This window comes from Passer domesticus, chromosome 33 (assembly GCF_036417665.1).
Source record: "Passer domesticus isolate bPasDom1 chromosome 33, bPasDom1.hap1, whole genome shotgun sequence".
NCBI classification, from domain to species: Eukaryota; Metazoa; Chordata; class Aves; order Passeriformes; family Passeridae; genus Passer; species Passer domesticus.
The window spans coordinates 1,296,644-1,576,927 of NC_087506.1; the positions used below are offsets into that span (position 1 = coordinate 1,296,644).

Sequence of the window (280,284 nt, forward strand, 5' to 3'; positions counted from 1 at the left end):
CTGTCCCAAATCCCTGTCTCTGGCACCTGAGGGAACCTCCCTGTCCCAAATCCCTATCTATGGCACCTGAGGGAGCCTCCCTGTCCCAAATCCCTGTCTCTGGCACCTTAGGGAGCCTCCCTGTCCCAAATCCCTGTCTATGGCACCTGAGGGAGCCTCCCTGTCCCAAATCCCTGTGTGTGGCACCTGAGGGAGCCTCCCTGTCCCAAATCCCTGTCTCTGGCACCTGAGGGAGCCTCCCTGTCCCAAATCCCTGTCTCTGGCACCTGAGGGAGCCTCCCTGTCCCAAATCCCTGTCTGCGGCACCTGAGGGAGCCTCCCTGTCCCAATTCCCTGCCTGTGGCACCTGAGGGAGCCTCCCTGTCCCAAATCCCTGTCTCTGGCACCTGAGGGAGCCTCCCTGTCCCAAATCCCTGTCTCTGGCACCTGAGGGAGCCTCCCTGTCCCAAATCCCTGTGTGCGGCACCTGAGGGAGCCTCCCTGTCCCAAATCCCTGTGTGCGGCACCTGAGGGAGCCTCCCTTTCCCAAATCCTTGTCAATGACACCTGAGGGAGCCTCCCTGTCCCAAATCCCTGTCCATGGCACCTGAGGGAACCTCCCTGTCCCAAATCCCTATCTATGGCACCTGAGGGAGCCTCCCTGTCCCAAATCCCTGTCTCTGGCACCTGAGGGAGCCTCCCTGTCCCAAATCCCTGTGTGCAGCACCTGAGGGAGCCTCCCTGTCCCAAATCCCTGTCTATGGCACCTGAGGGAGCCTCCCTGTCCCAAATCCCTGTCTGCGGCACCTGAGGGAGCCTCCCTGTCCCAAATCCCTGTCTGTGGCACCTGAGGGAGCCTCCCTGTCCCAAATCCCTGTGTGCGGCACCTGAGGGAGCCTCCCTGTCCCAAATCCCTGTCTATGGCACCTGAGGGAGCCTCCCTGTCCCAAATCCCTGTGTGCGGCACCTGAGGGAGCCTCCCTGTCCCAAATACCTCTGTTTTTGCCCCTGAGGGAGCCTCCCTGTCCCAAATCCCTGTCTATGGCACCTGAGGGAGCCTCCCTGTCCCAAATCCCTGTCTATGGCACCTGAGGGAGCCTCCCTGTCCCAAATCCCTGTGTGCGGCACCTGAGGGAGCCTCCCTGTCCCAAATCCCGGTGTGCGGCACCTGAGGGAGCCTCCCTGTCCCAAATCCCGGTGTGCGGCACCTGAGGGAGCCTCCCTGTCCCAAATCCCTGTCTCTGGCACATGAGGGAGCCTCCCTGTCCCAAATCCCTGTCTCTGGCACCTGAGGGAGCCTCCCTGTCCCAAATCCCTGTCTCTGGCACCTGAGGGAGCCTCCCTGTCCCAAATCCCTCTCTGGGGCACCTGAGGGGGCCTCCCTGTCCCAAATCCCTGTGTGCGGCACCTGAGGGAGCCTCCCTTTCCCAAATCCTTGTCAATGACACCTGAGGGAGCCTCCCTGTCCCAAATCCCTGTCTCTGGCACCTGAGGGAGCCTCCCTGTCCCAAATCCCTGTGTGCGGCACCTGAGGGAGCCTCCCTGTCCCAAATCCCTGTGTGCGGCACCTGAGGGAGCCTCCCTTTCCCAAATCCTTGTCAATGACACCTGACGGAGCCTCCCTGTCCCAAATCCCTGTCCATGGCACCTGAGGGAACCTCCCTGTCCCAAATCCCTATCTATGGCACCTGAGGGAGCCTCCCTGTCCCAAATCCCTGTCTCTGGCACCTGAGGGAGCCTCCCTGTCCCAAATCCCTGTGTGCGGCACCTGAGGGAGCCTCCCTGTCCCAAATCCCTGTGTGCGGCACCTGAGGGAGCCTCCCTGTCCCAAATCCCTGTCTCTGGCACCTGAGGGAGCCTCCCTGTCCCAAATCCCTGTCTCTGGCACCTGAGGGAGCCTCCCTGTCCCAAATCCCTGTCTGCGGCACCTGAGGGAACCTCCCTGTCCCAAATCCCTGTCTGCGGCACCTGAGGGAGCCTCCCTGTCCCAAATCCCTGTCTGCGGCACCTGAGGGAGCCTCCCTGTCCCAAATCCCTGTCTATGGCACCTGAGGGAGCCTCCCTGTCCCAAATCCCTGTCTCTGGCACCTGAGGGAGCCTCCCTGTCCCAAATCCCTGTCTGTGGCACCTGAGGGAGCCTCCCTGTCCCAAATCCCTGTCTCTGGCACCTGAGGGAGCCTCCCTGTCCCAAATCCCTGTGTGCGGCACCTGAGGGAGCCTCCCGGTCCCAAATCCCTGTGTGCGGCACCTGAGGGAGCCTCCCTGTCCCAAATCCCTGTGTGCGGCACCTGAGGGAGCCTCCCGGTCCCAAATCCCTGTCTGCGGCACCTGAGGGAGCCTCCCTGTCCCAAATCCATGTGTGCGGCACCTGAGGGAGCCTCCCTGTCCCAAATCCCTGTCTCTGGCACCTGAGGGAGCCTCCCTGTCCCAAATCCCTGTCTAGGGCACCTGAGGGAGCCTCCCTGTCCCAAATCCCTCTCAATGGCACCTGAGGGAGCCTCCCTGTCCCAAATCCCTGTCTGCGGCACCTGAGGGAGCCTCCCTGTCCCAAATCCCTGTCTCTGGCACCTGAGGGAGCCTCCCTGTCCCAAATCCCTGTCCATGGCACCTGAGGGAGCCTCCCTGTCCCAAATCCCTGTCTGCGGCACCTGAGGGAGCCTCCCTGTCCCAAATCCCTGTGTGCGGCACCTGAGGGAGCCTCCCTGTCCCAAATCCCTGTCTCTGGCACCTGAGGGAGCCTCCCTGTCCCAAATCCCTGTGTGCGGCACCTGAGGGAGCCTCCCTGTCCCAAATCCCTGTGTGCGGCACCTGAGGGAGCCTCCCTTTCCCAAATCCTTGTCAATGACAACTGATGGAGCCTCCCTGTCCCAAATCCCTGTCTATGGCACCTGAGGGAGCCTCCCTGTCCCAAATCCCTGTCTATGGCACCTGAGGGAGCCTCCCTGTCCCAAATCCCTGTCTGCGGCACCTGAGGGAGCCTCCCTGTCCCAAATCCCTGTCTCTGGCACCTGAGGGAGCCTCCCTGTCCCAAATCCCTGTCTCTGGCACCTGAGGGAGCCTCCCTGTCCCAAATCCCTGTGTGCGGCACCTGAGGGAGCCTCCCTGTCCCAAATCCCTGTCTATGGCACCTGAGGGAGCCTCCCTGTCCCAAATCCCTGTCTATGGCACCTGAGGGAGCCTCCCTGTCCCAAATCCCTGTGTGCGGCACCTGAGGGAGCCTCCCTGTCCCAAATCCCTGTGTGCGGCACCTGAGGGAGCCTCCCTGTCCCTAATCCCAGTCTATGGCACCTGAGGGAGCCTCCCTGTCCCAAATCCCTGTGTGCAGCACCTGAGGGAGCCTCCCTGTCCCAAATCCCTGTATGCGGCACCTGAGGGAGCCTCCCTGTCCCAAATCCCTGTGTGCGGCACCTGAGGGAGCCTCCCTGTCCCAAATCCCTGTCTATGGCACCTGAGGGAGCCTCCCTGTCCCAAATCCCTGTCTGCGGCACCTGAGGCAGCCTCCCTGTCCCAAATCCCTGTCTCTGGCACCTGAGGGAGCCTCCCTGTCCCAAATCCCTGTCTATGGCACCTGAGGGAGCCTCCCTGTCCCAAATCCCTGTCTATGACACCTGAGGGAGCCTCCCTGTCCCAAATCCCTGTCCATGGCACCTGAGGGAGCCTCCCTGTCCCAAGTCCCTGTCTATGGCACCTGAGGGAGACTCCCTGTCCCAAATCCCTGTCTATGGCACCTGAGGGAGCCTCCCTGTCCCAAATCCCTGTCTGCGGCACCTGAGGGAGCCTCCCTGTCCCAAATCCCTGTCTATGGCACCTGAGGGAGCCTCCCTGTCCCAAATCCCTGTGTGCGGCACCTGAGGGAGCCTCCCTGTCCCAAATCCCTGTGTGCGGCACCTGAGGGAGCCTCCCTGTCCCAAATCCTTGTCAATGACACCTGAGGGAGCCTCCCTGTCCCAAATCCCTGTCTGTGACAGCTGAGGGAACCTCCCTGTCCCAAATCCCTATCTATGGCACCTGAGGGGGCCTCCCTGTCCCAAATCCCTGTCTCTGGCACCTGAGGGAGCCTCCCTGTCCCAAATCCCTGTCTATGGCACCTGAGGGAGCCTCCCTGTCCCAAATCCCTGTCTCTGGCACCTGAGGGAGCCTCCCTGTCCCAAATCCCTGTCTCTGGCACCTGAGGGAGCCTCCCTGTCCCAAATCCCTGTCTATGGTACCTGAGGGAGCCTCCCTGTCCCCAGTCCCTCTCAATGGCACCTGAGGGAGCCTCCCTGTCCCAAATCCCTGTGTGCGGCACCTGAGGGAGCCTCCCTGTCCCAAATCCCTGTCTCTGGCACCTGAGGGAGCCTCCCTGTCCCAAATCCCTGTCTGCGGCACCTGAGGGAGCCTCCCTGTCCCAAATCCCTGTCTATGGCACCTGAGGGAGCCTCCCTGTCCCAAATCCCTGTCCATGGCACCTGAGGGAGCCTCCCTGTCCCAAATCCCTGTCTGCGGCACCTGAGGGAGCCTCCCTGTCCCAAATCCCTGTCTATGGCACCTGAGGGAGCCTCCCTGTCCCAAATCCCTGTCTCTGGCACCTGAGGGAGCCTCCCTGTCCCAAATCCCTGTCCATGGCACCTGAGGGAGCCTCCCTGTCCCAAATCCCTGTCTGCGGCACCTGAGGGAGCCTCCCTGTCCCAAATCCCTGTCTATGGCACCTGAGGGAGCCTCCCTGTCCCAAATCCCTGTCTATGGCACCTGAGGGAGCCTCCCTGTCCCAAATCCCTGTCTATGGCACCTCAGGGAGCCTCCCTGTCCCAAATCCCTGTCTCTGGCACCTGAGGGAGCCTCCCTGTCCCAAATCCCTGTCTGCGGCACCTGAGGGAGCCTCCCTGTCCCAAATCCCTGTCTCTGGCACCTGAGGGAGCCTCCCTGTCCCAAATCCCTGTCTCTGGCACCTGAGGGAACCTCCCTGTCCCAAATCCCTGTGTGCGGCACCTGAGGGAGCCTCCCGGTCCCAAATCCCTGTGTGCGGCACCTGAGGGAGCCTCCCTGTCCCAAATCCCTGTCTCTGGCACCTGAGGGAGCCTCCCTGTCCCAAATCCCTGTCCATGGCACCTGAGGGAGCCTCCCTGTCCCAAATCCCTGTGTGCGGCACCTGAGGGAGCCTCCCTGTCCCAAATCCCTGTCTCTGGCACCTGAGGGAGCCTCCCTGTCCCAAATCCCTGTGTGCGGCACCTGAGGGAGCCTCCCTGTCCCAAATCCCTGTGTGCGGCACCTGAGGGAGCCTCCCTTTCCCAAATCCTTGTCAATGACACCTGACGGAGCCTCCCTGTCCCAAATCCCTGTCTCTGGCACCTGAGGGAACCTCCCTGTCCCAAATCCCTATCTATGGCACCTGAGGGAGCCTCCCTGTCCCAAATCCCTGTCTCTGGCACCTTAGGGAGCCTCCCTGTCCCAAATCCCTGTCTATGGCACCTGAGGGAGCCTCCCTGTCCCAAATCCCTGTGTGTGGCACCTGAGGGAGCCTCCCTGTCCCAAATCCCTGTCTCTGGCACCTGAGGGAGCCTCCCTGTCCCAAATCCCTGTCTCTGGCACCTGAGGGAGCCTCCCTGTCCCAAATCCCTGTCTGCGGCACCTGAGGGAGCCTCCCTGTCCCAATTCCCTGCCTGTGGCACCTGAGGGAGCCTCCCTGTCCCAAATCCCTGTCTCTGGCACCTGAGGGAGCCTCCCTGTCCCAAATCCCTGTCTCTGGCACCTGAGGGAGCCTCCCTGTCCCAAATCCCTGTCTCTGGCCCCTGAGGGAGCCTCCCTGTCCCAAATCCCTCTCTAGGGCACCTGAGGGAGCCTCCCTGTCCCAAATCCATGTGTGCGGCACCTGAGGGAGCCTCCCTGTCCCAAATCCCTGTCCATGGCACCTGAGGGAGCCTCCCTGTCCCAAATCCCTGTCTGGGGCACCTGAGGGAGCCTCCCTGTCCCAAATCCATGTGTGCGGCACCTGAGGGAGCCTCCCTGTCCCAAATCCCTGTCTGCGGCACCTGAGGGAGCCTCCCTGTCCCAAATCCCTGTCTGGGGCACCTGAGGGAGCCTCCCTGTCCCAAATCCATGTGTGCGGCACCTGAGGGAGCCTCCCTGTCCCAAATCCCTGTCTATGGCACCTGAGGGAGCCTCCCTGTCCCAAATCCCAGTCTATGGCACCTGAGGGAGCCTCCCTTTCCCAAATCCTTGTCAATGACACCTGATGGAGCCTCCCTGTCCCAAATCCCTGTCCATGGCACCTGAGGGAACCTCCCTGTCCCAAATCCCTATCTATGGCACCTGAGGGAGCCTCCCTGTCCCAAATCCCTGTCTATGGCACCTGAGGGAGCCTCCCTGTCCCAAATCCCTGTGTGCGGCACCTGAGGGAGCCTCCCTGTCCCAAATCCCTGTGTGCGGCACCTGAGGGAGCCTCCCTGTCCCAAATCCCTGTGTGCGGCACCTGAGGGAGCCTCCCTGTCCCAAATCCCTGTCTGCGGCACCTGAGGGAGCCTCCCTGTCCCAATTCCCTGCCTGTGGCACCTGAGGGAGCCTCCCTGTCCCAAATCCCTGTCTCTGGCACCTGAGGGAGCCTCCCTGTCCCAAATCCCTGTCTCTGGCACCTGAGGGAGCCTCCCTGTCCCAAATCCCTGTGTGCGGCACCTGAGGGAGCCTCCCTGTCCCAAATCCCTGTCTATGGCACCTGAGGGAGCCTCCCTGTCCCAAATCCCTGTCTGCGGCACCTGAGGGAGCCTCCCTGTCCCAAATCCCTGTCTCTGGCACCTGAGGGAGCCTCCCTGTCCCAAATCCCTGTCTATGGCACCTGAGGGAGCCTCCCTGTCCCAAATCCCTGTGTGCGGCACCTGAGGGAGCCTCCCTGTCCCAAATACCTGTCTGTGGCACCTGAGGGAGCCTCCCTGTCCCAAATCCCTGTCTATGGCACCTGAGGGAGCCTCCCTGTCCCAAATCCCTGTCTCTGGCACCTGAGGGAGCCTCCCTGTCCCAAATCCCAGTCTATGGTACCTGAGGGAGCCTCCCTGTCCCAAATCCCTGTGTGCGGCACCTGAGGGAGCCTCCCTGTCCCAAATCCCTGTCTATGGCACCTGAGGGAGCCTCCCTGTCCCAAATCCCTGTCTCTGGCACCTGAGGGAGCCTCCCTGTCCCAAATCCCTGTCTCTGGCACCTGAGGGAGCCTCCCTGTCCCAAATCCCTGTCTCTGGCACCTGAGGGAGCCTCCCTGTCCCAAATCCCTGTCTATGGCACCTGAGGGAGCCTCCCTGTCCCAAATCCCTGTGTGCGGCACCTGAGGGAGCCTCCCTGTCCCAAATCCCTGTCTATGGTACCTGAGGGAGCCTCCCTGTCTCCAGTCCCTCTCAATGGCACCTGAGGGAGCCTCCCTGTCCCAAATCCCTGTGTGCGGCACCTGAGGGAGCCTCCCGGTCCCAAATCCCTGTGTGCGGCACCTGAGGGAGCCTCCCTGTCCCAAATCCCTGTCTATGGCACCTGAGGCAGCCTCCCTGTCCCAAATCCCTGTCTCTGGCACCTGAGGGAGCCTCCCTGTCCCAAATCCCTGTCCATGGCACCTGAGGGAGCCTCCCTGTCCCAAATCCCTGTGTGCGGCACCTGAGGGAGCCTCCCTGTCCCAAATCCCTGTCTATGGTACCTGAGGGAGCCTCCCTGTCTCCAGTCCCTCTCAATGGCACCTGAGGGAGCCTCCCTGTCCCAAATCCCTGTGTGCGGCACCTGAGGGAGCCTCCCGGTCCCAAATCCCTGTGTGCGGCACCTGAGGGAGCCTCCCTGTCCCAAATCCCTGTCTATGGCACCTGAGGGAGCCTCCCTGTCCCAAATCCCTGTCTATGGCACCTGAGGCAGCCTCCCTGTCCCAAATCCCTGTGTCTGGCACCTGAGGGAGCCTCCCTGTCCCAAATCCCTGTCCATGGCACCTGAGGGAGCCTCCCTGTCCCAAATCCCTGTCTATGGCACCTGAGGGAGCCTCCCTGTCCCAAATCCCTGTCTGCGGCACCTGAGGGAGCCTCCCTGTCCCAAATCCCTGTCTCTGGCACCTGAGGGAGCCTCCCTGTCCCAAATCCCTGTCTATGGCACCTGAGGGAGCCTCCCTGTCCCAAATCCCTGTCTCTGGCACCTGAGGGAGCCTCCCTGTCCCAAATCCCTGTGTGCGGCACCTGAGGGAGCCTCCCTGTCCCAAATCCCTGTGTGCGGCACCTGAGGGAGCCTCCCTTTCCCAAATCCTTGTCAATGACACCTGACGGAGCCTCCCTGTCCCAAATCCCTGTCCATGGCACCTGAGGGAACCTCCCTGTCCCAAATCCCTATCTATGGCACCTGAGGGAGCCTCCCTGTCCCAAATCCCTGTCTCTGGCACCTGAGGGAGCCTCCCTGTCCCAAATCCCTGTCTATGGCACCTGAGGGAGCCTCCCTGTCCCAAATCCCTGTGTGCGGCACCTGAGGGAGCCTCCCTGTCCCAAATCCCTGTCTATGGCACCTCAGGGAGCCTCCCTGTCCCAAATCCCTGTGTGCGGCACCTGAGGGAGCCTCCCTGTCCCAAATCCCTGTGTGCGGCACCTGAGGGAGCCTCCCTGTCCCAAATCCCTGTCCAAGGCACCTGAGGGAGCCTCCCTGTCCCAAATCCCTGTCTCTGGCACCTGAGGGAGCCTCCCTGTCCCAAATCCCTGTCTCTGGCACCTGAGGGAGCCTCCCTGTCCCAAATCCCTGTCTGCGGCACCTGAGGGAGCCTCCCTGTCCCAAATCCCTCTCTAGGGCACCTGAGGGAGCCTCCCTGTCCCAAATCCCTGTGTGCGGCACCTGAGGGAGCCTCCCTGTCCCAAATCCCTGTCTATGGCACCTGAGGGAGCCTCCCTGTCCCAAATCCCTGTCTCTGGCACCTGAGGGAGCCTCCCTGTCCCAAATCCCTGTCTCTGGCACCTGAGGGAGCCTCCCTGTCCCAATTCCCTGCCTGTGGCACCTGAGGGAGCCTCCCTGTCCCAAATCCCTGTCTCTGGCACCTGAGGGAGCCTCCCTGTCCCAAATCCCTGTGTGCGGCACCTGAGCGAGCCTCCCTGTCCCAAATCCCTTACAATGGCACCTGAGGGAGCCTCCCTGTCCCAAATCCCTGTCTCTGGCACCTGAGGGAGCCTCCCTGTCCCAAATCCCTGTCTATGGCACCTGAGGGAGCCTCCCTGTCCCAAATCCCTGTCTATGGCACCTGAGGGAGCCTCCCTGTCCCAAATCCCTGTCTATGGCACCTGAGGGAGCCTCCCTGTCCCAAATCCCTGTGTGCGGCACCTGAGGGAGCCTCCCTTTCCCAAATCCTTGTCAATGACACCTGACGGAGCCTCCCTGTCCCAAATCCCTGTCTCTGGCACCTGAGGGAACCTCCCTGTCCCAAATCCCTATCTATGGCACCTGAGGGAGCCTCCCTGTCCCAAATCCCTGTCTCTGGCACCTTAGGGAGCCTCCCTGTCCCAAATCCCTGTCTATGGCACCTGAGGGAGCCTCCCTGTCCCAAATCCCTGTGTGCGGCACCTGAGGGAGCCTCCCTGTCCCAAATCCCTGTCTCTGGCACCTGAGGGAGCCTCCCTGTCCCAAATCCCTGTCTCTGGCACCTGAGGGAGCCTCCCTGTCCCAAATCCCTGTCTGCGGCACCTGAGGGAGCCTCCCTGTCCCAATTCCCTGCCTGTGGCACCTGAGGGAGCCTCCCTGTCCCAAATCCCTGTCTCTGGCACCTGAGGGAGCCTCCCTGTCCCAAATCCCTGTCTCTGGCACCTGAGGGAGCCTCCCTGTCCCAAATCCCTGTCTCTGGCCCCTGAGGGAGCCTCCCTGTCCCAAATCCCTCTCTAGGGCACCTGAGGGAGCCTCCCTGTCCCAAATCCATGTGTGCGGCACCTGAGGGAGCCTCCCTGTCCCAAATCCCTGTCTCTGGCACCTGAGGGAGCCTCCCTGTCCCAAATCCCTGTCCATGGCACCTGAGGGAGCCTCCCTGTCCCAAATCCCTGTCTCTGGCACCTGAGGGAGCCTCCCTGTCCCAAATCCATGTGTGCGGCACCTGAGGGAGCCTCCCTGTCCCAAATCCCTGTCTCTGGCACCTGAGGGAGCCTCCCTGTCCCAAATCCCTGTGTGCGGCACCTGAGGGAGCCTCCCTGTCCCAAATCCCTGTCTGCGGCACCTGAGGGAGCCTCCCTGTCCCAAATCCCTGTGTGCGGCACCTGAGGGAGCCTCCCTGTCCCAAATCCCTGTCTATGGCACCTGAGGGAGCCTCCCTGTCCCAAATCCCTGTGTGCGGCACCTGAGGGAGCCTCCCTTTCCCAAATCCTTGTCAATGACACCTGATGGAGCCTCCCTGTCCCAAATCCCTGTCCATGGCACCTGAGGGAGCCTCCCTGTCCCAAATCCCTGTCTATGGCACCTGAGGGAGCCTCCCTGTCCCAAATCCCTGTCTCTGGCACCTGAGGGAGCCTCCCTGTCCCAAATCCCTGTCTCTGGCACCTGAGGGAGCCTCCCTGTCCCAAATCCCTGTGTGCGGCACCTGAGGGAGCCTCCCTGTCCCAAATCCCTGTCTATGGTACCTGAGGGAGCCTCCCTGTCTCCAGTCCCTCTCAATGGCACCTGAGGGAGCCTCCCTGTCCCAAATCCCTGTGTGCGGCACCTGAGGGAGCCTCCCGGTCCCAAATCCCTGTGTGCGGCACCTGAGGGAGCCTCCCTGTCCCAAATCCATGTGTGCGGCACCTGAGGCAGCCTCCCTGTCCCAAATCCCTGTCTCTGGCACCTGAGGGAGCCTCCCTGTCCCAAATCCCTGTCCATGGCACCTGAGGGAGCCTCCCTGTCCCAAATCCCTGTCTATGGCACCTGAGGGAGCCTCCCTGTCCCAAATCCCTGTCTGCGGCACCTGAGGGAGCCTCCCTGTCCCAAATCCCTGTCTCTGGCACCTGAGGGAGCCTCCCTGTCCCAAATCCCTGTCTATGGCACCTGAGGGAGCCTCCCTGTCCCAAATCCCTGTCTCTGGCACCTGAGGGAGCCTCCCTGTCCCAAATCCCTGTCTATGGCACCTGAGGGAGCCTCCCTGTCCCAAATCCCTGTGTGCGGCACCTGAGGGAGCCTCCCTTTCCCAAATCCTTGTCAATGACACCTGATGGAGCCTCCCTGTCCCAAATCCCTGTCCATGGCACCTGAGGGAGCCTCCCTGACCCAAATCCCTGTCTATGGCACCTGAGGGAGCCTCCCTGTCCCAAATCCCTGTCTCTGGCACCTGAGGGAGCCTCCCTGTCCCAAATCCCTGTCTCTGGCACCTGAGGGAGCCTCCCTGTCCCAAATCCCTGTGTGCGGCACCTGAGGGAGCCTCCCTGTCCCAAATCCCTGTGTGCGGCACCTGAGGGAGCCTCCCGGTCCCAAATCCCTGTGTGCGGCACCTGAGGGAGCCTCCCTGTCCCAAATCCATGTGTGCGGCACCTGAGGCAGCCTCCCTGTCCCAAATCCCTGTCTCTGGCACCTGAGGGAGCCTCCCTGTCCCAAATCCCTGTCCATGGCACCTGAGGGAGCCTCCCTGTCCCAAATCCCTGTCTATGGCACCTGAGGGAGCCTCCCTGTCCCAAATCCCTGTCTGCGGCACCTGAGGGAGCCTCCCTGTCCCAAATCCCTGTCTCTGGCACCTGAGGGAGCCTCCCTGTCCCAAATCCCTGTCTATGGCACCTGAGGGAGCCTCCCTGTCCCAAATCCCTGTCTCTGGCACCTGAGGGAGCCTCCCTGTCCCAAATCCCTGTGTGCGGCACCTGAGGGAGCCTCCCTGTCCCAAATCCCTGTGTGCGGCACCTGAGGGAGCCTCCCTGTCCCAAATCCCTGTGTGCGGCACCTGAGGGAGCCTCCCTTTCCCAAATCCTTGTCAATGACACCTGACGGAGCCTCCCTGTCCCAAATCCCTGTCCATGGCACCTGAGGGAACCTCCCTGTCCCAAATCCCTATCTATGGCACCTGAGGGAGCCTCCCTGTCCCAAATCCCTGTCTATGGCACCTGAGGGAGCCTCCCTGTCCCAAATCCCTGTCTATGGCACCTGAGGGAGCCTCCCTGTCCCAAATCCCTGTCCATGGCACCTGAGGGAGCCTCCCTGTCCCAAATCCCTGTCTCTGGCACCTGAGGGAGCCTCCCTGTCCCAAATCCCTGTCTCTGGCACCTGAGGGAGCCTCCCTGACCCAAATCCCTGTGTGCGGCACCTGAGGGAGCCTCCCTGTCCCAAATCCCTGTCTATGGCACCTGAGGGAGCCTCCCTGTCCCAAATCCCTGTGTGCGGCACCTGAGGGAGCCTCCCTGTCCCAAATCCCTGTGTGCGGCACCTGAGGGAGCCTCCCTGTCCCAAATCCCTTTGTGCGGCACCTGAGGGAGCCTCCCTGTCCCAAATCCCTGTGTGCGGCACCTGAGGGAGCCTCCCTGTCCCAAATCCCTGTCTATGGCACCTGAGGGAGCCTCCCTGTCCCAAATCCCTGTCTCTGGCACCTGAGGGAGCCTCTCTTTCCCAAATCCCTGCCTATGGCACCTGAGGGAGCCTCCCTGTCCCAAATCCCTGTCAATGGCACCTGAGGGAGCCTCCCTGTCCCAAATCCCTGTCTCTGGCAACTGAGGGAGCCTCCCTGTCCCAAATCCCTGTCTGTGGCACCTGAGGGAGCCCCCCTGTCCCAAATCCCTGTCTATGGCACCTGAGGGAGCCTCCCTGTCCCAAATCCCTGTGTGCGGCACCTGAGGGAGCCTCCCTGTCCCAAATCCCTGTCTCTGGCACCTGAGGGACCCTCCCTGTCCCAAATCCCTGTCTATGGCACCTGAGGGAGCCTCCCTGTCCCAAATCCCTGTCTCTGGCACCTGAGGGAGCCTCCCTGTCCCAAATCCCTGTGTGCGGCACCTGAGGGAGCCTCCCTGTCCCAAATCCCTGTCTCTGGCACCTGAGGGAGCCTCCCTGTCCCAAATCCCTGTCTATGGCACCTGAGGGAGCCTCCCTGTCCCAAATCCCTGTCTCTGGCACCTGAGGGAGCCTCCCTGTCCCAAATCCCTGTCTATGGCACCTGAGGGAGCCTCCCTGTCCCAAATCCCTGTCTATGGCACCTGAGGGAGCCTCCCTGTCCCAAATCCCTGTGTGCGGCACCTGAGGGAGCCTCCCTCTCCCAAATCCCTGTCCATGGCACCTGAGGGAGCCTCCCTGTCCCAAATCCCTTTGTGCGGCACCTGAGGGAGCCTCCCTGTCCCAAATCCCTCTCTATGACACCTGAGGGAGCCTCCCTGTCCCAAATCCCTGTCTGTGGCACCTGAGGGAGCCTCCCTGTCCCAAATCCCTGCGTGCGGCACCTGAGGGAGCCTCCCTGTCCCAAATCCCTGTGTGCGGCACCTGAGGGAGCCTCCCTGTCCCAAATCCCTGTCTCTGGCACCTGAGGGAGCCTCCCTGTCCCAAATCCCTGTCTATGGCACCTGAGGGAGCCTCCCTGTCCCAAATCCCTGTGTGCGGAACCTGAGGGAGCCTCCCTGTCCCAAATCCCTGTCTATGGCACCTGAGGGAGCCTCCCTGTCCCAAATCCCTGTCTGGGGCACCTGAGGGAGCCTCCCTGTCCCAAATCCCTGTGTGCGGCACCTGAGGGAGCCTCCCTGTCCCAAATCCCTGTCTGTGGCACCTGAGGGAGCCTCCCTGTCCCAAATCCCTGTGTGCGGCACCTGAGGGAGCCTCCCTGTCCCAAATCCCTGTCCATGGCACCTGAGGGAGCCTCCCTGTTCCAAATCCCTGTCTCTGGCACCTGAGGGAGCCTCCCTGTCCCAAATCCCTGTCTCTGGCACCTGAGGGAGCCTCCCTGTCCCAAATCCCTGTCTATGGCACCTGAGGGAGCCTCCCTGTTCCAAATCCCTGTCTCTGGCACCTGAGGGAGCCTCCCTGTCCCAAATCCCTGTGTGCGGCACCTGAGGGAGCCTCCCTGTCCCAAATCCCTGTCTCTGGCACCTGAGGGAGCCTCCCTGTCCCAAATCCCTGTCTCTGGCACCTGAGGGAGCCTCCCTGTCCCAAATCCCTGTGTGCGGCACCTGAGGGAGCCTCCCTGTCCCAAATCCCTGTCTCTGGCACCTGAGGGAGCCTCCCTGTCCCAAATCCCTGTGTGCGGCACCTGAGGGAGCCTCCCTGTCCCAAATCCCTGTCTATGGCACCTGAGGGAGCCTCCCTGTCCCAAATCCCTGTGTGCGGCACCTGAGGGAGCCTCCCTGTCCCAAATCCCTGTCTATGGCACCTGAGGGAGCCTCCCTGTCCCAAATCCCTGTCTATGGCACCTGAGGGAGCCTCCCTGTCCCAAATCCCTGTCTATGGCACCTGAGGGAGCCTCCCTGTCCCAAATCCCTGTCTCTGGCACCTGAGGGAGCCTCCCTGTCCCAAATCCCTGTGTGCGGCACCTGAGGGAGCCTCCCTGTCCCAAATCCCTGTCTCTGGCACCTGAGGGAGCCTCCCTGTCCCAAATCCCTGTCTCTGGCACCTGAGGGAGCCTCCCTGTCCCAAATCCCTCACAATGGCACCTGAGGGAGCCTCCCTGTCCCAAATCCCTGTGTGCGGCACCTGAGGGAGCCTCCCTGTCCCAAATCCCTGTCTATGGCACCTGAGGGAGCCTCCCTGTCCCAAATCCCTCTCTATGGCACCTGAGGGAGCCTCCCTGTCCCAAATCACTGTGTGCGGCACCTGAGGGAGCCTCCCTGTCCCAAATCCCTGTGTGCGGCACCTGAGGGAGCCTCCCTGTTCCAAATCCCTGTCTATGGCACCTGAGGGAGCCTCCCTGTCCCAAATCCCTGTCTATGGCACCTGAGGGAGCCTCCCTGTCCCAAATCCCTGTGTGCGGCACCTGAGGGAGCCTCCCTGTCCCAAATCCCTGTCTGGGGCACCTGAGGGAGCCTCCCTGTCCCAAATCCCTGTCTCTGGCACCTGAGGGAGCCTCCCTGTCCCAAATCCCTGTCTATGGCACCTGAGGGAGCCTCCCTGTCCCAAATCCCTGTCTCTGGCACCTGAGGGAGCCTCCCTGTCCCAAATCCCTCACAATGGCACCTGAGGGAGCCTCCCTGTCCCAAATCCCTGTCTCTGGCACCTGAGGGAGCCTCCCTGTCCCAAATCCCTGTGTGCGGCACCTGAGGGAGCCTCCCTGTCCCAAATCCCTCTCTATGGCACCTGAGGGAGCCTCCCTGTCCCAAATCCCTGTGTGCGGCACCTGAGGGAGCCTCCCTGTCCCAAATCCCTGTGTGCGGCACCTGAGGGAGCCTCCCTGTCCCAAATCCCTGTGTGCGGCACCTGAGGGAGCCTCCCTGTCCCAAATCCCTGTCTCTGGCACCTGAGGGAGCCTCCCTGTCCCAAATCCCTGTCTGTGGCACCTGAGGGAGCCTCCCTGTCCCAAATCCCTGTGTGCGGCACCTGAGGGAGCCTCCCTGTCCCAAATCCCTGTCTCTGGCACCTGAGGGAGCCTCCCTGTCCCAAATCCCTGTCTATGGCACCTGAGGGAGCCTCCCTGTCCCAAATCCCTGTGTGCGGCACCTGAGGGAGCCTCCCTGTCCCAAATCCCTGTCTGTGGCACCTGAGGGAGCCTCCCTGTCCCAAATCCCTGTGTGCGGCACCTGAGGGAGCCTCCCTGTCCCAAATCCCTGTGTGCGGCACCTGAGGGAGCCTCCCTGTCCCAAATCCCTGTGTGCGGCACCTGAGGGAGCCTCCCTGTCCCAAATCCCTGTCTCTGGCACCTGAGGGAGCCTCCCTGTCCCAAATCCCTGTCTGTGGCACCTGAGGGAGCCTCCCTGTCCCAAATCCCTGTGTGCGGCACCTGAGGGAGCCTCCCTGTCCCAAATCCCTGTCTATGGCACCTGAGGGAGCCTCCCTGTCCCAAATCCCTGTCTGTGGCACCTGAGGGAGCCTCCCTGTCCCAAATCCCTGTGTGCGGCACCTGAGGGAGCCTCCCTGTCCCAAATCCCTGTCTGCGGCACCTGAGGGAGCCTCCCTGTCCCAAATCCCTCTCTATGGCACCTGAGGGAGCCTCCCTGTCCCAAATCCCTGTGTGCGGCACCTGAGGGAGCCTCCCTGTCCCAAATCCCTGTCTCTGGCGCCTGAGGGAGCCTCCCTGTCCCAAATCCCTGTGTGCCGCACCTGAGGGAGCCTCCCTGTCCCAAATCCCTGTCTGTGGCACCTGAGGGAGCCTCCCTGTCCCAAATCCCTGTCTATGGCACCTGAGGGAGCCTCCCTGTCCCAAATCCCTGTGTGCCGCACCTGAGGGAGCCTCCCTGTCCCAAATCCCTGTGTGCGGCACCTGAGGGAGCCTCCCTGTCCCAAATCCCTCACAAGGGCCCCTGAGGGAGCCTCCCTGTCCCAAATCCCTGTCTCTGGCACCGGAGGGAGCCTCCCTGTCCCAAATCCCTGTCTATGGCACCTGAGGGAGCCTCCCTGTCCCAAATCCCTGTGTGCGGCACCTGAGGGAGCCTCCCTGTCCCAAATCCCTGTCTATGGCACCTGAGGGAGCCTCCCTGTCCCAAATCCCTGTCTCTGGCACCTGAGGGAGCCTCCCTGTCCCAAATCCCTGTGTGCGGCACCTGAGGGAGCCTCCCTGTCCCAAATCCCTGTCTATGGCACCTGAGGGAGCCTCCCTGTCCCAAATCCCTGTCTATGGCACCTGAGGGAGCCTCCCTGTCCCAAATCCCTGGCTATGGCACCTGAGGGAGCCTCCCTGTCCCAAATCCCTGTCTATGGCATCTGAGGGAGCCTCCCTGTCCCAAATCCCAGTCTGCAGCACCTGAGGGAGCCTCCCTGTCCCAAATCCCTGTGTGCGGCACCTGAGGGAGCCTCCCTGTCCCAAATCCCTGTGTGCGGCACCTGAGGGAGCCTCCCTGTCCCAAATCCCTGTGTGCGGCACCTGAGGGAGCCTCCCTGTCCCAAATCCCTGTCTATGGCACCTGAGGGAGCCTCCCTGTCCCAAATCCCTGTCCATGGCACCTGAGGGAGCCTCCCTGTCCCAAATCCCTGTCTATGGCACCTGAGGGAGCCTCCCTGTCCCAAATCCCTGTCTATGGCACCTGAGGGAGCCTCCCTGTCCCAAATCCCTGTGTGCGGCACCTGAGGGAGCCTCCCTGTCCCAAATCCCTGTCTGCGGCACCTGAGGGAGCCTCCCTGTCCCAAATCCCTGTCTGCGGCACCTGAGGGAGCCTCCCTGTCCCAAATCCCTGTCTCTGGCACCTGAGGGAGCCTCCCTGTCCCAAATCCCTATCTGCGGCACCTGAGGGAGCCTCCCTGTCCCAAATCCCTGTCTGCGGCACCTGAGGGAGCCTCCCTGTCCCAAATCCCTGTCTCTGGCACCTGAGGGAGCCTCCCTGTCCCAAATCCCTGTCTATGGCACCTGAGGGAGCCTCCCTGTCCCAAATCCCTGTCTATGGCACCTGAGGGAGCCTCCCTGTCCCAAATCCCTGTCCATGGCACCTGAGGGAGCCTCCCTGTCCCAAATCCCTGTCTATGGCACCTGAGGGAGCCTCCCTGTCCCAAATCCCTGTCTATGGCACCTGAGGGAGCCTCCCTGTCCCAAATCCCTGTCTATGGCACCTGAGGGAGCCTCCCTGTCCCAAATCCCTGTCTATGGCATCTGAGGGAGCCTCCCTGTCCCAAATCCCAGTCTGCAGCACCTGAGGGAGCCTCCCTGTCCCAAATCCCTGTCTGCGGCACCTGAGGGAGCCTCCCTGTCCCAAATCCCTGTGTGCGGCACCTGAGGGAGCCTCCCTGTCCCAAATCCCTGTCTATGGCACCTGAGGGAGCCTCCCTGTCCCAAATCCCTGTGTGCGGCACCTGAGGGAGCCTCCCTGTCCCAAATCCCTGTCCATGGCACCTGAGGGAGCCTCCCTGTCCCAAATCCCTGTCTGCGGCACCTGAGGGAGCCTCCCTGTCCCAAATCCCTGTCTCTGGCACCTGAGGGAGCCTCCCTGTCCCAAATCCCTGTCTATGGCACCTGAGGGAGCCTCCCTGTCCCAAATCCCTATCTGCGGCACCTGAGGGAGCCTCCCTGTCCCAAATCCCTGTCTGCGGCACCTGAGGGAGCCTCCCTGTCCCAAATCCCTGTCTCTGGCACCTGAGGGAGCCTCCCTGTCCCAAATCCCTGTCTATGGCACCTGAGGGAGCCTCCCTGTCCCAAATCCCTGTCTATGGCACCTGAGGGAGCCTCCCTGTCCCAAATCCCTGTCCATGGCACCTGAGGGAGCCTCCCTGTCCCAAATCCCTGTGTGCGGCACCTGAGGGAGCCTCCCTGTCCCAAATCCCTGTCTCTGGCAACTGAGGGAGCCTCCCTGTCCCAAATCCCTGTCTGCGGCACCTGAGGGAGCCTCCCTGTCCCAAATCCCTGTCTATGGCACCTGAGGGAGCCTCCCTGTCCCAAATCCCTGTCTGCGGCACCTGAGGGAGCCTCCCTGTCCCAAATCCCTGTGTGCGGCACCTGAGGGAGCCTCCCTGTCCCAAATCCCTGTGTGTGGCACCTGAGGGAGCCTCCCTGTCCCAAATCCCTGTCCATGGCACCTGAGGGAGCCTCCCTGTCCCAAATCCCTGTCTCTGGTACCTGAGGGAGCCTCCCTGTCCCAAATCCCTGTCTCTGGCACCTGAGGGAGCCTCCCTGTCCCAAATCCCTGTCTGGGGCACCTGAGGGAGCCTCCCTGTCCCAAATCCCTGTCTGCGGCACCTGAGGGAGCCTCCCTGTCCCAAATCCCTGTCTATGGCACCTGAGGGAGCCTCCCTGTCCCAAATCCCTGTCTCTGGTACCTGAGGGAGCCTCCCTGTCCCAAATCCCTGTCTCTGGCACCTGAGGGAGCCTCCCTGTCCCAAATCCCTGTGTGCGGCACCGGAGGGAGCCTCCCTGTCCCAAATCCCTGTCTATGGCACCTGAGGGAGCCTCCCTGTCCCAAATCCCTGTCTCTGGCACCTGAGGGAGCCTCCCTGTCCCAAATCCCTGTCTATGGCACCTGAGGGAGCCTCCCTGCCCCAAATCCCTGTCTCTGGCACCTGAGGGAGCCTCCCTGTCCCAAATCCCTGTCTCTGGCACCTGAGGGAGCCTCCCTGTCCCAAATCCCTGTCTATGGCACCTGAGGGAGCCTCCCTGTCCCAAATCCCTGTCTCTGGCACCTGAGGGAGCCTCCCTGTCCCAAATCCCTGTCTGTGGCACCTGAGGGAGCCTCCCTGTCCCAAATCCCTCTCTGGGGCACCAGAGGGAGCCTCCCTGTCCCAAATCCCTGTCTGTGGCACCTGAGGGAGCCTCCCTGTCCCAAATCCCTGTCTCTGGCATCTGAGGAAGCCTCCCTGTCCCAAATCCCTGTCTATGGCACCTGAGGGAGCCTCCCTGTCCCAAATCCCTGTCTATGGCACCTGAGGGAGCCTCCCTGTCCCAAATCCCTGTGTGCGGCACCTGAGGGAGCCTCCCTGTCCCAAATCCCTGTCTCTGGCACCTGAGGGAGCCTCCCTGTCCCAAATCCCTGTCCATGGCACCTGAGGGAGCCTCCCTGTCCCAAATCCCTGTCTGTGGCACCTGAGGGAGCCTCCCTGTCCCAAATCCCTGTGTGCGGCACCTGAGGGAGCCTCCCTGTCCCAAATCCCTGTCTATGGCACCTGAGGGAGCCTCCCTGTCCCAAATCCCTGTCTCTGGCACCTGTGGGAGCCTCCCTGTCCCAAATCCCTGTCTCTGGCATCTGAGAGAGCCTCCCTGTCCCAAATCCCTGTCTATGGCACCTGAGGGAGCCTCCCTGTCCCAAATCCCTGTGTGCGGCACCTGAGGGAGCCTCCCTGTCCCAAATCCCTGTGTGCGGCACCTGAGGGAGCCTCCCTGTCCCAAATCCCTGTGTGCGGCACCTGAGGGAGCCTCCCTGTCCCAAATCCCTGTGTGCGGCACCTGAGGGAGCCTCCCTGTCCCAAATCCCTGTGTGCGGCACCGGAGGGAGCCTCCCTGTCCCAAATCCCTGCCTGCGGCACCTGAGGGAGCCTCCCTGTCCCAAATCCCTGTCTATGGCACCTGAGGGAGCCTCCCTGTCCCAAATCCCTGTCTGTGGCACCTGAGGGAGCCTCCCTGTCCCAAATCCCTGTCTCTGGCACCTGAGGGAGCCTCCCTGTCCCAAATCCCTGTCTATGGCACCTGAGGGAGCCTCCCTGTCCCAAATCCCTGTCTGTGGCACCTGAGGGAGCCTCCCTGTCCCAAATCCCTGTCTCTGGCACCTGAGGGAGCCTCCCTGTCCCAAATCCCTGTCTCTGGCACCTGAGGGAGCCTCCCTGTCCCAAATCCCTGTCTATGGCACCTGAGGGAGCCTCCCTGTCCCAAATCCCTGTCTATGGCACCTGAGGGAGCCTCCCTGTCCCAAATCCCTGTCTATGGCACCTGAGGGAGCCTCCCTGTCCCAAATCCCTCTCTGGGGCACCAGAGGGAGCCTCCCTGTCCCAAATCCCTGTCTGTGGCACCTGAGGGAGCCTCCCTGTCCCAAATCCCTGTCTCTGGCATCTGAGGGAGCCTCCCTGTCCCAAATCCCTGTGTGCGGCACCTGAGGGAGCCTCCCTGTCCCAAATCCATGTGTGGGGCTCCTGAGGGAGCGTCCCTGTCCCAAATCCCTGTCTCTGGCACCTGAGGGAGCCTCCCTGTCCCAAATCCCTGTCTCTGGCACCTGAGGGAGCCTCCCTGTCCCAAATCCCTGTCTGCGGCACCTGAGGGAGCCTCCCTGTCCCAAATCCCTGTCTCTGGCATCTGAGGGAGCCTCCCTGTCCCAAATCCCTGTCTGCGGCACCTGAGGGAGCCTCCCTGTCCCAAATCCCTGTCTCTGGCACCTGAGGGAGCCTCCCTGTCCCAAATCCCTGTCTGTGGCACCTGAGGGAGCCTCCCTGTCCCAAATCCCTGTGTGCGGCACCTGAGGGAGCCTCCCTGTCCCAAATCCCTGTGTGCGGCACCTGAGGGAGCCTCCCTGTCCCAAATCCCTGTGTGCGGCACCTGAGGGAGCCTCCCTGTCCCAAATCCCTGTGTGCGGCACCTGAGGGAGCCTCCCTGTCCCAAATCCATGTGTGGGGCTCCTGAGGGAGCCTCCCTGTCCCAAATCCCTGTGTGCGGCACCTGAGGGAGCCTCCCTGTCCCAAATCCCTGTCCATGGCACCTGAGGGAGCCTCCCTGTCCCAAATCCCTGTCTGTGGCACCTGAGGGAGCCTCCCTGTCCCAAATCCCTGTCTCTGGCACCTGAGGGAGCCTCCCTGTCCCAAATCCCTGTGTGCGGCACCTGAGGGAGCCTCCCTGTCCCAAATCCCTGTCTGCGGCACCTGAGGGAGCCTCCCTGTCCCAAATCCCTGTCTGTGGCACCTGAGGGAGCCTCCCTGTCCCAAATCCCTGTGTGCGGCACCTGAGGGAGCCTCCCTGTCCCAAATCCCTGTCTGTGGCACCTGAGGGAGCCTCCCTGTCCCAAATCCCTGTCTATGGCACCTGAGGGAGCCTCCCTGTCCCAAATCCCTGTGTGCGGCACCTGAGGGAGCCTCCCTGTCCCAAATCCCTGTCTATGGCACCTGAGGGAGCCTCCCTGTCCCAAATCCCTGTGTGCGGCACCTGAGGGAGCCTCCCTGTCCCAAATCCCTGTCTGCGGCACCTGAGGGAGCCTCCCTGTCCCAAATCCCTGTCTATGGCACCTGAGGGAGCCTCCCTGTCCCAAATCCCTGTCCAAGGCACCTGAGGGAGCCTCCCTGTCCCAAATCCCTGTCTATGGCACCTGAGGGAGCCTCCCTGTCCCAAATCCCTGTCTCTGGCACCTGAGGGAGCCTTCCTGTCCCAAATCCCTGTGTGCGGCACCTGAGGGAGCCTCCCTGTCCCAAATCCCTGTGTGCGGCACCTGAGGGAGCCTCCCTGTCCCAAATCCCTGTCTGTGGCACCTGAGGGAGCCTCCCTGTCCCAAATCCCTGTGTGCGGCACCTGAGGGAGCGTCTCTGTCCCAAATCCCTGTGTGCGGCACCTGAGGGAGCCTCCCTGTCCCAAATTCCTGTCCATGGCACCTGAGGGAGCCTCCCTGTCCCAAATCCCTCACAAGGGCACCTGAGGGAGCCTCCCTGTCCCAAATCCCTGTCTATGGCACCTGAGGGAGCCTCCCTGTCCCAAATCCCTGTGTGTGGCACCTGAGGGAGCCTCCCTGTCCCAAATCCCTGTGTGCGGCACCTGAGGGAGCCTCCCAATTCCCAAATCCCTGTCTCTGGCACCTGAGGGAGCCTCCCTGTCCCAAATCCCTGTCTATGGCACCTGAGGGAGCCTCCCTGTCCCAAATCCCTGTGTGCGGCACCTGAGGGAGCCTCCCTGTCCCAAATCCCTGTGTGCGGCACCTGAGGGAGCCTCCCTGTCCCAAATCCCTGTGTGCGGCACCTGAGGGAGCCTCCCTGTCCCAAATCCCTGTGTGCGGCACCTGAGGGAGCCTCCCTGTCCCAAATCCCTGTCTCTGGCACCTGAGGGAGCCTCCCTGTCCCAAATCCCTCTCTATGGCACCTGAGGGAGCCTCCCTGTCCCAAATCCCTGTCTATGGCACCTGAGGGAGCCTCCCTGTCCCAAATCCCTGTCTATGGCACCTGAGGGAGCCTCCCTGTCCCAAATCCCTGTGTGTGGCACCTGAGGGAGCCTCCCTGTCCCAAATCCCTGTCTCTGGCACCGGAGGGAGCCTCCCTGTCCCAAATCCCCGTGTGCGGCACCTGAGGGAGCCTCCCTGTCCCAAATCCCTGTCTATGGCACCTGAGGGAGCCTCCCTGTCCCAAATCCCTGTCTATGGCACCTGAGGGAGCCTCCCTGTCCCAAATCCCTGTCTCTGGCACCTGAGGGAGCCTCCCTGTCCCAAATCCCTGTGTGCGGCACCTGAGGGAGCCTCCCTGTCCCAAATCCCTGTCTCTGGCACCTGAGGGAGCCTCCCTGTCCCAAATCCCTGTCTCTGGCACCTGAGGGAGCCTCCCTGTCCCAAATCCCTGTCTCTGGCACCTGAGGGAGCCTCCCTGTCCCAAATCCCTGTGTGCGGCACCTGAGGGAGCCTCCCTGTCCCAAATCCCTGTGTGTGGCACCTGAGGGAGCCTCCCTGTCCCAAATCCCTGTCTCTGGCACCTGAGGGAGCCTCCCTGTCCCAAATCCCTGTCTATGGCACCTGAGGGAGCCTCCCTGTCCCAAATCCCTGTGTGTGGCACCTGAGGGAGCCTCCCTGTCCCAAATCCCTGTGTGCGGCACCTGAGGGAGCCTCCCTGTCCCAAATCCCTGTGTGCGGCACCTGAGGGAGCCTCCCTGTCCCAAATCCCTGTCTATGGCACCTGAGGGAGCCTCCCTGTCCCAAATCCCTGTCTATGGCACCTGAGGGAGCCTCCCTGTCCCAAATCCCTGTCTATGGCACCTGAGGGAGCCTCCCTGTCCCAAATCCCTGTCTCTGGCACCTGAGGGAGCCTCCCTGTCCCAAATCCCTGTCTACGGCACCTGAGGGAGCCTCCCTGTCCCAAATCCCTGTCTATGGCACCTGAGGGAGCCTCCCTGTCCCAAATCCCTGTCTCTGGCACCTGAGGGAGCCTCCCTGTCCCAAATCCCTGTCTCTGGCACCTGAGGGAGCCTCCCTGTGCCAAATCCCTGTCTATGGCACCTGAGGGAGCCTCCCTGTCCCAAATCCCTGTGTGCGGCACCTGAGGGAGCCTCCCTGTCCCAAATCCCTGTGTGCGGCACCTGAGGGAGCCTCCCTGTGCCAAATCCCTGTCTGCAGCACCTGAGGGAGCCTCCCTGTCCCAAATCCCTGTCTATGGCACCTGAGGGAGCCTCCCTGTCCCAAATCCCTGTGTGCGGCACCTGAGGGAGCCTCCCTGTCCCAAATCCCTGTGTGCGGCACCTGAGGGAGCCTCCCTGTCCCAAATCCCTGTCTCTGGCACCTGAGGGAGCCTCCCTGTCCCAAATCCCTGTCTGGGGCACCTGAGGGAGCCTCCCTGTCCCAAATCCCTGTCTATGGCACCTGAGGGAGCCTCCCTGTCCCAAATCCCTGTCTATGGCACCTGAGGGAGCCTCCCTGTCCCAAATCCCTGTCTATGGCACCTGAGGGAGCCTCCCTGTCCCAAATCCCTGTCTCTGGCACCTGAGGGAGCCTCCCTGTCCCAAATCCCTGTGTGCGGCACCTGAGGGAGCCTCCCTGTCCCAAATCCCTGTCTATGGCACCTGAGGGAGCCTCCCTGTCCCAAATCCCTGTCTCTGGCACCTGAGGGAGCCTCCCTGTCCCAAATCCCTGTCTACGGCACCTGAGGGAGCCTCCCTGTCCCAAATCCCTGTCTCTGGCACCTGAGGGAGCCTCCCTGTCCCAAATCCCTGTGTGCGGCACCTGAGGGAGCCTCCCTGTCCCAAATCCCTGTCTCTGGCACCTGAGGGAGCCTCCCTGTCCCAAATCCCTGTCTCTGGCACCTGAGGGAGCCTCCCTGTGCCAAATCCCTGTCTATGGCACCTGAGGGAGCCTCCCTGTCCCAAATCCCTGTGTGCGGCACCTGAGGGAGCCTCCCTGTCCCAAATCCCTGTCTGGAGCACCTGAGGGAGCCTCCCTGTGCCAAATCCCTGTCTCTGGCACCTGAGGGAGCCTCCCTGTCCCAAATCCCTGTCTATGGCACCTGAGGGAGCCTCCCTGTCCCAAATCCCTGTCTCTGGCACCTGAGGGAGCCTCCCTGTCCCAAATCCCTGTCTCTGGCACCTGAGGGAGCCTCCCTGTCCCAAATCCCTGTCTCTGGCACCTGAGGGAGCCTCCCTGTCCCAAATCCCTGTCTATGGCACCTGAGGGAGCCTCCCTGTCCCAAATCCCTGTGTGCGGCACCTGAGGGAGCCTCCCTGTCCCAAATCCCTGTGTGCGGCACCTGAGGGAGCCTCCCTGTCCCAAATCCCTGTCTCTGGCACCTGAGGGAGCCTCCCTGTCCCAAATCCCTGTCTATGGCACCTGAGGGAGCCTCCCTGTCCCAAATCCCTGTCTATGGCACCTGAGGGAGCCTCCCTGTCCCAAATCCCTGTCTCTGGCACCTGAGGGAGCCTCCCTGTCCCAAATCCCTGTGTGCGGCACCTGAGGGAGCCTCCCTGTCCCAAATCCCTGTCTATGGCACCTGAGGGAGCCTCCCTGTCCCAAATCCCTGTCCATGGCACCTGAGGGAGCCTCCCTGTCCCAAATCCCTGTGTGCGGCACCTGAGGGAGCCTCCCTGTCCCAAATCCCTGTCTCTGGCACCTGAGGGAGCCTCCCTGTCCCAAATCCCTGTCTCTGGCACCTGAGGGAGCCTCCCTGTGCCAAATCCCTGTCTATGGCACCTGAGGGAGCCTCCCTGTCCCAAATCCCTGTCCAAGGCACCTGAGGGAGCCTCCCTGTCCCAAATCCCTGTGTGCGGCACCTGAGGGAGCCTCCCTGTCCCAAATCCCTGTCTCTGGCACCTGAGGGAGCCTCCCTGTCCCAAATCCCTGTCTCTGGCACCTGAGGGAGCCTCCCTGTCCCAAATCCCTGTCTCTGGTACCTGAGGGAGCCTCCCTGTCCCAAATCCCTGTCTCTGGTACCTGAGGGAGCCTCCCTGTCCCAAATCCCTGTCTGCAGCACCTGAGGGAGCCTCCCTGTCCCAAATCCCTGTCTGTGGCACCTGAGGGAGCCTCCCTGTGCCAAATCCCTGTCTCTGGCACCTGAGGGAGCCTCCCTGTCCCAAATCCCTGTGTGCGGCACCTGAGGGAGCCTCCCTGTCCCAAATCCCTGTCTCTGGCACCTGAGGGAGCCTCCCTGTCCCAAATCCCTGTCTCTGGCACCTGAGGGAGCCTCCCTGTCCCAAATCCCTGTCTCTGGTACCTGAGGGAGCCTCCCTGTCCCAAATCCCTGTCTCTGGCACCTGAGGGAGCCTCCCTGTCCCAAATCCCTGTCTATGGCACCTGAGGGAGCCTCCCTGTCCCAAATCCCTGTCTATGGCACCTGAGGGAGCCTCCCTGTCCCAAATCCCTGTCTCTGGCACCTGAGGGAGCCTCCCTGTCCCAAATCCCTGTGTGCGGCACCTGAGGGAGCCTCCCTGTCCCAAATCCCTGTGTGCGGCACCTGAGGGAGCCTCCCTGTCCCAAATCCCTGTCTATGGCACCTGAGGGAGCCTCCCTGTCCCAAATCCCTGTCTCTGGCACCTGAGGGAGCCTCCCTGTCCCAAATCCCTGTGTGCGGCACCTGAGGGAGCCTCCCTGTCCCAAATCCCTGTCTCTGGCACCTGAGGGAGCCTCCCTGTCCCAAATCCCTGTCTCTGGCACCTGAGGGAGCCTCCCTGTCCCAAATCCCTGTCTATGGCACCTGAGGGAGCCTCCCTGTCCCAAATCCCTGTCTCTGGCACCTGAGGGAGCCTCCCTGTCCCAAATCCCTGTGTGCGGCACCTGAGGGAGCCTCCCTGTCCCAAATCCCTGTCTCTGGCACCTGAGGGAGCCTCCCTGTCCCAAATCCCTTTTTGGGGCACCTGAGGGAGCCTCCCTGTCCCAAATCCCTGTGTGCGGCACCTGAGGGAGCCTCCCTGTCCCAAATCCCTGTCTATGGCACCTGAGGGAGCCTCCCTGTCCCAAATCCCTTTTTGGGGCACCTGAGGGAGCCTCCCTGTCCCAAATCCCTGTGTGCGGCACCTGAGGGAGCCTCCCTGTCCCAAATCCCTGTGTGCGGCACCTGAGGGAGCTTCCCTGTCCCAAATCCCTGTCTCTGGCACCTGAGGGAGCCTCCCTGTCCCAAATCCCTGTCTATGGCACCTGAGGGAGCCTCCCTGTCCCAAATCCCTGTCTCTGGCACCTGAGGGAGCCTCCCTGTCCCAAATCCCTGTCTCTGGCACCTGAGGGAGCCTCCCTGTCCCAAATCCCTGTCTCTGGCACCTGAGGGAGCCTCCCTGTCCCAAATCCCTGTCTGTGGCACCTGAGGGAGCCTCCCTGTCCCAAATCCCTGTGTGCGGCACCTGAGGGAGCCTCCCTGTCCCAAATCCCTGTCTGCGGCACCTGAGGGAGCCTCCCTGTCCCAAATCCCTGTCTATGGCACCTGAGGGAGCCTCCCTGTCCCAAATCCCTTTTTGGGGCACCTGAGGGAGCCTCCCTGTCCCAAATCCCTGTGTGCGGCACCTGAGGGAGCCTCCCTGTCCCAAATCCCTGTGTGCGGCACCTGAGGGAGCTTCCCTGTCCCAAATCCCTGTCTCTGGCACCTGAGGGAGCCTCCCTGTCCCAAATCCCTGTCTATGGCACCTGAGGGAGCCTCCCTGTCCCAAATCCCTGTCTCTGGCACCTGAGGGAGCCTCCCTGTCCCAAATCCCTGTCTCTGGCACCTGAGGGAGCCTCCCTGTCCCAAATCCCTGTCTCTGGCACCTGAGGGAGCCTCCCTGTCCCAAATCCCTGTCTGTGGCACCTGAGGGAGCCTCCCTGTCCCAAATCCCTGTGTGCGGCACCTGAGGGAGCCTCCCTGTCCCAAATCCCTGTGTGTGGCACCTGAGGGAGCCTCCCTGTCCCAAATCCCTGTTTATGGCACCTGAGGGAGCCTCCCTGTCCCAAATCCCTGTGTGCGGCACCTGAGGGAGCCTCCCTGTCCCAAATCCCTGTCTGCGGCACCTGAGGGAGCCTCCCTTTCCCAAATCCCTGTCTGCGGCACCTGAGGGAGCCTCCCTGTCCCAAATCCCTGTCTCTGGCACCTGAGGGAGCCTCCCTGTCCCAAATCCCTGTGTGCGGCACCTGAGGGAGCCTCCCTGTCCCAAATCCCTGTGTGCGGCACCTGAGGGAGCCTCCCTGTCCCAAATCCCTGTCCATGGCACCTGAGGGAGCCTCCCTGTCCCAAATCCCTGTCTCTGGCACCTGAGGGAGCCTCCCTGTCCCAAATCCCTGTGTGCGGCACCTGAGGGAGCCTCCCTGTCCCAAATCCCTGTCCATGGCACCTGAGGGAGCCTCCCTGTCCCAAATCCCTGTGTGCGGCACCTGAGGGAGCCTCCCTGTCCCAAATCCCTGTCTCTGGCACCTGAGGGAGCCTCCCTGTCCCAAATCCCTGTGTGCGGCACCTGAGGGAGCTTCCCTGTCCCAAATCCCTGTCTATGGCACCTGAGGGAGCCTCCCTGTCCCAAATCCCTGTGTGCGGTACCTGAGGGAGCCTCCCTGTCCCAAATCCCTGTGTGCGGTACCTGAGGGAGCCTCCCTGTCCCAAATCCCTGTCTCTGGCACCTGAGGGAGCCTCCCTGTCCCAAATCCCTGTCTCTGGCACCTGAGGGAGCCTCCCTGTCCCAAATCCCTGTGTGCGGCACCTGAGGGAGCCTCCCTGTCCCAAATCCCTGTCTCTGGCACCTGAGGGAGCCTCCCTGTCCCAAATCCCTGTCTCTGGCACCTGAGGGAGCCTCCCTGTCCCAAATCCCTGTCTATGGCACCTGAGGGAGCCTCCCTGTCCCAAATCCCTTTTTGGGGCACCTGAGGGAGCCTCCCTGTCCCAAATCCCTGTGTGCGGCACCTGAGGGAGCCTCCCTGTCCCAAATCCCTGTGTGCGGCACCTGAGGGAGCTTCCCTGTCCCAAATCCCTGTCTCTGGCACCTGAGGGAGCCTCCCTGTCCCAAATCCCTGTCTATGGCACCTGAGGGAGCCTCCCTGTCCCAAATCCCTGTCTCTGGCACCTGAGGGAGCCTCCCTGTCCCAAATCCCTGTCTCTGGCACCTGAGGGAGCCTCCCTGTCCCAAATCCCTGTCTCTGGCACCTGAGGGAGCCTCCCTGTCCCAAATCCCTGTCTGTGGCACCTGAGGGAGCCTCCCTGTCCCAAATCCCTGTGTGCGGCACCTGAGGGAGCCTCCCTGTCCCAAATCCCTGTCTGCGGCACCTGAGGGAGCCTCCCTGTCCCAAATCCCTGTCTATGGCACCTGAGGGAGCCTCCCTGTCCCAAATCCCTTTTTGGGGCACCTGAGGGAGCCTCCCTGTCCCAAATCCCTGTGTGCGGCACCTGAGGGAGCCTCCCTGTCCCAAATCCCTGTGTGCGGCACCTGAGGGAGCTTCCCTGTCCCAAATCCCTGTCTCTGGCACCTGAGGGAGCCTCCCTGTCCCAAATCCCTGTCTATGGCACCTGAGGGAGCCTCCCTGTCCCAAATCCCTGTCTCTGGCACCTGAGGGAGCCTCCCTGTCCCAAATCCCTGTCTCTGGCACCTGAGGGAGCCTCCCTGTCCCAAATCCCTGTCTCTGGCACCTGAGGGAGCCTCCCTGTCCCAAATCCCTGTCTGTGGCACCTGAGGGAGCCTCCCTGTCCCAAATCCCTGTGTGCGGCACCTGAGGGAGCCTCCCTGTCCCAAATCCCTGTCTCTGGCACCTGAGGGAGCCTCCCTGTCCCAAATCCCTGTTTATGGCACCTGAGGGAGCCTCCCTGTCCCAAATCCCTGTGTGCGGCACCTGAGGGAGCCTCCCTGTCCCAAATCCCTGTCTGCGGCACCTGAGGGAGCCTCCCTTTCCCAAATCCCTGTCTGCGGCACCTGAGGGAGCCTCCCTGTCCCAAATCCCTGTCTCTGGCACCTGAGGGAGCCTCCCTGTCCCAAATCCCTGTGTGCGGCACCTGAGGGAGCCTCCCTGTCCCAAATCCCTGTGTGCGGCACCTGAGGGAGCCTCCCTGTCCCAAATCCCTGTCCATGGCACCTGAGGGAGCCTCCCTGTCCCAAATCCCTGTCTCTGGCACCTGAGGGAGCCTCCCTGTCCCAAATCCCTGTGTGCGGCACCTGAGGGAGCCTCCCTGTCCCAAATCCCTGTCCATGGCACCTGAGGGAGCCTCCCTGTCCCAAATCCCTGTGTGCGGCACCTAAGGGAGCCTCCCTGTCCCAAATCCCTGTCTCTGGCACCTGAGGGAGCCTCCCTGTCCCAAATCCCTGTGTGCGGCACCTGAGGGAGCTTCCCTGTCCCAAATCCCTGTCTATGGCACCTGAGGGAGCCTCCCTGTCCCAAATCCCTGTGTGCGGCACCTGAGGGAGCCTCCCTGTCCCAAATCCCTGTGTGCGGCACCTGAGGGAGCCTCCCTGTCCCAAATCCCTGTCTATGGCACCTGAGGGAGCCTCCCTGTCCCAAATCCCTGTCTCTGGCACCTGAGGGAGCCTCCCTGTCCCAAATCCCTGTCTCTGGCACCTGAGGGAGCCTCCCTGTCCCAAATCCCTGTCTATGGCACCTGAGGGAGCCTCCCTGTCCCAAATCCCTGTGTGCGGCACCTGAGGGAGCCTCCCTGTCCCAAATCCCTGTGTGCGGTACCTGAGGGAGCCTCCCTGTCCCAAATCCCTGTGTATGGCACCTGAGGGAGCCTCCCTGTCCCAAATCCCTGTGTGCGGCACCTGAGGGAGCCTCCCTGTCCCAAATCCCTGTGTGCAGCACCTGAGGGAGCCTCCCTATCCGAAATCCCTGTCTGCGGCACCTGAGGGAGCCTCCCTGTCCCAAATCCCTGTGTGCGGCACCTGAGGGAGCTTCCCTGTCCCAAATCCCTGTGTGCGGCACCTGAGGGAGCCTCCCTGTCCCAAATCCCTGTCTCTGGCACCTGAGGGAGCCTCCCTGTCCCAAATCCCTGTCTGCGGCACCTGAGGGAGCCTCCCTGTCCCAAATCCCTGAATATGGCACCTGAGGGAGCCTCCCTGTCCCAAATCCCTGAATATGGCACCTGAGGGAGCCTCCCTGTCCCAAATTCCTGTCTGCGGCACCTGAGGGAGCCTCGCTGTCCCAAATCCCTGTCTCTGGCACCTGAGGGAGCCTCGCTGTCCCAAATCCCTGTCTCTGGCACCTGAGGGAGCCTCCCTGTCCCAAATCCCTGTCTGCGGCACCTGAGGTAGCCTCCCTGTCCCTAATCCCTGTGTGCGGCACCTGAGGGAGCCTCCCTGTCCCAAATCCCTGTGTGCGGCACCTGAGGGAGACTCCCTGTCCCAAATCCCTGTCTCTGGCACCTGAGGGAGCCTCCCTGTCCCAAATCCCTGTCCATGGCACCTGAGGGAGCCTCCCTGTCCCAAATCCCTGTGTGCGGCACCTGAGGGAGCCTCCCTGTCCCAAATCCCTGTCTCTGGCACCTGAGGGAGCCTCCCTGTCCCAAATCCCTGTGTGCGGCACCTGAGGGAGCCTCCCTGTCTCAAATCCCTGTCTCTGGCACCTGAGGGAGCCTCCCTGTCCCAAATCCCTGTCTCTGGCACCTGAGGGAGCCTCCCTGTCCCAAATCCCTGTGTGCGGCACCTGAGGGAGCCTCCCTGTCCCAAATCCCTGTCTATGGCACCTGAGGGAGCCTCCCTGTCCCAAATCCCTGTCCATGGCACCTGAGGGAGCCTCCCTGTCCCAAATCCCTGTCTATGGCACCTGAGGGAGCCTCCCTGTCCCAAATCCCTGTCTCTGGCACCTGAGGGAGCCTCCCTGTCCCAAATCCCTGTGTGCGGCACCTGAGGGAGCCTCCCTGTCTCAAATCCCTGTCTCTGGCACCTGAGGGAGCCTCCCTGTCCCAAATCCCTGTCTGTGGCACCTGAGGGAGCCTCCCTGTCCCAAATCCCTGTGTGCGGCACCTGAGGGAGCCTCCCTGTCCCAAATCCCTGTCTCTGGCACCTGAGGGAGCCTCCCTGTCCCAAATCCCTGTGTGCGGCACCTGAGGGAGCCTCCCTGACCCAAATCCCTGTCTCTGGCACCTGAGGGAGCCTCCCTGTCCCAAATCCCTGTCTCTGGCACCTGAGGGAGCCTCCCTGTCCCAAATCCCACTCAATGGCACCTGAGGGAGCCTCCCTGTCCCAAATCCCTGTCTGTGGCACCTGAGGGAGCCTCCCTGTCCCAAATCCCTGTCTCTGGCACCTGAGGGAGCCTCCCTGTCCCAAATCCCTGTCCATGGCACCTGAGGGAGCCTCGCTGTCCCAAATCCCTGTCCATGGCACCTGAGGGAGCCTCCCTGTCCCAAATCCCTGTCTCTGGCACCTGAGGGAGCCTCGCTGTCCCAAATCCCTGTCCATGGCACCTGAGGGAGCCTCCCTGTCCCAAATCCCTGTCTCTGGCACCTGAGGGAGCCTCCCTGTCCCAAATCCCACTCAATGGCACCTGAGGGAGCCTCCCTGTCCCAAATCCCTGTCTGTGGCACCTGAGGGAGCCTCCCTGTCCCAAATCCCTGTCTCTGGCACCTGAGGGAGCCTCCCTGTCCCAAATCCCTGTCTGCGGCACCTGAGGGAGCCTCCCTGTCCCAAATCCCTGTCTCTGGCACCTGAGGGAGCCTCCCTGTCCCAAATCCCTGTGTGCAGCACCTGAGGGAGCCTCCCTGTCCCAAATCCCTGTGTGCGGCACCTGAGGGAGCCTCCCTGTCCCAAATCCCTGTCCATGGCACCTGAGGGAGCCTCCCTGTCCCAAATCCCTGTCTATGGCACCTGAGGGAGCCTCCCTGTCCCAAATCCCTGTGTGCGGCACCTGAGGGAGCCTCCCTGTCCCAAATCCCTCTCCATAGCACCTGAGGGAGCCTCCCTGTCCCAAATCCCTGTCTATGGCACCTGAGGGAGCCTCCCTGTCCCAAATCCCTGTCTGCGGCACCTGAGGGAGCCTCCCTGTCCCAAATCCCTGTCTATGGCACCTGAGGGAGCCTCCCTGTCCCAAATCCCTGTGTGCGGCACCTGAGGGAGCCTCCCTGTCCCAAATCCCTGTGTGCGGCACCTGAGGGAGCCTCCCTGTCCCAAATCCCTGTGTGCGGCACCTGAGGGAGCCTCCCTGTCCCAAATCCCTGTCTCTGGCACCTGAGGGAGCCTCCCTGTCCCAAATCCCTGTCTGTGGCACCTGAGGGAGCCTCCCTGTCCCAAATCCCTGTGTGTGGCACCTGAGGGAGCCTCCCTGTCCCAAATCCCTGTTTATGGCACCTGAGGGAGCCTCCCTGTCCCAAATCCCTGTGTGCGGCACCTGAGGGAGCCTCCCTGTCCCAAATCCCTGTGTGCGGCACCTGAGGGAGCCTCCCTGTCCCAAATCCCTGTCTGCGGCACCTGAGGGAGCCTCCCTGTCCCAAATCCCTGTCTGCGGCACCTGAGGGAGCCTCCCTGTCCCAAATCCCTGTCTCTGGCACCTGAGGGAGCCTCCCTGTCCCAAATCCCTGTGTGCGGCACCTGAGGGAGCCTCCCTGTCCCAAATCCCTGTGTGCGGCACCTGAGGGAGCCTCCCTGTCCCAAATCCCTGTCTCTGGCACCTGAGGGAGCCTCCCTGTCCCAAATCCCTGTCTATGGCACCTGAGGGAGCCTCCCTGTCCCAAATCCCTGTCTGCGGCACCTGAGGGAGCCTCCCTGTCCCAAATCCCTGTCTGTGGCACCTGAGGGAGCCTCCCTGTCCCAAATCCCTGTCTATGGCACCTGAGGGAGCCTCCCTGTCCCAAATCCCTGTCGCTGGCACCTGAGGGAGCCTCCCTGTCCCAAATCCCTGTCTATGGCACCTGAGGGAGCCTCCCTGTCCCAAATCCCTGTCTCGGGCACCTGAGGGAGCCTCCCTGTCCCAAATCCCTGTGTGCGGCACCTGAGGGAGCCTCCCTGTCCCAAATCCCTGTGTGCGGCACCTGAGGGAGCCTCCCTGTCCCACATCCCTGTGTGCGGCACCTGAGGGAGCCTCCCTGTCCCAAATCCCTGTCTCTGGCACCTGAGGGAGCCTCCCTGTCCCAAATCCCTGTGTGCGGCACCTGAGGGAGCCTCCCTGTCCCAAATCCCTGTGTGCGGCACCTGAGGGAGCCTCCCTGTCCCAAATCCCTGTCTATGGCACCTGAGGGAGCCTCCCTGTCCCAAATCCCTGTCTCTGGCACCTGAGGGAGCCTCCCTGTCCCTAATCCCTGTGTGCGGCACCTGAGGGAGCCTCCCTGTCCCAAATCCCTGTCTGCGGCACCTGAGGGAGCCTCCCTGTCCCAAATCCCTGTCTATGGCACCTGAGGGAGCCTCCCTGTCCCTAATCCCTGTGTGCGGCACCTGAGGGAGCCTCCCTGTCCCAAATCCCTCTCTGCGGCACCTGAGGGAGCCTCCCTGTCCCAAATCCCTGTCTCTGGCACCTGAGGGAGCCTCCCTGTCCCAAATCCCTGTGTGCGGCACCTGAGGGAGCCTCCCTGTCCCAAATCCCTGTCTCTGGCACCTGAGGGAGCCTCCCTGTCCCAAATCCCTGTCTGCGGCACCTGAGGGAGCCTCCCTGTCCCAAATCCCTGTCTATGGCACCTGAGGGAGCCTCCCTGTCCCAAATCCCTGTCTATGGCACCTGAGGGAGCCTCCCTGTCCCAAATCCCTGTCTCGGGCACCTGAGGGAGCCTCCCTGTCCCAAATCCCTGTCTGGGGCACCTGAGGGAGCCTCCCTTTCCCAAATCCCTGTCTCTGGCACCTGAGGGAGCCTCCCTGTCCCAAATCCCTGTCTGCGGCACCTGAGGGAGCCTCCCTGTCCCAAATCCCTGAATATGGCACCTGAGGGAGCCTCCCTGTCCCAAATCCCTGAATATGGCACCTGAGGGAGCCTCCCTGTCCCAAATCCCTGTGTGCGGCACCTGAGGGAGCCTCCCTGTCCCAAATCCCTGTCTATGGCTCCTGAGGGAGCCTCGCTGTCCCAAATCCCTGTCCATGGCACCTGAGGGAGCCTCCCTGTCCCAAATCCCTGTCTCTGGCACCTGAGGGAGCCTCCCTGTCCCAAATCCCTGTCTGCGGCACCTGAGGTAGCCTCCCTGTCCCAAATCCCTGTGTGCGGCACCTGAGGGAGCCTCCCTGTCCCAAATCCCTGTGTGCGGCACCTGAGGGAGCCTCCCTGTCCCAAATCCCTGTCTCTGGCACCTGAGGGAGCCTCCCTGTCCCAAATCCCTGTGTGCCGCACCTGAGGGAGCCTCCCTGTCCCAAATCCCTGTCCATGGCACCTGAGGGAGCCTCCCTGTCCCAAATCCCTGTCTATGGCACCTGAGGGAGCCTCCCTGTCCCAAATCCCTGTCTCTGGCACCTGAGGGAGCCTCCCTGTCCCTAATCCCTGTGTGCGGCACCTGAGGGAGCCTCCCTGTCTCAAATCCCTGTCTCTGGCACCTGAGGGAGCCTCCCTGTCCCAAATCCCTGTCTCTGGCACCTGAGGGAGCCTCCCTGTCCCAAATCCCTGTCTCTGGCACCTGAGGGAGCCTCCCTGTCCCAAATCCCTGTGTGCGGCACCTGAGGAAGCCTCCCTGTCCCAAATCCCTGTCTCTGGCACCTGAGGGAGCCTCCCTGTCCCAAATCCCTGTGTGCGGCACCTGAGGGAGCCTCCCTGTCCCAAATCCCTGTGTGCGGCACCTGAGGGAGCCTCCCTGTCCCAAATCCCTGTCTATGGCACCTGAGGGAGCCTCCCTGTCCCAAATCCCTGTCTCTGGCACCTGAGGGAGCCTCCCTGTCCCAAATCCCTGTGTGCGGCACCTGAGGGAGCCTCCCTGTCCCAAATCCCTGTGTGCGGCACCTGAGGGAGCCTCCCTGTCCCAAATCCCTGTCTCTGGCACCTGAGGGAGCCTCCCTGTCCCAAATCCCTGTCTGCGGCACCTGAGGGAGCCTCCCTGTCCCAAATCCCTGTCTATGGCACCTGAGGGAGCCTCCCTGTCCCTAATCCCTGTGTGCGGCACCTGAGGGAGCCTCCCTGTCCCAAATCCCTGTGTGCGGCACCTGAGGGAGCCTCCCTGTCCCAAATCCCTGTCTCTGGCACCTGAGGGAGCCTCCCTGTCCCAAATCCCTGTGTGCGGCACCTGAGGGAGCCTCCCTGTCCCAAATCCCTGTCTATGGCACCTGAGGGAGCCTCCCTGTCCCAAATCCCTGTCTATGGCACCTGAGGGAGCCTCCCTGTCCCAAATCCCTGTGTGCGGCACCTGAGGGAGCCTCCCTGTCCCAAATCCCTGTCTGGGGCACCTGAGGGAGCCTCCCTTTCCCAAATCCCTGTCCATGGCACCTGAGGGAGCCTCCCTGTCCCAAATCCCTGTCTCTGGCACCTGAGGGAGCCTCCCTGTCCCAAATCCCTGTCTGGGGCACCTGAGGGAGCCTCCCTTTCCCAAATCCCTGTCTGCGGCACCTGAGGGAGCCTCCCTGTCCCAAATCCCTGTCTGCGGCACCTGAGGGAGCCTCCCTGTCCCAAATCCCTGTGTGCGGCACCTGAGGGAGCCTCCCTGTCCCAAATCCCTGAATATGGCACCTGAGGGAGCCTCCCTGTCCCAAATCCCTGAATATGGCACCTGAGGGAGCCTCCCTGTCCCAAATCCCTGTGTGCGGCACCTGAGGGAGCCTCCCTGTCCCAAATCCCTGTCTATGGCTCCTGAGGGAGCCTCGCTGTCCCAAATCCCTGTCCATGGCACCTGAGGGAGCCTCCCTGTCCCAAATCCCTGTCTGCGGCACCTGAGGGAGCCTCCCTGTCCCAAATCCCTGTCTGCGGCACCTGAGGGAGCCTCCCTGTCCCAAATCCCTGTCTGCGGCACCTGAGGTAGCCTCCCTGTCCCTAATCCCTGTGTGCGGCACCTGAGGGAGCCTCCCTGTCCCAAATCCCTGTGTGCGGCACCTGAGGGAGCCTCCCTGTCCCAAATCCCTGTCTCTGGCACCTGAGGGAGCCTCCCTGTCCCAAATCCCTGTGTGCCGCACCTGAGGGAGCCTCCCTGTCCCAAATCCCTGTGTGCGGCACCTGAGGGAGCCTCCCTGTCCCAAATCCCTGTCTCTGGCACCTGAGGGAGCCTCCCTGTCCCAAATCCCTGTCTCTGGCACCTGAGGGAGCCTCCCTGTCCCAAATCCCTGTGTGCGGCACCTGAGGGGGCCTCCCTGTCCCAAATCCCTGTCTCTGGCACCTGAGGGAGCCTCCCTGTCCCAAATCCCTGTCTGCGGCACCTGAGGGAGCCTCCCTGTCCCAAATCCCTGTCTATGGCACCTGAGGGAGCCTCCCTGTCCCAAATCCCTGTCTATGGCACCTGAGGGAGCCTCCCTGTCCCAAATCCCTGTGTCTATGGCACCTGAGGGAGCCTCCCTGTCCCAAATCCCTGTGTCTATGGCACCTGAGGGAGCCTCCCTGTCCCAAATCCCTGTCTGCGGCACCTGAGGGAGGCTCCCTGTCCCAAATCCCTGTGTCTATGGCACCTGAGGGAGCCTCCCTGTCCCAAATCCCTGTGTGCGGCACCTGAGGGAGCCTCCCTGTCCCAAATCCCTGTCTGCGGCACCTGAGGGAGCCTCCCTGTCCCAAATCCCTGTCTCTGGCACCTGAGGGAGCCTCCCTGTCCCAAATCCCTGTCTGCGGCACCTGAGGGAGCCTCCCTGTCCCAAATCCCTGTCTGCGGCACCTGAGGGAGCCTCCCTGTCCCAAATCCCTGTCTATGGCACCTGAGGGAGCCTCCCTGTCCCTAATCCCTGTGTGCGGCACCTGAGGGAGCCTCCCTGTCCCAAATCCCTGTGTGCGGCACCTGAGGGAGCCTCCCTGTCCCAAATCCCTGTCTCTGGCACCTGAGGGAGCCTCCCTGTCCCAAATCCCTGTGTGCGGCACCTGAGGGAGCCTCCCTGTCCCAAATCCCTGTCTATGGCACCTGAGGGAGCCTCCCTGTCCCAAATCCCTGTGTGCGGCACCTGAGGGAGCCTCCCTGTCCCAAATCCCTGTCTGGGGCACCTGAGGGAGCCTCCCTTTCCCAAATCCCTGTCTCTGGCACCTGAGGGAGCCTCCCTGTCCCAAATCCCTGTCTGCGGCACCTGAGGGAGCCTCCCTGTCCCAAATCCCTGAATATGGCACCTGAGGGAGCCTCCCTGTCCCAAATCCCTGAATATGGCACCTGAGGGAGCCTCCCTGTCCCAAATCCCTGTGTGCGGCACCTGAGGGAGCCTCCCTGTCCCAAATCCCTGTCTATGGCTCCTGAGGGAGCCTCGCTGTCCCAAATCCCTGTCCATGGCACCTGAGGGAGCCTCCCTGTCCCAAATCCCTGTCTCTGGCACCTGAGGGAGCCTCCCTGTCCCAAATCCCTGTCTGCGGCACCTGAGGTAGCCTCCCTGTCCCTAATCCCTGTGTGCGGCACCTGAGGGAGCCTCCCTGTCCCAAATCCCTGTCTCTGGCACCTGAGGGAGCCTCCCTGTCCCAAATCCCTGTGTGCCGCACCTGAGGGAGCCTCCCTGTCCCAAATCCCTGTCCATGGCACCTGAGGGAGCCTCCCTGTCCCAAATCCCTGTCTATGGCACCTGAGGGAGCCTCCCTGTCCCAAATCCCTGTCTCTGGCACCTGAGGGAGCCTCCCTGTCCCGAATCCCTGTGTGCGGCACCTGAGGGAGCCTCCCTGTCCCAAATCCCTGTCTCTGGCACCTGAGGGAGCCTCCCTGTCCCAAATCCCTGTCTCTGGCACCTGAGGGAGCCTCCCTGTCCCGAATCCCTGTGTGCGGCACCTGAGGGAGCCTCCCTGTCCCAAATCCCTGTCTCTGGCACCTGAGGGAGCCTCCCTGTCTCAAATCCCTGTCTCTGGCACCTGAGGGAGCCTCCCTGTCCCAAATCCCTGTCTCTGGCACCTGAGGGAGCCTCCCTGTCCCAAATCCCTGTCTCTGGCACCTGAGGGAGCCTCCCTGTCCCAAATCCCTGTGTGCGGCACCTGAGGAAGCCTCCCTGTCCCAAATCCCTGTCTCTGGCACCTGAGGGAGCCTCCCTGTCCCAAATCCCTGTGTGCGGCACCTGAGGGAGCCTCCCTGTCCCAAATCCCTGTCTCTGGCACCTGAGGGAGCCTCCCTGTCCCAAATCCCTGTCTGCGGCACCTGAGGGAGCCTCCCTGTCCCAAATCCCTGTCTCTGGCACCTGAGGGAGCCTCCCTGTCCCAAATCCCTGTCTGCGGCACCTGAGGGAGCCTCCCTGTCCCAAATCCCTGTCTATGGCACCTGAGGGAGCCTCCCTGTCCCTAATCCCTGTGTGCGGCACCTGAGGGAGCCTCCCTGTCCCAAATCCCTGTGTGCGGCACCTGAGGGAGCCTCCCTGTCCCAAATCCCTGTCTCTGGCACCTGAGGGAGCCTCCCTGTCCCAAATCCCTGTCTGCGGCACCTGAGGGAGCCTCCCTGTCCCAAATCCCTGTCTATGGCACCTGAGGGAGCCTCCCTGTCCCAAATCCCTGTGTGCGGCACCTGAGGGAGCCTCCCTGTCCCAAATCCCTGTCTGGGGCACCTGAGGGAGCCTCCCTTTCCCAAATCCCTGTCTCTGGCACCTGAGGGAGCCTCCCTGTCCCAAATCCCTGTCTCTGGCACCTGAGGGAGCCTCCCTGTCCCAAATCCCTGTCTGCGGCACCTGAGGGAGCCTCCCTGTCCCAAATCCCTGTCTGCGGCACCTGAGGGAGCCTCCCTGTCCCAAATCCCTGTCTGCGGCACCTGAGGGAGCCTCCCTGTCCCAAATCCCTGTGTGCGGCACCTGAGGGAGCCTCCCTGTCCCAAATCCCTGAATATGGCACCTGAGGGAGCCTCCCTGTCCCAAATCCCTGAATATGGCACCTGAGGGAGCCTCCCTGTCCCAAATCCCTGTGTGCGGCACCTGAGGGAGCCTCCCTGTCCCAAATCCCTGTCTATGGCTCCTGAGGGAGCCTCGCTGTCCCAAATCCCTGTCCATGGCACCTGAGGGAGCCTCCCTGTCCCAAATCCCTGTCTCTGGCACCTGAGGGAGCCTCCCTGTCCCAAATCCCTGTCTGCGGCACCTGAGGTAGCCTCCCTGTCCCTAATCCCTGTGTGCGGCACCTGAGGGAGCCTCCCTGTCCCAAATCCCTGTGTGCGGCACCTGAGGGAGCCTCCCTGTCCCAAATCCCTGTGTGCGGCACCTGAGGGAGCCTCCCTGTCCCAAATCCCTGTCTCTGGCACCTGAGGGAGCCTCCCTGTCCCAAATCCCTGTGTGCGGCACCTGAGGGGGCCTCCCTGTCCCAAATCCCTGTCTGTGGCACCTGAGGGAGCCTCCCGGTCCCAAATCCCTGTCTCTGGCACCTGAGGGAGCCTCCCTGTCCCAAATCCCTGTCTGCGGCACCTGAGGGAGCCTCCCTGTCCCAAATCCCTGTCCATGGCACCTGAGGGAGCCTCCCTGTCCCAAATCCCACTCAATGGCACCTGAGGGAGCCTCCCTGTCCCAAATCCCTGTCTCTGGCACCTGAGGGAGCCTCCCTGTCCCAAATCCCTGTCTGTGGCACCTGAGGGAGCCTCCCTGTCCCAAATCCCTGTGTGCGGCACCTGAGGGAGCCTCCCTGTCCCAAATCCCTGTGTGCGGCACCTGAGGGAGCCTCCCTGTCCCAAATCCCTGTCCATGGCACCTGAGGGAGCCTCCCTGTCCCAAATCCCTGTGTGCGGCACCTGAGGGAGCCTCCCTGTCCCAAATCCCTGTGTGCGGCACCTGAGGGAGCCTCCCTGTCCCAAATCCCTGTGTGCGGCACCTGAGGGAGCCTCCCTGTCCCAAATCCCTGTCTATGGCACCTGAGGGAGCCTCCCTGTCCCAAATCCCTGTGTGCGGCACCTGAGGGAGCCTCCCTGTCCCAAATCCCTCTCCATGGCACCTGAGGGAGCCTCCCTGTCCCAAATCCCTGTCGCTGGCACCTGAGGGAGCCTCCCTGTCCCAAATCCCTGTCTCTGGCACCTGAGGGAGCCTCCCTGTCCCAAATCCCTGTGTCCGGCACCTGAGGGAGCCTCCCTGTCCCAAATCCCTGTCTATGGCACCTGAGGAAGCCTCCCTGTCCCAAATCCCTGTCTCTGGCACCTGAGGGAGCCTCCCTGTCCCAAATCCCTGTGTGCGGCACCTGAGGGAGCCTCCCTGTCCCAAATCCCTGTGTGCGGTACCTGAGGGAGCCTCCCTGTCCCAAATCCCTGTCTCTGGCACCTGAGGGAGCCTCCCTGTCCCAAATCCCTGTCTATGGCACCTGAGGGAGCCTCCCTGTCCCAAATCCCTGTCTGCGGCACCTGAGGGAGGCTCCCTGTCCCAAATCCCTGTGTCTATGGCACCTGAGGGAGCCTCCCTGTCCCAAATCCCTGTGTGCGGCACCTGAGGGAGCCTCCCTGTCCCAAATCCCTGTCTCTGGCACCTGAGGGAGCCTCCCTGTCCCAAATCCCTGTCTGGGGCACCTGAGGGAGCCTCCCTGTCCCAAATCCCTGTCTGCGGCACCTGAGGGAGCCTCCCTGTCCCAAATCCCTGTCTATGGCACCTGAGGGAGCCTCCCTGTCCCTAATCCCTGTGTGCGGCACCTGAGGGAGCCTCCCTGTCCCAAATCCCTGTGTGCGGCACCTGAGGGAGCCTCCCCGTCCCAAATCCCTGTCTCTGGCACCTGAGGGAGCCTCCCTGTCCCAAATCCCTGTCTCTGGCACCTGAGGGAGCCTCCCTGTCCCAAATCCCTGTGTGCGGCACCTGAGGGAGCCTCCCTGTCCCAAATCCCTGTGTGCGGCACCTGAGGGAGCCTCCCTGTCCCAAATCCCTCTCTGCGGCACCTGAGGGAGCCTCCCTGTCCCAAATCCCTGCCTCTGGCACCTGAGGGAGCCTCCCTGTCCCAAATCCCTGTCTGCGGCACCTGAGGGAGCCTCCCTGTCCCAAATCCCTGTCTCTGGCACCTGAGGGAGCCTCCCTGTCCCAAATCCCTGTCTGTGGCACCTGAGGGAGCCTCCCTGTCCCAAATCCCTGTGTGCAGCACCTGAGGGAGCCTCCCTGTCCCAAATCCCTGAATATGGCACCTGAGGGAGCCTCCCTGTCCCAAATCTCTGAATATGGCACCTGAGGGAGCCTCCCTGTCCCAAATCCCTGTGTGCGGCACCTGAGGGAGCCTCCCTGTCCCAAATCCCTGTCTCTGGCACCTGAGGGAGCCTCCCTGTCCCAAATCCCTGTCTCTGGCACCTGAGGGAGCCTCCCTGTCCCAAATCCCTGTGTGCGGCACCTGAGGGAGCCTCCCTGTCCCAAATCCCTGTCTCTGGCACCTGAGGGAGCCTCCCTGTCCCAAATCCCTGTCTCTGGCACCTGAGGGAGCCTCCCTGTCCCAAATCCCTGTGTGCGGCACCTGAGGGAGCCTCCCTGTCCCAAATCCCTGTGTGCGGCACCTGAGGGAGCCTCCCTGTCCCAAATCCCTGTCTCTGGCACCTGAGGGAGCCTCCCTGTCCCAAATCCCTGTCTCTGGCACCTGAGGGAGCCTCCCTGTCCCAAATCCCTGTCTCTGGCACCTGAGGGAGCCTCCCTGTCCCAAATCCCTGTCTATGGCACCTGAGGGAGCCTCCCTGTCCCAAATCCCTGTGTGCGGCACCTAAGGGAGCCTCCCTGTCCCAAATCCCTGTCTATGGCACCTGAGGGAGCCTCCCTGTCCCAAATCCCTGTCTCTGGCACCTGAGGGAGCCTCCCTGTCCCAAATCCCTGTCTGCGGCACCTGAGGGAGGCTCCCTGTCCCAAATCCCTGTGTGCGGTACCTGAGGGAGCCTCCCTGTCCCAAATCCCTGTCTCTGGCACCTGAGGGAGCCTCCCTGTCCCAAATCCCTGTCTATGGCACCTGAGGGAGCCTCCCTGTCCCAAATCCCTGTCTGCGGCACCCGAGGGAGCCTCCCTGTCCCAAATCCCTGTGTGCGGCACCTGAGGGAGCCTCCCTGTCCCAAATCCCTGTCTCTGGCACCTGAGGGAGCCTCCCTGTCCCAAATCCCTGTCTCTGGCACCTGAGGGAGCCTCCCTGTCCCAAATCCCTGTCTGCGGCACCTGAGGGAGCCTCCCTGTCCCAAATCCCTGTGTGCGGCACCTGAGGGAGCCTCCCTGTCCCAAATCCCTGTCTCTGGCACCTGAGGGAGCCTCCCTGTCCCAAATCCCTGTCTATGGCACCTGAGGGAGCCTCCCTGTCCCAAATCCCTGTGTCTATGGCACCTGAGGGAGCCTCCCTGTCCCAAATCCCTGTCTGCGGCACCTGAGGGAGGCTCCCTGTCCCAAATCCCTGTGTCTATGGCACCTGAGGGAGCCTCCCTGTCCCAAATCCCTGTCTCTGGCACCTGAGGGAGCCTCCCTGTCCCAAATCCCTGTCTGCGGCACCTGAGGGAGCCTCCCTGTCCCAAATCCCTGTCTGCGGCACCTGAGGGAGCCTCCCTGTCCCAAATCCCTCTCAATGGCACCTGAGGGAGCCTCCCTGTCCCTAATCCCTGTGTGCGGCACCTGAGGGAGCCTCCCTGTCCCAAATCCCTGTGTGCGGCACCTGAGGGAGCCTCCCTGTCCCAAATCCCTGTGTATGGCACCTGAGGGAGCCTCCCTGTCCCAAATCCCTGTCTATGGCACCTGAGGGAGCCTCCCTGTCCCAAATCCCTGTCTCTGGCACCTGAGGGAGCCTCCCTGTCCCAAATCCCTGTCTATGGCACCTGAGGGAGCCTCCCTGTCCCAAATCCCTGTCTATGGCACCTGAGGGAGCCTCCCTGTCCCAAATCCCTGTCTATGGCACCTGAGGGAGCCTCCCTGTCCCAAATCCCTGTCTCTGGCACCTGAGGGAGCCTCCCTGTCCCAAATCCCTGTGTGCGGCACCTGAGGGAGCCTCCCTGTCCCAAATCCCTGTCTGGGGCACCTGAGGGAGCCTCCCTTTCCCAAATCCCTGTCTCTGGCACCTGAGGGAGCCTCCCTGTCCCAAATCCCTGTCTCTGGCACCTGAGGGAGCCTCCCTGTCCCAAATCCCTGTCTGCGGCACCTGAGGGAGCCTCCCTGTCCCAAATCCCTGAATATGGCACCTGAGGGAGCCTCCCTGTCCCAAATCCCTGAATATGGCACCTGAGGGAGCCTCCCTGTCCCAAATCCCTGTGTGCGGCACCTGAGGGAGCCTCCCTGTCCCAAATCCCTGTCTATGGCTCCTGAGGGAGCCTCGCTGTCCCAAATCCCTGTCCATGGCACCTGAGGGAGCCTCCCTGTCCCAAATCCCTGTCTGCGGCACCTGAGGGAGCCTCCCTGTCCCAAATCCCTGTCCATGGCACCTGAGGGAGCCTCCCTGTCCCAAATCCCTGTCTATGGCACCTGAGGAAGCCTCCCTGTCCCAAATCCCACTCAATGGCACCTGAGGGAGCCTCCCTGTCCCAAATCCCTGTCTCTGGCACCTGAGGGAGCCTCCCTGTCCCAAATCCCTGTCTGTGGCACCTGAGGGAGCCTCCCTGTCCCAAATCCCTGTGTGCGGCACCTGAGGGAGCCTCCCTGTCCCAAATCCCTGTGTGCGGCACCTGAGGGAGCCTCCCTGTCCCAAATCCCTGTCCATGGCACCTGAGGGAGCCTCCCTGTCCCAAATCCCTGTGTGCGGCACCTGAGGGAGCCTCCCTGTCCCAAATCCCTGTCTATGGCACCTGAGGGAGCCTCCCTGTCCCAAATCCCTGTGTGCGGCACCTGAGGGAGCCTCCCTGTCCCAAATCCCTCTCCATGGCACCTGAGGGAGCCTCCCTGTCCCAAATCCCTGTCGCTGGCACCTGAGGGAGCCTCCCTGTCCCAAATCCCTGTCTCTGGCACCTGAGGGAGCCTCCCTGTCCCAAATCCCTGTGTCCGGCACCTGAGGGAGCCTCCCTGTCCCAAATCCCTGTCTATGGCACCTGAGGGAGCCTCCCTGTCCCAAATCCCTGTCTCTGGCACCTGAGGGAGCCTCCCTGTCCCAAATCCCTGTGTGCGGCACCTGAGGGAGCCTCCCTGTCCCAAATCCCTGTCTATGGCACCTGAGGGAGCCTCCCTGTCCCAAATCCCTGTGTGCGGCACCTGAGGGAGCCTCCCTGTCCCAAATCCCTGTGTGCGGTACCTGAGGGAGCCTCCCTGTCCCAAATCCCTGTCTCTGGCACCTGAGGGAGCCTCCCTGTCCCAAATCCCTGTCTATGGCACCTGAGGGAGCCTCCCTGTCCCAAATCCCTGTGTCTATGGCACCTGAGGGAGCCTCCCTGTCCCAAATCCCTGTCTGCGGCACCTGAGGGAGGCTCCCTGTCCCAAATCCCTGTGTCTATGGCACCTGAGGGAGCCTCCCTGTCCCAAATCCCTGTGTGCGGCACCTGAGGGAGCCTCCCTGTCCCAAATCCCTGTCTCTGGCACCTGAGGGAGCCTCCCTGTCCCAAATCCCTGTCTGGGGCACCTGAGGGAGCCTCCCTGTCCCAAATCCCTGTCTGCGGCACCTGAGGGAGCCTCCCTGTCCCAAATCCCTGTCTATGGCACCTGAGGGAGCCTCCCTGTCCCAAATCCCTGTCTGTGGCACCTGAGGGAGCCTCCCTGTCCCAAATCCCTGTCTCTGGCACCTGAGGGAGCCTCCCTGTCCCAAATCCCTGTCCATGGCACCTGAGGGAGCCTCCCTGTCCCAAATCCCTGTGTGCGGCACCTGAGGGAGCCTCCCCGTCCCAAATCCCTGTCTCTGGCACCTGAGGGAGCCTCCCTGTCCCAAATCCCTGTCTCTGGCACCTGAGGGAGCCTCCCTGTCCCAAATCCCTGTCTGCGGCACCTGAGGGAGCCTCCCTGTCCCAAATCCCTGTGTGCGGCACCTGAGGGAGCCTCCCTGTCCCAAATCCCTGTCCATGGCACCTGAGGGAGCCTCCCTGTCCCAAATCCCTGTGTATGGCACCTGAGGGAGCCTCCCTGTCCCAAATCCCTCTCTGCGGCACCTGAGGGAGCCTCCCTGTCCCAAATCCCTGTCTGCGGCACCTGAGGGAGCCTCCCTGTCCCAAATCCCTGTCTCTGGCACCTGAGGGAGCCTCCCTGTCCCAAATCCCTGTCTGTGGCACCTGAGGGAGCCTCCCTGTCCCAAATCCCTGTCTATGGCACCTGAGGGAGCCTCCCTGTCCCAAATCCCTGTGTGCAGCACCTGAGGGAGCCTCCCTGTCCCAAATCCCTGAATATGGCACCTGAGGGAGCCTCCCTGTCCCAAATCTCTGAATATGGCACCTGAGGGAGCCTCCCTGTCCCAAATCCCTGTGTGCGGCACCTGAGGGAGCCTCCCTGTCCCAAATCCCTGTCTATGGCACCTGAAGGAGCCTCCCTGTCCCAAATCCCTGTGTGCGGCACCTGAGGGAGCCTCCCTGTCCCAAATCCCTGTGTGCGGCACCTGAGGGAGCCTCCCTGTCCCAAATCCCTGTCTCTGGCACCTGAGGGAGCCTCCCTGTCCCAAATCCCTGTCTCTGGCACCTGAGGGAGCCTCCCTGTCCCAAATCCCTGTCTCTGGCACCTGAGGGAGCCTCCCTGTCCCAAATCCCTGTGTCTGGCACCTGAGGGAGCCTCCCTGTCCCAAATCCCTGTCTCTGGCACCTGAGGGAGCCTCCCTGTCCCAAATCCCTGTCTGCGGCACCTGAGGGAGCCTCCCTGTCCCAAATCCCTGTCTGGGGCACCTGAGGGAGCCTCCCTGTCCCAAATCCCTGTCTATGGCACCTGAGGGAGCCTCCCTGTCCCAAATCCCTGTCTATGGCACCTGAGGGAGCCTCCCTGTCCCAAATCCCTGTGTGCGGCACCTGAGGGAGCCTCCCTGTCCCAAATCCCTGTCTATGGCACCTGAGGGAGCCTCCCTGTCCCAAATCCCTTACAATGGCACCTGAGGGAGCCTCCCTGTCCCAAATCCCTTACAATGGCACCTGAGGGAGCCTCCCTGTCCCAAATCCCTGTGTGCGGCACCTGAGGGAGCCTCCCTGTCCCAAATCCCTGTCTATGGCACCTGAGGGAGCCTCCCTGTCCCAAATCCCTCACAAGGGCACCTGAGGGAGCCTCCCTGTCCCAAATCCCTGTCTCTGGCACCTGAGGGAGCCTCCCTGTCCCAAATCCCTGTGTGCGGCACCTGAGGGAGCCTCCCTGTCCCAAATCCCTGTGTGCGGCACCTGAGGGAGCCTCCCTGTCCCAAATCCCTGTCTCTGGCACCTGAGGGAGCCTCCCTGTCCCAAATCCCTGTGTCCGGCACCTGAGGGAGCCTCCCTGTCCCAAATCCCTGTGTGCGGCACCTGAGGGAGCCTCCCTGTCCCAAATCCCTGTGTGCGGCACCTGAGGGAGCCTCCCTGTCCCAAATCCCTGTCTATGGCACCTGAGGGAGCCTCCCTGTCCCAAATCCCTCACAAGGGCACCTGAGGGAGCCTCCCTGTCCCAAATCCCTGTCTATGGCACCTGAGGGAGCCTCCCTGTCCCAAATCCCTGTGTGCGGCACCTGAGGGAGCCTCCCTGTCCCAAATCCCTGTGTGCGGCACCTGAGGGAGCCTCCCTGTCCCAAATCCCTGTGTGCGGCACCTGAGGGAGCCTCCCTGTCCCAAATCCCTGTCTGCGGCACCTGAGGGAGCCTCCCTGTCCCAAATCCCTGTGTGCGGCACCTGAGGGAGCCTCCCTGTCCCAAATCCCTGTCTCTGGCACCTGAGGGAGCCTCCCTGTCCCAAATCCCTGTGTGCGGTACCTGAGGGAGCCTCCCTGTCCCAAATCCCTGTGTGCGGCACCTGAGGGAGCCTCCCTGTCCCAAATCCCTGTGTGCGGCACCTGAGGGAGCCTCCCTGTCCCAAATCCCTGTCTCTGGCACCTGAGGGAGCCTCCCTGTCCCAAATCCCTGTCTATGGCACCTGAGGGAGCCTCCCTGTCCCAAATCCCTGTGTGTGGCACCTGAGGGAGCCTCCCTGTCCCAAATCCCTGTGTGCGGCACCTGAGGGAGCCTCCCTGTCCCAAATCCCTGTGTGCGGCACCTGAGGGAGCCTCCCTGTCCCAAATCCCTGTGTGCGGTACCTGAGGGAGCCTCCCTGTCCCAAATCCCTGTCTCTGGCACCTGAGGGAGCCTCCCTGTCCCAAATCCCTGTCTATGGCACCTGAGGGAGCCTCCCTGTCCCAAATCCCTGTCTATGGCACCTGAGGGAGCCTCCCTGTCCCAAATCCCTCTCCAAGGCACCTGAGGGAGCCTCCCTGTCCCAAATTCCTGTCTCTGGCACCTGAGGGAGCCTCCCTGTCCCAAATCCCTGTCTGCGGCACCTGAGGTAGCCTCCCTGTCCCAAATCCCTGTCTCTGGCACCTGAGGGAGCCTCCCTGTCCCAAATCCCTGTCTCTGGCACCTGAGGGAGCCTCCCTGTCCCAAATCCCTGTCTGCGGCACCTGAGGGAGCCTCCCTGTCCCAAATCCCTGTGTGCGGCACCTGAGGGATCCTCCCTGTCCCAAATCCCTGTCTCTGGCACCTGAGGGAGCCTCCCTGTCCCAAATCCCTGTTTATGGCACCTGAGGGAGCCTCCCTGTCCCAAATCCCTGTCTATGGCACCTGAGGGAGCCTCCCTGTCCCAAATCCCTGTGTCCGGCACCTGAGGGAGCCTCCCTGTCCCAAATCCCTGTCTATGGCACCTGAGGAAGCCTCCCTGTCCCAAATCCCTGTCTCTGGCACCTGAGGGAGCCTCCCTGTCCCAAATCCCTGTGTGCGGCACCTGAGGGAGCCTCCCTGTCCCAAATCCCTGTCTATGGCACCTGAGGAAGCCTCCCTGTCCCAAATCCCTGTCTCTGGCACCTGAGGGAGCCTCCCTGTCCCAAATCCCTGTCTGCGGCACCTGAGGGAGGCTCCCTGTCCCAAATCCCTGTGTCTATGGCACCTGAGGGAGCCTCCCTGTCCCAAATCCCTGTCTGGGGCACCTGAGGGAGCCTCCCTGTCCCAAATCCCTGTGTGCGGCACCTGAGGGAGCCTCCCTGTCCCAAATCTCTGAATATGGCACCTGAGGGAGCCTCCCTGTCCCAAATCCCTGTGTGCGGCACCTGAGGGAGCCTCCCTGTCCCAAATCCCTGTCTCTGGCACCTGAGGGAGCCTCCCTGTCCCAAATCCCTGTGTCCGGCACCTGAGGCAGCCTCCCTGTCCCAAATCGCTGTCTATGGCACCTGAGGAAGCCTCCCTGTCCCAAATCCCTGTGTGCGGCACCTGAGGGAGCCTCCCTGTCCCAAATCCCTGTCTATGGCACCTGAGGGAGCCTCCCTGTCCCAAATCCCTGTCCATGGCACCTGAGGGAGCCTCCCTGTCCCAAATCCCTGTGTGCGGCACCTGAGGGAGCCTCCCTGTCCCAAATCCCTGTCTATGGAACCTGAGGGAGCCTCCCTGTCCCAAATCCCTGTCTGCGGCACCTGAGGGAGCCTCCCTGTCCCAAATTCCTCTCTATGGCTCCTGAGGGAGCCTCCCTGTCCCAAATCCCTGTCCATGGCACCTGAGGGAGCCTCCCTGTCCCAAATCCCTGTCTCTGGCACCTGAGGGAGCCTCCCTGTCCCAAATCCCTGTGTGTGGCACCTGAGGGAGCCTCCCTGTCCCAAATCCCTGTCTCTGGCACCTGAGGGAGCCTCCCTGTCCCAAATCCCTGTCCATGGCACCTGAGGGAGCCTCCCTGTCCCAAATCCCTGTGTGCGGCACCTGAGGGAGCCTCCCTGTCCCAAATCCCTGTCTCTGGCACCTGAGGGAGCCTCCCTGTCCCAAATCCCTGTCTCTGGCACCTGAGGGAGCCTCCCTGTCCCAAATCCCTCTCCAAGGCACCTGAGGGAGCCTCCCTGTCCCAAATCCCTGTCTATGGCACCTGAGGGAGCCTCCCTGTCCCAAATCCCTGTCTCTGGCACCTGAGGGAGCCTCCCTGTCCCAAATCCCTCTCCAAGGCACCTGAGGGAGCCTCCCTGTCCCAAATCCCTGTGTGCGGCACCTGAGGGAGCCTCCCTGTCCCAAATCCCTGTCTCTGGCACCTGAGGGAGCCTCCCTGTCCCAAATCCCTGTGTGCGGCACCTGAGGGAGCCTCCCTGTCCCAAATCCCTGTCTCTGGCACCTGAGGGAGCCTCCCTGTCCCAAATCCCTGTCTATGGCACCTGAGGGAGCCTCCCTGTCCCAAATCCCTGTCTCTGGCACCTGAGGGAGCCTCCCTGTCCCAAATCCCTGTCTGCGGCACCTGAGGGAGCCTCCCTGTCCCAAATCCCTGTGTGCGGTACCTGAGGGAGCCTCCCTGTCCCACATCCCTGTGTGCGGCACCTGAGGGAGCCTCCCTGTCCCAAATCCCTGTCTCTGGCACCTGAGGGAGCCTCCCTGTCCCAAATCCCTGTCTATGGCACCTGAGGGAGCCTCCCTGTCCCAAATCCCTGTCTCTGGCACCTGAGGGAGCCTCCCTGTCCCAAATCCCTGTCTATGGCACCTGAGGGAGCCTCCCTGTCCCAAATCCCTGTGTGCAGCACCTGAGGGAGCCTCCCTGTCCCAAATCCCTGAATATGGCACCTGAGGGAGCCTCCCTGTCCCAAATCTCTGAATATGGCACCTGAGGGAGCCTCCCTGTCCCAAATCCCTGTGTATGGCACCTGAGGGAGCCTCCCTGTCCCAAATCCCTGTCTATGGCACCTGAAGGAGCCTCCCTGTCCCAAATCCCTGTGTGCGGCACCTGAGGGAGCCTCCCTGTCCCAAATCCCTGTGTGCGGCACCTGAGGGAGCCTCCCTGTCCCAAATCCCTGTCTCTGGCACCTGAGGGAGCCTCCCTGTCCCAAATCCCTGTCTCTGGCACCTGAGGGAGCCTCCCTGTCCCAAATCCCTGTCTGTGGCACCTGAGGGAGCCTCCCTGTCCCAAATCCCTGTGTCTGGCACCTGAGGGAGCCTCCCTGTCCCAAATCCCTGTCTCTGGCACCTGAGGGAGCCTCCCTGTCCCAAATCCCTCTCCAAGGCACCTGAGGGAGCCTCCCTGTCCCAAATCCCTGTGTGCGGCACCTGAGGGAGCCTCCCTGTCCCAAATCCCTGTCTCTGGCACCTGAGGGAGCCTCCCTGTCCCAAATCCCTGTGTGCGGCACCTGAGGGAGCCTCCCTGTCCCAAATCCCTGTCTCTGGCACCTGAGGGAGCCTCCCTGTCCCAAATCCCTGTCTATGGCACCTGAGGGAGCCTCCCTGTCCCAAATCCCTGTCTCTGGCACCTGAGGGAGCCTCCCTGTCCCAAATCCCTGTCTGCGGCACCTGAGGGAGCCTCCCTGTCCCAAATCCCTGTGTGCGGTACCTGAGGGAGCCTCCCTGTCCCACATCCCTGTGTGCGGCACCTGAGGGAGCCTCCCTGTCCCAAATCCCTGTCTCTGGCACCTGAGGGAGCCTCCCTGTCCCAAATCCCTGTCTATGGCACCTGAGGGAGCCTCCCTGTCCCAAATCCCTGTCTGTGGCACCTGAGGGAGCCTCCCTGTCCCAAATCCCTGTCTATGGCACCTGAGGGAGCCTCCCTGTCCCAAATCCCTGTCTCTGGCACCTGAGGGAGCCTCCCTGTCCCAAATCCCTGTCTGCGGCACCTGAGGGAGCCTCCCTGTCCCAAATCCCTGTGTGCGGTACCTGAGGGAGCCTCCCTGTCCCAAATCCCTGTGTGCGGCACCTGAGGGATCCTCCCTGTCCCAAATCCCTGTCTCTGGCACCTGAGGGAGCCTCCCTGTCCCAAATCCCTGTTTATGGCACCTGAGGGAGCCTCCCTGTCCCAAATCCCTGTCTATGGCACCTGAGGGAGCCTCCCTGTCCCAAATCCCTGTGTCCGGCACCTGAGGGAGCCTCCCTGTCCCAAATCCCTGTCTATGGCACCTGAGGAAGCCTCCCTGTCCCAAATCCCTGTCTCTGGCACCTGAGGGAGCCTCCCTGTCCCAAATCCCTGTGTGCGGCACCTGAGGGAGCCTCCCTGTCCCAAATCCCTGTCTATGGCACCTGAGGAAGCCTCCCTGTCCCAAATCCCTGTCTCTGGCACCTGAGGGAGCCTCCCTGTCCCAAATCCCTGTCTGCGGCACCTGAGGGAGGCTCCCTGTCCCAAATCCCTGTGTCTATGGCACCTGAGGGAGCCTCCCTGTCCCAAATCCCTGTCTGGGGCACCTGAGGGAGCCTCCCTGTCCCAAATCCCTGTGTGCGGCACCTGAGGGAGCCTCCCTGTCCCAAATCTCTGAATATGGCACCTGAGGGAGCCTCCCTGTCCCAAATCCCTGTGTGCGGCACCTGAGGGAGCCTCCCTGTCCCAAATCCCTGTCTCTGGCACCTGAGGGAGCCTCCCTGTCCCAAATCCCTGTGTCCGGCACCTGAGGCAGCCTCCCTGTCCCAAATCGCTGTCTATGGCACCTGAGGAAGCCTCCCTGTCCCAAATCCCTGTGTGCGGCACCTGAGGGAGCCTCCCTGTCCCAAATCCCTGTCTATGGCACCTGAGGGAGCCTCCCTGTCCCAAATCCCTGTCCATGGCACCTGAGGGAGCCTCCCTGTCCCAAATCCCTGTGTGCGGCACCTGAGGGAGCCTCCCTGTCCCAAATCCCTGTCTATGGAACCTGAGGGAGCCTCCCTGTCCCAAATCCCTGTCTGCGGCACCTGAGGGAGCCTCCCTGTCCCAAATTCCTCTCTATGGCTCCTGAGGGAGCCTCCCTGTCCCAAATCCCTGTCCATGGCACCTGAGGGAGCCTCCCTGTCCCAAATCCCTGTCTCTGGCACCTGAGGGAGCCTCCCTGTCCCAAATCCCTGTCTCTGGCACCTGAGGGAGCCTCCCTGTCCCAAATCCCTGTCTCTGGCACCTGAGGGAGCCTCCCTGTCCCAAATCCCTGTCCATGGCACCTGAGGGAGCCTCCCTGTCCCAAATCCCTGTGTGCGGCACCTGAGGGAGCCTCCCTGTCCCAAATCCCTGTCTCTGGCACCTGAGGGAGCCTCCCTGTCCCAAATCCCTGTCTCTGGCACCTGAGGGAGCCTCCCTGTCCCAAATCCCTCTCCAAGGCACCTGAGGGAGCCTCCCTGTCCCAAATCCCTGTCTATGGCACCTGAGGGAGCCTCCCTGTCCCAAATCCCTGTCTCTGGCACCTGAGGGAGCCTCCCTGTCCCAAATCCCTCTCCAAGGCACCTGAGGGAGCCTCCCTGTCCCAAATCCCTGTGTGCGGCACCTGAGGGAGCCTCCCTGTCCCAAATCCCTGTCTCTGGCACCTGAGGGAGCCTCCCTGTCCCAAATCCCTGTGTGCGGCACCTGAGGGAGCCTCCCTGTCCCAAATCCCTGTCTCTGGCACCTGAGGGAGCCTCCCTGTCCCAAATCCCTGTCTATGGCACCTGAGGGAGCCTCCCTGTCCCAAATCCCTGTCTCTGGCACCTGAGGGAGCCTCCCTGTCCCAAATCCCTGTCTGCGGCACCTGAGGGAGCCTCCCTGTCCCAAATCCCTGTGTGCGGTACCTGAGGGAGCCTCCCTGTCCCACATCCCTGTGTGCGGCACCTGAGGGAGCCTCCCTGTCCCAAATCCCTGTCTCTGGCACCTGAGGGAGCCTCCCTGTCCCAAATCCCTGTCTATGGCACCTGAGGGAGCCTCCCTGTCCCAAATCCCTGTCTCTGGCACCTGAGGGAGCCTCCCTGTCCCAAATCCCTGTCTCTGGCACCTGAGGGAGCCTCCCTGTCCCAAATCCCTGTGTGCGGCACCTGAGGGAGCCTCCCTGTCCCAAATCCCTGTGTGCGGCACCTGAGGGAGCCTCCCTGTCCCAAATCCCTGTCTCTGGCACCTGAGGGAGCCTCCCTGTCCCAAATCCCTGTCTGCGGCACCTGAGGGAGCCTCCCTGTCCCAAATCCCTGTCTGCGGCACCTGAGGGAGCCTCCCTGTCCCAAATCCCTGTCTATGGCACCTGAGGGAGCCTCCCTGTCCCAAATCCCTGAATATGGCACCTGAGGGAGCCTCCCTGTCCCAAATCCCTGAATATGGCACCTGAGGGAGCCTCCCTGTCCCAAATCCCTGTCTCTGGCACCTGAGGGAGCCTCCCTGTCCCAAATCCCTGTCTGCGGCACCTGAGGGAGCCTCCCTGTCCCAAATCCCTGTGTGCGGCACCTGAGGGATCCTCCCTGTCCCAAATCCCTGTCTCTGGCACCTGAGGGAGCCTCCCTGTCCCAAATCCCTGTTTATGGCACCTGAGGGAGCCTCCCTGTCCCAAATCCCTGTCTATGGCACCTGAGGGAGCCTCCCTGTCCCAAATCCCTGTGTGCGGCACCTGAGGGAGCCTCCCTGTCCCAAATCCCTGTCTATGGCACCTGAGGAAGCCTCCCTGTCCCAAATCCCTGTCTCTGGCACCTGAGGGAGCCTCCCTGTCCCAAATCCCTGTCTGCGGCACCTGAGGGAGGCTCCCTGTCCCAAATCCCTGTGTCTATGGCACCTGAGGGAGCCTCCCTGTCCCAAATCCCTGTCTGGGGCACCTGAGGGAGCCTCCCTGTCCCAAATCCCTGTGTGCGGCACCTGAGGGAGCCTCCCTGTCCCAAATCTCTGAATATGGCACCTGAGGGAGCCTCCCTGTCCCAAATCCCTGTCTGTGGCACCTGAGGGAGCCTCCCTGTCCCAAATCCCTGTGTGCGGCACCTGAGGGAGCCTCCCTGTCCCAAATCCCTGTCTCTGGCACCTGAGGGAGCCTCCCTGTCCCAAATCCCTGTGTGCGGCACCTGAGGGAGCCTCCCTGTCCCAAATCCCTGTCCATGGCACCTGAGGGAGCCTCCCTGTCCCAAATCCCTGTGTGCGGCACCTGAGGGAGCCTCCCTGTCCCAAATCCCTGTCTATGGAACCTGAGGGAGCCTCCCTGTCCCAAATCCCTGTCTGCGGCACCTGAGGTAGCCTCCCTGTCCCAAATTCCTGTCTATGGCTCCTGAGGGAGCCTCCCTGTCCCAAATCCCTGTCCATGGCACCTGAGGGAGCCTCCCTGTCCCAAATCCCTGTCTCTGGCACCTGAGGGAGCCTCCCTGTCCCAAATCCCCGTGTGCGGCACCGGAGGGAGCCTCCCTGTCCCAAATCCCTGTCCATGGCACCTGAGGGAGCCTCCCTGTCCCAAATCCCTGTGTGCGGCACCTGAGGGAGCCTCCCTGTCCCAAATCCCTGTCTCTGGCACCTGAGGGAGCCTCCCTGTCCCAAATCCCTGTCTCTGGCACCTGAGGGAGCCTCCCTGTCCCAAATCCCTCTCCAAGGCACCTGAGGGAGCCTCCCTGTCCCAAATCCCTGTCTCTGGCACCTGAGGGAGCCTCCCTGTCCCAAATCCCTCTCCAAGGCACCTGAGGGAGCCTCCCTGTCCCAAATCCCTGTGTGCGGCACCTGAGGGAGCCTCCCTGTCCCAAATCCCTGTCTCTGGCACCTGAGGGAGCCTCCCTGTCCCAAATCCCTGTCTCTGGCACCTGAGGGAGCCTCCCTGTCCCAAATCCCTGTGTGCGGTACCTGAGGGAGCCTCCCTGTCCCACATCCCTGTGTGCGGCACCTGAGGGAGCCTCCCTGTCCCAAATCCCTGTCTCTGGCACCTGAGGGAGCCTCCCTGTCCCAAATCCCTGTGTGCGGCACCTGAGGGAGCCTCCCTGTCCCAAATCCCTGTCTCTGGCACCTGAGGGAGCCTCCCTGTCCCAAATCCCTGTCTGCGGCACCTGAGGGAGCCTCCCTGTCCCAAATCCCTGTCTGCGGCACCTGAGGGAGCCTCCCTGTCCCAAATCCCTGTCTATGGCACCTGAGGGAGCCTCCCTGTCCCAAATCCCTGAATATGGCACCTGAGGGAGCCTCCCTGTCCCAAATCCCTGAATATGGCACCTGAGGGAGCCTCCCTGTCCCAAATTCCTGTCTATGGCTCCTGAGGGAGCCTCGCTGTCCCAAATCCCTGTCCATGGCACCTGAGGGAGCCTCCCTGTCCCAAATCCCTGTCTCTGGCACCTGAGGGAGCCTCCCTGTCCCAAATCCCTGTCTGCGGCACCTGAGGTAGCCTCCCTGTCCCTAATCCCTGTGTGCGGCACCTGAGGGAGCCTCCCTGTCCCAAATCCCTGTGTGCGGCACCTGAGGGAGCCTCCCTGTTCCAAATCCCTGTCTGCGGCACCTGAGGGAGCCTCCCTGTCCCAAATCCCTGTCTATGGCACCTGAGGGAGCCTCCCTGTCCCAAATCCCTGTCTGCGGCACCTGAGGGAGCCTCCCTGTCCCAAATCCCTGTCTATGGCACCTGAGGGAGCCTCCCTGTCCCAAATCCCTGTCTGCGGCACCTGAGGGAGCCTCCCTGTCCCAAATCCCTGTCCATGGCACCTGAGGGAGCCTCCCTGTCCCAAATCCCTGTCTATGGCACCTGAGGGAGCCTCCCTGTCCCAAATCCCTGTGTGCGGCACCTGAGGGAGCCTCCCTGTCCCAAATCCCTCTCCATGGCACCTGAGGGAGCCTCCCTGTCCCAAATCCCTGTCTGTGGCACCTGAGGGAGCCTCCCTGTCCCAAATCCCTGTCCGAGGCGCCTGAGGGAGCCTCCCTGTCCCAAATCCCTGTCTCTGGCACCTGAGGGAGCCTCCCTGTCCCAAATCCCTGTCTGCGGCACCTGAGGGAGCCTCCCTGTCCCAAATCCCTGTCTGCGGCACCTGAGGGAGCCTCCCTGTCCCAAATCCCTGTCTATGGCACTTGAGGGAGCCTCCCTGTCCCAAATCCCTGTGTGCGGCACCTGAGGGAGCCTCCCTGTCCCAAATCCCTGTCTGTGGCACCTGAGGGAGCCTCCCTGTCCCAAATCCCTGTGTGTGGCACCTGAGAGAGCCTCCCTGTCCCAAATCCCTGTTTATGGCACCTGAGGGAGCCTCCCTGTCCCAAATCCCTGTCTCTGGCGCCTGAGGGAGCCTCCCTGTCCCAAATCCCTGTGTGCGGCACCTGAGGGAGCCTCCCTGTCCCAAATCCCTGTGTGCGGCACCTGAGGGAGCCTCCCTGTCCCAAATCCCTGTCCATGGCACCTGAGGGAGCCTCCCTGTCCCAAATCCCTGTCTATGGCACCTGAGGGAGCCTCCCTGTCCCAAATCCCTGTCTGCGGCACCTGAGGGAGCCTCCCTGTCCCAAATCCCTGTCTGTGGCACCTGAGGGAGCCTCCCTGTCCCAAATCCCTGTCTATGGCACCTGAGGGAGCCTCCCTGTCCCAAATCCCTGTCGCTGGCACCTGAGGGAGCCTCCCTGTCCCAAATCCCTGTGTGCGGCACCTGAGGGAGCCTCCCTGTCCCAAATCCCTGTGTGCGGCACCTGAGGGAGCCTCCCTGTCCCAAATCCCTGTGTGCGGCACCTGAGGGAGCCTCCCTGTCCCAAATCCCTGTCTCTGGCACCTGAGGGAGCCTCCCTGTCCCAAATCCCTGTCTATGGCACCTGAGGGAGCCTCCCTGTCCCAAATCCCTGTCTATGGCACCTGAGGGAGCCTCCCTGTCCCAAATCCCTGTCTATGGCACCTGAGGGAGCCTCCCTGTCCCAAATCCCTGTCCAAGGCACCTGAGGGAGCCTCCCTGTCCCAAATCCCTGTGTGCGGCACCTGAGGGAGCCTCCCTGTCCCAAATCCCTGTCTCTGGCACCTGAGGGAGCCTCCCTGTCCCAAATCCCTGTCCAAGGCACCTGAGGGAGCCTCCCTGTCCCAAATCCCTGTGTGCGGCACCTGAGGGAGCCTCCCTGTCCCAAATCCCTGTGTGCGGTACCTGAGGGAGCCTCCCTGTCCCAAATCCCTGTCTATGGCACCTGAGGGAGCCTCCCTGTCCCAAATCCCTGTCTCTGGCACCTGAGGGAGCCTCCCTGTCCCAAATCCCTGTCTATGGCACCTGAGGGAGCCTCCCTGTCCCAAATCCCTGTCTCTGGCACCTGAGGGAGCCTCCCTGTCCCAAATCCCTGTCTATGGCACCTGATGGCGTCTCCATGACCTCGGGGTATGCCTGGACTTGTCTCCATGTGCCCAGCTTGACCACAGGCAAGTGAATAGCGTCACTGGGTAGGAAGGAGCACAGGTGCCGCTATGTGACCTAAGCAGTTTTGTCAGTAATATTGGGAAACACCAATAAACCACAACTCATCAGGTTTGTGTCCAGTCAGTCCCTGGGGTGGATCCTGTGGAACATCCTTTGGTGGAGGCTGTGGCTCCAGGTGGGCTGGGCAGATACGGGGGACAGGGACCCCGCTGGGCATGAACAGCATTGGATTTGTTGGGAGAAACTGTGAGGGGGAGCTGGGGCGGAGTGAGCAACCCAGTGACCTCACACAGCCCCTCTGGGATGTCACACAGCCCCCTCTGTGATGTCACAGCCCATTCTGTAGTGTCACACAGCTGGTCTCTGATGTCACAACTGACTCTCTGATGTCATAGCTGACACCTGGAGCTTGTTCTCCAAAACCCCAGGCCTGTGGAAACCACACAGTGCCCATTGTGTCAGAAGAGGAACTGGAAGTTCATCAGCCTCAGTGTCCTGCCAGCTCAGCCAGGCCACTGGAACATTGGGGTCCACGACCACCAGGGACGACCAGAGACACCCCCAGGACAGAAGAATGCATTGGTAAAGGGAGGGGAAATATGTTAATGATTTTGGGGAAATGATTATCATATGTGTGTTTAGTTGAGGACAATCAATGAATATGTGTGCAAAATACAGAAAATAAACAGAAACCTTCCTGTACTCAGCCTGCACGGCTTTGGGAGGAGCCATCCCCCATGCATCCGCCTGAATAAAGAATGCTGCTGCTTAATGCTGCATTGGTGTTAAGGAGTTTTCTGTTTTACCGAATTTTTGGTAACACTCCCACTGCCAAGGAAAGCTCTGTCTCCTGCTGTTCACAAACAGAGAAGGGCTGGTGGCAGATGAGGGGGTCAGAGGCTGCCTGGGGCACAGTGATGATGAAATAATCAAGTTTTCAATGTTCTATGAAAGAAGGAGGGGCAGCAACAAAACTTCTGCACTGGAATTAAGAAGGGCAGACTTTGGACTATTTAGGACGAAGATCTGGGGAGTACTGAATCAGGTACTGATTTTTTTAAGGGAAACAGCCCTTAAAAACAAAGGGAAAAATGGACACACTTCAAGAATGTCATCCTAAAGGGGAAGGAACAGCCTGTCCCATTGTGGCAAAAGATGAGCTGGTGAGGGAAGTTACTGGCCTGGCTGCCCATCGAGCTTTTGTGGGAACTCTGGGCTAAAAAGGACCAGCAAATCAGGAAGTGTTTAAGGATGTTGTTAGTTTATAGAGAAAGAAAGCTTGAGAGGTGAAAGCTCATTAGAACTTAACCTGGTGGCTTCTGTAAAAAAAAAAAAAAAAAAAAGAAATTAAAAAAAAGAAAAGTTTTATAAAGAATTAATGGCAAAAGGAGGGATAAGGAGAACCTCTACTCTTTATTGGATGCAGTGGAGAATATAATAACTAAAGATAAGGAAAAGGCTGAGCTGCTTAACTCCTTGTTTGTCTCAATTTTCAATATTAGGACAGGTTGCCCTCAGGACAAGTGTTCTCCTGAGCTGGTAGATGGGCACAGGGAGCAGAACAGCCCCCTGCAATCCAGGAGGAAGCAGCTGGGGACCTGCTGAGACACTCAGATGCTCAAAGGTATATGGGTTTGGATGGGATCCATTCTGGGAGAATGAGGAAGCTGGTGGATGAGCTCCCCAAGCTGCTCTCCATCATTTACCATCAGTTCTGGATCACCAGGGAGGTCCCAGAGGAGTGGAGGTGCCAGTGTGAGCCCATCCCCAAGAAGGGCTGGAAGGAGGATCTGGGGAGCTCCAGGCCTGTCAGCCCGACCTGGGTGCCTGGCAAGGTTCTGGAACAGATCACCTTGAGAGCCATCACAGGGCACCCACAGGATGGCCGAGGGATCAGAGCCAGCCAGCGTGGATTTAGGGGTGGCAGGTCCTGCCTGACCAACCTGGTCTCTCCTTTTATGGCCAGCTGACCCACTGGTGGATGTAGGGAAGGCTGTGGATGTTTTGTGCCTGGAATTCAGCAAGGCCTTTGACACTGTCTCTGACAGCATTCCCTGGAAAAGCTGGAGCCCACGGCTTGGGCAGGTTCTCTCCTCGCTGGGAGATTTAAGAGCTGGCTGGAGGCTGGGCCCAGAGAGTGGTGGGGATGGTGCTGCACCCAGCTGGTGGCCAGTCACTGATGGTGTCCCCCAGGGATCTGTGTTGGGCCCAGTCCTGTTTAACATCTTCACTGATGATCTGGGTGAGGGGATCCAGTCCACCATTCACAAATTTGCAGATGGCACCAAGCTGAGTGTGAGTGTGGATCTGCTGGAGGGCAGGACAAGAAGACACAGCCTTAAGCTGCACCAGGGGAGGTTTAGGCTGGACAATAGGAATTCTTCACAGAGAGGGTGATTGGGCATTGGAATGGGCAGGCCAGCGGGGAGGTGGTGGAGTCACTGTCCTTCTCCAGTGGCAGTCGGTGGCATGGTCTGGGTGACAAGGCGGTGTTAGGGCATTGTTTGGACTTGATGATCCCAAAGGTCTTTTCCAGCCAATTTGATTCTGTCATTCTCTGATGATTGGGACACTCTGGGACCGTTGTGACACTGCAGAGCCTCATGGAACCAAGGGGACCATGATGACACTGCAGCCCCATAGAACCAGGGGTCCATTGTGGTGCTGTGGGCCAAATGGAACCAGGGAGTGCACCGTGACACTCTCGGTCCTTGTGGAACCACAGAGGCTATTGTGACACTCCAGGGCCTTGTGGAACCAAGGGGTTTCACCATTTTGACACTGCAAAACCAAGGAGACCATTGGGAGACTCCAGGGCCCAGTGGAACCAAGGGGCCGTTCTGACACTGCAAGGCCTCATGGAACCAAGGGGACATTGTGACACTGCAGGATCCTGTGTAACCAAGGGGCCACTGTGACACAATTGGGCCTCAAGGGATCTGGAAGACAGTTGTGACACTGTGTGGCCTTGTGGAAACAAGAAGTCCATTGTGACACTCAGGGGACTTGTGGAACCACAGAGACCATGGTGACAGTGTGGGACCTCATGTAACCACGGGGCAATTGTGACATTCTAGGGCCCCATGGAAAAAAGGGGCCACTATGAAACTGTGGCAACAGTGAGAACACTGTGACACTGTGAAGCCCCATGGAACCAAGAAGAACATTGTCACATTTTGGGGCCCCATGGAACCAAGGAGAGCATTGTTGCTCAGCATGGCCTCATGGAACCAAGGAAATGAGTGTGACAGTGCAGGGCCTGGTGTAACCAAAGGGCCATTGTGACACTGAGAGGCCACATGGAGCCAAGGACATCTTTGCAGATGACACCAGCTGGGTGTGAGTCTTGATCTGCTGGAGGGTAGAAAGGCTCTGCACAGGGCCCTGGACAGGCTGGATCCAGGGCCCAAATCCAACAAGGTGAGGCTTAACAAGTCCAACTGCTGGGTCCTGAACTTTAGCCACAACAACCCCTGCACCACTACAGGCTGGGGACAGAGTGGCTGGACAGCAGCCAGGCAGAAAGGGACCTGCAGGGACTGATGGACAGCAGGCTGGACAGGAGCCAGCAGTGTGCCCAGGTGGGCAAGAAGGCCAATGGCTCCTGGCCTGGATGAGGATTGGTGTGGCCAGCAGGAGCAGGGCAGTGATTCTTCCCCTGTGCTCAGCACTGGTTGGGCAGCACCTCGAGTGCTGTGTCCAGTTCTGGGCCCCTCAATTTAGGAAGGACATGGAGGGGCTGGAGCGTGTCCAGAGAAGGGCAACAAGGCTGGTGAAGGGGTCTGCAGCACAAGTCCTGTGAGAAGCAGGTGAGGGAACTGAGTTCATTTATTCTGGAGAAGAGGAGGCCCAGGGGAGACAAGGTGGTGTCAGGGCACAGGTTGGACTTGATGATCTCCAAGGTCTTTTCCAACCTTGCTGATTCTGGGATTCTCTGAAACCACCCTTGCAGCAGTTGCACGATGAGCCCTGGGCCTCCTCTTCAGAAGCTCCAGCAGCCCAGGTGCCTCAGCTTCTCCTCCCAGCCCCAAAGCCCATCCTGTCAGTCCTCAGAGCCTCTGCAGCTCCTCCTCATTGCCCAGAACAGGGAGCCCCACAGGCAGACACAGCAGCCCAGATGTGCCCCCCTGGCCTGTGGTGCCTCTGGCAAGGGAGCAGCACCAGGCACTGCAGGAGCCTGCAGACAATTCCTGCAGCACTTGGAGGATGATCCTGCTCCCCAAGGGACGTTCCCATGGTGCCAAGTCAGGAACTGCAATGGGGAGTGGGGCCAGAGAGGAAAGGGCAAACAGGGATGGGCTTTTTGCAGGGGAGGGAACAGGGGTGGGCAACAGGAAGAAATTTGTACAAGGGAAGAGTAAAGAAAGCAGAGGTGAAGCCAAGGAAATGCTCAGGGCAGTTCAGGGGTGGCTGTCAGGCAGCCCTGGCTCTGAGCAACAGCATCTGCAGTGGGACAGGAATCTCCCAGCTAATGGGAACAAAGTTTCTGGCTGACTGCAGAGGCCAGGACAAAGCTGAGTGGTTTCCCTGCTGTCCCCAGCCCTTGCTGGCCCCAGGGGCTGATGGCATTTGTGCTCCCTCAGGTTCATGTCCCCACAGCACCAGCATGGGTGTGCTCCTGCCTGCTCTGTGCAATGCAAACAGGGGCTCCTGAGCCAGTGCTGCCATGGCTGTGCCTGCAAGGATGCAGCACCTCTGTGAGCTGGGGGAGAGGCCAGGGCTGCAGAGGGGGGATGTTGTTGGCAGCTCCATGAGGATGCTCTGGGACGCTGCCCTGGGCTGTGCAGCACCCTGGGGATGGATCAGCCCCTGCTCTGCTGCTCCTTCCCGTCTCCCCCAGGGCCCTTGCAGAGCCCCAGCCATGCTGTTTGCCCCCAGCCTGCCCACGGCCAGCCTGGGGCTGCTCACCCTGGGGCTTTTCTGTGCTGAGCATTGGCCTGGCCGTGTTCTTGAGAGAGCCTGGGCAAGGAGCCTGCAGCCCCCAGGGCCTGGCCTGAGGCGTCAGCGCTGCCCCAGCAGTGCCCATGGCCTGTCCCTGCTGCAGCCCCGGCACTGCCACCCCCAGGACTGTGCCCGGCCCCGAGAGCACTCAGGCCCTGCAGCAACACCAGGGCCACCAGGGCAGCGGGGCAGGGCCACGGCAGCAGCACTGGCAACACCAAGTGCTGCTGCTGCTGCTGGGCACAGCTGCTGTGCCAGCACTGATCTGCCCCAGCTCTGCACACCGACATTGCTGCTGCAGCTCCAGAGAAGACAACAAAAGGGCATCTTTGGAGAAAACTCTGCTGGGAGATTCTTTAGCTCCTTTAAAGCCACCAAAAGCATTACCCCTCATTGACACAGTCTGTGGCCAGAGGTATGGTGGAGAGAAACAAAATGAGACATGGCACAATAACATTTATTTTCGGACAGTATGCAAAAATTATAACAAAGGAAAAGAACCTACAAAATGAAACTAACAAGAAATATAAAAGATTAACAAAATGAAACTAACAAGAAATAGAAAAGATTACTTTTATTATAAGTGATATGCACAAAGTGGCCAGCAGTTTAATGTCCCTCAAACCATCCAGTCACCAGTCTCCACACTGCAGCCTTGAGCTCCTGGTTCCTCAGGCTGTAGATGAGGGGGTTCAGGGCAGGAGGCACCACCGAGTACAGAACTGACACGGCCAGATCCAAGGATGGGGAGGACATGGAAGGGGGCTTCAGGTGTGCAAATGCACCCGTGCTGAGGAACAGAGACACAACAACCAGATGAGGGAGGCAGGTGGAAAAGGCTTTGTGCCGTCCCTGCTCAGAGGGGATCCTCAGCACGGCCCTGAAGATCTGCACATAGGAGAAAACAATGAACACAAAACAACCAAATGATAAACAGGCACTAACTGTAATGAGCCCAAATTCCCGGACATAGGATTTTGAGCAGGAGAGCTTGAGGATCTGTGGCACTTCACAGAAGAATTGGCCCAGGGCATTGCCATGGCAGAGGGGCAGGGAAAATGTATTGGCCGTGAGCAGCAGAGCAGTGAGAAAGCCACTGGCCCAGGCAGCTGCTGCCATGTGGGCACAAGCTCTGCTGCCCAGGAGGGTCCCGTAGTGCAGGGGTTTGCAGATGGACACGTAGCGGTCGTAGCACATGATGGTCAGGAGATAAATCTCTGTTGCTGCGCAGAAAAGAAAAAAAAATACTTGGGCAGCACATCCTGTGTAGGAGATGGTGGTGGTGTCCCAGAGGGAATTGTGCATGGCTTTGGGCACAGTGGTGCAGATGGAGCCCAGGTCGCTGAGGGCCAGGTTGAGCAGGAAGAAGAACATGGGCGTGTGCAGGTGGTGGCCGCAGGCTACGGCGCTGATGATGAGGCCGTTGCCCAGGAGGGCAGCCAGGGAGATGCCCAGCAAGAGGCAGAAGTGCAGGAGCTGCAGCTGCCGCGTGTCTGCCAATGCCAGCAGGAGGAAGTGGCTGATGCAGCTGCTGTTGGACATTTGTGGTGCCTTGGCATGGAGTTCTGTAAAAAAAACGTAATCATGGAATAGTTGGATTTGGAGAGGACTTTAAATATCCCAGCACAGCCTGGGTGCACTTTCCCCCACTGCCTGCCTAGGGCTCTGCTGCCTGGAGCTGTCCCTGCCAGCAGTTGCTTCCCTGTGCCCAGGGCTGGGCCCTGACAGTGCTGCCAGAGCCCAGCCCAGCCCTGGGGGCTCAGCTCTGCCCTGCAGACCCCTCCCAGCTCTGGCACTGCCCAGGGGCAGCTCTGGCTCTGCAGGCTCTGATGTCAATGTCAGAGTAACCCTGAGGAGGCTGGAACAGCGACACTGATGCTGCCTCTAAGGGGCCCTGTGCTGATCTCAGTAACTCCCCGGTTTATTCAAATGAGGGAATTTTTTTGTTTTCTCCACTTGAACAAAGTGATGAATATCTCTGTGCAATCTCCCGTCCAGGCAAGCCAGAGCCGTAGATTAAAAAAACAGGATTCTCCTTTTGATGCCACCACTGACTTGCTGTGCTCCCTGTATAATCTACTTAGAAATATTCTGCAGTTAAATGTCATTCTGGGAGCGATCCTGAACAATGCAGCATCCTCCCCACACAAGGAGAACACTTCCAAGCCATACCAGCTGTCTCCTTCCACCCCGATCTTGTCCCCCAGTGCTGGGAGCAGCTCCCCGGGCCGGCTGAGAGCTGTCCCTGGCAGGCAGCAGAGTCCCTGCCCCAGCACAGCATCCTGGGCTGCAGGAGCCTGCTCTGCAGGACAGCCCTGGGCACGCCTGGCTGCTCTGCACAAAAGAGAATCAGAGAATGTACTCACAGGGTCTGTAGGCATTGGGATGTTCCAGCTTGAGGAGATCACTCCAGGAGCTGCAGCTGCATTGTCCTGCAGCCAGAGGTTCCTGTGCCAAGGGCTGGCAGTGATTCTGCCCCAGGCACTTCTCAGCACCTTCCCAGCCCTGACTGATTGAAGCTCTCTGTGCCTCTGGGCTGTGCCCAGGCTGGCTGCAGGCAGTGCCCCAGCCCTGCTGGGCTGGCAGAAGAGCTGCTCATCAAAAGAAATGTGCTTTTGAAGCTCTTCTTGCTTACCAGCAACTGCCTCTGTGCCAGGAGCCCAGCCCAGCCCAGCAGCACAGACACAGCACAAGGACTTTAATGATCCTCTGGGACTTTGTGCTCAGGCCCTGAACATCAGTGCCTCAGAGGCAGCTGAAGAAACCTCTCCAGAACTGCAAGTGAGAATCCAACTCCAAAGTTTCTTGGACTTTTAATGGGTCCCACTGAGGGACACAACTGAGAAAGTGTCCCCAGGCCCCAGGCAGAGCAGAGAACTGGAGGCACTGATGACAGGTGGGGACAAAGAGAAGCCAAGTCTTGGTGCCCTGGGGCACAGCAGGGTCTGTGCCACCAAGGGCTGGGAGAGGACACCTTGTCCTGAGGCCCTGGGGCCTCCTGGCACAGCCCCAGCCAGGCTGGGCACTGTCAGCCCCTTGTCCTGCCCTCAGCATCCTCCCCTAGCCCACAGGGACTGCAGGTTTTTCCAAGGACTTTGGGTTTGGCTTTTGCCTTGGAGTCTCTGAGAGGTTTGTGCAATCTTGGCCTCCAATTATCTGGTGTAATTAGTCCCTGGAGAGGCTTTGTCAGTAACAGCACTCAGTGGGGCTCATTAATGCTTCAAGGTACTTCAGTTATTTGAAGGTACTTGGTGTTTCCCTTTTGATCCAGACTCTGTGAGAGGTTTGTGCAATCATGGCCCCAATTATCTGCTTTAACGAGTCCCCTGAGAGCTTCATACTGACACTCATTGGGGCTCATTAATACTTTGAGATACTCAAGGTTTTTAAAGTACTTTGAATTTTCCTTTTCTCACTGAGTCTCTGAGAGGTTTTTGTGCCATCCTGGCCTCCAATTCTCTCCTCCAAGGACTCCACGAGAAGCCTGTGTTGGGGATGGACCTTAGTGGGACCCATTCATGCCTCAACACACTTTGGGGTTTTCTTCTGACTTTGACTCTTGGACAGGTTTGTGCAATCTCCTCTGAAACCCTGAGGTTCCAGGGCTCAGCTCCAAATGCACCATGGGCCTTATTAGCATCAAGCCAGTCCTGACAAACTATGGCTCTGCCTTGATTTCCCTCTGCTCTAGTGCTGTTCATCAGGAAGTTTTCCTCCTGGAGAAATATTTGAAAGATTTTCTAGTAAATATGTATTCCTATTTTCAAGGATATTTTTTTTTCCTATTACACAAGAGGTGATTGCAGTATTCTGTGACTGATATTGATCCAGGGATTCTGCTAAGGAGGTCTGGCCTGGTCAGAGTAGCTGTGCCTTGAGCTCTGACCCAGTGTGGACAACCTTGCTCCACATTCCCCATCCCCATCCTGTCTCTCCTCACTCACTTGGGATCTGCTTTGCTTGGAGATCTGACTGCACACAGCCAAAGAGGGGTTTTGTCTTTTTAATTCTTTGATGCACTCTAAAACTCTTGAGTTTCTCTGTTGAAAACATAGACCATCCTCAAGGCTGTGCCAAGCCCAAGGTGCCACCAAGGTGCCACCAAGGCCACTCCTGGCCTGCCCTGGGCCGGCTGTGAGGGTGGATCATCATCCCAACCTGCACTGGGCCATTGCAAAAAGCGAAATTCTGCCTAGTTTGACGTTGATTTCTGTTAGGGACCGGATACCCCCCTACCCCAGAGACAATATTTTCTAAAATGTCCTTGTTGACCACACCAGAAACATATTTTTGGGCCCTGTAATTGTTGCTGGGGCCCCTTAAAGGGGAATGGCATGGCCACTAGGGCCTCTGCAACTCCTTGCCCAATGGCCTGGGCTTGTATGGCTGCTCTGTCTTCTGTGGTCCTGAGGCAATTACAGCCTCAATCATCTGCAGGAGTGGGGTTTCCATCTCTAGTGGAAGGGCACGCAGCCCTTTCTTACATTCCAGGTTGGCATTGGCTACCCCCAATGAGTTTAGTAATTCATTTTGAGTCTTTTCATCCCGGACTTGTTTCTCTAGTGCCTGTTTAAGGCAATCAATCAATTTCATGCAGGGCTCTCCGGGTTCTTGTCTTATGCTTACATAGTCCAAACTGGGGGTGCTACCATCCGGTACCTGGATTAAAGCTTTCAAAGCCATCTCTTTTATATCATCCAATACTTCTCTGGGGATACCTGCTGCTTGATCATCTGGCAGGCTGTGTTGTCCTTTTTACAGCTAGATGGCTGATTGTCAATTGTGCCCTTGCCTCATTATTAGCATAGTCTGCCATTAATTGATTTAGTAAACATTTCCATCCCCCTTTCCCACAGGGTGTATTCTGTAGGTGATAGAAACATGGTCATAATATATTTTAAATCATAGGGGGTTACATGTGCTGTGAACATGGCCCTCATTAGGCCATTAAAACAAGGTGAGTCCTGCCTCTAGTCTTTAGCTGCCCTACACAGCTCCTTGATTTCCCCATAAACCAATGGCTGATACCTGGGATTCTGCTCCCTTCTTTCATCATGTCCTGGGGCAATGAGGAGTTTCAAGATTATTTGCCAGTCTCCTTCCTGAACTGCTTCCTTCCAGATCTTTTCCCAGGGATCTTCTAGGGTTGAGGGGAGAGATGGCTCTGGGGAATCCAAACTGTCTTCTGGGATGGAAGAGTTACTTGGAGCAGAAACAATTGGATTATAAATAGTGTGACAGTTTGGCTAGTATCCTTGACCATGGGGTTTATATTGTTGCCGGACGGTGAGTAAAGGGCGCTGCCATTTTGTCATTTTCTGGAGCTGTGGCCCAGGGTGGAGGTGGAATGAATGACAGTGGAGGCGTGACCTGCAGGCACGGCGGTGGAGTCTGGAGGTTCGTTCAGAGTGGAAGAGAAGGTTGTGGTAGCAGGAAGTGGAGGAGCCAAGATGGAGGGAGGATGGCCAGGCTCCCGAGCCACATTCGGGCTTCTTCCATCTTGGGTCTCCAGGGCACAATTCTCCAAGACAGCGTGGCCATTGCCATCTTGGACCATCATGGAAAGTCCAAGAAAGGCAGGTTTCAGAGGAGGTCCCGGGTTAGGAGGGACTGATGGATCAAGTTTTCAACACACAGCTTGCTGGTGAAGTGTCTCAAGGATGATGTAGAAGAAGGGGAGCATACGGGGTGCAATGGGGTCCCTTTTGATTGAAAGGTTGTACAATTTAAATCCCACAGAGTCACAGTATGGATTTCGTCAGCATAAGTGTCTGGAAAATTTTTTATGATCCACCTCACAATTGATTTTAATTTGTTCTTTAAAAATATTTTGTCATGATCAGTGAGAATTAACTTAAAGTGTCCATATAAGCTCCTTTCTACTTTGGACAACTGACCACCCATTTTTCTCCTTCTCCGCCTTGGGGGGAACAGGCACCGGGACGCCCCAAATCAATTATGGGATGTGGATCTGTATTTTAAAAACACAGTGGCAAAATAGGTGATAAATGTCCTGCATTTTCCCAAACCCACCTGCAATCCTCCACAGGAGGAAACCGTCATCATCCCCACCAATGCTGGCTCAGGTCCCTCGAAGTGATGGGAAATCCACTGGGCACAATCCACAGTCCCAGGAGCGCTGGCCTATCTCTCAGCTTACCCCAGCTGACGCAACTGAATGTCAGGGTCCCTGCTCAGGGTCCAGATGTCGCAGTGAAGGTGGCTGAGACAAATCTCTCTGGTTCCCTGACTTCAGAGCGAGGGTGGCAAAAATGAAAAGGAGCGGGTTCAGTGGAGTTGCCCAAAAAGAACTTCAATAACAGGATGAAAAACAATAAACATGGAGAAGTTGAGCACAGTACAAAGGGCAGGATCCAAAGACCTGAGATAAAGGGGAAGCAACAACATATACACTTGGGGCTAGAGAACTAGAACAATCCCCATACAGGGGAAATAAGTTACCAGTAGGGAAGCAGAATTTGGACAACTTAACATAACAACACTAAAAGCTTATCAGGGAACTCCCAAGCTCATCCTAAGTTAAACAAATGATTCCCAAGGTTTGAACCTCACGCCAGGTCCTTTTGGGGTAAAATCTGGCTGACTCTGAGTTACAGCCGAGCTAACTCCCACACTGCTGCTTTGCACTGGCCCCTTGGGACCATGGGGCCCAACAGAGCCACAGTGATGTCCTTGGTTCCACAAGGCTACACAATGTCACAATGGTCTCCATAAGAAGGAAACCACAGAACCCCCATGTTTCAGGAGCTGATGAACGGCAGCCACCAGAGGCCAAGGCAAGCCTGACCTGTCTGTCCTGGCAGGTTTGTCTGGCAGCAACCCTTGGATATTCAAAATTATGAATGTGGAATCCTAATTTCAGACATTTGTGCCTGGAGAAGGATGATTTTTTCCCACGAAAAGCATAGATACCTTTCCAGTGTTTGGAAAATAGGTCAGTGCTGGCACTCGGGAGTTAAAGACCATCCAGACCTGTCTGTCCTGGCAGCTTTTCTCTGGCAGCAATCCTTGGATACACAGAAATTTGGAGGTGGAATCCTAATTTTGCCCATGGATACCTGGAAAAGATGGACAGTTCTTTTCCATACAAAGGAAAGCCCAGAGCCCCAGTGTTTCACGGGCAGATGGGAGCGGCCTTCCACATTCCATGGTCAGCCAGACCTGTCAGGTGACTTCTGGGAGGCCAAGGCAGCCAGATCTATTTTGCGTTCTCTTGGTTCCATAGGGCCCTGCAGTGTCACAATGGCTCTATGCTTCCATGAAGTCTTGCAACATCACAGTGGTTCTCTTGCTTCCATGATGTCCTGTGGCATCATAATGGCCCCTTGGTTACACAAGTCCTTAAGGATTTTAATGGTCTCCATGGTTCCAAAAGACCCCACAGTGTCATAATGGTCTTTGTGTGCCATGAAGCCCTGCTGTGTCACCACGGCCCCTTGGTTCTGTTGGGGCCCAGTAGTGCAACAATGGTTCCACAGCTTCCCACAGTGTCACAATGACCCCTTCCCTTCATGAGGCCCTGCAGGGTCACAATGACTCTTTGGTTCCCTGGGGACCCACACTGTCACAATGATTCCATGGGGCCTTGCAGTGCCACAATGGTCTCCATGGATCCACGGTGCCCCACAGGATCACAACGGCCCTTTGGCTCCACGAGGCCCTGAAATGCAACAATGGCCTCTTGGTTCCACAAAGCCCTGCTGCTTCACACTGGCCCCTTGGGACCATGAAGCCCAACAGAGCCACAGCGTTGTCCTTGGTTCTGTGAGGCTCCACAGTGCCACAATGGTCTCTTGGATCCATAGTGCTCTGCAGTGTCACAATGCCCCTGCATTTCACAAGACCCCAAAGTGTCACATTGGTCTCCATGGTTCCTGAAGATCCTATGGTGTCACAATGATCCCATGGTTCCTCAAGACCCCAAAGTGTCACAATGATCCCCTTGGTTCCACAAGTTCCTACAGTGTAACAATGCCTTTGGCTCCACAATGCCCCACAGTGTCTCAGTGGTCTCCACAGGAAGAAAACAGCCGAGCCCCAGGGGCAGATGAGAGGCAGTCACCAGAGGCCAAGGCTAGCCAGACTTGACTGTATTGGCAGATTTTGTCTGGGAGAAAGCCTTGGATATAGGGCATTTTAGAGGTGGAATCCTAATTTCAGCCATGGGAGCCTAGACAAGAAAGACAGTTCTTTTCCATAGGAAGGAAGGCACGGAGCCCCAGTGCTTCACAGTCAGATGGGAAGTGGCCCTTGACATGTCAAATTCAGCGGGACCTGTCAGACAGGCCCCAGGAGGCCAAAGCAGGCAGACCTGTTCCATGTTCCGCTGATATCATGGGTCCCCACACCATCACAATGGTCTCCTTGATTCCATGAAGTCTCACAATGTCACAATGGCTTCTTGGTTTCAGGAGCTCCAACAGAGTCACAGTGGTCCCTTGGCTCCATGCGGCCCTGCTGTGTCACAATGGCTCCTTGTTTCTATGGGCCCCACAGTTTGATCATTGACCCTTGCTTCCACAGGGCCCCTGAATTGCACAATGGTTTCCTTGATTCCATGAAGTTCCACAGTCCCACCATAGTTTCCTTGGACCACATCGTTACAGTGACACTTGGTTCCATGAGGTTCCGTAGTGTCACCGTGGTCGCTGTCAGAGTCTGGATGAGATCGATGTCCCGAGACACCTCGGGATGCTCGGAATGCCCGTGTGGGGCCAGGGCCGGGTCAGGCCTTGGTTTGTGGTGGGACAGAGCCCCGCCCCCAACCCTGGCAGAGCTGTCAATCACACAGCAGGGGCGGTGCTATCCCAGCTGTGATTGGCAGCAGAGCAGATGTTGATGGGACAGGAGCCCTGCGGGGCTGGCAGGGACCTGCAGCTTGCAAGGTGCTCTGCTCTCCCTCAGGTGCTCTCAGAGAGATCCAATCCCAGCTGGGCCCCTCAGGGCACAAGTGGCATTGCCTGTTCTTGGGCACACAGCTGATGTCTGCCTGGAAAGGGGCACTGGTTTTAATACCCGTTAGTTTCATAATATACAAGAAAATATTTCTTATCTGGATTACTTGAGTACTTCTAAGAAATGGCGACGTTTTCCCACCAGAAACAGGAGTTTTCTGGACCTCATGATTTCTTCTACTGATGGCAGGAGAAAAAATACTGATCTTCCCCTCTACCTTTGCCAGCAACATTCAGTCTAGTATTTCACGGCCCTCTTCCTTTAGCTGTTTCCAGCTCTCCTGATAAAATGGCCGTGTCTAAGGACATCTGTTCATTTAGAGCAGCTGGATCTATGCCCTTCCCCTTGCTCCCACATTTCCTCCTGCAGCTGTTCTCTGGTTATTCAAATGTGTCTCCCTTGACTGGCTTCATGCTTTGAGAATCAGGGAGTTGCCCAATTTTTCAAAACTTTAAATACCTTCTTAGTCAGCATCTTAGTTGTGTTTTTATCTTTTATATCACCTCTGTCTCTGTCTAAAATCCTTCCCGTATGGCAATCCATTGTGGATGGTGGACATGTCAGATCTTGCTGTTACAAGGAGCTCAGGGAAGGGTTTTAATGTTTATTAAATTTATTCAATTTTATCATGTTCACATTTTTTATATTGGCCATGAAGAGAAACCCTTCTGTGCCTCTGAGTCTCACCAGTTCCTGCTCCCTCAAAAGACACAAACCTGATGAGTTGTGGTTCCCATTCCTGTGGCTGCACTTGGATCTCCCTCCATAGCCAAAGCAGAGCTTATTTGTCCCAGAAAGTGCCTGGCAAAGGAGGGATGAAGGAAAGAGGACAGGCTGTGGGGATCAGGGCCAGGGCAGAGCCAGGGAGAAGAATGACTTTTGCATTTGATGGAGCTGTGCCTTCCCTTGGCTTTGTTGGCTGACAATCAATGAACATCCCTCTGTGTCTCAGGCAGCTCCTTCTCCAAGGAAAGCAGGTGGGAGTTGGAGCCAAGCAGCTGAAAGCTGCAGGTGCAGCCTGGGCTGGAGGGAGCTCAGATTTGCACAAGGCTGCTCTGAGTGCCAGGGCTTGGATGGGGGAAATGGTGGGGAGGGGGTAGGGACAGAGTCTGATTGATTGTCAGCCATGAAGGGTATTGGCTATATCTATTCATATCTATTCAAACTACATGAGGAGGTACTTGGATTCAGTGCCAATTGGAGATTGCACATATCAATTTATCATCAGGAAAAAACAAATTAGGACCTAAAAAATGTTTTCTCACTCTCTTTGTAAATATTCATTCAATTATACATTCACTTTGAATACACTTATGAAATGTGTTGAATTCACCACACAAGATTTGAAAGCTAAAATCAAATTATTCCCAAAGGCTTGGCTTGTTAACGTGTTCTGAATGTTAATGAGCCCTGGGGCACTGAATTCCTGCACTGAAGAGCTGAAGGCTGAACAAGCCTCTGGAGCAGTAAAATCCAGCAGCAGCCTCCAAGTTGCTGAGGATGTCAGCAGCCCCCACTGAGGCCATCCCTGCCCAGAGAGCGTGGGGGAATGGGCAGACAAGGAGAGCATCCCTGGGGCTGGGCCAGCAGAACTCAGAGGCACCAGCGGCTCCAGCTGGGAAATGGAGCATGGAATGTGGCTGGGAAAGCCCTGCCTGGGCTGTGCCAAGCAGGACAGACAAGCCCTGACCCCCACCCCCCAAACAACTCTCTGAAGGAGACATTGAAAAAGAATTACAATTGTTTGTGTACCCTGAGTTGGACTCACTGGAGAAATACTGACAAGAGATTCTCGGGAGCTCAAATTAATAAAAGAGCCTTTACTGGGAACTTTATAAAATCAGAGAAACTATGGCAAAAGGTTTAATATGACATTCAATCAACAAAAAAAACACTTCTCAAAGCATTAACTTTTCCCATTCAATTATACAAATTCTAAGACTGTTCAATTTAACGTTGCTCAAAATTTGAAAGAGGAGGGAATTTGAAGAAGACACAGAGTGAGAAAGACGAAAAAGATACAGAGAGGCACAAACACAGAGCTACCAACTCCTGGATTCCAGCAGCGTTCAGATGGAAATGCCAAGAGGAGGTAGGGTCAGGATGTGTGCTCACCTTGTGGTCAGCCTTCAATACCCCTTGGTCTTGCTGGGCCCTTCCCCCCAGGTGGGACTTGGGCTCATTTGGTCACTCAGGAGCTGGGCTGGGGCTCCAGAGGGACTGGCAGCCACTGCTGGGCTGGGATAGAGGCTCTGGGGGGATTGGGGTTCTAGGGCAGGGCAGCGCTGGGGTTCTGGGGCAGGGCAAGGCTGGACCTGCCCCTTCCTCCCCCACACACGAGATGTTCCTAGCCAACAATCTCCTCCAGTCTGTCACAATAGGGAATGTTGGAGGTGAAACTTCAATTTTGGCAATGATCACCTGGCTGAGAAGGACAATTCTTTTCCACAGAATTGAAAGCCATAGTTCTTGTTTCATTTCTGGTTTGGTTGCCTGGATTTGGTTTGATTTTGTTGTTGCTTTTTTTCCTTGCTGTGCCTGCAGTGTCCAGTCAGGACCAGAGTGACTCTTGCCAAGGAACTTTGCGGTGCAGTTGCTTAATATTAAATCTGGTTTTTGCTGATCCCTTGCTGGGGATTTTTCAGTGCTCTCAAGCCCTTGTTCATAGCAGGGTGAAGGAGCCCTGGCCCAGGCTCTGGCCCTGGGGGACACGGGGATGCTGACGGGGGGTCCCTGTCCCCCTGTCCCACCCCCCACAGCCCCATATGAGGCTCTGGGGTCAATCTCATGGAACATCCTCTGGGGGAGGCTGTGGTCCCCGGGGGACGGGAGTCTCTTGAGAGTCTTTTGTATCATGTGGTGGAAACCCAGAAAAATAATGGCCAGGAGAAGCATGGTTTATTGGGAACATTCCTGCATAGCAGACAAGATATAGCCTTGTGCAAATGATTCCATGCAGCATTCACATATTTAATTCCTTCTTTTCCTCTTCCAGGGGAAGCAGAGTTGCTTTATTTACTCCAAGCAATATTTTCTCCCTCCTCCCTGGCAAAGAACAAGCTCCCATCCTGACAAGTGCCCACAGGTTTACTTAAGGCTCATCACACCCATGCTCAAGAGAGTGGAGCAGGTTAATTTATCACTTGTTCCAATGATTAACTTGCCCAGCTGCCAGGTTCAAGAGCCCCAGAGTGCTGCCTCAGGTTGTACAGGATCACAGAAGGAAAAGCTCCATGGAATTAAGCTGCTGCCACACTGGCCCTCTTTGCCTGTCAAACCCATTCAGCTGCTCTTGCTCTGCCCTGTCAAAATCCCCCATAAAATACAAGTGAAAATCCCTCCTCACCTGTGAGAAAACACAGTTGGGTTCTGCTCAGGGCATTTCAAATGACGTGGGGTAGTTGTGACCTCCCCTTGCAAAGGCAGCATTTCAGGAAAACCAAAAGTTTCTTTTCAGGGACTCACCAGACTCAGGACACCTTCCGCTAATAAGGTTGCTCCAACCTGCTCACCCAACCTGGCCCTGAACACTTCCAAGGGTGACACAACCACAGCTTCTCTGGAACCTGTTTTGCTCCTCCCAGCTCTAAAATCGCACTCAACTTAGCAGCCTCAGAGATAGATTTCTATTCAAGAGCTGCATTTTTCTAGGAAGGAAATATGGCAAACCTTGTTTGCATCTGACTTGGCAAAATCAACACAAGCTCTGAAGAAAGGGCTGCGGCCCACTTTTCTTCCTTTTCCCCATTTGGTGGAACATTTTCATTCTGTTGTTGTTTGGAGCAGGATTTTAATCGATCTGGCTGAGGCTGCTGAAAATAGTACAGCAAGTTACTTGTGTGAGGGGTGGAAAACTGAGCTCTTGCACATCCAGTGTTTCTGTTGTTGGAAGTCTTCAATCCCACCTCTCGCTGGGATGAAACAGGTGCTACTCATCCAATTTCTAAAGTATCACGCATCGAGCTGACACTATTTGAAGACTTAAAAATAAGCGCAAATTTAAACAAACCTCTGATCCCTTCCATTTCCTCTGTTCCACAGTTGATGACAGAAGACAGGAGAGAAAGATTGTTTGGGAACAATGTTTTCAGGACTCTAAAAAGAATATCAAACCTGCTCTGCCACACTCTCAGCTGTTACAGCCCCAAAAAGCACCGGTTGTCTTTGCTCACAGAGTCACAACTGTGATGGGATTTCTACCACACCACAGGACAGCCAGTTTTTGTTTTTGTTTTTTTTTTTTTTTCCTGGGAATAACTACAGCACTTCTGGGTAGCAAGGCAGACATGTGCCTCTTCTAATGGCCCTTGAAAGTGGATGTGTGAAATGAGACAGACAAAGCCAAAGGCCAGCTGAACCTGGGATCTCTGAATGGGTCTTGACATTCTTCCCAGGAAGATGAGTGGCAATCACTGTTCTGCCAGGGAAACGGCATCTGCTGGCAATGTGGTCTAGAAAATATGCTTTCTGCTCCTCTCAGAGCCAAAATTCCTACCCATTTCTTCGAAGTCCTTCTTAGACAAGGACCGTGTTCAGCTGAGTGACAGTGAAGCAAAATGGCAAGCCAGGAATACATTGCCCTGCACACAACATCCTCCATTCCCATGGATGGTTTCTCACTGGCACACAGGAGGAAGGGAGGAACCCAAATGCATCGTTGTACACCAAGTCAGACGTGTTGAGGGATGAACAGATCTCACGGGGATATGGAAACCTCTCCTGAAAAGCAGTTCAGAGAAATCCTGAGCTGTTTTGTGCTGCTAGGCATGAAGATGCTCAGGATCTTCCACAGGTGCTCAGCAGGCAGCAGGATTGTGCCTGGATGTCACTCTGGAAATGCCAGTGGCTCAGCTGAGAGCTCTGGCAGTGACTGACACTGCACTGAGAGGGGCCACAGTCCTGCAAGGGTCTTTCATCAGGAGCAAAGAGCAGCCTGGAGGGTGGGCAATGCTGGATCTGTACCACTGCGTGCTCATCCTTCACCTGAATGTGGAGCTGCCCCCAAAGTTGCCATGCATCACTTTTACTTTTTCTCCTCTTGGGGTATATTTTGGAGCAGCTGTTCTATGTGGCTTTTGATGATGATCCTGTGGGAAGCAGCCATTTGCCTGCTGTGCTATCCTCACAACTAGTACTAACTCTTCATTCCCTTTGGTTTTATTTGGGGTTTTTTTATCTATTTGTTTGATTGGTTTGCTGCATGGGTTTGTTTGTTTGTTTGTTTGTTTGTTTGTTTGTGTTTATGTCTGATTTGGCTTGAGTTTTTTGTTTGCTTTTTCATAAATGACTGGTGAAGTTGGCAAAGCCAAACTCAAGATAATGTAAACCAGGATCAGCTTTTCAGAAATTCCTTTTGGCTGGGTTTAGCTGCATCCCCTAGGCTCAGGATCACTAGTATATTTTCAGGTTTTGCTCTGCATCATCAGCCTGCCCAGACTCCGCTTGGTGTTTCACAAATGGAGAAGACAATGGACATTGTGCCAAGCTTCCTTTCAAACAGAAAAACCTGGGGCAGCATGACAGAAAAGAAGAAAAATAAATCACCAGTTAGAACAGAACCAGTGTCCCACCATCTTCCCATCCACTGTTATTAATTTTGTACATTTAGAGACAAAGCTGGGTCTAAAGCTTGCATCTCGCAGTTCCTGATGCTATTTGCTACCCTTCAGCCTTGACTGGCCCTGATGTGACTGACTACTGGGCAAGTGGGGCTGGGGATGCTCAGCCTGGAGAGAGGAGACACTGGGAGGCCTCCCTGTGGCTGTGGAGGAGTGGAAGGCTCCCACAGGAAAGAAGGGGACAGAGTGTTCAGCAGGGCCTGAGCTGACAGGACAAGGGGGATGGCTTTCAGCTGCAGCAGGTTGATTGAAGCTGCATCTAAGGAAGCTGCTCTTTTCCACTGGGGGTGGTGGGGCACTGGCCCAGGCTGTGCACAGAGGCTGTGCATGCCCCATCCTTGGCAACAGGGCTCTGAGCAGCCTGCTCTGGGGGAAGATTGCTCAGCTTGGAACAAGATGTTTCTTCAGGCTCCCTTCCAAGCCCAACCATTCAGGGACTCCATCATTCCATGGTCTCCACTGTCCACTTCAGATGGAGCCTGGGAACTGTGATGTCACAGCCCACGCTCCAGCTGGAACGTCCAGCGCCCAGCAAAGGGCACAACACAACCGTTGGCCGCTGTGTTGACACGCTCTGCACCTTGCTCCTGCCCTCGCCTTTCACTCTTCTTATCCCCCCGATACCCCGATCATTCCTGACAGCTCCTGAGTGCCTGGATTTCATCATCCAGCCCTGCAGGATGCTCCCCTTTGTCCTGAGGAAGGTATGGTGCCATTCCATGGAGGTGGACACCCCCCACCTGCCCGGGTGGGCTGGAACTCTGTGGGGATGGAGTGGGACAGGGAGCCCACTCTGAGGTTTTGCTACCTCTGCAGGCTGTCCCAGACGGAGAGGAGGAGATGGAGGTGGATACAAAGATTGATATGGATGAGGAGATGGAAATTGACGGAGAAGACTCTGGAGAGGAAGAGATGGACGTGGATGTGGATGAGGAAGAGGAGATGGATGTTGATATGGAAGATTCCATTGAGGACATGGACATTGATTGAAAAGGTGAGGAAGAGGCCGTGATCTTGGGCTGAAGACCAATGCCAGCAGCAGGACAGGCAGAGTGGGTCTCCTGCTGCCAGGCTGGGGCTGGGCTGGGTGCTCCCTGCTCAGGGACATTGTACCCAGGGCACTGCATTCTGGTGGCCATCCACAGCCTGTCCTGTGCCTGCTTTGCTCCGCACAAGCTCCATCCCAGACCCAGCCAGGCTCAGTTCTGGTAGCAGAGTCCTGCTGCTGTGCCAGTGTCTGCCAGCCTGGGGGCACATGGAAGAACCCTCTGTGCCTGACTGGAGTGACCGTGGCACTTGCTTTTCTTCCAGGAACAGTGGACATCACAGACAGGGACACCTACAATCAATAAAAGGTTTTTTTCCATTTTCTCAAGCCACGCGTTGGGCGCCACTAACTGTATTTGTCCTGGTTTAGGGCAAGTTTGGGAGATAACCCCCAAAGGGGCTTCTCTACAAAAGCAGATTCAATTGCCCCTCCCCCCTCCAACCAGTTCGGGAGAAAATATCTCCTTGCAGAAAAATGGAAAGAAACCTGTTTATTAAACAATAGAAACCAAACAATATTAAGCAATAAAACTTCTCACTGATCCAAGGAAAGCAAACTCAGAACAGTCCCCTCCCCGGGTTGCAGCTTGGCTCACTCAGTCTTTGATCAGTCTCTCTGGTGCTGGAAATGCTGCTGCCCAGGCCCGGCCAGGGGCCACAGGTGGAGCTGCCGGTGCTCTTCTGGGTGTTCAGTGCGGAGCAGGCTTGAACAGGTCCAAGAAAAAAGGAAAAAATCACAATCCGGAGAACTTCTTTGCCTCAGCTAGCTAAAACTAACTAAAAGCAAGAAAAAGGAAAAAAGGAGCTCTGTCCGGCTGTCTGTCCATCCGCAGACAACGCAGTCCAGGAGCAGGAATGTGGAGGACTGAGAGCAGTCTGAAAACAAACTGTGCGCTTCTTCCCTGCCCTCTCCACTGTCTGGAAGAGAGTCTTAAAGGTGTAAAAATTATTCTTCAGTATAAAGAGAACAAGACGATTGGGGATTAAAGCGTCATATAGTCAACCCAGGACATTCCACCCCTTATCGCCATATCGTCGGCTTACTACTAAAACTAATATATATTTTAAGTCTACAAACACATACATTATACATCTAATATACAGCTATACACAGACAATGGTGGCAACATTCAGCAGTGATATTTATACATGGTTCTCACCCAACAATCAGATCTCCCTGAGGTACACATCGTGTTCTTCCATCTTTTTGCATTATCCACCATGTGCAACCTGGTCCCTGAGCACAAACAACCCCGCGAATGGGTTTGTCTGTACTCGAGGCAGGATTGATCCAAACTGTCTTCCCTAACAAACCCCTGACATGTACCACTGGGACTTTGTTTCCATCTATACTGTGCAAAGGCTCATATTGGGCAGGGCCCACTTGGTTAGTAGAGCCTCGGGTATGAAGGAGTGTAGGGGGATGCCCCCAATGAGAGAGGGACAAACTAGCCTTTGTCCCCCAAAAAAGGAAGGAGGCCCAGAAGTTTCTCCCAATGATCAGGTGAAAAGACACCTTATAGGACCCCAGACACTTCACTAAAACCTTGGGGTCACCTAATTGGATGAGAGCCAAAAGATCCCGCCTGGGTCATCAGGTAGAAAAAGAGAGAACAAAAGAACCACGAGGCTTTTGTGAAGGTGTTTTACCAGGAGCAGACCTCTGTACCTGGATCGGATTTTCTGTTTATTGTTTTTCCTTTTATTAAACCTTTTTGTTTCCAACACTGCAGCAGAAGCCATCCTGCTCATTATTTGCCTCCAAAGGTAATAGCTGAGCTATCCTTGGTGTATTAAGTTCCCTTTTAAGGGCTCATAAAACCCTGGCCCGACAAAACAGAACTTAATACGGGTATTAACTAACCAGGTGGCCTTTGCCAGATGCTGCTCCCAGTTTTTGAAAGATCCCCCACCTAAGGCTTTCAAGGTGCTTTTTAGCAGCCCATTGTACCTTTCCACTTTGCCCGAAGCTGGTGCATGGTAGGGGATACGGTACACGCACTCAATGCCATATTCTCTGGTCCAGGTGCTGATAAGGCTGTTCTTGAAATGAGTCCCATTGTCTGACTCAATCCTCTCAGGGGTACCATGTCTCCACAGGACTTGCTTTTCAAGACACAGGATGGTGTTACGGGCAGTAGCATGAGGCACAGGATAGGTCTCCAACCATCCCGTGGTGGCTTCTACCATTGTGAGCACGCAGCGCTTGCCTTGGCGTGTCTGGGGCAGTGTGATGTAGTCAATCTGCCAGGCCTCGCCATACTTGTACTTGGACCACCGCCCACCATACCATAGGGGCTTCACCCTCTTGGCCTGTTTGATGGCAGCACACGTCTCACAGTCGTGGATTAACTGAGAAATACTGTCCATGGTTAAATCCACCCCTCAGTCTCGTGCCCACTTATAGGTGGCATCTCTCTGCCCTGATGACCTGAGGCATCATGGGCCCCTCGAGCTAGGAATAACTCTCCCTTGTGCTCCCAGTCTAGGTCTATCTTGGACACGCCTATCTTTGCAGCCTGGTCTATCTGCTCATTGTTTTTGTGCTCCTCATTGGCTCTACTCTTGGGGACATGGGCATCTACATGGCGGACCTTCACAGGTAGCCTCCCTACCCTGGTAGCGATGTCTTTCCACTCTTCAACAGCCCAAACTGCTTTTCCTCTACGCTGCCAATTAGCCTCTTTCCACCTCTCCAGCCATCCCCACAGAGCGTTGGCTGCCATCCATGAATCAGTGTAGAGGTAGAGCTTTGGCCACCTCTCTCTTTCAGCAATGTCCAGGGCCAGTTGAACAGCTTTGAGTTCAGCAAGTTGGCTTGATCCACCTTCTCCTTCAGTGGCCTCTGCAACCTGTCGTGTGGGGCTCCATACGGCTGCTTTCCACTTCCGATTCATTCCTACCATGCGACAGGAACCATCTGTAAAAAGAGCATATTGTGTTTCTTCCGCTGGCAGTTGGTTATATGGAGGAGCTTCTTCAGCACGTGTCACTTCTTGTTCCTCTTCATCAGTGAGACTGAAGTTTTCACCTTCTGGCCAGTTTGTAATTATTTCCAGAATCCCAGGGCAATTCAGCTTTCCAATACGGGCATGCTGTGTTATGAGAGCAATCCACTTACTCCATGTAGCACTGGTGGCATGGTGGGTAGAGGGAACCTTTGCTTTGAACATCCACCCCAGTACTGGTAGTCGGGGTGCCAGGAGGAGTTGTGCTTTGGTGCCTATTACCTCTGAGGCAGCTTGGACTCCTTCATAGGCTGCTAAAATTTCCTTCTCTGTTGGAATATGTTTGGCTTCAGACCCTCTTTAGCTTCGACTCCAAAATCTTAGTGGTTAGCCTCGAGTCTCCCCAGGCACCTTCTGCCACAGGCTCCAGGACAAACCATGGTTCCCGGCTGCAGAGTAGAGCACATTCTTCACATCTGGTCCTGTCCTGACTGCACCAAGGGCTACCGCGTGAGTGATCTCCTGCTTAATCTGGACGAAGGCTTGTTGCTGCTCAGGGCTCCAGCGGAAAATGTTCTTCTTACGGGTGACTAGATAGAGAGGGCTCACGAACTGACTGTACTCAGGAATGTGCATTCTCCAAAAACCTATGGCACCTAGGAAAGCTTGTGTTTCCTTCTTGTTGGATGGTGGAGACATTGCTGTGATCTTGTTGATGACATCAGTGGGAATCTGATGTCGTCCGTCTTGCCACTTCACTCCCAGAAACTGGATCTCTTGAGCAGGTCCCTTGACTTTGCTCTTCTTGATGGCAAAGCCAGCTTTCAGGAGAATCTGGATGATTTTCTCTCCTTTCTCAAACACTTCTGCTGCCGTCTTCCCCCATACAATGATGTCATCAATATAGTGCAGATGTTTTGGAGCTTCTCCAGGTGAAGGCAAACTGTGGCCTGCATTCTGCTGCCAGCGGAGTGGAGAAAAATGCATTGGCAATATCAATAGTTTTTGGGAGCTTTGTAACAAGCTAGCTCCGAGCTAAAGGTCACAGTGAGATTAATTTGACCGAGATACAGAATGAGGGGAGTTGCCATTCCAATTAAACTGTGTCCTTGGCCCACAGATGAAGAAATGCACAGAAACAGGTGGTAAAGCAAAACAGCTTGGGAAAAGTAGTGATAGTTACACCAAAACAGCACGTAGATAGCTGATAACTAATTAGCCAATGGTGAGCTGGGATTTTGCACTATGCATGAGCTAATTAAAGGGTGTATAATAATTGGTGATTCGGGAATAAAGACGAGACTTGTAGATCATCATCTGGTGAACGAGTCTTCCTTCTCCATCAAATGGCTGACCCCGACGTGAACCCGTAAGACGACTACGGACGGACACGGCTGCCACGGATCGGGAAGTAGGAGCGGGTCCCTCTGAAGCAAGGGGGGGACGGCAAACGATCCACTGTGAGTTCGCGGCCCTGGGAGCTATATAGATAGTCCCAGCCTACGTGCTTCCGGAGTCTGAAAGCCTTGCAACAGCGCTGATTAGAAATGGAAAGGCAAGCAGCATATGATTTATTTACTTGCTTTTTAAAAAAGCAGCAGATTAAGGACATAGACTTGCAGAAACAGCTCCCACAGTTGTTAGCTTACGAGTATGCACAAGGAGTTTCTCAAAATCCTTATTTAGTACATGAATTAACAGAGTGGCGTAAGTTCGGGACCAGGAAAGCGACAGGGGCCGCGGGAGAGCCCGGGGCGGACGCGGCGGCAAGAACGCGTATGGTGGCGGCGGCATGCTCGGTGCTGGCGGCGGTCCCAGTGGTGCAGCGGCGGAGCGGACCGAGCGCTGCAGAGGCGGCATGCTCGGTGCTGGCGGCGGTTACACGCACTGCGGGTCCAGTGACACGCACGGTGACAAAAACTCGCACGGCAGCTGTCCGTAGGGAAAGAGCACAGATCGCGAGGGAAGTGCCAGCCGGGGCCGGGCCAGCCAAGGCGAGACGCGGGGGCCAAATACGCGGCAGCGTCAAGCACAGTGCCGGTGGTAGCAGCGGCGGATGCGCACCAGTAACGCGAAACCCGAAAGCTGGAGCTGGGAGGGCTTTTTCACTTTTTGCAACCCCACAAAAGCACCAGCGGTGTGGGACATGCTCCCGCTGGCTGCAGGTGTTGGCGCAGAGCCAGGGGGAACCAGCCCGAGCGGAAATCCAGGCAGAGCGGAGCCCAAAGGAGATCGGGGCTGCGCGGGTCCGGGCGAGGGCGTTTCTTTCCGCACCCCCAAGGTGGCGCAGGCTGAAGCTGTGCCCAAGCAGGCGGGGACGGGCGTGGGCAGACATTCCTCAGGGCACCGCCCTGTCACAGCTGCCTGGCAACCACAGCAGCCAGCCCATCGCAGCAATTCAAACAAGTGTCTGAGAAAAAACAGGTCAGGAATTTTCTTCAAGATCAGGATGGAAAACTTCTGCAAATTCACTCAGTGCTTCATCATGCAGCAGATGTTATACGGAGCATTTCACCCAACTGTTCCACAGGCTTTACAGTTAGTTTACCAGTTTTTTTTGTAAATGTGTTTGCTTTTCTAAAAGTGATTGAGTATTTGGGTTTGATAGCTTTAAGTTTGATGACTTCATTGCCTTTCCCTTGCCTGAGGCGGGAGCAACCTTTTAGGGGGCAGAGTCTAAGTAAACTTCCTAGTTTCTGTTTGGACTACATGTGAGAAGATTTAAACTGTAATATTTCTGTATACTATAGTCTTTATGGTCTTTGCTCTCTTCTATTCATTAAAAGATGGCATTAGATAAATGGATGTAAATGTGCTAATTGTTTTTGTACTGTCCTTATTTTAAGTGAAATTATTTGTGTTTAAAATTATCTGTCATCTTTCTCAGTTTTGTTTTTAAATATCTATGCAAACTGTCCAGCTTTACCAGCCTGTTATCCTTCAGTTAATGATTGTTGTCAATCAGTAAGAAATCTCAGTGTAACAAAATGCCAGAGGAACTGCTTTTATTGTAAAAAATTATTCCCAGGGAAACAAAATGTCATGTAAAGATGAAAGTATTAGTAAAGATTCAATTACCCAAGGTGTCTTGGAAGACAGAGCATTTGGAAAAGGTCAATCAGACCCTGTTATGGGGTCATCAGTCGATTCCCCAATGATTCAAAGTTTTAAGAATTATTTATATTAAGTTTATAACCTTTGTTATTTTTAGTTTTTGTAAGTAATGCTGATAGATAGTGATTGTTGTTAATATTACATGAATGCTTAGAAAAAGGGTTGTCTTAACTTGCTTGAACACTTGCTGCTGATAAATTGATTACATTATGTGAATTCTCTGATTTTTGTGATAAGAATTATTAAGGTATTGTTGTAGTATTTACAGCCAGCTTTCATGTGTTTTTCTATTTTTTTTGTGTGATCACCTGCAAGACACGGGTCTCTTCAAGATCCTGTCTTTTATTTCCTAACTGTTTAGATGTTTCTGAAAGTTTTTATCCAAATTGCCAGTTTTGTGGTTCTTTTAATTATTATTACAGGAATACTCCAGCAGAGAATTCAAGAAGTTTGCTGTGTTTGGAAAATCTCTGTCTTGACAGAAACTTCAGAAAGATTCAATTGTTTGATAGTTTGATTAGTTTGTAACCCTAAGGTTTCTTGTTTATAAGTTGTTTTTAAAAAGTCCTGTTTAAAAAATGTGTTAAGTGACACTCACCAATTAGAGTTTGGGCTCTGGCCAAGCTCTAGCTCTATTTGGATGGAGTGACTGACAATCAACCCAGATGTTTTCTGCATCAAAAAGTATTCAAGTCCTTTTGACTTGGCGATTTGACCATCTATGATAGCTGAGCCATTTTCAGAGGGAGTTGGGGGAAACATGAATCCGGACATGATTTCTCCAATTCTCTGTCATTTTAAGGTTTATCAGCTGTCGCAGACTCTGGGATAAAAGTTCAGTGTTGTAGTGTTTAGTAATTTTCTGATCTTGTATGTGTTGTTGATTGTGTGTATTATATAAATTGATTCCTAATTACTCTTATCTTAACATTTCTCTATGTAACATTGCAAAATGAAACCAGGACCCATTCTTCACCTCCAGGATTTTGAGAAGATTCTTCAGTCCTGCAGGGACATGGGATTTGTTTGTGTTTTAACAGGTGCAAAGTCCAGATGGATTTCAATGAAGAATGTGTAACTCTATCAAGAGCAAGAGAAACATTGACCATTCAACAAGCAAAGAAGACAGACAGATATTGGACATGCTGTCTCAAGATGTACAAAGTGTAAATCATGCAATACTGCAGAATAGAGCAGCAATGTATGCTATAGGGATATTAGGTGTAATAGTATTGCTTGTATTACCATGCTTGCTTAATTGCGTACAAAGAATAGTGAGTCAGATGATGGGAAGGGCTTGGAAAACAACACTTCTGGCCCAAAAAGAAAACAGGGGAAATGTTGGGAGCTTTGTAACAAGCTAGCTCCGAGCTAAAGGTCACTGTGAGATTAATTTGACCGAGATAGAGAATGAGGGGAGTTGCCATTCCAATTAAACTGTGTCCTTGGCCCACGGATGAAGAAATGCACAGACACAGGTGGTAAAGCCAAACAGCCTGGGAAAGTAGTAAGTAGTTATACCAAAACAGCACGTAGATAGCTGATAACTAATTAGCCAATGGTGAGCTGGGATTTGCACTATGCATGAGCTAATTAAAAGGTGTATAATAATTGGCGATTCGGGAATAAAGACGAGACTTGTCGATCATCATCTGGTGAGCGAGTCTTCCTTCTCCATCAGTTCTGCCCTCTTCCTGATGATGCTGTGCACGGATGGAGCCCTGCCGTGCTTTCAGAATGCTATTCTTGAAAACTTCCAGCATTCCCAGCCCCTGTGCTCTCCATTGGATGCCTGCCATGGAATCCCTCTCAGCTGGGTTCAGAGCATCCTCAGATTGGCTCTTCTAAAATCAGGGGTGTTACAGGTTCTGGAGGATTCCCATGCAGAAAGACTTAATTGTACTTGTGATTGGAAATCCAGTTTTGTTTGATCAGCTGCTCTTGCAAAGAATATGTACCAACCCCTGGAATGGTGAAAAGCCACTGAGCAGGAGATGCAGCATGGTGCTTCATTGGGAGGGGCAGGCAGGCCGCCCACATTCAGGGCATCTCCTCCATCAGAAGGACATGCATGTTGTCCCTCTCATCCCTCCACCCCACAACCAGGCCTGACATCTCCTCCTCTGGAGCGGAGTTTTTCCTGTTATAACGTCATCTCATGCTTGGTCAGCACGTGAGAAGAGGCTGCAATGGCTTGTGATGCCACCTCCATGCCAAACACAGCTCCATTGGGTGTTGTTCCTCTTTCACAGGTTAACTTCCCATCGATTGACCAATCCATTGTTTCTCTCAAGGGTCACATTCCCACCAGTTCATCCATAAGGTTTCCTTCACTGTCTGTTCTTCATTGTCTTGCTGACGTGCACAGCAGCAGATCAAATGTGGCAGGGCCTTAGACACGACTTGGCTCCTGACACACAGGCTCCTTGTGCCACTGCTGGCCTTCCGTGTGCTCAGCAGGATCTGTAACTGCACAGGGTTGTGGAACTGCAGCTTCAGCACAGGGACCATGCCAGCCTGACCTGCCCTCGTTCCTGTGCACAAAACACGGCGTGGCAGAGAACGGCAGCAGGGGCCTGTGTGTCCCAGGGCCCCGGATTTGTTCTGCTGCAGCTCCACAGGGATGCAGGCAAAGTGAAGAAGCCAAACCGTTTATTAATGAAAGCCAAAAACAACGGGTGATATGGCAGGGGAAGAGGGAATGGGCAGTGTCTGAGGGCTGGAGGGAGGGAGGTATCTACAGGCAGGGAAAGGCCAGAAGCCATGCGAGCTTCCCACAGGCTCAGCTGTACCAATCATCAGCTGTGCCTGGAGCTCCAGCGGCAATGGGAGATGGTGTCCTGTTCAGTGTCTCCTGGTGCTGTTCTTGGGACACTGGTTCACCGCATCCTGAAGATGGACCTAATTCTTCAGCTCTTCTGGCAAACCGGGCGTGAATATTCAGGTTTCAGTGGGACAGACTAGTGTCTTTCCTTGGGACTGAAATGGCTGGAACAAAGAAGAGAGCCACAGTCAGCACCCACATCTGCATGAATCCTAGGAGACCCTCCTGCCAAGGTGTGCTGCTTTGTGCACCCCAGACGTCATGTTTTGGGAGAAGCTGCTGGCAGCTTCCTCCGTGTCTGCTAGGAAACCAATCAATGGCTGCCGTTGGGAATTGATAATCTGGAAAGCTGTACACAAAAGCCTCTGTGAAAAACACATCTTAAAAACAAAAGAAACTCGGGGAACTTTCTCTTTTCCCTTCTGGCCGACAAAGAGGTAACACTGCTGGCCCAGCCAAGGCCTGGCTGAGGTCCGTGAAGAAGAAGTCAAGCCCTAGATGGGAAAGATGAGGAGATGTCTTTAGTTTTAGGCCAAAATTCTCTTGTAATTCTCCTGTATATGGAGAATGATACTTTTTTCCCTATAACGCATGAAGGTATGGGGAGATGAAAGTGTTCAAATGGTAGGTATTGAGCAAAGACCTCCATGCTAAAGTCAGCAGATGTTAACATAGCTGTGATTCTTTGAGAAGTTTCAACAGAGACAGGGAGAAGAGTGATGAAGATTCTGTGCCCCCAGGAACAGAAGATCTCTCTTGCTAGAGATGAAGATGATTTTAGAGAACAAGAACTTTGCTTTTGAACAGCTCATCTTTAAAACAGTAGCCCATAAGTTGACATGCCACATAAACCCAGCTGTGAGAAAAGCTTGTGGAAAATGGGACTGATTTCAGCATTGCACATTTCCCTGGGTGGCTGCTATTCATGGAAATTGAGAGCCACGAGAGAACTGTTTTCTTATGGAAAAGTCTCCATAACATTAATAAGAGGGACTTCTCTCCTTAAGCAAAGAGACAAAAGACTATTGCAAAGGTAGTAAACTGACTCAACATTTTGGTTTGGTCTCTTTACATTGTCAGTGGGAAAGAAAAGGTTGTAGGGGGAGGAGAAGTGTTCCGAAGGTTTTCTTCTGACTCTTATTACTCTTTCTTTTAGTTACTCTTAAATTGTTCTTCATACCCTTTTAAAGGCTCGAGCCTGCTTTGGCTTTCTCTTAATTCTATCTCAAAGGGGAAATGAGTAAATACATTCTGGTGAGCGAACTGCTGATTAACCAGAACTGAACCCACCACAGCAACTGGCACATTGGCCAGGAAATCCTAAATTGGCAAAGCAAAACCACTACATCAAGGGTGTCCCACTCAGCTCTTCTATCGGCCAGAAGAGAGGAGGGGCCCACGGGATCAGCCACAAGACGCTGGCCATGAATCCCCCCAGCAGTGTCCCTGCAATCGCTCTGTGTGCTCTGGCCACGCCATCCCTCATGCACACAAGGAGCGAAGCCCACCGCAGCCGGGACAGGGATGGCAGCTCCCTGCCCGGGCATTGCAGCTCTCCCTGGCAGCCCCGCTACCAGCCCGCTGCCCTGACTCACCCTGACTGTGGAACTGGAGCTCTTCCCTCTTCCTCGACAGGTAGCGCGCGGCCATCCCTGTGAACACAGAGCCTGTCACGGCGGCAGCGGCACAGCTCCCTGCCAGCGGCGCTGCCAGCGCTGCGGCCACACGCCCTGCTGGCCCGGCAGGGCTCAGCCCGGGCCCTTGCCGCACGCTGCCGCCCAAGGGCACGGCTGCCAGAGGGCGGCAGCAGCGCCCGGGCCAGGCGGGGCTCCACGGCGCCGGGCCCGGATGGCGCTGCCGGGGCAGCGGGCGGGGCTGGGGCCGAGCTGCGGCGGGCCGGGGAGGGAGCCCGGCCTCGTGGCTCACCGATGATCCTGAAGGCCGCCTCTCGCAGGGACTCCTGTGGGCTATCCAGGAACCGCAGGGCCCATTGCATGCGCTCGCTCGCTTGTCTCCTGTCCTCTAGCAGCTGCAGAGAGCGGCAGCAGGGAAGGCTTGGCGCGGGCTCAGCCCCTGTGGCGGGCGCTCCCTGCGCCCAGCCCCGGCCTCCCCTGCCCGCACAGCCCCGAGGCGCGGCCAGCAGCCGCTGGCGCCGGGCTCCGCAGGGGGCAGAGGGCCGGCTGCTGCCCGGGGAGCCGCGGGGCCGCCCCGCAGCCCCGCCACGCCGGGGCTCCATGGGCACCCGGCTCGGGCCCACAGCAGCCTGGAGAAGAGCCCGCGCCGCCTCTGGGTGCAGTAGCGGGCATGGGCACAGCTGCCAGCCCCGCACACTGAGCACCGCGCTCAGGGGCCTTCTCCAGGCTGAGCTTGGTGCTTCCAGGCCGTCCTTACCAGGCACTCATCAATTTTCAATGGCTGCTCTGTCTTCAGAACCCTCTGGAGATCCGCCTTCTCCAAGAACCCAGCCGCACAATACAGCGTTTTCATAGAGGCCTGGAGAGCAGCAGAGAGCCAGAGATGGCCCCACAGCCCAGGGCACCGGACTCACATTCCTGTGCCAGGGCCTGGAGGAGGCTGCAGCCCACCAGGCACCGGGCAGGAGGCAGCCGAGCCCCCTGCCAGAGATCCACCAGCATCACACAAAACCTCACCTCTGCCACATGCTGGTTCTCCTCATGGCAGTGCAAGAAGAGTGGGAGCAGGCTCTGGCTCACAATTCTCTTCAGGGGCTTTTTACCCTCTTCCACTACCAATTCCATCACCTTGCAGAAGAGGGAAATGGAGAGCAGCTGCAGATGGCTGTTGTCCTGGAGGAAAGAAGGAGAAAAAGGCCTAAGCATCACACATCCAGTACTCCTGGGCAAAGGCCTGAATATCCAGAGAGCACAAAATTTCTGGCCAGCGGCCAGTGCCCATGGCTGGGGCCACAGAGCCTTACACGGTCAAAGAGTGGCAGGAGTGCCTCAGCTAGCTTTGGGGCAGAAGTGCTGGATATCATGAGATGTTTTTTCTGGAGCATCTTCTTCAACAGAGAGAGGGACATGCTGACCACCTGTCCATCTGCATCACCCAGCAGCTCCAGAAGTCTTCGAGACACGCTGCGTATAGGTCTGGCCTGTGTGGAACACCAGGCTGAGCTGGGAGGCCATGGACGGCTGCAGCGCCAACAGCGCCCGGGCACTGCGACCCCAGCCTGCTGCTGCAGGGCCCACAGGCCAAAGGCCTGACCCAAAGCACTGGGGCAGGTGAGGCAAGAGAGCTGGGAGCAGCTGCCTCAGCTGCTGAAGCCCTGCCAGCCCATGGGGCTGCTTTCCCCAGTGCAGCTTCAGCCGCTGCCCCTTCTCACCATTGAGGGATCCTTGCTGAGCACCACGAGGCCTCTGAGTGCCAGGCGACGCCTCTCCCTGCACTTGCTGTGCAGGCAACTTGACATGATCTTCAGGACAGTGTGAGCACATTTACTCAAGTCCAGGCACTCGAGGACCTGAAAGGCACAGGCAGTGATGGGGGACCCGGCCAGCAGCAGCCCGGAAACGCACAGGGCTGGGCCCAGGCAGCAGCACAGGGCACGGGCACCGTCCCGGGCAGCTGTGGCTATGAGAGGGCAGAGAGCTGGGAGGCAGCTCAGCGAGGCAGTGCTGGCCACCAGGCTCACCTCCACAAGGAATGCCAGGAAGGGCAGATCCCACCTTGGCTTTTCACAGCTGAGCACAAGGAGAAGGCGGTATGCGACATGGGAACACATGGAGGTCAAGACATGGCGCATCTCCCTGGAAGGGGGAAAAAGGCACCAAGACCCTGAGGTGGGGGGACCAAACCTCTGCCAGGACTGACTCGCGGAGGTCTGGTCTTTCCCCAGCCTCCCTGGAGGGGATGTGAGCGCTGTGGGAGGTGGCCCCTTTGGGGCACCCTCGTCTCCCAGCCTCTTCCAGTCTCCTTGGCTGTCCCTCGGTGTCAAGGCCCTCTGGCCCTTGACCACAGGGACTGTGTGGGGCACCCGGGCACAGGGCAGAAATGCTGAGGGCAGTGTAGAGGAGAAGGGGGTCTCACCTGGCCAGCAGTCCCACAGCATAGTGCTGGGTGTGAGCAGTCAGCAGCGTGTCCCAGCCACACTTACGCTCCATATCCATCACCTCCTGGTCACACTGCAGTCGGTAGAGCAGAGCCTTCATGGCCTGCACTGCAAACCTGTGTGCAGAGCAAAGCCCAGGTCACACTGGGAGCACTGGTACTGGCCACAAGGGCATGGGAAGGACAGGAGCACTGGGACCTGTTGGGCCTGCAGGGAAGGCGATTTTCCTCCTGGCATGCTCTCCAGAAGTTTTCAACTTCCTCTGGTGGCATCTGCTGTGTGGTGATGACAACGTGGAAGAGCAGAGCCGTAAACAGAGGGTAGAAAGAATGAATCCTTGTCTCATGGTACAGAGGCACCTGGACAATCACCCAGATCACCAGAGTTGCCTGCAAGAGAAGCAGCCCAAAACGGAGCTCAGTGCCGAGGTGTCCTTGGGGCAGGGCCCAGGGGCAGATGCAGGGGGAGCAGTGGGCCTGGTGGCCCCTGAGCCTGGCCCTAGCCCAGGTTTCAGCCCAGTGACTGAGGCAGGGAGAGGATGGAGAGCTGCTGGAGAGGCATCCGGGGGCTGAGAAGAGACCAGTTCCAGAAACTCACAGCCAGGGCAAAAACATCCTGATTGTCCCCATCGGAGGTGCACATTTTGCTCAGAGGCCAATCCTCCATTACACGGACCAGTGTTGGCAGCACTTTCTCCATTGTTAGTCTTGATGAAGCAATGGCTCTCCACATCATTGCAGCAGCTCTGTGGGATCAGGGCTCTGTGTCAGGGGTGTCTCAGTCACAGTACCATGCCCTGTGCAGCTGTGGGGGCACAGGTGACAGAGCCCCGGTGCCCTGAGGGGCAGGGAGGGAGCATTGGCAGCAGGCTGGGCAAAGAGAGGGGCCCGAGGGTCCTGGAGCTCTCTGCCTGTCTGGCAGAGCCCATTGGATGGGCTGTGATGGGCCACGGGCCCTAAAGGCTGGTGAGCCCTGAGCTCTCAAGGCACGTGGGCCCCGTACCTGTCACACGTTGGGGCACAGCGCAGGAGGGTCAGCACCACATCAACAGGATGCTCTTCAGCCAGCCTCACAATGTCAATTTTCAGCCTGGCATCCACAGTGTCATGGGACAGCAGCCTCTGGTGGATGTTCCTTACAATGGCTGGCACCTGGAGGACACCTGGGGGAAACTTGGAGCGTTCTTCAAGGGAGCAACTTCCCCAGCTTCCCTTCCCGCCACACTGTGCTGGCCTCAAAGGCTGAGGGGCCCCAGTGATCACGGCTTGAGGGGGCACAAAGTCCTGGGAGGCCTCCAGGCCTGATCCCAGCCTGCTTAGCTGCTCCTGAGACGAAAAACAAGGGTCCCTGAAATACTCTGGTATTAATTCCTCGATCAGAGTTGGAGTGGGCGTGGTGTCAGGATTTGCGGTGGCTTCAGTCTCTCCAGTGTTGGCATTTGTCATGGCCACGTCCTCAGTCACTGCCTTGTCTCCGTTTGCTGTGTCCTCATTCATTATGGTGTCAGAGTCTTGAAAGTGCTCAGCTGAATCCAGGCTGAAATCAGGCTCTGCCTGGAGCTCGGTCAGCCCCGAGTCAGGCTCAGCTGGGCCCTCAGCTGCACTGGTCCCGGTCTCTCTGCGCTGAACTCGCAGAAACTTCCGGAACATCTGCAGGACAGGGAAGCCAGAGATGCTGCATGGCATTCTCCAAGCGTAGTGCTCGGCTGAGCAGGGACAGCAGGCCCAGCCCATGGATGGGATGGCTGCAGGTACCTTCAGGGTTCTGTGGAAGCGGCCACGGCTGGATTGCTGCTCTTGTGTGTGCTCCACGGCTGCATCTGGCAAAGAGCGAGCACAGCCAGAGCTGAGGGGCTGCGGGAGAGGCCGGAGAACACAGCCCAGCCCTGCGCTCCCCAGGCAGGGACAGCCCCGGGATGCCCCAGGGGGATGGAGCACGGCCACTGCGGGGTGTCTGCCTGGGCCCTCTTCCGTCCTGTCCATGGGCATGGCCCCAGGGGATGGGATGGGATGGGATGGGATGGGATGGGATGGGCCCACACTGGCTGCAGCCATCAGCCCTGTGGCCCAGCTCTGACACTCACCATCCTGCAGTGTCTGGATCTTCTCCGGCTCTTCAGGCTGTTCTGCTGGGGCAGCTCCAGGGCCTTTGTTTTTTTTCCCCCTGAGCACTTTGAACAAGCCAAGGAATCTGCCTGCCATGTCAGAGTCTGGCCTAGAGGGCACCTTAAATAGAGGTTCCTCAGGATATTGCCAAGTCAACAAGTCTTGCAGTTGCTGAAAGCACCAGCAAGAGAGAAGCCTCAGGAAGGCAGCAGGACAGCAAGCAGCAAGACCTGCACTTTGTTCTTGAGGACTCCTGCCAAAATCACAGGAGACTCCTCAACAACGATTCAGGTCACCAAATCCCGCGGTCTGGCCTGGAGTGCACAGGCCACAGGGATAGATGTCTTGGAAAAGATCCGAGTCACCAAATGCCACAGTCTGGCCGCAAGGCCAGCTGCAGGAACAGCGTCTGGAAAAAGCTCCGGGTGGGACACGAACGAGTGCGCTGTGCAGGGGCTCCTCACAGCACCGCTCTGTCCCGTCCTGTCCCGTCGCCTGCTCCGAGCGCTGTGGAGTGTTCTTGTCACCCCCAGCTCCTATGTCACCACGTGTCACAAAGGACACCCTGTCCCGTTCCATGCCAGTGCTGCAGCGTGTCACAAAGGGCCCTTGCACCCACTGCCACCTGCCCTGGGGCCGCCCCCAGCCCACCCAAAGTGGCCCAGGTTGGAAGGAATCCCTGGCCCCAAGTGTCTAAGGCAGCCCGACAGGATCTTTAGGAAGGGCTCAGCCCATCAGCAAACGCTGCCCTGCTCTGCGGGCTCAGGGCAGCAGAAGGAGCCCCCAGGGCTGCCGAGGCAGCCGCGCTGGCAAGGGCACGGGGCCTTCCACGGAAGCTGGCACGGCCTCCTTGGGACACGTCCCGGCTGCTGGCCATCCTAAACCCGCGGCTGTGACAGGCACAGGGAACGTGTGGGCCAGGGCACCAATGGTGCTCTGAGCCCTGGGGCCCGGGCAGCGCTGCCATCAGCAGGTGTGGCAGAGTCCCCGCCCAAGCAGAGCTGCCACCCCCCGAGCCCTGGCAGCGCTGCTGTCCCTCTCCTGCCCCAGAGATGTGTGCCCCGGGGGGCTTGTGTGCCACAGGGAGCCAAAGCCCACGTGCACTGGGAGCTGTGCTCCTCCCTGCAGGGGCTGTTGGCAGGAGCACCTGGAGCACTGCTGCAACACTTGGTGTCTGGGAGAAGGCAGAGGCTGTTAGTCATGATTTTTTTCATAGAAGGGATTGCAGTGTGAAAAACAAGGTTCACTCTCCTGTAAAAAAATTAGAAAATGTAATAAAGTACAATAGGAGAGAATAAAGCAAATATTTTTGACTGGATGCCTTTTGCCATTCAGCCTAGACTATCCCAGCTATTTTGAAAACACTCTTTGTATACCATTTCTATTGCATCTGCCTGTTACATATTCACAAACAATTATGCATGTTGAACTTTTCTCCAAACCAGTTTCCATGTTTCAAGAACTTTTCCATGGCTCCTCCTCACGTCTGCCTTTTTAGAGCATGCGTATTCCTTGTTTGTGCTTTTAGTTCGTTCTTATAATCACCTCCATTTACGGGCTTTTGTGGATACTGACAGCCTGGTCAGTGAGAAGGCCACATAAACATTCCCAGGAATTGTTCTGGGGAGTTTTGAAAAGGCTGAGAGAAAGAATGAAAACAATCTTGCGGCTGGTGTTTTGAACAGTTGTTTTCTCAGAATATGTTTACCAAAGGGCATCTTCTTAATTAGCCAGTGGTGACGGGGTGTTGATTAAATGACCAGTCAGGTCCAGCTATATCGGAACAGTGTATAAAAAGGAATGGCTTTCTAATAAACTCAGCATTAACCTGCTGAAGAGAGTTAATGTGTCACTTCACTTCGGTTCCTGACTCAACGGTGACAGGTTTTGGTCCACATTTTCTTCAGACCATGAGTGCTGATAGTTGGCATATCTGCAGCAGGTGTCCTCGTCACACGTTCATTGGATGGTATCCCATGCAAGCAGGCATTTTAACACAAGCATACTACATCAGCTGTTTCTAAGTTTTAGTTAACAACAGAAATGAAAACGAGATCTTTATAGCAAAGTTCTTTTAACACCACACATATAGAATCCATTTCAACATTTGAAAAGGCCAGTATTGTACTGTGTATCTATAACAGCAGCAGCAGCACCTGAACACCACCAGCTGCTGAATTTCACAGGACAGTCAGATTATACAGAGGCACTGCCATCTTTCCTTGTGTTCTGGGAAAAACATCAGCTCAGTCTTTGATGTTCAATGCTCCAGCTGCTGCGTGTCTGACAGTGGTAGCTCATGTCCAAACACAACTGGGTGCCTGCTAAGCACGGCACTGGGGAGCCACAAACAGGGAAGTTCAGGCATCGCAATATATCAAGCTTCCAACAATCTCTTCTCCATTTCCAGATGCAAACATCAGCAAACACATGCTGGAAAAGTCAATGAGTTCCAACATTGCCAGGATACGAATTTCACTACCGAAACCAAGCAAGGATTGCCCACAAAGCCTTTGGAAACATTTCCTGGATGAATTAATGTCTCTCCCATGTAGGGCTGTAATAGCTGAACATCTGCAGTGCTGGAAGATTCCAGGTAGAGTGGGAACAAGTCCACAAAATTTCTGTACAATCTGAAATAGGGATGCAGGGCTGGACCAAAAGCTTTCCTGGGATGATGCTACTGAAATCCATTGCGTAATGATGCCCAGAAATTAATCAAAGCAAACAGTACTGCGTAGTATAAGGCCTATGGGGCAGGAATTTAATTTATTCGACATGGGGAGTGAGGGGCTTTAGTCTACCACAAATTCATTCTGGAATGAGACTCCCGATGGAGCCCCAGTGCTGCGGGGCGGCCCCGCGGCTCCCCGGGCAGCAGCCGGCCCTCTGCCCCCTGCGGAGCCCGGCGCCGGCGGCTGCTGGCCGCGCCTCAGGGCTGTGCGGGCAGGGGAGGCCGGGGCTGGGCGCAGGGAGCGCCCGCCACAGGGGCTGAGCCCGCGCCAAGCCTTCCCTGCTGCCGCTCTCTGCAGCTGCTAGAGGACAGGAGACAAGCGAGCGAGCGCATGCAATGGGCCCTGCGGTTCCTGGATAGCCCACAGGAGTCCCTGCGAGAGGCGGCCATCAGGTTCATGGGTGAGCCCCGAGGCCGGGCTCCCTCCCCGGCCCGCCGCAGCTCGGCCCCAGCCCCGCCCGCTGCCCCGGCAGCGCCATCCGGGCCCGGCGCCGTGGAGCCCCGCCTGGCCCGGGCGCTGCTGCCGCCCTCTGGCAGCCGTGCCCTTGGGCGGCAGCGTGCGGCAAGGGCCCGGGCTGAGCCCTGCCGGGCCAGCAGGGCGTGTGGCCGCAGCGCTGGCAGTGCCGCTGGCAGGGAGCTGTGCCGCTGCCGCCGTGACAGGCTCTGTGTTCACAGGGGTGGCCGGGCGGCACCTGAGGGGGCAGCCAGGAGAGCTCCAGCTCCTCACTGAGAGTGAGTGAGGGCAGCGGGCTGACAGCGGGACTGGCAGGAGAGCTGCAGTGCCTGGGCAGGGAGCTGCCATCCCTGTCCTGGCTGCGGCAGGCTCACTCCCTGTGTGGATGAGGGGTGGCATGGGCAGAGCACAGAGAGATTGCAGGGATGTGGGAGTGTGGATTCATGGCCAGCTGATCCAGTTGACACCCCTTCTCTTGTGGCCATGGCCAGAGCTGGGTGGGATGGCCCTGGCAGGACGGTCTCCTAGGATTCCCACCGATCCAGGCTCTGACTGTGGCTCTGTTCCTCTCCGTTCCAGCCCTTCAAGCCCTGAGGAGAGATGACAGCCCTTCCCAGGCATACATGTTAGTTCAACAGATAGTCAGTGGGAGAGCTGCAGAACGGGCTCAGAAGAACCAGACATTGTTGAAGACCTGCAAATGCCATGGAAGATGAGACTGCCTTGAGACCAGAAGAGACCAGCTGGAGCTCCAGGCACCGCTGATGATTGGCACAGCTGAGCCTGTGGGAAACTTGCATGGCTTCAGCCCTCTCCCTGCTTATAGATAGCTCCCTCCCTCCAGCCCTCAGACTCTGCCCATCCCTTCTTTTTCCCTCCATTCTCCCTCCCTGTTCACGGCTCTTTCCCTCTAGTCCTCAGATCCTGCCCTTCCCCTTTTCCCCACCCTGCTCACTCCTTTGCTTCGCCTTCCATGAATAAACAGTTTGGCTTCTTCACTTTGCCTGCATCCCTGTGGAGCTGCAGCAGAACAAATCCGGGGCCCTGGGACACACAGGCCCCTGCTGCCGTTCTCTGCCACGCCGTGTTTTGTGCACAGACCCAGAGGAACGAGGGCAGCTCAGGCTGGCACGGTCCCTGTGCTGAAGGTGCAGTTCCACAACCCTGTGCAGGTACAGATCCTGCTGAGCACACGGAAGGCCAGCAGTGGCACAAGGAGCCTGTGAGTCAGGAGCCAAGTCGTGTCTAAGGCCCTGCCACATTTGATCTGCTGCTGTGCACGTCAGCAAGATAATGAAGAACAGACAGTGAAGGAAACCTTATGGTTGAACTGGTGGGAATGTGACCCTTGAGAGAAACAATGGATTGGTCAGTTGATGGGAAGTCAACCTGTGAAAGAGGAACAGCACACAATGGAGATGTGGTTGGCATGGAGGTGGTATCAGAAGCCATTGCGGCCTCATCTGATGCGCTGGCCAAGCGTGAGATGACGTCCTAAGTGGAAAAACTGCAGAGGAGGAGATGTCAGGCCTGGTTGTGGTGTGGAGGGATGAAAAGGCCAAAATGCACGCCCTGTTGATGCAGGGGATGCCCTGAAGGTGGGTGGCCTGCCTGCCCCTCCCACTGGAGCACCATGCTGAGATCCCCTGAGAGGAGCCCAGTGCTCCTTGCTCCTCTCTGCTGACACGTGAGCTTTTGTCTGGGTTCGGGGTGGCCCTAGCTGTGTGAGGGGGGGTCCGTGGACACGAGACAGCCGGTCCTGTCCCGCTGGGTCCCAGCAGTGCCTGGCAGCTGTCCTGCATCCACGTCAGGATGCTGGCCAAGAGCAGCCCTGGAAGCTGAGGCACAGGTCAGGGCCCATGGTGTTCCCTCAGGATACAGCAGTCCCGAGGGGTCTCCCTAATTCAAAGAAATCTGCAGACAAATGCACTGTCCACCAAAAGCCCTTTTCTTGAGCTGACGGGAGGGCAGGGGTCTGCACCCCACCAAAATGCTTCTCTGCCATGTATAAATTTCAGTGGGTTGATGTAGGAATTGCATCAAAAATACCATCCATCTTTACCCTGCTGAGGTGATTGCATAGGCAGGGGGTTAGAAATACATTCTGTCAGATTCCTGTCCTTGAAGCTGATGTCCAGGCGCTGGCCAGAGCGGTCTCCATGCCCTAAAGCAGCACTTCTTCCTCATGGCTTCCCTGCACAGGGCTCATTGCCAACTTGCCCTTCCTTCTTCTGCTGGAATGTGTCTAAAGCTTTTTTCAAGTCCCTCTCCTGTCAAGTTAGGCCAGCCAGGTTTTTCTTATGCTAACTGGTGCTAAGTACTTCCCTGTGTCTGTGCTAAGTACTTGTTTGCTTAAGTGAATTGCTTGTGCTTATGTCAAACAAAGGCCTTGTTTCATCCTCCCCTTCTCTTTATCCTGATGCAAATTCTTTTGCAAGATTCCCTCCACAGTCCACAGGACATATGTACTGTTATGCTGCTCTTTCAATTTTCTACCACATCCATAGGTTCATGATGGTTTAGAGGAGGGTTCATTTTTTTAAAAATTAGAACGGGTTTGCTGAGGAAGCTAAAAATCTGAGGAGCTGTTGGTGATTGAAGATTTGTCCATCACAAGAAGACATCTGACTCATGATGTTCTCTATCTTTCTGTATTTTAGTGATGATTTTGGTAACTTCTTTGATAGCAATTTGAGTGTCCATAAGGCTCTGTGAGATGCATTTTTGACTTCTGCCACTAGCCATTCTATATTAGGCTGGTACAGTATTTGTTTTGGAACATCAATGTTCCTTCCAGTTTGGAATTTGGGTGCTTCATGATACACATCGTACGCATTCTGCATAATCTCAAGAGAAGTTATTGTGTGGTGCAGCTCAAGTCACATCCACTTTTGGTTGTGAATTAAAAATAGAGAAGTTATTACCATTAGCAGTTTCATTTAATGAATCTGTTGTAATAGTTGTGCAAGCAGATCTCACCCAGGCACATCCCCTTCCCACATAACATACCTGTGACTGTGCATGGGTTACTGGGCTCATTTCACAAATACAAGGGCTGCCCTCAGTGTGCAGACACCGATCCTCTCTGTCAAGCCCTGCATTTTTGCACACAAAATTCAGTGCATCCCTTGGCACACATGCTTTGATACTAAGAGTTTGCCAGTTTCCAGTTTTCTTGTTGAAAATGGCCCAGACATTATGCTGAATGGGACTGAGAGTTACATGAGTTCTTATAGCTCCAAGGGCCAAAATTGGAATTACACAGTATTTTGTTGCATTCTTAATGGTTAATGTAAAAGACTGCAGGGTTCTGTTCATTCTATGTGAAACTGACCAATTGCCACCAAGTGTGGAAGTCTTTTTCAAACTCCTTTGTGGTTTCATTTTTACTCATGATTTAGTTAATTCTCTTGGCAATTTCGCCAGCTCTCCTTTTTTTAAGTTTTCCTGAGATTACAGACCGTAGCCACAGCTGAGCTGGTCTACATTGAAATGCTAAAGAAATGTTACCCTGTAGTTTCCCCATAAAGCCAACAACTGCTGGAAACAATCCTGCTGTGTATTGTTGGCCAGGGTGGTTAATAGGTTAGCTGCCAGGCTGTGGGTTTGGGCAAGTGTTAGCAGGGCTGATCTGAGAGGAGTTTGTGTCTGTCCAATATAAGAACTCACAGTGCTTCATTTATTAAGACTTCTTGATCAATAGAATTTCATATTCCCAGTTCAGACCCAAACCGTCCCCTTAAGCCTTTTTTAGACCTATGATTTAGTGTCTGGGAATGCATCCATGACTCACACGCTGCTTTTTAGAAAGGTCACGGATGTGCATGGTCACTGTAGTAATCTCATCTAAAAGAGGTTTGTGAGTTTCAAATATACAAGCCATAGAGATCCTGCTTTCAGGTGGGTCAAGAAAGGCTGTCATGGAGTCAGGTTTTCATCAATCTTCAACTGCTCAGTCATTAATCCTTAAAATGGTGTAAAGTTTTTTACATTATTAATCCCTTTTAGCCAATTAGGTCCTGAATATTTTTGAGTGTTCCATCTAGCAGGATCTCGCAGGCCAAGGAGATCATGATGGTAGTGACAGTCACCTACTGTGGCTTGGATTCCGATCAGAAATATCAGGAAGACAATGATGGTGCGAAGCGCATCTTGGTTTCTTCTGTTCTTTCTGAGGTCCACTTGTGGACTCCTCTTGCCTTTTACAGAAGTCTTTTAATTCTGGAATAGTGTAGCCAAGAGGTTAACGCTTTAAGCTTTAAAGGCTGTATAAGTGATTAAAAGTACCAAATCGAGTCCTTTCCATTTTGGGATAAGAGGCTTTCCCCCAGGGGATTTGACGTATACCTGGTCCCCAGGCTGGACTTGTGGAGAGGAGCATCCTCTTGCTCCTCTGCTCAAAATGTGTTGATTTATTTGCTGCAGCTGTTGTGTCAGTTGCACAGCATGGCTCTGCAGATACCCCTCCCCAACTTGTACAGTATCTTCCCCTTGATAGTTATGCTTATATGGTCTTCTGTACAGTATTTCCAAGGGATTCAGATTTTCTTTTGTTCTTGGGCTCCTGGAATCCATAATAAAGCTAAAGGTAGGGCCTGGGTTCAAGGTATGTTGGCCCCTTGTCCAGTTTTGACTATTTGCTGTTTTAGCATATGATTCCTCTTTTCCTCTTGGCTGCTGGCCTGGGGCCAATACACCATGTGTAGGTGCCCGTTGATTTGGAGATTATTGCAAAGTTGCTGTGCAATATTTGCTAGGAAACGTGGCCCTCGATCAGAGGAGATGTCTAAAGGCACTCTGAACCAGGGCATTTTGTTGTTTAACAAAATCTTGACAACTCCTTTGGCTTTATTTCTTTGGGTCGGGAATGCCTTAGGTCACACTGAGAAGGTATCAGTGAAATGTAAAAGGTATTTATAGCCCCCTTTTCTTGGCAATTCAGAAGCGTCAACTTGCCAGTGCTATCTAGGATCTTCTCCCTTGTCTACTGTGCAAGCTCAACTCTAGTCCTAGTTTGTGGATTGGTTCTGAGACATTATTTCACACCCCTGGGTTTCCTGCTTTCCACTAGAGTACAGGTTGCATCTTACTCTTGTAATTCTCAAATAATTATGTAAGGCATCCCCTTCCCACTGTATACAATTATGTTCATCCTTAATTAATTTTCACAATGCTCTTTCAGGTATAACTGTCTATCCCTGAGGAGTTGCAAAAACAATATGTTTCTGTTCTGCTCGTAAATTCCTTGCTAATTCTAGATCTTTCTGATTATATGACATACATCATTGTCATATTGTTCCTTACCTTTGGGAATTAGTGCCTGAACCTCAGCATGGCTTTGTTCTGCTGCTCTTTTTGCAACCTGTTACCCCTTTTGGGGTCTGATGTCCTTTGCAGTGCACATCTGCAACCTCTTGAGGTACTAGTACTGCCTCCAGCAACTTTAAGATTTCTTCTTGATGCTTAATTTGCTTTCCTTGAGCTGTCAATAGTCCTTTTCTTTGCAAACTGCTTCATGGCACATATTACTCTGAAGGCATACTTGGAATCTGTTCATATATTGATCCTTTTTCCTCAGGCTGGTCAGAAGGTACAGCTTAAAGTGATTATCTCTGCCTTCTGAGCTGACTTGCTCTGTGCTAATTGTATATCCTGATTTTCACTGATCTGCTCTTACAAAGCCTCTCCCATCTGTGTACTGAGATTCTGCTCCTGGATTTGGGCTTTCTTTAAGATCTGGGCAGCTGGAATAAAGTGGACTTCATGGTTTTGATAGAGTCATGCTACAAAGGTTCCTTGTCTGTCTGGTGAGTGGCCAGGAATGCTGCTGGATTAACTAGAGAAGACATTAGTTTGGTAATACCACATTGTTCCACCAAAACTGCCTGATGTTTAAGCAATCTGGAGGGTGAAAGCCAACGCCCACCCTTTTGCTCAAGAAGTGCTGCTACTGAATGTGAGATAAATACAATTACTTGTTGACCTCCAGTGAATTCTCAGGCTTCTTGGATGTTTGAAACAAGAGCAGCAACTGCTCACACTCAGGCTGTCCCCTACTCACTTCATCCAGTTGTTTAGAGAAGTAGGCTATTGCTCTCTTCTATGGGCCAATTGTTTGGGCCGCTACAAGGACTACAATCTCTACGCCCCCTACACAACAAACAAAGGATCAGAGGGTTACAAGGAGCATAGGGCATCAGTCACTTTGCTTTCCCTGCCACTCCCGTCATCAGAAAATGGAAATGCAGGTAGAGCTGCTGCACTTGGTTCCTGTCAGACTGTAAGTCTCATTCGTGTCAGAGTCACTCTGGCCTTTCTCACCATCTACTTCTTCCTTGTCCCTCACCTGCCAAGCCCCTCTGGGTGACAATGCAAATGCAGTTCCACATATTCACACTCTTTCATACAACACAAAAGGGTACTTAGGGGCTTTCCCACAAACTAGAATATTGTCTGAGTGCTTAAGGTGCTCCAAGCATCCAAAAGATATCATCCTATTGCTGGAAAAATTCCCCGCTAGGCTGCCAGGGACCTATGTCCTCCAGAACCTCCTCAGAGTATTTTAAGTTCTCTAGACAATCAATTTCAATTTCCAATCTGCAAGACCATTGTCCTGGTTCGGGGCTTGTTTGGGACATAACCCCCAAAGGGGCTTCTCTACAAAAGCAGCTCCAATTGCCCCTCCCCCCTCCAACCAGTTTGGGAGAAAATACCCCCTTGGAGAAAAAGTGGAAAGAAACCTGTTTATTAAACAATAGAACCCAAACAATATTAAACAATAAAACTTCTCACTACTCCAAAAAAAAAAAAAAACAAACTCAGAACAGTCCCCTCCCCGGGTTGCAGCTCGGCTCACTCAGTCTCTGATCAGTCTCTCTGGTGCTGGAAACGCCGCGGCCCAGGCCCGGCCAGGGGGCCACAGGTGGAGCTGCCGGTGCTCTTCTGGGTGTTCAGTGCAGAGCAGGCTTGAACAGGTCCAAGAAAAAGGAAAAATCACAGTCCAGGGAACTTCTATGCCTCAGCTAGCTAAAACTAACTAAAAGCAAAAAAAAAAAAAAAAAAAAAAAAAAAAGAGAAAAAAGGAGCTCTGTCCGTCTGTCTGTCCATCCGCAGACAACACAGTCCAGGAGCAGGATTGTGTAGGAGTGAGAGCAGTCTGAAAACAAACTGCGCGCTTCTTCCCTCCCTTCTTCATTGTCTGGAAGAGAATCTTAAAGGTGTAAAACTTATTATTTAGTATAAACAGAACAAGACGACTGGGGATAAAAGCATCATATAGTCAACCCAGGACAGCCATACAACGCTGTTTCCCTCTGAGACTGTGTCTCCACTTCTTGCATTCTTAGAGATGAACCTTGGAACACACACTCAATTTTCTGACTACTTCTACTCCAATTAATAGCATTCCATCCCCAAAGGAAAAAGGTAACAGTGTTGAGCACATTCCCTTCCTTATCTTCACATAAGGAAAGAATAAACGATGTTGCATTGACAGATTTAACACATGGACACACACACGATATTATACCAGACTTAATAAACTCTCTAAACCAGCTCCCAATCCAAATTCCAGCCACATTTAATCAATGCCAGTTAGCACACCACTCCCGAACTCTGGGACTCTAACCCACCAAGGGGACGCTCGCCCCTGACCCGGGACCGTGTAGGTGGGACTCCCTGTGCCACCTGTGCAAGGCACCCATCAGACTTGAACCCACATGGTGTGAATGAGCTGTGTAGGCGGGGGCCTCTGTGTATGACAAACGAGTGAGTATTGCTTTATACCACGGGTAACAAAGGAACAGACAGAACAAATGGGAGCGGTTAGTGATAAAGAGGTTTTCCATATGACATACTTCACATCCTTGTCTGTCCCAGCATGGATCCAGGGTCTGTGGAGGCACCAGTTTCTTGCCTGTGGAATGTTCTTCCTCCCCCAAGAGGAAAGAGGCAGCTGGAGGAAGAGCTTGCCAGGCTGCTCTCCATCCTTTAGCAGCAGCCCTGGGTGAGTGGAGAAGTCCCAGCCGAGCGCAAATGTGCCAAGGGAACAGCCGTGCACAGGAAGGCTCGGTGGGAAGGATGATCCAGGAACCATGGGCCTGGCAGCATGAGCTTGCTCCCGGGAAAGGCCTTGGAGCAGATCCTCCTGAGGGCCATCCCACGGCACGTGCAGGGAACCAGGGGGTCTGCTGGAGGCTGGGAAAGCTCTGCGGAGGGACAGGGACAGCTGGGGGTCCTGGCGGGGTGTTGAGGGCTCCAGTGTGGGTGTTTGGGGGGATTGGTGTTGGGGGGCAGGTTGGGGAAGGAGTTGTCTGGAAGGGGAGAGGTCTAGGCTGGAATTGGAGTCAGTTTGAAGACAGCATCTGTGGTTTGGTGGAGCATTGGTTATGGAGGGCAGAAAGAATACCTGTTGAAATAAATGGGCAGGAGATCTTTCTCCTTTTTAATGCCTTTATTAAGAAGAATCAGCTCAGGTGGGAAGAAATCGACGGGTTGCGCCCTCGCCGCCGCTGCTCCCAGGCGTGGCACGAAGGAGGAGGACGATGCAGTTTTGTCCGCTGGTCTGCAGACAGAACTGGGGACTCTGTCCTCACGGGAGAGTCGTTGAGTCCTTAGTTTGTTGGTTTAGAAACCCGGGGGGTCTCTTTAATCAGTTTCTTTTCAGGTTAGAGTGAGAAATAAAAAGGTTTAAGCAGGTACGGGACAATGCTCCCATCCTTAGACGTCACTTTAAGTCACTTATGGCTCGTGATTTTAGGGGTTTTTCTTATAAAAACTGTAAAACTGTAACAATCCAGGGTGCACTGCGTTTCTCATTTGCATGTTGTTTCTGGTGTCACTGTTCATCTCTTTACCCTGGAGGGTTTCTCTTGGTATCTTCTTGGCATGCAGCCAGCATCAGGGAAACAATCAGTTAATCACCTGCCATTAACAGGTATTTGAAAAGCTTTCCTTCGGCAGCGAAACTAAAGGAGGCTGACTCGGTCTGGCTTGGTTTTTTTAACTCTGAAACTTAAAAAAAATACAACTTTCTATTCATAACAGTTCCCTCCTATTTTTCTTTGATCAAGCTTAAGCTTGCATCAACTTATAATTTTTGGCTCATTAACATAGAATTTCCTATATTTTTTGTATTGATCATACATTTCTTCAGCACTTGGGTGATCATATTTACTAAGCTTCATTACCTTTTTTGGTTTTTTTCAGGTTAATTTCTTTAGAGATTCTTAGGTTATTCTGTACAGCAGATGTCACTATTTTTGTTAAACATGGAAATAAGAACAGACTAACAAGTGTACCCACAGTGAAGGTTATAGTTTTCCAACTTTTTTTGAAAATCCATAGATTATCCCACCAACTGGAATCAAGTGTAGGAGTTTTTTGATTTTGTAAATATGCTAGTTCTTTTATTTCGTTTAAAGTGTTTCTAATGACTGCTACAATTAATTTGATTTGATAAACTACTGTTTTGGTTTGGTTGAGTTGGTCATTAATATGATTAAGAGCCAATGCGGTCTGATTAGATATTACTTCTAATTCTGATTGTAGTTTCAAAATTTTGTTTAACATATATTGTTACTTCAGTTTTGTTTTTCTCAAATCCTCATATATAGGAACTCTTAAACTTGATCCAGATTCTTTGTGTATTATAAAGACAGTTTGTTTTATAATTTTAATGATGCCACTACTAGACTAGTCTCTTGACAATTCAGTGGATGTTGTGGTACCATTGACCCAAAACAGGTGTTTAGGGGTTTCCTGAAAGAGATTAATTTTTGTCGTGCCCTCCCAACATTTAGAAATACTTTTTCCTTTTACCAGATTTTCCAGGTTTGCTTCAGTAGCATCACGTTCAAAGCACCACCAGGTTTCTCCTACAGGGTGCTCTCCCAGGAGTGGCTGCCTAAAGGTGGCAGTGTTCCGGGTCATCCAATATATTTTCTTATTCTCTTGATAAAAGATCAGTTGGGAGAGGTTAACACAATTGTTGTGGACTCTCAGCAAGGAGCTTACTTCTTTCTCATAGAAAGGTTGGTAGTACTCATTGCACAGCTCTCCTGGGCTCCCCAGAGCACCACCAGCAATCAGAGCCAGCACTACTACCCTTCCCAAGAGTCCGGTATGGGTCATCCTGCACAGCCTGCCCACCCGGCCTTGCCTCTTGAGGATTTTACTGAGAAGAAGTCTCCAAGTTTTTTAGAGTCTCTTGCTCCTCTGGTTAAACTTCTCTTGATCTGTCCCTGCTACTTTGGTCCCTCCTAGGGGAGCACTCTGGAGAAGATTAACCTGGGGTCTTTGGTACCAAGTTGGGACGACTTAACCAGAATTACTTATTAACAATTTTTAACTTTTACAAATTTCTTAAAACACTTCAAGACATGTTATGATTCTAAACTTTTTTCTTACACAGTTCATCAGTCTTTTTGAATGTCAATTTTAAGTCATTTGGTCCTTTTATAATAGTATACTCAGCTGAATTAACTCCTGATGCAGTTGAATCTTGTCCTGAGTTAGGGTGTGAGGGTGGTGTGGAATCTGGTCCAATACCAGAAGGAGACACTGACGAATCTTGTCCAATGCCCGGGGGTGAGAGTGGTGTGGAATCTGGTCCAATACCAGACACTGAAGAATCTTGTCCAATGCTCGGGGGTGGGACTGGTCCTTTAATTCTCGTAATGTGAGTCCAACCTTTTTCTCTGGTTCGCACGGCCGAATTAGCGATGAGGAGTACCTGAAAGGGGCCTTCAAATTTAGGTATTAATGGTCTATAATTCCAAGATTTTATTAAAACCCAATCTCCTGGGTTGATGTCGTGTGCTTTTGTATCCAGAGGGGAGGTTTGGGGGAGGTATCCTCTTTTTCTAAGTCCTTCTAGGGTCCTTCCAATTACTTCTAAATATTTCCTTGTAGCTTCTTCTCCTTCCAGGTAGTCTCCTGTGCTATAGGGTGTTAACAAGAATGGCAATCCGAACATCATTTCATAAGGTGAAATCCCTATATCAGACCGGGGTCTTGTCCTGATGCGCAAGAGCGCTAGGGGTAAACACTTTAGCCAATTCATTTTTGAGAATTTTGTTCATTTGTTCCACCCTCCCAGAACTCTGGGGGTGCCACAGAGTATGCAATCTCTACTTTATTCCTGAAGCTTCAATTATAATTTGCAATGTTTGGGCCACAAATTTGGACCTCAGTCTGAGTCTAAGGTATTCACTATTTCATTCTGGTTCACTTTTTTGGCAAGTTAAACACTCTTTTATAATTGTTTTTGCTAGGTCATATACGCTTATGCACAGGTTATTTCTTAGGAAATAACCACATAGTCCTTGGACTCCCCAGTGGGTTAATTTCTGTAGTTCTGTTAGCACTATTCCAGCAAGTGCTTTGTTTAGCAACACCCGTCCGTCAGATATTAACCACTCCCCCATATCCCTTGATGTAACTTTAAATTTCACAAAATATGAGTTCTTTTTTTCTTTTTCCCTACTCGGGTGTGGTTTTTGCTTAAAAAAACTTTTACCAGATCTTCTGGTCTTAAAGCTGCTTCCTTTGCTATCTTGATCAGCTAGCAAAGGTTTCACAACTTTAGGCTAAACAGTCTGGGGGGGGTCCAGTTGCTCCACAGTAATAGCAGCAGCTTTCACTCAAAGGGACTCGAGGCCTCTCCATGCCTCCTGTTCCTGACAGTACTGCCGTATTCTTGCCTGCTCCTGGTGGTGTACTCCCCCACTCTTTTGTGGCCTTGTGCTGTAGGAAAGGGTTGTTTGCTCCCACACTTTCTCTGGCTATAGCAAGCATGATCTTGGCTTTGGCTATTGCTTTTTCTTCTTCTCTATTTTCTCGGGCCGTCAGATAGTTACTCAGCTGCTGACACATCCACTTGTCTTTCGTCCCACACCATGGCCATCCTCCTTGCACCTCTAATTCTGGCCACACTTCTGAACAGTAATGTATCATCTTAACTTTATCTAATCTTTCTGTGCCTTCTATAAAGTCCCATTTCTCTAATAGTTCACCTAGGGGACTGTGGGGAGGTATATTCTTCAATCTTTGGCCACTTTTCTTACTACCGCACCCTCCCATTATTTTCTGCCAAATCACAAGATGTCTTTTTCTCTAAAGGAAATATATCTTATTTAAGAAGTCTCGACCTCCTGCCAAAACTCCAATTTCACTGACCCTTTTCGTCAGGACTTTGTTAAGACCTTGGCTTTCTTGCCAAGACTCAACAAACAACCAAAATACAAAAAAACATCCTCGAGGTCTTGACCTCTGAGGTTCGCCTGACCTCCTTCGTCAGGACTTAGAGAGACCTTGGCCTTCCCTTGCCAAGGCTCAAACAGTCAAACCTCGAAACCCTGGCTTCTGAGGCGCCCTTTGTCTGGGCCAAACTGCCTGATACCCTAACTTCTTTCGTTAGGACCTGTATCAGGGCCTTTGGGGTGCGTGCCACTCACACAGCTATTTCCTCCGCACGCCCGGAGGGGTGCGTGCCACTCACACACAGCTATTTCCTCCGCACGCCCGGAGGGGGGTCCTGTGGGGTGCGTGCCACTCACACACAGCTATTTCCTCCGCACGCCCGGAGGGGGGTCCTGTGGGGTGCGTGCCACTCACACAGTTATTTCCTCCGCACGCCCGGAGGGGTGCGTGCCACTCACACAGTATTTCCTCCGCACGCCCGGAGGGGGGTCCTCTTTACCCCTCTGGAGGCGCCTCAATCACCAGTTTCACTCGCTTCCCCCTGTTCCCGGCCGGCCCCCTCGCGGGGGTGCGGAACCGCGGTACTGAGGGGTCCTCACTCGCTTCGAGGGGCTGAGCTGCCGGCCCTCGTCTCACGCACACACACTCGCTCGCCTCCCTCTCCCGCCGCCGGATATTCTCACCTATCCGACGCTGCTCCGTGTCACTGTCCCAAGCCGATCTTCTCTGGTCCTGATAGCCAGCTGTCCTGCAGGTCCAGGGTGGGCGGCCGTCCCAGTCCTGGTGTCCTCTTCAGGCGTGGCTATCCCGGACGAGCCCCCAAGCTGAAATAAATGGGCAGGAGATCTTTCTCCTTTTTAATGCCTTTATTAAGAAGAATCAGCTCAGGTGGGAAGAAATCGACGGGTTGCGCCCTCGCCGCCGCTGCTCCCAGGCGTGGCACGAAGGAGGAGGACGATGCAGTTTTGTCCGCTGGTCTGCAGACAGAACTGGGGACTCTGTCCTCACGGGAGAGTCGTTGAGTCCTTAGTTTGTTGGTTTAGAAACCCGGGGGGTCTCTTTAATCAGTTTCTTTTCAGGTTAGAGTGAGAAATAAAAAGGTTTAAGCAGGTACGGGACAATGCTCCCATCCTTAGACGTCACTTTAAGTCACTTATGGCTCGTGATTTTAGGGGTTTTTCTTATAAAAACTGTAAAACTGTAACAATCCAGGGTGCACTGCGTTTCTCATTTGCATGTTGTTTCTGGTGTCACTGTTCATCTCTTTACCCTGGAGGGTTTCTCTTGGTATCTTCTTGGCATGCAGCCAGCATCAGGGAAACAATCAGTTAATCACCTGCCATTAACAGGTATTTGAAAAGCTTTCCTTCGGCAGCGAAACTAAAGGAGGCTGACTCGGTCTGGCTTGGTTTTTTTAACTCTGAAACTTAAAAAAAATACAACTTTCTATTCATAACACCTGTGACTATTTTTGTTCATGGTCCTGATTATCCTGCAGGGAAGAAGAGGACTTGCATTCTTTTAGAGCTTCTATTCCTTAAGGGAATGAGGATGTTACCATCCATTCATTGAAAACCATTTGAAAGGAAAGAATGGCCTTCTGTTCACCTCTGGGTAGTGTGATGTTTGTAAAGTGACTCCCAATGCATGACATCAAGGCACATGAGTTGCTGCTTTGAGAGGGGAAGGCAATTTCCAACTCTCATGTTCTCAGGCCATCACAATTGATTGGGGGAGTTTGCAACTTTTTTGGAACTACTTGAGTTGAGAAATGGAAAGTAAAGCTTTCCTGAAGTGAGGAGTCTTTAATGCCAGATTCTTCTGTGTCATCACGGTAAAGAGGCTTTTGTGCTGCAGGAAATTACTTTAATGAGAAAACACTTCCAGCATGTAGTAAGAGCTTCTGACAGACACCAAGTGTTGCAGCAGAGCTCCAGGTGCTGCTGCCAACAGCCCCTGCAGGGAGGAGCACAGCTCCCAGTGCACGTGGGCTTTGGCTCCCTGTGGCACACAAGCCCCCCGGGGCACAGGTCTCTGGGGCAGGAGAGGGGCAGCAGCGCTGCCAGGGCTCGGGGGGTGGCAGCTCTGCGTGGGCGGGGACTCTGCCACACCTGCTGATGGCAGCGCTGCCCGGGCCCCAGGGCTCAGAGCACCATTGGTGCCCTGGCCCACACGTTCCCTGTGCCTGTCACAGCCGCGGGTTTAGGATGGCCAGCAGCCGGGACGTGTCCCAAGGAGGCCGTGCCAGCTTCCGTGGAAGGCCCCGTGCCCTTGCCAGCGCGGCTGCCTTGGCAGCCCTGGGGGCTCCTTCTGCTGCCCTGAGCCCGCAGAGCAGGGCAGCGTTTGCTGATGGGCTGAGCCCTTCCTAAAGATCCTGTCGGGCTGCCTTAGACACTTGGGGCCAGGGATTCCTTCCAACCGGGGCCACTTTGGGTGGGCTGGGGGCAGCCCCAGGGCAGGTGGCAGTGTGTGCAAGGTTCCTTTGTGACACGCTGCAGCACGGTCACGGTGGCATGGAATGGAGGAGTGTGTCCTTTGTGACACGTGGTGACATAGGAGCTGGGGGTGACAAGAACACTCCACAGCGCTCGGAGCAGGCGACGGGACAGGACGGGACAGAGCGGTGCTGTGAGGAGCCCCTGCACAGCGCACTCGTTCCTGTCTGACCTGGAGCTTTTCTGAGGCATTGTTCCTGCAGCTGACCTCGAGGCCAGACTCAGGACCTGGTGACCTGTGGCCTTCCGAGGCTTCTGTTCTGCAGGTGCCCTCGAGGGCAGAGCGTGGGACTTGGTGCTCCGGAGCTTTTCCAAGGCATCTGTCTTGCTACTAGCTCCAGTCACTGACATGGAGCAGAGACCCCCAAGAGACCCTAGGATGGCCTGGGTGGAGGAGGAGGAAGAAGGCTCTGGAGCTGACCCAGGACAGGAGACAGAAGAGGTGGTGCCATTCCATCCACCACAGGAGGGTGAGTGGCAGAGTTGGGCCATAGGACTGGAGCCTGCAGCCAGCTTGGCCCCATCCTGTGGCATATCCCATCCCATCCCATCCCATCCCATCCCATCCCATCCCATCCCATCCCATCCCGTCCCGTCCCGTCCCGTCCCGTCCCGTCCCATCCCATCCCATCCCATCCCATCCCATCCCATCCCCTGGGGAAATGCCCATGGACAGGACAGAAGAGGGCCAGGCAGACACCCCGCAGTGGCCGTGCTCCATCCCCCTGGGTCATCCCGGGGCTGTCCCTGCCTGGGGAGCGCAGGGCTGGGCTGTGTTCTCCGGCCTCTCCCGCAGCCCCTCAGCTCTGGCTGTGCTCGCTCTTTGCCAGATGCAGCCATGGAGCGCACACAAGAGCAGCAATCCAGCCGTGGCCGCTTCCACAGAACAGCGCAGGTACCTGCAGCCATGCCCACCTGGGCTGGGCCTGCTGTCCCGGCTCAGCCGAGCACCGTGTGTGGAGCACTCCATGGAACATCCCTGGCTTCTTGCCCTTCTCCTACAGCTCGTTTGCAAATTCATCAAGAGGATTCGTCAGGAAGAGACCATCACCAGGGGCGCTGCGTACAGACCATACTCGCCCATCTTCCAAAGCAAGACCAGTGCTGCCCTGCTGTATATGCTTGTAGAGGAAGATTGTTACCATCCAAAGCAAGTAAGCAGCCTGTGGCCAGCGTTTGATCCTCCCAGGAACTCCTTGGCCTCCCCAGCCACACCTGCTGGTCCTTGTGAGCCTTTGAGGCCATTACAGTGTGGTGGGATGGGAAGAACATCTCTGGGGAAGCTGGGGACATTGCTCCCTCTGGCAGCTTTCCAAGTCTCCCTGTGCCTTCTCCAGGTGCCCGCCATGGTGAGGTACATCCACCAGTGGCTCCTGGCCAATGATTCCGCTGAGCACAGGCTGGACATGGCCCTGCTGGATCTCACTGAAGCACTGACAAATGACGCAGTCATGACGCTCCTGCGTGTGGCCCCGTCCTGTGACAGGTAAGGGCCCAGCTGCCCAGAGGGCTCAGGGCTCCCCAGCCCATCATCCTGCACAGCCTGGCCCAGGTGTCTGAGCAGCAGAGACTTCCAGGGCCCTCTGGCTGCTCCCTTTCCCAGCCCTGTCATGTCAGCCCCCGAGCCTGCTGCCGTGCTCCCTCCCTGCCCCTCAGGGCTCTGTCCCCACAGGGCTGGGCTGCCTGGCTGCTGCTGGCCAGGGGCAGAGGGCAGAGGCAGAACTGGCAGCCAGCTCAGCTCCCAGCGGTGCTGTGTCTGACACGCCCCTGAGACAGAGCTCTAACCCTGCAGAGCTGCCGCGGCCATGTGGAAAACCATCATGGGCTCAAGCAGGACTGCGGAGCTGGCACAGCTGGTGCTCCTGGATGTGCTGGGGAGCTGGCCGGAGCACAGCACGTGCACCTCCGATGGGGACAAAACGGGAGTCTTTGCCCTGGCTGTGAGTTTCTGCAAGTGGCCTTTGCTGGCCCTAAGGCTGCCTCTCCAGCAGCTCTCCATCCTCCTTCCCCCACTGCATCTCCCTGCCTCAGGCACTGGCCTGAAACCTGGCCCAGGGGCAGCTTCAGGGCCACCAGGCCCCCTGCTCCCCCTGCGTCTCTCCGGGCCTCTCCCTGCCACGCTCGGGCCCTGCCACACGGACACCTCGGCACTGAGCGCTCTCTCTGGGCCTTTGCAGGCAACTCTGGTGATGTGGAAGGTCCTCCAAGTGCCCTGCATCCCACGTATAATGAAGGTGTATTTCCCACACCTGTTTGTGCACCTGCTCTTCCAAGTGTTCTTCAGCACTCTGGATATGCCAGAAGAGGTGGATACCTTCTGGAAGGGATGCCAGGAAGAACACGGCCTTGCCACCAGCCCCAACAGGTGCTCCCATCCTAGAGCTCCTGTCCCTGCCACGTGGCCTGGGAAGGAGCCAGTGCTCCCAGTGTGACCTGGGCTTTGCTCTGCACACAGGTTTGCAGTGCGGACCCTCAAGTCCCTGCTCTGCCTTCTCCGCTGTGAGGATGTGGTGGTGGCAATGGAACGCAAGGGTGCCTGGGACACGCTGCTCTGTGCTGACACCCACCACTATGCCGTGGGTCTGCTGGCCAGGTGAGACCCCCTTCTCCCCATTGCTCCAGCCACTTGTGCTCTGTGCCCAGGGTGCCCCACACAGTCCCTGTGGCTGTGGGCCAGAGGCCCTTGTCACTGAGGGATGGCCAAGCAGACTGGAAAAGGCTGGGAGAGGAGGCTGCTCTGGAGCAACCAACTCCCAAATGGCCCAGGGCCCCTTGCTGGGAGGGTGGTGAGGAAAGATGTGAACTGTGTGTGTCACTCCTGGCAGAGGTTTGCCCCACTGGCTCAGGGTCTTGTTTCCTTTTTCCTCTTGTCAGAGAAATTCGCCTGTCATCCATACACTTTTGTTGTGGGATTGCATTCTACCTGCTCAGCCTGCTCAGCAAAGAGATGCCATACTGGGATTTCCCTGCCCTGGTGTTCATTGTGGAGGTGAGCCTGAAGGCCAGCGCTGCCTGGCTGAGCTGCCTCCCAGCTCTCTGCCCTCTCGTAGCCGCAGCTGCCTGGGACGGTGCCCGTGCCCTGTGCTGCTGCCTGGGCCCTGCCCTGTGCGGTTCCGGGCTGCTGCAGGCCGGGTGCCCTGTCACTGCCCTGTGCCTTTCAGGTCCTCGAGTGCCTGGACTTGAGGGAATGCAGCGACAGTGTTCTGGAGATCATGACAAAGAACCAGCGGAGCGAGGACGGGGAGAGGCGTCACTTGGCACTCCGAGGCCTCGTGGTGCTGGGCAAGAATCCCTTGATGGTGAGAAGGGGCAGTGGCTGAAGCCCTGCTGGCAGTGTGGGGCTGGAAAACGCTGTCACTTGGGCTTGGCTGGGCTTTGGGCCCGGGGCAGCTGCTCCCAGCTCTCCTGCCTCCCGCTTCAGCTGCCCGAGTGCTTCGGGACGGGCTTTGGCCTCTAGGCCCTGCTGCAGCCGGGTGGCCTTTCAGAAACTTGTGTTCCACACAGGCCGAAAAAATGTGGAGCCTGACTGAAAGTCTTGTGGAGCTCCTGGAGGAAAATGATAGTGATGTGATCAGGATGACCATTCTCCTACTCAGATATTTATTCCTGGATAATGGTACCCCAATACCCAGCTCCCTCGCCCTGCAGCTGGCTGAGGCGCTCCTACCACTCTTTGACCGCGTAAGGCTCTGTGCCCACAGCCACGGCCACTGGCTGCTGCCCGGGCACTTGGTGCCCTGTGGAGATGCAGGCCTGTGCCCTGCTGGACCCGAAGCAGCTGATGCTGAGCTCTTTTGTTCTTGCTTTCCTACAGGATGATAGCCAGGTGCAGCTGAGCTCCATGATGGTCTTTCAAGAGATGCTGGAGTTATTAACGGAAGATGGAAAACATGCCCTGAAGTCACCCGTGCACCACAGCCTGCTGCCACTCTACTTCCACTGCCATGATGAGAATCAGATTGTTGCTGAGGTGAGGACTTGTGGCCGGCTGCTGTCTCCCTGGCAGGGGGCTGGGCTGCCTCCTGTCCTGGCGCCTTGCAGGCTGCAGCCTCCCCCAGGCTGTGGCATTGGGATTCTCCTGTGCCCTGGGCTGTGGGGCCATCTCCACGTTTCTGCTGCTCTCCAGTGTTCTCGGGAAACACTGCTTTGTGCAGCCAAGTTCCTGAAGAGGAGGGATATAAAAAAGCTGGTGAAGGAGGAAAAACTGTGGAAGTTCAGCAAGTGCCTGGTAAGGACGACCGAGAATCCCCAACCTCAGCCTGGAGAAGGCCCCTGAGCGCGGTGCTCAGTGTGCGGGGCTGGCAGCTGTGCCCCTGCCCGCTGCTGCACCCAGAGGCCGCGCGGGCTCTTCTCCAGGCTGCTGTGGGCCCTAGCCGGGTGCCCATGGAGCCCCGGCGCGGCGGGGCTGCGGGGCGGCCCCGCGGCTCCCCGGGCAGCAGCCGGCCCTCTGCCCCCTGCGGAGCCCGGCGCCAGCGGCTGCTGGCCGCGCCTCAGGGCTGTGCGGGCAGGGGAGGCTGGGGCTGGGCGCAGGGAGCGCCCGCCACAGGGGCTGAGCCCGCGCCGAGCCTTCCCTGCTGCCGCTCTCTGCAGCTGGCAGAGGACACGAGCCGAGCGGCCGAGCAGCTGCGCCGGGCCCTGCGCTACCTGGAGAGCCCCCAGGAGCCCCTGCGAGAGGCGGCCATCAGGTTCATGGGTGAGCCCCGAGGCCGGGCTCCCTCCCCGGCCCGCCGCAGCTCGGCCCCAGCCCCGCCCGCTGCCCCGGCAGCGCCATCCGGGCCCGGCGCCGTGGAGCCCCGCCTGGCCCGGGCGCTGCTGCCGCCCTCTGGCAGCCGTGCCCTTGGGCGGCAGCGTGCGGCAAGGGCCCGGGCTGAGCCCTGCCGGGCCAGCAGGGCGTGTGGCCGCAGCGCTGGCAGCGCCGCTGGCAGGGAGCTGTGCCGCTGCCGCCCTGACAGGCTCTGTGTTCACAGGGGTGGCCGGGCGGCACCTGAGGGGGCAGCCAGGAGAGCTCCTGATGATCTACACTGGTGAGTGAGGGCAGCGGGCTGACAGCAGTGGTTGGCGGGTGAAGACCTGCAAGCCCTGCCCCGGCTGTGGAGGGCTCTGCTCCCTGTGCAGTGGAAGGCTGCTCTGGGCAGAGCACACACAGATTTCAGGGCCACGTGGAGGATCCATAGCCAGCAGCTTCAGGCTGATCCCCTTGGTCCCTGCTCCCTCCTGGCCATGGCATGAGCCGGCTGGGATGGCCCTGGCAGGGGACTCTGCTTGCATCCCCACAGGTCCAGGTTCTGACCGTGACTCTGTTCCTTTCTCTTGCAGCCCTTGAAGAAACGGCCAGTGACATCAGCCTTAGTGTCGGAAGCCTGGCAATTGAAACCTTGTGCATCCTGAGGTCAGCAGAGCGGGCTCCAATCTCCAGGTTCCAGAGGCTGCAAGATCAGCTGCGCAGGGTGTGGAAGGCTCGGCCGCGTCTCTCGCGTCTCCGCAGGCTGAGCTGCTGGAGCTCAGTGGAGAACTAATCCCAGAGGCTCTTTTTGCTGGGACCCACTGAGTAATGGGGAATTTTTTTTTTTCTTCTAAAATGTTCTCCTTTTTGTTTGCTTTTACTTTATAAATATAGAATGCGTTATAATACACAGGCTCCAGGATGTTTCTTTTGCTGCCCTGCATCCACAGGGCATAGATGAGGAGGGGGAAAATGGTGCTTGCACTCAGCCAGCTGCCCAGGCGTGCAGTGCTGCAGGGACAATGGCCAGAAGCCCCTTGGCCTGTGGTGCTTCTGCTGAAGCCTTTGTGCTGCCGGCAGAGCGGGTGGGCAGGGCCGGAGCTGCGGGGATCCCTGCTGGAGCGGTGCCTGGAGATGGCCACAAGGCCTGTGGCAGGCAGGAAGCGCCATCCGTGTCCTCCTGGCCGTGTGCTGCTGGCTGCATTGCTGAGGGCTCCCAGGTGCCTCTGGCTGGGGCTCCTCTGGAGCTCCTGTGGGGCTGCGGCGCTGCTGCCGGGCAGCTTGGCCGGGCTGGGGGAGAGCCTGAGGGGCTGGGGCACTGGGAAGCCCTGAGCAATTGGGTGTCAGAGGCCATGAGCAGCCCCCTGGCAGCCGCCTTGTTCCTGACAGCCGGCTGCTCTGGCGCTTCCTCAGTGGGCGTTTGGAGGGAACCCCTGGCATCAGGTGTGGAACCCTGGTCCTGGCCTTTCAGGGCTGTGAGGCCAGGGCTTGTGGGGCTGGGCGTGTGCCCTCCCTGTGCTCGAGACTGGAGCCCGCGGCCCCTCAGCCTTAGGCACTGAGCTCCAGTGCCTGCTTGCCGAGTCTTGTTCCTGTTGGTGTGGGGGAGGCCGAGCTCTCTGGCTTTAGGCAGGATTGAGCCAGAAGAGCAGCAACTCTGAGCCCAGAGGGGCTGAAGAAAGGCAAATAGAACAATTTTGGTGCCGACACCCAGGAAGGCTCTCCAAGTCCGGGGGAGATGGATAGCCCTCGGGAAAGGAGCTCCCCACCACCAGACTTTTAAGTGGTCCTGAGACTAGACCAGTCTCCCTTGGAAAAGAGAGCCTTAATTCCAATAACACGTAAGCAAATTAGTTATTATGAGCGCGCAAATGAGGCTCCTATCAGAGTGGTGGCTTAGAGGAGAAAGGGAGTACCCATATAAAACTTCTTTGTGCACCAAGACCCTCGTGAGGAAAGGAGGCTGTGAGTATCACGAGGTTTTGGGTCTGGGGGGCTGCTGTGTGCATGTGTGAGTGTGTGTGGAGTATCTGAGACGGGGGCTGGGCAGCCTTGGACCCCCAAAGTGAGTGGGAGCTGCCGGTACCGCGTTTGCGAGATCTCCGCCAGGAGACTGGCCGAGAAAGGAAGAAAGCAAGAAGTGAACAAGGGAGGCCCCTGGGAGGGATTGACCAAGGCAGGAAGGGAGTCCCTGGTCCAAGAACCTGTGGGAAGGTCCTTGAGCAGCAGAGAGTGACTCAGTAAGGAGACTAAGAAGAAGAGTGATTGAATTAGTTCAATTTCCTTTGAAGAGTTGATAGCTAGAGGTTTAGTATGTGATGAAATAGTGAGAAGAGGTAACCAGAAAAGTGTAAAATAAATGAAGAAAGGAAGGTAGAAATAGATTGAGAAAGAAGGAGAAAATTAAAAAAGAGAAGTGGAAATAGATTGAGAAAGAGAGAAAAATAAATAGGTGTAGAACAAGTAGTTTGAGAAGGTAGTGTGACAGAGGAGTAAGTGAGGCAGTTGAACCACGGGGTGAGTGTGAGAAACCAAGATTCTCCTGCTACTGGAGTTTGGTGCCGCAAGGGATAAGTCAGGGAAAAAGTAAGTGCCTGAACCCAGGGGCGGTGGATTGTGTGAAAAATTCGCAGGAATTTGGAGGATCTGAGGACAGTGAAGGAAATTCTCAAGAAGAGAGCATTCCTCAAGACAGTCTGCTGGGGATGATGATACAGTTTTAAGATGAATGAGAATCCCGAAGGGGAAAAAGGAAGCAGAAAATGATTAAGTATTGTATGTTTGAATAGACAAAGGAAATGATCCAGAAAAATAATTTCTATTGGCCTAAGTTTGGATCATTTGAGGATTGGATTTGCCAGGCTCTAAATATAGATGTGAATTCCAAAGAGCCTGTTAATCAGGAAGAGAGTGAGTATGCTGCCTTACAGATCCCGGAGGGAAGAAGTGGGTTTGTTGTTCAGAAGCAAGAAGGTAAGGGTTACCCGTTGTATCCTTTATTAAGCAAAGAGCAAGCGGTCAAAAGGAACAGGCAGGAGCCGTGAGACCCATTGAATCATCTCCCACCCCCCTATGGACAACCTAAGCAGCTAGCTCAGCCTCAAGTCCCTGAGGGTCCCCCTGTGAATCCAAAGGCACCTCTTATTCAAGAGGAACCAGTGGCACACAGCACCAGAGGCAGGGGGAGGCAAGGGGAGGAGAATGATGGAGATGAGGGGGAAGAAAGGGAAAATCGATTATTACCCACTTAGAGAGGTTCCAATGGCAAATGCAGGACAGGACCACCTATTAGTTATGTGAGTGCTCCCATAAATACAGGGGATGTCAGGGAGTCTAAGAAGGAGATGGGCGAGATGCAGAGGACCCCGTTGGTGTGGCAAAATAGTTGGATAAGTCTTTGGCACCAAACACATATACCCGGGTGGAGTTGCAGTCTATCCTAGGAATTTTGTTTACCAGAGAAGAAAGAGAGATGATCTGACAGGCAGGGATGCGGATTTGGGACAGAGAACATCAGGGACCAGAGCGGGGTGATCAGAAATGGCCTGTGCAGGATCCAAATTAGAATAATCAGGATGTGGGGCATAAGCAGAATATGAGTGATCTTCGGTGGACAATTATTCGAGGAATTTGGGAGGCAGTGCCCAGGGGACAAAATATGGGAAAAGCTTTGAGTGAGCATCAAAGAAAGGATGAGTCCCCGGCAGCATGGTTAGAGAGATGAAAGGAGGACTTGCAATTATATTCAGGTATAGATGCTGATTCTGAAGCTGGGCAGGTTCTTTTCAAACCTCGGTTTGTGGCGAAATCTTGGGGAGACATCAGAAAGAAGCTGGAGAAACGAGAAGATTGGCGGGACAGGGGGCTTCAGGAGTTCCTGAGAGAAGCACAAAAGGTGTATGTAAAGAGGGATGAGGAGAAGCAGAGGGCAGATGCAAGAATCTTGGTGGCAGCAGTTAAAGAAATGCAGGCAGCTTTGAATAGAGAAAAACCCTCAGGAAAGAACAAACAGCAGATGTCAGGTCCTCTTTTTAGAAACCCAGGACCCACGTGCTTTTTCTGCCACAAGAAGGGACACTTACAAAATTCTTGCCCTGCCTTTATGGGTACAGGACCCACCTGTTTTTATTGTCATAAAAAGGGACACCTACAAAAAAGTTGTAGGAAAAAGCAGCAAGATGAGGAAAATTTTCAGGAAGATTAGGGTGGTCAGGGGCTCTATTAAATGAAGGGGACTGAAACACAACCAGAAGAGCCCTTGATAAAGTTAAAAATAGGTCCCCATAGTGAAGAAATTATATTTTTAGTCGACATGGGAGATTCTAGGTCAACAGTAAGGAAATTACCACAGGGATGTAAGATAAGTCAGGAGAAAATTCCAGTAATTGGAGTTAAGGGAGAGGCTTTTGCAGTTCCTGTATTTAAAGGGGTGCAAATAGAGACAGATGACAGATTTGGAGTGAGTGACTTATTGTTGCTCCCGGAGGCTGAGAATAATTTGTTGGGCAGAGATTCAACAATAGCCTTGGGAATACAGATAAACCCCTGTGAAGGAAAACTCAAAATCTATTCTTTAAATTAAGAGGATAATCTGGAAATTAATAATACCTTTTGGCATTCAGGTGAAGTAGGGAGGTTGAACATTCCGCCCATTCAAGTTGAAATACAAAATCCAGAAATACCAATCTGAGTGAAGCAATAAACAATATCACTGGAGGGCCGGAGGGGATTAAAACAAGTAACTGAAAATTTAATACGGCAAGGAATATTAGAACCTTGCATGCCACCCCATAATACTCCCATTTTATGGGTAAAGAAATCTGACGGGAGCTACAGACTGGTTCAAGATTTAAGGGCAATAAATCAAAGAACTATTCCTCCTTTTCCCATAGTTGCTAACCCATATCCTTTGTTGAGTTAATTGCCCCCTAATTACACCTGGTACGGTGTAGTGGATTTGAAAGATGCCTTTTGGACTTGCCCTTTGGATGAGGGCAGTAGAGATTATTTTGCCTTTGAGTGGGAAGATCCGGATACAGGTAGAAGGGAACAGCTTGGGTGGATGGTGCTACCGCAAGGTTTCACGGAGTCACCCAATCTTTTTGGGAGAGCATTAGAAAATCTCTTGAAATCTTTTGAGTTGCCCAAAGGTATCTTCTTAGTCAGTGGGAATGGCCTAGAAGGGGGGGGGGATTCGTGGCCAGCTGATCCACTTGATACCCCCTCTCTTGTGGCCATGGCCAGAGCTGGGTGGGATGGCCCTGGCAGGACGGTCTCCTAGGAGTCCCACAGATCCAGGCTCTGACTGTGGCTCTGTTCCTCTCCGTTCCAGCCCTTCAAGCCCTGAGGAGAGATGACAGCCCTTCCCAGGCATACATGTTAGTTCAACAGATAGTGGGAGAGCTGCAGAACGGGCTCAGAAGAACCAGAGTTTGTTGAAGACCTGCAAATGCCATGGAAGATGAGACTGCCTTGAGACCAGAAGAGACCAGCTGGAGCTCCAGGCACCGCTGATGATTGGCACAGCTGAGCCTGTGGGAAACTTGCATGGCTCCAGCCCTCTCCTTGCTTATAGATAGCTCCCTCCCTCCAGCCCTCAGACTCTGCCCATCCCTTCTTTTTCCCTCCATTCTCCCTCCCTGTTCACGGCTCTTTCCCTCTAGTCCTCAGATCCTGCCCTTCCCCTTTTCCCCACCCTGCTCACTCCTTTGCTTCGCCTTCCATGAATAAACAGTTTGGCTTCTTCACTTTGCCTGCATCCCTGTGGAGCTGCAGCAGAACAAATCCGGGGCCCTGGGACACACAGGCCCCTGCTGCCGTTCTCTGCCACGCCGTGTTTTGTGCACAGACCCAGAGGAACGAGGGCAGCTCAGGCTGGCACGGTCCCTGTGCTGAAGGTGCAGTTCCACAACACTGTGCAGGTATAGATCCTGCTGAGCACACGGAAGGCCAGCAGTGGCACAAGGAGCCTGTGTGTCAGGAGCCACATCGTGTCTAAGGCCCTGCCACATTTGATCTGCTGCTGTGAAGAACAGACAGTGAAGGAAACCCTATGGTTGAACTGGTGGGAATGTGACCCTTGAGAGAAACAATGGATTGGTCAATTGATGGGAAGTTAACCTGTGAAAGGGGAACAGCACACAGTGGAGCTGTGGTTGGCATGGAGGTGGTATCAGAAGCCATTGCGGCCTCATCTGATGCGCTGGCCAAGCGTGAGATGACGTCCTAAGTGGAAAAACTGCAGAGGAGGAGATGTCAGGCCTGGTTGTGGTGTGGAGGGATGAAAAGGCCAAAATGCACGCCCTGTTGATGCAGGGGATGCCCTGAAGGTGGGTGGCCTGCCTGCCCCTCCCACTGGAGCACCATGCTGAGATCCCCTGAGAGGAGCCCAGTGCTGCTTGCTCCTCTCTGCTGACACGTGAGCCTTTGTCTGGGTTCGGGGTGGCCCTGGCTGTGTGAGGGGGGCTACGTGGGCACGAGCCAGCCGGTCCTGTCCCGCTGGGTCCCAGCAGTGCCTGGCAGCTGTCCTGCATCCACGTCAGGATGCTGGCCAAGAGCAGCCCTGGAAGCTGAGGCACAGGTCAGGGCCCATGGTGTTCCCTCAGGATACAGCAGTCCCGAGGGGTTTCCCTAATTCAAAGAGATCTGCAGACAAATGCACTGTCCACCAAAAGCCCTTTTCTTGAGCTGACGGGAGGGCAGGGGTCTGCACCCCACCAAAATGCTTCTCTGCCATGTATAAATTTCAGTGGGTTGATGTAGGAATTGCATCAAAAATACCATCCATCTTTACCCTGCTGAGGTGATTGCATAGGCAGGGGGTTAGAAATACATTCTGTCAGATTCCTGTCCTTGAAGCTGATGTCCAGGCGCTGGCCAGAGCGATCTCCATGCCCTAAAGCAGCACTTCTTCCTCATGGCTTCCCTGCACAGGGCTCATTCCCTACTTGCCCTTCCTTCTTCTGCTAGAATGTGTCTAAAGCTTTTTTCAAGTCCCTCTCCTGTCAAGTTAGGCCCGCCAGGTTTTTCTTATGCTAACTGGTGCTAAGTACTTCCCTGGGTCTGTGCTAAGTACTTGTTTGCTTATGTGAATTGCTTGTGCTTGTGTCAAACAAAGGCCTTGTTTCATCCTCCCTTTCTCTTTATCCTGATGCAAATTCTTTTGCAAGATTTCCTCCACAGTCCACAGGACATATGTACTGTTATGCTGCTCTTTTCATTTTCTACCACATCCATAGGTTCATGATGGTTTAGAGGAGGGTTAATTTTTTTAAAAATTAGAACGGGTTTGCTGAGGAAGCTAAAAATCTGAGGAGCTGTTGGTGATTGAAGATTTGTCCATCACAAGAAGACATCTGACTCATGATGTTCTCTATCTTTCTCTATTTTGGTGATGATTTTGGTAACTTCTTTGATAGCAATTTGAGTGTCCATAAGGCTCTGTGAGATGCATTTTTGACTTCTGCCACTGGCCATTCTATATTAGGCTGGTACAGCATTTGTTTTAGTACATCAATGTTCCTTCCAGTTTGGAATTTGGGTGCTTCATGATACACATCATACACATTCTGCATAATCTGAAGAGAAGTTATTGTGTGGTGCAGCTCAAGTCATATCCACTTTTGGTTGTGAATTACAAATAGAGAAGTTATTACCATTAGCAGTTTCATTAAATGAATCTGTTGTCATTGTTGTGCAAGCAGATCTCACACAGGCCAAAATTGGAATTACACAGTATTTTGTTGCATTCTTAATGGTTAATGTAAAAGACTGCAGCGTTCTGTTCATTCTATGTGAAACTGACCAATTGCCACCAAGTGTGGAAGTCTTTTTCAAACTCCTTTGTGGTTTCATTTTTAGGCATGATTTAGTTAATTCTCATGGTAATTTCCCCCAGCTCTCCTTTTTTTAAGTTTTCCTGAGATTACAAACTGTAGCCACAGCTGAGCTTGTCTACACTGAAATGCTAAAGAAATGTTACCCTGTAGTTTCCCCATAAAGCCAACGACTGCTGGAAACAATCCTGCTGTGTATTGTTGGCCAGGGTGGTTGATAGGTTAGCTGCCAGGCTTTGGGTTTGTGCAAGTGTTATCAGGGCTGATCTGAGAGGAGTTTGTGTCTGTCCAATATAAGAACTCACAGTGCTTCATTTATTAAGACTTCTTGATCAATAGAATTTCATATTCCCAGTTCAGACCCAAACCATCCCCTTAAGCCTTTTTTAGACCTATGATTTGGTGTCTGGGAATGCATCCATGACTCCCAGCCTTTTAGGCTTTGCTGTATGAATGGGTAGTATTGCTGTTTAATTTTGGATCTATTAGCCTGTATCTTTACCTCCAGCATTTTCAGAGAGTATCTTGGATTTAGAAGCAACAATTGTTCATTTATTTTTCTTACCACAGAGTGAAAGACTATATTATTTCACACATGGGTCCCGTGCTATGCCATTGTTTGCTCATGTAAAGTTGTTTGTTTTAATTTTAAATGCCTGTTGTGTGACCCGTTCTGTTTCGCTCCTTGTCGAGTACCCAAGGCGTGGTAACTGGTTTCTTCAGATACATTGCCTGCCTTTAGGCAAGCGTTTCAGAAACCTTCAGAAACCTTACACTGGCCCCTTGTAGTATTACAAAGGACACTTACTTTACTAAATTTTCCACTACAAATGGCTGAGTATTCTGAGTACCTCAGCCCATAAGAGGATGTAGTTGTGCTGTCAGGAGTCCATTCATATCTGGGTTGCCATCACGCGGTCATGACATTGGGCATGATATACCCTAACAGGATGATTGTGCTCCCGGCTTCCCCTCCAACTGGATTGGTGACTATTTCTGATGGCCTGGAATATGCCAAGAATGAAATTCAGTTCTCAAAAGCAGATGCTCTGTGAGCCCTGTTCCACGTACTAAGCATACCAACAGGACAATTTATTATTCTAGTGGCACAAGAACTGCCTGCTGGAAACAATATGTGTTGGTCGCATTCCTGGCGGGCTCAATTCCTGTATCTCTGTGTGATGATGGTCCTCCCACCCCACCTGTGCCCTGCAGAAGAAGGGAACTATCTTGTGCTAGGTTATAGTCTCCCATTTTAATTTGCATAGCGCAAAATCCTGATAGGAATCACATTAAAATGGATTCACACGCTGCTTGTTAGAAAGGTCACGGATGTGCATGGTCACAGTAATAATCACAACTAAAAGAGGTTTGTGAGTTTCAAATTCACACGCCATAGAGGTCCTGCTTTCAGGTGGGACAAGAAAGGCTGGCATGGAGTCAGGTTTTCCTCAATCTTCAACTGCTTGGTCATTAATCCTTAAAATAGCATAAAGTGTTTTTACCTTATTATTCCCTTTTAGCCAATTAGGTCCCAAATATTTTTGAATGTTCCATCTAGCAGGATCTCGCAGGCCAAGGAGATCATGATGGTAGTGACAGTCACCTACTGTGGCTTGGATTCTGATCAGAAATATCGGGAAGATGATGACGGTGTGAAGCGCATCTTGGTTTCTTCTGTTCTTTCTGAGGTCCACTTGTGTACTCCTCTTGCCTTTTGCAGAAGTCTTTTAATTCTGGAACAGTGTAGGCAAGAGGTTAACACTTCAAGCTTTAAAGGCTGTATAAGTGATTAAAAGTACTAAATAGAGTCCTTTCCATTTTGGGATAAGAGGCTTTCCCCCAGGGGATTTGATGTATACCTGGTCCCCAGGCTGGATTTGTGGAGAGGAGCATCCTCTTGCTCCTCTGCTCAAAATGTGTTGATATATTTGATGCAGTGTCCTGGTTTCGGGCAAGTTTGGGAGATAACCCCCAAAGGGGCTTCTCTACAAAAGCAGATTCAATTGCCCCTCCCCCCTCCAACCGGTTCGGGAGAAAATATCTCCTTGGAGAAAAGTGGAAAGAAACCTGTTTATTAAACAATAGAAACCAAACAATATTAAACAATAAAACTTCTCACTGATCCAAGGAAAGCAAACTCAGAACAGTCCCCTCCCCGGGTTGCAGCTTGGCTCACTCAGTCTTTGATCAGTCTCTCTGGTGCTGGAAATGCTGCTGCCCAGGCCCGGCCAGGGGGCCACAGGTGGAGCTGCCGGTGCTCTTCTGGGTGTTCAGTGCAGAGCAGGCTTGAACAGGTCCAAGAAAAAAGGAAAAAATCACAGTCCAGGGAACTTCTTTGCCTCAGCTAGCTAAAACTAACTAAAAGCAAGAAAAAGGAAAAAAGGAGGTCTGTCCGGCTGTCTGTCCATCCGCAGACAACACAGTCCAGGAGCAGGAATGTGGAGGAGTGAGAGCAGTCTGAAAACAAACTGCGCGCTTCTTCCCTCCCCTCCTCACTGTCTGGAAGAGAGTCTTAAAGGTGTAAAACTTATTATTCAGTATAAACAGAACAAGATGATTGGGGATAAAAGTATCATATAGTCAACCCAGGACATTCCACCCCTTATCCCCATATCGTCACCTTACTACTAAAACTAATATATATATTCTAACTCTACACACACATACATTATACATCTAATATACAGCTATACACAGACAATGGTGGCAACATTCATCAAACAGTGATATTTATACATGGTTCTCACCCAACAATCAGATCTCCCTGAGGTACACATCGTGTTCTTCCATCTTTTTGCATTATCCACCATGTGCAACCTGGTCCCTGAGCAAAAACAACCCCGCAAATGGGTTTGTCTGTACTCGAGGCAGGATTGATCCAAACTGTCTTCCCTAACAAACCCCTGACATGTACCACTGGGACTTTGTCTCCATCTACTCTATGCAAAGGCTCAGATTGGGCAGGGCCCACTCGGTTAGTAGAGCCTCGGGTATTAACTAACCAGGTGGCCTTTGCCAGATGCTGCTCCCAATTTTTGAAAGATCCCCTACCTAAGGCTTTTAAGGTGCTTTTTAGCAGCCCATTGTACCTTTCCACTTTGCCCGAAGCTGGTGCATGGTAGGGGATATGGTACACCCACTCAATGCCATGTTCTCTGGCCCAGGTGCTGATAAGGCTGTTCTTGAAATGAGTCCCATTGTCTGACTCAATCCTCTCAGGGGTACCATGTCTCCACAGGACTTGCTTTTCAAGACACAGGATGGTGTTCTGGGCATGAGGCACAGGGTAGGTCTCCAACCACCCTGTGGTGGCTTCTACCATTGTGAGCACGTAGCGCTTGCCTTGGCGTGTCTGGGGCAGTGTGATGTAGTCAATCTGCCAGGCCTCCCCATACTTGTACTTGGACCACCGCCCACCATACCATAGGGGCTTCACCCTCTTGGCCTGTTTGATGGCAGCACACGTCTCACAGTCGTGGATAACCTGAGAAATACTGTCCATGGTTAAATCCACCCCTCGGTCTCGTGCCCACTTATAGGTGGCATCTCTACCCTGATGACCTGAGGCATCATGGGCCCATCAAGCTAGGAATAACTCTCCCTTGTGCTCCCAATCTAGGTCTATCTTGGACACCCCTATCTTTGCAGCCTGGTCTACCTGCTCATTGTTTTGGTGCTCCTCATTGGCTCTACTCTTGGGGACATGGGCATCTACATGGCGGACCTTCACAGGTAGCCTCCCTACCCTGGTAGCGATGTCTTTCCACTCTTCAACAGCCCAAATTGGTTTTCCTCTACGCTGCCAATTAGCCTCTTTCCACCTCTCCAGCCATCCCCACAGAGCATTGGCTACTATCTATGAATTAGTGTAGAGGTAGAGCTTTGGCCACCTCTCTCTTTCAGCAATGTCCAAGGCCAGTTGAACAGCTTTGAGTTCAGCAAGTTGGCCTGATCTACTTTTTCTTTCAGTTGTCTCTGCAACCTGTTGTGTGGGGCTCCATACGGCTGCTTTCTACTTCTGATTCATTCTTACCATGAGACAGGAACTATCAGTAAAAAGAGGATATTGTGTTTCTTCCACTGGCAGTTGGTTATATGGAGGAGCTTTTTCAGCACGTGTCACTTCTTGTTCTTCTTCATCAGTGAGACTGAAGTTTTTACCTTCTGGCTAGTTTGTAATTATTTCCAGAATCCCAGGGTTGTTCAGCTTTTTAATACGGGCACACTGTGTTATGAGAGCAATCTACTTATTCCATGTAGCACTGGTGGTATGGTGGGCAGAGGGAACTTTTGCTTTGAGCATCCACTCCAGTACTGGTAGTCGGGGTGCCAGGAGGAGTTGTGCTTCAGTGCTTATTACCTCTGAGGCAGCTTGGACTCCTTCATAGGCTGCTAAAAATTCTTTTTTTGTTGGAGTATAGTTGGCTTCAGACCCTCTGTAGCTTCCACTCCAAAATCCCAGTGGTTGGCCTCGAGTCTCCCCAGGCACCTTCTGCCACAGGCTCCAGGACAAACCATGGTTCCCGGCTGCAGAGTAGAGCACATTCTTCACATCTGGTCCTGTCCTGACTGGGCCAAGGGCTACTGCATGAGCGATCTCCTGCTTAATCTGGACGAAGGCTTGCTGCTGTTCAGGGCCCCAGTGGAAAGTGTTCTTCTTACAGGTGACTAGATAGAGAGGGCTCACAATCTGACTGTACTCAGGAATGTGCATTCTCCGAAAACCAATGGCGCCTAGGAAAGCTTGTGTTTCCTTCTTGTTGGATGGTGGAGACATTGCTGTGATCTTGTTGATGACATCAGTGGGAATCTGACGCCCTCCGTCTTGCCACTTCACTCCCAGAAACTGGATTTCTTGAGCAGGTCCCTTGACTTTGCTCTTCTTGATGGCAAAGCCAGCTTTTAAGAGAATCTGGATGATTTTTTGTCCTTTCTCAAACACTTCTGCTGCTGTCTTCCCCCATACAATGATGTCATCAATATATTGCCGATGTTCTGGAGCTTCACCCTTTTCTAGTGTACTCTGGATCAGTCCATGGCAGATGGTAGGACTGTGCTTCCACCCCTGGGGCAGCCGTTCTAAATGTACTGCACACTTCTCTAGGTGAAGGCAAACTGAGGCCTGCATTCTGCTGCCAGCGGAATGGAGAAAAATGCATTGGCAATATCAATAGTGGCATACCACTTTGCTGCCTTGGACTCAAGCTCATACTGGAGCTCTAATATGTCTGGCACAGCAGCGCTCAGTGGTGGAGTCACTTCATTCAATGCACGGTAGTCCACCGTCAGTCTCCATTCTCCTTCAGATTTACGCACAGGCCAGATGGGGCTGTTGAAGGGTGAGTGGGTTTTGCTGACTACCCCTTGGCTCTCCAGCTTTCAGATCATCTTATGGATGGGAATCATAGCATCTTGAGTGGTTTTATACTGTCGACGATGCACTGTGGAAGTGGCAATTGGTATCTGTTGCTCTTTTCTCTTCAGAGGCTCTATTGTAGATGGATTCTCAGACAGTCTAGGCAAGGTATTCAATTGCTGGACGCCCTCTGTCACTACAGCTACTATCTTAAATGCCTACTTCAGTCTTTTTGGGTCTTTGAAATACCTACTTTGGAGATAATTTATGCCCAAAATAAATGGGGCTTCTGGGCCAGTCACAATAGGGTGTTTCTTCTACTCATTTCTAGTCAAGCTCACATCAGCTTCTACTAAAGTGAAGTCTTGTGATCTCCCTGTTACACCAGCGATAGAAACGGATTCTGTCCTTACATGTCTTGATGGAATTAAGGTACACTGTGCACTAGTGTGGACTAAAGCTTTATACTCTTGTGGTTCTGATGTGCTAGGCTAACGAATCTACACTGTCCAGAAAACACGATTTTCCTTAGCCTCTACCTGGTTAGAGGCAGGGCTCTTCTAAGCTTGGTTATCTTTCTTTTCTTGGGCATATATCTTAGAGGTTCCTTCAAGGGGATCAGATATGTCATCATCATCATCATACCTGGCAGTTCGGCTATGGGCAACTGGAGTTGCTTTTCTTGTGGTGGAACTTCTTCTCTGAGCTCTGTCTTCTTTCAATTCATGCACCTTTCGGGCCAGAGCAGCGGTGGATTTTCCATCCCACAGCCTCAAGTTTTTTCTATAATCGCGCAGGAAAAACCACAGCTCAGCTGGTGGGGTGTACTTTCTCTCTCTATCTGGGGAACGTCTGTGTTGGGTACCAGAACTTTTGATCTGTACTGCTGAGATTTGGAGAAGGTCTTCTTTAATCTCCTCTCTGAGCTTCTTATGATTCTCCTCTATCTTATCCTCTAATCTCTGCAGACGTGTTTCCACTGCTGCGATTCTGGCATGTGTTGGGCCGTGTACAGCATCTGCATAAGCTCGGAGCTTCTTTGCCATGTTAAGCATGGTCTCATCCCTGTCATCCCACTTCATGATAGCTAGAGCAGAAGCATATTCATGTGGCCCAAGTCGTACCAGTTTTCGCCACATCACAGATGTGCATGGTACCAAGTCTGGATTCCTAGTTGTTATGTCATCTGAGAAGATAATCTCAGCCACTGCCATTTCTCTCAGGCATTGAATCCCTTGTTCTGTGGTCTTCCACTGTGTTTGCTGCATGTAGAGATCATAGGCACACAGGTATCTTTGCGCTACACTGTCCAAGACCCGTGCCCAGAGGCTGTGAGGGTTAGCCCCCCTCATCATGCCTTGGTCGATGACAGGATCATGTGACAGGGATCCCAAATGCCTCGCTTCAGTGCCATCCAGAATTGTAGCCTCGGCTGCAGCATCCCAAAGACAGACTAACCAGCTAATTCTGGATTCATCAGATGGTCGGGTGTAATCCTTCCTTAGGCCACGCAGGTCCTTCAGGGAGAAGGACTCAATATTGGCTTCTGATCTTGTGCCAGTTGCTTTGACTCCTGATTTTATGTCAGGAAATGTTGAGGGTCCTTCTCCTGCATCATCATCATCATCATCATCATCATCCACTGGTCGATCGGTCTTGTCTGTGCACTTCCCACTTCTAGTGCTAGTAGCAACAGCCATTGGTTGAGGCTTATTGTCTGGTTTAACTGCTGGCTTTGAGCCTGGGGTGTTGGCTGGAGCCTGAGTGACTGGGATAGCTCTTGATGTATCTCTCTGCCCTCTTTCTTCTGTCTGCTGCCCTAGAGTATCTAGCAGTGTGTGATAAGCATATGCTAGGGCTTAGCTCACTGCAATGATCTTTTTCTCCTTAGGGTCATTATGATATTTCTCTTTCAGATATTTCTTCACCGTAGCTGGGTTCTGAATTTGTTCATGGGGAAAGTCCCAGACTATAGGGTCAGAGAATTCTTTCAGGATTTGGCCCATATTTTCCCATTCTCCACCCCACTCAGGATTCTCCACATGTGGGTCTACTTCTGGGTCAGGGGTCTCATCAGCCCTTCTAGACATCTCAGCCCTCATTCTAGAGAAGCTGAAGACCATATAGAGGAAGCTTACCAGATTAAATAGCAGAAAGATGGTGTCTTTAACATTCAGGGGAAACTGAACATTCTCCAAAAGTGACGTAACAGATTCAAAGGAGAAGAAGGAAAGGAAAGGCTGGAAAGCCTCATTCCCCGCTCCTCCTCTAACTAGCTGGGTGTAATTACTAATAAATTCTCAAAACATACTGTTAGAACTGGGATGCAGGGTAGGACAAAGAAACCATAAACCACACATATCATAAACAGACGCCAGTATCTTTGTAAATGCCCTATAAAGCATTATCACCAAGGCCAGCACAATAGCTAATCTAATCCGTGTCTTTTTACTGGAAAAACTACATGATAGGGACAATAATTTTAGTGACCAGAAAGGTATTGAAACCTCAAAAAGGTCTAGAGACCAGAGCCACATAAAGGCCTCCCCAAGAGACATTACAAATTCAAACAACATGGCTACTGGGTACTTTAACTTAGTACACAGCAAGCATAACCAACCTGCGATCAATAAAGGGTTTTTTTCTAATTTCTCAAGCCGCACGTTGGGCGCCACTAACTGTATTTGTCTTGGTTTAGGGCAAGTTTGGGAGATAACTCTTAAAGGGGCTTCTCTACAAAAGCAGATTCAATTGCCTTTCTTTTTTCTAACTGGTTCGGGAGAAAATATTTCTTTGGAGAAAAAGTGGAAAGAAACCTGTTTATTAAACAATGGAACCCAAACAATATTAAACAATAAAACTTCTCACTGCTCCAAAAAAAAAAGCAAACTCAGAACAGTCCCCTCCCCGAGTTGCAGCTCGGCTCACTCAGTCTCTGATCAGTCTCTCTGGTGCTGGAAATGCCGTGGCCCAGGCAAATGCCGTGGCCCAGGCCCGGCCAGGGGGGCCACAGGTGGAGCTGTTGGTGTTCTTTTGGGTGTTCAGTCTAGAGTAGGCTTGAACAGGTCTAAGAAAAAAGGAAAAAAAAATACAGTCTAGGGAACTTCTTTGCCTCAGCTAGCTAAAACTAACTAAAAGTAAAAAAAAAAAAAAAAAAGGAAAAAGGAGTTCTGTCCGGTTGTTTGTACATCTGCAGAAAACACAGTTCAGGAGCAGGAATGTGGAGGAGTGAGAGCAGTCTGAAAACAAACTGTGCGCTTCTTCCCTCCCCTCTTCACTGTCTGGGAGAGTCTTAAAGGTGTAAAACTTATTATTTGGTATAAACAGAACAAGATGATTGGGGATAAAAGCATTATATAGTCAACTCAGGACATGTAGTTAAAAACATTTTGTGGATTTTTATTGTAATTTTTTTTTGTTTTGCTTACATTTTCATGGTTTTTACGCTGTTGTAAAAAAGCCATGGGAGAAGCCTTTTTAATGAATAAAGGTAGTGGAGTTGTGAAGGCCAGTGGGCCAACAGGTAAAAGTCTACAACTGTCCCCTGGATGGAAAACCCCTCAAGCAATAACCACTCTTGTCAAGGTGAGAAGAAAGGCTTCTTCCAGCATGCCTTGCTGTGATATGCAGATTCAATGTATCCCATTGGCCCTTCCCACTCTCTCCACCCCTGTGCCCTCATCCCATTGGCCCTGGTGTACTGTCCCGCCCCTCAAGAACCCTATATAAAGCTGTGCTTTCCCTGCCTGAGTGGCTCCTAGTCCCCAGACTTTCCCGAAGAAGAAGCTCAATGAAGGCTCTCCTTGGAACCCCACACAAAGACCCCATCTCTCTTTCTGTGTTGCCTGGATCTCAGAAGAGCAGAAATCACCCTGCATGAGCGCAGTCGTGCCTTGTGCTCCTGAGGAGTCTTTTCCAAGACACTTCTTTGGGAAGGTACTCTAGACAGCCACCCGCCACGACAAGTGGTGCCCAACGTGAGGCAGCAATGCTAAGGGCCCTGAGGCCCTGATGATCATTGGTTGCCAGGGTACCAGACACGCTCCCCTTGGTAAGAAAGGAGAAGAGCTGAGCATCAGAGGCAGCAGAGACCGGGTCAAGACCAACAGCCCCGTAAGTCTTTTTTTTAAAAGTGCTGTCAAGCTAGGACAATTTTATAAAGAAGACCCAGGTCTCATCCCCAAGAGCTTTCAGGCCAAGATTGCAGGAACCCCCAGTCCTAGTGTTGCGTGGGGGAAGGTTTACAGGGACAAAGATAAAGATGGGAACAATAATTACAAAGGAAGAACAGGTCATTTATAAACATTTTAATTTATTTTTAGATTCTTAAGGGACAGAGTTTTCTAAATGGGATCTGAAAAGAATTGTTTGGTGGCTTTACAACACTTTTCCTGGTGCATCTGCAAGACTCCATATTTACCATCAACTTTTGGGACCTAGTTTGTGTGAAGAACACTCACTATGGCACCTGAATTGCTGCCCATGTCCTCTGCCATCCAGGAGACCTTACACCATCATGCAGCACATGGAGGCCTCCTGCCTTTGGCCATGTCTCCCATAAAACCCCTTCTAGCTTCTGTGAAGCTCCCCTTATTCTGCCCCTCTCTGATTTTCCCATACCCTCCTCAGTCCCTGATCTGGAGTAGTGTTGGCCATGCCATCCCAGACCCTCCTTTTCAAGATGGTAATGGTCACACCACCTTGAAACTGTTTTCCAGCTCTTCACCTTCTCTTCCTGGCTCTGATCTCGCCTCTGGCTCTGCCTCTTCTCCCGAATGCACCACCTCTGGAGGCTCTGACCGTTCCACCATAGGGCACGCCTCTTCTAGGGAAGATGGAACCAGAGACCCCGCTCTGGAAACCATTCTTTTTTTTACTCCGCCAAAATGGTGGCGCCCATAACCCCCCGACTGGACCATCAGACAACTTGCTACAGTTACCCAACATACAACATCAGGGCTTCTACTCCCTCTCCTGAGAGGGTCTCCCCCTTAGTTGCCTCCACCAGCACCATACAGCCCCTCTAAAGCCAGGCTGATCCATCAGACAGTTTGGGACATGTGTTCCAGTGTCGAGAGCCTCCTTTAAATGCAGCCATTGCCATCCGGACTCCCCAAAGAAACTTCATATTCAATGAATTTGTGCCTGCGCCAGTGACCACCGCCATGGATTGCAGTGGCAGGCATCTCCAGCATGCTGTGGCAAACTGCATTCAACAAAGTTTGACACCTAGAGCTCCCAAGCGCCGCCAGCAGAGGAGAAATCATCACCAAGCCTGCTCCAGACAGCAAATTAATGTAACTGTACAAGTTTTCTATAGAAATCATAACACTTCCCCTTTTATTCCTCCTTCCTGGTAAATATATTTTCAGTTGTATTTAGATAATTTTAAGTTTAACCAAGTTCTAGATCACCTTGAAGATGTGTTTGTTTGATTAACCTTTTACAGCTCCCCAGTCTTCATTAAAAAGGAGTAACTTGATTTAATAGTATTAATTGAAGTGATGTAAGCTATTCAATACCAGTATTATTATTTTGTTGGTTAAAGTTGATTTAGTTTTTACAGACTGTTATTATCTCTTTCAATTTTAATATATACAAAAATGTAAATAGTTCTCAACTAAAGTTACAAGAATTTAATATGACAGAAACAATCCTAACTCCCATTATTCATGTTAAATCTTTAAATGCCTCTATTTTAATTAATTGGAAAAATCGAGTTTTTAGAATGCACTCTTTATACCCTGTCTATTGTCCTTTCTGCAAGGAACCCCGCAGAAAGACAATATCATATTGTAAAAGTATGTGTCTGTCATAGGGTAAGAAGGAAGTGAGTTTTTTTGGGAAGCTGTGATTAAAGCAATCAGTGCTTAGATTTGAATATTGGCACTTAGCTTGGCCACTGAAGGTATGGAGTGCCTTTGAGAACACCAGGGGTGAAAAGAGCAGAGAACTCCTAAGAGAACTTTCTTGGTCCCAGTCCGTGAAGCAAGTCAGACCTTCCCTACCCAGCCAGGGCTGGGTGGGGGAGGCGAAGCCTTGCGGCTGGGTGAAGTAGGCCGGAGCTTCAGGCAAAGGAGGGGAGGTGAAGGCCTTGTAAGATGAAAAAGTGGAACAGCCCTGAAAAGCATTGAGCCACCCCCTACTCCCCAGGAGAGAGAGAAAGCCAGTGCCTGTGCTGCCTTAAAATTCAATATCACAGCCTGACAGCACAGCTGGCCAGAAGGAGAAGTAAGGGATGTGGCACAAAAAAAGTGCCCAGCAGCCGTGGGAGTTCTGATTGTAAGACAAGGAGTGATAGTATAGAATACTTGAAAGACTTAAAGGGAAGAGAAAGAGGAAAAAAAGGAAAAAGAAAAGAGAGACAGTGAGAGTGAGAAAAAAGGACTAGTTTACTTAGATTAATGGCATTAAGTTGAGAACAAAGAAATGAAAGAAAAGACTTTCCTTAAGTGTTACTTTGATTATTACGTTAAACTTATTTTCTTACCTATACCTTTCAATCTTTACATATGTCAAAATTATTTTCTTGTATGTACCCCTTTCATGTTTAATCTTTCCATTAAGATTCTTTATTGTCTGAAGTTTAGCTAAAATTAGCAGTTCTATAATTGTCATTTACTTGTTAATAGTGTTTCACTGTTCATTCTTATGTCCCCGGGAATCCCTTTATGAGTTGTCCTAATGCCTCTAGAAGTTACTCCATAAGTATGAAGGAATTTAAGTTGAAGAGTATTCTGGGGCCATAACTTAAAGATTGTTCTCCTGTTTCTAAAAGAAATAAAAAAGGGGGAGTTGTGTAGTGCCCCCGCCCCAGGTGGCAGGGATTCTACCCAGACAGACAGCATGGGTTGAGGGGTGTGATTTAAAGAAGATTCCACCCCTCCACCCTGTGGGGCATGTCCCTGGAAGTCCGGAAAAAGGCATTCCACTCCATCTTGTCAAAGAAGGAATGGCTCCAGAATGTTCTTCCTTTCCTGTACCCCCATTGGTTTCAATTCTACTGCAATGTCCTCACCTTAGTTTTTTCCATTGGTTGTCCTCCTTGATCCACCCATTTGCGGTCCCCTGCTCCTTCTGCTATTGGACCCTGACCCTAAATGCCACCCCTAGCCTGTCATATAAAACCCATGACTACCCCCTTGTTTCTTGTCTTGGTCGCTGGCACAATAAAGGATCGAGGCTTTTGCTAAAGCAAGAAGCATCCTGTTGCCTGCCTTTCCCTGTTGGTCATCGGTGCCTGCCTGAGGTCTGAGACTCCAGGGCCCAGGGGAGTTGTTGCAGCACAGGCCCCATGCCACTCAATTTGGAATTTTAGGAGGTGGCAGGCCATGGGGGGCCACAGGACCCTGGGCTGGATGCAGGTCCCTGGACACGAACGCCAGCCGTTTTTCATGGGCAACAAAACTGACCAGGCCAGTTTCCTGATGTCCTTTCCAGGAGGTGCTTCCCACTGCCAGGGCAGCCTGAGCTTTAGGTGGTACCAGGTTGCCTCTGGGAGACATCCTGCGCCGTCTGGGATTTCAGGAGGCAGCAGACTAGTTGGGGTCACAGGCCCCTTGGCTGAACGCAGGCCATTTTCCATTGGAAACAAAACTCACCACCCCAGTTTCATGGTGTCACTTTGCAAGAGGCACTTGGCACTGCCAGGGCAGCCCGAGTTGGAGGTGCTGGCAGCTTGGGTCTGGGAGACATCCTGTGGCATTTGGGATTTTAGGAGGCAGCAGCCCACTTGGGGTCACAGGCCCCTGGACATGAATGCCAGTGGAGGAAAGATATAATGTTAAAAGCATGGCCCAGGCAATGCTCCTTTGACAAGTTCTGCCCTGAGCTTTCCTCAGGAAGATCTGAAATGTTCAATGTCACCAGCAAAAGCTCCTGCAATGGCTGCTCACCATCAGAGCAGGGCTGTCAGCTGTGAAACAAGTGCTGCCACAAGCAGCAGCTTACCCAGGGCAGCAAATCAAGAGCTAGGAAGGAGCTGATCTGAAGGCCAAACTTCCTTAGCTCCTTCTAAAAGAGCTGGAACAGTTCCTCATTCCAGTGCGGTGGAATGCTGGGCACCACAGCTCTAGGTGAGAACTGGGCACAAGTTTTCTCTCACTGAGTGCTGTGATGGTTTCTGGAGGAGCTCTGGGCTTCTGTGCGTGCTGGCCACAATGAGGAGAGAAGGAATCAAGTGCACTGACACTCCTTTGCCTTGAGCATAACCCAGCCTGGACCAAACACACTGAAAGGTTTCCCCCTGTCTCAAAATGGCAGGTCCACTGTTTGACAACTCAGGTTGGTTTGGTGTCAAGGAATTTCCCTGAGAAATACTCAGTTTGTCTTCCTCTCTGCCTTTCCCTCAGCAGCCTTGGGGATGCTCCTATGTGAAGCCATCTGTCTCACAGAGTTTGAGACAACTTAAAACAGGATACTGTGCAATAAGTCGTCTCCTCTAAACCGTTCCAACAATCCCTTTCCAGGAATAGGAAATTATTACTAATAGATGAAAGTGGAAAAAAACCCCAACAGTTTATTAACAAACAGATCCCCCTATGACACGTGTTACAAGGTGGAGCCGGGATCTCTCTTAGGAAGAACAGGAGCTGTCATGGAGTAGTTCTAGCAGCTGATGAAAGCTCGCTAGCTCGTCTGGCATCGACTTTCTGCCAGTGGCAGAGCTCCATGGAACAGTCACAGCAGGTGAAGCTGCTGGGCTGGAGCCCCTCAGTGCCTTTTCTCCCTGGCGTGGCTCAGCTCACAGACTCTTGGGCTGGGAGCGGGGCTGCTCCGCTTCTGCCAGCACCATGTCCCTGGGCTTGGACAAACAGTTTTCTGCTAGGAGAGCCCTGCACTCTGTTCCACATCTCTTTCATAAAGGCCCAAACCAACTCCAAACACTCAGTCTACAGCAGCTTTTCACAATGGGCTGCAAAAATCGAGGACTGCTGCAAGTGAGTGTTGGAAGGCTCTTGTCTTGCTCCTGCCAGCAGAATTCTCTGTGATTTTATGCAATTTTATTCAGATGCAACAGGAGAACTGAGGTTTTTTATTAAAATATTCCATAATGAGTAACAGGCCTCGGGAGCATGAGGTACAGAACTGACATGTGAAAGCATGAGCATATCCTCCAAAGTGGTCAGTTTAATTGTCCATTTTATTACTCTTCTATTTACTCTACACTAAGAAGGAAACGCAAGCTTTGCTTGGAGGCAAAGCAGGCATGGGATACACTAGGATCCCTCGCAGGCTCACCAGGGCTGGCAGTGACAAAGCAGGCAGACTGCTTCATTGAGAACCACTACAGAGCTACATCCCAATGCGCTTTTAAGTACTATGGTATTATTAAGAGCTCCTTTTCTGCATGAGATACAAAAAAGGAGGTCCCAAATGATCTTCATGCAAGCATGCAGTAAAGACCTGATCCTGCTATCCTAATGAGGCTTTGGCTTTTGGCAATTACACACTTCCCATTCATCTTTTGATGCAGACACTTGTGGTTTTCCCCTACACCCTTGCAAGGCTGGCAGTTGCTGCTTCCCATTTCCTGTTCTTCCCTAGAGCCAGTACAGTGGCTGCTTTGAAACAAAAAGCCCTGAGATCTGGATAGCTTGAAGGAGCATGAAATGCTAATTGAGTGTTCATGGTGGTCATACCCAGGTCTGCACTTCCCAGTGCTCTGAAGCAGCAGCAGGAGGACCGTGCATCATTCCTGTTGGTGGATGTTCATGTTTCTGGTGTGCAAGAGCAATGACTTTGAGGAGGGACAAAAATGCCCCAATTCAAACAGTGGCTGTGCAAGGAGATGTGAAGTTTCACAGCCTTTTCTAGAACATTATAGAAAGATCTAAAAGAATATTGTGGCATTGAGTAGGTCCCTAATTTTGTCTCCATAGAAATCCCCAAAGGCCACATTCACTCTGCTGGTGATGGCAACCCCACAAGCTCACGGGCTAGTTTTCCCGCCAACATGCCACCCTGCCTGGGCTTTACTAGGCCAGGACTAGACCCATAGCTAAGCAAACACATGCAGCCAGGTGACATATAATTTTTCTTTCAGAAGACCTAATTAACACATTCCCATGCCGTTTCTTCTGTAACATCAGTAGGTGGCAACCATGAGAACTTTGCTGGCAAAAGGTTACATTTTGCACTGGGCCTAGAAGTGTTTTTCCCTAAGGCAAAGCAAAGTGAAATGTGAAGTTCAAAAGCTTCAAATGCCTATGAAAGGAAACTGCAGAATAATTTCTGGAAAGGCAGCATTGTCAATGATCATGCAGCCCAGCAACAGCTGGAGCTGCATCCAGAATTGCTTCTTCCAGCTGTGCAGGAATTCATTTCATTGGCAAACACTGTTCCATGATGAACAAATTGTCCCCTAGCTCGGGCTGAATGGCACCCAGGCTGCGGTACAGATTTGAGGAAGCCTTGTCACTTGTTATTGGCCTCCCAGTGCACTCATCCTTCTGCAAACAAGGTGAAAACAACACAGCTGGGCTGCTGTCCTGGGTAAATATACATACAGACAGTTTTTCCAAATCAGTGCATCTTTTCCCAGTGAAAGACACGAATTCTTCTTACCTATGAAATTGTGATTGAAGACACCTGTGAGCCAGATCTGTGTGAGACTGCAAAGGAGCAAAGCTTTGGGGTTTGGGCACTCTTCTCTTTGTTTCTTTTCTCTGGCCTTTTCTGAGCACAGAACACACCTAGGTAGAAAGCTTTTGACTATACAGGATCTTGTGGATCCATTGTCCCCCAAATAAGTCAACAGGTGGCCCTGTCGTAATGCCAAGTAACAAAGAGCAGCACAAATGACACAAAGAAAACATGGCCAAAGAGGAAGAGGAGAGGCCCAGTGAGGAGGAAAGGATGTGGTGAGACACTGGCACATTGAGTGAGCTGCACTCCCACCATCTCTAGGCTAGCAGGACCTGGTCTCACATTCTTCTCCCGGTTTATTTAAATTTAATTTATTTATTTACTTTTTTTTCATCATTAGTATAAAATATATACAATTAAAAATATGTAATCAAGATTTAAAGGTACAATCAAAACACATTTATTCAAAACTACATCTAAGGATCAGAACATATGTACATCTACTACAAAACCTAACATATAAATCCTATTCTTCAAACAATCTTCATACAGGCAGCAGCTTCTTCCTGAACTTGGAGAAAAGAGAGCTCTTCTGTACAGCAGGCAAGGACTTTGTGGGTAAGGCACCATGGGAATTGTCCAGAGGAACCTTCTCAGTAAGACTGTAACCAGTCACATCTGCAAAATGGAGACACAAAGTTTAACAGGGGCCACAATGCAAACCTAAAGCAGCTAAAGCTCCATATTTCATGGGACAGACATCCTGCAAACTTCTAAAGAGCTGCACAGGGAAACATGCTCCTGCTGGCAGGCACTTGAGGCAGGCCAAGGGAAAACCCTGACCCACTTCCACAGGAATGCCACAGGAGCACCCTGGCCTCTGGGCTGCCCTGGGACAGCAGGGAGCCCAGAGCCCTGTGCTCTCCAGCAGTGGCTCAGCTGCACATGCACGCTCCTGCTCCTCTCCCTGCCCCACAGCTGAGCAGCCCTCCAGCTCCACAGGCACTGGCAGCAGCACAGCTCATTGCAGGGGCACATGCAGGGCACAGCTGTTCCCTGGCAATGTGCACAGGCTCGCTGGGCTGCCACAAGACCCTTCCTCCCACCAGAGATTGGCCCAGCTCCCCCTCACCTCTGTGTGAGGCTGAGCCATGATCAGCCTTCACCTTGTCCTCAGTCTGGAGTTGCTTCAGGCTCCCCATGCCATGACTAGGAAGGGCGATGGAGAGAGAGGGCAGGTGCACACCCTTCCTTAGCATTTGGTCTCTTTTGGCACAGCTAACAAGGCAGATCTGGAGGTGTCCAACTCAGCACGTTGTCATCTCTCTGGAGAACATCATGCCTTCACCAGCCCAACATTTTGGAGAGGTTTTCCCGCACATGTGGAGGCTGGCTGGCAGCACATCTCTTCAGCTTGGTGCCCATCACCTTGTAGAGGGCAGAGGCAAGCTTGGTGGCCACAGTGCGGACATTGGCGCTTCGCACCGGCAGCGCCTTGTTCTCCAGGAAGGACCAGAGCACGGGCAGGGCGTCGTGCTGGACCACTTCAGGGCTCCTGGCATAAACCCACTCCACAAGCACTGCCGGGAGAGAGACACAGCTTCTCAACCACCAGCCTTAATGCAAACAGGGATCTACCTCTGCTTTTGCTAATTGGAAGCCTTCTGGCTAAGATCAGCAAAATAGCACAGAGCCCCATGATCCAGAAACGGGCAAAGCAGCTGATCATCCTGGAAACAGAACCACCAACCCCTCAGGACTAATTTCTCCAACCATAGCCTTGTCCCTGTGGCAGACTTTGTACCTTTACTAAATTATTGCACAATCACTTTCTGCATGAGCAATGAATGAAATGTCCAGTTGCTTTTTATTTCCATTAAGAAGTTGTCTAAACCCACACTGAAGATTTGGAAAAGCACCGTAGAGAGGAAATGGAGGGATTTCCAATAAAAGGGATGATTCCATTTTCATAACTTTGATGTCAAGTGCCATATGTTTAATCTGGCTCTTCCCTTTGCTCAGTGGCACACTGCAAAGGGCAGGATTAGAACACACCTCAAAACTCCAGCCCACCAGAGATGGCTGCTGCTTGACAGTTGGATTGGAAACATCAGTGACTAGCTGGTGTCTTTGGCAGAATGCTTCTGGGGCTTCCAACAAGCAGCTGTTTCAAACCTCAGGGTGCCTTAGAGAATTATCCAGACCCCATTGCTATGGCATTTGAGCATCTCCACATTTTAATGCCATTTCCCCTCCCAATCTTAATGGCATTTTTTCTTATAATGTCCACTGAACTAGGGGCATAGAGAGAGCAAAATGCTACACAAGGGACTGAAATTCATCCAAAACACAAGTATTTTCTCATATTGTCTCTGAAAACTGCTCTCTGCTCATTTTCTGAACCAAACTATGTCAAACACAGACAAAAATTTACTACCAACAGGCTCCTTGCATGGCAGATTTGGCTGAAAGCTCAAATCCTGAAAAGCTCTGGAGACCATTCTTATTTTCTGATCAGGCAAAATGTTATCTAGTAGCCATTTATTATTCTGTGGTGGAAGAGACTTCATTTTCTCTATGCTTTTAATCCACTGGCAGTCATCAATATTAAAACAGCTCCTGAAAGTACCCAAACCCCAATTGTGCTAAGCAGGAAAAGGGTTATGATACCCATTTTAACATGGGAATTCATTTGAGTTTAAATGCAATTAAAGACATTGGTGACTATTGAAGGTAAGGAACAGCTGTCTCTTCCTACTGAATCTCAGAGAGAACATCTACTTTTTCTAAAGTAGTCCTAATTTATGTTTCATTCCTTTATTTGAAAAAGAGATCAAAAGATCTGTAAAACTAAATTCCCTGTTGCTGGAGATCTACTTTTTTCAAAGCTCTTTAAAGGGCCTTTGACATTCCCAATTGCTGAACATGCCCTTTTGAGATTCCCAATGAAGACACAAAGTGTATTAAACCTTGCATTCAAAGATGTTGGCCTAATTAGCAGTGGCTTTAGCCCCAGTTAAAGCAAGGCTATCAATAGTCTGTTCTACTATATATTGGGATTATAATTTTCCCATTCCTTGGCTATTGCTGACATAGCAAGCACCTCTGAGGAATCAATTATCAGCTGCATTTGTAACATTTGGGACAGTGCTGACACAGGCAGACACTGTTTGCACACCCTGAAATGCTCAGTCCAGTGCCACTTTGACAGCACAGGCAGGGAGCCTCAGCACTCTGCTTCTGCCCCTCTGCCCCCAAAGGCTGCCTTGCACTAAATCCCTGCCTCTAATACGTCTGTTGAGTTTTGACCTAAGCTGTGACCCCAGGCTCTGCACAGTTCAGCCTCAAAGCTTTCCAAGAGAAAAACAAGAGTTCTGTGAGGACAAAACAAACTGATCCCCTGAAACAGCATTTGCCACCATTTTCCCTAAAAGATGACAGATGTCCCTGAGCTTCCAAGAGAGGAGCCAGCTGGGGTATTTTGAGTCCCTCCCTTTCCTGGAGCTGGGTTCTGAGATGCCCCAGTGGGAGCTCAGCCCCGAGGCCGAGCTCTGCCCCCATCTCAGGTGCTGCACAGCTCTGCAGCAGCCAGGGAAACCTGCCAAATACACCTGCCTTGGGCACTGGGCAGGAGGGACAAGCTCAGCACCTCCTGGTTTGGAGGAGCTACTCTGCTGTCTGTTCACAGGCATTGCCTGTAAATACTCCCTGGGAAGACCTCTTGGCCTAGAAGGGGAGGCCATACCTGTGATACACTCCGTGACATCCAGCAGAGCTTGGCCACTCAGTTGATTCCACTGGTAGCTGAACTCTTTCAGCAGTGATACCTTATCTACAAGTGAAACACATGTTTCTGCTCACTTTTCTGAGACCATAGGAGAAAGGACAGTGCAGAGGTAAAGGGTAGGGGCAACCCCATTCTATAAAATAAAGTACATTTCTGCTGGTTTTTGAATCCTTTTCTTCTTTCCTTCCAGCCTGCTTGGCAGGGATTTAAATTGCAAAAGAAAAGCTCTCCTTTCACATTTGTAAATGCAAAGTTGTCTGCTGTATCAGGAGCTATGTTAAAACATTTCCCATCAGGGACCTCAAGAGTTCAGTCACATGTAAGTAGTGAAATGGTTTTGCATCCCAGAGCAAAAAGGAAGAACCCCATACTTGGGACACAGAAAGGCACCGAGTCAGGCAGTTCCTGAATTCACAGAGCAGCTGAGGAGGAGAAAGTGGCAACTCCCCTTGAACACCTGCCTCTTCAACACTCCTATTTTCAGGCATATTTCCTCAGTGTGGCATTTTCAGAGCTGACATAAATCTGTGTGGCAAAGGAATTGAGAGCAGCCTTTGCCTATGTAGCTAACTGCTGTAGACATCTTGCCCCATGCAAAACAACATGTGGAACAGGGCACCATTGACAGCTGGGTTTATACCTATTTGTTATAAAGAAATGAACTTGGCGAATCCTAAGTTCCCCTTTGAAAATAGAAGACAAAGAAGAAAAGGGGAAAATAGGCAGCTAATGCCTATCATGTAGAGCATTCCCGGTGGCTGCTCTGCAGGAGCTCTGATGGGTCACTCTCTCTTCATGCCAAGAGCAAAGCTATTCATTTGGGAAGTCAAACGGGGCCCAAGCAAACTCCAAACCCCCTTTATCTCTGAACTGTAGCAAAGCTGTAGTCTGGGACTTGCTCTTCAGACAGGCAGCACAGAGCCAAGGGCTCCTGGGACTTTTGGGAAATGCTGATCACGTTCAAGCCTGTTGGGGGACTGGTGCATAAGGACTGCACCTGCACAGCTTTTGGGGGATGCCAGCTGGAGCTTTCCACAGACAACAGCAGCTATCAAGGCACTCAGCACTCTCTTGTGTCGGAGAGACAGAGACACAGGTGAGGAGAGTCCATGCCAGGGCTCAGCCTTACCTAAATGAGCAATGGATTCTTCCAGCGCTTTCACAGCTGCGGCACGAACCCTGGGATCCTTGGAGTTCAGGTTCTTCGTTATTCCTTCCACCAAACCAATGATCACCGGGTTCAAGGCGTCTTTCAGGACGCCTGTGATTTCAGCCAGCACGTCCAGCGCCTTCTGCTTCACTTTCTTGTGGCTGTCAGATATTCTCAGGACAAAATAATCAAAAATCTGTGAAGAGAACAAACAACAAGAAAGCTGAATTCACATGTCCTTGTTTGAAGAGTGGATGTAGCAGTCAGCAATGTAAAAGATGAGAGTGATCCTTTCTGTCAGGTCAGCACTTGCTTGCACAATTTCACTCTTTTCCTGTGGGCCACTCACTGGAATGGTGGCACAACCTCATGCTGCTAGAAAGATTTTCTTCTGTTTTTAAGAGGTTTGGTTGGGGACAGAATAGTTCCTATGGTATTTCACTCCATCTGTAAATCATTAAATCCATTCCATTTATTCATGCTAAAGACTACCTTTGCTTTAGAAGTATGGAAGCAGATGTTTACAATGCCCGGTTTTCTACACAGTTGCCTCAAGTACTGAGGGCAATTAGGATTTTGCCAAAACTACGGCTGGAGGAGATCTAAGTTTTCTTTTGTTTGTCTCAGCAGCAGTATCTGGAGAAGTGCAGGGCTCTGATCAACTCTTCCAGGATGCAGATCATTTCTCTAAGTAACAGGTAGACTTCTGGAATTTAATGAGCTGTACAGCCCTCATTAGAGCAGGTTCAGTCCCTTGACAGACACATCATCAGGCACCTTTTCTTGGAGAAAGGGGAAAAGCAGCTACTGGGAGGAGATGGCAGAGATGAGTCCTTAGCTGTTTTCCTCCTTTTCCAAGGAGAAAAAAAGACCCCCCAAGAAGGGTGAGCACTGTCTTTACCAAGAGGAATAGGAACAAGGATGGAAATGAGAGCCAGAGTTGTGCCTGTGCAAGACTAGATGGAGTATATGGAAGTATTCTTAAAAAAACCCTGGGTTTAAACCATCCCAGTCTGATCTTCTCTTCCCTAGGTAAACCCATTTTTGGTCTAGAGAATAATTGCCATGCTTTCAGTGGCTGGATTGCCTTCACTTAACCCAGCTGGGAGTAGGAGAGAGCAGCAGTCACACCAGCAGAAAATTCTGTCATCATCTGATGAACAGCATCAATAGGCTCCTGCCAGACGTATACAGCTGGACTGAAATAACTTGTCCTGAAGCCTGGACCTGAATTAAATTTGCCTGGGTAAGAGGGACCAGCGTGTCCCAAACAGCCAGGATGGAGTGCCAAGACACACTGAATTAACTTTACTGCTACAGGCTTAGGAAAGGAGCTAAAGGAAAGGAGCAATGAAGATACACTACATACTTGGACAATGTTAGTGGAGATGAGCTGGGGGCTGGTTTTGCACAGGTCTTGGAGGAGTGACACTCCTTCCATGCGCGTCTGAAACCCCTTGGCCTCCAGGAGATTGTAAAGCTTCTGGAGCAGCTCTGTTTCTTCCTCAACCGGAGGTAACGTGACCTGGGCTTGTGCACGGTGTAGGAGGCATCCATCAGAGGTAGATTTCACCCTGGAAAATAAAACCAAATGAGGACCTGTTGGTGATAATACCTTCAGTAAATTGTGAGCAAAACATCTTCAGTAGCTTTTCTAATGATGTGATTTCAAGCTGGAAAGTCATGAGGCTCTGAAAAACAACGTGGACCTCATGACAATCATTTTGGGAGACAATCTGCAAGGAACATTCTCGCCAGTGCTCACTCAGAAAAAGCAAGGATAAGATGCATCTGATCTATCTTCAGATGGCTGCCAAGGCACACAGGTCACATTGCTTTGTGGAGAAAGAGACACACTACTTCCAAGTTTAAGTGGCTCCTCATATGGGATGTTTTTGTCTCATAATAAGGAAACTCATCACTCTGGAGAAGTGTCTCTACAACCAGGCATGACAATCTGCAAAAATAGCTCAGATGCATCTGAACAGATGAACAGGGTCATATGTGAAGGATTCAGAAAATCAGTCACAGAGATAAAAACAGAAGCCAGACACCCCAGAACTATGCTCACATTTCATTTGCTTCCCTAGAGACTAGATCCACAGCTTAACAACCCCCCTGGGAACAATTCTCCTGGATCAACCTGTCTCTTGCATGAGCATGGAAAGATGCTAGCTATGCTACTGAGGCATGTGGTCACTTTCCTGCCACTGCTGAGCGTGACAGAGCTAAATAAATCCCCTCTGTGATCAGAGGAGAACAGGTACAAGTAGCTCTGCAACTGCCGTGAAGAGACAGCAAGGACCAAATTCCTGTCTTAAATGCTGATTGCAGCACAGGACAAAGGAAACCAAACATGCTGTCTCCATCAAGCAAATCAGATGAAGGACAGGAATATCAAGACAAAAAGTACACATTGAGACACCTGTTGCCTGAAGTTGATCAGGAATTGCATTGCTACTTACTACTCAAACTTGATCCTGTTTCAGGGTAAGAAAACCATGATTCAGCCAGGCCAAACCACATGCATGAGAACTGCATCTTTGTGGAATGGCATCCTGCTTCTAGACTGAGACTTCTCATCAAAACACCCATCAGGAAAAGACTCCACTCAGATGAAAAAAAAGCCCTGGTTGAATTTCCTTGTCCCAAGTCAGGCAGCAGAAACTTGGCCCTGTCACAGCCTCCATACCACTGCCCTTGCCACTGCACTGGATCGTCTGAGCTGCAACCAATGGGGTCTTTTTGTCTCTCAGTTGTGAAAACCCCTCCAAAGAAGTTGTGTTCAGTGTAATGCAGAAGTAGACATTTTTTTATCATAGAGCATTTGTAGGGAAAGAGAACAATCTGTGTCACTGGCCATCTCTGCCAGAAAGATTTTCCTGAGGAAGAGACATGTACAGCTTGTCATGTGCTTTGTCACATCTGAATAAAGTGCTCAGTACTGTTTGCTAGAAGACAATGTGGCCTGGGGCTTCTTGGAGCCATCGTTCCTCTTCTTCACCAGCTCCTTGACAGATGGGCGTTCAGCCTTCTGGTTTTCCATCCCCTACAAAGACATAGAGAAACCCCATCAATCTTTAGAGTATAAAATAGGAAATTCCCTGCTTAAAACACAAGTTAGAACCAGGATCACTGCTACCAAGTTAGGAAACATTTCCTAACTTGCAGATAGAAACAGCCCAGGGATTCAGTGATGCCAACTCTTTGCTTTCAATAGCCCAAGGCAGGCTATGGGTGCTACTAGACTGAGCAGCAGTCTAAAATCCCAAATTCATTAGTCTTGAGCATAAATGGGAATAATGCAAACTGGCAGGCAACAAGTGTTCGTAAACAACAGAAGCAACAGAAAAATCTGGACTCTCTGGGGGTTGGCCCATTGTGTTGGAAGGATTTGGTTCAACACTCACTCTCCCTGTGCCTGAACAAAGGCATGCTCCCTTCTGTAATGTTGATAAAAAAAATAAAATCCCCGCCCCCCCCCCCCACAAAAAAAAAAGAAAAACAAAGGGGTTTCCACTGGATGCTGCTGAATTCACCAAGATTTTTCCAGTTCCACAGAGCTTGACAGCAGGGCAGTATTCCCAAAAGACTGTAACTGTAGTAACTAGGATTGACTTGGCCATCTTTTGTAAATTTGGAAATTTTTAGTACTACTACTTCCAGTATCTTTTGCAAAGACTCTGTTCTCTTCAGAAGCACTATTCTCACTTAATTGCTTTACTGGGCAGAGGAGGGAGAGCATGGTGGGGGCTTACACTTAAATGTAAACCCATTTGCTCTCTTTCCCTTTCTTCTTTGTGAATGATATTGAAAATATTCCAAACCCCACTTTTTCCCTAATAACATCAATTTCTTTGTGGTCTGCAGATGAACAGGCTGAGGATTAACATCTCATTCCCAGGAGAAAAATGATTCAGTAGAAGAGGAATGAGATCAAGACAGATTGGGGATGTTTGATCTCATATTAGCAGTGGCAATACTTGCACCAAGGAGCCATTTCTACTGCCAAGCACTTACTTTCTTCTGCATTCTTGTCAGAATATCTTCCAGGTCATGGGTGGAAAGAGATCGCTCCAAAAGCATTTTAAATTTTTGATGATTGAGCAACATCTTCACCATCTCCTGTCCATAATGCCTAAGGGAGGGAGGGAGGGAGGAAAGGAAAGAAAAGTGAACAAACAAAGGAAGAGTGTGAACAGAAGAGGCTTATACCTTAAACTCATCATGTGCAATCCTTGCACAAGAAGGCATTACCTACTCAGCAAAGAAGGAGATTTGCCTCCACTTGACACTGCACAGTGCTGTCAGATGAACACAGGAGGCAAGAGGAGAATGTGGGGCAACAGAAAAATACCATTTCACTCTGAAACTGTGGGTGTGCTCCTGTGGGATCAAAGGATCCCAGAGAACAAGCAAAACACATCTGCTTTGTTGTCAGAGCCTATTAGCAGTGTCTTGCTGCCATTGCACAATAATTTGCCTTTCTTTAACTGGCAGGGAAGCCAGGACAAAACACCTCCTGCATCCTATTGATTATTCGATACTATATGCATGCACAGGGGCAGCTAGTTGCTCTGGTGTTCTTGGCAGCTATTAATGGGAATTTCATCATCAGAGTAAGGGGACTTTGGTGGTTTGGGTTGATTTTGCCACTGGGAAACCACAGTTTTCTTCAAGAAGAAATTTGGAGGTCACTGAGCCACAGATAACAGCATTCTAGAAATCTGCAGACCAAGTTCAGAAAGACTGAATATGTTGGCTAAAGACCCCTGAAATATTTATAGGAATGTATTAAATTAATGAAAAACAAATGTTTGGGATCCTTCAGTAATGAATATTAGCCAACACTTTGGCTTTGTGTTGTGCACCTAAAGACAATCAAAACTGTTGGACTGGCTCATCTGAGCTCTTTTGATCTCAGTAAAGAATCCTTCAAGCCACAGGAAGTTGGCAATGCTCATTTCTGCTGGCCAACCTCAGGTTACCCAGTACAGTCATTTGCCCAGGCAAGCCAGAGCAGCGGTCACAGCACCAAGGCTGACAGAGCTCCAGAAGCCTTTGGACAATGCTCTCAAGCACATGCAGTGACTCTTGGGGTCACTGCATATGACCAGGAGTGTGACTGGATGACCCTGATGGGTCCCTTCCAACTCAGCATATTCCATGCTTCTATGACCCTTATTCACACAGTGAGGGAACTTCATATTTCCTTCAGTTTCCACTCTTGTGGGGTTTTACCTTTATAGCCAGGCACAAAAGGCTTTTCCTGTTTTAGGAGGTGAAATGAAGATCATTACCTTGTGTCCTGGTGACAGTCCTGAGCAAGCTTCCCTGCCACGTGTGCCAGCCTCTCAGCCCTGGCTGTGCCTGCCAGCTTTGTGACTCCAATTCTCTCCATCAGGGACAGGAGGAGCTCGGCCCCACACTTCCGCACCTGGGCGTGGCAGCTTCTGGGAAGGAGAGAGCAAACCCTGGGGCACAGGGAGAAGGAGCAGCAGCAGCACAGGCCTTGGCCAGAGCCTGCTCCCTGTCCTTGCTGGGGGAAGGAGGCCTGGCTTCTCCCTGCAACTTTAGACACCGCTAGAAGGTTCTGTCCTCAGGTAAACACAAAGCTAGCATTCTACAGAAGGACTGCCTGCAAGGCAGAGGGAGGAATTCAGTCTCCCTGCACTCTCTGATACTCAGCTCCTTTCACAGTATTTACTCTGAGAAAGATTAAGGAAATAGATTACTCATGAATGATTTAGAAATTAAAGACAACTCATGCTGACCCATCAGAGGGCACCCAGTACACAGAGCTGCAGCGGGATTGAGGCTCTTTCCACCCATGATCCCCAAATCTGCAGACCTCTGGGAAGAAACAAATGCAGGGAAAACACATTGTGGGCGATGAAGTTGCAGAATATCCAGCAATGCAGCCTGTTTCTTCTGTGAGGCTTGGCAATGGATACATCTGAATGTTTTACCCTATTCCAAAGCTGAGGAAAGGAGGGACAGGCAGTTTAGCCAGGCTGTCCTGTTCTAGAGAGTGTCTCTTGGGAACTATCAGGCCCAGCACCAACATTTAAGGCAGCATTTGCTTCAACTGTCCCATGGCAGTCAGGCTGTGAAGGTGCCTTTAAAGTGATTCATCATCCCAAGGCTAACATGAAACATGAGTTTGAATAGAAAGTAGAGTTCTATGGCCAGGACAGTCATACAAGACTCCTTTTGGCAGGAGCTGCACCTGCTGTGCAGGCTGTGCCACACCCAGCAGATTGTCCCCCATGTGCTCCACGCCCCAGCAAGTACCCTCCTCCTTTCTCAAGCTAATGGCATCATGAGGAGACATGGTTTTCCCAGGGCCCCTGTGGTTAGTGCTGTGAAATACCAAACACCACTCACAGCTGCAATTGCAATTGTCCCTCTTGCCACAAAAGCACAAGGCTCTATCCTCAGCCTTTGCAGGCACTTTCACTTCCCCACCAGTCACCACAGCTAGGAAAATCTGACAGCCTGGGAGAACTCCAGGAAGCAGCAGGAAGCTGAGTCAGAGGACCTTTCATTTGGGTATCAGGAAAAAGGTTTTTCACCCAGACGGTGGTTGGGCACTGGAACAGGCTCCCAGGGCAGTGGTCACAGCACCAAGCCTGACAGAGTTGAAGAAACATTTGGACAACAATCTCAGGCACTTGGTGTGACCCTTGGGTTGTTCTGTGCAAGGCCAGGAGTGGACTCAATGGTCCTGATGGGCCCCTTCCAACTCCCCATATTCTAAAGTTCTGGGATTCTGAGAACTAATAGGCTGCAGGAGGGCAGAAACAGGTGACAAGAAGAGAGAAATGATGTTGATTGGAGAATGAAGTCACTGAGTTCACAGAAGATGCAGCATACAGGACCCTTCCCTCCCAACCATTCCCATTCTCTGTCTCATCCCTTCTCCCTCCCACACACTAGAAGGTGAAGAATATCACTAAAAGAAGAACAACCTACTTGACTCCCATGTCCATGAGAGCAGTCATTGCTCGTGCAGGAGTCACATTCTCCACCATGATCCCCAGGGTCTGACTGGCTGCTTTCTGAACAAATTCTGGGGAGTTGGACACCATCTGCAGAAGGACCCGAGCAACCTCATCCACCTCAGAGTCCATGTTCTTCTTCAAGGTCACAAAGAGCTCTCCCAGAGTGACAATTGCAGAGTAGGACACCTTGGAACGGAGGTTGGCCACCTGGACAAATCATGAGGGGAAACATAAGAATCACCTTGAAAAGAAAACCAGTTGCCTTCAACAGAAGTCCCAGAAAATGACAACACATCCCACTGTGTCCAGAGAAACATCAAAGTACAGTAAGAGCAGGAGAGCACAAGTACAGAAAGGCTTTTACTCTGGCACCAATTTCTGGTCTCAGACCTGCTTACTGCAGGCCTAAAAAAAATATTTCATTCAAGTGTTCTACTTAACCCTTCTAAAATGTTCACAGCTTTGATTTTAAGCCCTTTGACTAGAAAACTGAAGCAAGGGCTGCTTTCAAATCATAAAAGCACAAATCATAAAGATAGAAGAGTCAGGTGCTCCTGTTCAAAAAACAACACCAGCAGCTGAAGCACTCAGCCAGGAAACAGAAAACACAGGCTCAGACCCAGAGACCAATTTGCAGTGTTGAATTACAGCTTGGGCAGAGACTGGGACTCTGGCAAATAACCTCATTAGTGTCTCAGTTTCTGCATTTGCACATTGCATTATAAGTGCACCACACTCAAAGACAAGTGTCAGATACCCAGCTTACCAGTAAATACAGCTACATGTACCCACAGATCCTACAGATAGCTGACAGAAATTAGAAATAGAAGGTCTAAAAGCAGAAATGAAGGCAGACCCTGAGCACACATGGAGATGAACAAGCACATACCTGCTCTACACACCATGTATGAAGTATGTGGGACAATTCAGAACAATGTTCTCACCTCGTTGGTAACTGCCAAGCAAATGTCATGAAGTCTGGAAAGCAGGACCTCTGAATGGGACCCAGCCAGGTGTTTGATGTTGTAGAGTCCCTCCTCCTTCAGCTCCCTGAAAGGCAGAAGATTATTTTTTTCTCTCCACCAAGGCAGCACCTGCTGAGATTATCAGGCTGGCAGCTCAGTCAAACAATGGGAGGTGCTTTTCAAGGAGTACTTAATTTAGTTATGGAAAAGGTTGCCACAGGATGATGTGGCTGTCAAAAGCCTACAGAAATCCAAGAGGTGAATAGAGGGGTTTCAGAGTGGCCATTTAAGCAGACAGCCTTTCTGAAATCTCTGGCACATGATGCCCCCTGGCACTGCTTCCTAGAAGCTGTAGACCAGACCAAGCTGCTGTTTCTTGTCACCTCCCTGTGCCTGTCCCTGAGACACAGTCCCACCTGGCTGTTTTTGGGGCATTTTCCTTCTTTGTCAGCTGCAGCAGGCAGTTCAGCACTGAGAGTCTGCACTGGCACTCTGGAGCTGATTTTCCCCTCTGCCATCTAGGCCTCTCTGTCACCCCCTCCACTCCACCTCACATATTCCTCAAAAAAGCAGCAGGATGTCCCAGAAGATTCCACCCCTGAGCAAGAACTGTTGAAACTCTGGCTTTTCCCAAAACCCCCTACCTAAAACAACCCCCACAACAGCAACGTGTTATTTAAAAGGTGCAAACAACTCTGTCTCTCAGCACTTTGTGCAGGGCCTCAGCTACAGGAAGGAATGTGAGGCATCAGGGCTGCAGCACGGGGCTGGCGACTGATCCCACAGGCACCCCTGAGCGTCATCCGGATCCCCTACACCTGCAGAAGCTCTCTGCACCTCACAGGACACCCAAGAGAAATAGGGAAGAGAAAGCAGAAGAGAAAGGACAAAACAAAGGTGACTGCACAAGGAGATGCATCGTGGCAGATTTTTCATGCTCATCCCAGTGTGTATGGAGTCCTTACCCCTGTGTGAATGAAGCATCTACCAGGGAGAGATCAAAAGGACATTAAAAAGGAAACCAATATCACCTAACATTTGTAGGGTTATCACCTCTGGGCCTCCTTCTGCCTGTGTATAATTTTGGGACACATGGTGAGTATTGACAAAACATCTCAGGCCCATATGAAGCAGTGAGAAGGAAAAAGTTGAATTCCAAAAGTGCAAGATTCCTAGAGGATTTCATATCTTTTTCCTTCTCTTCTGCCATCAGCCCTTCAGGAGTAATGAGAGGCTGAGGGACTGGACAGCACAAGTCCCTGGAGGAACTCCCTGGAGCTGCTTCTGGGACTCCCATGCAGGAGGTCACAGGGAGACGCTGTCACCTGCCATTGCTGTCAGCAGTGGGGGCAGAGAGGAATCTTACTCAGTCCCACTGGGCCAGTGGCCCAAGGCACCCAAATCTCTACACTCAAAACTTCTGCCATCCCCTCAAGGTTTCCTTTGCAGCTCCATGGAACAACAGGCAAAGCGAGGAAGCAGCACGGAGCTGCTGCAGCTGGAGCAGTGCTGCAGAGCAAGGCCAAGAAAAGGCTGCTCTCAAATCTTTATCCTCTCACTGCTCTGGAGTGGTTTCACGAGTGCCCTTTGTCCACTCTGGGCTCTCAGGGGCTCAGAGGTACTAGCAAGACACGATTCTAACCTACCTTAATGCCAAGAGGGACACAGAGTGAACAAGGCCTTTCTTACCAGTCATCGCTGCTGAGCAAGGAGAGTGCCTCCAGCAAGGAGTGCTGTGGGTCTGGAGAGGCTCTGTCCTTCTGCCCATGCCCACGGAGCGGCTCCTCTCGGCGCTGGGCACCAGTGGCCGTCTGCGAGGTCACTGCAAGGAGAGGGTCGGCCATGGGCGCTGCGGCCCGGGCAAGGCACCCCGCCATGGAGCGGCCTGCAGCCCCATCTCCCAGCCAGGGTTCCCTGTGGTGCCAGCTGGCACTGGCTCAGAGACTTCCCTGCTCTCTGGCTCCTGGGGCTCCTTGCTTTCTCCCAGCCCCCCAGCTGGGCACAGCTCCAGGCTAAACCTGACAATTGCCCCGCAGCCCCAGCTCCCCAGGGCCACAGGTGCCACGGCCAGCGGCAGGTTCCTGTGACCGCAGAGCTCCCGCTCCCTGCCAGACAGCGCTGAGCAGCAGCACTCGCTGCCCAGGAGGGAACCCCTCAGTGCCCCTCTTGTCTCAGCACCCTGATTTCCCCAGCCCTGAGGACAGGGGCCCTCTGCAGCTCCCTGAGGAGAGACCTGCAGCTGCCTGGAGACAGCACCAAGCCAAGCCTGAACAGGCCAGCCCTGCTGGGCCCGGCTCAATCCCCACGGAGCAGCTACCAGGGAACAGCCATACCTGACCCTTCCCACCTGACAGCGCCTCTGTTCCCACGGACTGCAAATATTCTAGACAGCGGGCAGCTGAGTGCACATACATTTTAGTATCCCTACTATTGGGAAGGGAGTACTTTATGGATGTTGTTCTTTCCAAACATCATCAATCTGTACTCTTTCAGAGGTGCACACTGCCTGTATTTCAAAGATGCTGAGGTGAAATTTGTCATCTAATGGATGTGTTTGCAAACTCAGTAGGTTCTAAGCTTTCTCTTGTGGAAAAAATGTACTTTCCAGACTAGACAGTTGATTAAAAAGGTTTCCAAATGCACTCTGAGGATAAAAATATGCAAATACAGATCCACATTGTTGGCAGACACACTCTCTTGTTGATCAGTTGACCTGGGTTTGCCTTAATTAAATTTATGGTAAGGAAAAAAACTTAGAGGGTATGAAGAAAATCAGATGATAAATGCATTTCTTATGAAACCCATTTGTCATCAAAAGCACTGTCAATCAAAAATTTCATGTTGTGCACTAAAAAGCTCCTTTTCTAATGTGTAGATGAAAACATTTGAGCTGTCTACAATGATGGATTATAAATATTGCACAGAATCTTGATGAACTGCCCTAGACTTTATAGGGTTTTTGTGCTACCTTGCATGCTCTCACAAAATATGGAGGAACCATAACAAGAAAAATATTCAGACAGGAGCTAATCTGGGTGTCCCTGAGGTACCCCAGCCACTGACACCAGTGATGTCACTGCAGAAGTCTGTAGACATACACATCTGGATTTAGTATGAATGGAGAGCCACCTCAGGCTAGTTCTGTTCAATTCTGAACATGGAAGTAGCATCACTAGAAAAGAGCATTGAAGTATCACTCCTAGCTGCCATCTTCTTATCTCACCCTGCTTGGGATCACAGCACAGGCAGGCTGCCCACAAAGGAGAGACAGGAGCCACTAGGGACTATCTGCTGTGTATTTCCTGCAGGCAGCAAACAGCCTGGGAGCAGCAGGCAGCCCCTCCTGGTGTCATCGGCTGCACATGGCTGCTGTATTTGCTGGGTGACACAGGAGGCACTGCTTGTTCCCTCTTGGCACTGCAGGCTGTGGGATGGCAGCAGCGAGGAGCCTTCGGGCACTTCTGGGAGCAACAGCAGCACGACTGCACCAAGCTGCTGACTGCCCTGCAAAGACAGCCCTTGCAGGGATAGGAGAAAAGCTGGCTGCAGAACTGGACAGCAGCACAGGCAGTGGGCCAGATGGTGAGTGAGCAACTGATGGTGGTGGTTCTCGCAGGTGCACGGTGAGCACACCCTGGCAGACTGCCCTGCAGCTCACCCTGCAGCCACAGCTGCCTCCTGGCACCAGTGCTGTAGTTTGGACTATCAGGATGGGCAAAAGCCAGAGCTTAGGCCTTTACACTACTTGATTCAGCTCAACTTTCCAACAGAGCTCTAAGAACCACTGCTCCAGCACTACCAAGCTGGAGTAATTCAAAAGTAGACTTGCTGTTCGTTCTCAGGACAGACTATGGACCCAAGATCCCAGCTGTGCTGGCTGAGGCAGGAGGCAGTTTGTACTCCTTGTGCAAGGAAAAACCTGTGTGGAGAAAGCTGCCATGGAGCAGGCTTACCTGAGGAGCTGCATGGGAAGCTGCCATCCCCATGGATGATGGGCCTATTGGGCAGTAGGGACACATTGTCCTGGTTCTTCAAGACCTTCTTCTTCAAGGCACTACCAGGGTGTTTTCTCTGCACTCTAGAAGCTGTGCCATCAACAGGTGGGAGGCTAAAGCCTGCAGGGACCAATGAGGAGCTTCTAAGTGCAAGGCACTAGACAGGGTGATGATGGAAAGGGTGAGAAAACTTGCCAGAGCTGGCTAACATCTCTTTGTTATCCCAAAGAACTTCACATATAACAATGGCACACTAATATGGGCAAAAGAATCACAGATTCCTAGAAGAGTTTGGGTTGGAAGGCACCTTTAGGCACTATCTAGTCCAACACCTGTGAGCAGAGACATCTTCATTCTGATCCAGTTCCCCAGGGCCCCATGTAAGCTGGCCTTGAACACCTTCAAGGATGGACCAACAACAGCTTCTCTAGGCAAACCCTTCCAGCTTTTCATCCCCTTCCTTTAAAAAAAAATATCTCTAATATCTACTTTAAATCTACTCTCTTCTAGCTTCAAATTGCAGCAATTCTTCCCCTAAGAAACAAGGAAACCCAGTACTGCTTTGCTTTTGTTTTCCTGTTCCAGAGGCTGGCAGGGGAAGTTACCAGAGAAAGTGCAGATAACCTTGCGTGCTGCCCTGGGGCTGAGTGCTGCCTCCTGAGGGCCCTGCTGCCGCCCTCGGGCAGCGCTCACAGCCCTGCAGGCAGAGCCCCTCGGCCGGGATTCAGTCGGGAACGCTGCTTGCTCCCGGGGCTACAACAGAAGCACTGCCTGGGGGCTTCAGCACAGCTCTACAGCACCAGCTCCTCAGCAGGGAGTGGCAGGAGAAGGATCTCTGGTGTTTTCATGAGAAGGAGTTGCATTTTGTTTCTTCCAGGTTGCACCCTGGTTGAAAAGCATTCTTTTGGACTCACCTTGCCTGGAGGCTGCTCTCCAGGAGAGAGTCTAAAGCTCTAGTGTGCTTTGCAAGACAGAATTTTCTACTCTGAAAGACTTTCGAGGCGAAGGGGGGAAACTAATATTCTGTTACTGACTCACTGAGGCCATAAGCAAGACACTTCATGCTCCTGTATTTTTCTTTCAGAAACAGAATTAAATCCCAAGCAAGCTTCCACTCAAATGCAAGTGGAACAGTCCCCCAGTCTGACTGCAACACTGTGCAAAGGGCAAGCAAGTGGTCAAAAAGGACCACCACAAGTGTAGCCACCACTTACTTGCTTCAGCTTCATCCCCAGGCTCAACTGTCTCCAGAATGGGCTGCAAGGATGTTTTCCTTTGCCTCCTTTTCTTCATCTCTCTCTCCAAAATCTCTGCATCCTTCCGCTCTAAGTTCTTTTGAGCCAACATGCACAATGCAGCACGGATCTAGGTGCAATGAAAATGCATCATAGACTGTAAGGAGAGACACACAAACCAGACACAACATCTCCTCAGGAGCACAGAGTCCACAGAGTGCCATAGGTTTCAATGCAGCTCCATATCCATTCCAAAAGTTTCAGAGGAATGTCTCCCATCCTCACCTTGGCAATTACACACAGCCAGGTGGAACACTTCCGTGCCACAAACTTACACCGCTCCAACTGCAGCCTATGTCAGGAAGCCCTGCTTGAAGCATGAAGGTCATAGGAGTGCTCCAAGACAGAGGAAGAGCTGACACGGCCAGTGAGCAGGCAGTTCAGTTCCTACAGGCCATGGCAGGAGAATGAAAACCATGTGCAATATCCAGCAAGGAGGGGTAATTAGCTGTTGCTTAACACTCATGGCCAGCAATTGCAGCTGTTTCTCACTTCCTGGCTTCTGAAGGACTCAGCTCTAAAGGACTCTGAAGGACTTGGTCTCTGACATCAGGAGACCAAAATGGGGAGTCATATGAAAACAAGCTGCAGAAACACTGCTGTTAATGAGCAGAAAACTTGAGAATGAGAGGGCTGTGACATACAGCCAGAAAGGTAACCAGGAAAAATCAAACTCTCCCATTTTCTTTTGCAGCCTTGCTTACACACAACATTAGAATCTTTGCTTCTCTGCTTCCGAGGATGCACTTTGCTTACATTCACTGATGTGTAGCTTATTCTGTCATTCAGAACTTCTCTAAAACAGCCTTTGCACATAAAAAATGCTTCTGACATGACCTTAGCACCATCTCCAAACCAGGCACCTTGACACCACTGCAAACAGCCAAGCAATTGCTCTCTAGTTGTCAAATATATTCCCAAGAGAATCCACATTGCCCAGGAGAGGATGATTATGATTTTCAGTGACATTTTGGGCCAAGCACTAAACAGCCACTGGAAAGGAAATCTGCTCATCCCTGTCCTTCTCCCTTACCTTTCCAAAACCTTCCCTCAGGTCTGTGTCACTCGTAAGACCAGGATCAGTTGATGATCCATCTCCTTGGCCCGGCTCAGTGGGAGGCCTGGAAATGAAAGCAAAGGTTTGTGTAAATCTCTGGCAGATGTCAAGCCCCCAAAACCACAATGCTGGACAACAGGCAAGACAGGTTCCAGATTGCAGAGCCCTCAGAAGACACAGAGACTGTGACTGAGAGCAGCAAGGTACAATGCCTAGAGCCTCTCCCAAGGGATGGGCTACTGGCAGCAGACATGACATTACTCTGCTGGCCAGCAGACTGAAACCTGCTGCATGATGAAGGCCCCAGCCCCTGGATGCTGGAGAGCCTCTGTGTCTGACAGAGATGGGTAGAGATGGAGATTGCTCTTGACAGCAATTCTTATCTGCTCTTATTCATGCTGATATTAGTAAGCATCTTCTTTTGGTTCCTAAAAGTCCCAGGTTCTAATACCTGGATGCATTTAGAGCAACATTTTCTTCTCTTTGTTGGAATATTTTAGAGGACATGCAAAGAAAAACTTAGCATTGCAGGAGTGTTACCCAAACATGAACTGTGTTCTTGGCACCAGATAATTCATTTTCCCCGAGGGTTTCCTTCTGAACTGTATGAGACTGGGCCAATTTTGGGCCAGCCTGATTAAAGGCTGATTTTCTAATTGCAAGAAGAACAATGGAGCTCATTCTGAAATACTCTCCAACAGAGCTGTTAGAGCTAAGAGAACTAATTCTTTACATGGCTTCACAGAGGGTAAATTCATACAGCAGCCAAGCAGTTTGAGAGGAATCCCTGTCCTAAAATGGGATTCCTTCACCCTGTCGAATGCTTCAGTCAGTAATAAAAGTGAGACAGCTAAGGATTAATGATATAGGTCATTTCTAGTCCAGAATGAGTCCAGAAAAAATGTCACCTTCCTTACTGAGCAATACTTCCCCCTAGCTGCATTAAGCATTCCAGCTGCACATCAGCAATTAAGGAGTCATTCCAAAGGGGCTGTACCCAGGATTTGCCAGAACTAACCCGGATCAAAGGGACCAGGTCATCTGATCTCTTCTTCTGCATCAGCAGAATTATTTCTTCAAGTCTCATCTGTCCCATCATGACACAGCCAGAGATGGCAGAGGAACAACAACAGTGTAATTGGGGCTTTCAACTTGAAAGCATTGGCTGAGCCAGATGCACCAGAGAGTGCATTTTGTCTGGCACAATTCCACTTGTCAGGGATCAGGCAAGGCAGGGAGGGAGGACAAGGCAGAAGGCATCTCCTCCCCCAGCCTCAGCCTGCAACACTGACACAGGCAGAGAGCCAGGGAAGAGATTTGTCATGATGAACCTGCCATAGGTGGCTTTGGGCTCGTGCTGTCACAGGATGACAAACTCAGACCCTGCATAGGATGCATCCATTTGGAAGGCTCCTTCTCCCTGACAGGAAAATTTATAAGTACATTCTGTCATAGGAGGTTTCTCTATTTCTGCCAATACAAAACCAGGCAATGTCCATTAATGTCCATCCCGTCTCAAAGGGTTCAGCTCAGAAAGTGCCCAAAGGAAAGGATTTCTGCTACAAAAGCAGGAGGAAGAAGTGGGAACATTTCTCATTTTGTGCTAAATGCCTTGTTTTCCTTACTAATTGTGACATTAGGAAGGCTGCAGGGTGATAAAAGGCATGTGCAGAATGGAGAGGAATATTTCCTTTTCCTGCACTGCATTTCCAGGGCCACGAGGTACCACTCCAGCTCCTGCCACTCAACACTTCAGACTGCAGGAATTTTCACTGCACTGCCAGAGAATACTCCCAGTGACTGGACTCTGGGAGAGTCCACTGAGCGCGTCAAGCAATTGAAATGCATTTAAAGAAATTTTTAAAAGAATGCGTTTTAATCAAGCTTTGCAAATGTCACCTCTGAGTCAAGACCAAAATGGTCATTTTAGGACAGACATGCCCTGTACCTACCTGCATGTTCAGAGTTCTCCTCCTTGCTTCTGCTGCTGGATCTTGGCCTGCAGAAAATGGAGGACAATGAACATGTGAGGAAGTAGAAAGAGAAAGGAGGGAATGGCTGTACCATGAAAGGAGGAAAACCGCCGGAGCATGGGCACTCTGATGAAGGAGGAAATGCAGCACAGAAACACACCAGGATGCAAAAATGATTAATTTTCCTTAAGCTTTCCATTGCAGGAGTCACAGAGAGCTGGCCAAGCTCTGTGTGAAACAATAGCCAAGTCCAGCAGAGGACTCATCTTGAGGTGCTTTGAAGCCCTGCCTCCTCTTCCCCACCACCACCTCTGCTCTTGGCACATTGGTGTTGGCTTTGACATTGTGCTGGGTCATCATAGATCGGCAAAATGCCTAAATACATGGGACACCTGGCTGTGCAAAATAACCACACTTTGGGATGGGAACACACAGGTGAACAGCACACTGCAGCAGCAGCAGACACCTTGGCTTACCTCATCTCCTGGGACTCCTGGGATTGCAGCTGCGGAGAGCTTTGCAGAGAGCCCACAGCACTGCCAAGAGAGGGACTTACTGCCTTGCCTATGGGGGGGATCAGAGGTGGTCCCAATAACCCCTTCTTCATATCCCCTCCACTGGAATACAGCAAGGAAGCCTGTAAAGAGTAGAACACAGTGCTCAGATCAAGCATGCAGCCTTGTCCCCATTCATGCCTCAAGACATTTAGATGTGCATTTAACTGTGACCTGGCAGGAAAAGACAAGGCAAACTGATGGAGCAGCTTGGCCTAGGATGGGGAATGTTGACCTAGGAAAGGGAAGTGGTGAGGGAGATCCCAGGGCACATATTTGGCACCTCTCCCCTTGAGCTCAATTTTCTACATTCCCAGCTGGAATTCACGTATTTGACATCAAAATGTTCTGAGGTGTCACTGCCTCCACCTGGAGTATAGGGTGTCATGGGAATGGGTTTAGATCACTATTCTCTCCCTGCCCCTTAGGTACCTCACAGCCAGTGCTGATCTCCAGTCATGTCCCCACAAAGCCATTCTGCAGGAGGCCAAAACCTGCTCTTCTCAAGCCCCTCATTTCTTCTGCTGCTGCCCTTCCCTCTTACACTTCCCCAGCAGCCTTTGAGACCAGATGCTGCTGCTGAGCTCGCAGGATGCTCGCTGCTCTCCAGCCCCCACACATCCACCATCTCAGCCTCACTGGCTTTTAGGATGTTGAGCAGAGCTCCCGGCCCTGCTGCTCTCTGCAAGGTCTCTGCCTGCCCAAGTTCCTCCAGGGCCCCCATGCCATGGCCAGGAATGCGAATGGAGGCAGCAGGGGCAGATGCACACCCTTTGTTTGTATCCCATCATTTCTGGGCCAGCTAAAGAACCAAATCAGGACCTGTTCAACTTCAGTGAGAGGGTCACTTCCTCTCACAGAGACACTGGGCCCTTTCTCAGCAAGGCTGAAATCAAGCCTTTGATTGGACATTTTGTCTACCAAAACTCTTGTTCATCTGCCTCCTCTGCACCCCATGGCAAACCCAAAACAACTGCAGCTCCTGGCCCTGCTGCCAAGGCAATTGTGTGCCTGGGCTCTGGGCTGCTCTCCCCATGGCCACTTCCCACCCCTTCCCTCTGGACAAAGCCATGCCACAGCACACAGCTGCCCAGAAGCTGATGAAGTCTAGAAATAGCAGCAGAGACAACTGCAGAGGGCATGGCTGTACAAGTCAAAAGCTGAGACAACCTGGAACTGACTTTGCAGGACTGCCTGCTCCAGCAAAGACCTTTTTCCATCCCAACCAGACACAGCTGACCAAAAACACCACCAAGACATAGACATGGCTCACAGATACCCATAGGTTACTAAATCTAGAAGGACAGCTTGTCCAGATTGGACAACTTTAGCTGCTCAACTTTAGCTGCTGCTGGTGTTTTCTCAGCCATGAGACAGAGGAGGAACCACAACAGAGCCCAGAAACCATTCAAAGACCTCTCCTGTTATTGACACATGCTGAGGATATGAAGTCTGCACTCCACAGCCACTGCAGAGACAGCCTGAAGCACAGTGTCCAGCTGAGCTCTTCTTTGGCTCAGCTGCTTCCCTGAGGTCACACCACAGGAAAAGATCTCCAATCTCTGCCTCCAACACATAAACTGAAAATCTACTGCACAGGACGTAGTTTGGTCTCCTTACCTTATAACATTTTTCTTCTGAACTCTGCTCCTGGTGTTTTCTACTGTCATTATCATAGCCAGTGCCAATGTCCTTGTTCTCTTTCTCCATGCTGTACATTTTATTATTGTTAGAAGAAGGAGAGCTGATCCTGATGGGAGGCAATGGCTTTGAGGGAAGGAGCGAAGAGGGACATGGCCGGAAAGACGTGGAGAAAATGAACCTAGTCATGCCTGCAAAGTGGAGGAATTTTCACTGCACCACCAGAGAACACTCCCAGTGACTGGGCTCTGGGAGAGTCCACTGAGCGCGTCAAGCAATTGAAATGCATTTAAAGAAATTTTTAAAAGAATGCGTTTTAATCAAGCTTTGCAAATGTCACCTCTGAGTCAAGACCACAATGGTCATTTTAGGACAGACATGCCCTGTACCTACCTGCATGTTCAGAGTTCTCCTCCTTTCTTCTGCTGCTGCATCCTGACCTGGAGAAAATGGAGGACAATGAACATGTGAGGAGGTAGAAAGAGAAGGGAGGGAATGGCTGTACCATGAAAGGATGTAAACATTCTTAGCGTGGGCACTCTGATGAAGGAGGAAATGCAGCACAGAAACACACCAGGATGCAAAGCTGATTAATTTTCCTTAAGCTTTCCATTGCGGGAGTCACAGAGAGCTGGCCAAGCTCTGTGTGAAACAATAGCCAAGTCCAGCAGAGGACTCATCTTGAGGTGCTTTGAAGCCCTGCCTCCTCTTCCTCACCACCATCAGTCATTCCTCAACTGTCATCCTAACTCCCCAATTCTGCTGTCTCTCCTTTTGGAGCCAAGTGGCTCCTACAGCCACACTGAAGCAGCAAGAGCTGCTCAGCTGAGACACGAGACTGTATGGAGGGCAGCTACTTTTGTACAGATGCCAAAGCTTGACTTTGCCTGCTCGTGCCTTAACCTGGTGACAGTCTCATGCTACATGTGGTCAGAGCACTGCTGTCTCCGAGAATGCTATGACACCTCCTGGCTCTTTCAAGAACAAAAAGGCTTTTTCCAACTCAGCTGCTAGGGGAGGATATTCAGATTGCACTTTAAAAGCCCTCCCAAAGATTTCCAATTCAAATGATACTTCTGTGTCTCCTTCTTTATTGTTATCACTCGGATAAGCTTGACAGCTACATTTTCTCTCCCATATCCAAGCCAATATCTTTCCATCAGGTACGGTCCTGTAACTCTTGTCTACCACCTTGCCCGCTTTGATCTTAAGCCCAGATCAAAATATTAAACATTGATCAGATTATACATCTATACCCCAAAACTTCTCTGGCATCTCATTTCACAGTGGAGGCCCAGGCACAGAGAAAATATTCCTGATGTTTACAGAAGCAGCACCTGAATTTGCAGACCCCTCTCCAGTAGCCAGTATTGGCCCATACGTAATCTCATGGGTGCAGAAGTTAGCAGTCAAGAATGACAGCATTCAAATATCTGCAGGACCCAGACCCAAGCAATTCACTTCCCAAAAAAGAGCACAACCATTCCAAAGGGAATCAATAGCCAAGTCCAGCAGAGGACCAATCCTGAGGTGCTTTGAAGCCCTGCCTCCTCTTCCCCACCACCACCTCTGCTCTTGGCACATTGGTGCTGGCTTTGACATTGTGCTGGGTCATCATAGATGGGCAAAATGGGGAATACACAGAGGTTTGCCTAAATACATGGGACATCTGGCTGTGCAAAAAAACCACACTTTGGGATGGGAACTCAGAGATGAACAGCACACTGCAGCAGCAGCAGACACCTTGGCTTACCTCATCTCCTGGGACTCCTGGAATTCCAGCTGCAGAGAGCTTTGCAGAGAGCCCACAGCACTGCCAAGAGAGGGACTTACTGCCTTGCCTATGGGGGGGATCAGAGGTGGTCCCAATAACCCCTTCTTCATATCCCCTCCACTGGAATACAGCAAGGAAGCCTGTAAAGAGTAGAACACAGTGCTCAGATCAAGCATGCAGCCTTGTCCCCATTCATGCCTCAAGACATTCAGGAATGCATTTAACTGTGTCCTGGCAGGAAAAATCAAGGAAACTGATGGAGCAGCTTGGCACAGGATGGGGAATGGAAAGGGAGATGATGAGGGAGAGACCATGGCACATATTTGGCACCTCTCCCATTGTGCTCACTCTTCTCCAAAAGTGGCTTCATTCCCAGCTGGCATTCACATATTTGACATCAAGGTGTTCTGAGGTGTCACTGCCTCCACGGGCATTTTGGATGTCATGGGAGAGGCTTTATAACTCCCTGCCTCTAAGGTACCTCACAGCCAGTGCTGATCTCCAGTCATGTCCCCACAAAGCCATTCTGCAGGAGGCCAAAACCTGCTCTTCTCAAGCCCCTCATTTCTTCTGCTGCTGCCCTTCCCTCCTACACTTCCCCAGCAGCCTTTGAGCCCAGATGCTGCTGCTGAGCTCTCGGGATGCTCGCTGCTCTCCAGCCCCCACACATCCACCATCTCAGCCTCACTGGCTTTCAGGATGTTCAGCAGAGCTCCCTGCCCTGCTGCTCTCTGCAAGGTCTCTGCCTGCCCAAGTTCCTCCAGGGCCCCCATGCCATGGCCAGGAATGCGAATGGAGGCAGCAGGGGCAGATGCACACCCTTTGTTTGTATCCCATCATTTTTGGACCACCTAAAGAACCAAATCAGGACCTGTTCAACTTCAGTGAGAGGGACAGTTCCAGCCAGGGAAAAGGTCTGAGAGCTCTGCTGACAGCACAGAAACTGAAAATTGACCACACTGCACTTAGCTTGGTCTCCTTACCTTATGTCCTTGTCCCTCTGAACTCAGCTCCTCTTCTTTTCTCCTGCTCTCAGCATACCCAATGCCATCTTTCCCATTCTCCTGCTCTCTGCTGCATATCAGGCTTGGCTTGGTAGAAGGAGAGCTCTTCTGGATGGGAGGCAATGGCTTGGAGGGAAGGAGCATAGAGGGACTGGCCAGGGAAAACCTCTTGGCAAGCAGGTAGCCAGACAGGCCTGCAAAGTGGAGACACAAAATATAAGAGAAACCAAAATGCAAACCCAAAGCATCTGAAGCTCCATATCTCGTGGGACACATTCCCTGCAAACTTCTAAACAGCTGCACAGGGCTACATTCTCTTGCTGGCAGACACTTGAGGCAGGCCAAGGGAAAACCCTGACCTACTTCCACAGGGATGCTACAGGAGCACCCTGGCCTCTGGGCTGCCCTGGGACAGCAGGGAGCCCAGAGCCCTGTGCTCTCCAGCAATGGCTCAGCTGCACATGCACCCTCCTGCTCCTCTCCCTGCCCCACAGCTGAGCAGCCCTCCAGCTCCACAGGCACTGGCAGCAGCACAGCTCATTGCAGGGCCACATGCAGGGCACAGCTGTTCCCTGGCAATGTGCACAGGCTCTCTGGGCTGCCACAAGACCCTTCCTCCCAACAGAGATTGGCCCAGCTCTACCCCCTCACCTCTGTGTGAGGCTGAGCCATGCTCACAGGGGAAGAAGTGAGTTAGGTGAATTCCCACCTTTATCATTAACATATCTAATGGGTGTGGCACTCAAGGGGAAGAATTTTTAATTTTAGAGAAAATTTATTTGGGTTCATTTTTCATGGAACTAGCCTGCATTTAATTCCTATGAACAGTATGGAGCTGGCAAGTCTGAAGGGAAAAGGCGAAGGCTCCAATGATAAGAGGAGAAAATATTCCTTCTTCAGTCTGGCCTGTGAATCCACAGGAAAAACCCACACCGCTGTGACTGCTATTTCTGTAAACCACCAAGTCCTGTCAGCAACAGGCAGGCCTTATTGGTGTTTCTGTAGCACTGTAATACCATCCTCAGGGTTGGACCTGACCAGCAAGCAGAGGAAGAATGGGAAATTTATCTGTAGTGAGACCTGACATTGATGGCAAGGAAAGCAACAGGACTTGCATCTCATGACCATGTCCAGTCTGTGCTCAGCTGTGGCCACAGTCCCTGTCCTGGCTGACAGTATGAGTGATTTGGCTGCTGTCAAAAAGGAGAAAGCAGAGTAAACTAATGACAGAATGTTGTGATGCCATGGGCATCCTTGTAGGATCATCTGTATCTGTCAGCCACCTACTCTGACCCAGAGCCAGCACTGAGCACCATGGAGCAGTTTTCCCTGAAATATGGTGGGATTGTTTTTCCATTTGGCTTCAGCCTTTCAGCTCCTTCCTATCCTCACCTTTTCCTTCAGAGGTTTTTCCTTTTCCAGTAAACTCCATCTTTGAACCCGTGCTTCTGCCTGGCAGAAGGATCTGGGTTTGAATTTGGGAGCACTCTCAGTGTAGCCAGCGACAGGAGCTTGGTGCCCAGCCTCAGAACAAGGCCGGGTGACTCCGATCGCCAGCGCTCGGCACAGAGAGGCAGAGCCAGACGCGTCTGCTGCCGCTGCGGCCGTGCCAGCCACAACCTTCACAGCCTTCACAGCCCCAGCGTGGGGCTGCCCCTTGGTGACACAACAGCCCATGGGGCTGCCCCTTTGTGATGCAATAGCCCGTGGTTCTCTCATTTCCATGGCTGCAAAACCCCACCCCAACTCCATCCCTTTCCCTTCCCTTCCCAAGGGCAGCCAGCCTTAAGCCCAGCCTGGCCACGCCTCAGGGTTTCACACTGTCTAGGAAGTAAACCCTCTCCAAAGCTACTTTTCAAGTCCTTTATTTCTGGAATTCCCACTCAGTTCTGGGTTGCAGCTGGTTGGTGTGGGAATTGGTTAATTTCTCTTCACATCAAACAAAGTGCTGGGACACAAAGAATGGCACCATGCTGTGGAAGTTAAAGCAGCTCTGCACTCCCCAGTAGATGAGCCCACAATTCAGCTGGCCGATAGCTTTAGGGAACAAATTGACCATCCAAACATTCCACTTTTGCTCTGCTTCATTGTTCCAGGGGTTTATTTCCTGCTTTCTTGATTGCAGAGACACCCAAACCCAACATAAACATCATCTTCCTCAAAACATTTCTGACCCTGGCAGTTCCTGACAATTCAAAATTTTCTTCATAGAAATAGCACTTGGCAGGTCATTCTAAAATACTCTCCAACAGAGCAGATAAAACTAATCATCCTTGATTTGGCAGAACTAAGCCTAACCCACGGGACACGTGGGTCTGATCCCTTCTTCAGCATCTGCAAAATTATTCTTCAAGTCTCATCTCTCTTATCTATTCAAAGATCTCTGCATTAGATGCCCCCAGTGTTCAGTGGGCTGACATGATCAGTGTATCTGTAGGGTGTAAATTTGCCATGCAAAGTTCTCCATTGTTGTGCAAGGGGTTTATTCCTGCTTTCTTTCCTGCAGACACACCCAAACCCAACATTACAACACCTGCCTCAAAGCAATTCTCATTTGGACTGTCCCTGAAAATTCAAACCTATACTCAGAGTGTTTCCCTGTCCCCAGGGACAGGCTCCAAGGCTGGGCTCTCTCCTGCATGGAATGAAGAAGAGCTGCTGCCCTTGCCAGTGGCTCCGGGGTCTGGTGATTAGGGCTTTGAATGCAGCTTTTGTACACACACTGCCTCTCTGGGCCAAGCAGCATTCCTGGACATTGGCACCACCTCTGCAGGCCAACATCCTCCAGGCACAGCTGCAGGAACGAGATTGCAGCAAGTTCTGGCTGAAGGAGTCTCCAGGCTGCAGCAGCCCTTCACCTGCAGCGGAATCATCTTGTGCTGCCATGGGAGAAAGCAAAGGGGGTGACGGGCTCTTTGCAGATGAGGGTCTCCTCCATGTGCTGCTGCTCGCTGGGCTGATACAGCTGCTGGTGCCCTCCCCTGCAGATGTACCAGGAGCCTGTCTGGAAAAATAACACTGCCAGTGCCAGTGCCAGCCACCCATCCCTGCCATGGCCCTGCCCGCAGGGCGTCCTGCCTACCAAACTGCTCCAGTCAGGTGATGTCAGACACCATCAAAATACATTCAAACTATGCATTTTACACATTCTTTCCAAATCATGGCCATGCAGTCCACATGCTGGAGGCAGACTGCTCTTGGCAGAATGGGGGAAGCCCCAGCAGCTGCTCTCCCCATGGCTGGATGGCCATGGCAGCAGAGCCAAGTCTCTCACCGTGCCCACTGCTGTTGGGACCCAGTGCTTTGGACATGTTCTCACTGAACTCAGGCTTCTGCTACAGCAGTATTGTGCCTTCACACATTTGATAAAAAAGAGTTGGAATGGCAAGGACTTCTTACAAGAGCTACCAAAAAAAAAAAAAGGGGAGGGAGGGGGTGAGTGAGTTAGAATAGTTTGCTCCTTTTTAATACAAGCATACCTGGATTGAAGCAGGGACACTGGGCTAATCGTACTGGGGACTGGTTTGTAAGCCTTGTCTCTAGCAATTCCCACCAGTCTGCAAGCATTTTTTTGTAGAAAGGGGTAGATAAAATTTTACTGCACATCCATGAGTAAGTTGAAGCCAGAACTCCAAGTACAAAACAAATACTCCCAAATTGGCCACCCATGGGGAAAGGAAGAAGAAAAGCAGATGAAACAAGTGCCACTGCAACTGAATTGCCTGCATTCATCCCATGGTCCAGCCTTTGTGGACAAAAGCACTTCAATTCAAACACACAGCTTAAGAGCAAGGAATTCAAGTGTTTTGAGAGCATTTAAAACCTGATTCCTATTACTTTCAAGGAAAGGTAGATGCTAAATTCCTTAAAAACACAAATATGTGTCTATTTGGGACTGCATCCTTCAAAGCAGGAATGGAAGTTCAGAATTGCAGAACTGTTTCCATTGGAAAAGGCCTTTAAGATCATAGAGTCTTCCCAATAACCTGACATCACTAACACTGCCAAGGCAACCACAAAAGCATATCCCAGGAAATGTTGGGAGATGAGACATCTTTCTTGTCTCCTTTGTCTCCCCAGGAGCCCCTTGGCAGGAGAAATGCCCACATGGGCTTTATCTGACTCCTTTCCAACCAGCCTTTCCCTCACTCCCAGGTCGCATTTGCTCTGCAGGCTTCACTAGCTTGTTCAACCCAGAGGAGCACTCAGAGGAGAAAATGCTGCCTGGTGTGGGGCTGTCTGATCCCTGTCCCATCTTGATTCCATCTGCCCCCTTCCCTCTCCCATCAAAGAGACCGAAGGATCCCCCACAACCCCACGGCACTGCAGCAGATCCCGGGCACGTTCCCTCCTCCGCTCCTTGGTGGCCCTGGGGAGGCTCCAGAGCCCTCCCTGTGTGCGGGACAGCTGCTGCAGCACCGCTGCGCCTGCGGGCCAGCAGCGCCCAAGGAGCAGCTGCGCAAGTTCAGAGTCTGAAACAGAATCCTCAGCGCACACAAATGACAACTGGCATTTCAGGGGCTGGCAGGAGAAGCTAAATCCATCTGCTCGCTGCCCCTGCTAGCCATGGCCACGGTGATGCAACTGGAAGAATTGCCCTTGCCCAGGAAGCTCTCAGGTAGAAGAGAGGAGCAAAAGCCACGTGTTTCTGAGCTGCTAGCTCCCAGTGCCTCAGGTTTTCCTTCCAATTTCTAAAGGGTTTGGGCTATTTTTACTGTTTCAACCCTTGTTGTGCACCCCTGTGAGCAAGTAAGAACCACAAACCCTCTCCCTCAAAGTCTTGAGGTAGTGACAAAGCAGAACTTGTTCTGGTGATTTTCTCACTTCTAAAAGAACTTCTAAAAGAACTAAAAGAACTCACTTCTAAAAGAACTAAAAGAACTAAAAGAACTTTTCTCCTGGTGATTTTACAATCCCGTGCAGACTCTGACAGCAAACCCATGCTGTAGAGGAAAGATTGACCTTGGAATTGTAGGGCACTTTCTGGGTGGGTGTTTGTCTTGGTTTGACCCGGAAGTGAGTTTTTGGAAGGGTTATGGTCAAACCAATCAGTGGCCAGATTTGAAATTGGCACCTGGTGTGGCCACTGGGATTTGGATACACCTCTGAGAACACACAGTGGTTAAAAGCAGAGCATTTGGAGAGAAACTCCGTCTTTGGAGTCCGGCAGGCAGGTGAGCTGGTCTGACGTCTTCCCCCTGCCCAGCTGCGTCTGGGTGGTGGAGGGGAAGGCCATGCGGCCTGTGGGGAGAGAGGCTGGAGCCCCTGCAAGAGGCAGGGGTGGAGGAGAACTGGGACGGTTTGGGCAGCCCCCCCGGGAGAGAGTGATAGAGTCTGTGCTGGCTTGGAATTTGATATCTCCTGCCGGCACCACGGCCAGGAGGAGAAGCGCGGGGGCGCAAGGTGCCCAGCCGCTGGGAGACCGGGCTGAGCTTTTAACTCTTTTAGTATTGAAACAATGGAAGCTGTAAAAACACTGATCCTCCCCAGCTGTGAGTTTAGAGAGGACGGAGGATAAGAAAGAAGAAAGGGTTTGAGTAGTTGAAGAAAATGCCAGCAGATGCGAGTACCTTAGATGGAAGAGATGATTGGAGTGGCTTTATCTGAACTTTTCTCTCACATAGCCACGACCGAAACAAATTTCTTCCAATAATGCAGAGACTGCACCTTGAGAGAGGCAGTTGGCCGGAAGCCAAGAGTGATAAGGCCGCAAAGAGAAATAGAGAGAACAAAGACAAAGGGGGAAAGTGTGGTGGAGCCCTCTGCCTTCAGCGAAAGATCTCTGTTCCTGAGACCCAGACCCCGAGAGAATAAAAATATAGGGGGGACAGGTGTCCCAAATGGTAAGAGGCGGCCACTTCTTAAAACTGGGTGATGCATTCTTAAAAGGACCTAAGGAGCAGTTTGGATCCATGGCCGGTAGTGAGAGCGCTGGACATAGGAAGAAAATGGTCACCACAGCAGATTCTCTCCGGGCGGCTGCCACGTGTGACACAGAAGCACAAGAAGTTCCAACTGTGTTTCCAAGAAAGGACCATGGTGCTAGAGGGAGACTCCTCTCCCCGGATGAACTGGGGGAGCATGTGTGAAGGAGGGTATTGGACTGAGATTTGAATGTTAGAGGACTAGGGGGAGGAGGAGTGTTTTGGGAGTGTTCCATTGTGGATTGTTGTGTCTGTTTTTTTCTTTTTCCCTTATGTTTCTGTGTTGTAGATTATTCAAGTGTTGTGTTTTTCCCTCCATCCCCAGGTGGGAGCCTGCTTTGTTCTGTTTCCGGGTCACATCTCACAGTAACCATTTTGGAAATACACCTTTCATGGGGGCCCTGGCATTGTGCCAGGGTCAAACCATGACAGGCATAAAGGTGTCACCTCTTGTTCTTCAATGAAGTACTGCTCAAGTTCATTACTCAGAGCTCTAATTTGCATTCCCTTTAAAACCTGCTTTATTAGCTGCTATTCTCTGTTATTTTACCAAATGTCCCTTTTTTCTTGAGACTGTGTCTTTTTTTTTTAGACAAGTCTCAGTACTCCATCTCCAGCAAAAGGTGTCACAACAACTCTAACATGGAATCATGACACACCAAGTGCTGCAATGATGACAGTGACTGCCACAAATTCATTTCACAGCAGCCTCCAATTTGGGAGCCAATCCCACCAGGAAGAATTTTCTCCTTTCTGCCTCTCTCCTCCTGATCTTTCTATCAAGGAGATTCCTGATGGTTGGATATCAAACCCAGCACTGCCAGACATTCCTGTAACATTCCTGCCCTAGAATAGCCCAGGTTCCTCCCTGGCCAGCAAGCAGATAATCCAAGGCTGTGTGGTTCTGCAGAGCCTCATTTGTGTTGGTTGGAGCTCACAGTATGTGCTACTGGACATTTTCACTGCATCACTTATTATTTCTTGTAATAATTGATTTAGCTCTAATATAAATTGGGGGCAGCCATGCACAGCCAGGGGTTTCCGTTTCCCCAGTGGGCCATTGTTAAGGGCTTGGAGCACACCTGGGAGATGGGTTCTCCATGGGGACAGGTTCCCATCTCCTCATTTTGTCAACTGCTCTTTTAACAACCCCTTCACCTGTTCAATCAATCCTGCAGCTTGTGGATTGTCTAGCACATGAAAAACCCAGAAGTCTTAATGTCTTTATTTCTCACAGTAATAGAAAAAGCACTCTGCATCACAGTATCAGCAAACCCTATGAAAATACCCAATTTCATCCTGTCCTCCTTTATTCATTACACACAATATACAAAGTTTACCACTGACATTTGGGTCGTGGCCAGTCCTTTTCTGTAGGGTATTTAGTGTTACAGTGAGCAGCCAAAGCTAACAAATTACAGTTTTCAACATTATTTCACATTATCCATTTTTTATGGGAAGAGGAAAACAACTTGTGTTTTTGGGAAGACGAGGGTGAATTTTGTTAATGACACATTGGAAACAACACCAACAGAAGGAAAAACTGTTGTTGGAACACTCCCACATGAAGTGACAGAAAAAGGTTGGTGTCTTGAGCTCAGGTTTGTTTGTGTGATATAATAATATTAATATTAATAGTAAATAGTTTCACTTGCACAAATGAACCTGACCTCAAGATTTAAACTTTCCTCTGTCCCTCTATGTGGGAGCATTCCAAAACCAATTCTTCCTTCAGTTGGTGCTGTTTCCAATGTGCTGTTAACAAAATTAATCTTTGTCTTCCCAAACCCACAAGTTCTTTTCCTTTTTGCATATGCAATTTTTGGATGCATTTTAATACATCTGGCATTAAAAGACTTTTAAGTGCTTGCTCACTGCTCCAATCTCTTTTTAGGGCATGGTTTCTGTTTTACCAAGAAAAAAAAGGAAAAAGAAAAGAAAACCAGGAATTTCTGGCAGGACTGATTCCTCACATTTACATTTAACAAGTGACATTTTGCTGTGATCTGGCCAGACTCTGCCAGTTTTGTTTTACCAGTGGGCAGGGTCAGCACCAAAGACACAGACTCCAACTGAAGGAATCGGTGTCATTTACTGCAGCTCAAAGCAGCAAAGGATCACAAAAGGAGCAGCTCAGCAATGCACTCAATCATCAGAACCAAAGATTGCCTGCAGTGATTAAGAAAGATCCAGCACCTGTTACCCTCAGCCTTCAGCATCCCCCAGATCCACACAGCAGCTGGGGGAAGCTGTCCCAGCCAAGGGCTGCAGATCCACTCCTGGACACTGGGAATTCCTGCAGGTGCCTCCAGCCACAGGTGAGGCTCCAACCTCGCTGTGAGAGGGCCCAGCTCTGACAGTGCTGAATGAACAAACTGACAGCACTTCCAGTGTGGGAACATCTGGTTTCATCCTCCTCTTGGGTTCCTCCCAAAGCCTGGTCAGGGCTCAAGGAGGAACCAAGGGAGCTGACTTTGATCCTCCAGCCCCAAACAAGGCCAGATGTCAGATTTCATGGCCTTGTCCAGCTTCTAAATACAGAAAGGTCAATACATATTTCACTAATAAGTGGCTACATCTATCACAGTGCTAATGACCATGCATATTTCATCAGTGAGCATATACAAAGATAACCTTTGGTTGGAAGGTTCATCCAGAGGTCACCTTTGGCTCAGGGCTTGCTGCTCAGGCCTCACTCAGGGCTGTTATCCAGGCCTTGGCACTTCAGGGACATGGTTTAGTGCTGGGCTTGACACTACTGGGTGAACAGCTGGACTGGATGAGCTCAGAGGTCTTTTCCAACAGAAATGATGCTGTGATTCCATTATTCTATCCGCTGCATTTAGCTAGGTCTATTTGAGCAGCATTACTTTGCTCTAAAAGTTCCCTCTTGCTCAGCTCCTGTGGCCTATGGCAGCAGCTCCTTCAGCTCCTGGTGCTAAGCTGCTCATGCTGAACGAGACGACTCGGAGAGTTGAATACAGTCCATGCAATTCCTTCTGGGACACAGAGAGGGGAGGGTGTGGAAACAGGAGCATTGTTTGGTATGGCCTCCTCTCTGCCCTTCATGCCTTTCAGCGCTGTGAACCAGCCAAGAGCTTTCTCCAAGAGTGCAGTGAAGCAGCTGTTCCTGTCCCAGGTCTGGCTCTCTCCAGTCTCTGACCTCGCCTGGTTTTGTCCCTCTTGCTGTGCCCTCTCTTCCCCCAAGGCTCAGTGCCTGCTGCCCAGGACTCTGGGACTGGCTCAGATCCAGTGGTGGAGACTCTCCTTTCTTTGCCCTTGGAGCTGCCTGGGCACAGCAGCCTTTTCCATCTGGAAGCTCCCCATGGACTGGGAGTCCCCAGCTCCGTTCCTTGCACAACCTCCAGGAGCCCAGGGCTGCCATCTCAAGTCCCTGCTGGCACTGGGGGCTCCCAGGTGCCTCAGGCTGCTGTGACACCGCTGCACACGGGAGGGAAGAGTGGCAGGGGCTGTGCTGAAAGTCAGCTCCATGTGCTGCTGCTGCTGCTGTGGGGTCATTTGTCCAGCGCTGGCCCAGAGTCAGGGATCAGATCCAGGCCCTGCTGCTGCTCCCTCGGGATCAGCCCCAGTTTGGGTGTTGCTGTCAGGGCCAGCAGGAGCGGTGGCTGGAGCAGCAGGTGCTGACAGTGCCCCAAGCCCTGGGGCTGGAGGGGTCCCTGGGCCGGGCTGGGCTGGGAGGGAGCTGCCCCTTGTTCTCCCTCTGCCCCAGGCAGAGCTGGGCTGGGCACAAGTGGGGCAGCACAGCCACCAGGGAGTCTGCGAGTCTCTTCCAGCTCTGGCTGCTCAGAGTTTGGGCCTTGGAGCCTCAGGTGGCCAAAGGCAGCTGCTCCTGGTGCCTCTGTGTGCCCCTGTGTTCAGCAGTGCTGCTCCATCAGTCTGTGCCCAGCAGTGGGGAAAAGCCTCAGCCCTGCAGGGCCAGGAGCTGCCGGGCTCTGCCTGAGCAGCTCAGCCAGCAGGAAGGGAGCTGCTCCATACGGGAACCAGGAGCAAAGGGCTGCAGCACCTCGTGCTGGGGCAGAGCCCAAATTCTGAGAGGGAATAACAGAGTTATTCATGTGCATTGGTGTGTCAGCACTGCAGGTGCTGTGCCTGCAAACACAAGGTTCGAGATCTGCAAAAGAATTCTGCAGCTCTTGACTGGATCAGGATGTCAGCAGTGCTGAACTCCAGCACAGTCCAAATGAAACACATCACACCTCTGCTCATATCTGCTAGATAATTTTCTTCAGGGTATCCATAGAAAAGGAAACAGAGGAGGAGCCTACATTTTCATTGTTTATCAGAAATATTTCTCATTTTGCTGTACATTCCTTTTGTAGGAGTTCTCTGAGTTCTCTGTTAAAAACACTGGACAAAAAAGGAAAGAAAAAAATATGAAAGATAAAACCAAAAAAACAAATGTGTAGTGAAAATCTTTGGTAACTTTGCATTAAGAGGCAACTGATTTTTTAAGAAGAGAAATCAGTTACTCTGTAAATGTTCTGATGGCATGGATTCATCTTACTGACCTCAGCATCCCTTTTTAAAACATTCAGGGTTTTGTTTGCAATATTATGTTATTTTAAATTGTGATTGAATCAATAGGAAATTGAAAGATCTATTATGCATTTATGCATTACTGTGTCTTGAGTGTAAAAATATTGCAGTTTGAAATTTGGATTTAAAGTGTTGCAAATGAAAGTTATAAATCCCAATAGATTGTGTGACAGCAGCTTTTCCTAGAGGATGTGCAGCACTCTAAGGACTTCATCAGTGGGTTTGGGGGTACTTGGACCTTTGTCCTGTGCCACTCTGAGAATGTCATAGAATGGAACTTCACCTGCCACCAGCCCAGGTCACCCTCTGCCACCAAAGCTCCTTGGACCTTGTGTCCCCCAGGCAAGCACAAAGTGTTTGAGCTGCTCCCCCTTTTGCACAAACCCACAGAGAGCTGGGATTTTTCCAAGTCTCATGTCTGCATTGGGCCAAATTCCTAGAGAAGCAGCAGCCCATCCCAATGAATATGGCGAGTTATGTGGATGGTTGTGAGCTCCACTTCCTACCTAGAAATCCTGAATCTGCTTCTGAATGCTGCTCCTTCAGCTCTTGGACGCCTTCTCCCACAGAGAAGGGAAAAAATACCCTGGCCACCAGTTAAATGGTGAGTTATGCTAAAGTTACTGCTCTGTGGGAAACCCCTATCCATCCATATCCTATTAATATATCCATACCTGGGGGTGTGCATGGTTTTGTCTTGTGTACAAAGGAAGGAGTGTGCAAGCAACATGACTGACACTTTCACTGTCCATGTTCATCCCATACCCATGGGTACAGAGACATTATGGTAACCCGGGCACACACAGAGCCTTCTGTCCTTGGGTATAGAGACATCCAAGAGCCCCTGGCACACACAGAGCCTTCTGCCCATGGATACAGAGACATCCAAGAGCCCCTGGCAAACAAAGACCCTTCTGTACATGGATACAGAGACATCCAAGAGCCCCTGGCATACACAGACCCTTCTGTCCATGGATACAGAGACATCCAAGAGCCCCTGGCACACACAGAGCCTTCTGCCCCTGGATGCACAGACATCCAAGAGCCCCTGGCAAACAAAGACCCTTCTGTCCATGGATACAGAGACATCCAAGAGCCCCTGGCACACACAGACCCTTCTGTCTCTGGAGGATGGAGCGTGGTGGGTGGGGGTGGTTGGTGGGCAGCGAGTCCCGGACAGCAGGCCAGACCCGGCTCCAGCCCTGCCAGGCCCTGCCAAGGCTCAGTGCCAGCTCCTCTGGAATGGGAAAGCCCTTCAGCATTGTCCCTGCCCAGAGGGACAGTGCTGGCCTGGCAGCACAGGTTGTTTTCCCCTCAGGCTGCAGGAGATGAGAACACAACACTTGCCAGCACTGAGTGCGAGGCACAGCTGCGGGTGCTCCCCATGAACCTCAGCTCTGGGAGCACTGTCTGCCCCAAGCTCCAGGGGCTGCAGTGGGAGCCCGGCTGGGCTTTGCCCCGGGGCCATCCTGCAGGGACAGCTGGAAACAGGGAGCATTCAGCTGCCACAAACAGCCAAGCCAGGGCTGCAGGGCAGCTGCTCCAGCCTGGACTGCACTGCTGTGTGCTGTGCTCTGGGGCTGGGGCTCCCCACACAGGGGACTGGACTGGTGTGCCAGAGGAGACAGAGAAGCTTCAGCTTCAGCCTCACTGAGGTGGCTGCGTGGGCTGGGAAGAGTGGGGAGGCTCAAGGGGATTCACAGAGCTCATCCTGCTGCAAGGATGAAGAAAAGGGAGTGGGAACTCAGCAGTGAGGAGAGCTGAGGGCTGGAGAGTGGCTCTGAATGACACTAAAATCCCACTGGACCTCTGAGACATTGCTGCTCCTCAGCCAGTGACAGCACGAGTCCCTAAGCCTGGGGCTCGGCCTTCCTTGTGGTCAGGGGCAACACGGAAGGCCAGCAAGTAAAGGAGACTGCGATGGGCTGGGAATTCACTGGGGGAAAAAAGGGAGCAGTTGAGAAGTAAAAGGCAGGTGGGGGAGAGAACTGTTCAGAGAAGGGCTGAGCTACATCTTGAGCAAGCTGAAAAATGTCATTTGGAGTCATCCCAGATTGATTTGATTTCAAAAGGTATTGAACAATTTTAATTTTTGGGAGGTGTCATGTTTTCCCTTGGAGGTGTCCACGCTGCAAACTTGAGCTGCGTTGTCAAAATGCTCAAGCAAGTCTGTGCTGCAGGTGACACCATTTCTTCTTTGGCTGATGCCAGCCCGGTGCTGAGCTCCAGCAGAGCCCTGCCAGAGCCCAGAGCAGCCTCAGCATCTGCAGAGCCTGGCTGCAAGGAGAGAAAGCAGAAACTGCCCGTCAGCTGAGGGCTCCTGTCCCCTTGTCCCAGCTGCCCACAGTGCCCAGGCCGTGCTGGCTGTGCCCAGAGCTGTGCCCAGAGCTGCCCATCAGTGCTGCCTTGGGAAGCAGGGCAGGAGGGCAGGACATGTGCCCAGCCTGCAGCCAGCCATGGCACATCCAGCCCTCAGCAGCTGCCCAGAGCCAAAAAGCAGCTGGGCAGTCGACCGAAGAATTTGTTGCATCCCTCCCAGCAAAGGGGGGAACCTTTGGTGCCCAGCCAGGCCATGCCATGCCCAGATCTGGGAGCATCCCCCTGGCTGTGGAACTCACCTGCAAATTGGGTGTGGAGTGTGTCTTTAGAGAAGCTGCCAGAATCCAAGTCCATCATCTTCAGCTGGCCAGGCCAAGGAAGAGATTGTCGTCCTTGAGGTTGTCCTTGCTGTCTCCAGCAGCAGCCCCACCTGGTACAGCTTCTCCAGGAGCTCCTTCTCCTTCCCTGGGACCAGACCAGGCTGTCAGGGCTCTGCCCAGGGCCCCAGCCATCCATGAACCAGACAAGCAAAACCAGGGGGGATGGTGGCCACCAGTGCTTGCCACACCAGATCTCCAGCTCAGCTCCAGCCCAAGAGCTGCATGTTCCCTTCTGCTGACCCCTGCTCAGAGCTACAGGCAGGACAAAACCAGTCTGGTTTGCTTTGCCACTGAGTGCCAAGAAATGTGTGGAGCTCCTACCTGCCAGGCCCCTGGATCCAACTGTGCACATGGATCTCTCCCATCTTCTAGGGCCGAGGAGCGCCCTGCACCCAAGGATGGCAGAAAAGCTCTTCTAATGATGGCCTGTCCGAGGGTTGCATGGACAAACACCTCTTAATGACATCTTGGCATTCTGGGGAGACAAACCAGAAATCACCAGTCACTTGGAGAAGTTTCCCCCTGTTCCTGTACCCAGGCCATACTGGGTGTGCCCAGACCTGGGCCTAAACTTCCCCATGGATTCTCTGTTTAGAGGAGAGCAGGACATGTGCCACCTCCTCAGCAGCTGCCAGAGCAGGATGCCCATCAGCCCGCTGCTGTCTCCCAGCACTGGTATTCCCCCTGTGCCCAGAGATGAGGATTCACCTTGAGAGAGCCGTGGTGGGAACAAGATGCGCCCCCAGATGATCTCCTGGCCCCTCCTGAACGGGTGCTTCCTCACAACCAGCTGGTACAGCAGGAGGCCCAGGGACCAGATCGTCGCTGCCTCGCCATGGTAGCTTTGGTGCTGGGTCCACTCTGGAGGGCTGTAGGCCAGGGTTCCTGTGGAACACAGACAGAGCTCAGCAGGGGGATGCTGCTGCTCCCAGAGCCTGGCCCCAGCATCCCTGGGCATGTGGGGGCTGCTCTAGCAACACACGGGGTGACCGCTGCCCTCTCACCATCACCTGGGACTTGTGTACAAACTCAGGGCTGGAAAAGAAGCCACTGGTGCTGGAAGAGGGCAGCAGAAACCCTGGGAAGGCCCAACCATGACACAGAAAGGAAAAACCCACCCACTGGTGGAGAAAACCCACTCTCCTCTCTGCCTGCATGGGCCCCCAAAAAATGTTAATAAGCCAAGGCAAACAAGGGGAGTGGAGCAGTCCAAGCCCCTCCTCCCCTGCACACCAAACCATCCAGGCCATGGGTTCAGACCCCCCTCTCCACTACCCCCATGGGGGTTTTTGTCGGGCTGGCTGCACCAGCTCCAGCCCCAGCCCAGGCCACAGTGGGTACTGAAGGCTGTCAGCAGGGCTGGGAGCTGGCCTCCCTCACACCCCAACCAAATGAACTTGGGTCCAGCATTAATCCCATCCCAGCTGCAGTAGGGGGAAGCCCCGGTGCTACACCCAGGCTGGGCCATGAGATGCCCAGGAGCATCCCCTGCGAGGGCTCACCTGCAAACTGGGTGTAGGCTGTGTCTTGGAGGAAAGCGCCACAGCCAAAGTCGATCAGTTTCAGCTGCCCGCTGGCCAGGTCAAGCACGATGTTCTGAGGCTTGATGTCCCTGTGCAGGACCCCGCAGCTGGTGCAGTGCCGCACGGCCTCCAGCACCTGGCGGAACAGCCCCCGCGCCTCCTCCTCCGGCAGGAACCTCCGCTCCGCCAGGAAATCCGACAGCTCCTGGCACCGTTCTGGACGCTCCAGCACCATCAAGAAGCTGTCGGGGAGCTCAAGCCACTCCAGGAGCTGAATGACACCAGCACAGCCACAGGACACCTTGGCCAGCAGCACGATCTCCAGGGGCGCGCTGGTGCCGTCGGGCTGCGGGAGGAGCGCGATGCCATCAGTGGAGCTGAGGCCGTGCCAGGGCTCTGGGACCCCTCAGCCAGCCTGGGATGCTCTGCATGCCCTGCTCAGCCCACGCCCACTCTCCCCACAGGTCTCCTGGTGGCTCCCACCATGCCAGGCCCCGGCTCCTCACCGCCCGGCACGGCCCGGCTTCTGCCGCTGGCCCCGCTCACTCACCAGCTCGCTCCAGTGCCGGATGCGATCCCGCGGCACGCGTTTGATGGCCACCTATGAGCAAGCGAGAGCAGCAGGCTGAGCTCAACGCCCGTCCCGCCGCACCCTGACCTTCTCCTCCTTGTCCTCCTCCTCCTCCTCCTCCGCCCGCCGCCGGCCCCGCCGCTCACCGGGGCACCGTCCGAGAGCCGCGTCGCTGACCAGACGCTGCCAAATCCTCCGCGCCCCAGCAGGGAACCCAGGCGGTAGCGCTCCTGCAGGGCCTCCTGCGCCTTCCCTGCGGGCGGGACGCGGCTGTCAGCGCTCGGCCCGGGGCCAGCAACGGCCCCCGAGCGCCCCTCACCCGCCCCGGCCCGGCCATCCCCCGGCGTTCGCGACACGGGAGGCTCGGGGCCGGCGGCTGCGCTACCGAGCGGCGGAGCTCGGGCCGGGCAAGCCGCAGCGGAGGCGGCGGGAGAGGCAACGCCGCCTGTGTCCTCCGCGGGCCCCGGGAGGAGCCGGGGCCGGGCTCGGGCTCGGGGTCGGGGCCGGGACTGGACCCTGCGTCGGTGCCGGGGCCGGGCTCGGGCCAGGCGGAGCCAAAAGCCGGCGATGCCGCCCCAGCCCCAGGCATTGACGCCCGCCCAGCAGCGCCAGCGCCAGCACGGCCAGAGCCGGGCTGAGGCCAGGCGGCGGCGGGACGGCCGGGGGCGGGCACGGGGCAGCCCCGCCCGGGGCCGGGGGCGGGCCGGGGGCATGGCCCAGCCCGGCACGGGGAGAGGGAGGCGGGGAGAGGAGAGGGACGGCGGGAAAGGGAGAGAGGGAGAGGTACGGGACAGCGGGAGAGGGAGAGGAGAAGAGACTCTAAAAGTTTCTTCTGCCGCTGCTGCTGCCGCTGCTGCTGCTGCTGCTGCTGCCGCTGCTGCTGCCGCTGCTGCCGCTGCTGCAACTGAAGCTCCGGGGCCGTTTGTCCCCGTGTCCGTTTGTCCGTTGCCCGCTCGCCCCCGCCCCGAGCCCCACGTTCCCCGAGGGCAGCCCCTGAGCCTGTCCAAACACGGGAACTTTGCCGAGTTCAGCCCAGACCCAGAGTCTGGACTCCTGCACAGCGGCTCAGGAATCCCCTCGGTCACTGCTGTGCATTGTCCCTGCTGAGGGTCAAACACTCTCAGAGCGCATTCCCTGAATGCAGAATTTGTACCTGACCCAAGCACTGCACTTACCTCTCCAGCATTGATTTCCAAGAAAAACGGGAAGCCAAAGTGTGTCTAGGTCATGGTATCTTAAAATGTCTAAAACTTGCCAACTCATGGATCTTAGAAGTGAGATCTGTTTGGAATTAATGGGATGGACAACTAGTGCAAGATGGGAAAGGGGAGCATAAAAATAAATCGAGAAAAACGTCTTGAATTGTTTCAATTTTCATTTAATTTCTTAAAAGCTCTTTCAGTTTTTCCAGAGTCTTCTCCTCAGTCCTGTTTGTTTTTTCCAAGAACCTTTCCCGGAGAATGAGGTGCAGCTTCTTTCACAAGGTGTGCCACCAACTGCAGCTTTCCACACTGTGGGTGCAGCACAACACTTGCAGCAAAGCAGGAGAAATATGTGAAGAATTTGACAGCTTGTTCTTTTCTTTTCCTTGTGGGCTGGGCAGTTGTGCCATTGGTAAGGTTTTCATTGTTACTGTTCTACCCTGAGAAAACATGACAGGTTAACAAGAACTCTTAGGGAATGCAAGCCTGACTGAATACAGAGAAACAAACTCTAGAGCCTGCAGCCAGAAGTGGAGAGCTGTGTGATAATCATTCCAACACCCCCAAGGACATCTTGAAAATGATCTAGAAGATGAAAATGGGCTGACAGGGAGTTTGTTTCTGTCTTCAGTCCAGATTCTTCTACATCTGAAAACAATTCCACAGTCTCCATCTAAATCAAGAGTACAATCAGTTCATGAAAAGCACCAGAACAAACTGTAGCTCTCAGGAGATGACTGAAAGAATCTGAAAAGGGAAAATGCAGGAGAAATGCATTTCTCAGCACTGCAGTACTTGCCCACCTGAAACCCTCCTCCATTTCCTCTGCATGCCTGGATCTGTTGGTGTCAGTTCTGTATTCGCTGGTGCCTCCAGCCCTGAATCCCCTCATCTACAGCCTGAGGAACCAGGAGCTCAAGGCTGCAGTGAGGAAACTGATGACTGGACATCATAGGAAGCATTAAAGTGATTGCCAATTTTGGCAAATCACTTGTAATAAAAGTCATCTTTTATAGCGCTTTCAGTTTGCGTCTTTGATTTCCCTGTCATTTTGCTTTTTTAATATTCTTCCTAAAGCTAGACAATTGTTTCTGCCATGTCTGACTTTCTTTCTCTCCACCTTCCCTGTGGCCACAGACTGTGCCAATGAGGGGCTGCAGTCTCAAAGGTTTTAAAGGAACTAAAGGATCTCCCAGCAAAGTTTTCTGCAGAGATCCCTCTATTCTTGCCTTCTCTGGAGCTGCAGCAGCAATGTCGGTGTGCAGAGCTGGGGCAGATCAGTGCTGGCACAGCAGCTGTGCCCAGCAGCAGCAGCAGCAGCACTTGGTGTTGCCAGTGCTGCTGCCGTGGCCCTGCCCCGCTGCCCTGGTGGCCCTGGTGTTGCTGCAGGGCCTGAGTGCTCTCGGGGCCGGGCACAGTCCTGGGGGTGGCAGTGCCGGGGCTGCAGCAGGGACAGGCCATGGGCACTGCTGGGGCAGCGCTGACGCCTCAGGCCAGGCCCTGGGGGCTCCAGGCTCCTTGCCCAGGCTCTCTCAAGAACACGGCCAGGCCAATGCTCAGCACAGAAAAGCCCCAGGGTGAGCAGCCCCAGGCTGGCCGTGGGCAGGCTGGGGGCAAAAGCATGGCTGGGGCTCTGCAAGGGCCCTGGTGGAGACGAGAAGGAGCAGCAGAGCAGGGGCTGATCCATCCCCAGGGTGCTGCACAGCCCAGGGCAGCGTCCCAGAGCGTCCTCATGGAGCTGCCAACAACATCCCCCCTCTGCAGCCCTGGCCTCTCCCCCAGCTCACAGAGGTGCTGCATCCTTGCAGGCACAGCCATGGCAGCACTGGCTCAGGAGCCCCTGTTTGCATTGCACAGAGCAGGCAGGAGCACCCCCATGCTGCTGCTGTGGGGACATGAACCTGAGGGAGCACAAATGTCATCAGCCCCTGGGGCCAGCAAGGGCTGGGGGACAGCAGGGAAACCACTCAGCTTTGTCCTGGCCTCTGCAGTCAGCCAGAAACTTTGTTCCCATTAGCTGGGAGATTCCTGTCCCACTGCAGACGCTATTGCTCAGAGCCAGGGCTGTCTGTCAGCCACCCCTGCACTGCCCTGAGCATTTCCTTGGCTTCACCTTTGCTTTTTTCCCCCCTTTTTTTGGTACAAATTTCTTCCTGTTGCCCACCCCTGTTCCCTCCCCTGCAAACAGCCCATCCCTGTTTGCCCTTTCCTCTCTGGCCCCACTCCCCATTGCAGTTCCTGACTTGGCACCATGGGAACGTCCCTTGGGCAGCAGGATCATCCCCCAGGTGCTGCAGGAATTGTCTGCCGGCTCCTGCAGTGCCTGGTGCTGCTCCCTTGCCAGAGGCAGCCCAGGCCAGGGGGGCACATCTGGGCTGCTGAGTCTGCTTCTGGGGCTCCCTGTTCTGGGCAATGAGGAGGAGCTGCAGAGACTCTGCAGGACTGACAGGATGGGCTTTGGAGCTGGGAGGAGAAGCTGAGGCACCTGGGCTGCTTGCGCTTCTGAGGAGGAGGCCCAGGGCTCATCGTGCAACTGCTGCAAGGGTGGTTTCAGAGAATCCCAGAATCAGCAAGGTTGGAAAAGACCTTGGAGATCATCAAGTCCAACCTGTGCCCTGACACCACCTTGTCTCCCCCGGGCCTCCTCTTCTCCAGGATAAACAACCCCAGCTCCCTCAGCCTCTCTTCACAGGATTTTTGCTCCAGACCCTTCACCGGCCTTGTTGCCCTTCTCTGGACACACTCCAGCCCCTCCAATTCTTGCTAAATTTGGGGTCCCAGAATTGGACACAGCACCCGAGGTGCTGCCCCACCAGCGCCCAGCACAGGGGAAGAATTGCTGTCCTGGTCCTGCTGGTGACACCATTGCTGGTCCATAGGAGTGCCAGGGGTTGGATGAGGGAAATGGTTGGGAGGGGGCAGGAGACACAGTCTGATTGACTCTCAGCCATGAAGGGTCTTGATTTTCATAGCTATTCAGTCTGCATTAGAAGGTGCTGGGGGTCAATATCAACTGGACATTGCTGATATCAATCTATAAACAGGAAAAAAATTAAACAGAACAAACTGTTCTCTCTGCATTGTTTTCAAGACAGTATATACACTTTGAATACACTTCAGATATCTGTCTAATTAATTACAGAAAACTTGAAAACTTCTGTTATTCCAAATGGCTTTTCTTCTTTGGGCATGTTGAACAAATGTTTATGAGCTTTTGTCACTGAATTCCTGAACTGAAGAGCTCAAGAAAGAAGAGGCCTTGGGAGTAGGAAAATTCATCATCAACCTCCAAGTGGCTGAGGATCCATCCCCATCAGAGCAGCAATGAACAGCAATGGGCACAGCTTTGTGGCTGCCCCAGCTTTGGGATAGGCCCTGGGCCTGGAGCAGGAGCAGCTCTTGAGGGCCCCAAGGCCGGGGCTTTTGTGCTGCCCTGGGCACATGGGATGGCAGCAGGGGCTACAGAGCTCTCAGCACCTGAGCCAGAGGGGAGCAGGGCAGCCAGGGAGCCTCCTTTGGCCTTGGCCCAGCACCTTCCCCCATGGCTGGGGCAGAGTCCTGTGTGAGCTGCAGCTGCTGCTGTGCCCTTGGCAGGGGCTGAGGCCGTGGGGCCAGTGGCCAGAGCAGCCTGGCCTGAGCAGAGCTGTGGGGCCAGAGCCGGCTGGGCTGGGCTGGGGAGAGGCCCTTGGTGCTGCCCAGAGCTCAGGGCAGCTGGCAGAGCTTGCAGGGAGCTGGGCTGGGCTCAGAGAGCCTGCCCCAGAAACCATCAGTGTCCATCTCAGCCTGGCTGAGCGTGCAGGGGCAGGACTCAGGCCAGGCCTTGTGGGGCAGGGCCAGCGCCTGTGCAAGGCATTGCAAACAGGCAAGTGCCCCAGAGAGGAGGCTGCTCTGTGCCCTTGGGGGCATGGACAGAGCAGGGAGGGGGCCCAGGACATTTGTCACCGCCAGCCTCTGTCCCCAGGCCTTGGCAGCCCTGGCTGCTGAGCCCAGCTTTGCCCTGGGCTGAGTTTGGCTGTGGCCCAGCTCCATCCTCCTGCGGGGCTCAGGGCCTGTTCCCGGCCATGGCCAGCCCTGGCCGGCCTCTCTGCTGGCCCAGAGGCCGGCAGAGCCCGGGGCAGGGCTGTCTGTGCAGGCCCACAGGTGCCAGGGGCTGTGCAGGAGCTGGCAGAGGCTGCCCAGCAGGGAGGCCATGGGGCACAGAGCCCCAAGGCTGCTGTGGGCAGCACGGCACAGGGGCCGTTCCCAGCCGCAATGCTCCTGGCCTGGGCTGGGCCTGCACAGGGGCTGGGCCACCATGGCTGGGCCAGCACAGGGCCACCAAGGGGCCACGCAGCCGCTGCCGGGGCTGACAGCAAGGCCAGGTACACACAAGCAATTGCTGAGCATGGCCTGCGCTGGCCAGGGCTGACTGTGCCACAGGCAGAGCTCAGCTGCCCTTGGGGGCTGCAGGAACAGTCAGGAGCCCAAAGAGCCTCCATGGCTGTGTTGGAGACCAAGGCTGGAGCAGGGAAATGCAGGGCTGCTGCAGGATGGGGAGAGCATGGAATTCCAGCACACACCTCAGCTCTCTGATGATCCCGGCACCATGCTGGGCCCTGTTTCAGACTGGGGCAGGGCAGATGTTGATGGGACAGGAGCCCTGCGGTGCTGTCAGGGACCTGCAGCTTGCAAGGTGTTCTGCTCTCCCTCAGGTGCTCTCAGAGAGATCCAATCCCTGGGCACCTCAATGCAGAAATGGCACTGCCTCTTCATGGACACAAAACTGATGTCTGCCTGGAAAGGGGCAAAGGTTTTAATACCTGTTGGTTTCATAATATATCAGAAAATATTTTTTATCTGAGGCATTTGAGTACTTTTAAGAAATGGCAAAATTTTCCCACCAGGAAGGGGAATTTCCTGGATCTACTGGTTTCTTCTACTGATGGCAGGAGAAGAAATACTGATCTTCCCCTCAACCATTGCTACCAACTTTCCTTCTAGTATTTCATGGCTTTCTTCCTTCAGGTGTTTCCAGCTCTCCTATGGAAATGCCATGTCTGAGATCTCTTGATTTGGAGCAGCTGGATCTATGTAATTCCAGTTGTTCCCAGATTTCCTCCTGCAGCTGTTCTGTGCTCATTCCATTGTGTCTCTGTTGACTGCCTTAGTGCTTTGAGAATCAGGGAGTTGCCCAATCTTTCAGAAGTTTCAACACCTTCTCAGTGAGCATTTTAGTTGTATTTGTATCTTTTATGTCACCTCTTCCTAAGTCTTTGTCTAAAATCCTTCCTGTATGGCAATCCATTGTGGATGGTGGACATGTCAGATGTTGCTGGCATGTCACAAGGTGCTGAGGGAAGGGTTTTGATGTTTCTTAAATTTTATCATGTTTACATTTATTATGTGTGCCATGAAGAGAAACCTTTCTATGCCTCTGAGTCTCACCCGTTCCTGCTCCCTCAAAGCACACAAACCTGATGAGTTGTGGTTCCCACTCCAGGGGCTGCACTTGGATCTCTCTCCAGAGCCAGAGCAGAGCTCCCTGGCAAAGGAGGGATGAAGGAAAGAGGACAGGCTGTGGGGATCAGGGCCAGGGCAGAGCCAGGGAGAAGAATGACTTTTGCATTTGATGGAGCTGTGCCTTCCCTTGGCTTTGTTGGCTGACAATCAATGAACATCCCTCTGTGTCTCAGGCAGTTCCTTCTCCAAGGAAAGTAGGTGGGAGTTGGAGCCAAGGAGCTGAAAGCTGCAGGTGCAGCCTGGGCTGGAGGGAGCTCAGATTTGCACAAGGCTGCTCTGAGTGCCAGGGCTTGGATGGGGGAAATGGTGGGGTGGGGGTAGGGACAGAGTCTGATTGATTGTCAGCCATGAAGGGTCTTGATTTTCATATCTATTCAAGCTGCATGAGGAGGTACTTGGCTTCAATATCAATTGTAGATTGCACGTATCAATTTTTTAGAAGTGAAAAAAAACTAAACAGGACCTAAAAAAATGATTTCTCACTGTCTTTTAAAACAGAATGTATTCAGTTTCAATACACTCCTGAAATCTGTCTAATAACCACAAATTAAATTATTTGAAAGGTTTATTTGAAAAAAATTCTTCCCAGAGTCTTGGATTTTTAAGGTGTTCTGAATGTTAATGAGGCCTGGGACACTGAATTCCTGCACTGAAGAGCTGAAGGCTGAACAAGCCTCTGCAGCAGTGAAATCCAGCAGCAGGCTCCAAGTTGCTGAGGATGTCAGCAGCCCCCACTGAGGCCATCCCTGCCCAGAGACCGTGGGGGAATGGGCAGACAAGGAGAGCGTCCCTGGGGCTGGGCCAGCAGAACTCAGAGGCACCAGTGGCTCCAGCTGGGCAATGGAGAGTGGAATGTGGCTGGGAAAGCCCTGCCTGGGCTGTGCCAAGCAGAACAGACAAGCCCTGACTCCCATCCACTAAAAAACTCTCTCAAGGAGACTTTTAATAGGAATTACAATTGTTTGTGTACTCTGAGTTGGACTCCCTGGAGAAATACCAGCAAGAGATTCTGAAAAGCTCAAAAGAGCAATACAGCCTTTACTGGCAACTTTAGAAAATCAGAGAAACTTTGGGAAAAGGTTTATTATGACATTAAATCAACAAAAAGCACTTTTCAAAGCATTAATTTGGCACATTCAACTTCGCAAACTCTAAGCTGTTCAATTTTAAGTTCATCAAAATTTCCAAGGGGCATATAAAGTAGAAGCAGACAGGGAGAGAGAAAAAAAGTAAGAAAGATACAGAGGAGCACACACACAGCTACCGCCTCCTGGATTCCAGCCGTGTTCAGAAAGAAATTCCAAGAGGAGGTAGAGTCAAGATGTGTGCTTGCCTTGTGGTCAGCCTTCAATACCCCTTGGTCTTCCTGGGCCCTTCCCCCAGGTGAGACTTGGGCTCATTTGGTCGCTAAGGAGCTGGGCTGGTGGTTCCAGAGGTGGCTGTGGAGCATTGCCTGTGCTGTGCCAGGGACTGGCAGCCACTGCTGGGCTGGGATAGAGGCTCTGGGGGGATTGGGGTTCCAGGACAGGGCAGTGCTGGGCTTCCAGGGCAAAGCTGGACCTGCCCCTTCCTCCCCCACACGTGAAATGTTTCCAGCCAACAATCTCCTCCAGTCTGTCACAATAGGGAATGTTGGAGGCGAAATCCCAATTCTGGTCATGGGCACCTGGACAAGAAGGACAGTTCTTTTCAATTGGAAGGAAAGCACAGAGCCCCAGTGTTTGGAAGGCAGGTGAGAGCCTCACTAGGCCAAGGCCAGCAGAGTTGTCAGGAATGGCAGATTTTGTCTGGGAGCAGTCTTTGGATTTAGGGAATTTTGGAGATGGAACCCCAGTCTTGGCCATGGGTGCCTGGAGAAGCAGGACAGTTCTTTCCCTAGGAAGGAAAGCACAGAGCCTTCACCGGTGTTTTGAAGACAGATGGGAAGTGACCATGAAACCACTGCCAGCCAGACTTGTCCTGGCAATATTCCTGTGGAAAGAATTCCTTGATATAAGGAAATTTGGAGGTGAAATCTGAATTCTGGCCATGTGTGCCTGGAGGAGAAGGAGAGTTCTTTTCCATAGGAAGGAAAGCACGGAGCCCCAGTGTTTCAGTAGGAGGTAACAGGAGATTCTCAACATACCAAGGTCAGCTGGACCATTCAGGGGGCCCGGAAGGTCAAACCAGCCAGACTTCTTCCGTGTTCCCTTAGTTTTATGGTGCCTCATAATGTCACAACGATGCCTGGGTTCCATGAAGCCTTGCATTGTCACAATGGTCTCTGTGGTTCCCTAGGCCCCACAATGACATGTGACTCCTCTGTTCCATGAGCACTGCAATGTCACAATGGACCTCTGGACCCTGGGGGTTTGCAGTGTCACAATGGTCTCCTTTGGCTCCACAGTGTCACAATAGACCATTGATGACAGGAGGCCCCTCTGTGTCGCCCTGGAGCTTTGGTTCCATGAGCCCTGGAGTGTCACAATTGTCTCCTTTGGTTGCCCAGTGTCACAATGGAGCACTGATGCGACGAGGCCCTGCAATGTCACAATGGAACTTTGGTTCCAGCCCTGCAGTGTCACAAAGGCCTTTTGGTTTCACAAGGCCCCACAGTATCACAAGGTTCCTCTTGGTTCTGTGGGGACCCCCAGGGTCACAATGGTCTCACTGGTTCCATGAGGCCTCACAGTATCAAAATGCTTTGCTTATTCCATAGGGCCCCATAGTATCTTCATGATTCCATGAGTGCCCTCCTTGTCACAGCGGCCCCATGGTTCCATGAGGCTGTAAAGTCACTTAATGGTGCCTCCATGGTTCCACGAGGCCTTGCAATGTCACAAGGGACACTTGGCTTCATGGAGTCCCCTCAGTGTCACAATGGCCCCTTGGTCCCATGACACCCCAAAGTGTCATAATGGTCTCCACGGTTGCAGGAGGCCCCACGATGTTACAATGGAACCTTGGTTTGATGGGGCGTCTTAGTGTCACAATGATACCTACATTCCATGGAGTCACACAGTATCAGTACAGTCCTCTTGGTTCCATGAGCCCAGCGATGTCACAGTGCTCTCCATGATTCCATGTGGCCCCGCAGTGTCACAATGGTCCCTTGGTGTCACAAGGCCCCACAGTGTCACAATGGTCCCTTGGTTCATTGGCCCTGTGCTGCTGCATTCCCCCCTCCCCTTCTCAGGCCACCCTGCCAGCTGAGAAATGCTCCTTGGGCCTCGGCCTTGGCCAACAGCCCCTGGGCTCAGCTCCTCTGCAGCTCAGCACAAACACTGTCTGCTCCAGGCACTGCTGCTGCCCAACCAGCTCCTGGTTGCTGTAGGAGCAGCCCTGGGAACTGGTTTTGTTCCCTCAGGGGCACAACATGCCTGTTCTCACACTGCCAAAGAAAGCTGTTGATGCCAAGTGCGGCCAGGATGAACCATTGCTGTGACTGCAGCCCCTCTCTTGGGGCCCTACAAACAGCGCTCCAAAAGGAGCCCCTTGGAGCTCTCCTGGGCCAGCGACTCCCTCTGAGTGGGGCCTCTCCCAGCCGGGAACTCTCCCGTTTGCTGCACTCGGGGATCCTGAACAAGGACAGAGCCTGGGCCGATCCCCCCACTCCTCCAGGCTCAACCCTTCACCGGCTGGGGAGATGCCAAAGCATCCACAGGGAGCATTTCCTGCCCTCAGGGGAATTTCTTCCAGGTGCCTTGCACTGCCTCTTTGTGTCTGTGTGCACACAGGAGTGCCTGTGCTGGGGAAAAGTGACAGAAATTATGCTCTCGGAGGGGTTGGAGTGCCTTGGATAGCTGAGTCAGCCAGGCCTGTAAGTGAGGTGATTTATCACAAGGTCTAAGTGAAGTTAAATGCTGCTAAGAGTTGCTCCTTTGCTATGTTGTTATGTTTAATATAAGTTATAAGCTGAGTTAAATACTGTTATTTCTCTATTAAATTGGTATGGCATAGGTTGCAAGTTAGGTGAAATACTGTTAAGCTTTGTTCTTTTGCTAAATTGTGAAGTTTGAGGTAGAAGTCAAGGTTTAGTCCTGTTAGGTTTTAGCTGTGTTAAGCTTTTAGGCCATATTTCTTTTATCCTTGCCTTCACTGCCCTTTTGGCACACTCACACACACAGGGAGAGTTCTTGTTTCATTTCTGGTTTGATTGGCTGGATTTGTTTTGGCTTTGTTGTTTCTTTGTTTCCTTTGTGTGCCTGAATTGCCCATTCAGGAACAGAGTGACTCTTGCCAAGGACCTTTGAGCTGCTGTCCCTTAATATTAAATCTGGTTTTTGCTGATCCCTTGCTGGGGATTTTTTGCGCGCTCTCAAGCGCTCGTGCATAAGAGGGTGAAAGAGCCCTGGCCCAGGCTCTGGCCCTGGGGGACACGAGGACGCTGCCGGGGGGTCCCTGTCCCCCTGTCCCCCCACCAGGGCCCCGACCCCCTGTCCCCGTGTCAGGCTCTGGGGTCGATCTCGTGGAACATCCTCTGGGGGAGGCTGTGGCGCCGGGGGTGGGGGGACCCGGGGGGTCAGGAGACCCCACTGTGCACAAGCAGCGTTGGACTGCTCTGGGGGAACTGTGATGGGGGGGCTGGGGCAGAGGGACCTCCCCAGTGACCTCACACAGCTCCTGTGATGTCACACAGCTGATCTGTGATGTCACACAGCCCCCTGTGATGTCTTACAGCTCCTGTGATGTCACACAGCTGATCTGTGATGTCACAGCCCCTCTGTGATGTCAGAGAGATACCCTGTGATGGCATAATCCGTTCTATGATGTCCAGCCATTTATGTCACAGAGCCTACTCCTCGATGTCGAAGGCAACTCTGAGATGAAACACACCTACTCTGTGATGTCACAGCCTGCTCTGTGATGTTACACAGTCACACAGCGATGTCACAACCCACTCTCTGATGTCACAAAGCCACTTTCCATGTTGGCAGAGTTTGCTCCATGGCCTCACACCCTATTCTATGACATCACAGCCAGCTCTGTGATGTCACAACCCCCTCAGTGATGTCACAAAAACCTCTCTATGATGTGATACTGCCACTGTCTAATGTCACAGCACAAATTTTGACCTCACAGCTTGATCTATGATGTCACACAGCCATATCATGAAGTAACAGCCTGCTGTGTGATGTCACAGAATCCCCTCTATGATGCTGTAGTTACTCAGTGACCTCTCACAACAAACTCTGTGATGTCATAGCCCAACCTGTGACCTCACACAGCCCACTCTGTGCTGTCACACAGCCCCTTGCTGACATCACAGCTGCTCTGTGCCTCTAGGACACAGCCACAGAGGTGCCGCTGTCACACAGCCCCCTCTGGGACATCCCCCAGCCCCTGCCAGTGCTGAGCCCCTGTCAGCTCTGTCTGTGCCCTGCTGGTGTCCCTGAGCTGCCCTGGCAGTGCCCCAGCCCTGCTGGGCTGTGCACAGGAGCTGCTCCTGGCCAGAGCTGTCTCTCTGCAGTGCTGCCCTTGCCAGGAGCTGCCTCTGGGCCAGGAGCCCGGCCCAGCTCAGCAACACAGACACAGCACCAGGACTTTAATGACCCTCTGGGGCTTTGGTGCTCTTTGCATCAGACTCAGTCCCTCAGAGTGTGCTCAGAGAACTTCTCAGGGACTCAAAAAGAGAGTGAAACACAGAAGTTTCTCATACTTTAAACCAATCCTTCTGAGGGACAGGACTGAGAAAGTGTCCCCAGGTTGCAGCCAGAGAACAACACTGGAGGCAGTGATGACAGGTGGGGAGAAGCAAGGGAAAGATGTCTCTGATGCTGAGCAAACCTGCGCTTCTGTCCCTGCAGGCTGTTGTCATCCCCTGGCTGCCCCACCTGGCTGGCCCCTTCCTTTGCTGACAGCTCTGCCTCCTGCCTGCCTCTGCCTGCCCACACAAAGCCTTGGGCTGCTCCAGGCGCCTTCTGGGGGATGTGTTGCACCACAGCCCTGCCCTGGCAGGGAAACTCCTTTCTCCCGCTGTCCAGTCTGGACCTCCCCAGCTGCCCTTAGCACGATTATTTCTTCTTCAGGCTCATTCCCATTATGAAGAGAAGCTCCAGCCTCTATGAAACCACCCTTTACTCCCTCCCAGTCTACTCCCGTTCTGTGCTCAGCCTCCACACCCCTGAGCCCAGAGCCTGCAGCCTCCTCCCGCTGGTTATGTGATGAGGCCTCCAAACCCCATCTTGGGAGATTTTTGGGTCCTCTCCAAGGTCTGTGAAAATAGAAGAACAGTGGTCGAAATTATTTTCTCCCAAATCTTGCAGTGAGAGAAAAAGGGTCAATGTCTTTAAACTGAATGAGGGTGGATTTACATTTGTTAAAACGAGAAAATATTTTACAATTATGAGAGCGGCACAAAACTGCAACTGTTTTCCCAGAAAAGTGGATTCCCAACCCCAGGACTTCTCCAAGAGCAGGACCTTTGTGCAGCCTGACCCAGTGAAACCCTCTCATCCCCGAGGACGGAATTCCTGTTGTGTGGGTTCTCTGATGTGCTGGGTGCCCTCACAACGCTTCTGGCCAGAATGTCTGCTGAGGGCAGCCAGGCTGCTGCAGGGGCAGTGACCTCACAGCCATCACCATGGCAGCCCTGTCCCCTGGGCCTGGCTCTCCCCTTTCCTCTGCCCCTGCCTTGTCTCTGCTGGCATGAAGAGTTTTGTCATCAATATCTTGTGCCCAAGGTGCTGGGACCAATGGCTTCCCAGGCAGGCTCCTGGAGCAGAAGTGTCTTTTCAGAGCCCAGGCAGAAATGAGCCCTGAGGCAGCAGCTCTGCGGTGCTGGCCACCAGGCCGGGCTGCCAAGGGAGGCTTCTGGCCATGCCCTGCAAGCAGCTGCTGCTGCCAAGGTGCCTTTGGTGCCTCAGGCTCTGCCTGGCACAGCTCCCAGCACGGCACTCTGCCCTTGTGCCCAAGCCCTTCCCTGTGCTGGGGCTGGCCTGGGGCTTTTCCTGGAGTGGGACCTGCCCTGTTGATGGCACAGGAAAGGCAGTTCCTGCTGGAGCAGGAAGCTCTGCCTGCAATGGGCTCCAACAACTCCAGCAAGGCCCTGTTGACTTCAAAATTGCTTCCTAGAACAGAATATTCTAATAATTGTTATAATTCCAGTACTGTGGTTAAGATCTTTCTGACTAATCATGATCAGAATCCATCAGGGCTGTATTTATATAAATTTCTCTGGTACTCCATCATTAATCGTGTAGGACAAATTGCATTAAGGTTCAATTCCACCTCTCCAATCTTTTATACATAAACCTTTGACAAAGTCTGGTCTGGGATTGGATGCAGCCTCTCCCAGTCTCCTCTCTTAGAAGGAATTTTACAAGTCTAGTGGTTCTGCAGGGGTTTGAGTTTCCATGGTGGCTGTTGGAAGTAATTTCTCCACCTTATGTCTCAACAGGAGTTTCTGTAATAAAGAAATGAAGCTTTTGCCTGAAGCTCCCACTGTGCTCATGACAGGAACCGCTGTGAGTGTCTGGGACATCCCAGCTCTGTGGCAGCCTGGGGATTCCTGGGATGTCACCATGGAATGGCTGTGTCTGCCTCTGACCACAGGGCTCTTTGCCATCCCCAGAAACCCCTGGGAGGTGTCCATGGAGCCCCTGTCTCTCCCTGTGACATTCTAGCTCTTAAACAGCCTGGAGACTCTTGGAATGTCCCCATGGAACCCCTCTGAGGACCTGTGACAAATCTGATCCTTAGCAGGCAACCATCCCCAGCCCCCTGTTGCTATGGTCAGTTTCCATGGCAACCATCCCCAGCCCCCTGTTGCTATGGTCAGTTTCCATGGCAACCATCCCCAGCCCCCTGTTGCCATGCTCAGTCCCTCGGCAGCTCCATGCAGACCCCATGCCAGGAGTGGTTGCCATGGACACCAGCTCAGGCCTGCAGCCAGAGCCCGTTGCCATGGCAACCATTGGCCGTCCCATCCCCGGGGTCATGGGATCCCAGATCCACAGAATTGGCTGAGCTGGGAGGGACCCATCAGGATCCTGGAGTCCAAGTGCTGGCCCTGCACAGGACACCCCAACAATGCCAGCCTGGGCCTGGCAGCGCTGGCCAAACGCTGCTGGAGCTCAGAGAGCCCTGGAGCTGGGAGCCTTCCCTGGGGAGCCTGGACAGCGCCCCAGCAGCCTCTGGGGAAAAACCTTTTCCTGAGATCCAGCCTGAGCCTGCCCCGACTCAGCTGCAGCCCTTCCCTCCAGTCCTGTCCCTGGGCACCAGAGGGAAGAGGTTCCCACAGCCCCAGCCAGGGACCCGCTCCCAAGGCTGTTGCCATGGCCACCAGGGCTGGGACCAGCTGGGATGCTCAGTTTCCATGGACCAGGGTTTAGGAATGGGATTCTCCCCCCACTCCCAAGGATGTTGCCATGTCCACCAGGGTTGGGACCAGCTGGGATGCTTGGTCTGCACAGGCTGAGGTTTAGGAATGGGATTCATTCACCCCAATGTGAGGAACGCAAGGCTGCTAGAAGTCCCACAGGAAGCCCAGCTCAAGTAGCTAGATTCCTAAATTAGTCCTGAATTCACAGGCTTGGAGACTTTGCCACATGTGAAAATCATAAGTGTCTTCGTCCCTGTCACCTTTGTCACAGCTATACAGAGTTTTTCCTTCCTTTTAATAATCTTGGGCCAAATTTCCTTTTTTTTTTTTTTTTGGAACCTGCCAGCAGCTGAGCTGGAGCTGTGCAGGAACTGATGAAACTTGGAATTGGCACAGAATTGCTTCCATTGTTGGTTTATTAATGTTTGGGATTTGTTTACATTTCCATCACAAGTGACTTGTGGCAAGAGCAAATGTTCCTCAAGGCATTTACATGGTGTTAAGTTTGATTTCTGCCAAGTTTATTTTGTCCAGTGCCCAGGGGATGCTTGAGGGATGCTTGGGAGGGGCTTGGGGGGATTCTGTCCCTGTCCCTGTCACCTCAGGCCATTCCTGAGGTGGTGTCCATCATTCTCACCCCAGGGAATGCCTGGGGGTCTCCCTCCCTCTCACCCCCATGCCAGGGGGATGCTCGGGGCAGTCTCTGTCCCTCTCAGCCCAGGGAATCCTCAGGGGTCTCTGTCCCCTTGCCCTGCTGGTTGCTCGGTGGTCTCTCCATCCCTCTGGCCTCAGGGAATGCCTGTGCAGGGCTGGGGACCAGGGGCTCTGTGTCCCTCTCACTGCTGAGGGTGCTTGGGGTTGGGGGGCTCTCCGACCTTCCCATCCCTGTGGAGGCTGGGGGGGTCTCTGTCCCTCTCAGCCCTGGTGTGACCCCACCCAAACATCATCGGGGTCAGAGGGACAGAGACACCCCAAACCCCCAGAAGGGCTGGACCTGGGATCATGCTCCTACCCACATTTGTCTGTTTAGCCCAGAAATTAGTTCTGCACATTTAAGGCTGGTTCTGAGAGCGAAGGGAGGGAGGAAGAAGTGAGCAGTTTGTTTTACAAACTGCACTCACTCCTCCACATTCCAACTCCTGGAGGGACAGATGGTGGGACAGGGGTCTCCTTGGCTTTTAGGGTTTTTTTGGCTCTCTGAGGCAGAGAAGTTCCCTGGACTGTGATTTTTCTTTTTCTTTGGAGCTGTTTTAACCTGCTCTGGACTGAACACCCAGAAGGGCACTGGCAGCTCACACCTGTGGCCCATTGGGCTGAGTCTGGGCTGTGGCTTTTCCAGTGATGGAGGAACTGATAAGAGACAGATAAGAGACTGATAAGAGAATGAGTGTGCTGAGCTACAGCCCAGGGAGGGACTTGCTGACTTTGTCATCTCTTTTGGAGTGGCAAGAGGTTTTGTTGTTTAATATTGGTCATTTGCTCTGCTCGTGAATCCCTTGCCTGTTAAATAACCAGGTTTTTTCTACTTTTCTCCAAGGAAATATTTTCCCAAACTGGTTGGTGGAGGGGCCGCTTGAATTTGCTTTCTAGTGGAATCCCCTTTTTGAGGTTTTCTCCCAAATTTGCCCTAAACCGGGACAGGGCAGTGGGGAGAGGAGAGAGCCCCAAGTAACTGGATTGCCTGGAGGCTGGAGATGGGGACCCTGGGACCCCAAAGTGTGACATTGTCCCCTGTGTGTGTGGCCTTCTCAGGGAGAGGGTTTTACACCTGAGCCAGTTTGGGTAGGGGGGGTGGTGTTCACCCCCCGAGCAGGGATTACCCCACTGTTTCAGGTTGCAGTGCAAGATGTAACCAAATGCATGTTTTCCATCACCGCCTTTAGAAACTGTTATAAACAGGCGGGGCAGTGTTCTTTACCTCTTCCATGACTCAGCCCTGATAACATCCCCAGGGGCTATCTTAGGTTAATGGGCCATTGAGTGTCCCTGCAGGACTGGTAAAATGACATCATCCCATTGTGGGATGCTCCACCCAGGGGGAGGAGCCACACATTCCTACCTGGATATAAGCTGAGACTTGCAGCACCAGGAGCACCTTGGCTACTGGATTCCCAGAGGACAAGAGCTCCATCACCACCACTGGACCTTAAAGAGGAAGACCAGACCCTTCTACAGGATCACCGCTTCGATAGAATCACGTTCATCACTGCAACAGGACTGAGGCCACCATCTAATGGGACTGCTACCACCACCCTGACCAACAGGGTGTCAGGTTATATCCTGACTGTCAGTTTAAGGCAGTGTTTCTGTATCATTGCCTTAATCTTAATTTTCTTCTTAAATTGTAATTCTGTCTTAGACTGTACCCCTGGTTTACCCTCAAACCTGTACATAACTCAATGCACTCATCTCTTGTTTTCCTCCCAAAACAGAATTTCCCATCTCAAAACCACTGCCAGATGGAGGAGAAGGCTGCGAGGAAGAGGAAGATGTCCCGGGACCATCAGGTAGGTGAGGAGGAAGTCACAGCCCCTTTCCCTCTCTCTCCTGCTCCATCTCCCTGCAGAGCACAGCCCAAGGCTGCAGGACAACCCTGCTTCCAACGCTGTCCTGCCAGGGATGCACGGGGAGAATCTCCTTCCCCTTCCCTCTGGCATGGTGGGAAATCCCATCCTCTCCTTGCCCTGCCTTCCTCAGACAAGGAGATGAGGATGGAGACCCGCGAGGACAAATCTCCACAGCAGAACCTTGTGGAAGAGGCCGTTTTGAGTGGCTCCATGGCACAGGAATCCAATGGGGAAGAAAATTCCCTGAGATCCTGCAGGAGGAGGTGCTCCAAACCCAGCCCAGGGTGCTCTGAGGAGGAAAGACCCAGCCTGATGCAGGAAGGTGGACAGAGCTTCAGCCAGAGCTCAGAGCTGATGGTCCATGAGCAGCTTCATGATGGGGAGAAGCCCTACAAGTGCTTGGAGTGTGGGAAGAGCTTCAGGCAGAGCTGCCACCTGATCTGCCACCAGAGGATCCACACCGGGGAATGGCCCTACGAGTGTGGGGAGTGTGGGAAGGGCTTCAGCTACAGATCCACCCTTGTGACCCACCAACGCATCCACACCGGGGACAGGCCCTATGAATGCCTTGAGTGTCAGCAGAAATTTCAGACCCGCTCCACTCTCCTCAGGCACCAGAGGATTCACAGCGAGGAGAGGCCCTTCCTCTGCCCCGACTGCGGGAAGGGCTTCAAGCAAAACTCCCACCTTGTCACCCACCAGCGCATCCACACTGATGAGAGGCCCTTCCTCTGCCCTGACTCTGGGAAGGGCTTCAAGCGCAATTCCCAACTCGTCACCCACCAGCGCATCCACACTGGGGAGAGGCCCTACGAGTGCCACACCTGTCAGAAGAGGTTTCACAGCAGCTGCAATCTCCTCCTGCATGAGCGGATTCACAGCGAGGAGAGGCCCTTCCGCTGCCCCGACTGCGGGAAGGGCTTCAAGCACAACTCCACTCTCGTCACCCACCGGCGCATCCACACTGGGGAGAGGCCCTACCAGTGTCCCCAGTGTGGGAAGAGCTTCATCAGCAGCTCTAACTTGACCCAACACCAATGGAGTCACCGGTAAGGGAAGCCCTGCAAATGCCCCTGCTGCAGGAAGAGCTTCATGAACTGCTCCAGCTTCATCCCCCATTGGATGACCCATGCTGGTCAGAGCCCTGGTGATCCATGTTTCCTGTGATCCATGCTGGGAGGACACCTGTCCCTTTTTCCTGCCCCTGCCAATGACATGATGTGGAATCAAATAACATGAGGTTGTGTCCATGGCCGTGACATTCCATTCACTCCCACCTCTGGTCATTGCCAGGGGCAGGAAAGGGAGTCTCTCTCTCCACTCGAGGAGAAGGGTGTCCTTCCCAGGCAGGAGGAAATTGTGGCCGGGAAGAGACAGTCAGCTGAGTTGTAGTTTTCCATTTTTCTTATCCCTTTTGTTATCAATATTGTTGCTGTTCCTGTTTGTTCCTCATCTTGTTGCTGTTCCCAATAAATTCTTCCTATCCTAGCCCAGGATCTTTGCCTTTTGTGCTTTCCATGGGAAGCAGGAGGGCAGCAATGGGCAGTGCGGTTTTAGGGGGAGCAGGAAATTGGGGAATCCCATTCCTGAACCCCGCCCTGTGGAAACCAAGCATCCCAGCTGGTTCCAGCCCTGGTGGCCATGCTAAGGATCAGATTAGTCACAGGCCCACAGAGGGGTTCCATGGGGACTTTCCAAGAGTCTCCAGGCTGTTCAAGAGCTGGAATGTCACAGGCAGAGATGGGGGCTCCATGGACACCTCCCAGGGCTTTCTGGGGATGGTAAAGATCTTCTGTGGTCAGAGACAGTCACAGCCATTCCACGGTGACCTCCCAGGGCACCTTGGGCTGCAAAGGCACCCATCTGTCACAGGCACTCACGGGGGCTCCACGGTGACATCCCAGTGGTCCTCAGGCTGCCAACGAGCCGGGATGTCCCAGACACTCACAGCGGTTCCTGTCATGGGCAAAGTGGGAGCTTCAGGCAAAAGCTTTATTTCTTTATTGGAGAAACTCCTGCTGAGTCATGAGGTGGAGAAATGACACCCAACACACACCATGGATCCTCAAACCCCTGCAGGGCCTCTACTTCTAAAATTCCTTCTGAAAAAGGAAACTGGGAGCGGCTGGATCGAATCCCAGCCTCAGAATTTTTCAAAGGTGTAAAAGATTGGACAGGTAGAATTGAACCTTAATTCAATTTGTCCCACAGGATTAACAATGGAATACCAGATATATTTATATAAATATGGCTCTGATTGATTCTGATCATGATTAGACAGAATGGTTTATTTACAGCACAGGGTAAATTAAAAAAAAAAGGGTTATTTACTCCACAGTATGGGAGCTATAACAATTATTAGAATATTCTGCTCTAGGAAGCAATTTTGATGTCAACAGAGCCTTGCTGGAGTTGTTGGAACCCATGGCAGGCAGAGCCTCCTGCCCCAGCAGGAACTGCCTTTCCTGTGCCATCAGCAGGGCAGGTCCCACTGCAGGAAAAGCCCCAGGCCAGCCCCAGCACAGGGAAGGGCTCGGGCACAAGGGCAGAGTGCCGTGCTGGGAGCTGTGCCAGGCAGAGCCTGAGGCACCAAAGGCACCTTGGCAGCAGCAGCTGCTTGCAGGGCATGGCCAGAAGCCTCCCTTGGCAGCCCGGCCTGGTGGCCAGCACTGCAGAGCTGCTGCCTCAGGGCTCATTTCTGCCTGGGCTCTGAAAAGCCACTTGTGCTCCAGGAGCCTGCCTGGGAAGCCATTGGTCCCAGCACCTTGGGGACAAGATATTGATGACAAAACTCTTCATGCAGCAGAGACAAGGCAGGGGCAGAGGAAAGGGGAGAGCCAGGCCCAGGGGACAGGGCTGCCATGGTGATGGCTGTGAGGTCACTGCCCCTGCAGCAGCCTGGCTGCCCTCGCAGACATTCTGGCCAGAAGCGTTGTGAGGACACCCAGCACATCAGAGAACCCACACAACAGGAATTCTGTCCTTGGGGATGAGAGGGTTTCACTGAATCAGGTTGGACAAAGTTCCTGCTCTTGGATAATTCCTGTGATTCCTGTGATGGAGAATGCAGTTCTCTGGAAAAACAGTTGCGGTTTTGTGCCACTGTCATCATTGTAAAATATTTCTCCTTCTAACAAATGGAAATCCACCCTCATTCAGTTGAGAGTTATTGACTCTTGTTCTGTCACTGCAAGATGTGGAACAGGGGCATTGACCATTATTTTCACAGACCTTGGAAAGTAACCAAAAATCTCCCAAGATGGGGTTTGGACGCCTCATCACATAATCAGCAGGTAGAAGGTGGTGGCTCTTGGCTCAGTGGTGTTGAGACTGAGGACAGAACAAGAGCAGCCCAAGAGGGATTGAAGAGTGGTTTCAGAGAGGCTGGAGTTTTTCTTCTTTGTATAAAACACCCAGAGAAAGAAATAATGGCACCAAGGGTGTGGAGTTCCCCCGCCCCAGGAAGCAGGGATTCTAGCCAGACAGACAGCATCAAGTGAAGGGCGTGATTTAAAGAGGATTCCGCCCCTCCACCCTGTGGGGTGTGCCTCTACAAGCCCAGGAAAAGACACTCCACCCCATCTGGTCAAATAAGAAATGGCCACAGAATGTTCTTCCTTTTCTGTACTCTCATTGGTTCAAATTCTACTGCAAAGTCCCCGCCACACATTTTTCCATTGGAGGACCTCCCCGATCCACTCCTTTGCAGTGCCCTGCTCCTTCTGCTATTGGACTCCGACCCTAAACTCCACCCCTACCCTTTCATATAAAACCCATGACAAGCCACCACCCCCTCTTCCCCTTAAATTCTTGTCTTGGTATCTGGCACAATAAAGGATCCTGGGCTTTGCTAAACCAAGACCCATCCTGTTGCCTTCCTTTCCCTGTTGGTCATCAATGCCTGCCTGAGGTCTGAGACTCTGGGGTCTGGGGGCATCGTTTTGCTGCTTACTGCAGTGGAACACAACACAAGGGCAGCTGGGGAGGCCCAGACTGGACATGAAGAGAAAAGAATTTCCTCCCCTAGGGCAGCACTGTGGTGCAGAAGGAGCTTGGAGCAGCCCAAGGCTGTGTGTGGGCAGGCAGAGGCAGGCAGGAGGCAGAGCTGTCAGCAAAGGAAGGGGCCAGCCAGGTGGGGCAGGTGGGGGATGACGACAGCCTGCAGGGACAGAGGCGCAGGACAGGGACACCGTAGGACAGCCTGGGCTGCACAGGGCACAGGCATGGGCAGCAGCTGCAAGGCCCTGACACAGCCAACTTGGGCAGCACTTTGGCCATGGCTGCTGGCCCTGGGCCTGAGCCAGGAGCAGGAGACAAGTGACCCTGGCAGGCCTGGGGCCTCATTGCCTCCTTGTCCCTGCTCAGCAGCCTGGCAGGGGCCGCCCCATGGTCCTGCCCTTGGCATTGCACATCCCCACATCCCAGAGCCCATCCCGGGAAGAGCCCTGAGCAAGGAGGAAGGGACAGGATCTGCCTTGACAGGGGCTGGGGCTCAGGCCTTGGCCCTTTGCATTCCTCAAACACATCCAGGTTTGCTCAACACCAGAGACACCTTTCCCTTGCTTGTTTCCACCTGTCATCACTGCCTCCAGTGTTCTGCTCTACCTGGAACCTGGGGACACATTCACATGAGTTGTGTCCCTCCTTGGGACCCATTAGAAGTTAAAGAAAGTTTGAAATTTGAATCTGATTTGGAGTTCTTGAGAAGTTCTTTGAGGATACTCTGAGGGACTGAGTCTGATGCAAAGAACACCAAAGCCCCAGAGGGTCATTAAAGTCCTGGTGCTGTGTCTGTGCTGCTGAGCTGGGCTGGGCTCCTGGCCCAGAGGCAGCTCCTGGCAAGGGCAGCGCTGCAGAGAGACAGCTCTGGCCAGGAGCAGCTCCTGGGCACAGCCCAGCAGGGCTGGGGCACTGCCAGGGCAGCTCAGGGACACGAGCAGGGCACAGACAGAGCTGACAGGGGCTCAGCACTGGCAGGGGCTGGGGGATGTCCCAGAGGGGGCTGTGTCACAGCAGCACCTCTGTGGCTGTGTCCTAGAGGCACAGAGCAGCTGTGATGTCAGCAAGGGGCTGTGTGACAGCACAGAGTGGTCTGTGTGAGGTCATAGGTTGGGCTGTGACATCACAGAGTTTCTTGTGTGAGGTCATTGAGTAGCAACAGCATAATAGAAGGGATTCTGTGTGACAGCACAGAGCAGGCTGCGACACCATGGCATGGCAGTATGACATCATAGAGCAGGCTGTGATGTGAAACTGTGTGCTGTGACATTACAGAGTATCAGTATGGTATCACAGAGAGGATTGTGTAACATCATGGAGGGGGTTGTGACATCACAGAGTAGGATGTGAGGCCATGGAGTAGCCTCTGCCATCATGGAAGGTGGCTCTGTGACATCAGAGAGTGGGTTGTGACATCACTGGGTGACTGAGCAACTTCACAGAGCCAGGTGTGACATCACAGAACAGACGGTGACATCACATGGTGACTTTGTGACATCACCAAATCTTCTTCTGTGACATCACAGTGCAGATTTATATCACAGAATGGTATCCCAGCATTGGCCCTGTGATATCATGAAGGGGCTTTGTGACATCACAGAGCAGTTGTGTGTGTCATCACTGAGTTGTCTGTGACATCATAGAGTAGGCTCTGTGACATCATAGGTTGTGACATCATAGAATGGATTCTGCCATCACAGGGTATCTGTGTGACATCACAGAGGGGATGTTACATCACAGAATGGCTGTGTGACATCCCAGGGTAGGTTGTGTGATATCACAACATTATCTGTGACATCACAATATGGGCTGTGGCATCACAATGGGCTGTGTGACATCGCAGGGGCTATGTGACATCACAGGGGCTGTGTGAGGTCACTGGGGAGATCACTCTGCCCCAGCCCCCCTCACAGCTCCCCCCAGAGCAGTCCAATGCTGCTTGTGCACAGCGGGGTCCCCTGTCCCCCCGGGTCCCCTCGTCCCCGGCGCCACAGCCTCCCCCAGAGGATGTTCCAGGAGATCGACCCCAGAGCCTGACACGGGGACGGGGGGCCGGGGCCCTGGGGGGTGGGACAGGGGGACAGGGACCCCCCGGCAGTGTCCCCGTGTCCCCCAGGGCCAGAGCCTGGGCCAGGGCTCCTTCACCCTGTTACGAACAAGTGCTTGAGAGCGCTGAAAAAATCCCCAGCAAGGGATCAGCAACAACCAGATTTAATATTAAGTGACAGCTGTTGCCAGGATTTTTAGTGAAAAAGCCTCTGCTAGGATTTTTCCTGTCCTGAGGAGCTGAGGGCCTCAGGAAAGAAATGTAAACAATAACTATCTGCTGCTGTGGAGTGCCACAGGTGAATCTTCCATTGGTCCATGTGGATTGTTTTCAATCAGTGACCAATCACAGCCACCTGTGCCAAGGCTGTGAGCAGTCACAGGATTTTTGTTATTCATTCTTGTTCTATTCTTGTCTTTGTAGCCTTCTGATCTCTTTCTCTCTGTTCTTTTAGTATAGTTATAATGTAGTATTTTAGTATAATATATATCATAATAAATCAGCCTTCTGATCAACATGGAGTCAAGCCTCGTGTCCTCGCACCAGGGGTCCAAGTCAAAGCAACAGCCTAGCACATCAGAACCACAAGAGTATAAAGCTTTAGTCCACACTAGTGCACAGTGTACCTTAATTCCATCAAGACATGTAAGGACAGAATCCGTTTCTATCACTGGTGTAACAGGGAGATCACAAGACTTCACTTTAGTAGAAGCTGATGTGAGCTTGACTAGAAATGAGTAGAAGAAACATCCTATTGTGACTGGCCCAGAAGCCCCATGTATTTTGGGCATAAATTATCTCCAAAGTAGGTATTTCAAAGACCCAAAAAGACTGAAGTAGGCATTTAAGATAGTAGCTGTAGTGAGAGAGGGCATCCAGCAATTGAATACCTTGCCTAGACTATCTGAGAATCCATCTACAATAGAGCCTCTGAAGAGAAAAGAGCAACAGATACCAATTGCCACTTCCACAGTGCATCGTTGACAGTATAGAACCACTCGAGATGCTATGATTCCCATCCATAAGATGATCTGAAAGCTGGAGAGCCAAGGGGTAGTCAGCAAAACCCACTCACCCTTCAACAGCCCCATCTGGCCTGTGCGTAAATCTGAAGGAGAATGGAGACTGACGGTGGACTACCGTGCATTGAATGAAGTGACTCCACCACTGAGCGCTGCTGTGCCAGACATATTAGAGCTCCAGTATGAGCTTGAGTCCAAGGCAGCAAAGTGGTATGCCACTATCGATATTGCCAATGCATTTTTCTCCATTCCGCTGGCAGCAGAATGCAGGCCTCAGTTTGCCTTCACCTGGAGAGGTGTGCAGTACACTTGGAACCGGCTGCCCCAGGGGTGGAAGCACCGTCCTACCATCTGCCATGGACTGATCCAGAGTACACTAGAAAAGGGTGAAGCTCCAGAACATCTGCAATATATTGATGACATCATTGTATGGGGGAAGACAGCAGCAGAAGTGTTTGAGAAAGGACAAAAAATCATCCAGATTCTCCTGAAAGCTGGCTTTGCCATCAAGAAGAGCAAAGTCAAGGGACCTGCTCAAGAGATCCAGTTTCTGGGACTGAAGTGGCAAGACGGACGGCGTCAGATTCCCACTGATGTCATCAACAAGATAACAGCAATGTCTCCACCATCCAACAAGAAGGAAACACAAGCTTTCCTGGGTGCCATAGGTTTTTGGAGAATGCACATTCCTGAGTACAGTCAGATCGTGAGCCCTCTCTATCTAGTCACCTGTAAGATGAACACTTTCCACTGGGGCCCTGAACAGCAGCAAGCCTTCGTCCAGATTAAGCAGGAGATCGCTCATGCAGTAGCCCTTAGCCCAGTCAAGACAAAACCAGATGTGAAAAATATGCTCTACTCTGCAGCCGGGAACCATGGTTTGTCCTGGAACCTGTGGCAGAAGGTGCCTAGGGAGACTCGAGGCCAACCACTAAGATTTTGGAGTCGAAGCTACAGAGGGTCTGAAGCCAACCATATTCCAACAGAGAAGGAAATTTTAGCAGCCTATGAAGGAGTCCAAGCTGCCTCAAAAGTAATAAGCACTGAAGCACAACTCCTCCTGGCACCCCGACTACCAGTACTGGAGTGGATGCTCAAAGCAAAAGTTCCCTCTACCCACCATACCACCAGTGCTACATGGAATAAGTAGATTGCTCTCATAACACAGCGTGCCAGTATTAAAAAGCTGGACAACCCTGGGATTCTGGAAATAATTACAAACTAGCCAGAAGGTAAAAACTTCAGTCTCACTGATGAAGAAGAACAAGAAGTGACACGTGCTGAAAAAGCTCCACCATATAACCAATTGCCAGTGGAAGAAACACAATATGCTCTTTTTACTGATAGTTCCTGTCTCATGGTAAGAATGAATCAGAAGTAGAAAGCAGCCGTATGGAGCCCCACACAACAAGTTGCAGAGACAACTGAAAGAAAAAGTGGATCAGGCCAACTTGCTGAACTCAAAGCTGTTCAACTGGCCCTGGACATTGCTGAAAGAGAGAAGTAGCCAAAGCTCTACCTCTACACTAATTCATAGATAGTAGCCAGTGCTCTGTGGGGATGGCTGGAGAGGTGGAAAGAGGCTAATTGGCAGCGTAGAGGAAAACCAATTTGGGCTGTTGAAGAGTGGAAAGACATCGCTACCAGGGTAGGGAGGCTACCTGTGAAGGTCCGCCATGTAGATGCCCATGTCCCCAAGAGTAGAGCCAATGAGGAGCACCAAAACAATGAGCAGGTAGACCAGGCTGCAAAGATAGGGGTGTCCAAGACAGACCTAAATTGGGGGCACAAGGGAGAGTTATTCCTAGCTCGATGGGCCCATGATGCCTCAGGTCATCAGGGTAGAGATGCCACCTATAAGTGGGCACGAGACCGAGGGGTGGATTTAACCATGGACAGTATTTCTCAGGTTATCCACGACTGTGAGACGTGTGCTGCCATCAAACAGGCCAAGAGGGTGAAGCCCCTATGGTATGGTGGGCGGTGGTCCAAGTACAAGTATGGTGAGGCCTGGCAGATTGACTACATCACACTGCCCCAGACACGCCAAGGCAAGCGCTACGTGCTCACAATGGTAGAAGCCACCACAGGGTGGTTGGAGACCTACCCTGTGCCTCATGCTACTGCCCATAACACCATCCTGGGCCTTGAAAAGCAAGTCCTGTGGAGACATGGTACCCCTGAGAGGATTGAGTCAGACAATGGGACTCATTTCAAGAACAGCCTTATCAGCACCTGGACCAGAGAACATGGCATTGAGTGGGTGTACCGTATCCTCTACCATGCACCAGCTTCGGGCAAAGTGGAAAGGTACAATGGGCTGCTAAAAAGCACCTTAAAAGCCTTAGGTAGGGGATCTTTCAAAAATTGGGAGCAGCATCTGGCAAAGGCCACCTGGTTAGTTAATACCCGAGGTTCTACTAACTGAGTGGGCCCTGCCCAATCTGAGCCTTTGCATAGAGTAGATGGAGACAAAGTCCCAGTGGTACATGTCAGGGGTTGGTTAGGGAAGACATTTTGGATCAATCCTGCCTCGAGTACAGACAAACCCATTCGCGGGGTTGTTTTTGCTCAGGGACCAGGTTGCACATGGTGGATAATGCAAAAAGATGGAAGAACACGATGTGTACCTCAGGGAGATCTGATTGTTGGGTGAGAACCATGTATAAATATCACTGTTTGCTGAATGTTGCCACCATTGCCTGTCTATAGCTGTATATTAGATGTATAATGTATGTGTGTGTAGAGTTAGAATATATATATTAGTTTTAGTAGTAAGGTGACGATATGGGGATAAGGGGTGGAATGTCCTGGGTTGACTATATGATGCTTTTATCCCCAATCGTCTTGTTCTGTTTATACTGAATAATAAGTTTTACACCTTTAAGACTCTCTTCCAGACAGTGAGGAGGGGAGGGAAGAAGCGCGCAGTTTGTTTTCAGACTGCTCTCACTCCTCCACATTCCTGCTCCTGGACTGTGTTGTCTGCGGATGGACAGACAGCCGGACAGAGCTCCTTTTTTCCCTTTTTCTTGCTTTTAGTTAGTTTTAGCTAGCTGAGGCAAAGAAGTTCTCCGGATTGTGATTTTTTCCTTTTTTCTTGGACCTGTTCAAGCCTGCTCTGGACTGAACACCCAGAAGAGCACCGGCAGCTCCACCTGTGGCCCCCCGGGCTGGGCCTGGGCAGCAGCATTTCCAGCACCAGAGAGACTGATCAGAGACTGAGTGAGCCGAGCTGCAACCCGGGGAGGGGACTGTTCTGAGTTTGCTTTCCTTGGATCAGTGAGAAGTTTTATTGTTTAATATTGTTTGGGTTCTATTGTTTAATAAACAGGTTTCTTTCCATTTTTCTGCAAGGAGATATTTTCTCCCGAACCGGTTGGAGGGGGGAGGGGCAATTGAATCTGCTTTTGCAGAGAAGCCCCTTTGGGGGTTATCTCCCAAACTTGCCCTAAACCAGGACACGGCATCAAATAAATCAACACATTTTGAGCAGAGGAGCAAGAGGATGCTCCTCTCCACAAATCCAGCCTGGGGACCAGGTATATGTCAAATCCCCTGGGGGAAAGCCTCTTATCCCAAAATGGAAAGGACTCTATTTGATACTTTTAATCACTTATACAGCCTTTAAAGATTGAAGCGTTCACCTCTTGGCTACAGAATTAAAAGACTTCTACAAAAGGCAAGAGGAGTCCACAACTGGACCTCAGAAAGAACAGAAGAAACCAAGATGCGCTTCACACCATCATCATCTTCCCGATATTTCTGATCAGAATCCAAGCCACAGTAGGTGACTGTCACTACCATCATGATCTCCTTGGCCTGCGAGATCCTGCTAGATGGAACATTCAAAAATATTTGGGACCTAATTGGCTAAAAGGGAATAATAAGGTAAAAACACTTTATGCTATTTTAAGGATTAATTACCAAGCAGTTGAAGATTGAGGAAAACCTGACTCCATGCTGGCCTTTCTTGTCCCACCTGAAAGCAGGACCTCTATGGCGTGTAAATTTGAAACTCACAAACCTCTTTTAGACGAGATTACTACAGTGACCATGCGCATCCGTGACCTATCTAAAAAGCAGCGTGTGAATCCATTTTCATGTGATTCCTATCAGGATTTTTGTGCTGTGCAAATTAAAATGGGAGACTATAACCTAGCACAAGATAGTTCCCTTCTTCTGCAGTGCACAGGTGGGGTGGGAGGACCATCATCACACAGAGATACAGGAATTGAGCCTGCCAGGAATGCGACCCAACACATATTGTTTCCAGCAGGCAGCTCTTGTGCCACTAGAATAATAAATTGTTCTGCTGGTATGCTTAGTACATGGAACAGGTCTCACAGAGCATCTGCTTTTGAGAACTAAATTTCATTCTTGGCTTATTCCAGGCCATCAGAAATAGTCACCAATCCAGTTGGAGGGGAAGCCGGAAGCACAATCATCCTGTTAGGGTATATCATGCCCAATGTCATGACCGTGTGATGGCAACCCAGATATGAATGGAATCCTGACAGCACAACTACATCCTCTTGTGGGCTGAGGTACTCAGAATACTCAGCCATTTGTACTGGGAACTTTAGTAAAGTAAGTGTCCTTTGTAATACTACCAGGGGCCAGTGTAAGGTTTCTGAAGGTTTCTGAAACGCTTGCCTAAAGGCAGGCAATGTATCTGAAGAAACCAGTTACCATGCCTTGGGTACTCGACAAGGAGCGAAACAGAACGGGTCACACAACTGGCATTTAAAATTAAAACAAACAACTTTACATTAGCAAACAATGGCATAGCATGGCACCCATATGTGAAATAATATAGTCTCTCACTCTGTGGTAAGAAAAACAAATGAACAATTGTTGCTTTTAGATCCACAGTACTCTCTGAAAAAGCTGGATGTAAAGATAGAGGCTAATAGAACCAAAATTAAACAGCAATACTACCCGTTCATACAGCAAAGCCTAAAAGGCTGGGAGACATGGATACATTGCCAGACACCAAATCATAGGTCTAAAAAAGGCTTAAGGGGACGGTTTGGGTCTGAACTGGGAATATGAAATTCCATTGATCAAGAAGTCTTAATAAATGAAGCACTGTGAGTTTTTATATTGGACAGACACAAACTCCTCTCAGATCAGCCCTGCTAACACTTGCCCAAACCCAAAGCCTGGCAGCTAACCTATTAACCACCCTGGCCAACAATACACAGCAGGATTGTTTCCAGCAGTTGTTGGCTTTATGGGGAAACTACAGGGTAACATTTCTTTAGCATTTCAGTGTAGACAAGCTCAGCTGTGGCTACAGTCTGTAATCTCAGGAAAACTTAGAAAAAGGAGAGCTGAGGAAATTGCCAAGAGAATTAACTAAATCATGCCTAAAAATGAAACCACAAAGGAGTTTGAAAAACACTTCCACACTTGGTGGCAATTGGTCAGTTTCACATAGAATGAACAGAACCCTGCAGTCTTTTACATTAACCATTAAGAATGCAACAAAATACTGTGTAATTCCAATTTTGGCCTGTGTGAGATCTGCTTGCACAACTATGACAACAGATTCATTTAATGAAACTGCTAATGGTACTACCTTCTCTATTTGTAATTCACAACCAAAAGTGGATATGACTTGAGCTGCACCACACAATAACTTCTCTTGAGATTATGCAGAATGTGTACGATGTGTATCATGAAGCACCCAAATTCCAAACTGGAAGGAACATTGATGTACTAAAACAAATGCTGTACCAGCCTAATATAGAATGGCTAGTGGCAGAAGTCAAAAATGCATCTCACAGAGCCTTATGGACACTCAAACTGGTATCAAAGAAGTTACCAAAATCATCACCAAAATAGGGAAAGATAGAGAACATCATGAGTCAGATGTCTTCTTGTGATGGACAAATCTGCAATCACCAACAGCTCCTCAGATTTTTAGCTTCCTCAGCAAACCCGTTCTAATTTTTAAAAAAATTAACCCTCCTCTAAACCATCATGAACCTATGGATGTGGTAGAAAATTAAAAGAGCAGCATAACAGCACATATGTCCTGTGGACTGTGGAGGGAATCTTGCAAAAGAATTTGCATCAGGATAAAGAGAATGGGAGGATGAAACAAGGCCTTTGTTTGACACAAGCACAAGCAATTCACATAAGCAAACAAGTACTTAGCACAGACACAGGGAAGTACTTAGCACCAGTTAGCATAAGAAAAACCTGGGGGCCTAACTTGACAGGAGAGGGACTTGAAAAAAGCTTTAGACACATTCTAGCAGAAGAAGGAAGGGCAAGTAGGCAATGAGCCCTGTGCAGGGAAGCCATGAGGAAGTGCTGCTGCTTTAGGGCATGGAGACCGCTCTGGCCAGCGCCTGGACATCAGCTTCAAGTACAGGAATCTGACAGAATGTATTTCTAACCCCCAGCCTATGCAATCACCTCAGCAGGGTAAAGATGGATGGTATTTTTGATGCAATTCCTACATCAACCCACTGAAATTTATACATGGCAGAGAAGCATTTTGGTGGGGTGCAGACCCCTGCCCTCCCGTCAGCTCAAGAAAAGGGCTTTTGGTGGACAGTGCATTTGTCTGCAGATTTCTTTGAATTAGGGAGACCCCTCGGGACTGCTGTATCCTGAGGGAACACCATGGGCCCTGACCTGTGCCTCAGCTTCCAGGGCTGCTCTTGGCCAGCATCCTGACGTGGATGCAGGACAGCTGCGAGGCACTGCTAGGACCCAGCGGGACAGGACCGGCTGTCTCATGTCCACGTAGCCCCCCTCACACAGCCAGGGCCACCCCGAACCCAGACAAAGGCTCACGTGTCAGCAGAGAGGAGCAAGGAGCACTGGGCTCCTCTCAGGGGATCTCAGCGTGGTGCTCCAGTGGGAGGGGCAGGCAGGCCACCCACCTTCAGGGCATCCCCTGCATCAACAGGGCGTGCATTTTGGCCTTTTCATCCCTCCACACCAGAACCAGGCCTGACATCTCCTCCTCTGCAGTTTTTCCACTTAGGACATCATGTCACGCTTGGCCAGTGCATCAGATGAGGCCGCAATGGCTTCTGATACCACCTCCATGCCAACCACAGCTCCACTGTGTGCTGTTCCACTTTCACAGGTTAACTTCCCATCAATTGACCAATCCATTGTTTCTCTCAAGGGTCACATTCCCACCAGTTCAACCATAAGGTTTCCTTCACTGTCTGTTCTTCATTGTCTTGCTGACGTGCACAGCAGCAGATCAAATGTGGCAGGGCCTTAGACACGACTTGGCTCCTGACACACAGGCTCCTTGTGCCACTGCTGGCCTTCCGTGTGCTCAGCAGGATCCGTACCTGCACAGGGTTGTGGAACTGCACCTTCAGCACAGGGACCGTGCCAGCCTGAGCTGCCCTCGTTCCTCTGGGTCTGTGCACAAAACACGGCGTGGCAGAGAACGGCAGCAGGGGCCTGTGTGTCCCAGGGCCCCGGATTTGTTCTGCTGCAGCTCCACAGGGATGCAGGCAAAGTGAAGAAGCCAAACTGTTTATTCATGGAAGGTGAAGCAAAGGAGTGAGCTGAGTGGCGAAAAGGGGAAGGGCAGGATCTAAGGACTAGAGGGAAAGAGCCGTGAACAGGGAGGGAGAATGGAGGGAAAAAGAAGGGATGGGCAGAGTCTGAGGGCTGGAGGGAGGGAGCTATCTATAAGCAGGGAGAGGGCTGAAGCCATGCAAGTTTCCCACAGGTTCAGCTGTGCCAATCATCAGCTGTGCCTGGAGCTCCAGCTGGTCTCTTCTGGTCTCAAGGCAGTCTCATCTTCCATGGCATTTGCAGGTCTTCTACAAACTCTGGTTCTTCTGTGCCAGTTCTGCAGCTCTCCCACTGACTATCTGTTGAACTAACATGTATGCCTGGGAAGGGCTGTCATCTCTCCTCAGGGCTTGAACGGCTGGAACGGAGAGGAACAGAGCCACAGTCAGAGCCTGGATCGGTGGGAATCCTAGGAGACCGTCCTGCCAGGGCCATCCCACCCAGCTCTGGCCATGGCCACAAGAGAGGGGGTGTCAAGTGGATCAGCTGGCCACGAATCCCCCCCCCTTCTAGGCCATTCCCACTGACTAAGAAGATACCTTTGGGCAACTCAAAAGATTTCAAGAGATTTTCTAATGCTCTCCCAAAAAGATTGGGTGACTCCGTGAAACCTTGCCGTAGCACCATCCACCCAAGCTGTTCCCTTCTTCCTGTATCTGGACATTCCCCCTCAAAGGCAAAATAATCTCTACTGCCCTCATCCAAAGGGCAAGTCCAAAAGGCATCTTTCAAATCCACTACACCGTACCAGGTGTAATTAGGGGGCAATTGACTCAACAAAGGATATGGGTTAGCTACTATGGGAAAAAGAGGAATACTTCTTTGATTTATTGCCCTTAAATCTTGAACCAGTCTGTAGCTCCCGTCACATTTATTTACCGGTAAAATGGGAGTATTATGAGGTGGCATGCAAGGTTCTAATATTCCTTGCCGTATTAAATTTTCAGTTACTTGTTTTAATCCCCTCCGGCCCTCCAGAGATATTGAATATTGCTTCACTCAGATTGGTATTTCTGGATTTTGTATTTCAACTTGAATGGGCGGAATGTTCAACCTCCCTACTTCACCTGAATGCCAAAAGGTATTATTAATTTCCAGATTATCCTCTTCATTTAAAGAATAGATTTTGAGTTTTCCTTCACAGGGGTTTATCTGTATTCCCAAGGCTATTGTTGAATCTCTGCCCAACAAATTATTCTCAGCCTCCGGGAGCAACAATAAGTCACTCACTCCAAATCTCTCATCTGTCTCTATTTGCACCCCTTTAAATACAGGAACTGCAAAAGCCTCTCCCTTAACTCCAATTACTGGAATTTTCTCCTGACTTATCTTACATCCCTGTGGGAATTTCCTTACTGTTGACCTAGAATCTCCCATGTCCACTAAAAATATAATTTCTTCACTATGGGGACCTATTTTTAACTTTATCAAGGGCTCTTCTGGTTGTGTTTCAGTCCCCTTCATTTAATAGAGCCCCTGACCACCCTAATCTTCCTGAAAATTTTCCTCATCTTGCTGCTTTTTCCTACAACTTTTTTGTAGGTGTCCCTTTTTATGACAATAAAAACAGGTGGGTCCTGTACACATAAAGGCAGGGCAAGAATTTTGTAAGTGTCCCTTCTTGTGGCAGAAAAAGGACGTGGGTCCTGGGTTTCTAAAAAGAGGACCTGACGTCTGCTGTTTGTTCTTTCCTGAGGGTTTTTCTCTATTCAAAGCTGCCTGCATTTCTTTAACTGCTGCCACCAAGATTCTTGCATCTGCCCTCTGCTTCTCCTCATCCCTCTTTACATACACCTTTTGTGCTTCTCTCAGGAACTCCTGAAGCCCCCTGTCCCGCCAATCTTCTCGTTTCTCCAGCTTCTTTCTGATGTCTCCCCAAGATTTCGCCACAAACCGAGGTTTGAAAAGAACCTGCCCAGCTGCAGAATCAGCATCTATACCTGAATATAATTGCAAGTCCTCCTTTCATCTCTCTAACCATGCTGCCGGGGACTCATCCTTTCTTTGATGCTCACTCAAAGCTTTTCCCATATTTTGCCCCCTGGGCACTGCCTCCCAAATTCCTCGAATAATTGTCCACCGAAGATCACTCATATTCTGCTTATGCCCCACATCCTGATTATTCCAATTTGGATCCTGAACAGGCCATTTCTGATCACCCCGCTCTGGTCCCTGATGTTCTCTGTCCCAAATCCTCATCCTTGCCTGTCAGATCATCTCTCTTTCTTCTCTGGTAAACAAAATTCTTAGGATAGACTGCAACTCCACCCGGGTATATGTGTTTGGTGCCAAAACCTCATCCAACTATTTTGCCACTCCAACGGGGTCCTCTGCATCTCGCCCATCTCCTTCTTAGACTCCCTGACATCCCCTGTATTTAGGGGAGCACTCACATAACTAATAGGTGGTCCCTGTCCTGCATTTGCCATTGGAACCTCTCTAAGTGGGTAATAATCGATTTTCCCTTTCTTCCCCCTCATCTCCATCATTCTCCTCCCCTTGCCTCCCCCTGCCTCTGGTGCTGTGTGCCACTGGTTCCTCTTGAATAAGAGGTGCCTTTGGATTCACAGGGGGACCCTCAGGGACTTGAGGCTGAGCTAGCTGCTTAGGTTGTCCATAGGGGGGTGGGAGATGATTCAATGGGTCTCACGGCTCCTGCCTGTTCCTTTTGACCGCTTGCTCTTTGCTTAATAAAGGATACAACGGGTAACCCTTACCTTCTTGCTTCTGAACAACAAACCCACTTCTCCCCTCAGGGATCTGTAAGGCAGCATACTCGCTCTCTTCCTGAATAACAGGCTCTTTGGAATTCACATATATATTTAGAGCCTGGAAAATACAATCCTCAAATGATCCCAACTTAGGCCAATAGAAATTATTTTTCTGGATCATTTCCTTTGTCTATTCAAACATACAATACTTAATCATTTTCTGCTGACTTTTTCCCCTTCGGGATTCTCATTCATCTTAAAACTGTATCATCATCCCCAGCGGGCTGTCTTGAGGAATGCTCTCTTCTTGAGAATTTCCTTCACTGTCCTCAGATCCTCCAAATTCCTGCGAATTTTTCACACAATCCGCAGCCCCTGGGTTTAGGCACTTACTTTTTCCCTGACTTATCCCTTGCGGCACCAAACTCCAGAAGCAGGAGAATCTTGGTTTCTCACACTCACCCCGTGGTTCAACTGCCTCACTTATTCCTCTGTCACACTACCTTCTCAAACTACTTGTACTACACCTATTTATTTTTCTCTCTTTCTCAATCTATTTCCACTTCTCTTTTTTAATTTTCTCCTTCTTTCTCAATCTATTTCCACCTTCCTTTCTTCATTTATTTTACCCTTTTCTGGTTACCTCTTCTCACTATTTCATCACATACTAAACCTCTAGCTATCAACTCTTAAAAGGAAATTGAACTAATTCAATCACTCTTCTTCTTAGTCTCCTTACTGAGTCACTCTCTGCTGCTCAAGGACCTTCCCACAGGTTCTTGGACCAGGGACTCCCTTCCTGCCTTGGTCAATCCCTCCCAGGGGCCTCCCTTGTTCACTCCTTCTTGCTTTCTTCCTTTCTCGGCCAGTCTCCTGGCGGAGATCTCGCAAACGCGGTACCGGCAGCTCCCGCTCACTTCGGGGGTCCAAGGCTGCCCAGCCCCCGTCTCAGATACTCCACACACACTCACACATGCACACAGCAGCCCCCCAGACCCAAAACCTCGTGATACTCACAGCCTCCTTTCCTCACGAGGGTCTTGGTGCACAAAGAAGTTTTATATGGGTGCTCCCTTTCTCCTCTAAGCCGCCACTCTGATAGGAGACTCATTTGCACGCTCATAATAACTAATTTGCTTATGCGTTATTGTAATTAAGGCTCTCTTTTCCAAGGGAGACTGGTCTAGTCTCAGGACCACTTAAAAGTCTGGTGGTGGGGAGCTCTTTTCCCGAGGGCTATCCATCTCCCCGGGACTTGGAGAGCCTTCCTGGGTGTCGGCACCAAAATTGTTGTATTTGCCTTTCTTCAGCCCCTCTGGGCTCAGAGTTGCTGCTCTTCTGGCTCAATCCTGCCTAAAGCCAGAGAGCTCGGCCTCCCCCACGGCAACAGGAACAAGACTCGGCAAGCAGGCACTGGAGCTCAGTGCCTAAGGCTGAGGGGCCGCGGGCTCCAGTCTCAAGCACAGGGAGGGCACACGCCCAGCCCCACAACTCCTGGCCTCACCGCCCTGAAAGGCCGGGACCAGGGTTCCACACCTGATGCCAGGGGATCCCTCCAAACGCCCACTGAGGAAGCGCCAGAGCAGCCGGCTGTCAGGAACAAGGCGGCTGCCAGGGGGCTGCTCATGGCCTCTGACACCCAATTGCTCAGGGCTTCCCAGTGCCCCAGCCCCTCAGGCTCTCCCCCAGCCCGGCCAAGCTGCCCGGCAGCAGCGCCGCAGCCCCACAGAAGCTCCAGAGGAGCCCCAGCCAGAGGCACCTGGGAGCCCTCAGCAATGCAGCCAGCAGCACACGGCCAGGAGGACACGGATGGCGCTTCCTGCCTGCCACAGGCCTTGTGGCCATCTCCAGGCACCGCTCCAGCAGGGATCCCCGCAGTTCTGGCCCTGCCCACCCGCTCTGCCGGCAGCACAAAGGCTTCAGCAGAAGCACCACAGGCCAAGGGGCTTCTGGCCATTGTCCCTGCAGCACTGCACGCCTGGGCAGCTGGCTGAGTGCAAGCACCATTTTCCCCCTCCTCATCTATGCCCTGTGGATGCAGGCCAGCAAAAGAAACATCCTGGAGCCTGTGTATTATAACGCATTCTATATTTATAAAGTAAAAGCAAACAAAAAGGAGAACATTTTAGAAGAAAAAAAAAAATTCCCCATTACTCATGGGGTCCCAGCAAAAAGAGCCTCTGGGATTAGTTCTCCACTGAGCTCCAGCAGCTCAGCCTGCGGAGACGCGAGAGACGCGGCCGAGCCTTCCACACCCTGCGCAGCTGATCTTGCAGCCTCTGGAACCTGGAGATTGGAGCCCGCTCTGCTGACCTCAGGATGCACAAGGTTTCAATGGCCAGGCTTCCGACACCAAGGCTGATGTCACTGGCCATTTCTTCAAGGGCTGCAAGAGAAAGGAACAGAGTCACGGTCAGAACCTGGACCTGTGGGGATGCGAGCAGAGTCCCCTGTCAGGGCCATCCCAGCCGGCTCTTGCCATGGCCAGGAGGGAGCAGGGACCAAGGGGATCAGCCTGAAGCTGCTGGCTATGGATCCTCCACGTGGCCCTGAAATCTGTGTGTGCTCTGCCCAGACCAGCCTTCCTCTGCACCGGGAGCAGAGCCCTCCACAGCTGGGGCAGGGCTTGCAGGTCTTCACCCGCCAACCACTGGTGTCAGCCCGCTGCCCTCACTCACCAGTGTAGATCATCAGGAGCTCTCCTGGCTGCCCCCTCAGGAGCCGCCCGGCCACCCCTGTGAACACAGAGCCTGTCAGGGCGGCAGCGGCACAGCTCCCTGCCAGCGGCGCTGCCAGCGCTGCGGCCACACGCCCTGCTGGCCCGGCAGGGCTCAGCCCGGGCCCTTGCCGCACGCTGCCGCCCAAGGGCACGGCTGCCAGAGGGCGGCAGCAGCGCCCGGGCCAGGCGGGGCTCCACGGCGCCGGGCCCGGATGGCGCTGCCGGGGCAGCGGGCGGGGCTGGGGCCGAGCTGCGGCGGGCCGGGGAGGGAGCCCGGCCTCGGGGCTCACCCATGAACCTGATGGCCGCCTCTCGCAGGGGCTCCTGGGGGCTCTCCAGGTAGCGCAGGGCCCGGCGCAGCTGCTCGGCCGCTCGGCTCGTGTCCTCTGCCAGCTGCAGAGAGCGGCAGCAGGGAAGGCTCGGCGCGGGCTCAGCCCCTGTGGCGGGCGCTCCCTGCGCCCAGCCCCGGCCTCCCCTGCCCGCACAGCCCTGAGGCGCGGCCAGCAGCCGCCGGCGCCGGGCTCCGCAGGGGGCAGAGGGCCGGCTGCTGCCCGGGGAGCCGCGGGGCCGCCCCGCAGCCCCGCCGCGCCGGGGCTCCATGGGCACCCGGCTCGGGCCCACAGCAGCTTGGAGAAGAGCCCGCGCGGCCTCTGGGTGCAGCAGCGGGCAGGGGCACAGCTGCCAGCCCCGCACACTGAGCACCACGCTCAGGGGCCTTCTCCAGGCTGAGGTTGGGGATTCTCGGTCGTCCTTACCAGGCACTTGCTGAACTTCCACAGTTTTTCCTCCTTCACCAGCTTTTTTATATCCCTCCTCTTCAGGAACTTGGCTGCACAAAGCAGCGTTTCCCGAGAACACTGGAGAGCAGCAGAAACGTGGAGATGGCCCCACAGCCCAGGCCACAGGAGCATCCCAGTGCCACAGCCTGGGGGAGGCTGCAGCCTGCAAAGCGCCAGGACAGGAGACAGCCCAGCCCCCTGCCAGGGGGACAGCAGCCGGCCACAAGTCCTCACCTCAGCAACAATCTGATTCTCATCATGGCAGTGGAAGTAGAGTGGCAGCAGGCTGTGGTGCACGGTTGACTTCAGGGCATTTTTTCCATCTTCCGTTAATAACTCCAGCATCTCTTGAAAGACCATCATGGAGCTCAGCTGCACCTGGCTATCATCCTGTATGAAAGCAAGAACAAAAGAGCTCAGCATCAGCTGCTTCGGGTCCAGCAGGGCACAGGCCTGCATCTCCACAGGGCACCAAGTGCCCGGGCAGCAGCCAGTGGCCGTGGCTGTGGGCACAGAGCCTTACGCGGTCAAAGAGTGGCAGGAGTGCCTCAGCCAGCTGCACGGCGAGGGAGCTGGGTATTGGGGTACCATTATCCAGGAATAAATATCTGAGTAGGAGAATGGTCATCCTGATCACGTCACTATCATTTTCCTCCAGGAGCTCCACAAGACTTTCAGTCAGGCTCCACATTTTTTCGGCCTGTGTGGAACACAAGTTTGTGAAAGGCCACCCGGCTGCAGCAGGGCCTAGAGGCCAAAGCCCGTCCCGAAGCACTCGGGCAGCTGAAGCGGGAGGCAGGAGAGCTGGGAGCAGCTGCCCCGGGCCCAAAGCCCTGCCAAGCCCAAGTGACAGCGTTTTCCAGCCCCACACTGCTGGCAGGGCTTCAGCCACTGCCCCCTTCTCACCATCAAGGGATTCTTGCCCAGCACCACGAGGCCTCGGAGTGCCAAGTGACGCCTCTCCCCGTCCTCGCTCCGCAGGTTCTTTGTCATGATCTCCAGAACACTGTCACTGCATTCCCTCAAGTCCAGGCACTCGAGGACCTGAAAGGCACAGGGCAGTGACAGGGCACCTGGCCAGCAGCAGCCCGGAACCGCACAGGGCTGGGCCCAGGCAGCAGCACAGGGCACGGGCACCGTCCCAGGCAGCTGCGGCTACGAGAGGGCAGAGAGCTGGGAGGCAGCTCAGCCAGGCAGCGCTGGCCTTCAGGCTCACCTCCACAATGAACACCAGGGCAGGGAAATCCCAGTATGGCATCTCTTTGCTGAGCAGGCCGACCAGGTAGAATGCAATCCCACAACAAAAGTGTATGGATGACAGGCGAATTTCTCTGACAAGAGGAAAAAGGAAACAAGACTCTGAGCCAGTGGGGCAAACCTCTGCCAGGAGTGACGCACACAGTTCACATCTTTCCTCACCACCCTCCCAGCAAGGGGCCCTGGGCCATTTGGGAGTTGTTTGCTCCAGAGCAGCCTCCTCTCCCAGCCTTTTCCAGTCTGCTTGGCCATCCCTCAGTGACAAGGGCCTCTGGCCCACAGCCACAGGGACTGTGTGGGGCACCCTGGGCACAGAGCACAAGTGGCTGGAGCAATGGGGAGAAGGGGGTCTCACCTGGCCAGCAGACCCACGGCATAGTGGTGGGTGTCAGCACAGAGCAGCGTGTCCCAGGCACCCTTGCGTTCCATTGCCACCACCACATCCTCACAGCGGAGAAGGCAGAGCAGGGACTTGAGGGTCCGCACTGCAAACCTGTGTGCAGAGCAAAGCCCAGGTCACACTGGGAGCACTGGCTCCTTCCCAGGCCACGTGGCAGGGACAGGAGCTCTAGGATGGGAGCACCTGTTGGGGCTGGTGGCAAGGCCGTGTTCTTCCTGGCATCCCTTCCAGAAGGTATCCACCTCTTCTGGCATATCCAGAGTGCTGAAGAACACTTGGAAGAGCAGGTGCACAAACAGGTGTGGGAAATACACCTTCATTATACGTGGGATGCAGGGCACCTGGAGGACCTTCCACATCACCAGAGTTGCCTGCAAAGGACAAAGGCCCAGAGAGAGCGCTCAGTGCCGAGGTGTCCGTGTGGCAGGGCCCAAGCGTGGCAGGGAGAGGCCTGGAGAGACGCAGGGGGAGCAGGGGGCCTGGTGGCCCTGAAGCTGCCCCTGGGCCAGGTTTCAGGCCAGTGCCTGAGGCAGGGAGATGCAGTGGGGGAAGGAGGATGGAGAGCTGCTGGAGAGGCAGCCTTGGGGCCAGCAAAGGCCACTTGCAGAAACTCACAGCCAGGGCAAAGACACCCGTTTTGTCCCCATCGGAGGTGCACGTGCTGTGCTCGGGCCAGCTCCCCAGCACATCCAGGAGCACCAGCTGTGCCAGCTCCGCAGTCCTGCTTGAGCCCATGATGGTTTTCCACATGGCCGCGGCAGCTCTGCAGGGTTAGAGCTCTGTCTCAGGGGGGTGTCAGACACAGCACCGCTGGGAGCTGAGCTGGCTGCCAGTTCTGCCTCTGCCCTCTGCCCCTGGCCAGCAGCAGCCAGGCAGCCCAGCCCTGTGGGGACAGAGCCCTGAGGGGCAGGGAGGGAGCACGGCAGCAGGCTCGGGGGCTGACATGCCAGGGCTGGGAAAGGGAGCAGCCAGAGGGCCCTGGAAGTCTCTGCTGCTCAGGCACCTGGGCCAGGCTGTGCAGGGTGATGGGCTGGGGAGCCCTGAGCCCTCTGGGCAGCTGGGCCCTTACCTGTCACAGGATGGGGCCACACGCAGGAGCGTCATGACTGCGTCATTTGTCAGTGCTTCAGTGAGATCCAGCAGGGCCATGTCCATCCTCTGCTCAGCGGAATCATTGGCCAGGAGCCACTGGTGGATGTACCTCACCATGGCGGGCACCTGGAGAAGGCACAGGGAGACTTGGAAAGCTGCCAGAGGGAGCAATGTCCCCAGCTTCCCCAGAGATGTTCTTCCCATCCCACCACACTGTGATGGCCTCAAAGGCTCACAAGGACCAGCAGGTGTGGCTGGGGAGGCCAAGGAGTTCCTGGGAGGATGAAACGATGCCCACAGGCTGCTTACTTGCTTTGGATGGTAACAATCTTCCTCTACAAGCATATACAGCAGGGCAGCACTGGTCTTGCTTTGGAAGATGGGCGAGTATGGTCTGTACGCAGTGCCCCTGCTGATGGTCTCTTCCTGACGAATCCTCTTGATGAATTTGCAAACGAGCTGTAGGAGAAGGGCAAGAAGCCAGGGATGTTCCATGGAGTGCTCCACACACGGTGCTCGGCTGAGCAGGGACAGCAGGCCCAGCCCAGGTGGGCATGGCTGCAGGTACCTGCGCTGTTCTGTGGAAGTGGCCACGGCTGGATTGCTGCTCTTGTGTGCGCTCCACGGCTGCATCTGGCAAAGAGCGAGCACAGCCAGAGCTGAGGGGCTGCGGGAGAGGCCGGAGAACACAGCCCAGCCCTGCGCTCCCCAGGCAGGGACAGCCCCGCGATGCCCCAGGGGGATGGAGCACGGCCACTGCGGGGTGTCTGCCTGGGCCCTCTTCTGTCCTGTCCATGGGCATTTCCCCAGGGGATGGGATGGATGGGATGGGACAGGACGGGATGGGATGGGATGGGACGGGACGGGACGGAATGGGATGGGATGGGATGGGATGGGATGGGATGGGATGGGATGGGATGGGATGGGATGGGATGGGATGCGATGGGATGGGATGCGATGGGATGGGATGCGATGGGATGGGATATGCCACAGGATGGGGCCAAGCTGGCTGCAGGCTCCAGTCCTATGGCCCAACTCTGCCACTCACCCTCCTGTGGTGGATGGAATGGCACCACCTCTTCTGTCTCCTGTCCTGGGTCAGCTCCAGAGCCTTCTTCCTCCTCCTCCACCCAGGCCATCCTAGGGTCTCTTGGGGGTCTCTGCTCCATGTCAGTGACTGGAGCTAGTAGCAGGACAGATGCCTTGGAAAAGCTCCGGAGCACCAAGTCCCACGCTCTGCCCTCGAGGGCACCTGCAGAACAGAAGCCTCGGAAGGCCACAGGTCACCAGGTCCTGAGTCTGGCCTCAAGGTCAGCTGCAGGAACAACGCCTCAGAAAAGCTCCAGGTCAGACAGGAACGAGTGTGCTGTGCGGGGGCTCCTCACAGCACCGCTCTGTCCCGTCCTGTCCCGTCGCCTGCTCCGAGCGCTGTGGAGTGTTCTTGTCACCCCCAGCTCCTATGTCACCACGTGTCACAAAGGACACACTCCTCCATTCCATGCCACCGTGACCATGCTGCAGCGTGTCACAAAGGAACCTTGCACACACTGCCACCTGCCCTGGGGCCGCCCCCAGCCCACCCAAAGTGGCCCCGGTTGGAAGGAATCCCTGGCCCCAAGTGTCTAAGGCAGCCCGACAGGATCTTTAGGAAGGGCTCAGCCCATCAGCAAACGCTGCCCTGCTCTGCGGGCTCAGGGCAGCAGAAGGAGCCCCCAGGGCTGCCGAGGCAGCCGCGCTGGCAACGGCACGGGGCCTTCCACGGAAGCTGGCACGGCCTCCTTGGGACACATCCCGGCTGCTGGCCATCCTAAACCCGCGGCTGTGACAGGCACAGGGAACGTGTGGGCCAGGGCACCAATGCTGCTCTGAGCCCTGGGGCCCGGGCAGCGCTGCCATCAGCAGGTGTGGCAGAGTCCCTGCCCAAGCAGAGCCTCCACCCCCCGAGCCCTGGCAGCGCTGCTGCCCCTCTCCTGCCCCAGAGACCTGTGCCCCGGGGGGCTTGTGTGCCACAGGGAGCCAAAGCCCACGTGCACTGGGAGCTGTGCTCCTCCCTGCAGGGGCTGTTGGCAGTAGCACCTGGAGCTCTGCTGCAACACTTGGTGTCTGTCAGAAGCTCGTACTACATGCTGGAAGTGTTTTCTCATTAAAGTAATTTCCTGCAGCACAAAAGCCTCTTTACCGTGATGACACAGAAGAATCTGGCATTAAAGACTCCTCACTTCAGGAAAGCTTTACTTTCCATTTCTCAACTCAAGTAGTTCCAAAAAACTTGCAAACTCCCCCAATCAATTGTGATGGCCTGAGAACATGAGAGTTGGAAATTGCCTTCCCCTCTCAAAGCAGCAACTCATGTGCCTTGATGTCATGCATTGGGAGTCACTTTACAAACATCACTCTACCCAGAGGTGAACAGAAGGCCATTCTTTGCTTTCAAATGGTTTTCAATGAACGGATGGTAACATCCTCATTCCCTTAAGGAATAGAAGCTCTAAAAGAATGCAAGTCCTCTTCTTCCCTGCAGGATAATCAGGACCATGAACAGAAATAGTCACAGGTATTCTTTCTGCCCTCCATAACCAATGCTCCACCAAACCAAAGATGCTGTCTTCAAACTGACTCCAATTCCAGCCTAGACCTCTCCCCTTGCAGACAACTCCTTCCCCAACCTGCCCCCCAACACCAATCCCCCCAAACACCCGCACAGGAGCCCTCAACACCCCGCCAGGACCCCCAGCTGTCCCTGTCCCTCCGCAGAGCTTTCCCAGCCTCCAGCAGACCCCCTGGTTCCCTGCACGTGCCGTGGGATGGCCCTCAGGAGGATCTGCTCCAAGGCCTTTCCCGGGAGCAAGCTCAGGCTGCCAGGCCCATGGTTCCTGGATCATCCTTCCCACCGAGCCTTCCTGTGCACGGCTGTTCCCTTGGCACATTTGCGCTCGGCTGGGACTTCTCCACTCACCCAGGGCTGCTGCTAAAGGATTGAGAGCAGCCTGGCAAGCTCTTCCTCCAGCTGCCTCTTTCCTCTTGGGGGAGGTAGAACATTCCACAGGCAAGAAACTGGTGCCTCCACAGACCCTGGATCCATGCTGGGACAGACAAGGATGTGAAGTATGTCATATGGAAAAACTCTTTATCACTAACCGCTCGCATTTGTTCTGTCTGTTCCTTTGTTACCCGTGGTATAAAGCAATACTCACTCGTTTGTCATACACAGAGGCCCCCGCCTACACAGCTCATTCACACCATGTGGGTTCAAGTCTGATGGGTGCCTTGCACAGGTGGCACAGGGAGTCCCACCTACACGGTCCCGGGTCAGGGGCGAGCGTCCCCTTGGTGGGTTAGAGTCCCAGAGTTCGGGAGTGGTATGCTAACTGGCATTGATTAAATGTGGCTGGAATTTGGATTGGGAGCTGGTTTAGAGAGTTTATTAAGTCTGGTATAATATCGTGTGTGTGTCCATGTGTTAAATCTGTCAATGCAACATCGTTTATTCCTTGCTTATGTGAAGATAAGGAAGGGAATGTGCTCAACACTGTTACCTTTTTCCTTTGGGGATGGAATGCTATTAATTGGAGTAGAAGTAGTCAGAAAATTGAGTGTGTGTTCCAAGGTTCATCTCTAAGAATGCAAGAAGTGGAGACACAGTCTCAGAGGGAAACAGCGTTGTATGGTTGTCCTGGGTTGACTATATGATGCTTTTATCCCCAGTCGTCTTGTTCTGTTTATACTAAATAATAAGTTTTACACTTTTAAGATTCTCTTCCAGACAATGAAGAAGGGAGGGAAGAAGCGCGCAGTTTGTTTTCAGACTGCTCTCACTCCTACACAATCCTGCTCCTGGACTGTGTTGTCTGCGGATGGACAGACAGCCGGACAGAGCTCCTTTTTTCCTCTTTTTTTTTTTTTTTTCTTTTTTTTTTTCTTTTAGTTAGTTTTAGCTAGCTGAGGCAAAGAAGTTCCCTGGACTGTGATTTTTCCTTTTTCTTGGACCTGTTCAAGCCTGCTCTGGACTGAACACCCAGAAGAGCACTGGCAGCTCCACCTGTGGCCCCCTGGCCGGGCCTGGGCCACGGCGTTTCCAGCACCAGAGAGACTGATCAGAGACTGAGTGAGCCGAGCTGCAACCCGGGGAGGGGACTGTTCTGAGTTTGCTTTTTTTTTTTTTTGGAGTAGTGAGAAGTTTTATTGTTTAATATTGTTTGGGTTCTATTGTTTAATAAACAGGTTTCTTTCCACTTTTTCTCCAAGGAGATATTTTCTCCCGAACAGGTTGGAGGGGGGAGGGGCAATTGGAGCTGCTTTTGTAGAGAAGCCCCTTTGGGGGTTATGTCCCAAACAAGCCCCGAACCAGGACAATGGTCTTGCAGATTGGAAATTGAAACTGATTGTCTAGAGAACTTAAAATACTCTGAGGAGGTTCTGGAGGACATAGGTCCCTGGCAGCCTAGCGGGGAATTTTTCCAGCAATAGGATGATATCTTTTGGATGCTTGGAGCACCTTAAGCACTCAGACAATTTTCTAGTTTGTGGGAAAGCCCCTAAGTACCCTTTTGTGTTGTATGAAAGAGTGTGAATATGTGGAACTGCATTTGCATTGTCACCCAGAGGGGCTTGGCAGGTGAGGGACAAGGAAGAAGTAGATGGTGAGAAAGGCCAGAGTGACTCTGACACGAATGAGACTTACAGTCTGACAGGAACCAAGTGCAGGAGCTCTACCTGCATTTCCATTTTCTGATGACGGGAGTGGCAGGGAAAGCAAAGTGGCTGATGCCCTATGCTCCTTGTAACCCTCTGATCCCTTGTTTGTTGTCTAGGGGGTGTAGAGATTGTAGTCCTTGTAGTGGCCCAAACAATTGGCCCATAGAAGAGAGCAATAGCCTACTTCTCAAAACAACTGGATGAAGTGAGTAGGGGACAGCCTGACTGTGAGCAGTTGCTGCTCTTGTTTCAAACATCCAAGAAGCCTGAGAATTCACTCAAGGTCAACAAATAATTGTATTTATCTCACATTCAGTAGCAGCACTTCTTGAGCAAAAGGGTGGGCGTTGGCTTTCACCCTCCAGATTGCTTAAACATCAGGCAATTTTGGTGGAGCAATGTGGTATTACCAAACTAATCTCTTCTCTAGTTAATCCAGCAGCATTCCTGGCCACTCACCAGACAGACAAGAAACCTTTGTAGCATGACTCTATCAAGACCATGAAGTCCACTTTATTCCAGCTGCCCAGATCTTAAAGAAAGCCCAAATCCAGGAGCAGAATCTCAGTACACAGATGGGAGTGGCTTTGTAAGAGCAGATCAGTGAAAATCAGGATATACAATTAGCACAGAGCAAGTCAGCTCAGAAGGCAGAGATAATCACTTTAAGCTGTACCTTCTGACCAGCCTGAGGAAAAAGGATCAATATATGAACAGATTCCAAGTATGCCTTCAGAGTAATATGTGCCATGAAGCAGTTTGCAAAGAAAAGGACTATTGACAGCTCAAGGAAAGCAAATTAAGCATCAAGAAGAAATCTTAAAATTGCTGGAGGCAGTACTAGTACCTCAAGAGGTTGCAGTTATGCACTGCAAAGGACATCAGAAAGGAGAAACAGACCCCAAAAGGGGTAACAGGTTGCAAAAAGAGCAGCAGAACAAAGCCATGCTGAGTTTTGGGCACTAATTCCCAAAGGTAAGGAACAATATGACAATGAGGTATGTCGTATAATCAGAAAGATCTAGAATTAGCAAGGAATTTATGAGCAGAATGGAAACATATTGTTTTTGCAACTCCTCAGGTATAGACAGTTATACCTGAAAAAGCATTGTGAAAATTAATTACAGATGAACATAATTGTATACACTGGGAAGAGGATGCCTTACATAATTATTTGAGAAGGACAAGAGTAAGATGCAACCTGTACTCTAGTGGAAAGCTGTTAACCCAAGGGTGTGAAATGATGTCTTAGAACCAATCCACAAACTAGGACTAGAGTTGAGCATGGCACAGTAGACAAGGGACAATATCCTGGACAGCACTGGCAAGTTGACTTTTCTCAATTGCCAAGAAAATGGGGCTATAAATACCTTTCACCTTTCACTGATACCTTCTCAGCGTCACCTGAAGCATTCCCGACCCAAAAAAATAAAGCTAAAGAAGTTGTCAACATTTGGTTAAACAGCATAATGCCCTGGTTCAGAGTGCCTTTAGACATCTCCTCTGATCGAGAGCAACGTTTCCTAGCAAATATTGCACAGCAACTTTGCAATAAGCTCCAAATCAACGGGCACCTACACATGGTGTATTGGCCGCAGGCCAGCAGCCAAGAGGAAAAGAGGAATTATCTGCTAAAACAACAAATATTCAAAACTGGACAAGGGGCCAACATACCTTGGCCCCAGGCCCTACTTTTGGCTTTAATATGGATTTGAGAAGACCAAGAACAAAAGAAAATCTGAATCCCTTTGAAATACTGTACAGAAGACCATATAAGCATAACTGTCAAGGGGAAGACACTGTACAAGATGGGAAGGGGTATCTGCAGAACCATGCTGTGCAACTGACAAAACAGCTGCAGCAAATAAATCAACACATTTTGAGCAGAGGAGCAAGAGGACGTTCCTCTCCACAAATCCAGCCTGGGGACCAGGTATACATCAAATCCCCTGGGGGAAAGCCTCTTATCCCAAAATGGAAAGGACTCTAATTAGTACTTTTAATCACTTATACAGCATTTTAGGCTTGAAGCGTTCACCTCTTGGCTACACTATTCCAGAATTAAAAGACTTCTGTAAAAGGCAAGAGGAGTACACAAGTGGACCTCAGAAAGAACAGAAGAAACCAAGATGGGCTTCACACCATCATTGTCTTCCTGATATTTCTGATGGGAATCCAAGCCACAGTAGGTGACTGTCACTACCATCATGATCTCCTTGGCCTGCGAGATCCTGCTAGATGAAACACTCAAAAATATTCAGGACCTAATTGGCTAAAAGGGATTAATAATGTAAAAACTCTTTACACTATTTTAAGGATTAATGACCGAGCAGTTGAAGATTGAGGAAAACCTGACTCCATGCCAGCCTTTCTTGTCCCACCTGAAAGCAGGACCTCTATGGCGTGTGAATTTGAAACTCACAAACCTCTTTTAGTTGTGATTATTACTGTGACCATGCACATCTGTGACCTTTCTAACAAGCAGCGTGTGAATCCATTCTCATGTGATTCCTATCAGGATTTTGCGCTATGCAAATTAAAATGGGAGACTATAACCTAGCACAAGATAGTTCCCTTCTTCTGCAGGGCACAGGTGGGGTGGGAGGACCATCATCACACAGAGATACAGGAATTGAGCCTGCCAGGAATGCAACCCAACACATATTGTTTCCAGCAGGCAGCTCTTGTGCCACTAGAATAATAAATCGTCCTGTTGGTATGCTTAGTACATGGAACAGGTCTCACAGAGCATCTGCTTTTGAGAATTGAATTTCATTCTTGGCATATTCCAGGCCATCAGAAATAGTCACCAATCCAGTTGGAGGGGAAGCCGGAAGCACAATCATCCTGTTAGGGTATATCATGCCCAATGTCATGACCGTGTGATGGCAACCCAGATATGAATGGAATCCTGACAGCACAACTACATCCTCTTATGGGCTGAGGTACTCAGAATACTCAGCCATTTGTACTGGGAAATTTAGTAAAGTAAGTGTAATTTGTAATACTACCAGGGGCCAGTGTAAGGTTTCTGAAGGTTTCTGAAACGCTTGCCTAAAGGCAGGCAATGTATCTGAAGAAACCTGTTACCACGCCTTGGGTACTCGACAAGGAGCGAAATTGAATGGGTCACACAATAGGCATTTAAAATTAAAACAAACAACTTTACATTAGCAAACAATGGCATAGCATGGGACCCATGTGTGAAATAATATAGTCTCTCACTCTGTGGTAAGAAAAACAAATGAACAATTGTTGCTTTTAGATCCACAGTACTCTCTGAAAAAGCTGGATGTAAAGATAGAGGCTAATAGAACCAAAATTGAACAGCAATACTACCCGTTCATACAGAAAAGCCTAAAAGGCTGGGAGACATGGATACATTCCCAGACACCAAATCATAGGTCTAAAAAAGGCTTAAGGGGACAGTTTGGGTCTGAACTGGGAATATGAAATTCTATTGATCAAGAAGTCTTAATAAATGAAGCACTGTGAATTTTTATATTGGACAGACACAAACTCCTCTCAGATCAGCCCTGCTAACACTTGCCCAAACCCACAGCCTGGCAGCTAACCTGTTAACCACCCTGGCCAACAATACACAGCAGGATTGTTTCCAGCAGTCGTTGGCTTTATGGGGAAACTACAGGGTAACATTTCTTTAGCATTTCAGTGTAGACAAGCTCAGCTGTGGCTACAGTCTGTAATCTCAGGAAAACTTAGAAAAAGGAGAGCTGAGGAAATTGCCAAGAGAATTAACTAAATCATGCCTAAAAATGAAACCACAAAGGAATTTGAAAAAGACTTCCACACTTGGTGGCAATTGGTCAGTTTCACATAGAATGAACAGAACCCTGCAGTCTTTTACATTAACCATTAAGAATGCAACAAAATACTGTGTAATTCCAGTTTTGGCCCTTGGAGTTATAAGAACTCATGTAACTCTCAGTCCCGTTCAGCATAATGTCTGGGCCATTTTCAACAAGAAAACTGGAAACTGGCAAACTCTTAGTATCAAAGCATGTGTGCCAAGGGATGCACTGAATTTTGTGTGCAAAAATGCAGGGCTTGACAGAGAGGATTGGTGTCTGCACACTGAGGGCAGCCCTTGTATTTGTGAAATGAGCCCAGTAACCCATGCACAGTCACAGGTATGTTATGTGGGAAGGGGATGTGCCTGGGTGAGATCTGCTTGCACAACTATTACAACAGATTCATTTAATGAAACTGCTAATGGTAATAACTTCTCTATTTCTAATTCACAACCAAAAGCGGATATGACTTGAGCTGCACCACACAATAACTTCTCTTCAGATTATGCAGAATGCGTACGATGTGTATCATGAAGCACCCAAATTCCAAACTGGAAGGAACATTGATGTTCCAAAACAAATACTGTACCAGCCTAATATAGAATGGCTAGTGGCAGAAGTCAAAAATGCATCTCACAGAGCCTTATGGACACTCAAACTGGTATCAAAGAAGTTACCAAAATCATCACTAAAATAGAGAAAGATAGAGAACATCATGAGTCAGATGTCTTCTTGTGATGGACAAATCTGCAATCACCAACAGCTTCTCAGATTTTTAGCTTCCTCAGCAAACCAGTTCTAATTTTTAAAAAAATTAACCCTCCTCTAAACCATCATGAACCTATGGATGTGGTAGAAAATTAAAAGAGCAGCATAACAGCACATATGTCCTGTGGACTGTGGAGGGAATCTTGCAAAAGAATTTGCATCAGGATAAAGAGAATGGGAGGATGAAACAAGGCCTTTGTTTGACACAAGCACAAGCAATTCACATAAGCAAACAAGTACTTAGCACAGACACAGGGAAGTACTTAGCACCAGTTAGCATAAGAAAAACCTGGCGGGCCTAACTTGACAGGAGAGGGACTTGAAAAAAGCTTTAGACACATTCTAGCAGAAGAAGGAAGGGCAAGTAGGCAATGAGCCCTGTGCAGGGAAGCCATGAGGAAGTGCTGCTGCTTTAGGGCATGGAGACCGCTCTGGCCAGCGCCTGGACATCAGCTTCAAGTACAGGAATCTGACAGAATGTATTTCTAACCCCCTGCCTATGCAATCACCTCAGCAGGGTAAAGATGGATGGTATTTTTGATGCAATTCCTACATCAACCCACTGAAATTTATACATGGCAGAGAAGCATTTTGGTGGGGTGCAGACCCCTGCCCTCCCGTCAGCTCAAGAAAAGGGCTTTTGGTGGACAGTGCATTTGTCTGCAGATTTCTTTGAATTAGGGAGACCCCTCGGGACTGCTGTATCCTGAGGGAACACCATGGGCCCTGACCTGTGCCTCAGCTTCCAGGACCGCTCTTGACCAGCATCCTGACGTGGATGCAGGACAGCTGCCAGGCACTGCTGGGACCCAGCGGGACAGGACCGGCTGTCTCGTGCCCACGTAGCCCCCCTCACACAGCCAGGGCCACCCCAAACCCAGACAAAGGCTCACGTGTCAGCAGAGAGGAGCAAGGAGCACTGGGCTCCTCTCAGGGGATCTCAGCGTGGTGCTCCAGTGGGAGGGGCAGGCAGGCCACCCACCTTCAGAGCATCCCCTGCATCAACAGGGTGTGCATTTTGTCCTTTTCATCCCTCCACACCAGAACCAGGCCTGACATCTCCTCCTCTGCAGTTTTTCCACTTAGGACGTCATCTCACACTTGGCCAGCGCATCAGATGAGGCCGCAATGGCTTCTGATACCACCTCCATGCCAACCACATCTCCACTGTGTGCTGTTCCTCTTTCACAGGTTGACTTCCCATCAACTGACCAATCCATTGTTTCTCTCAAGGGTCACATTCCCACCAGTTCAACCATAAGGTTTCCTTCACTGTCTGTTCTTCATTGTCTTGCTGACGTGCACAGCAGCAGATCAAATGTGGCAGGGCCTTAGACACGATGTGGCTCCTGACACACAGGCTCCTTGTGCCACTGCTGGCCTTCCGTGTGCTCAGCAGGATCTGTACCTGCACAGGATTGTGGAACTGCACCTTCAGCACAGGGACCGTGCCAGCCTGAGCTGCCCTCGTTCCTCTGGTTCTGTGCACAAAACACGGCGTGGCAGAGAACGGCAGCAGGGGCCTGTGTGTCCCAGGGCCCCGGATTTGTTCTGCTGCAGCTCCACAGGGATGCAGGCAAAGTGAAGAAGCCAAACTGTTGATTAATGGAAGACGAAGCAAAGGGTTGAGCTGGGAGGGGGAAAAGGGGAAGGGCAGGATCTGAGGACTGGAGGGAAAGAGCCGTGAACAGGGAGGGAGAATGGAGGGAAAAAGAAGGGATGGGCAGAGTCTGAGGGCTGGAGGGAGGGAGCTATCTATAAGCAAGGAGAGGGCTGAAGCCATGCAAGTTTCCCACAGGTTCAGCTGTGCCAATCATCAGCGGTGCCTGGAGCTCCAGCTGGTCTCTTCTGGTCTCAAGGCAGTCTCATCTTCCATGGCATTTGCAGGTCTTCTACAAACTCTGGTTCTTCTGTGCCAGTTCTGCAGCTCTCCCACTGACTATCTGTTGAACTAACATGTATGCCTGGGAAGGGCTGTCATCTCTCCTCAGGGCTTGAAGGGCTGGAACGGAGAGGAACAGAGCCATGGTCAGAGCCCGGATCGGTGGGAATCCTAGGAGACCGTCCTGCCAGGGCCATCCCACCCAGCTCTGGCCATGGCCACAAGAGAGAGGGTGTCAACTGGATCAGCTGTCCACGAATCCACACTCCCACATCCCTGCAATGTCTCTGTGCTCTGCCCATGCCACCCCTCATCCACACAGAGAGCGAGCCTGCCGCAGCCAGGACAGGGATGGCAGCTCCCTGCCCAGGCACTGCAGCTCTCCCTGCCAGCCCCGCTGTCAGCCCGCTGCCCTCATTCACTCTCAGTGAGGAGCTGGAGCTCTCCTGGCTGCCCCCTCAGGTGCCGCCCGGCCACCCCTGTGAACACAGAGCCTGTCAGGGCGGCAGCGGCACAGCTCCCTGCCAGCGGCGCTGCCAGCGCTGCGGCCACACGCCCTGCTGGCCCGGCAGGGCTCAGCCCGGGCCCTTGCCGCACGCTGCCGCCCAAGGGCACGGCTGCCAGAGGGCGGCAGCAGCGCCCGGGCCAGGCGGGGCTCCACGGCGCCGGGCCCGGATGGCGCTGCCGGGGCAGCGGGCGGGGCTGGGGCCGAGCTGCGGCGGGCCGGGGAGGGAGCCCGGCCTCGGGGCTCACCCATGAACCTGAGGGCCGCCTCTCGCAGGGGCTCCTGGGGGCTCTCCAGGTAGCGCAGGGCCCGGCGCAGCTGCTCGGCCGCTCGGCTCGTGTCCTCTGCCAGCTGCAGAGAGCGGCAGCAGGGAAGGCTCGGCGCGGGCTCAGCCCCTGTGGCGGGCGCTCCCTGCGCCCAGCCCCGGCCTCCCCTGCCCGCACAGCCCTGAGGCGCGGCCAGCAGCCGCTGGCGCCGGGCTCCGCAGGGGGCAGAGGGCCGGCTGCTGCCCGGGGAGCCGCGGGGCCGCCCCGCAGCACTGGGGCTCCATTGGGAGTCTCATTCCAGAATGAATTTGTGGTAGACTGAAGCCCCTCACTCCCCATGTCGAATAAATTAAATTCCTGCCCCATAGGCCTTATACTACGCAGTACTGTTTGCTTTGATTAATTTCTGGGCATCATTACGCAATGGATTTCAGTAGCATCATCCCAGGAAAGCTTTTGGTCCAGCCCTGCATCCCTATTTCAGACTGTACAGAAATTTTGTGGACTTGTTCCCACTCTACCTGGAATCTTCCAGCACTGCAGATGTTCAGCTATTACAGCCCTACATGGGAGAGACATTAATTCATCCAGGAAATGTTTCCAAGGGCTTTGTGGGCAATCCTTGCTTGGTTTCGGTAGTGAAATTTATATCCTGGCAATGTTGGAACTCATTGACTTTTTCAGCATGTGTTTGCTGATGTTTGCATCTGGAAATGGAGAAGAGATTGTTGGAAGCTTGATGTATTGCGATGCCTGAACTTCCCTGTTTGTGGCTCCCCAGTGCCGTGCTTAGCAGGCACCCAGTTGTGTTTGGACATGAGCTACCACTGTCAGACACGCAGCAGCTGGAGCATTGAACATCAAAGACTGAGCTGACGTTTTTCCCAGAACACAAGGAAACATGGCAGTGCCTCTGTATAATCTGACTGTCCTGTGAAATTCAGCAGCTGGTGGTGTTCAGGTGCTGCTGCTGCTGTTATAGATACACAGTACAATACTGGCCTTTTCAAATGTTGAAATGGATTCTATATGTGTGGTGTTAAAAGAACTTTGCTATAAAGATCTTGTTTTCATTTCTGTTGTTAACTAAAACTTAGAAACAGCTGATGTAGTATGCTTGTGTTAAAATGCCTGCTTGCATGGGATACCATCCCATGAACATGTGATGGGGACACCTGCTGCAGATATGTCAACTATCAGCACTCACGGTCTGAAGAAAATGTGGACCAAAACCTGTCACCGTTGAGTCAGGAACCGAAGTGAAGTGACACATTAACTCTCTTCAGCAGGTTAATGCTGAGTTTATTAGAAAGCCATTCCTTTTTATACACTGTTCCGATACAGGTGGACCTGACTGGTCATTTAATCAACACCCCGTCACCACTGGCTAATTAAGAAGATGCCCTTTGGTAAACATCTTATGAGAAAACAACTGTTCAAAACACCAGCCGCAAGATTGTTTTCATTCTTTCTCTCAGCCTTTTCAAAACTCCCCAGAACAATTCCTGGGAATGTTTATGTGGCCTTCTCACTGACCAGGCTGTCAGTATCCACAAAAGCCCGTAAATGGAGGTGATGATAAGAAAGGACTAAAAGCACAAACAAGGAATACACATGCTCTAAAAAGGCAGACATGAGGAGGAGCCATGCTAAACAGTTCTTGAAACATGGAAACTGGTTTGGAGAAAAGTTCAACATGCATAATTGTTTGTGAATATGTAACAGGCAGATGCAATAGAAATGGTATACAAAGAGTGTTTTCAAAATAGCTGGGATAGTCTAGGCTGAATGGCAAAAGGCATCCAGTCAAAAATATTTGCTTTATTCTCTCCTATTGTACTTTATTACATTTTCTAATTTTTTTACAGGAGAGTGAACCTTGTTTTTCACACTGCAATCCCTTCTATGAAAAAAATCATGACTAACAGCCTCTGCCTTCTCCCAGACACCAAGTGTTGCAGCAGTGCTCCAGGTGCTGCTGCCAACAGCCCCTGCAGGGAGGAGCACAGCTCCCAGTGCACGTGGGCTTTGGCTCCCTGTGGCACAGAAGCCCCCGGGGGCACAGGTCTCTGGGGCAGGAGAGGGGCAGCAGCGCTGCCAGGGCTCGGGGGGTGGCAGCTCTGCTTGGGCGGGGACTCTGCCACACCTGCTGATGGCAGCGCTGCCCGGGCCCCAGGGCTCAGAGCAGCATTGGTGCCCTGGCCCACACGTTCCCGGTGCCTGTCACAGCCGCGGGTTTAGGATGGCCAGCAGCCAGGACGTGTCCCAAGGAGGCCGTGCCAGCTTCCGTGGAAGGCCCCGTGCCCTTGCCAGCGCGGCTGCCTCGGCAGCCCTGGGGGCTCCTTCTGCTGCCCTGAGCCCGCAGAGCAGGGCAGCGTTTGCTGATGGGCTGAGCCCTTCCTAAAGATCCTGTCGGGCTGCCTTAGACACTTGGGGCCAGGGATTCCTTCCAACCGGGGCCACTTTGGGTGGGCTGGGGGCGGCCCCAGGGCAGGCGGCAGTGTGTGCAAGGTTCCTTTGTGACACGCTGCAGCACGGTCACAGTGGCATGGAATGGAGGAGTGTGTCCTTTGTGACACGTGGTGACATAGGAGCTGGGGGTGACAAGAACACTCCACAGCACTCGGAGCAGGCGACGGGACAGGACGGGACAGAGCGGTGCTGTGAGGAGCCCCCACACAGCGCACTCGTTCGTGTCCGACCCGGAGCTTTTTCCAGATGCTGTTCCTGCAGCTGGCCTTGCGGCCAGACTGTGGCATTTGGTGACTCGGATCTTTTCCAAGACATCTATCCCTGTGGCCTGTGCACTCCAGGCCAGACCGCGGGATTTGGTGACCTGAATCGTTGTTGAGGAGTCTCCTGTGATTTTGGCAGGAGTCCTCAAGACCAAAGTGCAGGTCTTGCTGCTTGCTGTCCTGCTGCCTTCCTGAGGCTTCTCTCTTGCTGGTGCTTTCAGCAACTGCAAGACTTGTTGACTTGGCAATATCCCGAGGAACCTCTATTTAAGGTGCCCTCTAGGCCAGACTCTGACATGGCAGGCAGATTCCTTGGCTTGTTCAAAGTGCTCAGGGGAAAAAAAAACAAAGGCCCTGGAGCTGCCCCAGCAGAACAGCCTGAAGAGCCGGAGCAGATCCAGACACTGCAGGATGGTGAGTGTCAGAGCTGGGCCACAGGGCGGATGGCTGCAGCCAGTGTGGGCCCATCCCATCCCATCCCATCCCATCCCATCCCATCCCATCCCATCCCATCCCATCCCATCCCATCCCATCCCATCCCATCCCCTGGGGACATGCCCATGGACAGGACAGAAGAGGGCCCAGGCAGACACCCCGCAGTGGCCGTGCTCCATCCCCCTGGGGCATCGCGGGGCTGTCCCTGCCTGGGGAGCGCAGGGCTGGGCTGTGTTCTCCGGCCTCTCCCGCAGCCCCTCAGCTCTGGCTGTGCTCGCTCTTTGCCAGATGCAGCCGTGGAGCGCACACAAGAGCAGCAATCCAGCCCTGGCCGCTTCCACAGAACCCTGAAGGTACCTGCAGCCATCCCATCCATGCGCTGGGCCTGCTGTCCCTGCTCAGCCGAGCACTATGCTTGGAGAATGCCATGCAGCATCTCTGGCTTCCCTGTCCTGCAGATGTTCCGGAAGTTTCTGCGAGTTCAGCGCAGAGAGACCGGGACCAGTGCAGCTGAGGGCCCAGCCGAGCCTGACTCGGGGCTGACCGAGCTCCAGGCAGAGCCTGATGTCAGCCTGGATTCAGCTGAGCACTCACAAGACTCTGACACCATAATGAATGAGGACACAGCAAACGGAGACAAGGCAGTGACTGAGGACGTGGCCATGACAAATGCCAACACTGGAGAGACTGAAGCCACCGCAAATCCTGACACCACGCCCACTCCAACTCTGATCGAGGAATTAATACCAGAGTATTTCAGGGACCCTTGTTTTTCGTCTCAGGAGCAGCTAAGCAGGCTGGGATCAGGCCTGGAGGCCTCCCAGGACTTTGTGCCCCCTCAGGCCGTGATCACTGGGGCCCCTCAGCCTTTGAGGCCAGCACATTGTGGCGGGAAGGGAAGCTGGGGAAGTTGCTCCCTTGAAGAGCGCTCCAAGTTTCCCCCAGGTGTCCTCCAGGTGCCAGCCATTGTAAGGAACATCCACCAGAGGCTGGTGTCCCATGACACTGTGGATGCCAGGCTGAAAATTGACATTGTGAGGCTGGCTGAAGAACATCCTGTTGATGTGGTGCTGACCCTCCTGCGCTGTGCCCCAACGTGTGACAGGTACGGGGCCCACGTGCCTTGAGAGCTCAGGGCTCACCAGCCTTTAGGGCCCGTGGCCCATCACAGCCCGTCCAATGGGCTCTGCCAGACAGGCAGAGAGCTCCAGGACCCTCGGGCCCCTCTCTTTGCCCAGCCTGCTGCCAATGCTCCCTCCCTGCCCCTCAGGGCACCGGGGCTCTGTCACCTGTGCCCCCACAGCTGCACAGGGCATGGTACTGTGACTGAGACACAATTTAAGAGTAACTAAAAGAAAGAGTAATAAGAGTCAGAACAAAACCTTCGGAACACTTCTCCTCCCCCTACAACCTTTTCTTTCCCACTGACAATGTAAAGAGACCAAACCAAAATTTTGAGTCAGTTTACTACCTCTGCAATAGTCTTTTGTCTCTTTGCTTAAGGAGAGAAGTCCCTCTTATTAATGTTATGGAGACTTTTCCATAAGAAAACAGTTCTCTCGTGGCTCTCAATTTCCATGAATAGCAGCCACCCAGGGAAATGTGCAATGCTGAAATCACTCCCATTTTCCACAAGCTTTTCCCACAGCTGGGTTTATGTGGCATGTCAACTTATGGGCTACTGTTTTAAAGATGAGCTGTTCAAAAGCAAAGTTCTTGTTCTCTAAAATCATCTTCATCTCTAGCAAGAGAGATCTTCTGTTCCTGGGGGCACAGGATCTTCATCACTCTTCTCCCTGTCTCTGTTGAAACTTCTCAAAGAATCACAGCTACTTTAACATCTGCTGACTTTAGCATGGAGGTCTTTGCTCAATACCTACCATTTGAACACTTTCATCTCCCCATACCTTCATGCGTTAGAGGGAAAAAAGTATCATTCTCCATATACAGGAGAATTACAAGAGAATTTTGGCCTAAAACTAAAGGCATCTCCTCATCTTTCCCATCTAGGGCTTGACTTCTTCTTCACAGACCTCAGCCAGGCCTTGGCTGGGCCAGCAGTGTTATCTCTTTGTCGGCCAGAAGGGAAAAGAGGAAGTTCCCCGAGTTTCTTTTGTTTTTAAGATGTGTTTTTCACAGAGGCTTTTGTGTACAGCTTTCCAGATTATCAATTCCCAAAGGCAGCCATTGATTGGTTTCCTAGCAGACACGGAGGAAGCTGCCAGCAGCTTCTCCCAAAACATGATGTCTGGGGTGCACAAAGCAGCACACCTTGGCAGGAGGGTCTCCTAGGATTCATGCAGATGTGGGTGCTGACTGTGGCTCTCTTCTTTGTTCCAGCCATTTCAGTCCCAAGGAAAGACACTAGTCTGTCCCACTGAAACCTGAATATTCACGCCCGGTTTGCCAGAAGAGCTGAAGAATTAGGTCCATCTTCAGGATGCGGTGAACCAGTGTCCCAAGAACAGCAGCAGGAGACACTGAACAGGACACCATCTCCCATTGCCGCTGGAGCTCCAGGCACAGCTGATGATTGGTACAGCTGAGCCTGTGGGAAGCTCGCATGGCTTCTGGCCTTTCCCTGCCTGTAGATACCTCCCTCCCTCCAGCCCTCAGACACTGCCCATTCCCTCTTCCCCTCCCATATCACCCCTTGTTTTTGGATTTCATTAATAAACGGTTTGGCTTCTTCACTTTGCCTGCATCCCTGTGGAGCTGAAGCGCCGCAAATCCGGGCCCTGGGACACACAGGCCCCTGCTGCCATTCTCTGCCACGCCGTGTTTTGTGCACATGAACGAGGGCAGGTCAGGCTGGCACGGTCCCTGTGCTGAAGCTGCAGTTCCACAACCCTGTGCAGTTACAGATCTTGCTGAGCACACGGAAGGCCAGCAGTGGCACAAGGAGCCTGTGAGTCAGGAGTGAAGTCGTGTCTAAGGCCCTGCCACATTTGATCCGCTGTTGTGCACGTCAGCAAGACAAGAACAGACAGTGAAGGAAACCTTCTGGATGAACTGGTGGGAATGTGACCCTTAGGAGACAATGGATTGGTCAATTGATGGGAAGTTAACCTGTGAAAGAGGAACAGCACCCAATGGAGCTGTGTTTGGCATGGAGGTGGCATCAGAAGCCATTGCAGCCTCTTCTCACGTGCTGACCAAGCATGAGATGACGTTATAACAGGAAAAACTCCACTCCAGAGGAGGAGATGTCAGGCCTGGTTGTGGGGTGGAGGGATGAGAGGGACAACATGCATGTCCTTCTGATGGGGGGGATGCCCTGAATGTGCGTGGCCTGCCTGCCCCTCCCAGTGAAGCATCATGCTGCATCTCCTGCTCAGTGGCTTTTCACCATTCCAGGGTTTGGTACATATTCTTTGTAAGAGCAGCTGATCAAACAAAACTGGATTTCCAATCACAAGTACAATTAAGTCTTTCTGCATAGGAATCCTCCAGAACCTGTGCCACCCCTGATTTTAGAAGAGCCAATCTGAGGATGCTCTGAACCCAGCTGAGAGGGATTCCATGGCAGGCATCCATGGAGAGCACAGGGGCTGGGAATGCTGGAAGTTTTCAAGAATAGCATCCTGAAAGCACGGCAGGGCTCCATCCATGCACAGCATCATCAGGAAGAGGGCAGAACTGATGGAGAAGGAAGACTCGCTCACCATATGATGATCGACAAGTCTCGCCTTTATTCCCGAATCGCCAATTATTATACACCTTTTAATTAGCTCATGCATAGTGCAAATCCCAGCTCACCATTGGCTAATTAGTTATCAGCTATCTATGTGCTGTTTTGGTATAACTACTTACTACTTTCCCAGGCTGTTTGGCTTTACCACCTGTGTCTGTGCATTTCTTCATCCGTGGGCCAAGGACACAGTTTAATTGGAATGGCAACTCCCCTCATTCTCTATCTCAGTCAAATTAATCTCACAGTGACCTTTAGCTCGGAGCTAGCTTGTTACAAAGCTCCCAACATTTCCCCCGTTTTCTTTTTGGGCCAGAAGTGTTGTTTTCCAAGCCCTTCCCATCATATGACTCACTATTCTTTGTACGCAATTAAGCAAGCATGGTAATACAAGCATTAGCAATACTATTACACCTAATATCCCTATAGCATACATTGCTGCTCTGTTCTGCAATACTGCATGATTTACACTTTGTACATCTTGAGACAGCATGTCCAATATCTGTCTGTCTTCTTTGCTTGTTGAATGGTCAACGTTTCTCTTGCTCTTGATAGAGTTACACATTCTTCATTGAAATCCATCTGGACTTTGCACCTGTTAAAACACAAACAAATCCCACGTCCCTGCAGGACTGAAGAATCTTCTCAAAATCCTGGAGGTGAAGAATGGGTCCTGGTTTCATTTTGCAATGTTACATAGAGAAATGTTAAGATAAGAGTAATTAGGAATCAATTTAGATAATACACACAACAACATATACAAGATCAGAAAATTACTAAACACTACAACACTGAACTTTTATCCCAGAGTCTGCGACAGCTGATAAACCTTAAAATGACAGAGAATTGGAGAAATCATGTCCGGATTCATGTTTCCCCCAACTCCTTCTGAAAATAGCTCAGCTATCATAGATGGTCAAATCGCCAAGTCAAACGGACATGAATACTATTTGATGCAGAAAACATCTGGGTTGATTGTCAGTCACTCCATCCAAATAGAGCTAGAGCTTAGCCAGAGCCCAAAATCTAACTGGTGAGTGTCACTTAACACATTTTTTTAAACAGGACTTTTTAAAAACAACTGTTATAAACAAGAAACCTTAGGGTTACAAACTAATCAAACTATCAAACAATTGAATCTTTCTGAAGTTTCTGTCAAGACAGAGATTTTCCAAACACAGCAAACTTCTTGAATTCTCTGCTGGAGTATTCCTGTAATAATAATTAAAAGAATCACAAAACTGGCAATTTGGATAAAAACTTTCAGAAACATCTAAATAGTTAGGAAATAAAAGACAGAATCTTGAAGAGACCCGTGTCTTGCAGGTGATCACACAAAAAAAATAGAAAAACACATGAAAGCTGGCTGTAAATACTACAACAATACCTTAATAATAATTCTTATCACAAAAATCAGAGAATTCACATAATGTAATCAACTTATCAACAGCAAGTGTTCAAGGAAGTTAAGACAACCCCTTTTCTAAGCATTCATGTAATATTAACAACAATCACTATCTATCAGCATTACTTATAAAAACTAAAAATAACAAAGGTTATAAACTTAATATAAATAATTCTTAAAACTTTGAATCATTGGGGAATCGACTGATGACCCCATAACAGGGTCTGATTGACCTTTTCCAAATGCTCTGTCTTCCAAGACACCTTGGGTAATTGAATCTTTACTAATACTTTCATCTTTACATGACATTTTGTTTCCCTGGGAATAATTTTTTACAATAAAAGCAGTTCCTCTGGCATTTTGTTACACTGAGATTTCTTACTGATTGACAACAATCATTAACTGAAGGATAACAGGCTGGTAAAGCTGGACAGTTTGCATAGATATTTAAAAACAAAACTGAGAAAGATGACAGATAATTTTAAACACAAATAATTTCACTTAAAATAAGGACAGTACAAAAACAATTAGCACATTTACATCCATTTATCTAATGCCATCTCTTAATGAATAGAAGAAAGCAAAGACCATAAAGACTATAGTATACAGAAATATTACAGTTTAAATCTTCTCACATGTAGTCCAAACAGAAACTAGGAAGTTTACTTAGACTCTGCCCCCCTAAAAGGTTGCTCCCGCCTCAGGCAAGGGAAAGGCAATGAAGTCATCAAACTTAAAGCTATCAAACCCAAATACTCAATCACTTTTAGAAAAGCAAACACATTTACAAAAAAACCTGGTAAACTAACTGTAAAGCCTGTGGAACAGTTGGGTGAAATGCCCCGTATAACATCTGCTGCATGATGAAGCACTGTGTGAATTTGCAGAAGTTTTCCATCCTGATCTTGAAGAAAATTCCTGACCTTTCTCAGACACTTGTTTGAATTGCTGCGATGGGCTGGCTGCTGTGGTTGCCAGGCAGCTGTGACAGGGCGGTGCCCTGAAGAATGTCTGCCCACGCCCGTCCCCGCCTGCTTGGGCACAGCTTCAGCCTGTGCCACCTCGGGGGTGCGGAAAGGAACGCCCTCGCCCGGACCCGCGCAGCCGTGATCTCCTTTGGGCTCCGCTCTGCCTGGATTTCCGCTCGGGCTGGTTCCCCCTGGCTCTGCGCCAACACCCGCCGCCTGCGGGAGCATGTCCCACACCGCTGGTGCTTTTGTGCGGTTGCAAAAAGTGAAAAAGCCCTCCCAGCTCCAGCTTTCGGGTTTCGCGTTACTGGTGCGCATCCGCCGCTGCTACCACCGGCACTGCGCTTGACGCTGCCGCGTATTCGGCCCCCGCGTCTCGCCTTGGCTGGCCCGGCCCCGGCTGGCACTTCCCTCACGATCTGTGCTCTTTCCCTACGGACAGCTGCCGTGCGAGTTTTTGTCACCGTGCGTGTCACTGCACCCATGGTGCGCGTAACCGCCGCCAGCACCGAGCATGCCGCCGCCACCATACGCGTTCTCGCCGCCGCGTCCGCCCCGGGCTCTCCCACGGCCCCTGTCGCTTTCCTGGTCCCGAACTTACGCCACTCTGTTAATTCATGTACTATATAAGGATTTTGAGAAACTCCTTGTGCATACTTGTAAGCTAACAACTGTGGGAGCTCTTTCTGCAAGTCTATGTCCTTAATCTGCTGCTTTTTTAAAAAGCAAGTAAATAAATCATATGCTGCTTGCCTTTCCATTTCTAATCAGCGCTGTTGCAAGGCTTTCAGACTCCGGCAGCACGTAGGCTGGGACTATCTATATAGCTCCCAGGGCCGCGAACTCGCAGTGGATCGTTTGCCGTCCCCCCCCTTGCTTCAGAGGGACCCGCTCCTACTTCCCGATCCGTGGCAGCCGTGTCCGTCCGTAGTCGTCTTACGGGTTCACGTCGGGGTCAGCCATTTGATGGAGAAGGAAGACTCGTTCACCAGATGATGATCTACAAGTCTCGTCTTTATTCCCGAATCACCAATTATTATACAACCTTTAATTAGCTCATGCATAGTGCAAAATCCCAGCTCACCATTGGCTAATTAGTTATCAGCTATCTACGTGCTGTTTTGGTGTAACTATCACTACTTTTCCCAAGCTGTTTTGCTTTACCACCTGTTTCTGTGCATTTCTTCATCTGTGGGCCAAGGACACAGTTTAATTGGAATGGCAACTCCCCTCATTCTCTATCTCGGTCAAATTAATCTCACTGTGACCTTTAGCTCAGAGCTAGGTTGTTACAAAGCTCCCAACAACTATTGATATTGCTAATGCATTTTTCTCCACTCCGCTGGCAGCAGAATGCAGGCCACAGTTTGCCTTCACCTGGAGAAGCTCCAAAACATCTGCACTATATTGATGACATCATTGTATGGGGGAAGACAGCAGCAGAAGTGTTTGAGAAAGGAGAGAAAATCATCCAGATTCTCCTGAAAGCTGGCTTTGCCATCAAGAAGAGCAAAGTCAAGGGACCTGCTCAAGAGATCCAGTTTCTGGGAGTGAAGTGGCAAGACGGACGATGTCAGATTCCCACTGATGTCATCAACAAGATCACAGCAATGTCTCCACCATCCAACAAGAAGGAAACACAAGCTTTCCTAGGCACCATTGGTTTTTGGAGAATGCACATTCCGGAGTACAGTCAGTTTGTGAGCCCTCTCTATCTAGTCACCCGTAAGAAGAACATTTTCCGCTGAAGCCCTGAGCAGCAACAAGCCTTCGTCCAGATTAAGCAGGAGATCGCTCACGCGGTAGCCCTTAGCCCAGTCAGGACAAAACCAGATGTGAAAAATATGCTCTACTCTGCAGCCGGGAACCATGGTTTGTCCTGGAGCCTGTGGCAGAAGGTGCCTGGGGAGACTCGAGGCCAACCACTAAGATTTTGGAGTGGAAGCTACAGAGGGTCTGAAGCCAACTATACTCCAACAAAAAAAGAATTTTTAGCAGCCTATGAAGGAGTCCAAGCTGCCTCAAAAGTAATAAGCACTGAAGCACAACTCCTCCTGGCACCCCGACTACCAGTACTGGGGTGGATGTTCAAAGCAAAGGTTCCCTCTACCCACCATGCCACCAGTGCTACATGGAGTAAGTGGATTGCTCTCATAACACAGCGCGCCCGTATTGGAAAGCTGAATTGCCCTGGGATTCTGGAAATAATTACAAACTGGCCAGAAGGTGAAAACTTCACTCTCACTGATGAAGAGGAACAAGAAGTGACACGTGCTGAAGAAGCTCCTCCATATAACCAACTGCCAGCAGAAGAAACACAATATGCTCTTTTTACTGATGGTTCCTGTCGCATGGTAGGAATGAATCGGAAGTGGAAAGCAGCCGTATGGAGCCCCACACGACAGGTTGCAGAGGCCACTGAAGGAGAAGGTGGATCAAGCCAACTTGCTGACCTCAAAGCTGTTCAACTGGCCCTGGACATTGCTGAAAGAGAGAGGTGGCCAAAGCTCTACCTCTACACTGATTCATGGATGGCAGCCAACGCTCTGTGGGGATGGCTGGAGAGGTGGAAAGAGGCTAATTGGCAGCGTAGAGGAAAACCAGTTTGGGCTGTTGAAGAGTGGAAAGACATCGCTACCAGGGTAGGGAGGCTACCTGTGAAGGTCCGCCATGTAGATGCCCATGTCCCCAAGAGTAGAGCCAATGAGGAGCACCAAAACAATGAGCAGGTAGACCAGGCTGCAAAGATAGGGGTGTCCAAGATAGACCTAGACTGGGAGCACAAGGGAGAGTTATTCCTAGCTCGAGGGGCCCATGATGCCTCAGGTCATCAGGGCTGAGAGATGCCACCTATAAGTGGGCACGAGACTGAGGGGTGGATTTAACCATGGACAGTATTTCTCAAGTTATCCATGACTGTGAGACGTGTGCTGCCATCAAACAGGCCAAGAGGGTGAAGCCCCTATGGTATGGTGGGCGGTGGTCCAAGTACAAGTATGGGGAGGCCTGGCAGATTGACTACATCACACTGCCCCAGACACGCCAAGGCAAGCGCTACGTGCTCACAATGGTAGAAGCCACCACAGGGTGGTTGGAGACCTACCCTGTGCCTCATGCTACTGCCCAGAACACCATCCTGTGCCTGGAAAAGCAAGTCCTGTGGAGACATGGTACCCCTGAGAGGATTGAGTCAGACAATGGGACTCATTTCAAGAACAGCCTTATCAGCACCTGGACCAGAGAATATGGCATTGAGTGCGTGTACCGTATCCCCTACCATGCACCAGCTTCGGGCAAAGTGGAAAGGTACAATGGGCTGCTAAAAAGCACCTTAAAAGCCTTAGGTGGGGGATCTTTCAAAAATTGGGAGCAGCATCTGGCAAAGACCACCTGGTTAGTTAATACCCGAGGCTCTACTAACCGAGTGGGCCCTGCCCAATCTGAGCCTTTGCACAGTATAGATGGAAACAAAGTCCCAGTGGTACATGTCAGTGGTTTGTTAGGGAAGACAGTTTGGATCAATCCTGCCTCGAGTACAGACAAACCCATTCGCGGGGTTGTTTTTGCTCAGGGACCAGGTTGCACATGGTGGATAATGCAAAAAGATGGAAGAACACAATGTGTACCTCAGGGAGATCTGGTTGTTGGGTGAGAACCATGTATAAATATCACTGTTTGCTGAATGTTGCCACCATTGTCTGTCTATAGCTGTATATTAGATGTATAATGTATGTGTTTGTAGACTTCAAATATATATTAGTTTTAGTAGTAAGCCGACGATATGGGGATAAGGGGTGGAATGTCCTGGGTTGACTATATGACGCTTTAATCCCCAATCGTCTTGTTCTCTTTATACTGAAGAATAATTTTTACACCTTTAAGACTCTCTTCCAAACAATGAAGAGGGCAGGGAAGAAGCGCACAGCTTGTTTTCAGACTGCTCTCAGTCCTCCACATTCCTGCTCCTGGACTGTGTTGTCTGCGGATGGACAGACAGCCGGACAGAGCTCCTTTTTTCCCTTTTTCTTGCTTTTAGTTAGTTTTAGCTAGCTGAGGCAAAGAAGTTCTCCGGATTGTGATTTTTTCCTTTTTTCTTGGACCTGTTCAAGCCTGCTCTGCACTGAACACCCAGAAGAGCACCGGCAGCTCCACCTGTGGCCCCCTGGCCGGGCCTGGGCAGCAGCATTTCCAGCACCAGAGAGACTGATCAGAGACTGAGTGAGCCGAGCTGCAACCCGGGGAGGGGACTGTTCTGAGTTTGCTTTCCTTGGATCAGTGAGAAGTTTTATTGCTTAATATTGTTTGGTTTCTATTTTTTAATAAACAGGTTTCTTTCCATTTTTCTGCAAGGAGATATTTTCTCCCGAACTGGTTGGAGGGGGGAGGGGCAATTGAATCTGCTTTTGTAGAGAAGCCCCTTTGGGGGTTATCTCCCAAACTTGCCCTAAACCAGGACAAATACAGTTAGTGGCGCCCAACGCGTGGCTTGAGAAAATGGAAAAAAACCTTTTATTGATTGCAGGTGTCCCTGTCTGTGATGTCCACTGTTCCTGGAAGAAAAGCAAGTGCCACGGTCACTCCAGTCAGGCACAGAGGGTTCTTGCATGTGCCCCCAGGCTGGCAGACACTGGCACAGCAGCAGGACTCTGCTACCAGAACTGAGCCTGGCTGGGTCTGGGATGGAGCTTGTGTGGAGCAAAGCAGGCACAGGACAGGCTGTGGATGGCCACCAGAATCCAGTGCCCTGGGTACAATGTCCCTGAGCAGGGAGCACCCAGCCCAGCCCCAGCCTGGCAGCAGGAGACCCACTCTGCCTGTCCTGCTGCTGGCATTGGTCTTCAGCCCAAGATCACGACCTCTTCCTCACCTTTTCAATCAATGTCCATGTCCTCAATGGACTCTTCCATATCAACATCCATCTCCTCTTCCTCATCCACATCCACGTCCATCTCTTCCTCTCCAGAGTCTTCTCCGTCAATTTCCATCTCCTCATCCATATCAATCTTTGTATCCACCTCCATCTCCTCCTCTCCGTCTGGGACAGCCTGCAGAGGTAGCAAAACCTCAGAGTGGGCTCCCTGTCCCACTCCATCCCCACAGAGCTCCAGCCCACCTGGGCAGGTGGGGGGTGTCCACCTCCATGGAATGGCACCATACCTTCCTCAGGACAAAGGGGAGCATCCTGCAGGGCTGGATGATGAAATCCAGGCACTCAGGAGCTGTCAGGAATGATCGGGGTATCGGGGGGATAAGAGGAGTGAAAGGCGAGGGCAGGAGCAAGGTGCAGAGCGTGTCAACACAGCGGCCAACGGTTGTGTTGTGCCCTTTGCTGGGCGCTGGACGTTCCAGCTGGAGCATGGGCTGTGACATCACGGTTCCCAGGCTCCATCTGAAGTGGACAGTGGAGACCATGGAATGATGGAGTCCCTGAACGGTTGGGCTTGGAAGGGAGCCTGAAGAACAAAATCTTGTTCCAAGCTGAGCAATCTTCCCCCAGAGCAGGCTGCTCAGAGCCCTGTTCCCAAGGATGGGGCATGCACAGTCTCTGTGCACAGCCCGGGCCAGTGCCCCACCACCTCCAGTGGAAAAGAGCAGCTTCCTTAGATGCAGCTTCCATCAACCTGCTGCAGCTGAAAGCCATCCCCCTTGTCCTGTCAGCACAGGCCCTGCTGAACACTCTGTCCCCTTCTTTCCTGTGGGAGCCTTCCAGTCCTGCACAGCCACAGGGAGGCCTCCCAGTGTCTCCTCTCTCCAGGCTGAGCATCCCCAGCCCCACTTGCCCAGCAGTCAGTCACATCAGGGCCAGTCAAGGCTGAAGGGTAGCAAATAGCATCAGGAACTGCGAGATGCAAGCTTTAGACCCAGCTTTGTCTCTAAATGTACAAAATTAATAACAGTGGATGGGAAGATGGTGGGACACTGGTTCTGTTCTAACTGGTGATTTATTTTTCTTCTTTTCTGTCATGCTGACCCAGGTTTTTCTGTTGGAAAGGAAGCTTGGCACAATGTCCATTGTCTTCTCCATTTGTGAAACACCAAGCGGAGTCTGGGCAGGCTGATGATGCAGAGCAAAACCTGAAAATATACTAGTGATCCTGAGCCTAGGGGATGCAGCTAAACCCAGCCAAAAGGAATTTCTGAAAAGATTATCCTGGTTTACATTATCTTGAGTTTGGCTTTGCCAACTTCACCAGTCATTTATGAAAAAGCAAACAAAAAACTCAAGCCAAATCAGACATAAACACAAACAAACAAACAAACAAACAAACAAACCCATGCAGCAAACCAATCAAACAAATAGATAAAAAAAAACCCAAATAAAACCAAAGGGAATGAAGAGTTAGTACTAGTTGTGAGGATAGCACAGCAGGCAAATGGCTGCTTCCCACAGGATCATCATCAAAAGCCACATAGAACAGCTGCTCCAAAATATACCCAAGAGGAGAAAAAGTAAAAGTGATGCATGGCAACTTTGGGGGCAGCTCCCCATTCAGGTGAAGGATGAGCACGCAGTGGTACAGATCCAGCATTGCCCACCCTCCAGGCTGCTCTTTGCTCCTGATGAAAGACCCTTGCAGGACTGTGGCCCCTCTCAGTGCAGTGTCACTCGCTCCCAGAGCTCTCAGCTGAGCCACTGGCATTTGCAGAGTGACATCCAGCCACAATCCTGCTGCCTGCTGAGCACCTGTGGAAGATCCTGAGCATCTTCATGCCTAGCAGCACAAAACAGCTCAGGATTTCTCTGAACTGCTTTTCAGGAGAGGTTTCCATATCCCTGTGAGATCTGTTCATCCCCCGACACGTCTGACTTGGTGTACAACGATGCATTTGGGTTCCTTCCTTCCTCCTGTGTGCCAGTGAGAAACCATCCATGGGAATGGAGGATGTTGTGTGCAGGGCAATGTATTCCTGGCTTGCCATTTTGCTTCACTGTCACTCAGCTGAACATGGTCCCTATCTAAGAAGGACTTTGGAGAAATGGGTAGGAATTTTGGCTCTGAGAGGAGCAGAAAGCATATTTTCTAGACCACATTGCCAGCAGATGCCGTTTGCCTGGCAGAACAGTGATTGCCACTCATCTTCCTGGCAAGAATGTCAAGACCCATTCAGAGATCCCAGGTTCAGCTGGCCTTTGGCTTTGTCTACCTCATTTCACACATCCACTTTCAAGGGCCATTAGAAGAGGCACATGTCTGCCTTGCTACCCAGAAGTACTGTAGTTATTCCCAGGGGAAAAAAAAAAAAAAAACAAACCAAAAAACCAAAACTTGGCTGTCCTGTGGTGTGGTAGAAATCCCATCACAGTTGTGACTCTGTGAGCAAAGACAACCGGTGCTTTTTGGGGCTGTAACAGCTGAGAGTGTGGCAGAGCAGGTTTGATATTCTTTTTAGAGTCCTGAAAACATTGTTCCCAAACAATCTTTCTCTCCTGTCTTCTGTCATCAACTGTGGAACAGAGGAAATGGAAGGGATCAGAGGTTTGTTTAAATTTGCGCTTATTTTTAAGTCTTCAAATAGTGTCAGCTCGATGCGTGATACTTTAGAAATTGGATGAGTAGCACCTATTTCATCCCAGCGAGAGGTGGGATTGAAGACTTCCAACAACAGAAACACTGGATGTGCAAGAGCTCAGTTTTCCACCCCTCACACAAGTAACTTGCTGTACTATTTTCAGCATCCTCAGCCAGATCGATTAAAATACTGCTCCAAACAACAACAGAATGAAAATCTTCCACCAAATGGGGAAAAGGAAGAAAAGTGGGCCGCAGCCCTTTCTTCAGAGCTTGTGTTGATTTTGCCAAGTCAGATGCAAACAAGGTTTGCCATATTTCTTTCCTAGAAAAATGCAGCTCTTGAATAGAAATCTATCTCTGAGGCTGCTAAGTTGAGTGCGATTTTAGACCTGGGAGGAGCAAAACAGGTTCCAGAGAAGCTGTGGCTGTGTCACCCTTGGAAGTGTTCAGGGCCAGGTTGGATGGGGCTTGGAGCAACCTTATTAGCGGAAGGTGTCCTGAGTCTGGTGAGTCCCTGAAAAGAAACTTTTGGTTTTCCTGAAATGCTGCCTTTGTAAGGGGAGGTCACAACTACCCCACGTAATTTGAAATGCCCTGAGCAGAACCCAACTGTGCTTTCTCACAGGTGAGGAGGGATTTTCACTTGTATTTTATGGAGGATTTTGACAGGGCAGAGCAAGAGCAGCTGAATGGGTTTGACAGGCAAAGAGGGCCAGTGTGGCAGCAGCTTAATTCCATGGAGCTTTTCCTTCTGTGATCCCGTACAACCTGAGGCACTCTGGGGCTCTTGAACCTGGCAGCTGGGCAAGTTAATCATTGGAACAAGTGATAAATTAACCTGATCCACTCTCTTGAGCATGGGTGTGATGAGCCTTAAGTAAACCTGTGAGCACTTGTCAGGATGGGAGCTTGTTCTTTGCCAGGGAGGAGGGAGAAAATATTGCTTGGAGTAAATAAAGCAACTCTGCTTCCCCTGGAAGAGGAAAAGAAGGAATTAAATATGTGAATGCTGCATGGAGTCATTTGCACAAGGCTATATCTTGTCTGCTATGCAGGAATGTTCTCAATAAACCAGGCTTCTCCTGACCATTATTTTTCTGGGTTTCCACCACATGATACAAGAGACTCTCAATAGACCCCTGTCTCCCCACACCCAGCGCCGCGTCCTCCCCCAGAGGGTGTTCCATGAGATCGACCCCAGAGCCTGACACGGGGACGGGGGGCCGAGGCCCTGGGGGGTGGGACAGGGGGACAGGGACCCCCCCGGCAGCGTCCCTGTGTCCCCCAGGGCCAGAGCCTGGGCCAGGGCTCCTTCACCCTGTTACAAACGAGAGCACTGGAAAACTCCCAGGAAAGATATCAGCAAAAAACATATTTAATATTAAGTGACAGCACCACAAAAATTCCTCAGCAAGAGTCACACTGCTCATGACTGGACACTGCAGGCACACCGAGGAAACAATCCAACAACAAAACCAAACCAAACCAAACCCAGGCAATCAAACCAGAAATGAGTAACAAATCCGATGGAAAAGGTGGTTTTCAATTCTGTGGAAAAGAACTGTCCCTCTTGGCCAGGTGATCATTGCCAAAATTGAAGTTTCACCTCAAACATTCCCTGTTGTGACAGACTGGAGGAGATTGTTGGCTGGAAACATCTTGTGTGTGGGGGAGGAAGAAGCAGGTCCACCTTGTCCTGCCCTGAAACCCCAGCGCTGTCCTGCCCTGGAACCCCAATCCCCCCAGAGCCCCTATCCCAGCCCAGCAGTGGCTGCCAGTCCCTGGCACAGCACAGGCAATGCTCCACAGCCACCTCTGGAACCACCAGCCCAGCTCCTTAGTGACCAAATGACCCCAAGTCCCACCTGGGGGAAGGGCCCAGCAAGACCAAGGGGTATTGAAGGCTGACCACAAGGCAAGCACACATCTTGACCCTGCAGCCTCTTGGAATTTCTGTCTGAATGCTGCTGGAATCCAGGAGTTGGTATCTCTGTGTGTGCTTCTTAAATCTTATTTTTCTCTCTTTCTATGTCTACTTCTATTTCTCTCCTCTGGCGAATTTTGATGAACTTAAAGTTTATCAGGCTTAGAGTTTGTCAAGTGGAATGGCCAAGTTAATGCTTCAGAAATGTTTTTTTGTTGATTGAATGTCATATTAAACCTTTTGCCATAGTTTCTCTGATTTTCTAGAGTTGCCAATAAAAGCTGCTTTGAGCTCCTCAAAATCTCTTGTACTGGTATTTCTCCAGTGCCTCCAACTCAGAGGACACAAACAATTGTAATTCCTTTTAAATGTCTCCTTGAGACAGTTGTTTGGGGGATGGGAGTCAGGGCTTGTCTGTCTTGCTTGGCACAGCCCAGGCAGGGCTTTCCCAGCCACATTCCACACTCCATTGCCCAGCTGGAGCCGCTGGTGCCTCTGAGTTCTGCTGGCCCAGCCCCAGGGACGCTCTCCTTGTCTGCCCATTCCCCCACGGTCTCTGGGCAGGGATGGCCTCAGTGGGGGCTGCTGACATCCTCAGCAACTTGGAGCCTGCTGCTGGATTTCACTGCTCCAGAGGCTTGTTCAGCCTTCAGCTCTTCAGTGCAGGAATTCAGTGTCCCAGGCCTCATTAACATTCAGAACATCTTAACAAGCCAAGCCTTTGGGAATAATTTGATTTTAGCTTTCAAATCTTGTGTGGTTAATTCAACACATTTCATAAGTGTGTTCAAAGTGAATGTATAATTGAATGAATATTTACAAAGAGAGTGAGAAAACATTTTTTAGGTCCTAATTTTTTTTTTTTCCTGATGATAAATTGATATGTGCAATCTCCAATTGGCACTAAATCCAAGTACCTCCTCATGCAGTTTGAATAGATATGAATAGATATAGCCAACACCCTTCATGGCTGACAATCAATCAGACTCTGTCCCTACCCCACCCCACCATTTCCCCCATCCAAGCCCTGGCACTCAGAGCAGCCTTGTGCAAATCTCAGCTCCCTCCAGCCCAGGCTGCACCTGCAGCTTTCAGCTCCTTGGCTCCAACTCCCACCTGCTTTCCTTGGAGAAGGATCTGCCTGAGACACCGAGGGATGTTCATTTCTTGTCAGCCAACAAAGCCAAGAGAAGGCACAGCTCCATCAAATGCAGAAGTCATTCTTCTCCCTGGCTCTGCCCTGGCCCTGATCCCCACAGCCTGTCCTGTTTCCTTCATCCCTCCTTTGCCAGGGACTTTCTGGGACAAGGGAGCTCTGCTCTGGCTATGGAGGGAGATCCAAGTGCAGCCACAGGAATGGGAACCACAACTCATCAGGTTTGTGCCCTTTGAGAGACCAGGAACTAGTGAGACTCAGAGGCACAGAAGGGTTTCTCTTGATGGCCAATATAAAAAATGTGAACATGATAAAATTTAAGAAATATCAAACCCCTTCCCTCAGCTCATTGAGACATCCCAGCAACATCTGACATGTCCACCATTCACAAGGGATTGCCATACAGGAAGGATTTTAGACAGAGACTTAAGAAGAGGTGATAGAAAAGATAAAACTACAACTAAGGTGCTGACTAGAGAGGTATTTAAACTTCAGAGAAATTGGGCAAGTCCCTGAAGCTTGAAGCATGAAGCCTGGGATGCACATTGGAATGACCTGAGAACAGCTGCAGGAAATAATCTGGGAGCAAGGGGAAGGACATAGATCCAGCTGCCCTAATGAAGAGATGTCCTTAGACAGGGCCATTGGAACAGGAGAGCTGCAAACACCTGAAGGACGGGGTCATGAAATATTAGACTGAATATTGGTAGCTCATATAGAGGGGAAGATCAAAATTTCTTCTCCTGCCATCAGGAGAAGAATCCATGAGATCCAGGAAATTCCTCTTCCTCCCAGGAAAACTTTGCCATTTTTTCAAAACTCCAATGACCCAGATAAAAAAGATTTGCAAGTATATTATGAAAGTAATAGGTATTAAAACCTGTGCCCCTTTCCAGGCAGACATCAGCTGTGTGCCCATGAACAGGCAGTGCCACTTGTGCCCTGAGGTGCCCAGCTGGGATTGGATCTCTCCGAGAGCACCTGAGGGAGAGCAGAGCACCTTGCAAGCTGCAGGTCCCTGACAGCCCCGCGGGGCTTCTGTCCCATCAACATCTGCTCTGCTCCAGTCTGAAATGGGGTCCAGCATGGTGCTGGGATAATCAGAGAGTTGAGGTGTGTGCTGGAGTTCAATGCTCTTCCCATCCCGCAGCAGCCCTGCATTTCCCTGCTCCAGCCTTGGTCTCCAACACAGCCATGGAGGCTCTTTGGGCTCCTGACTGTTCCTGCAGCCCCCCAGGGCAGCTGAGCTCTGCCTGTGGCACAGTCAGCCCTGGCCAGCGCAGGCCATGCTCAGCAATTGCTTGTGTGTACCTGGCCTTGCTGTCAGCCCCGGCAGTGGCTGCGTGGCCCCTTGGTGGCCCTGTGCTGGCCCAGCCATGGTGGCCCAGCCCCTGTGCAGGCCCAGCCCAGGCCAGGAGCATTGCGGCTGGGAACGGCCCCTGTGCCGTGCTGCCCACAGCAGCCTTGGGGCTCTGTGCCCCATGGCCTCCCTGCTGGGCAGCCTCTGCCAGCTCCTGCACAGCCCCAGGCACCTGTGGGCCTGCACAGACAGCCCTGCCCCGGGCTCTGCCGGCCTCTGGGCCAGCAGAGAGGCCGGCCAGGGCTGGCCATGGCCGGGAACAGGCCCTGAGCTCCGCAGGAGGATGGAGCTGCGCCACAGCCAAACTCAGCCCAGGGCAAAGCTGGGCTCAGCAGCCAGGGCTGCCAAGGCCTGGGGACAGAGGCTGGCAGTGACAAATGTCCTGGGCCCCCTCCCTGCTCTGTCCATGCCCCCAAGGGCACAGAGCAGCCTCCTCTCTGGGACACTTGCCTGTTTTCAATGCCTTGCACAGGCGCTGGCCCTGCCCCACAAGGCCTGGCCTGAGTCCTGCCCCTGCACGCTCAGCCAGGCTGAGATGGACACTGATGGTTTCTGGGGCAGGCTCTCTGAGCCCAGCCCAGCTCCCTGCAAGCTCTGCCAGCTGCCCTGAGCTCTGGGCAGCACCAAGGGCCTGTCCCCAGCCCAGCCCAGCCGGCTCTGGCCCCACAGCTCTGCTCAGGCCAGGCTGCTCTGGCCACTGGCCCCACGGCCTCAGCCCCTGCCAAGGGCACAGCAGCAGCTGCAGCTCACACAGGACTCAGCCCCAGCCATGGCGGAAGGTGCTGGGCCAAGGCCAAAGGAGGCTCCCTGGCTGCCCTGCTCCCCTCTGGCTCAGGTGCTGGGAGCTCTGCAGCCCCTGCTGCCATCCCATGTGCCCAGGGCAGCACAAAAGCCCCGGCCTTGGCGCCCTTGAGTGCTGCTCCTGCTCCAGGCCCAGGGCCCATCCCAAAGCTGGGGCAGCCACAAAGCTGTGCCCATTGCTGTTCATTGCTGCTCTGATGGGGATGGATCCTCAGCCACTTGGAGGTTGATGATGAATTTTCCTACTCCCAAGGCCTCTTCTTTCTTGAGCTCTTCACTTCAGGAATTCAGTGAGAAAAGCTCATAAACATTTGTTCAACATGCCCAAAGAAGAAAAGCCATTTGGAATAACAGAAGTTTTCAAGTTTTCTCTAATTAATTCGACAGATATCTGAAGTGTATTCAAAGTGTATATACTGTCTTGAAAACAATGCAGACAGAACAGTTTGTTCTGTTTAATGTTTTTTCCTGTTTATAGATTGATATCAGCAATGTCCAGTTGATATTGACCCCCAGCACCTTCTAATGCAGACTGAATAGCTATGAAAATCAAGACCCTTCATGGCTGAGAGTCAATCAGACTGTGTCTCCTGCCCCCTCCCGACCATTTCCCTCATCCAACCCCTGGCACTCCTATGGACCAGGAATGGTGTCACCAGCAGGACCAGGAGAGCAATTCTTCCCCTGTGCTGGGCGCTGGTTGGGCAGCACTTTGGGTGCTGTGTCCAGTTCTGGGGCCTCAAATTTAGCAAGAATTGGAGGGGCTGGAGTGTGTCCAGAGAAGGGCAACAAGGCTGGTGAAGGGTCTGGAGCAAAAATCCTGTGAAGAGAGGCTGAGGGAGCTGGGGTTGTTTATCCTGGAGAAGAGGAGGCCCGGGGGAGACAAGGTGGTGTCAGGGCAGAGGTTGAACTTGATGATCTCCAAGGTCTTTTCCAACCTTGCTGATTCTGGGATTCTCTGAAACCACCCTTGCAGCAGTTGCACGATGAGCCCTGGGCCCCCTCTTCAGAAGCTCCAGCAGCCCAGGTGCCTCAGCTTCTCCTCCCAGGCCCAAAGCCCATCCTGTCAGTCCTGCAGAGCCTCTGCAGCTCCTCCTCATTTCCCAGAACAGGGAGCCCCACACGCAGACACAGCAGCCCAGATGTGTCCCCCTGGCCTGGGCTGCCTCTGGCAAGGGAGCAGCACCAGGCACTGCAGGAGCCTGCAGACAATTCCTGCAGCACTTGGAGGATGATCCTGCTCCCCAAGGGACGTTCCCATGGTGCCAAGTCAGGAACTGCAATGGGGAGTGGGGCCAGAGAGGAAAGGGCAAACAGGGATGGGTTTTTTGCAGGGGAGGGAACAGAAGAAATTTGTACAAAAAAAGGGGGAAAAAAAAAACAAAGGTGAAGCCAAGGAAATGCTCAGGGCAGTGCAGGGGTGGCTGTCAGGCAGCCCTGGCTCTGAGCAACAGCGTCTGCAGTGGGACAGGAATCTCCCAGCTAATGGGAACAAACTTTCTGGCTGACTGCAGAGGCCAGGACAAAGCTGAGTGGTTTCCCTGCTGTCCCCCAGCCCTTCCTGGCCCCAGGGGCTGATGGCATTTGTGCTCCCTCAGGTTCATGTCCCCACAGCACCAGCATGGGGGTGCTCCTGCCTGCTCTGTGCAATGCAAACAGGGGCTCCTGAGCCAGTGCTGCTGTGGCTGTGCCTGCAAGGATGCGGCACCTCTGTGAGCTGGGGGAGAGGCCAGGGCTGCAGAGGGGGGATGTTGTTGGCAGCTCCATCAGGACGCACTAGGACGCTGCCCTGGGCTGTGCAGCGCACTGGGGATGGATCAGCCCCTGCTCTGCTGCTCCTTCCCGTCTCCCCCAGGGCCCTTGCAGAGCCCCAGCCATGCTGTTTGCCCCCAGCCTGCCCACGGCCAGCCTGGGGCTGCTCACCCTGGGGCTTTTCTGTGCTGAGCATTGGCCTGGCCGTGTTCTTGAGAGAGCCTGGGCAAGGAGCCTGCAGCCCCCAGGGCCTGGCCTGAGGCGTCAGCGCTGCCCCAGCAGTGCCCATGGCCTGTCCCTGCTGCAGCCCCGGCACTGCCACCCCCAGGACTGTGCCCGGCCCCGAGAGCACTCAGGCCCTGCAGCAACACCAGGGCCACCAGGGCAGCGGGGCAGGGCCACGGCAGCAGCACTGGAAACACCAAGTGCTGCTGCTGCTGCTGGGCACAGCTGCTGTGCCAGCACTGCTCTGCCCCAGCTCTGCACACCGACATTGCTGCTGCAGCTCCAGAGAAGGCAAGAATAGAGGGATCTCTGCAGAAAACTTTGCTGGGAGATCCTTTAGTTCCTTTAAAACCTTTGAGACTGCAGCCCCTCATTGGCACAGTCTGTGGCCACAGGGAAGGTGGAGAGAAAGAAAGTCAGACATGGCAGAAACAATTGTCTAGCATTAGGAAGAATATTAAAAAAGCAAAATGACAGGGAAATCAAAGAACCAAACTAAAAGAGCTATAAAAGATGACTTTTATTACAAGTGATTTGCCGAAATTGGCAATCACTTTAATGCTTCCTAAGATGTCCAGTGATCAGTCTCCACACTGCAGCCTTGAGCTCCTGGTTCCTCAGGCTGTAGATGAGGGGATTCAGGGCTGGAGGCACCAGCGAATACAGAACTGACACCAACAGATCCAGGCATGCAGAGGAAATGGAGGAGGGTTTCAGGTAGGCAAGTACTGCAGTGCTGAGAAATGCATTTCTCCTGCATTTTCCCTTTTCAGATTCTTTCAGTCATCTCCTGAGAGCTACAGTTTGTTCTGGTGCTTTTTATGAACTGATTGTACTCTTGATTTAGATGGAGACTGTGGAATTGTTTTCAGATGTAGAAGAATCTGGACTGAAGACATAAACAAACTCCCTGTCAGCCCATTTGCATCTTCTAGATCATTTTCAAGATGTCCTTGGGGGTGTTGGAATGATTATCACACAGCTCTCCACTTCTGGCTGCAGCCTCTAGAGTTTCTTTCTCTGCATTCAGTCAGGCTTGCATTCCCTAAGAGTTCTTGGTAGCCTGTCATCTTTTCTTAGGGTAGAACAGTAACAATGAAAACCTTACCAATGGCACAACTGCCCAGCCCACAAGGAAAAGAAAAGAACAAGCTGTCAAATTCTTCAAATATTTCTCCTGCTTTGCTGCAAGTGTTGTGCTGCACCCACAGTGTGGAAAGCTGCAGTTGGTGGCACACCTTGTGACACAAGCTGCACCTCGTTCTCCGGGAAAGGTTCTTGGAAAAAGCAAACAGGACTGAGGAGAAGATTCTGGAAAAACTGAAAGAGCTTTTAAGAAATTAAATGAAAATTGAAACAATTCAAGATGTTTTTCTCGATTTGTTTTTATGCTCCCCTTTTCCATCTTGCACTAGTTGTCCATCCCATTAATTCCAAACAGATCTCACTTCTAAGATCCATGAGTTGGCAAGTTTTAGACATTTTAAGATACTATGACCTAGACACAGTTTGGCTTCCCCTGTTTTTCTTGGAAATCAATGCTGGAGAGGTAAGTGCAGTGCTTGGGTCAGGTACAAATTCTGCATTCAGGGAATGCGCTCTGAGAGTGTTTGACCCTCAGCAGGGACAATGCACAGCAGTGACCGAGGGGATTCCTGAGCCACTGTGCAGGAGTCCAGACTCTGGCTCTTGGCTGAACTTGGTAAAGTTCCCGTGTTTGGACAGGCTCAGGGGCTGCCCTCGGGGAACGTGGGGCTCGGGGCGGGGGCGAGCGGGCAACGGACAAACGGACACGGGGACAAACGGCCCCGGAGCTTCAGTTGCAGCAGCGGCAGCAGCGGCAGCAGCAGCAGCAGCAGCAGCAGTAGCAGCAGCGGCGGCGGCGGCGGCGGCGGCGGCAGCAGCAGCAGCAGCGGCGATAGAAGAAACTTTAGATTCCCTTCTCCTCTCCCTTTCCCGCCGTCCCTCTCCTCTCCCCGCCTCCCTCTCCCCGTGCCGGGCTGGGCCATGCCCCCGGCCCGCCCCCGGCCCCGGGCGGGGCTGCCCCGTGCCCGCCCCCGGCCGTCCCGCCGCCGCCTGGCCTCAGCCCGGCTCTGGCCGTGCTGGCGCTGGCGGTGCTGGGCGGGCATCAATGCCTGGGGCTGGGGCGGCATCGCCGGCTTTTGGCTCCGCCTGGCCCGGCCCCGGCCCCGGCCCCGGCCCCGGCCCCGGCCCCGGCCCCGGCCCCGAGCCCGAACCCGAGCCCGGCCCCGGCTCCTCCCGGGGCCCGCGGAGGACACAGGCGGCGTTGCCTCTCCCGCCGCCTCCGCTGCGGCTTGCCCGGCCCGAGCTCCGCCGCTCGGCAGCGCAGCCGCCGGCCCCGAGCCTTCCGTGCCGCGTTCCGAAAACCGAACGCCGGGAGCTGGCCGGGCCGGGGCGGGTGAGGGGCGCTCGGGGGCCGTTGCTGGCCCCGGGCCGAGCGCTGACAGCCGCGTCCCGCCCGCAGGGAAGGCGCAGGAGGCCCTACAGGAGCGGTACCGCCTGGGTTCCCTGCTGGGGCGCGGCGGATTCGGCAGCGTCTGCTCGGCGACGCGGCTCTCAGACGGCGCCCCGGTGAGCGGCGGGGCCGGCGGCGGGCGGAGGAGGAGGGGGCGCAGGAGGAGGAGGAGGAGGATGGGGCTGGGCAGGGCGGGCGTTGAGCTGAGCCCGCTGCTCCCCTTGGCTTGCAGGTCGCCATCAAAAGGGTGCCACGGAACCGCATCCGGCACTGGAGCGAGCTGGTGAGTGAGCCGGGACAGCGGGAGAAGCCGGGCCGTGCCGGGCGGGGATGAGCTGAGCCCCGGCATGGTGGAAGCCGCCAGGACGTCCCGAGGGAGAGCGGGCGTGGGGCCAGCGCAGGGCGCAGAGCATCCCGGGCTGGCTGAGGGGTTGCCCAGCCCTGGCCCGGCATCGGCCCCACTGACGGCATCGTGCTCCTCCCGCAGCCCGACGGCACCAGCGCTCCCCTGGAGGTTGTGCTGCAGGACAAGGTGTCCACTGGCTTCCCCGGTGTCGTACAGCTGCTGGAGTGGCTTGAGCTCCCCAGCGACATTGTCATGGTGCTGGAGCGGCCAGAGCAGTCTCAGGACCTCCTGCATTTCATTCGGGCACGGGGGTTCCTGCGCGAGGAGGTGGCGCGGCCGCTGTTCCGCCAGGTGCTGGAGGCCGTGCGGCACTGCACCAGCTGCGGGGTCCTGCACCGCGACATCAAACCAGCGAACATCCTGGTTGACCTGGCCACCGGGCAGGCTAAGCTGATTGACTTTGGCTGTGGCACCTACCTGCAAGACACAGCCTACACTCACTTTGCAGGTGAGCCTACACAGGGCTGTGCTCCCGCTCCTGGCATCTCATGGCCCAACATCTCTCAGCCCAAGCTGGCTGTGGCAGCGGGGATTCTCCCTTTTGCTGCCACTCAGGGGACTGAATCTGCAGCTGAGTTGCTTTAGAGCCGGGGTGGGTGGGGAGCCAGCTTCCAGCCCTGCTGGCAGCCTTTGCCCACCACTGTGCCCAGGACTGGGGCTGGGCTGGGGCAGCCAGCCTGACAAAAACAGCCGTGGGTGGGGGTAGCAGAGAGGGAGGTTGGAACCTGTGTCCCAGCCAGTTTGTGTGCAGGCAAGAGGAAGGGCTTGGACTGCTCCACTTGCCCTGTTTGTCTTGGCTTTATAATATGTTTGGGGCAATGCAGGCAGGGAGAATGAGGGCATGGTTTTTCCCCAGCACGCAGTGGGTATTTCCTTTGCATGTCATGGTCAGGCCTAGCCAGGGCTTCCACTGTCCCCTTCCCACACCAGTGGCTTCTTTTGCAATCCCAAGTTTGTACACCAGTCCCAGGTGCTGGTGAGAGGACAGTGGTCACCCTGTGTGCCACTGATGCAGCCCTCGCCCGCCCAGGGATGCTGGGGCCAGGCTCTGGGAGCAGCAGCATCCCCCTGATGAACTCCATCTGTATTCCACAGGAACACCATCATACAGCCCCCCGGAATGGACCCGCTTTGGCTGGTACCATGGCGAGCCAGCTACCATCTGGTCCCTGGGCATCCTGCTGCACGAGATGGTCTGTGGGAAGATGCCTTTCAGGAGGGGCTGGAACTTCAGCTGGGGCCAGCTCTCACTGCCACAACGGCTCTCTCCAGGTGGATCCTCTTCTCTGGGCATGGGTGCAATACCAGTGCTGGGAGACAGCAGCGGGCTCGGGAGCATCCCGCTCTGGCAGCTGCTGAGGAGGTGGCACATGTCCTGCTCTCCCCCAAAACCAAGAATTGATGGGAAAGTTCAGGCCCAGCTCTGAGCGCATCCAGCATGGCCTGGGCAGGGAATAGTGGGGCAAAACGAACAGGAGCCTTCTCCAGCTGACGGGCAGTTTCTGGTTTCTCTCCCCAGAGTGCCAAAATCTGATCGGGTGGTGTTTATCCATGCACCCCTTGGCCAGACCCTCATTAGAAGAGGTGTACTGTCATCCTTGGATGCAGGATATTCATCTGCCCTAGAAGAAGGGAGAGAGCCACAGGCACACTTAGATCCAGGGCCCTGGTAAGTTACAGCTGCACACATGCCTTGGCAATGAGAAGCAAAGGAACCCAGCCTGTGTCACTGCACCAGGGTCATGGGATGGGAACACGCAGCCCTTGTGCTGGAGCTGAGCTGCTCTGCCCAGCCCTGGTGGCTGCCATCCAAGCAGGTTTTGCTTGTCCTGGTTCCCTGACAGCTGGGGCCCTGGGCAGAGCCCTGACGGCCTGGTCTCACCCCAGGGAAAGAGAAGGAGCCCCTGGAGAAGCTGTACCAGATGGGGCTGCTGCTGCAGGAGACAGCGAGGATGACATGATGATGACAACCTCTCCCTGGACCTGGCCACCAGCAGTTGAAGGTGATGCACTATGATTGTGGCACCTTCTTCAAAGCCAAACTCCACAGGGAGTTTGCAGATGAGTCCACATGTGGGGAAATGCTCCCAGATTTGGGCATTGCCCAGCCTGGCTGGGAAGCAAAGGTTGCCCCTTTGCTGGGGCAGATGGAACTAAATCTTCAGTCAGCTGCCCAGCTGCTTTTTTGGCAGGGCTGGTGGGATGGGCTGGAGTGGGTACGAAATGGGAGTGGGCTCCTGGCCCTGCCAACAGCCCCCAGCACCCACCGTGCCCCGGGCTGGGGCTGGGGCTGGGGCAGCCAGCCCGACACAAACCCCTGTGGTGGGAGCAGAGGTGGGACTCCAGAACCTGTGCAGGGGCTGCTTTGCTGTGCAGGCAAGGAAGGCCTTGGGCTGCTCTACTGCCCTTGTTTGCTTTGGGATCATGGTTATTTTGGGGGCCAGTGCAGAGGGAAAGAGAGAAAGTGTGGACCTCCCTCACCCATGGCTGGATTTTTCCCTAGCATGTAGGGGTTGGGCCTTCCTCAAGGTCCTGACAGAGCTAAGAGTTTTGACCTTTCTTCTTCTTTTCCCTTTTTGTCTCTAACCTCTTTTCAACAATTTGTTTGTTTTTTTCTAGAGGAAGCATTCTAGGTGGTCCAGTCTGGATTGGGAAGTGCTTGGGACCAGCTGCAGCGTGGATGGGCCATGCCCTTGGAGCAGGCTGAGGACATCGTTTGGGACCAGCTTTTCTTCCAGCCGTGGATGGCGTGAGGTGGGTGCCCGTCTGCTTGGCAGGGTGGGATCAGAGCTTTTGGGAGATGGCAGCGAGCACAGGAGCATCCTGCTCTGGGCAGCTGCTGAGCAGGTAGATGTGCCATGGCTGGCTGCAGGCTGGGCACATGTCCTGCCCTCCTGCCCTGCTCCCAAAGGCAGCACTGATGGGCAGCTCTGGGCACAGCTCTGGGCACAGCCAGCACGGCCTGGGCACTGTGGGCAGCTGGGACTAGGGGACAGGAGCCCTCAGCTGACGGGCAGTTTCTGCTTTCTCTCCTTGCAGCCAGGCTCTGCGGATGCTGAGGCTGCTCTGGGCTCTGGCAGGGCTCTGCTGGAGCTCAGCACCGGGCTGCAATCAGCCAAAGAAGAAATGGTGTCACCTGCAGCACAGACTTGCTTGAGCATTTTGACAACGCAGCTCAAGTTTGCAGCGTGGACACCTCCAAGGGAAAACATGACACCTCCCAAAAATTAAAATTGTTCAATACCTTCTGAAATCAAATCAATCTGGAATGACTCCAAATGACGTTTTTCAGCTTGCTCAAGATGTAGCTCAGCCCTTCTCTGAACAGTTCTCTCCCCCACCTGCCTTTTACTTCTCAACTGCTCCCTTTTTTCCCCCAGTGAATTCCCAGCCCATCGCAGTCTCCATCACTTGCTGGCCTTCCGTGTTGCCCCTGACCACAAGGAAGGCCGAGCCCCAGGCTTAGGGACTCGTGCTGTCACTGGCTGAGGAGCAGCAATGTCTCAGAGGTCCAGTGGGATTTTAGTGTCATTCAGAGCCACTCTCCAGCCCTCAGCTCTCCTCACTGCTGAGTTCCCACTCCCTTTTCTTCATCCTTGCAGCAGGATGAGCTCTGTGAATCCCCTTGAGCCTCCCCACTCTTCCCAGCCCACACAGCCACCTCAGTGAGGCTGAAGCTGAAGCTTCTCTGTCTTCTCTGGCACACCAGTCCAGTCCCCTGTGTGGGGAGCCCCAGCCCCAGAGCACAGCACACAGCAGTGCAGTCCGGGCTGGAGCAGCTGCCCTGCAGCCCTGGCTTGGCTGTTTGTGGCAGCTGAATGCTCCCTGTTTCCAGCTGTCCCTGCAGGATGGCCCCAGGGCAGAGCCCAGCCGGGCTCCCACTGCAGCCCCTGGAGCTTGGGGCAGACAGTGCTCCCAGAGCTGAGGTTCATGGGGAGCACCCGCAGCTGTGCCTCGCACTCAGTGCTGGCAAGTGTTGTGTTCTCATCTCCTGCAGCCTGAGGGGAAAACAACCTGTGCTGCCAGGCCAGCACTGCCCCTCTGGGCAGGGACAATGCTGAAGGGCTTTCCCATTCCAGAGGAGCTGGCACTGAGCCTTGGCAGGGCCTGGCAGGGCTGGAGCCAGGTCTGGCCTGCTGTCTGGGACTCGCTGCCCACCAACCGCCCCCACCCACCACGCTCCATTCTCCAGGGACAGAAGGTTCTGTGTGTGCCAGGGGCTCTTGGATGTCTCTGTATCCATGGACAGAAGGCTCTGTGTGTGCCAGGGGCTCTTGGATGTCTGTGCATCCATGGACTGAAGGGTCTGTGTGTGCCAGGGGCTCTTGGATGTCTCTGTATCCATGGACAGAAGGCTCTGTGTGTGCCAGGGGCTCTTGGATGTCTCTGTATCCATGGACAGAAGGCTCTGTGTGTGCCAGGGGCTCTTGGATGTCTGTGCATCCATGGACAGAAGGCTCTGTGTGTGCCTGGGTTTCCATAATGTCTCTGTACCCATGGGTATGGGATGAACATGGACAGTGAAAGTGTCAGTCATGTTGCTTGCACACTCCTTCCTTTGTATACAAGACAAAACCAGGCACACCCCCAGGTATGGATATATTAATAGGATATGGATGGATAGGGGTTTCCCACAGTGCAGTAACTTTAGCATAACTCACCATTTAACTGGTGGCCAGGGGATTTTTTCCCTACTCTGTGGGAGAAGGTGTCCCAGAGCTGAAGGAGCAGCATTCAGAACAGTTTCAGGATTTCTAGGCAGGAAGTGGAGCTCACAACCATCCACATAACTCACCATATTCATTGGGATGGGCTGCTGCTTCTCTAGGAATTTGGCCCAATGCAGACATGAGACTTGGAAAAATGCCAGCTCTCTGTGGGTTTGTGCAAAAGGGGGAGCAGAACAAACACTTTGTGCCTGCCTGGGGGACACAAGGTCCAAGGAGCTTTGGTGGCAGAGGGTGATCTGGGCTGGTGGCAGGTGAAGTTCCATTCTGTGACATTCTCAGAGTGGCACAGGACAAAGGTCCAAGTACCCCCAACACCACTGATTAAGTCCTTGGAGTGCTGTACATCCTCTAGGAAAAGCTGCTGTCAGACAATCTATTGGGATTTATAACTTTCATTTGCAACACTTTAAATCCAAATTTCAAACTGCAATATTTTTACACTCAAGACACAGTAATGCATAAATGCATAATAGATCTTTCAATTTCCTATTGATTCAATCACAATTTAAAATAACATAATATTGCAAACAAAACCCTGAATGTTTTAAAAAAGGGATGCTGAGGTCAGTAAGATGAATCCATGCCATCAGAACATTTACAGAGTAACTGATTTCTCTTCTTAAAAAGATCAGTTGCCTCTTAATGCAAAGTTACCAAAGATTTTCACTACACATTTGTTTTTTTGGTTTTATCTTTCATATTTTTTTCTTTCCTTTTTTGTCCAGTGTTTTTAACAGAGAACTCAGACAACTCCTACAAAAGGAATGTACAGCAAAATGAGAAATATTTCTGATAAACAATGAAAATGTAGGCTCCTCCTCTGTTTCCTTTTCTATGGATACCCTGAAGAAAATTATCTAGCAGATATGAGCAGAGGTGTGAAGTGTTTCATTTGGACTGTGCTGGAGTTCAGCACTGCTGACATCCTGATCTAGTCAAGAGCTGCAGAATTCTTTTGCAGATCTCGAACCTTGTGTTTGCAGGCACAGCACCTGCAGTGCTGACACACCAATGCACATGAATAACTCTGTTATTCCCTCTCAGAATTTGGGCTCTGCCCCAGTACGAGGTGCTGCAGCCCTTTGCTCCTGGTTCCTGTGTGGAGCAGCTCCCTTCCTGCTGGCAGAGCTGCTCAGGCAGAACCCGGCAGCTCCTGGCCCTGCAGGGCTGAGGCTTTTCCCCACTGCTGGGCACAGACTGATGGAGCAGCACTGCTGAACACGGGCACACCCAGAGGCACCAGGAGCAGCTGCCTTCGGCCACCTGAGGCTCCAAGGCCCAAACTCTGAGCAGCCAGGGCTGGAAGAGACTCACAGGCTCCCTGGTAGCTGTGCTGCCCCACTTGTGCCCAGCCCAGCTCTGCCTGGGGCAGAGGGAGAACAAGGGGCAGCTCCCTCCCAGCCCAGCCCAGGGACCCCTCCAGCCCCAGGGCTTGGGGCACTGTCAGCACCTGCTGCTCCAGCCACCACTCCTGCTGACCCTGACAGCAACACCCAAACTGGGACTGATCCCGAGGGAGCAGCAGCAGGGCCTGGATCTGATCCCTGACTCTGGGGCAGGGCTGGACAAATGACCCCACAGCAGCAGCAGCAGCAGCACATGGAGCTGACTTTCAGCACAGCCCCTGCCACTCTTCCCTCCTGTGTGCAGCGGTGTCACAGCAGCCTGAGGCACCTGGGAGCCCCCAGTGCCAGCAGGGACTTGAGATGGCAGCCCTGGGCTCCTGGAGGTTGTGCAAGGAATGGAGCTGGGGACTCCCTGTCCATGGGGAGCTTCCAGATGGAAAAGGCTGCCGTGACCAGGCAGCTCCAAGGGCATAGAAAGGAGGGTCTCAACCACTGATTTGCCAGTCCCACAGTCCTGGGCAGCAGCCACTGAGCCCTGGGGGAAGAGAGGGCACAGCAAGAGGGACAAAACCAGGTGAGGTCAGAGACTGGAGAGAGCCAGAGCCAGCAGCAGGAACAGCTGCTTCACTGCACTTTTGGAAAAACCTCTTGGCTGGTTCAAAGCACTGAAGGGCATGAAGGGCAGAGAGGAGGCCTCACCAAACAATGCTCCTGTTTCCACACCCTCCCCTCTCTGTGTCCCAGAAGGAATTGCATGGACTGTATTCAACTCTCCGAGTCGTCTCGTTCAGCATGAGCAGCTTAGCACCAGGAGCTGAAGGAGCTGCCGCCACAGGCCACAGGAGCTGAGCAAGAGGGAACTTTTAGAGCAAAGTAATGCTGTTCAAATAGACCTAGCTAAATGCAGCGGATAGAATAATGGAATCACAGCATCCTTTCTGTTGGAAAAGACCTCTGAGCTCATCCAGTCCAGCTGTTCACCCAGCAGTGTCAAGCCCAGCACTAAACCACGTCCCTGAAGTGCCAAGGCCTGGATAACAGCCCTGAGTGAGGCCTGAGCAGGCCCTGAGCCAAAGGTGACTTCTGGATGAACCTTCCAACCAAAGGTTATCTTTGTATCTGCTCACTGATTAAATATGCATGGTCATTAGCATTGTGATGGATGTAGCCACTCCTCAGTGACACATGTATTGGTCTTTTTGTATTTGCAAGCCAGACAGGGCCATGAAATCTGACATCTGTCCTTGTTTGGGGCTGAAGGATCAAAGTCAGCTCCCTTGGTTCCTCCTTGAGCCCTGGCCAGGCTTTGGGAGGAACCCAAGAGGAGGATGAAACCAGATGTTCCTGCACTAGAAGTGCTGTCAGTTTGTTCACTCAGCACTCTCAGAGCTGGGCCCTCTCACAGCGAGGTTGGAGCCTCACCTGTGGCTGGAGGCACCTGCAGGAATTCCCAGTGTCCAGGAGTGGCTCTGCAGCCCTTGGCTGGGACAGCTTCCCCAGCTGCTGTGTGGATCTGGGGGATGGTAAAGGCTGAGGGTAAATGGTGCTGGATCTTTCTGCAAGCAATCTTTGGTTCTGATGATTGGGTGCATTGCTGAGCTGCTCCTTTTGTGATTCTTTGCTGCTTTGAGCTGCAGTAAATGACACTGATTCCTTCAGTTGCAGTCTGTGTCTTTGGTGCTGACCCTGCCCACTGGTAAAACAAAACTGGCACAGTCTGGCCAGATCACAGCAAAATGTCACTTGTTAAATGTAAATGTGAGGAATCAGTGGCATCAGAAATTCCCAGATGGGAAGCCCTTCCCTGGAGTTGGCTGGCTCTGGAGTGGGCTGAGGTCGCAGCACTGTGTGAGCAGTGGGGCAGTTGGTTAAAAGAAGCTGAACCCCTGGATGTCTTAAAATGTATCCAAAAATTGCATATGGAAAAGGAAAAGAACTTGTGGGTTTGGGCAGACAAAGATGAATTTGTTAACCGTACATTGGAAACAGCACCTTCAGAAGGAACAATTCTTGTTGGAATGCTCCCACATGGAGCAACAGAAGGTTTTAATCTTGAGCTCCAATGCATTTGTGCAAGTGAAATATTAATATCATAAATAACTATGTACATATTTATAGTATAATAAGACCTTAATATATATATTGATATATATATTTTATATATATGTCTATAGCTATCTAGCTATATCTATATTTCTATACCAATATCTATATCTACGTATAAAATAGTAATAATGTGAAATACTGCTGACAATACTAATTTGGTAGCTTTGGCTGCTCAGGGATGTAACATTAAACACTCTATAGAAAAGGATTGGCCTGGACCCTAATGTCAGAGGTAAACTTTGTGAGATTGTATACAATGAAAAAAGGAGGAGGGCATAAAATTGTCTATTTTTACAGGGTTTGCTGATACTGTGATGCAGAGTGCTTTGTCTGTTACTGTGAAAAATACCGTGATTAAGACTGCAGGGTTTTTCATGTACCAAACTATCCTCAAGCTGCAGGATTTGTTGAACAGGTGAGGGGGTTGTTAAAAGAGCAGTTGAAAAAAGGAGGAGATGGGAGCCTGTCCCCATGGTGAACCCATCTCCCAGATGTGCTCCATACCCTTAACAATGGCCCACTGGGGAAATGGAAACCCCTGGCTGTGCATGGCTGCACCCAGTTTGCAACTACAACCATGGACAGCGAGACTTGGACTGACTGGGAAATTGTTGTGGGTGTGATGGCCCCTGGCAGGGCCAGCCCAGAGGCTGCAGGGCTGGACCTTCATGCATTGGAATTAATTAGGATAAATCCAAAGCAAATGAAAGCTGTCAATACTGAGAGAGGAATTCCGATTCCTCCAGGACACTTTGGTTTGGTAACTGCTCGCTTGGAGCTTGGTCTTGCAAAATGTTCATGTCATGGCAGGAGGAAAGGAGGAATTGATGCTGAATATAAAGGAGAAATTACAGTAATTCTGTTAAACAATTGTCAATAAGATTGGATTATTCAACCCCATGACAGGGTAGCACAGTTATTGATATTGCACATTTAAGCACGATTGTGAAAAATGGAGATCCACCTCCAGTCATTACCATTTGTGGAGATAAAGGGTTTGGATCCAGCAGTCCTAACAATGGAGCCAGAGTGTGGGCCCGGAGGCCAAAAGGCCCTCCTAAGGCAGCTGAAGGAGCAGCTCCTAGGAAATACAATATTGAATCCTGAAACCTGGGCAGGAACAATGGGAATGTCCCTGCAGCCAAGTATTCTGTGTGAGAACAAGTAGATATTACAGGATACTATTTTACACATCCTGCCAGACCAAATCTCCTTGTTTGCCCCAACGGCCCCTTTGGAAAATGCTCTGATCCACAGGGCTCCCTGTGAAGGCTGCTGTGGCACTGAGGGACTTGCACACAAATTCCATCCAGGAGCCTGGTTGCCCTCAGGGACTGGGACTCAGCCCCCTTCCAGCCAAAGGGGAAAGGGCCCCACCAAGCCACAGACAACATGGTAAAGCTGACCAGCAAAGGACTTTGGAGGCTTTGTTCTGGAATTGAAAAGGCTCCATCTCCATGGACAACACAATTATTCTTTACTGAAATGAGATTGAGAAAAAATTAAGACCAGTGTCACTAAAGTACTATTGATGTCTGTAAGTTGTACCTTGATAGTGTGCCAGAATCTTTGTTTGCCACAAACACCTCCAGTGTTTCACCAAGGGATTAGTTCATCAAAATTTAATGATTAGTTCTGAAAATTTCAAGATCAGGGTAGTCAAAGTACTCCATGTCACTAATTTCTGTGTTTGTTCTCAGCTGAAGTTGGGAGGAATGGGGTTCCCTTGGAGGGCCCACCCTGTGGGGTGGCCAGAACTCAGTCCGTGGGCTCTGACTCGTAACTGTCAGTGAAGGGACAGTTCAAGAAAACACAGGAATACAATGATCCGTTTGACAGGATTCACTAAGATTTCCCTTCAGGAGAAACCCAAGCCTGTTCTAGTTACAGAGGCCACAGTGTGAGAGGATTTCTGTGCTTTACCATCACTCCCAATGTCAGTAGAACTTGGGCTGCTGGTGCTGGTCAGTGTCAGTGTTACCCCACTCCTGGCTGCAGGGCCACCATTTAGGGTCCTTCAGCAACAACCACAAGGAAGAGTTGGGGCCCAGAGAACATTTTCCCCGTGGAGTGCCTTGGGTTTCAGAAAGCAAAAGATTCTGGTTCATCCTGGGCCCCATGTGTGCTGCCCCGTCCTGTGGAGTTGACTGGATGGATTATTAGAAGTAGCAAATGATGCTGTTAAAATGTCCAATAAGCACATCCTATGGGCTCCAACAAACACAAATGGGGACTGCACAGAACCGCATGGCCTTGGATTATCTGCTTGCTGGCCAAGGAGGAGCCTGGGCTGTCATGGGACAGGAATGTTGCACTGCTGTCAGGGATGCGTTAGAAGGCCAACAGTCAGCAATCACCTTGACAAAAAGAGCAGGAGAAGAGTGGCAGAAAGAAGAAAATTCTTCTTGGTGGGATTGGCTTCATGGCTGCCAAATTGGAGGCTGCTGTGAAATGCATTTGTGGCAGTGTCTGTCATCATTGCAGTGTGTGCACTTGGTGTGCACTCTAACATTCCATGTTCAAGTTGTTGTGACACTTTATGCTGGGAAGTGAAGTATTGAGACTTGTCTTAAAAGAGACAGTCTCAAGTAAAGAGAGCATTTGATAAATAACAGAATAACAGCAACTCTTTAGGCATGTTTGAAAAGGAACGTGAATAGCTCTGAGTAATAAAATTTAACAGCACTTAATTGAAGCACAAGGGGAGATGCCGTTATGCCTAATATCTAAATCTAAACTGTGCTATTGAAATAATTGTTATGAAGCTAGTAGTTCACTGTAGCTCTCCGGACCCATCCAAGTAGCAAGGCCTGAACAGGCTGGGATCAAGGCCTGAACAGGCCCAGAGGCAAAGTTCATCTCTAGATGAACCTTCCAAATAAATGGTATATTTGTATCCACTCCCTAACAAAGCATTATTAACAACATGATCAGTGGATGTGTTCCTTGATAAAACATGGATTTCTCTTTCTGTATTTAGAAACCAGACAAGGCCCCATCTGGCCTTGTTTGGGGGTGAAGGATCAAAGTCAACTCCCTTGATTCCTCCTTGAGCCCTGGCCAGGCTTTGGGAGAAACCAAACAGGAGAATGAAACCAGATGTTCCCACCCTAGCAGTGATGTCAGTTTGTTTGTTTGAGAGTGTAAAAGCTGTGTCCTCTCACAGCGGGCTTGGAGGCTCCTTGCCTGCAAAGGTGGAGGCACCTGCAGGAATTCCCAGTGTCTGGGAGTGGCTCTGCAGTCCTTGTCTGCCCCAGCTGATGTGTGGATCTGGGTGATGGTAAAGTCTGAGGGTAACTGGTGGTGGATCTTTCTTTAATCACTGTAGGCAATCTTTGTTAGTAATGACTGGATGGATTGCTAAGCTTCCTTTGTAATTCTTTGCTAATGATTATGTGCTTTGCTGAGATTATCCTTTTGTAATTCTTTGCAGCTGTGCATTATATAAATTACAGGATTCCTGAAGTTGGTGTCTGTGTCTTTGGTACTGACCCTTCCCGCTGGTGAAACAGGGTTCCCTGTTGCCTAAGAGTTACCTGGGAAGGCAAAAACCCTCACTCCAACATTTCCCCCTTCCTCCTTGTTCCCCGCACTTCATACACTGAGCATGATGTCCTGTGGTCTGGGGTATCCCCGGGGTCAGTTGGCGTCACCTGTCCTGGCTGTGTCCCCTGCCAAGCTCCCCCCCAGCCCCAGCCCCTGCCCAGCGTGGCTGGAGGAGGGGCAGGACAGGCCTTGGCTCTGTTGCAGCTCAGCAAGAACAAAACCATCTCTGCATGCTCAGCCCTGTGCTCAGCACCCGGCCCAGCAGTGTCTCAGTGCCAGTGTCTGTGCCCTCAGTCCCTGCCAGGGCTTTCCATGGCAGCTGCCAGGACAGGTGACCCAGGTGTCACCCCCAGTGAGGGCTGCCATGGAAACAGTGCCAGCACTGCCCCTTTCTGTCTGGCTGAGCTGGCCTTTGGCCCTGGCAGTGCCCTTTGCTGCTGGTTCCTGGTGCCTGAGCAGCCAGAGCGGCACAGGGCAGGTGGCCATGGAACAAGCCCCCAGCAAGGGGTCCCCTCTGGCTCTGGGCAGTGACAGCAGCCCTGAGCAATGGGCTGGCGCACTGGGGTCGGTGCAGTGTCCATCCAACAGTGTCTTGTAATGGCCCAGTGCAGACTGGGATGATGATCCACCCTCCCAGCTGGCCCAGGGCAGCTCTGCAGTGCCCTTCCCCACAGCCTGTCTGCACAGAAGCACTGGCTGGGTGCTCTGCATTTCCCTTCCCTCACTCTTGGGTCTCTCCCACACCTCCCAGCTCAGAGCTTTCAGCTGCAAGGAGTTCAAAGCTGGTCTGTCCGTCAGGAGTTGGTCTAATTCTGCCCTGAGCAAACTCTGGATTTGTGTTTATTGCAGAACTTCCTGTGTGTCTAAAACATTCCTTCCAGGGTTCTGCCTTAGGGAAGGGGAACCTCCTTGGTGGCAGCTTGGGCTTGGCACACACTTGAGGAGGATGTCTGTTTTCAATGGGGAAACTCAGGAGTTTTAGATTGCTTCAAAATATAAAAGAAACTGTACCCTCTTTGGCTGTGTACAGCCAGTTCTCTGAGCAAAGCAGGTCACCGTTGAGTGAGGAGAGACAAAATGGGCTTGGGGAATGTGGAGCAAGGTTGTCCACACTGGGTCAGAGCTCAAGGCACAGCTTCTCTGAGCAGGCCAGAGCTCCTTAGGAGAGTCCCTGCTGGATCAATATCAGTCACTGAATGCTGCAATCATCTCTTGTGTAATAAGAACAGCAATAAAAGACACCCTTTAAAATAGGAATACATACTTCCTAGAAGCTCTTTGAAATATTTCTCCATAACTGAAAAAGGAAACCCTCCTAATGACCTGCACTAGAGCGGAGGGAAATCAAGGCAGAGCCATGGTTTGGCAGGACTTGCTTGATCCTAATGAGCCCTGTGGTGCATTTAGAGCTGAGCCCTGGAACTTCATGGCCTAAGAGGACATTGCACAAACCTTTCCAGGAGTCCAAGTCAGAGGAAACGCCCAAAGTGTCTCAAGGCATTAATGGGTCCCACTGAGGTCCCTCTCCAACACAGGCTCCTCATGGACTAGTTGGAGGAGAGAATTGGTGGCCAGCATAGCACAAAAGCCTCTTAGAGACTCAGTGTGGAAAGGAGAATCCAAAGGACATTAAACACCTTGAGTGTCTCAAAGCATTAATGAGCCCCTCTGAATGTCAGTAGAAAGCTCTCAAGGGACTCCTTAAAGCAGATTATTGGAGGCCATGATTGCACAAAGCTCTCAGAGACTCCAAGGCAAAAGCAAAACCCAAAGTCCTTGGAAAAACCTGCAGTCCCTGGGAGCATTCAGGAGCCCCCAGGGCCATTGCTGAGCAAGGCTCCCCAGGGATTCCTTCCAGCAGATCCCTAAGGCCACTGGGATGTGGGCTAGGGGGGGATGCTGAGGGCAGGACAAGGGGCTGACACTGCCCAGCCTGGCTGGGGCTGTGCCAGGAGGCCCCAGGGCCTCAGGACAAGGTGTCCCTTCGCAGCCCTTGGTGGCACAGACCCTGCTGTGCCCCAGGGCACCAAGACTTGGCTTCTCTTTTTCCCCACCTGTCATCACTGCCTCCAGTTCTCTGCTCTTCCTGGGCCCTGGGGACACTTTCTCAGTCGTGTCCCTCAGTGGGACCCATTAAAAGTCCAAGAAACTTTGGAGTTGGATTGTGACTTGGAGTTCTGGAGAGGTTTCTTCAGCTGCCTCTCAGGGACTGATGTTCAGGGCCTGAGCACAAAGCCCCAGAGGCTCATTAAAGTCCTTGTGCTGTGTCTGTGCTGCTGAGCTGGGCCGGGCTCCTGGCACAGAGGCAGCTCCTGGTAAGCAAGAAGAGCTTCAAAAGCACATTTCTCTTGATGAGCAGCTCTTCTGCCAGCCCAGCAGGGCTGGGGCACTGCCTGCAGCCAGCCTGGGCACAGCCCAGAGGCACAGAGAGCTTCAATCAGTCAGGGCTGGGAAGGTGCTGAGAAGTGCCTGGGGCAGAATCACTGCCAGCCCTTGGCACAGGAACCTCTGGCTGTAGGACAATGCAGCTGCAGCTCCTGGAGCCATCTCCTAAAGCTGGAACATCCCAATGCCTGCAGACTGTGAGTACAACTCTGAGTATTTCTGGTGCAGGGGAGGTGAAATGCTCATGAAACTCTGACATGCTGAGATCTTCTGATCAGTCATGGAATATTTCCAAAATAAGGGTTTTTGTAAAAAAGCAGAAATTTTCGTAAGACTTTGTATTCAGTTTCCTACTACTGGATAATGGCAGGGAGGGAGAATGAACAATATAGGATGATTATGAATTATTAATTATGAAATTTGAAAATTGTCTGAGACATCTGAACTGTTTCTTTTAGTGATCACTAGGTTCACGGGAGATCCCTAATGTGCTTTCAGCCACTCTGCCCATGGACAGCACCAGCATCACCTTTGCTGGACCCATCAGGCTCAGTCTGAGCTGTCCTTTCTCCAAGCTGCAAACAGAACCTGCCCCCAGCCAGTGCCCTGCAAACAGGCAGGGTTCTGTAGGGCCAGGGAGAGTGCACAGAGATTTGGGGTCTGTGGTTGCTGACAGGGAGAGATCAGGCACAGGGAAACACTGGCAGGAGGAAAATCTCCAGGAAGCAGAGATGATGAGGCAATGGGAGGAAACAAAAGCCAGCAATGCTGTGGCAGGGAGAGTTTAGAGATGCCCTCAGGATCCCCTGCAGTGCAGCCCCTCCCTCTGAACAAGCCCCCTCCCTCCTGTCCCCCAGCCAAGCCTCTGCCCTCAGGGCTGGGGCTCCAAGGTGTGAAGCCCCTCCTGTGCAGGCAGAGCTGCAGCAGAGCCGTGGGGCAGCTCTGCAGCCCCGGGCCCAGTTCCCTCTGCAGAGCACAGGGCTGGGAGCAGCTGCCCGGCCCTGGGGGCTCTGGGAGGGGGCACAGCTGGCTCAGGGTGACGCTGTGCCCAGTGCCCGGCTCTGGGCAATGCTGTCAGTGCACCCAGGGAAAGAGCTGCATCTCCCTTCATCCAGTGCCAGCATAAAGACACTTGGAAGTCTCCCTGAGATTGCAGTCCAAGCTGGGAGCTTCAACCCAGGGTGCAAAACTGTCCTAGAGCATCTCTGAGTTATAAGTTTAATGAGGAAATGCAGAGGTGTTCTGACACTGAAAATGCTGCTGGGTTCATGAAACGAGCATTGTGAGTCCTTGGCTACAGATATGGAGCTGGGCTGTGGTGGATCCATCTCCTCTCAGCAGTACCTGGTGACATTTTAGGGGAAGCATGGGAAGGTGATCACCCTCCACCTGAGAAAGGCTAAAGCCCAGAGAAAATCTCAATAGGTCAGAAGGAGAGACCATCTCCCCTTACGCTTCACTCATCACTTAACCTAACAGAACTTGCTCTGTTCCACCTGAGGGCAGCAGAAATGCTGAGGGTTTCTGATATCCAAGAACAGCAGCAAAGATACAGGGGATCTTAGCAAAAAAACCAGCAGAATTCTTGAACACGAAATGGTGTGTCTGTGTGTTACCGAGGAGGGTGTCTGGGAAATGCCTTTGATTTTGGTTCCAGGTATCTCCTCTAAATCTTCACTGTCCTTTCTCCATGAACAGGTCCCCATGTGCAGCCCCAAAAAATGTCCAACAACAGCTCCATCAGCCACTTCCTCCTGCTGGCATTGGCAGACACGCGGCAGCTGCAGCTCCTGCACTTCTGCCTCTTGCTGGGCATCTCCCTGGCTGCCCTCCTGGGCAATGGCCTCATCATCAGCGCCGTAGCCTGCGGCCACCACCTGCACACGCCCATGTTCTTCTTCCTGCTCAACCTGGCCCTCAGCGACCTGGGCTCCATCTGCACCACTGTGCCCAAAGCCATGCACAATTCCCTCTGGGACACCCGCACCATCTCCTACAAAGGATGTGCTTCTCAGCTCTTTTTTTTGTATTTCTTCCTGTCAGCAGAGTATTTCCTCCTGACCATCATGTGCTATGACCGCTCTGTGTCCATCTGCAAACCCCTGCACTACGGGACCCTCCTGGGCAGCAGAGCTTGTGCCCACATGGCAGCAGCTGCCTGGGCCAGTGCCTTTCTCTATTCTCTGCTGCAAACGGCCAATACATTTTCCCTGCCCCTGTGTCATGGCAATGTCCTGTGCCAGTTCTTCTGTGAAATCCCCCAGATCCTCACCCTGCTCAGCCCAAGGCCCTGGAAAAGCAGATTAAAACACCCACCCAGAAAGTACCCTATGATTCCAAGGTCAATCTTTCCTCTAGCACGGGTTTGCTGTCAGAGTCTGTATGGGATTATAAAATCACCAGGAGAAAAGAGGATGAACAAGTTCTGCTTTGGCAGTCCCTCAAGGCTTTGAGGGAGAGGCTTTGTAGTGCTTACTTATTCACAGGAGCACATAACAAGGGTTGAAACAGTAAAAATAGTCCAAACCCTTTAGAAATTGGAAGGAAAACCTGAGGCACTGGGAGCTACCAGCTCAGAAACACGTGGCTTTTGCTCCTCTCTTCTACCTGAGAGCTTCCTGGGCAGGGGCAATTCTTCCAGTTGCATCACCGTGGCCATGGCTAGCAGGGGCAACGAGCAGATGGATTTAGTTTTTCCTGCCAGCCCCTGAAATGCCAGTTGTCATTTGTGTGCGCTGAGGATTCTGTTTCAGACTCTGAACTTGCGCAGCTGCTCCTTGGGCGCTGCTGGCCCGCAGGCGCAGCGGTGCTGCAGCAGCTGTCCCGCACACAGGGAGGGCTCTGGAGCCTCCCCAGGGCCACCAAGGAGCGGAGGAGGGAACGTGCCCGGGATCTGCTGCAGTACCGTGGAGTTGTGAGGGATCCTTCGGTCTCTTTGATGGGAGAGGGAAGGGGGCAGATGGAATCAAGATGGGACAGGGATCAGACAGCCCCACGCCAGGCAGCATTTTCTCCTCTGAGAGCTCCTCTGAGTTGAGCGAACTAGTGAAGCCTGCAGAGCAAATGAGACCTGGGAGTGAGGGAAAGACTGGTTGGAAAGGAGTCAGATAAAGCCCATGTGGGCATTTCTCCTGCCAAGGGGCTCCTGGGGAGACAAAGGAGACAAGAAAGATGTCTCATCTCACAACATTTCCTGAGATATGCTTTTGTGGTTGCCTTGGCAGTGTTAGTGGTCACAGGTTATTGGGAGGACTCTATGATCTTAAAGGCCTTTTCCAATGGAAACAGTTCTGCAATTCTAAACCTCCATTCCTGATTTGGAGGATACAGTCCCAATTATACCCATATTTGAGTTTTTAAGGAATTTAGCATCTACCTTTCCTTGAAAGTAATAGGAATTAGGCTTTAAATGCTCTCTAAACATTGAATTCCTTGCTCTTAAGCTGTGTGTTTGAATTGAAGAGCTTTTGTCCACAAAAGTTGGACCATGGGATGAACGCAAGCAATTCAGTTGCAGTGGCACTTGTTTCACCTGCTTTTCTTCTTCCTTTCCCCATGGGTGGCCGATTTGGGAGTATTTGTTTTGTACTTGGAGTTCTGGCTTCGACTTGCTCATGGATGTGCTGTAAAATCTTATATACTGCTTTCTACTAAAAAATGCTTGCAGACTGGTGGGAATTGCTAGAGACAAGGCTTACAAACCAGTCCCCAGTACGATTAGCCCAGTGTCCCTGCTTCAATCCAGGTATGCTTGTATTAAAAAGGAGCAAACTATTCTAACTCACTCACCCCCTCCCTCCCCTTTTATTTGGTAGCTCTTGTAACGAGTCCTTACCATTCCAACTCTTAGTTATCAAATGCGTGAAGGCACAATACTGCTGTAGCAGAAGCCTGAATTCAGTGAGAACATGTCCAAAGCACTGGGTCCCAACAGCAGTGGGCACGGTGAGAGACTTGGCTCTGCTGCCATGGCCATCCAGCCATGGGGAGAGCAGCTGCTGGGGCTTCCCCCATTCTGCCAAGAGCAGTCTGCCTCCAGCATGTGGACTGCATGGCCACGATTTGGAAAGAATGTGTAAAATGCATAGTTTGAATGTATTTTGATGGTGTCTGACATCACCTGACTGGAGCAGTTTGGTAGGCAGGACGCCCTGCGGGCAGGGCCATGGCAGGGATGGGTGGCTGGCACTGGCACTGGCAGTGTTATTTTTCCAGACAGGCTCCTGGTACATCTGCAGGGGAGGGCACCAGCAGCTGTATCAGCCCAGCGAGCAGCAGCACATGGAGGAGACCCTCATCTGCAAAGAGCCCGTCACCCCCTTTGCTTTCTCCCACGGCAGCACAAGATGATTCCGCTGGAGGTGAAGGGCTGCTGCAGCCTGGAGACTCCTTCAGCCAGCACTTGCTGCAATCTCGTTCCTGCAGCTGTGCCTGGAGGATGTTGGCCTGCAGAGGTGGTGCCAATGTCCAGGAATGCTGCTTGGCCCAGAGAGGCAGTGTGTGTACAAAAGCCGCATTCAAAGCGCTGATTGCCAGACCCCGGAGCCACTGGCAAGGGCAGCAGCTCTTCTTCATTCCATGCAGGTGAGAGCCCAGCCTTGGAGCCTGTCCCTGGTGACAGGGAAACACTCTGAGTATAGGTTTGAATTTTCGGGGACAGTCCAAATGAGAATTGTTTTGAGGCAGGTGTTGTAATGTTGGGTTTGGGTATGTCTGCAGGAAAGAAAGCAGGAATAAACCCCTTGCACAACAATGGAGAACTTTGCATGGCCAATTTACACCCTACAGATACGCTGATCATGTCAGCCCACTGAACACTGGGGGCATCTAATGCAGAGATCTTTGAATAGATAAGAGAGATGAGACTTGAAGAATAATTTTGCAGATGCTGAAGAAGGGATCAGACCCACTTGTCCCGTGGGTTAGGCTTAGTTCTGCCAAATCAAGGATGATTAGTTTTATCTGCTCTGTTGGAGAGTATTTTAGAATGACCTGCCAAGTGCTATTTCTATGAAGAAAATTTTGAATTGTCAGGAGCTGCCAGGGTCAGAAATGTTTTGAGGAAGATGATGTTTATGTTGGGTTTGGGTTTCTCTGCAATCAAGAAAGCAGGAAATAAACCCCTGGAACAATGAAGCAGAGCAAAAGTGGAATGTTTGGATGGTCAATTAGTTCCCTAAAGCTATCGGCCAGCTGAATTGTGGGCTCATCTACTGGGGAGTGCAGAGCTGCTTTTACTTCCACAGCATGGTGCCATTGTTTGTGTCCCAGCACTTTGTTTGATGTGAAGAGAAATTAA

General features: G+C 53.4%; 5 protein-coding genes and 3 long non-coding RNA genes across 10 annotated transcripts; 2 read left to right on the top strand and 6 right to left on the bottom strand.

Moving 5' to 3' along the window:
- Nucleotides 1–62,984: 62,984 nt before the first annotated feature.
- LOC135288591 (olfactory receptor 14A16-like) lies at nucleotides 62,985–63,917 on the bottom strand. The gene has a single exon (XM_064401963.1). It carries the CDS (start codon nucleotides 63,915–63,917, stop codon nucleotides 62,985–62,987), a length of 933 nt encoding a protein of 310 aa, XP_064258033.1.
- A 13,610-nt stretch (nucleotides 63,918–77,527) lies between these two features.
- LOC135288580 (uncharacterized) lies at nucleotides 77,528–85,726 on the top strand. Of its 2 annotated transcripts, none has more exons than XR_010351638.1 (3): nucleotides 77,528–77,673; nucleotides 77,786–77,963; nucleotides 85,119–85,726. It is a non-coding gene; the product is annotated as an uncharacterized LOC135288580 (long non-coding RNA). The 2 variants fall into 2 exon arrangements; XR_010351639.1 differs by lacking the exon at nucleotides 85,119–85,726 and adding an exon at nucleotides 78,281–78,344.
- Nucleotides 85,727–88,244: 2,518 nt separating this feature from the next.
- On the bottom strand, nucleotides 88,245–223,318 carry LOC135288460 (maestro heat-like repeat-containing protein family member 6). The gene is made up of 14 exons (XM_064401850.1): nucleotides 223,145–223,318; nucleotides 92,729–92,793; nucleotides 91,977–92,623; nucleotides 91,572–91,719; nucleotides 91,173–91,363; nucleotides 90,953–91,090; nucleotides 90,558–90,672; nucleotides 90,249–90,386; nucleotides 89,841–90,017; nucleotides 89,554–89,709; nucleotides 89,294–89,395; nucleotides 88,829–88,931; nucleotides 88,498–88,554; nucleotides 88,245–88,273 (listed from the first exon to the last, which is right to left on the bottom strand). Exons 1-14 carry the CDS (start codon nucleotides 223,263–223,265, stop codon nucleotides 88,245–88,247), a joined length of 2,187 nt encoding a protein of 728 aa, XP_064257920.1. The 5' UTR covers nucleotides 223,266–223,318.
- Nucleotides 139,803–150,672, bottom strand: LOC135288428 (TOG array regulator of axonemal microtubules protein 2-like). The gene is made up of 8 exons (XM_064401822.1): nucleotides 150,605–150,672; nucleotides 149,702–149,854; nucleotides 148,422–148,539; nucleotides 147,347–147,450; nucleotides 145,771–145,975; nucleotides 144,381–144,597; nucleotides 140,597–143,296; nucleotides 139,803–140,142 (listed from the first exon to the last, which is right to left on the bottom strand). Exons 1-7 carry the CDS (start codon nucleotides 150,670–150,672, stop codon nucleotides 142,809–142,811), a joined length of 1,353 nt encoding a protein of 450 aa, XP_064257892.1. The 3' UTR covers nucleotides 139,803–140,142; nucleotides 140,597–142,808.
- On the bottom strand, nucleotides 151,318–154,247 carry LOC135288429 (TOG array regulator of axonemal microtubules protein 2-like). The gene is made up of 3 exons (XM_064401823.1): nucleotides 154,060–154,247; nucleotides 152,350–152,455; nucleotides 151,318–151,612 (listed from the first exon to the last, which is right to left on the bottom strand). Exons 1-3 carry the CDS (start codon nucleotides 154,245–154,247, stop codon nucleotides 151,373–151,375), a joined length of 534 nt encoding a protein of 177 aa, XP_064257893.1. The 3' UTR covers nucleotides 151,318–151,372.
- LOC135288570 (uncharacterized) lies at nucleotides 178,209–180,492 on the bottom strand. The gene is made up of 3 exons (XR_010351629.1): nucleotides 179,552–180,492; nucleotides 178,763–179,318; nucleotides 178,209–178,421 (listed from the first exon to the last, which is right to left on the bottom strand). It is a non-coding gene; the product is annotated as an uncharacterized LOC135288570 (long non-coding RNA).
- A 13,884-nt stretch (nucleotides 223,319–237,202) lies between the features above and the next one.
- Nucleotides 237,203–239,892, top strand: LOC135288461 (uncharacterized). The gene is made up of 4 exons (XM_064401851.1): nucleotides 237,203–237,215; nucleotides 237,483–237,547; nucleotides 237,653–238,299; nucleotides 239,535–239,892. Exons 1-4 carry the CDS (start codon nucleotides 237,203–237,205, stop codon nucleotides 239,560–239,562), a joined length of 753 nt encoding a protein of 250 aa, XP_064257921.1. The 3' UTR covers nucleotides 239,563–239,892.
- Nucleotides 239,893–240,888: 996 nt separating this feature from the next.
- Nucleotides 240,889–248,563, bottom strand: LOC135288578 (uncharacterized). 2 transcript variants are annotated; one of them, XR_010351636.1, is made up of 3 exons: nucleotides 248,416–248,563; nucleotides 248,126–248,303; nucleotides 240,889–241,480 (listed from the first exon to the last, which is right to left on the bottom strand). It is a non-coding gene; the product is annotated as an uncharacterized LOC135288578 (long non-coding RNA). The 2 variants fall into 2 exon arrangements; XR_010351635.1 differs by lacking the exon at nucleotides 240,889–241,480 and adding an exon at nucleotides 247,627–247,808.
- Nucleotides 248,564–280,284: the final 31,721 nt, after the last annotated feature.

What these genes read in the sequence shown, in the direction of transcription:
- LOC135288460 (XM_064401850.1), bottom strand. Translation starts at nt 223,265, where the DNA reads ATGGAGCAGAGACCCCCAAGAGACCCTAGGATGGCCTGGGTGGAGGAG. An exon ending in TGTGCCCCAACGTGTGACAG is followed by an intron (nt 91,720 to 91,976) that starts GTACGGGGCCCA and finishes CTGATCCCACAG; the next exon opens with AGCTGCTGCAATGATGTGGA. An exon ending in GGCGGCCTTCAGGATCATCG is followed by an intron (nt 88,555 to 88,828) that starts GTGAGCCACGAG and finishes CTGTGTTCACAG; the next exon opens with GGATGGCCGCGCGCTACCTG.
- LOC135288591 (XM_064401963.1), bottom strand. Translation starts at nt 63,917, where the DNA reads ATGTCCAACAGCAGCTGCATCAGCCACTTCCTCCTGCTGGCATTGGCA.
- LOC135288461 (XM_064401851.1), top strand. An exon ending in GCTTCCACAGAACCCTGAAG is followed by an intron (nt 237,548 to 237,652) that starts GTACCTGCAGCC and finishes CCTGTCCTGCAG; the next exon opens with ATGTTCCGGAAGTTTCTGCG. An exon ending in TGTGCCCCAACGTGTGACAG is followed by an intron (nt 238,300 to 239,534) that starts GTACGGGGCCCA and finishes TCTTTGTTCCAG; the next exon opens with CCATTTCAGTCCCAAGGAAA.
- LOC135288428 (XM_064401822.1), bottom strand. Translation starts at nt 150,672, where the DNA reads ATGGGGGACAATCTGCTGGGTGTGGCACAGCCTGCACAGCAGGTGCAG. An exon ending in ACATTGTCTTCTAGCAAACA is followed by an intron (nt 145,976 to 147,346) that starts GTACTGAGCACT and finishes TTTATTTTCCAG; the next exon opens with GGTGAAATCTACCTCTGATG. An exon ending in TCTCCACTAACATTGTCCAA is followed by an intron (nt 144,598 to 145,770) that starts GTATGTAGTGTA and finishes TTCTCTTCACAG; the next exon opens with ATTTTTGATTATTTTGTCCT.
- LOC135288429 (XM_064401823.1), bottom strand. Translation starts at nt 154,247, where the DNA reads ATGGCGGGGTGCCTTGCCCGGGCCGCAGCGCCCATGGCCGACCCTCTC. An exon ending in TTGCTCAGCAGCGATGACTG is followed by an intron (nt 152,456 to 154,059) that starts GTAAGAAAGGCC and finishes TCTGCCTTTCAG; the next exon opens with GGAGCTGAAGGAGGAGGGAC. An exon ending in GCTTGGCAGTTACCAACGAG is followed by an intron (nt 151,613 to 152,349) that starts GTGAGAACATTG and finishes TGATTTGTCCAG; the next exon opens with GTGGCCAACCTCCGTTCCAA.